General features: G+C 32.5%; 18 protein-coding genes, 1 long non-coding RNA gene and 1 other non-coding gene across 24 annotated transcripts; 10 read left to right on the forward strand and 10 right to left on the reverse strand.

Annotated features, from left to right (window-relative positions):
- The first annotated feature begins 1,897 nt into the window (after positions 1-1,897).
- On the forward strand, positions 1,898-2,893 carry LOC126735219 (uncharacterized). Its single transcript, XM_050439171.1, has one exon. It carries the CDS (start codon positions 1,898-1,900, stop codon positions 2,891-2,893), a length of 996 nt encoding a protein of 331 aa, XP_050295128.1.
- Positions 2,894-16,031: 13,138 nt separating this feature from the next.
- Positions 16,032-16,102, reverse strand: Trnag-gcc (transfer RNA glycine (anticodon GCC)). The gene has a single exon. It is a non-coding gene; the product is annotated as a tRNA-Gly (tRNA).
- Positions 16,103-17,330: 1,228 nt separating this feature from the next.
- Positions 17,331-27,905, forward strand: LOC126735298 (trifunctional enzyme subunit beta, mitochondrial). The gene is made up of 3 exons (XM_050439243.1): positions 17,331-17,893; positions 22,595-23,420; positions 27,332-27,905. The coding sequence occupies exons 1-3, from the start codon at positions 17,591-17,593 to the stop codon at positions 27,616-27,618; spliced, it is 1,416 nt and encodes a 471-aa protein (XP_050295200.1). The 5' UTR covers positions 17,331-17,590; the 3' UTR covers positions 27,619-27,905.
- A 5,625-nt stretch (positions 27,906-33,530) lies between these two features.
- Positions 33,531-42,153, forward strand: LOC126735297 (ectonucleotide pyrophosphatase/phosphodiesterase family member 5-like). The gene is made up of 6 exons (XM_050439242.1): positions 33,531-34,078; positions 34,134-34,274; positions 34,676-34,828; positions 34,890-35,271; positions 37,463-37,714; positions 37,836-42,153. The coding sequence occupies exons 1-6, from the start codon at positions 33,713-33,715 to the stop codon at positions 38,006-38,008; spliced, it is 1,467 nt and encodes a 488-aa protein (XP_050295199.1). The 5' UTR covers positions 33,531-33,712; the 3' UTR covers positions 38,009-42,153.
- Positions 42,154-44,251: 2,098 nt separating this feature from the next.
- Positions 44,252-59,831, reverse strand: LOC126735752 (exonuclease mut-7 homolog). Its single transcript, XM_050439843.1, has 14 exons — positions 59,653-59,831; positions 59,275-59,528; positions 57,716-58,068; positions 57,458-57,660; positions 57,226-57,407; positions 56,994-57,174; positions 56,781-56,934; positions 56,427-56,622; positions 56,227-56,370; positions 56,021-56,172; positions 55,606-55,965; positions 50,702-50,830; positions 50,401-50,614; positions 44,252-44,522 (listed from the first exon to the last, which is right to left on the reverse strand). The coding sequence occupies exons 2-14, from the start codon at positions 59,513-59,515 to the stop codon at positions 44,329-44,331; spliced, it is 2,703 nt and encodes a 900-aa protein (XP_050295800.1). The 5' UTR covers positions 59,516-59,528; positions 59,653-59,831; the 3' UTR covers positions 44,252-44,328.
- A 169-nt stretch (positions 59,832-60,000) lies between these two features.
- LOC126735753 (uncharacterized) lies at positions 60,001-82,619 on the forward strand. The gene is made up of 14 exons (XM_050439844.1): positions 60,001-60,153; positions 61,834-61,938; positions 62,992-63,252; positions 63,306-63,480; positions 63,538-63,757; positions 63,924-64,075; positions 68,984-69,124; positions 69,182-69,353; positions 72,038-72,144; positions 72,200-72,431; positions 77,379-77,637; positions 77,693-77,860; positions 81,929-82,048; positions 82,108-82,619. The coding sequence occupies exons 1-14, from the start codon at positions 60,079-60,081 to the stop codon at positions 82,543-82,545; spliced, it is 2,625 nt and encodes an 874-aa protein (XP_050295801.1). The 5' UTR covers positions 60,001-60,078; the 3' UTR covers positions 82,546-82,619.
- Positions 82,620-86,175: 3,556 nt separating this feature from the next.
- LOC126735756 (28S ribosomal protein S35, mitochondrial) lies at positions 86,176-91,984 on the reverse strand. Its single transcript, XM_050439846.1, has 5 exons — positions 91,817-91,984; positions 91,661-91,748; positions 88,169-88,703; positions 86,360-86,525; positions 86,176-86,302 (listed from the first exon to the last, which is right to left on the reverse strand). Exons 1-5 carry the CDS (start codon positions 91,977-91,979, stop codon positions 86,229-86,231), a joined length of 1,026 nt encoding a protein of 341 aa, XP_050295803.1. The 5' UTR covers positions 91,980-91,984; the 3' UTR covers positions 86,176-86,228.
- A 40-nt stretch (positions 91,985-92,024) lies between these two features.
- Positions 92,025-94,381, forward strand: LOC126735758 (EEF1A lysine methyltransferase 1). The gene is made up of 4 exons (XM_050439850.1): positions 92,025-92,305; positions 92,368-92,518; positions 93,891-94,100; positions 94,154-94,381. The coding sequence occupies exons 1-4, from the start codon at positions 92,153-92,155 to the stop codon at positions 94,285-94,287; spliced, it is 648 nt and encodes a 215-aa protein (XP_050295807.1). The 5' UTR covers positions 92,025-92,152; the 3' UTR covers positions 94,288-94,381.
- LOC126735757 (uncharacterized) lies at positions 94,306-111,276 on the reverse strand. 3 transcript variants are annotated; one of them, XM_050439848.1, is made up of 6 exons: positions 110,935-111,276; positions 110,854-110,882; positions 110,737-110,782; positions 110,484-110,572; positions 110,278-110,421; positions 94,306-105,140 (listed from the first exon to the last, which is right to left on the reverse strand). In XM_050439848.1, exons 1-6 carry the CDS (start codon positions 111,043-111,045, stop codon positions 104,867-104,869), a joined length of 693 nt encoding a protein of 230 aa, XP_050295805.1. In that variant the 5' UTR covers positions 111,046-111,276; the 3' UTR covers positions 94,306-104,866. The 3 variants fall into 3 exon arrangements, 2 of the variants coding, with proteins under 2 accessions (XP_050295805.1, XP_050295804.1); XM_050439847.1 differs by having other exon boundaries at positions 110,278-110,433; XR_007660501.1 differs by lacking the exons at positions 94,306-105,140; positions 110,737-110,782 and having other exon boundaries at positions 110,379-110,433.
- Positions 111,277-111,314: 38 nt separating this feature from the next.
- On the forward strand, positions 111,315-115,264 carry LOC126735760 (probable 28S ribosomal protein S6, mitochondrial). The gene is made up of 3 exons (XM_050439853.1): positions 111,315-111,482; positions 111,539-111,678; positions 114,944-115,264. Exons 1-3 carry the CDS (start codon positions 111,438-111,440, stop codon positions 115,200-115,202), a joined length of 444 nt encoding a protein of 147 aa, XP_050295810.1. The 5' UTR covers positions 111,315-111,437; the 3' UTR covers positions 115,203-115,264.
- A 191-nt stretch (positions 115,265-115,455) lies between these two features.
- LOC126735759 (NEDD8-conjugating enzyme Ubc12) lies at positions 115,456-117,628 on the reverse strand. 2 transcript variants are annotated; one of them, XM_050439851.1, is made up of 4 exons: positions 117,462-117,628; positions 116,303-116,384; positions 116,154-116,248; positions 115,456-116,100 (listed from the first exon to the last, which is right to left on the reverse strand). In XM_050439851.1, exons 1-4 carry the CDS (start codon positions 117,564-117,566, stop codon positions 115,753-115,755), a joined length of 630 nt encoding a protein of 209 aa, XP_050295808.1. In that variant the 5' UTR covers positions 117,567-117,628; the 3' UTR covers positions 115,456-115,752. The 2 variants fall into 2 exon arrangements, with proteins under 2 accessions (XP_050295808.1, XP_050295809.1); XM_050439852.1 differs by lacking the exon at positions 117,462-117,628 and having other exon boundaries at positions 116,303-116,559.
- Positions 116,603-127,928, forward strand: LOC126735755 (glutamyl-tRNA(Gln) amidotransferase subunit B, mitochondrial). Its single transcript, XM_050439845.1, has 8 exons — positions 116,603-116,762; positions 116,815-117,196; positions 117,250-117,445; positions 117,935-118,170; positions 118,223-118,402; positions 127,304-127,437; positions 127,503-127,626; positions 127,681-127,928. The coding sequence occupies exons 1-8, from the start codon at positions 116,680-116,682 to the stop codon at positions 127,909-127,911; spliced, it is 1,566 nt and encodes a 521-aa protein (XP_050295802.1). The 5' UTR covers positions 116,603-116,679; the 3' UTR covers positions 127,912-127,928.
- A 310-nt stretch (positions 127,929-128,238) lies between these two features.
- On the reverse strand, positions 128,239-133,581 carry LOC126734758 (stress-associated endoplasmic reticulum protein 2). The gene is made up of 2 exons (XM_050438472.1): positions 133,348-133,581; positions 128,239-128,777 (listed from the first exon to the last, which is right to left on the reverse strand). Exons 1-2 carry the CDS (start codon positions 133,429-133,431, stop codon positions 128,667-128,669), a joined length of 195 nt encoding a protein of 64 aa, XP_050294429.1. The 5' UTR covers positions 133,432-133,581; the 3' UTR covers positions 128,239-128,666.
- A 236-nt stretch (positions 133,582-133,817) lies between these two features.
- Positions 133,818-139,297, forward strand: LOC126734757 (NADH dehydrogenase [ubiquinone] iron-sulfur protein 3, mitochondrial-like). Its single transcript, XM_050438471.1, has 5 exons — positions 133,818-133,984; positions 134,041-134,106; positions 134,159-134,406; positions 138,776-139,021; positions 139,074-139,297. Exons 1-5 carry the CDS (start codon positions 133,924-133,926, stop codon positions 139,230-139,232), a joined length of 780 nt encoding a protein of 259 aa, XP_050294428.1. The 5' UTR covers positions 133,818-133,923; the 3' UTR covers positions 139,233-139,297.
- Positions 139,298-139,876: 579 nt separating this feature from the next.
- Positions 139,877-183,119, reverse strand: LOC126734756 (SH3 domain-binding protein 1-like). 2 transcript variants are annotated; one of them, XR_007660163.1, is made up of 14 exons: positions 182,536-183,119; positions 179,600-179,738; positions 179,445-179,541; positions 179,217-179,392; positions 178,946-179,162; positions 178,422-178,644; positions 178,215-178,364; positions 178,017-178,158; positions 177,804-177,960; positions 166,856-167,368; positions 156,754-157,000; positions 156,439-156,596; positions 142,199-149,909; positions 139,877-142,166 (listed from the first exon to the last, which is right to left on the reverse strand). XR_007660163.1 is itself a non-coding variant. In XM_050438470.1 (13 exons), exons 1-13 carry the CDS (start codon positions 182,586-182,588, stop codon positions 149,473-149,475), a joined length of 2,709 nt encoding a protein of 902 aa, XP_050294427.1. In that variant the 5' UTR covers positions 182,589-183,119; the 3' UTR covers positions 139,877-149,472. The 2 variants fall into 2 exon arrangements, 1 of the variants encoding a protein (XP_050294427.1); XM_050438470.1 differs by having other exon boundaries at positions 139,877-149,909.
- Positions 183,120-190,323: 7,204 nt separating this feature from the next.
- Positions 190,324-191,768, forward strand: LOC126735351 (uncharacterized). The gene is made up of 4 exons (XM_050439307.1): positions 190,324-190,634; positions 190,702-190,854; positions 190,920-191,092; positions 191,151-191,768. The coding sequence occupies exons 1-4, from the start codon at positions 190,611-190,613 to the stop codon at positions 191,299-191,301; spliced, it is 501 nt and encodes a 166-aa protein (XP_050295264.1). The 5' UTR covers positions 190,324-190,610; the 3' UTR covers positions 191,302-191,768.
- Positions 191,769-193,033: 1,265 nt separating this feature from the next.
- LOC126735442 (uncharacterized) lies at positions 193,034-193,714 on the reverse strand. The gene is made up of 3 exons (XR_007660403.1): positions 193,288-193,714; positions 193,148-193,228; positions 193,034-193,088 (listed from the first exon to the last, which is right to left on the reverse strand). It is a non-coding gene; the product is annotated as an uncharacterized LOC126735442 (long non-coding RNA).
- A 9,750-nt stretch (positions 193,715-203,464) lies between these two features.
- Positions 203,465-212,631, reverse strand: LOC126735388 (uncharacterized). The gene is made up of 6 exons (XM_050439357.1): positions 211,902-212,631; positions 211,652-211,833; positions 211,449-211,599; positions 211,283-211,394; positions 210,796-211,232; positions 203,465-204,080 (listed from the first exon to the last, which is right to left on the reverse strand). The coding sequence occupies exons 1-6, from the start codon at positions 212,216-212,218 to the stop codon at positions 203,642-203,644; spliced, it is 1,638 nt and encodes a 545-aa protein (XP_050295314.1). The 5' UTR covers positions 212,219-212,631; the 3' UTR covers positions 203,465-203,641.
- A 4,300-nt stretch (positions 212,632-216,931) lies between these two features.
- Positions 216,932-262,113, reverse strand: LOC126735283 (dynein axonemal heavy chain 5). Its single transcript, XM_050439229.1, has 52 exons — positions 261,980-262,113; positions 251,646-251,783; positions 251,308-251,595; positions 250,368-250,557; positions 249,866-250,314; positions 249,703-249,810; positions 249,247-249,571; positions 248,823-249,194; positions 248,585-248,766; positions 248,327-248,533; positions 243,120-243,308; positions 242,957-243,068; positions 242,739-242,906; positions 242,440-242,682; positions 240,996-241,159; positions 240,384-240,482; positions 240,110-240,310; positions 239,686-239,927; positions 237,244-237,430; positions 236,795-237,076; positions 234,784-236,151; positions 234,502-234,726; positions 234,212-234,384; positions 233,976-234,154; positions 233,640-233,827; positions 233,093-233,584; positions 232,924-233,042; positions 231,210-231,337; positions 230,488-231,155; positions 230,221-230,434; positions 229,950-230,170; positions 228,540-228,941; positions 228,279-228,487; positions 227,988-228,226; positions 226,871-227,923; positions 226,102-226,247; positions 225,804-226,052; positions 225,585-225,753; positions 225,357-225,531; positions 224,798-225,303; positions 224,586-224,746; positions 219,973-220,281; positions 219,673-219,921; positions 219,455-219,623; positions 219,245-219,397; positions 218,931-219,191; positions 218,599-218,745; positions 218,349-218,542; positions 217,671-218,201; positions 217,470-217,622; positions 217,232-217,414; positions 216,932-217,179 (listed from the first exon to the last, which is right to left on the reverse strand). Exons 1-52 carry the CDS (start codon positions 262,004-262,006, stop codon positions 216,976-216,978), a joined length of 14,010 nt encoding a protein of 4,669 aa, XP_050295186.1. The 5' UTR covers positions 262,007-262,113; the 3' UTR covers positions 216,932-216,975.
- A 12,197-nt stretch (positions 262,114-274,310) lies between these two features.
- Positions 274,311-275,864, forward strand: LOC126735376 (uncharacterized). The gene is made up of 2 exons (XM_050439339.1): positions 274,311-275,441; positions 275,509-275,864. The coding sequence occupies exon 1, from the start codon at positions 274,393-274,395 to the stop codon at positions 275,347-275,349; it is 957 nt and encodes a 318-aa protein (XP_050295296.1). The 5' UTR covers positions 274,311-274,392; the 3' UTR covers positions 275,350-275,441; positions 275,509-275,864.
- Positions 275,865-276,327: the final 463 nt, after the last annotated feature.

Raw genomic sequence — 276,327 nt, forward strand, 5'->3', positions numbered from 1 at the left:
TTGTTATACCACACTTAAAGCAGAATAGGCATTTTTTATCTATGATTAAAAAGGTCATGTTTTATATGACTGGAGGTGACAAAAACTTTGTCTTCGATAGTAAACATTCATTAGTTGCAACAGATTTCAGATTTATCGAAGATCATGATTAGAATTACACACTTATCAATTTGAAAACGTTCATGGTGAGAATGATCTTATGTCATTTGTAATACTCATCATTAAACTCTACAGTGTGTGCATTAGAAAAATGTGATACAACTGGAACGAAAACTGTAGAAAGTAAAAAGATTAAGATTAATTTGCACCCGAATTTATGAAATTTTTAACCAGCAAAAACTGCAATAAAACAACGAATAAAAGCTTTTTTTTTTCTTCTCCAACGCAAAAACACTCCCCAAATTTGTAATTCAGATAACGTAATGATGTTGTTTTTTGTTATTAGGAAAGTGGTCATGATTTTCATCGAAATTTGAATTTTTACCATTAAAAGTGGTCTAAACGTACCAATCAAAGTTTCTTTTCCTTACCCTTTTGTTAGTTGATTTTAAATATTATTAGTAATTTTTTTTCAAGTAGGTACTGAAATGTACAACAAAAAGGAATTTTAGTGCTTTTTTTTTGATAAAATTTGGATGCAGAAAAGCCCTTAGGGAAAAAGTATACAAAACGACATAGTGGGGTAAAATGATATACTTATTATATGTAACTTGCTAACGTCGTAAGAATACGCATGCGCTAAATTAGATCATAAATTATTTAGCCAACAGTCTGGTTCCAACCACTTACTACTTCAGTTTGTCTCTGCTCACTAACGGAGGTGTACGCTCGATATTTCTAAATTTGTGGTGCAAAAATATTTTTCGCGCTTTGTTTAATTTGGTTATAATACTAGATAACATTTCGCTAGGTAAGTTGTTTTATTTTAACTGATTTTTTAAACTATTTTTTTTAACATTTAGTAATAAGAGATTTACAAGAGGAATAAGTCAAATATAGAAAAAAAATTTTTTTTGTTTTCTCTAGTCGTGTAAAATGACATAGTGCGTTGTCGGCTAAAATGACATAGTATGTCATTTTGCCCGACTTATAGAAATAATTTTTTTATTTGTTATTGCAGATTGTCATGCCCCGATTGTACGAAAGAAAGACAAATAGGCAGTCATAGAGTACAGATTCGATGTTAAAAGCCGTAGAAGCGGTCAATAATGGTGAAATGGGCTGGTTAAAGGCTTCTAAAACTTACGGGGTACCACAAGCAACCCTACGAAGACATGCTTTAAAAACAAATAAAACAATAAAGACGGGGGAAAAACGCCTCGGTAGATTTAAGCCTACTTTTCCACCAGAAGTAGAACGGCAGTTAGTTGAACATCTAAAACTTCTAGAGTCAAGATTTTTTGGACTCACAAGGAAGGATGTGTTAAGCTTGGCCTACCAGCTTTCAACACAATTTTAACCGTGAGAAGAAAACAGCAGGAAAAGATTGGCTGCGAGAATTCTGAAGAAGAAATCCGGATATAGCATTACGTAAGCCAGAGACGACATCTGCTGCTAGAGCACAGGCTTTCAACAAACCACAAGTTGCTTGTTTTTTTGAGATTCTAGAAAAGGTGATTAAAAAAGAAAATATCAACCCGCTTAACATATATAACGTCGATGAATCAGCACTCTCTACTGTGCAAAAGCCTCAAAAAATATTTGCAACAACAGGTCGTAAGCAAGTAGGAGCCATAACCAGTGCCGAAAGGGGATCCCATGTAACCGTTGTTTGCTGCATGAGTTCCAATGGTAGTTTTATCCGATCAGCCTTAATATTTCCCAGAAAAAACATGAAGAACGAACTTACTGATAATGCTCCCCAGGGACTCTTGGCATTGCTCATGAGTCTGGTTGGATGACTGGACCAGTATTTTTGCAATGGTTAAAACATTTTCAAAAGTTTATGAAGGCCTCATCAGATGAAAAGGTGCTTTTAATTGTTGATGGCCATTCCAGCCATAAGTACATTCATGGTCTGATTTTCTCCAAAGAACATGGTATTGTTCTGCTCTGCTTGCCTCCTCACTGCACCCACCGACTGCAGCCCCTTGATGTTTCATTCTTCGGTCCCTTAAAAACCTATTTCGATCAAGCTATAACCAAGTGGCTTAAGGCACACCCAGGCAGAGTTGTAACGCAATTTCAAATAGGTGCCTTACTTACTGAAGGATATGGAAAAGCTGCCACTATTCAAAATGCAACCAACGGCTTTTCTAAAACCGGAATATGCCCACTAAATCCTGATGTATTTTCAGAATACATGTTTCAAGCAGCAGAGAGAACAAATATTCCAGAATCTGAAGGTAATATAAATATAAAAAACACTATAGCTGAAGAACCTTCCTCAGCACTATCTCTACAAACTTCAAGCGGGATGAGCAATTTAAAGGACGTAACCAATCTTAAAAAAGTAATCTTCAGTACATCAGATCAACAAAATAAAAGTTTACTTGCCGTTACTGTCTCCGATCTGAGTCCCATTCCAGTAGGACCATTTATCTCAGGCCAGGGAAAGAGGAAGCCGAGAAAGCATCAGGGAACCACCGTGCTAAATTCTACTCCAAATTTGGAGGAAGCAAAATCAAGAACTACACCCACAGTCGGAAACAAAAAAAGAGCTGCAACTAAAAAGGTATTTGTTGAAACTGACTCTGAATCGGAAAACAACCCATTCTTAATAGAAGACGACGAAGATTTTACTTGCATTTACTGTGTGGAAGAATTTAAAAGGTCAAAGGCAAAGGAAATTTGGCTGCAATGTTGTTCTTGCTCGAAATTGGCACACGCTGAGTGTGCTGGAGTCGACAAAAAAACTAAGATGTTTATTTATGAACTGTGTTGCGATAATTAATTTTCTACAGAAATTTTTGGCAATATTTAATAGGGATGTCATTTTACCCACTTAGGAGGGTAAAACGAACTTTTACCTTTTTAAATTAAATACTTTAAAATGAGAATTTCTTTTTGAGTTTTTTTAGTGATTTTTATTTTGGAAAATAGAGTAGAGATGCCTGTATTTTTTTGTTAATTTTGTAGAATTAAAATATTTTTTGTTCATAGACAATTTTGATTTTTGAAAACCCTATGTCATTTTGTACACCCTTCCCCTAGAAAGTCAGTAGCTGAGATTACTGCTGTGATCACCGTTGTGATAAACCATTTACAACTGTATTAAAATCCACTTATTTTCTTCTTTAAAGCACAAAATCTCACAATTGATAATTGAAAAACTTAATGATGGTTTTCTTTTTTCCTATTACGCAAGTGCTCATAAAACCTCGATTTTCACCAAAATGCTTTGAAATTTTAACCAAAAAAAGTGGTACCAATAAGTGTTTTCTGTTATAATTGCTTCTTCTCTAAAACACAAAAATTCCCAAATAATTTAAAGGTGTTCTCAGTAGGAAAAAAAATTTTTTGTCAGGAAAATGGCCATGAATGCTCGATTTTCATCTTTACCTGATTCTTACATAAAAAGTTAATTAACGATCCCTTTTTCTTGCCATTTGTTTTTATTGATGTATGTGATTCATAAATTTGAATTGTTTGAATTCAAAAATTTTAGACTATATAAACAGGTGGTATAGTTTATGGCGCATTTATTGTTTATTGCTAATTGGAAGGGAATCATTCGTTTGTTTAGTAGTGAAGTTCGATTATATTTTACAATTTAGTAGTTAATTCTCTAGTTTGGTAATATTTTGTGAATTTATACGAGATGGAGTTTTTGATATTTAATTAATTCAATACAAGATATATCACAATGCGGTCTTTAAAAAATCAGAGAGTTTATTTTAAAAATATTTTAGCATATTTTTCCTTAACATTTAGACGTTCTTCTAATAAAGGGATTTTTTATTTATTTTTAATTCTTGCATACTTACCAAGAAAGTCAAATTCAAATTCAAAAGTTTAATGAAAAGCCAATTAGCTCTACAATTTAGCCTTAAATTGTGTTTCAATTTAATTTTCTATAATTTTTTTTGATGTTGTATCTAAAGCTAATCAGATCTGTTTAATTAACTTATCAAATTAATTAAGCCCTTTTTAAATTATTATCCATCATATCATCTAATAAAGTGGTTTTTTATTTCTCAAATTATCAACAAACCTAGATATTACACAAAGTTTATCAGATTATTTTAACAATTTTTTACATAGAAATTTAATTTTTTTTCAAATAGAGATTATCAGATGCTATAAAAATTTTATATTATTAACATATACATGTATCTTTAAACTTCTTAATCTTATTTTTTCTTTATATTTGCTACCTAATATATTAAATAAATACACTTGAATATATGCAAAAAAAGTCTAATTATTAGATAATTTAACTATTTTTTAATTTCCTTAAATGGGGCTTATCAGATATCCAAATTAATCTGAATCTAACCAAATAATTTTTCAATTCAATTTGTTTTGTCCATATACACGATGCTTATCAGATCCCAAGAATTTTAAATTAAATGAGAAAAAAATTACGAAAAACGAAATTTTGCGGCATTTTCTATATTTTATATGGAATAAAATTAAACTTAAAAAAAAATAATATTCATTTATTAAATTGTAAAACACAAAATGGATCACAAAACTTTTTTTTTGTATGATTGATTGATAATTGTTTAGTTATGTTTAAAAAAATCACTGTTGAAATAAACATAAGTTGCCGGTTACTAAAGATCACTGCTGTGAGATTTTTAATATTTCTAATATAAAAGTTAAAAAAAAACATTGATAAAAAAAGCAAGCTGCAAGTACCTTAAAATTAATTTACTAAACGATACTAACTAGTAATAAACTAGCAATAAACAATAAATGCGCCATAAACTATACCATCTGTTTATATAGTCTGATTTTTGAATGCAAACAATTTATAAATCACATACATCAATAAAAACAAATGGTAATATACTTTTTATGTAAAAATCATGTAAAGATAAAAATCGAGCATTCATGGCATTTTTTTACTGACAATAAAGAGAACACTATTAAATTGTTTGGGAATTTGTGTGCTTTAGAGAAGAAGCAACTAACAGAAAACCCTTATTGGTACCACTTTTTTTGGTTAAAATTTCAAAGCATTTTGAAAATCAAGGTTTTATGACCACTTGCGTAATAGAAAACCATCATTAAGTTTGTTCAATTATCAATTTGTGAGATTTTTTGCTTTGGAGAAGAAAATAAGTGGATTTTAACACAGTTATAAATGGTTTATCACAACGGAGCAACAGAATTTTTGCTTTAATTTCATTGATATTGTATATCTTAAAGAAGCCTTATGAAAACTGTAGGCCAATAAGTTTCCTCCCTTCATTTTTAAAAATATTTGAGTGACCCTTAGCATGGTTTTCCCTCGGGAAGGAAAAATTGAAACAAATACGAAGACACTTGGTGTTGTTGGCTTTTTTGGATTTATCTAAGAGCTTTGACAGCGTGGACCATAATCTTTTATTAGAAAAAACTTGAACTATATGAAGCATAAGTACCTGCATTGAGGTGGATAGAAACTTCTTTTGCAAGAAGATCGAACAAAGTATTTTTGGAGAAAGACAGCCAAAAGTTATACTCAGACTGTAGAGATACAGCTCGACATTGCGCAAGGAAAGCATTTTGGGATCCTGTCTTTTCACGATCCACATAAATGACCTGACAGACTCTGTAGTAAGTGGTTCACCTAGTCTAGTTAATTTTACTAATTACTCTAATAGTCTCTTTTGGGAATAAACCTTAAGCGGCGTTCTCCTACAAATTCACCGGTCGCTGGTAGCCGCGACTGAGTAGTTACTACCAATTCGCTAAGACAGCACTAATGTAATTTGAATAAGTCTGTTCTCCTAACTTCCACTATTATAGCAATAGTTCCTCCTACACCTCCCGAAGATGAAATTGATGCACTCTTCAATAGTTTCGCGATGACACTGAAAGCTTTTCCACCACTGCTAAGACTAGAAACAAAACATCAAATTTTTCAGACAATTTCAGCAGCAGAACTTCAATTGGTATAACCCGAACCTCCCCCTTCGCAAATATCATCCTACTCGTATAAAAGCATCAGCACTCCAATGCCTTCCCCTAATGTTTGGCAACAAGATGCGTCTTCGACATCGGACACATCCCAATATTTTGGAAACTTTAGACCTTAATTGTGCCAACTTATTTAGTTCACTTAAAGTTTTCTTACAAATTATATACTAAAATAAAATCGATTAGTTATCATTCTCATTTTCTTTACATTTAATTTATGCCTAGTACCTTTAAACTACATTCATGCCTTTTTTAAGTATATACATACCTCAATGTTACTGCCAGTTTTTCTGATGGAGTTATTGGGTCTCTTACCCTATTACAAGGTTTTAGTTTAATATCGTCTTGTATAAGATTTAAGATATAATTAAATTAAAATCGAGAAATTCTTTTTAAATTTCGTTTTATTATCATTTAATTGGTTTTTAATTAAAATAGACTGAAAACCTTCTGTTTGCCTATTTTTAAACATAGGCAATTCTTTCTTTTTACATCCGTCATTTTTTAGTGACAAAAGTAAAAGTAGATTTTCCTCTTCAGCCTGGTAATGTAATAACATTAAAATAATCGTCTTTTTACTAATATTCATTTCACTATTTTGGCATTACATTCGCTAGGAATTAAGAAATACTGAATATTATGTAGAACAGTTTCGGACCTGGCGACCAAGTAGCAGCTACTCAATCGCGGCTACCAGCGACCGGCGAATTTGTAGGAGAACGCCGCTTTAGATGCGCTCACCAGGTCAGCAAGAGAAACATTGGATCGTTGATTGAGAATATGGGAATATATAATATACCTATTATTTAATCAACGATTAGATAGGGCCGGGAGTTGGTTTGGTGGAAAAAAACTTTTGGTTAACTACGATAAAACTAATTACTTTTTTGTTGGGTATTGCGTCACTATTTTAGTAAATATCAATTTAGAAAATATTTTCTTATAGGTTCAATTATTGAGCATATAATTGAATATTTATGATAAAACTGCTTTTATTTATTTTTAGTCAAATTAGTCTCGTGACGAGTATCTAGAGACTGCTCATTTTGACTAACCCCCTGCGAAATTCATAAAAAAAGTGATATCGATCAAAACCTTACTTGGCAGGAGCAACTTTAAAAGAACTTGCATTTTCTCCTATAGGGGGCAATAAAAAATTGTGTTGGCTCCTATTGTCACTCTATTACGTGTTTATTATTATGCACGTTTATTACTTATTCTAGGCAGTTGGAATCAGTTCTTGCACGCTTTTGAAGTAATTTTTTATTTCTTCCAGGTTGTTGATGCCACTGGCGAGTTATTCCACGAATTTGTTATCAATTTTTTTAAATATTTAATTATTTGATACGTGTTTATTCCTGGTGTATATTTTGATTGCCTTTAATTAAATCTCTCATTGTGATTGTCCAAATTACGATTGTTAGTTATAATTTTTTACAAAACCCACCTTATTGATTTAATATAAATTTTAGATTCACTTCAGTCAGTGAAATAAAAATGAAAATTCACTGTATATTCTCAAAATAATCTGCTTTAATCTTATACTAAAAATTTGGTAGAAGCTATTATACCATTAAAAATATTAACAAAATAAAGTAATTTACGTAATTAAACCCTTTTGCCGTTTCTGTCAAAAGAAAACCCGGCTTATTGGTAAAATATATCCGGATTTTGGTTGCCTTGAGTCCGAAATGCACCGTTTTTAATTACCCCACCGGCAGATATCTTTATCAATAAAATCTCGTATTTAATATTATGAAGTCAGCGGCTATCTTTTACGACGATCTGTAAATTAGGGAAAACATACCGGTAGGTACATCATTTCGACAAGTCGTTCGCCGGAGAATCGTTTATATATGATCAACCCGGGAAGTAATGTCGAAGAATTACCGAAAACCGAATATACTGGTTTTAAATTGGGTGGACGGCCAAATTTGCGGTTAAGACGGTCCATATTTTATCATTCGTGAACCAGTGAACGAACGGGTCCATGTAGCACGATTAATTTTTTATTATTAGGAGTAATTGGGTATTTTGTACAGGGGAAAGTACATTTGTATATACAGGGCGATTAAAAAATAATTTAAACCGACACTAAGTGTGCATTTTTTATGTAGGAATCTCATAAAGTATAACTTAAATTGTAATAGATTTGATTAGTAAATACCTATTATTATAAAAAGTTTAGCGAAGATATAAAAACTTAGCAATAAAAAAATACCTTTAAATGCCAGGAATAAGGTGAAAAATTAGTATAAAAGTAATGAGTTGAAAAGCTTAAGGACACAGGCACTAGCCCATAATTTCCGAAAACATTTGAAACGGCTTCAGTTTCCGTAGGAAAAATAATAAACAGCGACTTTAAACGTCAAAAAAAAACGTGTTGCAATCAACTGCCTGGAAAAAGTAACTCCTGGAAGAAAGTAATTATTTGCAACCTAGACTGAGCCAGCAAACATCCAAACTCATTTTTCATTTAAAGACATTTATTTTCTGAGAGAAAACAATATTTCACTAGAGACCCTTAGTTTTTCTTTTTTATTTTCCTTTGCTTTATGCACCTCTAGCTATTGCTCAACACTATTAATTATTCCAAAGAGTTGAAACTCAAAGTTTTCTTTTTTAGTTAATTTCAGACAGCAAAAGCGTAGAGTATCAGTTATTTTTGTTGAAACAGTTAAGCCATATATATTTTTTTTATATTTTTAAAAATCATAAATTTATTTTTTTTTAGTTTAGCCATAATATTAGTGGTTTTATTAGTCTAGGGAGTTGAATGACTTATTTTCATATTTTAATGTTCCAAGCAGTCAAGTCAATTATATTGTTGTTTAGGACTATTATTTTTCCAGAGGCAGTTGCTCCATGGTGATTTTTCCGGCGTTAAAGCTTTAAGTTCATGCTAATTTTGTTGCAGTGGAGATATCACTTGGCCCCATCTTATGTTACCCCAATTCTTATCTGAATCACCATTTTCTTTTAGGGGAGGATGTGAAATAAAAAAGGCTGTTCAATAACATCGATAAAGACTTTTGATCGGTGGCCATTGTCCTGTTGGGAAGGAAAAACAGGGATTCTGCGAAATGGGGAAGGTAAATGTTTGATCAAGGTCAAAACTGATTTCCTCATCTCCTCCTCAGTCCTAGTCACTGATTGTGATACCATTTTGATGGTGATACGATCAAATTTTTATAATTCCCTTCCATCCTTCTATATCCTAAGCTAGTTGTTCGGCTTTGCGTAAAACTTGATTAATCAGTATTTTTGTTTGATCAACACAGCTTAGAAATCTTCCCTAGGTCTTTTTCCTTCAAATCTGCCCTCGATCATCGTACTTGTTTTTCTGGCAATGTGTGCAAACTACTATAAATATCACTGTTGTATTTGTTTAAGCACTCTATCTTTTACTTTGAGTTGTTGCACTAATGATACATTTGTTCAATTTTCAACCCAGGATTTTTTTAACACACTGGTTACTTTGTAGGGACAGACAACTTAAAATTACTTAAACCGGTTAATAACAATAAAAAATTAGATGCCAAGGGATAAATGTGCGATTCCTTATTGTCAATTGTATAGTTTAGATAATGTTTAAAATTTTGTTCGGCCATGATTCATTGCCTTTAATTATAATATTACTAAGAATATTAATTTGAAAAAATGTTATAAGGCTTTTAAAAAGACGTGCTCGTAGATAGATATAGATAAAGCTCGTGATTACCATCTAACCGACTTTAAAACGCCAAGGTCACTCATAAAGTCTCAAATAGATAACGGCCAAAAAAAAGGTTTATCAAACTGCAATACTAAATCTTCTACTTATCTCTGTGTCACATCCTAATTCGTTTCTTATGAGAAACCCCAGGTATATGAAACTATTTACATACTTCGTTGCCCTTAATGTCTTTAATATGTTGAAGATGTTCTATTAATTTTTTTTGTCTCACTCCTATTAATCTTTAGCACATTCTCTTTGCTTTTCTCCTACATACTTCACATCATGTTTTCCATTTTTTCTTCATTTGAAACGATGAGCCATTGATCATTAACACATTTGTCATCAGCATATCTCAGGTTATTCATTTTTTGACCCCTCTAGCCCTTTTTGCATAATGTGTTCGCTGAAGATATTAAACAGAGTTGGAGGGATGCAGGCCTATCCTGACACCGGCGTCTGTTCTGAAATTATCGTTATGTGTGTTTTTTATTCTTACTGTGCACTTATTAATTTCCGCATAGAAGTCTTATCAGCTGAATTAAGTGGTCAAGGTTAATCATCCCTATCTTTTCTAAAATTGACCAAAGATCCTGCCGTTTTACTTTATCGAAGGCCTTTGTGTAATCCCCAAACCACATAAACATAGAGATATTAAATTCACGAGTTTTTTCGATTAGCTCTCTGACATCAAGGATGTGTTCTCTTGTGCCTTTTCCAGGGACAAATCCCGGTTTTTCTTCTGAGATTTGAGGCCATAGAAAAGCTTTCAGTTTTTCGTGTATTGCATGATATTACATGATTACATACCTATTTGCGCATGATATTAATGCTACGATTCTATAGTTGTTGCAATCTAGCGGAGTTTCTTTTTTGAATATAGGGATGGAGGTGGATGTTGTTGTTGAATGGTCGAGCCACTCTCCACTATCTCAAATCTTTTCTGCAGATCTACAGGTGTATACCATTTACTCCATCCTCTCCTGTCTCTTGTACACCCTCAGCTGTGATCTGGTCTGCGCCAGGAGATTCTTTATTTTTCTAATTGCTTTTCTACCTCTGACTTTGGAATATTGGGTTCCCTCTGTGCATTGAACTTGTCGTGATTTATATACCAGGGGTATCTGCATACAGTCTTTGGAAATATTTTCTCCCAACTTCCGCAATCCCTTTTACACCCTTTATAATGTGCTGATTCTCATCCTTTCCTGTTTGCGTAATTGGCTTAAATTCTATGTGTTAAATTGGTTTAAATCCATTATTTTTGTGCTTTTCATTTCTATGTTTAATCTTAACAATTCAGTTTTTTGCTGTCGTTCTAATGTATAATAGATCTGATTATTCTTCTCTCCTCAAGAAATTACTGAGTCTGTAATTTCTTTTGTGAGAGTTTTTGTGTAAGGAGTGTTTTTTCTTAAGGATCTTTTTTTTGTATTCTGGTTCTTTGTACATAACTTTTCACATTTCTTCTGGACTGTCTTGTGTCTCTAAAATGCTAGTTTTCTTTAATAAGGCTTTAAATATTTCTGGATTTGAAATCTCCAATCTTATGTGGGTCTGGTGCGGTTTAATTCTTTTTAGTTTCAACTTGAAGCAAGCCTATAATGTAACTAACCCATGATTACCTACATTTGGAATATTAGCATTTCTTGTATCTTCTACCTTAAAGTTAAAATCACCCATGATTATGAAGTGGTTGTTTATATGAAATATTTTTTATTGCGTCTTCTATAGAGGAGTTGAGGTCTTCCGCTTCATTGTCTGGGTTGGCATGTAAACTTGAAGAATTTATTTAATAATTGCGTATTTTGTGACCATGACAAGTCTTTTTCTTCTGAGGTGTATATAACATGATCTACCGTTCGGAAATATCCTTGTCCTTTTCAATGGGTCTCCTAGAGTCTACATATTTCTATTTTCTCTTTTATAACTTTTCATTCTACTATATGTAGTTTTCTTGGTTGTAATAATCCTTGGACACTTCAATTTGTTATTGCTATTGCTTTCCTTGTCACTAACATCACTAATTTCGAATTACATAAAACTCCTATTTGAATAACCGTTGTTTTTCGAATGCAACAAAGAGGGCACCACGGCTCTAGTCAAATAACTAGTTTTTTCATTTTTATGTATTTAGGTAGTAATAAAATTACTGTTTGCAATAGTTTTTAATTATATCCTTTAATTATTATTAATACTTATTAGAATTTTAAATATTCAAATATATTTTCAATATGTCTAAAGACACTAACTTTACTAGCCTCTAATTACAGAAATCTCCGCCTTGAACAACCCAGCAGTTGTTCCCCAAGCATAGTAAAGAGGGCACCACAGCACTAGTCAAATGTATTTCTTTTTCATTTTTATGTCTTTAAGTAGTAATACAATTCGTATTTAAAATATTGTTTAATTATACCTATTAATTAATATTAATTTTTATTAGAATTTTAAATCGTGAAACATAGTTTTAAGAAATCTAAAAACACTAACATGACTAACCTCGAATTACAGAAAGCTCTGGGTTAAACATCAATTTTTCCCCAAGCATAACAAAGAGGGCACTACCGTACTAGTCAAATACCAATCTTTTTAATTTTTATGTATTTATAAAAATAAAATAACATAAAAAAAAATGTATTATAGATGATATGTATTTATAGATAGTAATACAATTTCTATTTACAAGAGTGTTTAATTATATCCTTTAATTATTATTAATGTTTATTAGTTTATTATTTTTAAGAATTCTAAAGACACTAACTTGACTAACCTCGAATTACAGAAACTTCCGGGATGAATAACAGTTGTTTCCCAAGCATAAAAAAGAGGGCACCACGGTACTAGTCAAATGACTATCTTTTTCATTTTTATGTATTTAAGTAGTAATATAACTGGTTTTGCAATAGTGTTTAATATATCCTGTAATTAATATTAATGTTTATTAGAATTTTAAAATCCTGAAACATATTTTCAAGTATTTTAAAAACACTAACTTGACTAACCTCAAATTACCGAAACCTCCGGGTTGAACATCAGTTGTTCCCCAAGCATAACAAAGAGGGCACTACAGTACTAATCAAATAACTATTTTTTTCATTTTTACGCTCTTAAGTAGTAATACAATTCGTTTTTCAAAAAGTGTTTAATTATATCCTTTAGTTAATATTAATGTTTAATAGAATTTAAAATCGTCAAACATATTTTCAAGAATTCTAAAGACACTAACATGACTAACCTCGAATTACAGAAACCTCTGGGCTGAACAGTTGTTCCCCAAGCATAACAAAGAGGGCACCACGGTACTAGTCAAATGATTATCTTTTTCATTTTTATGTATTTAAGTAGTAACACAATTCCTATTTGCAATAGCGTTTAATTATCTCCTTTAATTAATATTAATGCCTATGAGAATATTAAGTCGTCAAACGCATTTTCAAGAATTTTAAAGACACTAACTTGACTAACCTCGAATTACAGAAACCTCCTGGCTGAACATCAGTTGTTCCCCAAGCATAACAAAGGAGGGCACCACGGTACTAATCAAATAACGATCTTTTTCATTTTTACGTTTTTAAGTAGTAATACAAACTAATAACAAGGTAATCATGGGTTAGTTACATTATAGGCTTGCTTCAAGTTGAAACTAAAAAGAATTAAACCGCACCAGACCCACATAAGATTGGAGATTTCAAATCCAGAAATATTTAAAGCCTTATTAAAGAAAACTAGCATTTTAGAGACACAAGACAGTCCAGAAGAAATGTGAAAAGTTATGTACAAAGAACCAGAATACAAAAAAAAGATCCTTAAGAAAAAACACTCCTTACACAAAAACTCTCACAAAAGAAATTACAGACTCAGTAATTTCTTGAGGAGAGAAGAATAATCAGATCTATTATACATTAGAACGACAGCAAAAAACTGAATTGTTAAGATTAAACATAGAAATGAAAAGCACAAAAATAATGGATTTAAACCAATTTAACACATAGAATTTAAGCCAATTACGCAAACAGGAAAGGATGAGAATCAGCACATTATAAAGGGTGTAAAAGGGATTGCGGAAGTTGGGAGAAAATATTTCCAAAGACTGTATGCAGATACCCCTGGTATATAAATCACGACAAGTTCAATGCACAGAGGGAACCCAATATTCCAAAGTCAGAGGTAGAAAAGCAATTAGAAAAATAAAGAATCTCCTGGCGCAGACCAGATCACAGCTGAGGGTGTACAAGAGACAGGAGAGGATGGAGTAAATGGTATACACCTGTAGATCTGCAGAAAAGATTTGAGATAGTGGAGAGTGGCTCGACCATTCAACAACAACATCGAGCATAGTTTGTATTACTACTTAAAAACGTAAAAATGAAAAAGATCGTTATTTGATTAGTACCGTGGTGCCCTCCTTTGTTATGCTTGGGGAACAACTGATGTTCAGCCAGGAGGTTTCTGTAATTCGAGGTTAGTCAAGTTAGTGTCTTTAAAATTCTTGAAAATGCGTTTGACGACTTAATATTCTCATAGGCATTAATATTAATTAAAGGAGATAATTAAACGCTATTGCAAATAGGAATTCGTATTTGAAATAGTGTTTAATTATATCCTTTAATTAATATTAATGTTTATTAGAATTTTAAATCCTGAAACATGTTTTTAAGAGTTCTAAAGACACTAACTTGACTAACCTCGAATTACAGAAACCTCCAAGATGAACAACAGTAGTTCTCCAAGCATAACAAAGAGGACACCACGGTATTAGTCAAATACCAATCTTTTTCACTTTTACGTTTTTTAAGTAGTAATACATTTCGTATTTAAAAAAGTGTTTAATTATATCCTTTAATTATTATTCTATTTACAATAGTGTTTAATTATATCCTTTAATTATTATTAATGTTTATTAAAATTTTAAATCCTGAAACATATTTATAAGAATTCTAAAGACACTAACTTGACTAACCTTGAATTACAGAAACCTCCGGGCTGAATAACAGTAGTTCTCCAAGCATAACAAAGAGGGCACCACGGTATTAATCAAATAACAATCTTTTTCATTTTTACGTTTTTTAAGTAGTAATACAATTTGTATTTGAAAAAGTGTTTAATTATATCCTTCAATTATTATTAATGTTTATTAGAATTTTAAAACGTCAAACATATTTTCAAGAATTCTAAAGACACTAACTTGACTAACCTTGAATTACAGAAACCTCCGGGCTGAATAACAGTAGTTCTCCAAGCATAACAAAGAGGGCACCACGGTATTAGTGAAATAACAATCTTTTTCATTTTTACGTTTTTTAAGTAGTAATACAATTTGTATTTAAAAAAGTGTTTAATTATATCCTTTAATTATTATTAATGTTTATTAGAATTTTAAAACGTCAAACATATTTTCAAGAGTTCTAAAGACACTAACTTGACTAACCTCGGATTACAGAAACCTTCAAACTGAACAACAGTAGTTCCCCAAGTATAACAAAGAGGGCACTACGGTACTACTCAAATAACGATCTTTTTCATTTTTACGTTTTTAAGTAGTAATACAATTCGTATTTGAAATAGTGTTTAATTATATCCTTTAATTAATATTAATGTTTATTAGAATTTTAAATCCTGAAACATATTTTCAAGAATTCTAAAGACACTAACTTGACTAACCTTGAATTACAGAAACCTCCGGATTGAACAACAGTTTTTTTGCGAAAGCATGACAAAGGGGGCACCACAGCAGTAGTCTATGTTTTTCGTTTTTATATATTTAATTGTTATAAAATAATTTTTTTTAGATTTAAACGGAACATAGAAATTTGAAGACAGTCTAAAGTAAAAAATTAAATGTTCTAAATAATTTGAAAATGTAGAATTTCTGAATTACATATAGAATAGATATTTATTATAAAATATGTATAAATTAGTTTTTATTATTTGTATGAAACAAACTAATTTAAATTTAAAAAAAGATTAAACTAAAATGTAAAGATTAATTTTTTTTAAAGGTTATTAATTAAAAGACGTAATATTAAAATATACCTACTGTTCCTTAAAATCCGACTTCCTGAAAGTCGAAGTAACATAGGAAATTATAAAAATAAATAAAAAATTATTTATTTTTTGACAATTATATTTTATTTCGAGAATTACAAATATTATACTCATAAAATCAATAGTAAAATAACTTGAAAATTTGTCTTACGTTTATTAATAATAATAAAAAACTTCAATAAAAAATTGATTAAAAGAAATATGCATCGGCCGGGAATCGAACCCGGGCCGCCCGCGTGGCAGGCGAGCATTCTACCACTGAACCACCGATGCTGTGACAAGATTTTTTTAATTATCTCTTATTATTTCCCGTACATTTTTATAATATTTAATTTTTCATGCCAATTAAAACAATATAAATTAATTTTAATACTTATATGGTAAATTATTGAATTAGCAAAAGACTATAAAAAAAAAAAAAGTATTAAATGTTATTTATTTACGCATATTTTGTTGCAGATAATTTGGTTTTACAATTATTTTAAAATTATTTGTTTATATTAGGAATTAATTAATAAACTGTAACAATCGTAGCCGCTGCGGCGCATATACCAGTTGTTTTCCGTCATTCGGCAATCATTAACCGATTCCAAACGATCTATCGGTTTTAACCGCGGTTAAGCCCTTGGTTGACCTGGAACAGTCCCTTTATAACATAACCAATCGTGTCCGCTTGGACGTGTTTGGTTGAAGCAACTTCGTAACTTGTCAGCAGTCGCTGTCATCATTTTGTTTGCTTGTAAATAATACGCCAGTAATGTTATATGTTATTAGTTCTTAAACATAAATATCAAAAAAGAAAACTTATTAGCCATAATAAATTTTGTGTCATCTTTAAAAAGAAAATAATTTGTTGTTTGTTTTTATTTTTTCCGGCACTTATTTCAATATTTTTGACATTTGACGTTTAGAAAACAGCTCCGGACGTGGCTAATTACTGTTCCAAATTGATGACGTAGAAAGGGCTAATTGGTGACGTCACGTATCACAACACGGTTATAACTATAACCGCTTGGACGTGTTTGGTTAATACCATTTAGGAACGGTAATTACCGATAGAGCGCTTGGAATCGGTTATTGTGTGTAATCAGATGATTATTTTTGTGCATTCGACTTTTTAGTAGAAAAAAACGATTAGTTTCTGTTTGAGTACCAATATACTTTAAAACTAAGTACAATAATTAAGACCAACAAATTTTCGGCTTCATCGGTAATACGTTTACACAAGTGTCTTCTCTTCTAACTCGTCTATAGTTCCATTACCTGTCAATGTCAACTACTACTGTTCATTGGATGTTGGATTTAAATTCGACATAAGGAATTTTCAATATTTAGGGTGCTTTGTAGCATGTGATCACAGTACAGGCTCGGACTATAGGATTTTTGAGTTAACGGCACTACTCTAGTGTAAAACAAATTATTGATGATGCGATTTCAAAATTATTAAAATATTTTAAATAATTGGTATATGTATTGATTAACTGTATTGATTAAACACCCAACTTTCACAAGTTTAATTTGAAACAACTGTTCACGGAATCGGGAGTGTTATGTGCGATAACTGCTCATCAAAACAAAACTTTTATGAACACCTACTGGCGGGTCAAAGTCCACAGTCCACTTCTACCGAGCAAGGTTCATTAATTCTATATCTTCATTCAATTTAATTAATTTATCTTAACCAGTGTACACCCTTCCGATCTACCTCTTAAAGCCTTTTATTATTGTCTTAAAATTATTAGTGCTTTTTCACATAAAACCATGGCCTACTTACCGCGAAACATCGTCAAGGGCTCCTCGATTATTTCGAAAAGTTTACAATTTAATGGGGTAAGAAGTTTCTCTGTAGGAAACCAACTAAATGAGAAAAAGACCCTCAAGCCTGTAGGACAGAATATTGTCTTAGTGGATGGAGTCCGAACTCCATTCCTTCTGTCTGGAACTGATTATTCTAAGCTGATGCCCCATGAGCTTGCTAAGGTGGCTTTGAGAGGAATCTTACAAAAAACGGGGGTTCCCAAGGAGATGATTGACTATATAATCTATGGAGCTGTCATCCAAGAGGTAAATATGGCTATAGAGTTAATAGTTATACTTGCAAGTTCAATTTTAAAATAAACTGGGGCATTAGCAAAAACCTATTGTAGACATTCTCATACTGTTTAATAAGCTGAAAACATGGTAGGTATGTTTTAATTAGCTGTTCTGGCTTAGCCAAAAAACCCCTTCCAAAAATAGGTTTATCCCAGTAGAATCATTATTAAAATTCACCAATAACTACATCTAATAAGAGTTTGAGATAAATATATACAGGGTGTCTCACGACGAATAGACGCGATCAATATTTCGGAAACTAATTATTCAATATTTTTGAAGATTTGTCAACTGGGCACAGTCGATGGGGGCCACACAACTAAAATATTTTGACAGTTGTGACGTTTCCGGTTATACCGGAAGTAGGTGTCAACTTCGTTATTTTAAACGGAACACCCTGTATATTTTTACATTTTTGGCTTTTAAATGAAATTCTAGGTATATTTTATGTATCATGTCCTATATCTAAGTGTAACCGTTTTTGACATATTTTTAATTTCATGTGAAAACCTATGTTTATAAGCCCTATCATAATTACCGATTACTCCCTTTTAGTAGCCTTTATTTATTGGTTAGTTTTGGTTTTATTTGAGAGGAAGGACCACTTTAAAAGACTATTTTAATATTTGACTAAAAAACGATACAGAGGGGTCAAAAAGTAGCATTTAAAATTAAAATGAAAAAATCATTAAAAGTCAATTTTTTTAAATAGAAACCTTCTATTTTTATAATTTTTTCATAAAGATAATTAAAAATAAGGTTAACTTTATATAAGGTTATCTAGTCCAAAAATTGATACTTTTTGAAGTATTGGCAGTTTAAATTTGGCCTAATATTAAAAGCTGTATAAACACGGCTCAAGGATTGTTGATTAGTTGATCATGACGGTTGTCATAGTAACGCAATAGAAGAAGAAGCGGCAGTAAGACCATGGATTATATGCATTAAATTTATAAGTGACTTGCTATTTAAGTTTTCTTCGTAAAAGTGTTATTTACTGTATAATTTAATTAAAAAGTGTACATTTCTGTTATAATCCATTATCTTACTGTTGCTTGTAGCGGTTACTATGACAACCGTCATGTTCAACTAATCAACAATCCTTGAGCCGTGTGAAACTATACGGCTTTTAATATTTGGCCAAATTTAAACTGTTAATATTTCGGAAACTATCAGTTTTTGGACTAGATAACCTTATATAAAGTTACCCTTATTTTAAATTCTCATAGTAAGAAATAATAAAAATAAGGGGTTTCTGTTTAAAAAAATTGACTTTTAATGATTTTTTCATTTTAATTTTTAATGCTAGTTTTTGACCCCCTTATATCTTTTTTTAAACCAAATATTAAAATAGTCTTTAAGTGGTCCTTCCTTTAAAATAAAACCGAAACTAACCAATAAATAAAGGCTACTAAAAGGGAGTAGTCGGTAATTATGTTAGGGATTATAAACATAGTTTTTCACATGAAATTAAAAATATCTCAAAAACGGTTACACTTAGGTATAGGACATTATACACAAAATATACCTAGAATTTCACGTGGAAGCCAAAAATGTAAAAATATACAGGATGTTCCATTAAAAATAACGAAGTTGACACCTACTTCCGATATAACCGGAAACGTCACAATTGTCAAAATATTTTAGTTGTGTGGCCCCTATTGACTGTGCCATGTTGCCAAATTTTCAAAATGTTTGAAAAATTAGTTTGTGATATCTATCGCGTCTATTCGTCGTGAGAAACCCTGTATATATACAGGGTGTATGACATTTGTAGTAAGGTATTAGGATCTTTATAGTATAGCCTGACATAATTTTTTTTGGATAGCTGTCAGAACTCCTGCTTTTTTACTTATCACCTGCCTCCTGCTCTCTACATTATCAAATTTAAGTAGGATATGTCAGATAGAAAGATGAAAGACAATGTGCTATATTACATAAGACAAAATCTTGTGTAGAAACATAAAAATGAAAAAATTACAAATTCATAGAACTCATAACTCATTATTAAACAATAACAAAACATACACCTTTAATAAGCAAATATACTTCCTTATTTTTCTACAAAGGGGAAGGTTAGCTAAAGGCTATTTAAAATTCTACATAGCAAAACATTTTACAAATAGAAAAACAAATATAAAATTGACACTGTAATCACAATTTTTTCAAGTTTCTTTTGAACATATACAAACTATCATTAAACAGTATTTAATGTATTAAAAAGATGAACCGCAGTGTACCTAAAAGGTCAGATAAATAGAGCCATTGAATGATGCAGAATGGTCAGTATATTATGTCTGGCATTTCAACTTTCTGCTGTATTTCTTAGTAAAAGTTTATTATTTATTTATTTATTAATGACAGGAGACTCCATTACATAATTTAACAATATAATAACGGTAACTTATAAGCAACTTTAAAGTTATCCAAGATAAGTACCATAAGTAGTAATCCAAAAATATAATAATAATCCTTCATAATATAACAAAATCAAATTGCATTACAAACAAAATATTTGAGGTCATTTCAGGTTCTTTTACAGGTGATCAAAATAAATTGTATGTGGTGGTGACTATAGTAAATGTTATGTAGACAAGTAAATAACTGAATATTATTATTATATATTTTAATAATATTTTATTCTAAATTAGTTATAATGATCATAAAAAATCTTCACAGCTAGCTGGTAGGTGAAGGGAAAATATTCATAGATATCCTGATTTAAAAGTCTAATGGTTCTAATAAAACAAATGTAGAATAAAATACATTTTTTCCTGAACAAAAGACTAAAGAGTCTGTTTCCTTTATAGTGTTTGTTTCCTTAATAATGTCAAATCACTCAATCCCTAAAGTGTGATTCTGGACCACATAAGTTTTATGTAAGTTTGTATGTACTTTTCAAGTAATTTGGATATCAATTATAAGTTTAAAACCATAATAGGTTGCAGATCTTAATTTTAAAGAATTAGTACAGTTAGAAGAAGAATTAGTATTGTTAGTAGCATAGCAATGTATCTATGATTAATTTTTTTTTCTATTTCAATTTTATGAATATAACTTCATCGTTAAAAAAAATATTGAAAAACTTTAAATTTATTAGGATATTCTCATTAAATAGTAATTCACTGGACTAATGTATTTAAGTTATACGCACCTCACTATATAATTATTGCATATCTTAATAACTTCACCAGTGTACCTACAAAAGTAGGTACATTTTCATACAATTTCGATCAAAATTACTTAACTCAATACTTAAAAACTCCCTCATAATGCAGAATTTATAGGTTTTTTTTTTTTCAATTAAGCTATTTAATTTAATGATGTTTGATGTTTCCTTATGTCTGATACAAATTTCAGAAAACATTAATCTATCTGAAAACCAATACTTTATCTCATTTTGTTGTACCTTTAAATATCCCTAAAAAATATGTGGCATCCATGAATTCATTTTATTATATTGACAATTTGTATTTAATTTGAATTATGGGAATTTCAGGATCAGGTGGTGTTCATGGATTTTAATTTTTCTTATAGTATCATCTTATTAATATACAATATCATTGCTTTTAGGAGGAAAAGTTTCAAAAAATAAAAAAGTACTAGACCATATTTAAAACAATAACTTGATGATGGACACTCAAAACAGAAAGGTCGGATTTTAATTTTAAAAAAATTGAAAATATCTCCTTAGTTGTATTGCAATATGTTTTTTAAATGTTCAAATTTGACTGTGCTCTTGGTTGACAAAAGTGCCTTTAACCCTCAAAATGTTCTTATGCAAATAAAAAATTCATTGCAATTTGCTTAAGAATACTCATGAAAATTAATTCATGATAAATGCCTTAAACAGTAGTGAAAATTAAGAGAAATTGCAAAAAATGTCCAAACCAAAACTGTCCCAATTACCCAAATCATTGAATCAATCAATAATATACACAAACACATTTGTACCAATTTATTCAATGTAAAACTGAAACAAAATGACTGACACAAACAAATGGTAAAATGACATGATGCAAAAGAAAGAAGGCAAATAGCTTGACAAAAATTCAGTTCAGCAAAATCATCAGCTCATCAACTGTTATATTCATGCCTATTTGTTGTATTCATATATCTAATTTTTTTATGAACAAGGCAAGCAGATTCCTATATAAATAAGGAAGGAAAGCGATAAATATACAGGCGTCGGATGGTTCTCTTTTGCAAGACAAAAACACTATTAAATAAGTTATGTACCCCAGAAACATTCCTCGCCATTTCAAAGTCAACGCCTTTATATCAATTTCAAAAAAGTATGAAGTTTTTTAAACGCCTCTCAAGTTTTGCCTAATTATGCCCACTAATGTTAAAATGTTGATGTTGCAATGTATGTGTTTCAAAACTTCAACTGTTATGCCTTTTGAACTTTGCTTGACAAAATTTGTTCTAAGAAATGTTCTTTCTTTGACTAAAACTTTTTTTTAAATATTGTTCTTAATTCATGAAAAATGTTCAAGTGACTAAAACAATAAGGAAAAAATGCCCAAATTATCCTAGAATCACGTTTTTGCCCTCGAAACTCCTCAATAGTAATGACAGATATTTTAATGTCTTCTGTTTTCTTGACCTCTTAAATAACTACATCAAACTCATTTGAATTAGGTATAACGTTAATATTAAATCTTACAGGTTAAGACGTCCAACATTGCCCGTGAGGCAGCATTATGTGCCGGTTACAGCGACAAAACCCCAGCCCATACCGTTACTATGGCATGCATTTCATCGAACGTAGCAATGACCACCGCAGTCGGTTTAATAAACAGCGGAGTCTACGACATGATCGTCGCGGGCGGAGTAGAATTCATGTCCGACGTACCGATCAGACACAGCAGAAAAATGAGAAGTCTATTAATGCGACTCGGCAAAGCCAAAACTCTACAACAAAGACTGTCATTAATCGCTAGTATTAGGCCCGATTTCTTTGCCCCGGAACTGCCGGCCGTTGCCGAGTTTTCCTCCGGTGAAACTATGGGACATTCGGCCGATAGGTTAGCTGCTGCTTTTGGTGTCACCAGAAAGGAACAGGATGAGTTCGCCTTAAGGTCACATACGTTGGCTCAGCAGGCACAGGATAAGGGTTATTTCACTGACTTAATGCCCATTTTGGTGCCTGGTAGCGATAAAGAAATCACAAAAGACAATGGTATTAGAGTGAGCACCCCGGAGCAGCTAGCCAAGTTGAAACCGGCTTTTATTAAGCCTCATGGTACTATCACTGCTGCTAATGCTTCATATTTAACAGACGGAGCTTCTGCTTGTCTTATTACCACTGAAGCTAAAGCAAAGTCCTTGGGGCTGAAGCCTAAAGCTTATTTGAGAAACTTCTTGTATGTGTCACAGGATCCTATAGACCAACTGTTGCTTGGTCCAGCCTATGGAACCCCACAGGTTTTGGATAAAGCTGGATTAAGTATGCAGGATATTGATGTGTTTGAGTTCCATGAAGCATTTGCTGGTAAGAGGCACCTTTTTTTGATTATTTAGGTGTAGGATAATAAATAGAAATAGGAAAATGATAAAATTACATAAAATTTCATATTCAGGTTGATAACATAATACAGGTTGTCCCAAAAGTATGGACACACCCAAAAATCTTAGCTTAGGAAATATGGGCGCTAGAAAAAATCTTTAAATACAAAAGTTTTGGAGAATCAATCGGTGTATCTGATGGTGACCTTAAACTTGACCTTGAGCTTGACATTCAAAGTTATATGAAGGTCAAAGCGATTTTTTTTTTAAGGGAACCCCTATTTTTGACACCGGATTCTGAAAGAGCGGAAAATTTTACGTCCGGGTATGTATTAAGGTATGAGGTTGAAGTAATCCAGAGAGGTCAAATAATGACTTCTTAAAAATCTCGCGACTTCAGTGGTAAAAGAATAAAGGTCAACCCTATACAAAATACAAATAAACAACAAATAAAGGTCATACCCTAGGTAAGTCTTAACGAGGAACCCAACGGTGACCTTGGATTTGACGTTGAACCTCATTTTCAAGGTCATTTGAAGGTCGACCTCATTTTTCAAATGGAAATCCTTATTATTTGACTTTTTGGGATTACTTCAACCTGATACCTCAATACATACCCGAACATAAAATTTTCCGGTGTCAAAAATAGAGGTTCCCATTTTAAAAAAATCGCTTTGACCTTCAAATAACCTTGAAGGTCAAGTTTAAGGTCACCATCACATGCACCGATTTATTCCTCAAAACTTTTGTATTTCAAGAATTTTTCTAGCGCCCATATTTCCCAAGATTTTTAGATGTGTCCATACTTTTGGGACAGCCCGTATATTTCATTAACGTTCACTAAATGTAAAACGTCTTTTGAATATATTGAAATATTTGTGCACATTTCAAGAAAATTCATTGCTTAAAGTGTTATATTTTGGTGATCAGCAGAGTGTATTGCACAGAAATACTTAGTCAGATACATGCTTAAACCACAGCATAAAGAAACCAGCAGTCTCACTCCGCTCGAAAATGTAAGCGAACTAATAGCATCCTCAGCCATGCCGCAGCCATGTTCTCCGGATGCCGAGCTCACTGTTTATCGAACTGTGTTCATAGGTGTATCGCCTAGTTCAGCGCCGTACTTAGTGACTATTTTGATAGCGTTTTTACAAAGCGTAGCGTTTTTTATAAAAACTTTTGTATTAAAAGAGGGGTATGTCAAAAATTATTAATGAAGCAAAATAATTGACTTTGCCAAAGTTTTTAATAGCTGCAAATTTGGCTGTATGGCTTAAATAACATAATTAAGCATCAGTTAAAGTTGCAGCAATGTAATATTATTTTTTTTGGATTTTTAAGGATATTATTTATATTTCTGCCATATTTAAAAGAGTTGCAAAATTGTATACTTTTACTTTAGTTGGTACTTAATAATATAACAAAAATTCGCAGATGTTAGAATTGTTTTGAATTGTTGCTAACTATTTGTCTTTATTTATTGGCCTAAGAGTTTCTATTTGTTTTGAAATATTACTTTATTTGTATAATTAGTTATCTTTAAACCAATATGTAGTCAGATGTTAATCTAAAAGCGTTACTATACAGGGTGTTAATTAAGTATGTACCATAAATTATTTAACAGGCGATTGTTTGAGTAATTTTAAGACAAAAAGTTCATATGAACATAGGTCCGCAAGTTCTCTGGCGGTGTTATTTATAACATTAAGGAGCTAATTTACCCCTAACATGATTAAATTTATTAGGTTCAGTGTAATCTCGAACGGGACCTGAAGAAATATTTGTGGCAAAAAAATTGGGGCACCTGAATTTTGTGCCATTTTTAATATCTTATTTGATTTACACTCAAATACAAATACAACTTTTTCGTATCTCGCTTATTTTTTGAGAAAAAAAGACCACTTAATTGCATATACCTGGATCACACAAGGAATTTGGGGAAAAGTTTCATTTGGAATTTATTATTAACTAAGCAAGATACGAAAAAAATTCAAGAGACAGAAAAGTTTTATTTGTATAATCTACAGAACATAATAAAAATTGCACAAAAATCAGTGGCATATATTTTAGTTGTTGTTAAATTTTAACACCCTGTATATTGAGAACGAAGAATTTCTGGACATATGTTTATATGAACTTTTTGTTTTAAAATTACTCAAAGAATGGTCTCTTAAAGTTATGGTTCATACCTAATTAACTTCCTGCACGTATTCTTCTATATCGTCGTTGTTAGATGTAGAAATGCGATGTTTATTTTTGTTTAAATATTTTGTTAATGTATGAACTTTATTTATATTAAAAAATCAATATTTGTACTATGTAGGTATTTTTATTTTACAAGATAATAACATCTAAAAAAATGTTGTTAAGTCCGGCTCTAGCCAAGGCAAAAGCCGCGTGGACCGTAGCGAGTGTCAGCGGCATCCTTACTATAAGCAAAAATGCCTCGCCTGCGTTAGTACACATGCACCGAACTCGCTTATTCAAGCCAATGTATTTTTATTGAAGTGCGACTGCTGGTTTCTTTATGCTGTGCTTAAACTACAACCTAGAACTCTAGGTAGAATGTATTTTGAGCCATTAACAAAAAATTATATTTACTTTCTATTGTGCTATGTCCCAGAACAGGCTACATCATTTATGTCAATTAAAGTATGTATATAGAAAAACACTACCTGCTGATATATTGTATATTGTCCATAGAATTAAGTATGTTATTTTTTGCTGTCATTAGGTATGTACTATCATTTTATACGGTTACATTTTAATGAAATGAAATTAATCTTTTACGATGAAATATTTGCTTACGCAAGACAGTTAACAAAAAGAATAAATATGGTAATATCTAAACCATATAAAGATAAAATATTGTTAAGTTTAAAATTCTTAGAAATACCAGAGTTAGAGCATAATTTTTGATTATCAATAGTCTTTAAAAAGTGCCTACCATGCCGAACAAATGTATGGAAACATTTTTAAAATATAAACAAAAAAAACTGCTATACATTCAATTTTTGTTTATCTGCAAAACTAGCCATAGATTCTGAGTTTTTGACGTTTCTTTTTCTAATTTGGTTTTCTCAGTGCGATCGAAGATTCTCTATAGGGTTCAAATCGGGTGGTCCGGAAGGCCAATCCAATACTCGAACTTTTTTCATATGGCAACAAGTTTCTTTCCAATATGTATGTAACTGTTAGCTTCTAACTTAAATTTTTTTCTGTTTTTAGACAAATTGGTTATTGGACACAATTTTGTTTATTTACCATTTTTTCGGATTCAGATAGTGATTCAGGCTCACTATCAGTTGGATAATAATCTCTGTCTGCTATACTGTATGTTGACTGAAAATATCTGAAAAATTCTGCATAGACAACAAAATATTTTATATTACTTAGCAAATGGCTTGTGACCTTTGTATCTAGTTAAACGATAAAGAAATCTCGTTTTTTTAATAAAATGTGTCTTAAGTACCTTGTTTCCCCAAGTCCTTCAATTCATATGCTGTTGAGGCATACATATAAATGATGTTAATTGTACAGAGGTTTGTTTGGAGTTGTATTATTAAGTATTATTATTCGATCGGATACAGGGGTAAAGTTTATTACCGGTTGGTTTATCTTCTTGGACACTAAAATTGCGACTCCATACTCGGAGGTATTCTCCTTAGTTTCACCATCGTGCGTCACTAATTCTTAAGATATATATTCATTCTGTCCATTTCTTGCACAACATTGTTTATTTTTTCGCTCATAAAAGCTCCACACGTTCCATGTACGTATTTTGATGTTCGAGTTTTTTATGATAGTTATCAGTTTTTTATGTTGATCTGGATTTTTGAACTGACTAGCGGACATGGACCACATACATTAATACTTAAATGCTTTTTTTTCCAGGACAAATTTTAGCAAATTTCAAAGCGATGGACAGCGAATGGTTCGCCCAAAGATACATGAACCGCAAATCGAAAGTAGGCGCTCCGCCCCTAAACAAATTCAACTTGTGGGGCGGCAGTTTGTCGATTGGACACCCGTTCGCCGCCACCGGTGTCAGGTTGGCCATGCACACCGCCAACAGGTTAATTAGGGAGGACGGTCAATTGGGGCTGATCGCGGCTTGCGCTGCCGGTGGACAGGGTGTGGCCATGATTGTCGAGAGGCATCCAGATGCGACACCAAATTAGGAGATTTTTGTTTGTTATTATATTTTTTCCTTCGGTAAAGTGTCAAAATTAAAAGACTCGTGTTACTAGAGTCCTAAAGCATGAGTTGTTTGTGACAGAGAATGGTTTTTTTAGGTACTATGTATTTATTTTAAAGTTATTTTAATATTTACGAGAAAACTGTATACTTGTATGTTAAAAATGTTAGATTTTATAGACTTTATTCAATAACTTTATCTAACAATACTGTCCCTTTTTATATTGTATACAATGATAAAACATATTTTTCAATAAATGGTATTATTATACTTGTTGGATTTATTTGTTAAGGGTGGATATTATTGGTATAATGATAATGTTCGAAAGATGATCATTAGGGACGAGCGATGTTCATCGATAGTCAGACAAAACGTAAAAAAATCTTCATTAGAATGAGAATCTATTATCTATCTTACCTATTACAAAGTATTTATGTCGAATTTTTCAATAAAATACCTATTTTTTTTTAATGTCTCGCAGATCGTTACATTACATAATAAATATAAATCAAGATAAAAATGTATGTAGCCGTTTATGGCAAAAACAAATCACGTTATTATTGGTCACTTGCATACCCGGTGAATCTCGACGAACCCCGAGGTCATTCATTGGTAGATCGTCGAAGAATTCCTGGTGCAAGCCGTCAAATAAGCCTAGTTATGAGTCCAAGGTCTGGAACACCTATCGGTCTTCCAATCTTATGTTATTTAAATTTTTTTTCATTTAAAGTCTGAGGTTCTTCCGGAAGTTTCAAGTGAAGTGGAGTGCTTTGGTTTCTAATAAAACGCATGCTTTTGTGAGGTGCCCAGTCTAATAGCTTCCTTTGGTTTTCAAAACATTTTAGTAGTTTGTAGCTATAAAATGCCTTTACAAAGTTTTCTTTTTTTTTTCAAAGAGTTTTGGCACAATGCAACTTTGTTAAAACCGCATGAAAAGCTCTGGAAATACATGGTACTTAAAGAGTCATTTGAAGAGCATACACACCACAATTTTTAATAATGTATTTGAAGATAAAGTGGAAACAGCTAGTCACCATATTATTGCTGACACTTCTAACAAAACTAACAGCAGCCTGGGCCAGTATTAATGATATTCAAAGTATACAAAAAAAATCTATCATCATATATTCATTGACAACGGATATATGGACAGCAACTTTTCAGGAGTTACATTGCATTTTGTATAGAATTCTGAGATAGAAACAGTTCAACGTTGGGGGTAATTGAGCTGAGTGAAAGACATACTGCAAAATTGGGGATGGAAAACTGGGCTCAAAACGCTATTTGGAAAAAAAGCACCTGAACTGCTTATTCGTGTATCAAATCAAGTGAAAGACGTTGTTTCTTTGCTTAAGCAAAGCTCAAAAGCAAACTGTGTAAGTTGCAAGATCCGCAGAACATTAAAAAACTTATTCAACAAGTCCTAACTCGGGGAATTCCACATATTATTACTCGATATCCTTCTGCACCATAAATGTTGTGAGACACAGACTCTAAATGAAATACAAAGGTTTTACTTCCGTTAAAAGCTGATACTAGGCAAATATCTGGAGAAAAGTATACAACTATCAGTGTATAGCAATAGCAATTATTTCAAACATTACAAAAAGTATTTAGGAAGTATTACCGCCGTATCTGATGTAGCAAGAGAACTTTTGCTTAAAGAGTGCTCGAGGCATTTTGGATCTGCTAAAGAATAATGTTTCTAAGGGAAAAAATATTCAGATAAAAAATATCTCACAATAATCTATTTTTACTGTATAAATTTCTACTAGCGTATAACTGCGCTTGCCACCAACGGCTTTTTGGTCTACCTTTTTTTTTTTGTTATTAATATAATAGGCCGCTTTATGCTGCTGCGGCAATTTCCATTATTGCAGCTTCGTCAGTACTACCTCAACTACTTCAAATGAATTTTATTTTTAATTTATCGCAACACCAAACTTCGCTGCGTAACAAAAATTGTTGCGCGACGATGTTACAAAACGAAGAAGTTCTTGTATGTACACGCCTTTACAAAGTCATAAGTGCAGGGGCGTAGCTTCAAAAAGTCAGCAGGCGGCAAATCTCGGATTTTTTACGCAAAAATCAGGCAATTTAAAGACAGAATCGGCTACTTGAAATTTATTCAAAAATTCTTTTATATTACATTAAAAAAAAAGTTGAAAATTGAAATGTAACGTTATCAATTTATTTCAAGTTTTTCTGTATTTGTATGCTCATCCCCTCACCTGGATCATTGTTCCTTCCGGGCGCGATCCTGTCCCTAATTCACACGGGAGTGTCTAATGCTACGTTTATAGTTCCGTATTTAGCAACCAACGAGACGGCCATATTGGGGTCATTCATTACTTAGAGTAAAAGACAAAAAACGAGTTTGGGAGGCAGGAAAGCTATGAACCGCGTAAAAGTCATTCTTTTATATTCGTGACTTTTCGTCAATTCTTCCTATTTACCATGGTTGTATAACTGTAATGTAACCAAAACTTTCCGGAGGTAAACTCGCCTCCCATTCGGATATCCGGGCGGAGGCTGGTCGGGGGGGTCCATCAGGCGGATCAAAAAGCCTAAAAATCAATTTCTGCAACATCAGAGGCCTAAACACCAATATTAATGCAGTACACCAACACTTGTAATCAAATAAGGCATTTGCAGAAACAAAGGTAAAACCTTCAACATCAAATGTTCACCTCATTGATCCTGGATACGATCTACACACCCGATTTCGTCTAAACTTTGGATTGGCAGTATTTGTCAAGAACAATTTGAGTTGCCAGCGGGAGGAAACGCTTGAACCTGCGGACTTCGACGTCATGTGGTTCAAAATAATAGCCAGTGGTGTCACGAAATTTATCTGCTGTATCTACAGACTACCAAGCGACACCCAATATAGACGGCTCTTTTTGAACCTGGTTGATTGCATTAACCATCTGCAAATTGACTACCCAAGCGCAGAAATCATTGTCATGGGTGATTTTAACGTTCACAATATCAACTGGCTGCGCTTCTGCAACAAGAACGACGATGAAGGACGAGAAGCTGAGCTATTTGCCACCATATGCGGGCTTACGCAGCTTGTGGAGGAACCTACCAGAATCCCCGATCGAGACGGCGAGTTCGCGAGTCTCCTTGATCTGGTCTTGGCTTCAGATCCTGACTCGTACACAGAATCAGTACATGCCCCCCTAGGAACCTCGGACCACAAAATGATAACCGTCTCTTGCCAGTTGGAGGTTAAAACGCAGGATCCTCCGATGCCGCGGAAGGTATGGCACTATAAATCAGCAGAGTGGAACCATCTTCGGGAATTTTATCGCTCATTCCCTTGGAAAGAAGTCTGCTTTAGAACCAATAACATTCAGAATGTGCAAACCAAATTACAGAGACGATCTTGGCAGGAATAGAAGCTTATATCCCTTTTCTTCTAAATGCGGATCAAACAACATGGTTCAACCTGAATTGCAAAACTAAAAACGCAGCATATCGCAAATGGCGTCAACATCCTTCCATCGAAAATCGGAGGAACTTTTTAGCCTCCAGAAATAGCTGCAAGCGAATTATTGATGAATGCAAAGAGAGTCACTACAAAAGGATCAAAAACAAATTGCTAAACTGCCCAAATAGTACAAGATCTTTCTGGTCGGTATCGAAAGCCGTTAGTCAAGGATTTGCTAAGTCGGCCTTGCCACCCCTAACAGCAGATGATGGTTCTATCGCGGTAACAGCAAGGGAAAAAGCCAACTTACTGGCTAAACACTTCGCGTCCAATTCTACTCTGCACTCGCAAGGCAAAACACCGCCATATTTGCCAAGGGTAAATTCATCGATGGGAGAAATTTCGTTTCCCCAACGGATTATAAATAAAATTCTTAAAAGCGTAGACACCAACAAAGCTTCTGGACCCGATGGAATTTCAGCCCTAATACTAAAAGGTTGTGCAGACGAATTGACTCCTCCCTTATGTAGACTGTTATAAGCAGGGCCAATTTCCAACAAGCTGGAAAACTGCTCGAGTGCAAGCTGTACCCAAAAAAGTTAAGAAGACGATGCCCTCCAACTACCACCCGATTGCACGAGTTCCAGTAATATCGAAGATTATGGAGAAAGCAGTCAACCAACAACTGTTAAGATATCTGGAATCATCTGGATCAATCAGCGATCATCAATACGGCTTCCGAAAGCTTAGATCCACCGGCGATCTTCTGGCCTACGTCACACACTTGTGGACGGAGGCCATGGAGAAGCACGGCGAGTCCCGCTCAGTCGCTCTTGACATTTCCAAGGCATTTGACAGAGTGTGGCATGAGGGACTACTAACCAAGCTCTCCTCAATCGGCATACAAAACTCATTATTGAATTGGATCAAAAGTTTTCTTGAACAACGAACAATCCAAGTAGCCGTCGATGGATACCTCTCCGACAAATTTAACATTAACGCTGGAGTCCCTCAAGGATGCATTCTATCCCCCACCCTTTTCTTGGTATATATCAACGATTTGCTAGGAACCACTGTCAACCCAATCTACAGCTTTGCGGACGGATAGCACACTTATTTCCACATTTAAGTCCTCAAAACCAACGACAGCCGCAAGTTCTCAGAATCTTAGGCAGCAACAAGTAGCTTCAACCGACAACGATATTAGAGCAATCTTGGAGTGGGGCGATAACAATTTGGTCAATTTTAACGCTAAAAAAACGCAGGCTGCAGTATTTACGATGAAGACTAACCTTGGTGGCCCGGAGCTGATTATGGCAGGGAAAACATTGCCAATGAAATCATCTTTACATCTTCTAGGAGTCGAGGTCACCAACAGTGTGTCCTGGCATGACCACGTTGCCGAGGTCGCCAGGGCGGCTTCCAAAAAACTCGGAGTGCTTTTCAAAACGAAAAAACTGTATACATCAGAACAGCTGCTGACTCTTTATAAGGCTCAAATACGCCCTTCCCTCGAGTATTGCTCGTATGTCTGGAGCTCTGCACCCAAGCATAGTTTAAAGCTGCTAGATTCTATACAGAAGAGAGCTATTCGTCTTATCGACAAACCAGAACTGACAAAGCTGTCTGGATAGTCTGGAGCACAGGAGAAAGATGGCCGATCTCTGTTTATTGTACCGTTATTATCACGGTAAGTGCTCCTCTGAGCTGGCAGGCCTGATTCCACCCAGGGCTGTTCCGGCAAGATGGACGCGTCTAGCAGTTGCGGCTAATCAACATCGAGTCCACCTGCCTACCCCAAGGACGTCGCTGTATCGGGACTCATTCATCTGGAGAACATCTTCTTTGTGGAACGGGCTTCCGCCTCACATATTTCCCGACGCATACAACCTACAGCGATTCAAGATAAACGAAATAATAAAAAGAAAAAAAAAACTCTAATAATCTCGAGGTTATATCTCAAAATATGATTCTGCGTTCTTAATCTCGCGCAAGTCAATTCCGGTTAGTTTTTTACGTGACATCGAGCTAGAAGAAGTTATAAGTGACAGTTTATTTGAATTATTATAGCAATTTATTTGTATAAAATCATTATTAAAAAAAACTACAGAAGCAAGAAAAATTCACAAGGCAATAGACTAAATTTAAATAGAATCACTATCAAGAGACATTCAAGCATTCGAACGGTTATACCTGGTAAGGTGAGAAGTGTCAAATCTCTTCAAGTCAAAGTTCTAGTCTGTCAACCGAAACAAACCGCTAGAAAAGGGCTAAAATGGGGTCAACATTCAAAAAATTTTCCTCCTAATCAGCTGATACTCAGGCTCTTGAAAATTAGGAAGAAAACAAACCTAATAGCATCTAACAATGTAATGAATCCATGGGCTAATGGGGAATATTTTTTATGACCCCAAGGAGAGTCAACAACAATAAGTAGGGACAACCACAACCTAATCAAATAAACCGCGTGAAAGGGGCTATAACGGGGTCAAGGTTACACCTAAAAAAAAATTCTGCCAAAATCAGCTGATATCGATTGACGTCCGTTTACCCTTGAAAAATGAAGAAATAAATAAGAAATCTTAGACGTATTTTTCAGTCAAGAGAAGCCCTAATAACAACTAACACCCTACATGTCACGATGCTCTCTCTAAAATATATTATAGCGGTGTACTCTTGGCTGTTCCCTTGCCTAATTTCACCTGTCCTCTCCATTTCCAAACACCCGATTTTAATTGTGGTGTCCTATGATGCTTTCAGGTATAACTTCTTTGAAACTGAACAACTACCCTATATGGAACTAATAAGGCATAAAGGGACGTACGCCGATTACCTTACCAATGTCTTTCCGACAAAAACATTCCCGAATCATCACTCAATAGCCACAGGTTTATATGCTGAAACCCATGGGGTGATTGGGAATAGCTTTTATGACCCCCAACTAAAGCAAATTGTCAGGATGGGCTATGATATGTACCATTACAATGAGAAGATTGTGCCCATATGGGTAGGTTTCACAGGTTTTTCTCATTTAGAATGTTAAAATTGTGTTTTTTTTTAAGAGGTTGAATGAAGATAGAGGAGATGAAAGGTATTCGGCTAGTGTTATGTGGCCTGGAGCAATTTTTCCATATCAAGGCAAAAATATCACATGGGCTTTACCATTTGAAATGGGATATGACTGGCATAAAAGAGTTGATCATGTAAGTAAGAAGACTTAAATAAGTAAACCATAATTATACATGAGAATTACTTAATAACAGAGATATTTTGCTTTTATGTGTAGGAAGTTTTTTACGATTTTAAAGAGCATGTAAATATTAGGGGAAATGATTTCACAACATTTCAATTCATCATCATTTCATTCATTTTCAACATTTTTTTAAATTTATTTGCAGAATTGACATAATTATTAAATGTATAGGAACTGACATAACTTAAAATCTATTTTTTTTTTAGTTTTTGCTTCTAGGTTCAATGCTTTTTTATCTTATGCCTTTTGGCATTATTGATAGTGATTTAATTTTAAAATCTAATTTTTTACTGCTTTTTCTACTAACTTTCAAAAAAAACCTATGCTTAAATGTCTTCCTTTCATTATTAGGCAATTGAATGGATTACAGACCCAAAGAAACCTGCCAACCTGGTCATGTTATACTTTGAAGAACCAGACACCCATGGGCATGCCTTTGGGCCTAACTCAGAAATTGTCAAAGATTTAATTCATAAATTGGACAATATTACTGGCTATTTACATGTAAACATTCATTTCTAAATAAAGCCCAAGTTCCTCATTTATACCTAAACTTTATTTGTAGGAACAACTAAAGGTGCATAAGCTCACTGACCATGTAAATGTGATACATGTGAGTGATCACGGTATGACCACAGTAACTCCTCCACATTTTATAAATATAACTAAGTTTTTGACTAATGGGACATATGACTGGGCAGGAGCGAGCCCTGCTATTCAAATTATACCTCATGAAGGACATCACAATAAAATTTATGAATCATTAAAGGCAGCATCGAAAATTAATAAACATTTTCAAGTGTTTAACAAGTCAGATTTCCCTGAAAGATGGCACTATAAAGGGAATAGGAGGGCTCCCCCTATATTGGTCATGGCTGATGTGGGATATGCTTTAGATGATTTGATCATTGCTGCTCCACAATATGCTAAGAAGTATAATTTCACTTGTAAGTAGAATAAAATGTCAATAGTTAAGGTTTATATTGTCCTGTTTTTATTTTGCTCTTAGTCTAACAGTATTAAACTAAAAAACTTTTTCCTTATTTATTTATTTATTCAACATCTTACAAACATGTAAAGGTACTTACATGTAAGGGATAATGATAATGATAGACTAACTAAAATCTACAAAATAATATATAAATTATACAAGGCATAATCAATGTTAGAGAATTGTTCTAAACCATTTTGCAGTGCTAAAGTATTACATGTTTTTAACATTAAAGTAAAGTAAGAACAGCCGCACAAGTTAACACAAAAATCTCCCTGCATTGTTAACCTTAGATCAATATAAGGAACTCTTGTCTGTATTTATCAATTCTATCAAATAACACTCATTATACAGGGTGTAAAATTAGTGGACGAAACGCGAACCCTGTATTCTTTGGTCAAAAATAACCTCACTTTTTCCTATAAACATATATCGGCAAACGCGCCCCAAGGGAGCTACGCCCTTTTTAAAGGGGGCACCTAAAGATGGTTTTTTCCACTTATTTTCGAAACGGGTAAATATAAAAATTTTAAATTTTGGTATTCTCCCAATTTTGATATGCTGAATTTAGTTGTCATTTCATAATTTTCATTATATAGTCAGGTGCGTATCATTTAGGGGGTGAGCCTAAAAAAATACCTAAAAAAAAATTGTGTGCAAAGTTTTTGTTTTTTTTTCTTTAAATTTTAAAAATTTAAGGGTTTTTACGTAAAAAAGTACCTCTTGGTCAATAACGCTAGGAATTACCATTTTCGAGAAAAACCCATTTTGTTTGAAGACATCCATTGAGAAACACTCTGCAGGTGGTGGTGCAATTCGATATATTTACCTCGCAGTGACAAAGAGGTTTTGGCAAATTCTGTGAAAATTAGATCTAACTGTTGTTTATGATCCAGTGCTTGTGAAATTTGATCTGTAAAGGCACACAGACTTATAACCGACAAAACCATGTTGCTCCTTACATATAGATGGGGTCATAAGCGTTTTTATTTTGTTTCAAAGCAAATTTTCGCAGATTTGAGCCAATGAATTAAGAACACTTATGGCCCTATAATTTTTTACAGCACTTTTTGACTTATTTATAAAAATATTATTTTGCACAGACACTGAAAATATGTGAGCCAAAGGTTTAACAAGAAAATCTACACAACACTTTATAGATGTAGCAAGAAATGTTGTCCCTACCAACACTTTTCTTTGGTTTTAATTGCTTAATTGCTATTCTTACCTACTTGTTCCCCAGTGACCATAGCAAACTTAATATTGCCCCCCCAAGGTAGAACATTTTTTTTGGGACAATTTGCCATGCTTTTTGGTACTCTTTCTCTACCCATTGTGTTTTGTTTAAGTTTTACTCATTTTGCATCTATATGATTTGCACATTTTTCATTCAAGATGTTTTTTACCACTTTTGTTAACTTGCAAGGCATCAAAGTCAAATTATTTATTTAGTGAGGAAGTATGACACCATAGAAAAAAGCCAAAAATATTTACCAAAGAAAGTTTATCACCCACCATTAGTTACACTTTGGTTAACTTTTAAGGCTTCACAGTAAAAATTTTAAATTCTAGAGGGAATTGAAACCATATATGATACTTATACCATGCAAATAGGTGTAATATATGCACAAATTGCCCTACCTAGCCAAATAGTGAACCCATAATTACATTTCATCACTACGCGCCTTAAGAAAAGGCATCTTGTCACTTTTTACAAAATCCTACATGGGAAATCTGGAGCTTCTGAGCTAGTTCAAAAAAATCAATATTATGCTCCACTGAGAACAAAAGCTACTGAGAGTTTTCACTAACCAAACCACTGTACTAACTATGGTCTTAATAATTTCCTCACTAGAACAATCAGATTAGCAAACCAACATCATACCATTGACCTTTTTGAATCTTATAGCATCCTGGGTCAAGTTTTAGCAAACATTAGTTAGATCTGATTAATTATTATTACCTAATCATTTTCTGTGAATCTGTATGTGATATACGTTAAAATTATGTATTAATCTATTATGGTTGTCTAATCTAAATTACTTAAAGGGATAAGGAGAGTTTTGTTATGGAATGCCCTATATATGTCCACCAACCAAGACTCTGAGAGCAGCAACTTTAAATAAAATAATTTGGTTATTTTTCAGTAACAAACTCTTCAGAATTCGGGGTCCACGGCTACGATTACACCGTAAAAGAAATGCACCCTTACTTCATGGCGGTGGGGCCAAAAATCAGAAAATCTACAAAAGTGGACCCGTTCGATACCGTCGACTTATTTAATATATTTTGTGCAATTTTGGACCTTAATCCCACCCCGAATAACGGCTCCACAAACCCAACCGAGCAGATCGTATATGCAACCGCTGACGTCGTCCTCACCAATTTTCTGATATTGAGTAAGTGAGATAATAAATTGAACAACATTTTTATTTACTGCGACTTATAAATCTTACGAAATATATTAATAGGAAAAAAAAGAAGAATTCCGCTCCCTAAAGTGATTTTTTATTTTTGCAGTAAGCGGGGTTCTGGTAGTTTTAGTCTTGATAAGTTTATCGATGACTTCGACTCTGGTCGCCATAAGACGGCAACAAAGAGCCGCGACCAATGCGGCACTAAATAAACGTTTACGGCAAAGTTTTCCGAACTACATTGAGGCACAGCATTTGCTGGAGCCCGAGGAGGCCTAAGTGAACACAAATTTTATAGGGAAAATATGCGTGTATGTGGGTGGGATAATGGGGTATAAAAGCAACTAAACTGATCGATATTTTGAAAGCTTTTGATGAAAAAAATGGTATAATTCTTATCAACGCTCTTCTAACCAACGTTTCGGCACTACTTTGTGCCGTCTTCAGGTAAGTAACCCAACAATCAATTGAATCTTTAAGTAAACATTTTGTGCAGGATGCGCTTTTTGTTAGAGCCCGATAGAAGAATCTACAGAGTATTCAAAAAAATGTAAATACGAAAGTTTCTTGACTTCAACATGGTTCTTAATTTTTATTAATACAGGGTATACGAAAAATACTTTACCGTCAATGCCAAAATTTTAATTGGAATTTAAGTCGGGTCTCAAATATGGCTTATTGAAAATACAGAAAAATGTCCAATGGTCTGACGCACCCGGTATACATTTAACCCTTTGAAGCCTAATGGGTCATATGTATCCCAATGCTAAAAGGGTTGTAGTATATAATCTAAAGATAATCAAAGTTTCTGATAAGCAAAATCAATATTTATTCTACATATAGAAAGGTATTTCAAAAGAAGTAATATAAAAGTCTCTAGGTGTGGTATAATGCAAAAGATTGTTGGCATAAAGATATGGAACAAATAGTTCTTGTGCTTTTTTGAATCTTGCATTCAGCACATCTGTTACGTCTTTGTCTAGTTTCAGTTTGATTCGGTAATAGTGATCACCTACATTTATTAGGGTGGGAGAAGACATTGACGAACGACCATATGACGTTGTACGAATCACTTTATCCTCCGGTCTTCCAACAGCAATGACTTTCTGAAACATTAACCAAAAATGACAAAGGAAGCTTGTGGAGGTGGTGTGTCTCTTTATAAATGATTCAGGAATTTACTGCGATTGTAAGAAGGATTTTGCAAAATACCTTCTTCCATCGCTTTTTTTTCTATTAATATCATATAAGCCAGTCAACTGATCTGACAAACATACTCCGCCCATATTGAGGTTATAAAAGTTTATACATTCGGGGCAATTGATCTTTACTTCAGTGACATCTCTGCTTGTACGATCACCTTTGATGATTGTGTTTTGATTACAGTTAGTCATAACAAGTACCTTTTTTGTATAGATTTTATTTAATAAATGTCAAAAACAATTTTTATTAAATACAATATAATTTATATTTTACAAGTAGCAATTGACTAAAGAGCTCCTGTTTCACATCCTATATTTATAAGAGTATAAATGTTGCATAAGCTCATGACAATTATTTCTTCTTGAACCAAACATATTAAGCATAAAGAATATAATTTATCCATTCAAAAATAAGCTAGCATGCCTTGAATCTGCCAAAAATATAATTTGCTAATTAATAATTTGAAACAATCCCATTACAAGTTGTATTGCTTAGTTTTTTTGATGATCAGAAGTGAGAAATTAATGAATGCCTATTGTAAGGCATCATAACTACGATTCCATTACTGTTTCGTGGAAATCCGTTTGTTCTTGCTTTTTCTTAGTTTTCTGATACAATATGAAAATTCTTGCGATGGTTGATTGAGCAATAAAACTGAAAAGACTTTTTGGCTATAATTTATAAAAAACCATAGAAGAACTTTGATTCAAGTCAAGAAGTATTAGGCAAGGTCTGTTTTCAGACCACGCTTCGAACCAAACCCAACCTTTCTTGCTATCAATTCGACGATCTTAATCACCACTCATATTTTTAGACTCCACTTTTAAATCACTCAAGAAATCGGTGTCAAGATCTTCCTTTGACATAGTTGGCTTTGGTCTGATGGGGCGCATTTTTTTGCTTGTTCTTTTGTAGTAGTTCTAGACATGTGCCTCTAAATCAATATCACTGCTATAGAGGCACATGTATCTAGTTGATAGTCAGATCCAATGTCTGCAAAAAGGTCTTCAAGGTCAGCTAAACAGTATGCAAGATCTTCCATCTCGGTTATAGTCAGTGGTTTTCTGTAACAATCTGAGAACGAATGGGTCCACCGATAAGACGTTTTGGACAAATATGCCCCAGTTGCCATTTATCCTTCCCAAAATACATCAAATATTAACAAAACTTGACAACTAACGTACCTTGACATCTTTAATATATTTATTAACATCACAAACAATTTGCGCCTTATTGATACAAAATTCGAATAGAGCGATCGTATAAAGCACTTATTTCTCTATCAAGGATTTTCAAAATAGAAAATATACAAGCCGTCCCATTTCAAATTTTAGAATTGAGGTCTGTGCTTTCCATTAAACCTCGTATTAATAAAACTGCAATAATTAAAAAATATGTTCAACACCCAGAATCTCTTGCAGGTAAGTTTTTGTCGAACACTCTGTAGATTTGGAGAAAAGTTATAGGCCTCTAATAAAATGCTCAACCAAATTTAACAATTTTTTGGATTAAAATGAATTATTTGCTTTTATATCCCATTTAAGTATTCAAAGCCAGTGCTTAAGCGCCCAATATTATTGAATGCTCAAAACTATAATTTATTTTTGTTATATATTGTTATAAAATTTGTTGAAACTAATTCGTCCATTCCTAAGCCCTTATTTTTGAGGTTTCCATCAAATTTAAGCTGGATCCTTTAAAATTGTTAAATTATACTACAGGGTTATTCTATTATAAAGGCTGTATAATATGTTCCGCTTAATTTCTGAAGTTATATTGGAAATATATAAACAATTATATGGTAAGCGATTTGCAGGCCGACATATTTTTTAACGGATATGCAAAGTTGGGACAATAAATCGAGTCAAATTCAATCCGGTTCAATCAAAATATATAGTACTGTAGTCAAAAAAGAGTTTTTCTAGTCATTTTAGGAATATATATGTGTAAAATAGTAATTTTGCACGGAAATTCGGTTTAACTTGCAAAAGAAATTTTTTTTTAATACTATTAGGTTGAAGTTTGTTGCACATTTAGATGTTATAAGGTGTAAATTTGTTTTAAATATTAGGTTTGAGATAATTTTAGATTTACATATTTTAATACAAGGGAACTCGATTGATTGTAAGAAAACTACCACTAGATAAATTTTGGAGACACTTAAAATATTCCTATTGTTTTCAAATTTTAAAAAAAAACTTTTTTTTATATTTTCTCTATTTTTTGTCAGAAATTTTAAGTTTGTCTAATATGTATGACGACCGAATTAAAGGACATATATTACTTATATGTACATTGTAAATCCCATTTAATTTTTTTTCCACTTTTGGTACACTAAAATGCGCAGTTTAAACGAAATTTAGAGAAAAAAAAGTTAAGAAAGTTACAGGGACGATGCTGACGTCTAATTCCGGCATAACTGGAGATGCCAAAACTGTCAATATATGTTTCCCAGTAAGCTTGCCATGATGCCAAATTTTCCTAGTCATAGTTTCCCTATATACTAGATCAATAGAGTTCTCAGAAAATTTTATAGTTGATGACGTAAATTGTTACTAATATGTATATAAAATTGTTTTTAGCAACTTTTTGAAACAATAGTTTAGAAAGCAATAGTTGCTTGGTGTTATTGCGTACAAAAATTTGTATTTATTATAAAAACTTTCTTTTCTGTTCGTTTCTATGGTTTCAAGTGTAAATTATAAATTTGGCTTAGACAAACACACAAAAAGGGACCCTTCTGACACTTTTATTCTAAATTAAGGTTACTCATGTTTAAGCATTTCGGCTATTGTAATAGCCATCATCAGATACATAACAATAGAAAACACATCACAAAGGTAATATGTTATATAGTTCTGTATCTAATTATGGCTATATAACAATAGCCGAAATGCATAATACATTAGTTTAAAGATGTTTTGCTTTTTATTGTGGGGAGAACGACAACCTTGCGTAACCTTTATAGTTCCACTCCTCTGCTAAGTATGGACTTCTACACAACAATTTATTTATTGCTGTGTCTCTCTAATTTAAGTTTAATATTACTCAATATAAGTACAGAAAACCCTAGAAAAGTGATGTGAGTTGGCCAAAAATAAACGCAATGATTAAAATTAGATACAAAATGGATATAATAGGTTTATTATACATATTACATACTATATGATAAAATTTATTCTCAAAAATAAATGTGACTCAATAAAGCTATATTAATTAGATTTTAGGACTTGTTTCAGTAACCTTACGTAACATTTTTAAAATTATTAAATAGGGAAAGTATCTTCCTTACTTGTTCTTTTTTGTTGGCAAAGTTGGCTAATAACGTAAAAATGATACGGCATAACAATTATTTATAGTATATGTGTTGGAAATTATTTAAAAATCATCTATGCATGTGGGCTTTATAAAGAAGCATTATGTATATTGCTCGACGGATCATCAATCCAACTCTAAGATCTACGATTAAAAAATATGCAGATCTTAGCCTTAATATGGGTTATCATTTTAAAATATATGGAACATTTTAACTTAGCTAGGTCTTATTTATTTGTGTCAAAATAAACATAAAGGGAATCCCTTAAAGACCCTACAGAACATTATAAACGAGGATTAGTAGAAGAATCTAAAAAGAAGAGTTATGTACCTACGTGAACTAATTACTACTATATTTTATTTTAAACCTAGGAAGTTTTTATTTTATTAAGGTTCAATCGTTAGCATAAAGTCGTAACGAAATGTACTAGTTTTTAATTTTTCTTTATATAAGTAAAACTTTATTTAAAAGGCCTTCTGTTAGTTTGAGTTTATAATTCAAGACTTTATAGAAGATTTTATAGGAAAATACTTATCTAAGGTTAAAGCATCTAAATGCACATACCGGGATAACTTTTTTTATTTTAGTTTTAAACGTGTAAATCACAATAGATTAAAAAGTTTTTGTCTTGTGATTAGTGTTGTAAAAATCCGGATTAATTCAATATCCGGACAGTATTGATTCGGATGAATTGAAAATTCGGTTTTTTCATCCAGATTAATTCATCCGCTCGATGTCTCGCCCGTTCGGCAAATTATGTCATGTTTCAGGCTCGATGCTCGGCCGTCCGATAAACGTTTTTTATAGCTGTTTTTCGAATATAAGATATGCATTATGCAACCCATTAGACATTTCGTTTTTACGGATTTCTACATGATGTTAAAACTAAAATAGCTAATTATGTATGTAATAAATCAAGTGTATTTTAAACGATGCAAAATATCAATACGAAAATGCTTTGTTGCCGATTGCCGGGTTATTTGTCCGGGCGATTTAATTAGGATTCTCTTAGCCGGTGGAACGTTGAACTTCGTGAGCCTCGTGCAAGCTCAAACAATTATTTTCATCGTCGGGCTAACGGACGACGGGCGGCGTGTATCCGGACGATTTAGATATCCGGATTGATTCGGAATAATTTGATATTTGGATTGAACAGACGATTAATCCGGACTTTTCGCATCACTACTTGTGATATTGTGGTTAGACAGACAACTCTAGAGGTAAGTAAAGACATGTAATGAATTTATAGTTGAAATAATAATACTAATTGCTAAATATCAAAACTGCAATGGAAGGTGTTCTAAGGCCTGACAGAGTCTGAAAAAAGCCATGAATAATTAGTTAAAATTCCAGGCAAAATATTATTTAAATATTTGCTGCAATAAAATGTAAAGTTATTTGAAATGCCTGGAAGGTATAGGAAACTATTTTCAAGTCATGTGACGTCAAATTTCTAGAATTAAATGAAAAACTACTTAGAATGCCTAAACACATTAAAAAAATGATTTCCAAAGCCTAAAAGACAAAAAATTGCTGCTACAGCTTGAAAAAAATTATATTCTGTTTCAAGGAGAATTCTTCAATTTTTATAATTGTAATGTTTTTTTTTCAAGTCATTTGTTTTGTCCAAGAAAAATAAGATTCTTAAAAAAAAGGTAAAGAGATTCTGATCTTTTGTGATCTATTTACTTTTATGCCAGTGAAAATGACAGACGTATTTTGGCAAAATTTTTTGAAAAATGGTAATTTTGACTTTGAACATTGACCAAAAATTTAAAAATCACAAAAAATATGGAAGACACAAATTGGTCTGATTTAATTGAAATTAGCGGTTTATTTAACCGGATATTGAAGTTTAATACCACGAGACACTTAATGTTTTTTGCTTTTGATCCTATTTACTCGAAATAAAGGATCAAGGTATTTTTGTAATATGCTAAGTAAATATATCCCTAAATACAAATTAATCATATTATTGATATTGGCAGAAAGAAACTCGCAAAACTCTCAAAAAAGTTTAATAATAAAATACCAACTCAACAATTAAAAAGTTTACTTATAAAAGAATCCTTAATGTATTTTAATGCACGATCCCTTGGAGCTTTCCCTGTAGTACCCGTTCGAAATGGGAGCCGTCATAGTAAACTTTACCACATTCCTCGCAAATATAAAAGAAATCGTAGGAGTTGATCACTGCCGGAGGCACCTGTCTGATCCCTATTTGAGCGCCCAAACGTGTTTGGCATAATCCTATGTCAATTCGTTCATCGGTATCTAAAAGAAAACATTATTTACGTCAGTACTAATAAATTATCTATGCCATAAGTAACAACATATTTGGGAAAGAACCTCAGTACGGTTTTAAATGTCAACTAGTGTGGGGAGAATCGAATGCATTTCGAATCGAATACATTTTGTTGCAATTATAACATCTCTTAAATTGAAATTAAAACTATAATAATATATCGTGGTCGTACAAGCAAATCCCTTTAAGTCCACTTTTTGACGAACTTGAGTTTTTCGTACCACTAAGTCCGCGCGATGATTTCTCATCAAGTCAACAATCATTTAAGTCCATTTTCCCCATACTTTAAAAGATATAGGCCACATGTATTTGCCTAAGTCCAAAATATTTTAATTTTGAACAAAAAAAATCAGTTATGTGCACTTAAGCGATTTTTATTAGGAGCATGAGACAAGTTTAAACAGGAAAAAACCTGTAAGTCCATTTAAGTAAATATTTACGCGTACTTGTGTTATTTTATTTGCCGGCAGTTTACATTATTTTGTTATTTGTGGCGGTTGGTCAGTATGTCTTCCAGAGGGAAAAAACTTGTGTTTATGGCGTGTAATAATACACTAAACCAGAGAAGTAGTAGTGATGAAAACTCTATTAGTTATAATAGAATAATAGGCTCTAACGTGTACAGGTTTTATGAAAGGATTGGGGAACAGCGCGATGCTACACCGAAAGGTAAGTAGATAGAACTTCTTAAATTTTGGATATTTAGAGTTAAAATGCATTTTACAGTTACAGCAAATTATTATCTGTTTCATTTTTATTAGATTTTTATTCGCTAGTTTTAAACTGTGTAGGGACTTCAGTTTTTTTTCTGTTTGTGGTATTCGTAGGTAAATGGACTTAAGTTTTTCTTCCTGTTTGTGGTACTAGTAGCTTAACGGACTTAAGTTTTTTTCTAAATTTTAGATAAAAATATAGAAATTGAAAGAGGGTCTGAGGTGGGAAATTTAAATGTATCAGAACCGTCTGTTAATCACGTGTCTCAGCATTCCTTCAATGAAGACGATTTAGCCTTAATTAAAGATAGTGATGACTCGATCCTAGATCCAGACTTTAATGAGATGTTTAGTTGTCACAGAAAAATTAGAAAATGCCTTAATTGCCTTACTTCTATTTTTTTGTAGAGCTTGGAAATGACACACAGCTTAAAAGATGGAAAGAAAGTCAACCTAAAAAGTGGAAAAGAGCTGTGGCGAAAAAAAGAAGAAGCGAGGGACTTGATTACGTGACTAACAAAAACAGCGGCCAGCCAAGAAACCTCAAGCCATTAACTGTGAAAAGTGTTGTTTTAAATGTCAGACAAAATTTTTAGAAGAGGAAAGGCAAACTTTGTGTTTAACGTATTGGAGAATGAATAATTTTACACGGCAAAAAGATTTTATTCTTGCAAATGTCACAAGCTCTTCTCCAGAGAGAAGAAGACAGAGAAATGGAAATAAGGCTCCTAGAAGTAATTCTAAACAGTACTATTTTACAAAAGATAAAAACAAACTAAGAGTTTGTCAGGCATTTTTTTTGAAAACTCTTAATATAAGTGCTGATGTTGTAAAAAATGCATTTTGTTATAAAGGCTCTTCTGGCGTCTATGTCGGTGAAGACAGACGTGGCAAATCGGTACCCAAGAACAAAACCAGGCCAGAACTTCTTGCCGATGTAGAAAGGCACATTCAAAGTTTTCCGACCGTACCCTCACTTTATTACCGAAAGTCAACTAAAAAGGAATACTTGGACAGCAAATTATCAATAGCTAAGATGTACAACCTTTATGAGGAATATGTAAAACAGAAAAAAAAGAAGCTGTATCGTTCATAACGTATAAAAGGTATTTTGGTTCCAAATTTAATGTATCCTTTTTTCACCCTAAAAAAGACCTTTGTCAAACTTGTGAAAAACATAAGACAGGTGATGAGAGTCAGACCGATATTGAAAAATTTGAAAGACATGAAAGTCGTAAAAGGGATTGCTACTCTGCCAAAGAAAAGGACAAAATATGCGGTCTTAACGACCCGACATTTATTTCAGCAACTTTTGATTTGCAGTTAGTCCTTTAAATACCCTGCTCCGACGTAGGCCCCATGTACTACTCAAGAAAACTATGTGTTTTCAACCTTACTATTTATAACTCGGCCCGTCTAAATGATGCCAACTGTTATTGCTGGACTGAGATTAACGGAAAACGAGGAAGTTCAGAAATAGGCACTTGTTTGTTTGAATACTTAACACACCTGCCTCTGCATGTAAATCGGGTGTCACTCTGGTCCGATACATGTAGAGGACAGAACCGCAACCAACATGTTGCAGCTTTACTGCTTTATTTAGTGCAGGTTACGCACCTTCAAGTTATTCAACATAATTTTATGGAAAGTGGGCATTCCTACATGGAGGTGGACTCCATGCATAGCTCAATTGAACATGCAAAGAAATATGTACCGGTTTACACAATTCAAGATTGGCTTAATATTTTTAGACTCGCCAGATCAAACAGAAATAAAAACAAAAAAAGTCAACCATACAATGTCCAAGAATTAAAATTTAATGACTTCTATGATCTAAAGGCTTTGCCTGTAAAAATACTTCGAAATAAGAGTAAAGACACAGAAGAAAACACAGTCAATTGGTTACTAATCAAATCATTACGTTACTCAAAAGACAAGCCAGGCATAATTGAATTTAAATACATGCATTCTGACCCTTATAAGTATATTAATGTTTTTGGAAGGGGGAAAACCCCAACTTTTTCGAAGGTCTTAAAACTATTATACAGCAAGCAACTGCCAATCACTGAAAAGAAGAAAGAGGATCTTCTAAAATTGTGCCATAACAATATAATTCCGGCCGAATTCCATGGATGGTACAATTCTTTGCCAACATCCACAAATGTTGAACAAACACCAGAACACTTGGTCGAATCAGACAGTAGTGATGATGACGATGATTTACCATTAATCACTTATGTCCAACAAAATAAATAAATTTATCAGAAAAAAAATGTAAGTCCAACCTGTATGTAAAAAACGTAAAATAAAAAAAAACTTAGATGATATAGGTGTTTTACTGATAAATTATCATTAAAAAAAAGCTAACAAATCATGTCTACAGCTTTAAAATATCACATATTCAAAAACAACTTTTACAGGCAAATTAAAATATTTTTTTCCATTTTTCTCACAATTCACTTTTATGGACTTATACGGTTTTACTTGTACGTCCACGATATGTTCTGTCCCAACAACTCTTACTTACTTAATTCACTTATTTCGTTAAGTTCATTAGACATTTTTTATCTATTGCTACTGATCACGTGTCCTGTTAAATTAAAAATACATTGGCAAAACCAACCGGTTTACAGGACATATTACAAAAGAGTAAGGTTATTCCTAAAATTGATAGGTTAGAGAATCAATCCTGTGAAATTAATTGATGAAAAAGAAACCAAAAAACAAGACCAATTGGCGCAATTCTGGAGAAGATCTATTTGAACCTGAATGAATGTTGGAGAGGTTGATTCATGTGATTTCTCGATTGCCCGATACTACTACATCATTGAACATGAGCTGTATAGTGAGGTCTCCTAATTATCATATTCACATTCAAGATATTGAGAAGTTGCAAAGTAGGTTTTTTAAATATTACTCTTGTAAGTTGCATTTGGATATTTCTCAGTTGACCTCTGACCAGAGATGTATTTTATTGGAAATCCCTTCATTGGGATCGCGAAGAAGGCGGCGAGATTTTTTTTTTCTGTGTAAATTCATTAATGGCTCGATTGATTGGCTCCGCTTTGCGTCTTTTAAAATTAATATAATTAAAAAATTATTTTAACTAAAAAATTTCATCGTCTATTTAAGTCATCATCTATTTAAGTGTTGTTTTCATAGAACCAGTTACTTAGGACATTGAAAGGCTAGAATTAGTGAACAACTTTGTTTGAGTTCAACATGTGCACAGGGGCAATAGGAGGCGTTTTGTTTAAAAACATATTCATCGATTCTCTGTTGTTAAGTTTACAAGCATTTTCAAAAAAGGAAATTTTCAGCTATATATCAACACATATAATAATGTTAATTTAACTTATTGATGTTAGATTTTGAATTAAAAATCAAAAGTAGAAATAAATATATTTTATTTTAAGCGCAAAAATAACAACTTCAAAGCAAAAAAAAAATTAACATTCTTATTCCTAAAACCGCGTCTAAGAAATTTGAAATGGCAACTCCGCAGGCAAAAGCTGATGTCATCTTGACAAACTGGCTTAGTGTTTACATTTGACATTTGTGAAGTTCTGTGCCTTTCTTCAGTTTTTGGTTGAAAAGGGAAAAAAGTCTAATTTGAGTGTTTTTGTGAACTGAGTATCTTATCATATTTTATGAAAAAAAAACATGCTTCATGTTTTATTAAAGAGAATAGTATTATTTTGTGCCTGTCAAAATAAGCGACAAATTTTTATGATAGTATAAAGTTTTTTTTGCCATTTCTACATAAGCATTTGGCATCATTCTATCAGATGTTGCAAACAAACAAATTGCTCATAGTTCCACGGCAATGCTAATTTTAGCCTTTCAATGTTCTAAGACCAGTTATGTGCTGGATGCAAAGAGGTTGTGTAACAAACCTAATGTAACAATTATAATGTTTCTCTATCCTTTTAACACTTTTAAGAATAAATATAAATAATTGTGATTTGTGTACTTAAAAAATGTCCTAATTATCAATTTTGGTATTCTACTTAAAATTCAGACTTTATATGTATTTTACCATCTTAATGTAAACATGATTTAATTTTAGATTATAATACACATTATAAAAATGATATTACCGTTGGAAGCTTCTTGTGAATTGTCGACCAAAGATTGTAACTTAGAAGTGGTGTTTTGTAGGTAAATTGGTCAATTTCTGAAGAAAACTATTTGTTTCTAGCTAATGTTTCGAATTAAATTTAATTCATCTTCGGAGCTCGAAGTCGTAGCTCTCTTGTCTGTTTGTACCAGTTTGTTCGAATCATAAATATATTTTAATTGTATTGCCTCTTGCACATAACTGGTTTTAATTTGTGATATCTACGTGTTTATCCCTGTAATGTGTGCTATTTTAATTTAACACAAGAGAACTACGACTGCGAGCCCTGAAGAATGAATTAAATATAATTCGAAACATTGGCTAGAAAATAGTTTCCTTTAGAAATTGACCAATTTACCCAAAAAACACTAATTTCAAATAAAATAATACTCCTTATTGTCCTTATCAGGACAGATCAGAATCTGGTAGTTGTTGACATTAATTCCACAATTATCAGTAATGTTTGTATGCACTTTTTTTGAGGTTTGTAACTATGCTTTCAAGATTATTACATCACTTGTAATTTTACTGTGATTAATCTTTAATTTCCTTTCAAAGTTGTCACTTTTTTAATTTAGGTCCTTTTTTCCAAAAGAGTCTGTGGGGATATCATGTATAGTAAATACGGTAACATACAACTGCGGGATTTGTATAAAACATTTCAACAGAACGTTTACTCTTAAACAAGAATCACGTGCTTATAATAAATGTACTTTGCATCTTATCTATTTTTAAATAACTATCATCAAAGCATTTATATAAAAATTAATAAAAACATTAGACTGCAAAAAGACCTTAAAGAAAAAACTTTTTAGCTTTGGAAATTGATCTTAAGGAATCTTATGTTTTTAAAATGATTTTAATTTTAGTCTAGATTGAATAATTTTAAACCTTACTAAAACTATTAAATCTTGTAAACCCCTTAAATAATATCTGACAAAAATATCGTTAATAAGCCAAAAGTTATATTCTGATTATATATGTTTAACTAAAAAAAGGATCATTTTCACTCACACAGATCCCATTTCCTACTGCTCCCATAATCCGGCCTCCCCGATGATTTCCCAAGTCCATAACCCACGTCGTCAAAATCCTCATCGCTGGTAAACCCGGTGGCCTCATCTCCTTCATCGTCCAAATCGGGGCCGTACTTTGATGCTGCCGACTTCTCGTACAGCGCCTGAACCGTTTCTTTGGGCACTTTGGCGAAACTGTTGCCATTACAAGCCTGAATATTAACGGAGAAACTTAAATTCAAATATATTTCCTACTAAACTAATGGTTGATATTTCTCTATAGAGTTTTGTCAACCTACCATGCATCTGCTAAAAACGTGCTGTTTTGTTACGATAACTTTGTAATAGTCGAGCACTTCTTGCAATTGTTCGTCCACTTGATCTGATTTTACTCTGTAGCAGTGGCCCGATGGTACGTATCCGTTTAACTGTAAAGCAAGTTGAGTTGTTGATAAGCTTAAATGATTCTGATGGCTAAATGATTCTAAATACTACAAGTTCGTTGCATCGCGTTCACACTATAATTGGGTTTCAGAGTATCCCATATTTTACTGCGCGATCACTGTTTATTACAAGAATTGTCATTATTTCCTTTACGTTCAGATATACCGCGTGCTTATGTTTCAATATATTCGTATGGTATTTAATATTTTATTCATTATTAAGTAACATCCAGGCCAGAATACTTGTCATCCATGGTTCATCTGAGACCACTTTCTAGAGGTTACATAAATAGATTCGTGATTTTGCATTTGGCTTAGACCATCGGGTTAGAGTAATTTGCGGCTAAACATGATACGTTTAATTATTACCTAACTTTAAAAGGAAATTTTTGTTCAAAAGGTGTCAAAAGTCTATATTTAACAAGAAAATAACATTTGAGAGATGCCATGTAGTTTTACATAAGTATAAATAATATTACGCAAGAAACTGTCTATAAGTAATTTCTAATAATAATAATAAAGTGTTTCCAATTAGCTCATGTAAGTGCCATGTCCCATTTGATCACCAGAAAGAACTTTCTTTTTTAGTTAATCGAGAACATTCTGTTCCTAACTGTGCTCATCATAATAGAGAAATTTTTGAACCATTTAAATACGTTATAAATTTAGCTGATTTAGCATTTAAAATTAAATCTGAAACTTCTTATTTTAAGACAGCCATAATCACCCCAATATTCAAATCTGGCCATCCACACCTTGTGAGTAATTACAGACCCATCAGCGAAATAATTTTTCGAAAAACCACTTAAATATAGGTTAAAATAAAAAGATTAAATACAGAAAATCAATTTGGTTTTCTTGAGAAACTGAGTACAACTGATGTAATATTGGAGTTTACCAAAAACGTAACGAACTGTCTAGATAAAGGAACCTATAAACTGTTTAGCTGGATCTCGCTAATGCGTTTGATACGGTGCCTCATGTAACACTTTTAAATGTCTTAAATAATTATAGGGTGCGAGGGATAGCCTTGAACATATTTTCTAGTTACTTGAGCAATAGGATGCAGACGGTTAAGATTGGTAAAACACAGGATATCGTACTTATTATTTTTTGCTTATATAAATTCTTTAACTAAACTAAGAACAAATACCAGCACGTTATATCATACGCCGATGATATTTTTATTTTTTTTAATTTTTATATACAGGGTGGCCAAATAAGAATGCGAGGTACTGTATCTGGGAAACTATTCATCGTAGAAGCTTGCGATAAAAAAATTTATTACTAAAATGGCCAAGAGAATGACCTGGAAAATATTTTCAAGTTTCTAAAATGGCCGCTAGGGGGCGCAACTGCAATCTTGAATCTAGAAAACTGATGTTTCTGTAAATTTTGCTGAATTAACCTAACAAAAAAATAGCTGATTATTAAAGTAGAGACTAATCCGAACCTTTTTTATTTGAATAGTTTTGCTGTATCTCTAAAAATAAAGTGGTGGGGGGTGTTCAAAAGTTGGCTTAAAACACACCCTGTATACTAAAAACGCCTTAGCCGATTTTATCAAACTTGGGCTAGTTGAAAAGAGCTATTATTAAGCTACGAATATTATTATATTTCATGTTTTTTTAGTTTTACATCTCGCCGCTAGAGGGCTTTTTTCGGCTTTCTGACACAAATGACTAATTTTCTCAAAAACTTAAATGCAATGGTATAAATTTTTTTATACAAAAAAATAGCTTAATGACGCCTAAATATGCTTGCGAAAACCGCATCTTAATATCTTCATCCTGACCTAAAATTTAGGCCAAAGAAAATTTTATATGGAAATCCCTTAATATTTATAAAAACTACAAAATAATTTATTTCGAATTTCTTTTATAATGTAAGTTGTGGCCCTATAAAGGACCGATTTTAAAAAGAAAGGGTTTTAATGCCCCCGTAAATGCTCGAAATGCTGACCATCACACTCTATGCATTGCTGAAGCCTCTCATGGGTAGATAGAACTGCAGCTTCAATTTCGGCTCTCGATATGGTATGTATTGCATTACGAATGCGGTTTTTCATATCTTCTCTAGTCGTAGGCTGAGTCTGAAATATAATGTCCTTTAACCGCCCCCATAAATACAAATCAAGACAGGTTAAGTCTGGGGATCGCGGAGGCCATGGAAACAGGCTTCCTCTTCCAATCCACCGCTGTTGATAAATGTTATTAATATGCTCTCGCACATTCCTAGCAAAATGTGCTGGACAACCATGCAACTGCAAAAACAAATTTTGCCGGACTTCCAGAGGCACATCTCGAAAGTCGAAAAAAACATTGCCATTTAGAGATTGCTCAAAAAAATATGGTCCAATAATGTTGCCTCCAAGTATACCACACCACACATTGAAACTCCAGTGCCCTTGGTGCTGAACTTCACGCAACCAATGCGGATTTTCTGCAGACCAATAATGCATGTTATGCAGGTTGACTCTACCGTCACTATTAAATGTGGCTTCATCGGTCCAAAGAATTTGAAATAAAAAATCTCTGTCCTCGCGTATCATGCCTAATATCCAATGGCAATAGTCCAACCTACGGTCAAAGTCTGCTTCTTCCAATGCCCGATGTAAATTAACATGATATGGGTGCATTCTATAAATATATTAAAAAAAAAGCTGAACTTAAATAAATCCATATATGGCGATGGCTATTAGAATTTACCTATTGTCCTTCAAAATATTTTGAATCGTTGTTCTTGATATGCCTAATTCAAGGGATAATGCTCTTGTGCTAACATGAGGATTTCCTACAATATATCCCAGTACGCTGTTAATATTGTCCACATTTCTTCTAATTCTTGGCCGTTGAAACCTAGGCCGAAAACTACCATTGGCTCGTAAGTTCGCCACTAATCGGGGAAAAAATCTAATATCGCAAGGACTTCGATTTGGATATCGAACAGCATAAACTCTTTTTGCTACTGCAGCTCTTTTTGCTTTTAGTGATATTAGGTAATATTTTCAAAAATGGTAAATTTTGTTTTCAAAAGTAGTGAATTTTAAAAAGTTCCAAAATAATTAGTATAAAAAAATTAAAATTTAAGGGTATAAAATATTCTTTGGCATATATTTTAGGTTAGGAACAAGATATCGAGTTGCGGTTTTCGCAAGATTATTTAGACATCATTTAGCTATTTTTCTATGAAAAAAAAATCATATCAACGCATTTAAGTTTTTTGAGAAAATTAGTCATTTGTGTCAGAAAGTCGAAAAAAGCCCTCTAGCGGCGAGATGTAAAACTAAAAAAAACATGAAATATAATAATATTCGTAGCTTAATAATAGCTCTTTTCAACTAGCCCAAGTTTGATAAAATCGGCTAAGGCGTTTTTAGTATACAGGGTGTGTTTTAAGCCAACTTTTGAACACCCCCCACCACTTTATTTTTAGAGATACAGCAAAACTATTCAAATAATAAAGGTTCGGATTAGTCTCTACTTTAATAATCAGCTATTTTTTTGTTAGGTTAATTCAGCAAAATTTACAGAAACATCAGTTTTCTAGATTCAAGATTGCAGTTGCGCCCCCTAGCGGCCATTTCAGAAACTTGAAAATATTTTCCAGGTCATTCTCTTAGCCATTTTAGTAATAAATTTTTTTATCGCAAGCTTCTGCAAGATGAATAGTTTCCCAGATACAGTACCTCGCATTCTTATTTGGCCACCCTGTACAGTCATATACTTATATAGTTATATACTTCATACTTTACGGATGAAGTAGCCGATAAATTCAATAAAAATAAAATGGATCGTTTCTGAAAAAAATGTTCGAACCCATCAATTTTTTCTTTTTTAAATTTAAATTTTTCTACATGGAAGTTAAATATACAGGGTGACTCAAAAAAAAGATATGACGTCATCAATATGTTTTTTAAATGGAAACCACCATTTTTTACTGCAGAATCAAAAAGAGCGCATTTTTTTACAAAGGATATGGTACAAATGAATAGTGATTACATAAGCAAATATTTCAGGAAAAATGATGATACTCTTTTGGCATGGAATTTTTTGCTATGGGATTAAGAATTGCCGTTTTCCATACATATGGATATTTTTGTTAAAGGATACATTCGTTCGCAAAAACATAGCTTATTATCCTTAATTGAAATCTCGTCGAATCCTATGGCATTAGATTTTACTAAGGAAACAAATTACAGTCATCAAGAAGTTTAAAAGTTAATTCTTGATTATTTTATTATATTATTTCTATATAAGTATATAGCTTCCCTACTTGCACTATCTGGGAAAGCGTTTTAAAAAAAAAATTGGTATGTTTTTTTTTAGTTAGAATAGTAAGTGCTTTTTAATTAGAAATGTCTCTGGCAAATCGTTTTAAAAGTGGCAATCTCTAATTAAATGTAGTTTTTCTGCAATCCTCCAAAAGTCTTTACCTTTTTTATTTGAAAGCTCATTAAAAAAAATATATTTTCCCGTAATATAGCGTATTTTGTGTAGTTTCTTAATTCCGTGTAGTATTGTATTGAAATTCTGCTGGAAATTTACTTTAAATAAAATAATATATTCTCATTAAAAAATTGCACTTTATCATTAACATCCTACATATGGTAGATGAGTTAAATGAGTTACTCATCACTGATAAAATTTTCCATGTTTATTGTATTATAATCTCTAAAAGTAATAATTTTTTGTGAAGCTTTTATATTATCATATTGTGTAAATATTAAAATTGAAAAAATATAAAATATTGAAACTTACCATTGTAAAACTAGCACCCCTGGTCACGATATATCTCTTCTCATCTATAGCATACTTCACACATTCCTTATGGTCCTGGTTATTTTCTAAAATGGCAGTGTCCACCCCACATCTCCTCAGATTTTTTCCCAAACCCTGTAGCATTGTGTCACATACAATTTTCAATTCGTGTGCTTCTATTTGCTTCGCGTGGGGACTGGGGGGTTGTGCGGTAATATTCTCTTCGCGTTTTGTTTTATTCAAATTCCTGCCCTTCTTCGCCTTTTTCTTTGGCGATTTCTCGTGCTGTATTAGATTGAAACAGATGTCGTCGAAGGGACAGTTTGCGTCCTCGAAGCATTTTTTTAGCACGTCATATACCTTAAATAATTGCAAGAAATAACTAATGAAGGCCATAAAAGATAAGTTAAATTACTTCTATGAGGCAGTATGCATCCAGTCCGGCATACTCAATTTGTGACTGCCTTAAAGGCCGTTTTTCCCAGTTTGAAAACTGTTCAGATTTATCTAAGGGATGTCCCAAACAGTGGTGTACTAAAGTACTTAGGCTGGCCCCTCCAGTTTTAACTTAAATTTGCGTTTAAAGTAAATTATAACACACATATACATCTCATATGTTACCTTCATAAGGCAGCACAATTTTCGGATATTTCTCCACATGTTTCCACAACATACACAAATCTAAAAACCCTATTTGTTTCGCGTTCAAGTTCAAATTAGGCAGCGCTTGCCTAATCATGTGAAGATCACTTGATAGGCCAAAACCTAAAATTCAAATAAGCTAAAACTTAATTTTCTTAATTAAGTCACAGTGTAATTACCTAATTTTAAAATATCACAATTGTTGAACAAAAATTTCCCCAGTTCAAGCCAAAGATGAGGCATTTTGTGTCCCAAATTAACGATATCGATCACAAAGACTGATTTTCTGGAAGCGATTTGTAATAGGGCTAATTCGCTGTGGCCACCGCCGAAACTCGGTTTCCACTCGCAGTCTATTCCAACCACGTCCACACCCTGAAACCCCAGAAGAATTATTATACTATTATAATTGCAGGATATCTTCCTAAAATAGTAAAGGTTTGTGAAATACAGCAAAATTAAATCTTTAATAGTAAGGAAGATATCCTGCAATGGCAATCAATATGGGACATAGTTATAAATTAAAAAGAAACCTCTAAAGAATCCAGGAAGTTCTCAAAACTGAGAGGTTCATCCACCAAAATTATCGTATCAGGCGATCGTGAGTACTGATGATATTGAATTTTGTTTTCTGCAGGTTCATCCCAGTCTTCTGCAGGCAATTGAAAGGTTTCTGTATGGGGTAACCTAATAAAAGACCATAAAAAATGGAAATTTGCAAACAATAGGTGTAATTGTTGTCAAACCTGTTTTCCTCAAGCATTCTGACATTATAAGGCCAGTCTTTTCTATCAATGTTGTAAAAATGAGCCCATCTAAGTGCCTCGGCAAATTCTCCATACTGAGCCACTCCAACAATAAGCTCTATCTTAAGTTTGTCCTCTTCTCCTACAGCCTCTTGGACCATCTCTTTCCAACTTTCATCCCCTAAAGTCAAAACTTTAAATCTCAAAGCAAAAAACCACATTTAAATCTTACCAAAACTATTCTCAACAAATCTTTTTCTTAACAAAAACTGTAAAGCGCCTTCATTCCTACGCCGATTCAAATTCGGCGTCAAATCACTGGACAGTTTAAACATCTTAACCAGCCTGACAATAATTTTTTTCCAGGACTTGCTGTGCATCTTGTCAAATTTGGCATCTGGTATTTCCTTTTCACTAAAATGTCCTTATTAGTTAGGTCCCTTCAATAAAACTGCTCGACAAACTTAATATAGTGCCCCATTGTTTCCCTTACTGATGTATTACTTAATACCCCATCTAAAAATTCAACAAGTTCGGCCTGGTGCCTTTTGCTACCATGTAAAAAATCATCTGCACATTGAGGCTTATCTTGGATGATTAATGGAACCAAGAAGTCTTGAATGGAAAACATATTATGCAGGCCTAAAATGGCAGTATATTGGCAGGCCTGCAATATATAAAAAAAGTACACTAAAATCAATAAACAGAGATGTTATACTTACCTCTTTATATAGTTTCCTATCTATAAAACACTTAATAATCTCTACAAAAATATCACTTTCTTGAGCCAGTTCGAAAATCTCAAAAACAAGTTTTGTCACTGATGGTAAACTTTGTTTGGTGACCACTTTGAATGCATCGATTTTTAACTCAGTGGTCAAGAGGTGCCCAATTTTATTTCTATAGTTTGTAGACCATCTCCGGAACTCCTCTATTAAGCACATGGGTAGTGACTTGTTTTTTGCACAATAAAAATCTTGACAGTTGTACAGAAGCTTTAGGAACTGTTCATAGGGATTTGGACTATTATTGAAAAATAAATCCAGCTTCGATATCACTTGTGGACTTTTTTTCACTAAAACATTATATGAAACTATATGTATAATGTTGATTCAATCATATTTAAGATTTAATTTTCAATATATGAAACTTAAAGGGTATTAGTCTGTTGTATTCTTCAGGGGTTCCAAAGTGATCCAATCTTGGCTCTCTTGTGTCCTCAGTTGCCATAAATAGCATAGTTTTTAAACTTAGGAACACTGAAGGTATAACTTTTGTGGATGATTTTAAGTGCTACTATTTATTTAATTCAATTGAAGACTATGAAACCCTTAAGAATGACTCTTGAAATACAGAGACCTGGTGTGAAGCAAATTCCTTTAATTTAAATCTAAGCAAATGTACCAGCAATTCACGCAATTTTCAATATAACTACATTTATAGCAACACTTTAACAAAAAGAGCTGAAGAAAAAAGATTTTAGCTCAAAAAGGTGCAGGTGATGGTGCATTTTTTAGTATGTATGAATTATTTGATCACCACAGTTTGACATTTAAATTTCTAGTCCTATAGCTGGAACCTTTGATGTGACAACCAAATCACAAAACAGTTTTACCACTTACCAAAACCCTTTATTTTATTCTTGACATGTATCTTCAGGAGAAGATTAAAACTAAACTAAAACTACTTTCAAGTGGCCTTTTATACTGAAGATGTAACATCTAATTTTCAATTGTTATTAACTGATTGGGCTTCATTTTATCTTTTAGTTTCCTAATTGATTTCTTCACTTGGCTGAACTTTGACAGGCCTAACTAAGTCTCTAAAAACAGTATGAAAGCCTTTTGTCAAGATAGGGTCATTTGGTATTGCAATAAATTTGCTTATTTTCATACTGTAAGAGTGTTTTGTGATTAGAATTTCTATAATTGGAAAAGTGCATTAATGAGATATAGACAGACCTAATTTAACATTATTTAAGTGGATATCTGTAATTAGATTTTTGCTGAGTGATAAAATAAATAAAACATTTGTGATTGTGTCCTGTACTTTGCCAAAAAGGGGTCAAAATTTAGCATTTTGTTCTCAATTGCCATTTTGCAAAAGAGTTATATACTCTAATAATGAAATATAAAAAGGCATGGTAAGAATAAAGAGTACACTGAATGGAACCATAGAATACTAAAAACAACTAAGATTAACTTTTAAATAAAATATAAATCTTTTGCTGCTCATTAAACTATGAAATTAAATTATACTATGAGTTAAATTAACTACTTACACATTTGAAACAATTTATTTAAATCCTCAAAAAAGCTCATTTCTTCCTCGCTCAACTTAAGATTAATCCTAATATCTCGGCAACAATTATTGTCATGCTTGGATATGGTTTGAAAATTTCTCTTCCTATCACTATTATGGTTCGAATAACTCTTGTGATTTGAAGGGAAATCTTTTTGATCATTGTGGGGCATGTACAGCTTCCCTCGACCCCTGACACCCCTGTGTTTATGATATGACATTTTAGGGTACTACCTGCAAGAGTGGAGTTATATTGGTGGAAAGGGGTACGTGGTGCCGCCCCATTTCGCCTAAATATAGGCCAGCGAATAATTTATGAAAATTTGGCAAGTTTAGTTTAGTGAAAGTTTGTACTAACCTAAATTTTGAACAGTCAAAATGTACAACAGCCCAGCTGGTTTCTAAACTTAAAATGGTTTACAGGTGTAGGTCCTTAAGAGTAAAGTACAAATATTTTTCTTATCAAATCTAATGGGAGGTATTATGAAAAAGGTTTAAAAATGGAAAAACAAACAAATTTTTTGATTTTCTTCCCTTTTTTTCTAACAGAAATGACAGAAATCAGCTGACACTAGCTGCCAACTGAAAATATTCAAAGTCATTTGACCAATCATAGACCAAGATTGATTTTATTAAAAAAACTTCGAGTTGGGCGCTGATTATGACACTCCCAATAAGTTTGTTAGGTTAAGTTAGCTGTTTGAAACTTTTTTTTTAAAGTAGTTGAAAATTTGCTGCTATGTAATTACTGATTATATCGAAAATATTATCATTCAGAGACACCATGGCTGCAAATTTAGATCCAGATGATATACAGATCCTGAATCAATTAATGAGTGAGGAACAAATTGAAACTGAAGTAAGAAATTCACAGTTGACCAATGAATAATTCTTTAAAGTTTTAATATTGGTTTCTAGTCTAGAATGATTATATTTTGTTTCTAAAAAACAATGCAAATTTTTTTTTAAAGTAATATGTGCTGCATTTAAGTAAAAGAGGACATCCCATAAAGTATATTTGGAAATACTGGTGTGGGGTTTTGTAACACTGCATTTTTAAATGTTTTAATTACTGTAACAATGAAGTTACACCTTGTTACAGTAAATAAATTATTAGTTATACCTATGGATTAAGTTTTTCCAACCGAAAGTTTTTTTTCTATTAAGTTACACATGTATCTGACCAGAAGCTTTTTAATGCCAATCAAAAAAAATGGCAATAGTACTGATACTTACAATTATTGAGGTTTATGTATTCAGTCTGTAATTCCTAAGCTGTTTCACAGGCTGTTTGTCGTACAATTTTCATGACACTGTAAGCAATTGCTTAGTGATCATCAGCATGCATTTTTTTTATAGTAGGTCTATAATGACTAATTTCTTCACTTACCAATATGACATAATCACTGTATAGGTTGATAGTCTGTATGCAGACTTCTCAAAGATCTTTCATAGGTTTGGTCATGATCATCTTATTAGGAAGCTTAAGGCTATGAGCCTTGGTGAGACCTTAATCGAATTTTGTCATGGTTCTTTGACTGGTGACACACATGTAGGAGAAATAATTATATTTCCAATGTTGTTCAAGAATCTTCAGATTTGAGTGATGTAATTGTTCATTCAAAGCATGTTGCTTTTGCTGATGATTTTAAAGTATATCAACCCATTGAGTCATATCTGGATGCTGAGCTACTTCAATTGAATTTAAATAATATTGCTGGGTGATGCAATAGCAAAGGTCTGGAACTAATTATAAAGAAGTGCTTCGTCCTTCTAATACAATTATTAATTATGTATACATAATCAACAATGAACTTAGGTCCGTCACTAGAAATAGTCTACATCTATCACTTTACCATTTTAAATTATTTTATTGCTCTTTGGTTTATTCCTTGTCCATCTGTAACTTAGTCGTCTTATTATGATTGTCATATTGAAGGCATTGAGGATGTACAGAGAAAATTCGTACAATCCCGTTCTTATAGAGCTGAAGTTAGTATTTTTTGTTTATTATATTATAATATAGTAGTATTTCATAATTATTACATCAATTATAATGCTATCAGTATTTAGTTTGATATCTCTAACCTTGAAATCAGATGACATCATTGTGATGCTTTAACATTTTAGAAGATCTTGAATGGTTTACATCATTGTCCTACTATCTTAAAAGCCTGCTAACTACAGGTTTTTTCTTGTCTCACTAGCATTTTATGTTTCCATTTTCTAATGGCTTACAGTCATTCAGATCAAAAATGGTCAATCTTAGACTTTAACCTACATTCTTTGTAAAGTGTTAAATTATTTGTCATATGTAGGTTTTAGCTTTGTTAAGGATTATTTCTACTGATTTAGCCTTCTGAGGTTTTATTTTCATATACACATTCTTTTAAATTCTAGTATTATTTTGTATTATTATATTAAATAGAATTTTGTATTATCTAATATTCTTTTTATTTTAACTCATTTAAGAACTTTATCTTCAATATGCATGAGTTTTGTCATAAAATCTTTATCTTATAAGAATATATTTTTGCAGAGATCTAAAAGTCATTTGAATAAGAGTGAATTTGATTTCGAGTTTGATTGCCAAAAACTTGAACTTGAAGATGAACAGGATGAAGAGGAAGACAATATATTTGAGGTATTGCAATATTTAATAATTTTTTTTTAATGTGACATGTATGGGATTTGTTAAAAGGAGGCAAATGAAGTGCTAGAATGAAATAATTACTTATGTTGGTATGTAGCCTACTATAGTTAATACAGTAAATTAATAACACTCTAACAGGATTTACAATAAAATAACCTAAATTGATGTCAAAATGAAGTCCTCAAGCAAGATAAATTATTAGAAACTATTAAACTAAACATAAGTAGAACCCTAAATAACCTTAGGTAACATCCCTGAACTACAAAATAGGAGGAAAAACTATAAAAATAATTAACATATTTATATTTTCATAATGATATGTTTGTAGGATTCTTTTCTTGATAAAAATATACTAAGACTGTTATAGAGACAGTGAATCATAATCAGTAAATATTTAACATTCGCACATATAAACAATCCCTTGGTTTTAGGATAGTATAGTGAGTTTCTAAGAAAATTATACTCAATTTATTCACATTTTTGCCAAAAAAGTGTAAATCCCTATTTAAATCTGATTAAAAAATCCTATTTTTATAAAAAAAGTGGGTGAATTACCTTCATTGAAATTTTTCAAAACAATATTCTTAACTTTCGCATTGGAAAGAGTCACAAGTTAAAAAAAGAATGATAGCGTTTATAGGGTAATCCTGATTCCGGATCATGCAAGATTTGTCATCTCAAAAATTAAGTCTAATGAACAAATTACCAACAGTATTGGATGTAAAGACAATAAATATATTATCCCACAAGTACTTTTTGTGAATATCTTTGTGCGTATCTCAAAGTATGTAACTTTGAACTATTTGCAGTGGCCAAAAGTTTAGTTTGTAAGCCCTAACTCATGCTATTATACATTACAACAAGAGATTTCTAGATCATCAAATAATTTATTGCCCAATATTTCACATACAATTTAAATTCTGTGAATCAAATTTGAATATAGAGCTAAGTCTTAATTATAAAACAAACTCATTTAAATGCAGTTCCTGCTAAGAACAATATTTTCTGTTATATTTTAACTATATTTTCCATCTCTAACTGTAGGATGATTATCAAATGGTTGATTACATTACAAACACCGACCTAATGACTATCAGACTGGATAATCCCCAAAATTTCCTTACTGAAGCAGAATCTCAACTATTAGCCTCTTGCACAGACCCTTTATTAAAAGAGGTGGCAATTTTAAATAGAAAAAAGAACATTCAACTGATTCACTATCGTAAGCAGATGAAATTGTTACTTGAGGAATGCCAGGCGAGCATATTGCAGTACCAGCGCATATTAATATCGAAGCAACCAAGAGTAAGAATTGTGATTATTTAAACGGGAGTAGAAATGTAAGTTTAAGCTTTTAGGTAGGCTGTTCGAGACTATGGAGGATCGGTATGCCATTTTTTAAAACCTCCGACGATTTTCCGTGCCCCAGAAACCCTGATCTTGTAAGAAAAGAACAGAGGAGGGAACTGTTGTTTTACGATTTGATATCTTATCATAGGTGGATTCCTAGGGATATGGTGAAACTTAAGAAATGTTAGGGCTTTAAGCAGAACCTATGACATGTTTTTATTCTTATACATTTATTTGCAGGGGTGTCTTTTCACTATAAATTACGCAGAGAGACCGACTTGCTTAAGCGTATAAACGAATTGAAAAACTCTGATAATAAAGAACAAATGGAAGAGATTGTAAACTTGGAAGTACAACTGGAAAAACTGAAGAATAATAAAAGTGAATTGTGTCCTGCTTTAGGGTGTGAGGATGCTTTAGTGTGGAAAGACGCTGAGTGTTTGTTTACAAGAGCTAGCAGGTACATTTATTTCAAGTTTTATTATATTCTAAATTAAATAAATACTAAATATAATTTAAATCTAAAAAATATTGAAAGATTATGCGATGTTAATCATAAATTGATTTTTTTTGTCAGAAAACAGGAAACTCGAAAAACAAATTTCAATGTAACGATATTTTTTTAGGCATACAGGAGAAGAGTGCAGAAATATCTGGACCAATTACATACATCCGGATATTAATACGGGCGCGTGGTCATCTGAGGAGGACAAGAAGTTGAGACAATTGACCAAAGAGTTTAAATGTCAAAACTGGGACGAGATCGCCAAACGTTTAGGTACGTAGTTTAAATAGTTAAAAATATTAAATGTATGTTTTTAAAAGGGAAAAAATTCATGATACTTGACTTGAATATTGACTGGATAATTTATATTGTTCTCTAATAAGGTATGGTCTGAAACAGAAGCACCTGAAGCGGGTTATATTTTCTCATAAGAAAGTTCATATATCGTGCTGTTTAATTTTTTTGTATTTTTCACTGAAATGTTTTTGTCACAAAAAACAATTATTAAAAATCCAGATACGTTTTTAGTTATTTTTTTTGCAAAGGTAAGTAAAGGGATTATCAGTCTTTCATTTGTACAATTTTATGGTTCCCAGAAAATATGAAAGTTTAATTTCGCTTTTTAACTTTTTGTTCTTTAAAAAATGGCAATTTAGTTAAGACTATATAATAATATATTAGATTTTTTTACATTTCTTATTATATTTTTATATTTTTTTACTTTACTCTCTTACAAATCTTTTTTTTTGTTAAAATTATTGGTACATAACTAATGTGACACCTTGTATATAGAAAAACAATTAATTAACTTTGCTCAAAGTCAAAGATACCTTTCTTGTCATAACAAGATAAGATAGTGGTAAAGTAAATATAAATAGTAATAACAAAGAAAAAATGCTGCAAAAAACCTATGACGAATAATAAACAGCTAAATAAAAGCTAAAATAATAATATAAATAATCATTTATTTAGCACCTGGCTAGTTTAATCTAAGCTAAAACTAATTTAAACAAAATTCTATTAATAATAATATTAAAACTAGTCATAGAACATTGAAAGGCTTTAAATGTTCTATGTGAAAGGCTTTCAATGTTCTAAGAGACTAGCTCAAATAAATTTTTTTAAGTATGTATTGACACTCTTACAAAAAGCTCTTCCACATTTAACCCAATCCGTTAGAGAATTGTATGAGCAAATTCCATTATAAAACAATAATTTTTGCAATGCAGTTGTTCTGACCGTGGAAATAATAAAATGTTGGTCTGATCGTAAATTGTCTTCATGCAGATTTTCCCGAGTTCCAAGATATAATTTCAAATAGGTCGTTTGTAACCTATGCACAATTTTATAAATTAGAATGGTATTCGCTCGTTTAATGCATCTTTGGATGTTAAGCCACTGTAAGACATTCAGCATGTTCTGAATGGTAGTATAGCTATCACAATTTAACGAAATAGGGACGAAATATACGACTTTATTTTGTTGTATTTGTAAACTGTTAATATCTTCTTTTGTGCATAAAATTAATATTGAACAACAATAAGAAGAATTAGGAAAGATAATAATATTATAAACTAACTGAAATAAACCTTTTAACACACAACAGAAAAATCCAAGTGTCTTCCAAATTTTGTGACACATGAAGTTAACATTATTACTGAAAGTTAATTGGGGATCTAACATAACGCCTAAGTACTTAATGCTAGAAACAAAATCAATATCACCTCCATAGATACTAATTTTATGTCCCAATCCACAAAAGTTTTAACATAAAACTTTAGAACCGATCAAAATATATTTTGTCTCCAAGCTATTGAATTTCAATTTATTCTATCAAAGTCATTCCTTCAGTAATTCAAGTTCTTTATTTATGATGGTGGAAATTTGCCCAAAAACTGTACCAGAAACAGATGTTAAAGTATCACCTGCAAATAAGTTCATAAATGAGTTGGTTAAACAGTTTTGTATATCATTAACGTAAATGGCAAACTTATAAAGGCCCCAATACACTCCGTCGTGGCATACCCCACATACTTTCCCTAAGAGATGACACATTTAACTTTAGTATAATGAAATCTATGTTTTAAAGAATACTGTATTCAAACTAGGACATTCCTTTTATACCATAGAAACTAAGTTTTTGTACAAGTATCTCCTGTCAATTGTCTCAAATACGCGTTTTAGGTCTACAAATACACTTAAAGTATATAAATAAATAATCATTTATAGAATTTCCTAATGTGGAAGTCATAAGATGAGGTATTACTCATGTCTCTTTCAATTCAAATTCCTAATAACTAATTCAATAGTTAATTATAGGCAACTATATACAGGGTGTCAAATTATGTACATATCTTGGTACTTAATTTTTTTTCAATTTAAGTATTAGTACCCTGAAGGATAATTTCTAGAATTAAGCTATGCCATAATTGGAAAGACTTTAAAATTCTAATTTAGTTTGGTCAAAGGTCTATCTTAATAGTGTTAAAATAAAAGGATGTTATTTGCACACATTTAAATAAAAAGAGGGTGGAATATCTATATATTTATACTGGAGTGAGACAACAGTTTATCTAAATCAATTCGAATTGCAGAATTCTCTTGTTTTACTTCTAACATAGAACTTTTTGGAATATAGAAAAAGATTTTTTAACTAGGCCTTTCTGTCCAAATATATTAGTTGTAATACAACTGTGATGACGAGTGTAAGATTTTTATTATCAGAATCATGAATAAACTTTACTTTATGCAAAGCAAAATAATAGACGAAGGGTCCTGTTTACTTCACAATCTTTATTTCAAAAATCCCGACGCGTTTCGGTTGTTAAACCATTGTCAAGGGAAAACAATGTAAGTAAAATATAAAAGGGTGTTATTAAACTAATAAATTAATTAAAAGCATAGTAAAACTTACATGATATTATCACAAAATGTCCATAATTTTTTTTTATTTGTCGAATCAGTGGGCTGCCAAGGCAGTTGTGCATGTAGGTCTCCTGATGGACCCGTCATGCCCCACCGGGGGTTACCAGAGCCCAACGGCCTTAGAGAAACCGATAAGGCTCCCTGGTCTGAAGGACTTAAAGTCGCTCGGTACACTGAAAGTGTTACCCAAGAGACTTTAAGTCCTTCAGACCAGAGAGCCATGTCCAATGCAAAGAGCAGATGTCCATAAAAAGGTTAAAAAACGGCACACACATAACATTACAATATATTAATCTAAAAAAAAAAACTTATCACATCGTATTTACAAACAATAACGGATTTTGGTTTTTTAAAAATTCCGTATGGGTATTTTTTAAAAACCAAATTATGCACAGATATTTAATACTAGTAAGAATAGAGACATCTAGGATTAAACGCGGTTAACAGAACATTTTAAAAAACAGTAAATTCACAGTAATCTGGTAAACTACTTAAATAAATTTACAATCTTGGCCGCCTCTCGGTAGTGGGCGTTAATAGGTTCGTTCAGACAATTAACTTGTGTATTTATTTCTAGTTTTGCTATTTCTAGATTTTGTAATATATTTAACTTTTTGCTTTCATTTAGGTTATGCAAAACTTTGAAATTGTCGTCTATATTAAATGAATGACCTATTTCTCTTAGGTGCTTAGGACCCTTCGTCTATTATTTGGTTTGCATAATGATACTTCACCCTGGAGAAATTTATGGTAAACTTTACTTTAATATTGATATCATTTAAATAATTTTTCTGCAACTGAAAAAGTAGTCTAAACTTAGCAGCACCAATGACTAACACGCATCTTGTACGAGGAGACAAAACCATGGTTAAAGAGGCTTATAAGAATTAAAATCTATAGTTACAATGAATGTAAAATTTGAAATACACCTGAATCATGGGACAATTATAAATAAGCTTTGGAGAAATAAGTTCAAATGTATACTAAACGGGGAAGAAAAGCATTTTTATGAACAGAAAATTAACTATGTTAAAAGCAATTCTAAAAATATGTAGAAAACCCTTATATCCATAATAAATGCAAAAACAGATGTATGTAGTAATTCCAAATTGAAAACAAAACTGTTTCTAAACAAATAAAAATTGTGCAGTCATTAAATAATTTCTACTTGGATAGCATTCTGGATATAGTCAACTCAATAGACTCATTAACAATAACTCAGTTAAAGTTTGATCAATATTGTGACATTAATACTGACATAAATAACACAAGTATCATAAATTCTCCCTCTTATTCTACATTTAAGAAAATTATCAGATTTGTGAAAATTATAGTGTTTCAATAGGTTAATAAGGTAAGTTCTGATGGAATAGACTTCGTTTTTCAAACTACCCATTACTGAATCTTATACACTCAATTCTGAAAGTTGATAAAATACCAAAAGATCTAAAGTGTAAAACCAATTTCAAAAACACAGAGCCGAAGGGAACCAGAACATTATCGCCCTATAAATATCCTTCCAGTTATTGAAAAATTAGTTGAACTGTTCTGAACTGAAAATAAGATAATAAATAAAAAGCAATCTGAATTTAGAAGATATCACGAATGTCAGTCTGTTATACAATTAATTTTGCATATTTGGCTGAGACCTTGGACTTAAAACGAACCTTCGAAACAGTATGTCCAAGAAAACTTTTATTAAAATTAAAAAATTAGCTATTGATGGAATAGTCTTATCTTTTTTTGAATCTGACTTATCTAACAGATATGGTCAAATGTAATAATTTTTTTTTGAAAAATATCAAATTGTTTATGGAATTCCACAGGGAAGTCTCCTTGGGCTATTGTTATTTGTCTTGTATATGAATGACGTAACTTCGACATTTTGCCAAATACATCAATTGGCCGAGTCATCTTTCTTAGCCTTTAGTCCTTTCTACAACTCGTAATGAGGAATTAAAGTTAGTTAATTCATGGATGTGTCTCAATAAATTAAAAGTTCATTTGTTAAAATTAAAATGTATGATAATTGGAAAATTGAAAAATAGATAAAGAAAACTTCACTACAAATTTTAGTATCAAAAAGAATAATGAAAATATTAAATTTGTTAATATTTTCATTAAAAACAAAATAAAATACCTTGTTTTTTTATTAAAATTGGGTTTTTGTCTTGGTTAAGGTACTTACAAACAAACTATATTTACAAAGAAATTATATTTTGCAATATTTATTTATATTTCAAATTGAATGACTAGGTACAAAAAGGACTGGATTTCTGGTATGCCAATACTACTTCAGGGTGGTCGAGAAACCCATCAAAACAGGACGTTTCAGCGAGGAGGAAGACCAAATGTTACGCCAATTGGTTGATAAACATAAACAGCCTTGCAAAGAAGGTTTGAAACGTGTCATTTAACATTACACTTTACTTCATTTATTTAATGGTGTTCCAGGTATATTTATTCCTTGGGCAAAAATCGCCGCGATCTTTTTAACGAGATCTCGAGAACAGCTTTTTTTCAGATACAAATATTATTTATGTAATGATACCGAGGAAAATAAGGAAGGTTTTAATAGGAAGTTTACACAGGCCGAAGACTTGTTACTTATGGTGCTGGTAGATCGGTAAGTTTTCCTATTATTTAGTTATTCTTGTCATATCAAGCTCCAAAGGTCAAATGTATATTAATAATTAATTTATTTAATAACAGAATTTATAGAAAAATTTACACAATATTTTAAAAAATATGGGCATCCAGGTATTCAGTATTCGGTAATTAATAAATTTTATACATATATTTTGATTTCTTATCATAATGTTCTAAGGCAACAAATTATGTTTCTATTCCAAATTTAATTATTTATATCTTCTCAATAATATTACATTTTAACTTAATAAGGTTTAAACAACAACAAATATAAATTTTTTTCGAATTAGGCTGAATAGGCAAATCTTTGTTAAAAAGGTAAATACTAATACGTTTTGTCAATGGATTTATAAAACTTTCTTGTTTTTTTACTGTAATATTTGTTTATTTATTTATTTATTTTTTTGGTTATGCACTCATTTATTTTATTCTTATAAATCCATATATAGAACCTAGGTTAGAACAAGGTATTCTTGCAACTTTCGGTAAAATCAATGACAGCTAGTAGTTTGAGGTCAAGGCACTTATTAGAAGCAACTTGATTATTACATATAGATATCTGCATGCTATTTTTTTTTAATCGTTGGGTCTTTAATATTTCCCAAATTATTAAAAATTATATTTTTCGTAAAATGTTCACTAAATGCTAATTTGAAATTTATTTTATTTGACATTCATGTATCTAAAAAACGGCCTTTTTGAAAAAGTCTGTGGAGATTTACCTTTTTTCATGCTCTGTTTTATTGTGTTTATTTACTTACAAACCCTAGACATAAAAATCCCATTACATGTTAGATAAGATAAACTTAGGTATAGGGGTATAGATCTTTCAGAATTAGTTCTTAAAGTAAATTTTTAAAAAGCTATTGATATTTAGGGTTAAGCGAGAAGGGGTTAGTGAATATTATTTTTATAATTCAAGAAAAAGCAATTTGAAAGTACAGGAAATATGTTCTGCTGGGTTAAGAGATTCATGTAAACCACTCTTCATATCTTAAAAAATCTCTCGATTTTCTCTTTTTATCTTGAAAACAGTTACTCTTATTCACAAATTAATGTCCTAAACCTTCTTTTAATACTAGTCATATGACTCGTCAGGTCGATGATTTTCCTCTATACCAATCCCTATATTCTCCCTTACCAGAAACTCGCTCATATACCCTTGTAAAAAAAATTACAATCGTGGTCCTCTATATTAGACAAACATTAGATATTAAAAAGTTTAAAAGCAAGTTAAAATCACTTTTATTATCTAATGCCGGGTTTCCACCAAGCGGACAGTACAAAAACAAAACACAGACTCAGTCCGTTTATGACACTTCGCGAACTGTTCTGGAACATTTTTGATGTTTTCAGAACTTTTTAGTCTTCGAATAGAGTTTTTACGAATACAAACAGTGTCCCGGCGAGTGTCGGTAACTTCAAAGGGTCCGCGTGTTCTAGAAATGTTTGTCTGCTAGGTGTAGACGTCTTGAGACAGTTTGTTTTTAATTTCGTTGTTGTGATTGAGTGGTTTAGTCTAATTTTAATGCGTAAAGAGAAAACGGCACAATTCTTGTTATAGATGGTACCGAAATTTTAAATAAATACAATTAACTATGGTACGGAACTCCTGTTGCTAGAAACCTCAATGTAATGGCAAAACGATCCACTGCTGGGATAGAGTCTCTGTAGTTGGTGTTGCTCTTGCTAATGATAGGGCCAATTAAACAAAATAAATTAAAAGTTCTTAAAACTTGATCGCAATTCACCTCCTATATTTATATCATCTTCTCTTAGATCTTGCAATAGTTTAGAAGTCACATTTTCTCCTTTTTGCCTTAAAGATGGTCTAACCCAAAATCGACGTTTATTTTTGTTCTTTTTATTCATAATAAAATATGCAGCTCCTAGCAAAAATAAATCCTCGTCATCTTGTCTTATTGCTGCGCGCCACATTTTCACAAATGCCGTGTCCGGTGTCTCGATGTAAACTGAATAAAACTTAAACAGGACATAAAGAGTTTTTATTGATTTCAGTTCGTTGCTGGTGTAAACAGAAAGTTCGTTAGGAACACAACAGTTTTGAAACAATTTCAAAACAATACTGTTCGAATTTTCTGTTCAAACGAACAGTTCGTGTTTTGTTTTTGTCCTGTCCGCTTGGTGAAAACCCGGCATAAGGCATATTATAGCCTTGATGAATTTTTTACCGATACCTTCTGACCTGTGCTCTAATATTTTCATATTTTGTAATACTCTTTGTTTTGTTCTGTTATTGTTTAATTTACTTCATCTGTCTTACTTATTTTATTTTATAGTTTTGAAATAAATTGATTCTTCTGTGAATTTGTAATTTTTTAGTTTTTAGGATGCCTGTTCACAAGATTTAGTTTTACGTAATATAGCATTTTCTTTCTTTCTTTCTTTCTCATATTAAAAATATCACGATTTCGTAATTGATTGAATATTCTACTAATTGTAGTTATTATATGGGCAATTTCAACATCTCTAGTCTCAGTCATTATCTCTAACTATTATCCAGTTTCCATGAAGTGTGAATATCTTAACTTTTTACTTTGGCTTCAATACTATGTTTGTATGATTCTTCAATAATTTTACGTTTGTTTTATCTTTTATGTGGGGTATATACCAAACTTTAGTTCTAGTTTTCTTCTTTAGGTTTGGCAAAAAATTCACCCAAATCGAGAAGTATTTTCCCCAGAGGACCAGTATGGCGTTAAAGTCGCGCCACAGTGGCTATTTAGGAAGCTCCAGCAACAAAAAAGGTCTGTCTGTAGCCATAGATTTATAGAGTATTTACGTATTTTTTTTTTTTTTTAGGGGGTTTCATATTAGAAGACGACCAACAAATTTTAGATTACGTCGCAAAAAACGGAACCGTTTGGGCACCGTTGGCCAAAATTATAAGACGCACCTCGACGCAAACAAGACAGAGATACAACGTTCTTATGAACTATATTAGAGAACAGGGGCCGGATTATGATTTGGCGAATGCGCCCAGAAGGGTTTTTCATGCGGATACTTTTTTTTGTCACAATAATGAATTTCTAAGGTAATTGAAAAATGCATGTATGTATGGATTTTCAACAAAAGGCATTTATACTGTTATCAAAATGTTAATTATTCTCATAGTTTATTATTTTAAGTTACTTTAGTTTATTATTTTCACCTAGGGAGTCTAGTTTTTAAATAGTTCATCTTGTTTGAGGCTTCCATTTGGGCTTATATTATTGTAAATTAGATTTTCTATTTTATAAGTTGTATACTTGCTTGCTTTGACTGCCAGTATTCTCTTGAAATTACTGGTCTCCATCAGCAAAAACAATGTACGAAATTTTAAATATTTCTAAATTGTGCCATAAGTCTTTACCAGAGGTAATTCTGCAGTTAGGCGGCTTTTGTCAAAACTAACGAAAAATGGTCGGGTTTTTTGCAAAGTAGGTAGATCTCGATATATATTTTTCACTAAAAGTGGCGGTAAGCCAAATTTTATCACGAAGAGGGTATTATCACACACTATAGGACGCGATTAATCATTAGAATAACCTTGTATACCATTAGTTTTGTCAACAAATAGGTGACAACTGAGGTGAGGTTAGGTGTGGTGTTGCCAGTTTTGTTGTCGACTTTGTTGCGTTTTGTCACTCTGCGGCTGAAGCCTTGTCTCTAGTCTGGCTTTCTCTAAAGTGGAGAATTCACTCTGAATTTTTTTAGTCATTCATTATCATGACATATAAAAAATGATGAAACTAGTGTATAATCATAACATTATACACTAGTTTCATTACATATCACTTAAAATGTCAATTACATGTAATAAACACAAATTTGTTTGAATTGAAAATTTATTTTTAGGAGTACATCATTTTTAAAATTTCTTTTTTTTTAAGTTCTATCAAAATTCACATATTTCCGGCGAATTATTTCGTATCATTCCGCCACTTTTAATTTTTTTTGGGTAAAATTAGGCAATTTAAAAAAAATTGTAAAAATACGCAAAATTTGATGAGCGGTGCTTGAGCAATTTAAGATCCAACCCAACCCAACCCGATGTTGGTTGGATGTGAGTTGATGAACTCTTGGGTGTTAATGAACCTCGGGAGCTTACGCTCCCCGTTGGGTTGGTTTGGGTTGGGTTGCGTTGAGCTGGGTTGGGTTGGGTTGGGTATATCTATGGTCTGTGCGCAGCGCCTTATGTTCCCCTCGCGGTGATAGAGAAACGGAACAAACCAAAACACTGCACACATACTCCCAGAGTCGACAACCCATTTGACAGATAGCGACTATCATTTAATTTATGCAAAAAAAAACAGCAAAAAATTTAAATAAATCAGTTTACCTCTATTTGTGAGTACACATTGTTTATAAAGAAACTATTTGCAAAATACACCTTCCACCACTTTATTCATTTTTTGCAGATAAAATTAAGCCATTTAAAAAAGAAAACCGGTAAAAAATTTGACAAAAGCCGCTAGCGGAACTGCGGAATCATATTATTTTTAATTCGGACCAAAATCTAAAAATTACCAAAATAATAATACATTATAGGTGTCTTCGGTATGTTTGTTGCACGAAAATAACAGATTTAGTTATAAGAAAAGGTAAAAACAGTTTTTGTGAATTTATTTTACGCATAATACCTAACATTTCACGTGACTAAAAAAATATAGGGTGAATTCGCCACTTTAGAGAAGGCACTCATGAGTCATCTACACTGGGGACAAGGCTGAAGCTGCAGAGTGACAAAACGCAATAGACGACAGAACTGGCAACACCACACCTAACCTCACCTTAGTTGTAACCTTGTAACCTATTTGTTGACAAAACTAATCGAATACAGGGTTATTCTAATGACGTTATTCTATTCATGTCCCATAGTGAGTGATTTAGTGCGTGATAATACCCTATGTGACCACATGATAATATGATTCTTCGTGATAAAATTTGGCTTTCCGCCACTCATAGTGAAAAATATATATCCAAATCCACCCATTTTGCAAAAAACCCGACCGTTTTTCGTTAGTTCTAACAAAAGCCGCTAAACTGCAGAATTACCAAAACGGATGGCGTTTCGTGACATTTGAATCAGTTTTTTGGTTTACCTTGGAATTAATTGAATAACAGTCAACTCGAGTCAGCGTTTTTTTGACGTTGTCAATAAAAGTGTGTTCATACATATAGAGTATTCCTGGAGTAATTGAGGCATATAGGATCAAAACCGGCTAAATCCAATTTTAGTCAAAAATATGTTATATACATGATTACATTCGTCATAAGAATATCTATCCACATGAACAGAAATTCAGTAACAAAATCCATCTAATCCACTATAAAATATAGTTTAAAAACTGGGTTCAGTTTCAAATTCCCTTAAATCCAACTTGGTTTCTTTTCAAATACCGCCAAATCCAAATTAGCCAATCAGATACTCAGCTAAGTGGTCATGTGGTCAAAATAGTATTCCGTTGATATTATTATTTTGAATTGCTGTCAGAAACGTCTCGTTTGCGGTTGACATCAGTATGTTTTTAAAGTTTATTTAATTTAAAAAAGTACAGTATAATAAAAGTAATATGCGATAACACGAAAGAAATCGTCGTAGTAAATCAAAATAAGGCTAGAAAGAGGCAGCGAGCTCCAGAAAATTGGAAAAGGAATGTGGAAAAGACCAGAAGGTAATGAGTTTTGTTTACATTTTTAAAGTTAAGAAAAACTAAGGGTGGTGTGTTCTTCTTTTAGATATTCTGCTGTAACTCTACCAAAATACCCAAAATGTAAACATTGTACTAAAAGTTATAAATGCAGTACCTTGACAATGTTAGATATTAAAAAGTTTCATAATGCTTTTTACGAAAACCAAACTAAGGTGGGTCAAGACAACTTTATCATAAAGTTCTCCCAGATAGAGGTACCACGTCGCCGTCGAAATAACAAGGGAACATCCAGTCGACAATTTGCGTGCAAGTATTTCATCCCAAAGAATCAAAATAATAATTTGGTACCAGTTTGCCGTGAAAGTTTTTTAGGTGTACTTTGCCTTCGCCCAGATAGAGTAAAAGGTGTTTTGCATCGACATTTCACAAGTCGTAATATGGCAAAAGAAAGGCGAGGTGGAAATAGAAAAGAAAGATTATTTCAGCCTAGAAGACATGCAATAATTAGTTTTATAAAAAAATTTAAGGCTATTGAGTCTCACTACTGCCGCAGCAAAACGGCATGCAGAGTTTATTTACCCAGCAGCCTAAATATTCGGCGTTTGTGGAAATTATACAAAAGCGAGGCTTCTCTGGAGCTTCAGGTAAAAGAAAGTTATTTCCGATCAATTTTTAATACCCATTTTAACATAGGGTTTGGATCTCCACGTACTGATGTATGTTCAAAATGTTTGGAGCTTGGAGAAAAGCTAAAAGAGGAAAAAGATGCGAGTGAGAAAAACAAGATAATGATTGAACTTCGAATTCACAAACTGAGAGCAAAAGCTGTTTTTGCAAAATTGAGAGAAAAAAAAGAAGGGTTGCTAATAATAAGTTTTGATTAAAGAATTTAACTTTGACCAAAATTCCAGATCAGAGTGTATACTACAGCAGACAACTGTATATGTATAACTGTATATGTATAACAACAGTCACAGGAGACTCTCATTCTTCACTTACTCCAGAAAATGTTCGGATTTTTGCATGGACTGAGGATAAACATCGCAAAGGAGCAAATGAAATTGCATCTGCTGTTTTTTATACTTTAAACCATAGTAATTTTGATGGTATTGAAAAAGTTCGTCTTGTCGCTGATGGATGCGGACAAAATAAGAACAGCATCATGTTGGCAATGTGTTTTAAATGGTTGAGTACTGCACCTATAAAAGAACTAGAGCTTGTCTTTCCTGTTGTTGGACACTCGTATATTCCTCCGGACCGGGTATTTGGTGATATTGAGAAATCCATTAGAAATATTGAACAGATAGTAGAACCTATAAAATACCTGGATATATTTAGACAACATGGAACAGTTGTTGAACTGGGTAAAGATGTGCCAGTTATGGACTGGAAATCTGCTTCACAGGAAGTTTTAAATCCTCCATCTAAGTGGCATTTTAAATTCAATATGTCCAAAAGGTTCATATTAAAAAGAGGGAGGAATAATACCGTGACCATAAGGGGAGAACAAAGCTATATGTCTGACCTTAATCAGAGCAAATCTGTCTGTAAAAAAGGAAAATCTCTAGATTCCTTAAATCCCTTGCCAATACAAACTGGATTACCACCAAAAATTAATAAACTAACGGATTTGTCATCCCTATTAATTAAACATTATGGAGCCCAGTGGAAAGATTTTGGTAGTCTAGATTATTATAAGTTAGTGTTAGAAAAATATCTAGGAGAGACTTATCCGCAAGAAAATTATGAAATCGATGTGGACGACCAAAACGATCTCTGTGAACCAGTAGAGATAGTTCCGGATTTAGATTTTTTACTTGAAGTGTGTCTTTTTGTGATCTGAAGATACTTTAAAAACATATCTTTAAGTAGTCCTATATTTCTTTTTGTTATATCTGTTAGATTTTTTTTGGTTTAATTTTCTATTATAACTTTGTTTCGTGACAAACTACACTAAGTCCATTTTATTTACGATCAAAATCCACCAAATCCAATAGTTGGTTTCAAAATCCACTAAATCCATTTTTTATTTCCATTTTCTGAATTTCGGGTAAAATTCAGGATATTTTCTTTTACTTAAATAGAGTCTAATAGTATCCAAGAATCTATAAACAAAACTTTAATCCTAAAGTTGATTTAAAAGTTAGTTAAATAGTTTTTGGATTTTTCTGAAAATTTAAGTAAAGTGGATTTAGCGGGTTTTGATCTTATATGCCTCAATTGTGGTCCAGAAAGGAGTGAGTTCCTGAGTTATAAATACTTATTGTTTTTAATTTTTAGTAGTTAAAAAGCTCAATACAATTTCCAATATTTTCATTTAATAATTCAGCGTTTTATCCCTACAGGTCAATCGCAGACACGTTTAAAATGGCCAAGCATATTCCCACATTAGAAGAAGTGCAGCTAGCACTAGCCGAGGCCAGAGAAGATAAAAAGAGAAAAGAAACTCGATTCAAGCCGGTCGTCGCAAAAACCTACTCTAGGACAAAAGGACAACCCCAGATTCGTACTTACCAAAAAGGAATTAATAATTGCCAGAAACTTAGTACTAGTGATCCAATAAAATCTGATCATAAAGTTCAATTAAACGAAGGCCTTTCTGAGGTAGTAGATCTAAGTTTTATTAAAACAACTTGATAGAAAATTGTGTTTTTTTTAGGTAGAGCCACTTAGAAAAGAATCGTCAACAGTAGATATTGACTTGCCAAAAGATGTTCAGAATTGTGACAGAACCCTGATCAGATACTCGACTATAGATACTTTAAATGCGGACCCTAATGTGGTAAAATTTAAAGAAAAAGGAAAGATTTATAGAATAGGTAAAGCGGTAAGTCATCACATTTTAAAAGAGCAGTTTTAACAGTTCATCAGTAGTCAAACTTAAAATTTATTCATAAAAAATAGCTGTCTAAGACAAATTCGATCTGTGATTTTAGGCAATAATCTAGTGTCATAAATGATTTTCAAAAAATTAAATTGATTCTTATATTTTAGGGTATATGCAGGTATATTCTTCTTTTCTTTGTTGTTTTAGTTTAACTTAGTTTCTTTTCTATTTTATGCCAGTGAGCAGTTTTCCCATGTATTTACACTTCCAATGTGATGAATTTGTAAGGGTAATAAATAAATAAATAAATGAAAAATATTTCAATGAAAAACCGACATAAATAGTATATAATAATGTTTTTATACTTGGGTTACCGAACAAATGGAGTGGTCCCGTGATCGTTCTGCGCCGGAGGTGTGGCCTAGAGCCTCGATAGGGTTCATGACGTTTTGGTTGAATTTTCTGCTATTCGAATATTTGAATCTTCGCAAATATATACTTATATTCAGCTATAAATTTAAATCTCCCTAACTTGTTATTCCTTCTTTCATTTTAAAACACATTTAAAAAAAGATACTTAAGTAATTCTCAAAACCAGATTATGATCATAAAATTATATTTTATAATGTCCGGGTTCATCAGAAAAAAGCGCTCCCTGAGCGCTCAATTGTTGCTCAGGTATGACAATTTTTATTGGTCCTTACTATTATAGGCAAAACTTCCAGCGCTCAGGTAGCGCTCGGTTCTGATGAACCTGGCCAATTACACCCTAACTGTTTGACCTGGCACGATTACTTAAAAGGATTAGCTATCCTTTTTCGGTAAACCCCAATATATTAACATAACTTTGCATAACAAAATACTTAAAAGGGATTATTATATCATTACCTGGCTCAACCTCAAAATCAGTTTGGACTAACAGGCGACCGTTTTATATTTTAAAAAAAGCTGCTTACCATTCCCTAACTTTTTCTTCAAATGGCCCCATTTTGACAATAGCTTTTTTAATTTTGAATACAATGGAAAAAAGTTTTTTTTTTTCATTAATATGATTGAACCAATACATTGAATACGATTTAATTATTAATATTAATTTTTTTATAATTTAATGATTCAAATAAGATTATATCGTTCGGATTATTATTGGGCTTAGGGATCAGTAAAATAAAAGTCCTAGCCTATTTAAATTTTCCGACGTTTCGCAAAATATATTTGCATCCTCATCAGGGCACTTAAATATAATAATAATAATTAAGATAACAGACAAAAAAAGTGTTTGTACAGTTAAAACTTAATTATAATAAAAATAAAAATTGTGAATTAGATGAATTTTGATAATTAATTTTGATACAGCTAACGTTAGATACACACCTATGATACAAACGAAAGAAGAAAAAAAAGGGACGGATATTTCAACAATGAGAATATATTTTTTATATTTTTTTTTCTCAATGTTGTAATATCCGTCCCATTTTTTCTTCTTTCGTTTGTATCATAGGTCTAACGTTGGGTGTATCAAAATTAGGAAAATCAGGTTATATTTATTTTTATTAAGTTTTAACTATACACTTTTTTTTTCTATGTTATCTTTATTATTATTGTATTTTAGCGCTCTGAGGATGCAAAACATTTTGCGAGACGTCGGCAGATTTAAATAGGCTTGGACTTTTATTTTATTGATCCCTAAACCCAACAATAATCCAAACGGTATTAATGTTAATAGTGCTCCTCTCACACCAATATTATTTTCGTATTGAATTTTAAAACATAAAAATTATAAATCAATAAACAATAGATCTCTTCAAAAATAAGAGAAAATTGCGTTTTTTTTTTAATTAAAAAAAAAAAACTTTTTTTTCATTGTATTCAGAATTAAAAATGCTATAAAAACATTTTTTTTTAAATGGGGGTGCCATTTGAAAAAAAGTTAGGGGTGGTTTCTCGGGGATGAACTAGTTATTAATATTTTTGGAAAGAGCATTGTCTCCCATAAAAAACGTATTTTGAAATTTTTTGCTAATTTCAAAAATGGCGAAGTTCTATGCTGTTAAAAGCATTTTCGGACACCCGGTATATGCTTCAATTATTTATTCTTTACTGAAACTGCTTCATGACAATCCTACTATAACGTGTTTTTTTTTCGTTTATATATAGTTTATAATACCTAATAATACAGTTCCTTTTTTTTTATCTCGGGTCATAGGGTTTTACGTGTAATATTTTCAACCCCATGTTAGAACCTGTTCTATTTAATCGATAGGATTGAAACTTGGTACAAGTGAAGTTTAAGTTAACAGACTTTAAAAAATCCCATTATTTTGCAAAAAAATTTTCGAGAAACCTATTTAAAATACGTAATGATGAAAAAGTTTGCTTTTTCTGCACCTCGTAACCTTCATTACCTTTACTCTTTAAAGCAGGTAGGCAAATATCTGACAGTGACACAAAATAATTTTTAAATTGCTCCATTGAAATTGTTCAAAAACTCTTGTCGATTTACACTACGGAGGAACGTATTGAGATAGTTTCAAACTACATTAGAGGAATGTCGGCGCAAGAAGTGGTAGATAATTTTGCCGTGTCTTATCCTAACCGTCCCGTCCCGTCTAGATCAACTGTACAATGGTTTCATGAAAAATTTATTACGATTGGATGCATCGCCAGTTCTCACTTAAAACGAAAAAGAACCGAAACTGTAGTAGACGAAGAATTTAAAATGGCCGTAGTATGCTTGGCCGTTAAAGAAAATCCAACAAATAGTCTTACTCAGTTTGCTGAAGTTACCGGAAAAAGTAGGACTAGTTGCTATAAGGCAATCAGAAAAGAAAAATACAAATCTTTTAAAGTTAGAAATGTTCAAGAACTCTTGCCTAATGATTATTTTCTTAGAATGCAGTTTTGTGAACTGTGGATGGAACGAATTAACAACGACCCCACAATTACAAACAAAATACTATTTTCAGACGAAAGTAGTTTCTGTACAAATGGTACAGTCAACAAACAAAATACTCGAATATGGGCGCGAGAAAATCCTAACGTCATCCAGGAAACGCATACCCAAACAAGACAGAAACTTAACGTGTGGGCAGGAATTCTTGGAGATCGAATAATTGGACCATTTTTTATAGAGGGTAGCCTGAATACTGCAAAATATTTAGAATTACTTCAGGTGCAGGTCATTCCCGCATTAGGAAACGCTGTTCAAAATGGCAGGATAATTTTTGAACATGATGGAGCCCCCGCTCATAGTGCCGCGACTATTACCGAGTTTTTGAATGCCACGTTCCCAGGACGCTGGATTGGACGTTTTGGGCCATCTAAATGGCCGGCGCGAAGCCCCAATCTTTCGCCTTTAGATAACTTTTATTGGGGCTATCTATCATCGAAAGTGTTTGATATTGTTAGAGGCAGACCCAACAATATCGAAGAACTTCGTAATAGAATTATTGAGGCTTCGCGTACCATTACTCCCCGGCAGCTCCTAAATGTTAAAAGACATTTCTACAACTGTCTGGGCTTTTGTTTGGCTCAATTTGGAGGTCACTTTGAACAATTTATTTGAAAGGTTTTATTTGTTTATTGTTGATTTGTGAAAATATATTTTTGAGATTTTGAGGAAATTATTTTGTGTCACTGTCAGATATTTGTCTACCTGCTTTGAAGTGTAAAGGTAATGAAGGTTACGAGGTGCAGAAAAAGCAAACTTTTTCATCATTACATATTACGTATATATCATTACGTTTTAAAGTCTATTAACTTAAACTTCACTTGTTCCAAGTTTCAATCCTATCGATTAAATAGAACAGGTTCTGACATGGGGTTGAAAATATTACACGTAAAACCCTATGACCCGAGATAAAAAAAAAATGCACTGTATATAACAGCGGAAGAGTCTTATAGTAGAATTCATCCATATTTTCATGTTTTATTACAGTTTCTTAAGTTCCATCAATACAAATTAAGAGACTAAAATAGTCAACTGTCATTAAAAAACACTACAAAAATAGAAAATAATCCCTAAACATGTTTTTACCTAAAATAATATACATATGCATTTTGTATTTTTAGGTCAATAAAGACCGCAGTTCTAAAATAAATCAGAAGAACCTCAAAGTGCCGCCAACAAAAACCCTCGTAGGCCTCGATAGTATTTCATCCGTTAATAATTCAACTACATTAAAACCCCAGGTATGTTATTTATTTTTACACTTGAATATATTTTTTTGCAAATAATATTTATATTGCAGTTGGTGTACCAAAGAAAAACGAAAAAGAATATAGTATCGGAACCAATCAAAACCGAAAAAGACCAAAGGGGCCATCCGCTGGCATTTCAAACCGTTTTTATTCCAGGTTGCCCGTATCTCTCTATAAACGAAGCCGAAGTAGATCCTTTGGCAGTAGACTCAAATAAACCGATAGAACCGAGAGAAATCCTGTTGCATTCGCCTAAACCCCAATTAAATTCGAGAAGAAAAGCAGAGTCGCCTATTATAGGTGAAAATAAAAAACTTAAAGGGAATCCAAGCGGCATGGTGACGGGTAATTTCAGTATTTTAAAAGGACAATTAATTTTAGAGGATGCCCAAAAGGAGATGAGTGACGATCTGAAAGAATTAAAGTTAATGGAGGAGTTTTTGAAGAAGGAGAAGGAAAGTGTTGAGGAGGACGTTTTTGAGATTTAAGTGTTTACTTTTGTTAATTTATTTCTGGTATTTATTTTTAATATTAAAAATAAATGTGAAGTATAAAAGGAAAATCATTGTCCTAAAATACTTGAAATAAAGGTTCCGCGGAACACCTGTTTGGTTGCATTTATACATTCCACTATAGGAATTCGGCACCCGCCTTTAGTGGTTGATATGTGATTTATTACCAATATAGCCAATCTCAGTCGGGTGCGTTTGTTTTGTTGTATAGGTGTAAATATAAATTCTCACTTATTTACCATTTTAATATGGACTTGGACCAACAACATAATTAAGGAGGTAGCGCAGGTATTGTTTTTTTATTATTTTATTTTTTTAACACTTTTTTTCTAATTTTACTAAATATTTCAAGTGAATCAAATATTTCTTAAAGAGCTTAAGTGATATTTTTATGTTTTGAGAAAAACAAGAAAATGTGTTTGTTCTTAAAGCCCTTAAACTCTTTAAACTTTTTAATTTTTTTTTATTATAGTATGGCACAATTACAGGTGTAAATTAGTAAAACACTGGATTAATTTTTGTTTTATTTAAATGTATGCATGCTTATTTTAATGTATGCATTTTTTTAAAATCTCGATTTAGGTCCTTTTAGAAATAAACATTTGTTTTTTAAACGTGCCTATTATCCTTTTATCTTTATATTATACGTTAACAAAAATAAGTAACTTAGTATTACATGGATATAGAAATCTTGTTCATCTTCAGTACTCACTGATTTAAACATTGTAGATGGGTTATTTTTGACTCTAAAATTGGCACCATGCCCTCAGGATATATTGATACTTTGGGTAATTCCATATTTAAGTGACTTTTTTGTTTTGGTAAAGCCAAACGGAAGTGGCTAACACCAAAAAACTTTTAATGTATTCTATTGCAATTATATAACCTAGAGTTTCAGAGCTATATACAATACAATTTCCACCTTAAACCATTAGTTACAGGCCTGCTTTCTTATTATACTTAGGCCACCATTCCTTAAAGTTAAGAATCTGATTGGTTTGAACTTCCTTTATACTGTAAACTTCCTTTGAGCACTTAAATTCACAATAATTTCCGTGTACTTATGAATTTAAAAAATTCTATCAAATTTTTTCAAGTATCTCCTCATCACGCCAAAATCTCTATCCCAGGGTAGAAAGGAATGCCCTCGAATAGGGAAAAATATTTATTTTTGTCAAAACACTTCGAGTCTGTAAGGGCTAAACCTCTGTTTTAACAAAATAAGTTTAGTGAAATACACGTAATGCAATTTTTATAATTTATTCCTAAATGGCGCTAAGTTCGTAAATTTAGGTCCTTTCTGCACTAGATGAATACTTTATTATATATATGAACACAACAACGCGACGTACTAATGCTACTTAGTTCCTTTCTACACTAAACGCTATGGTTTGACTCCATGATTGTTTTTTCGCGATAAAAAAAGGCCAAAACTGAACTTAGGCCCTAGAATTGATTCAATTATTTACATTTATATTAACGTAAACTCTTAAAAAATTATAAAATTCTCTTATTTAGCCTAATAAATTTATAATATTCTACGTATTTGTGTCTTGAACAGTCGACAAAATCAAATTTTTGGCTTAATCCGTTCCTAGCGTGATTTGTAAATAAATCGTTTTAAAGGTATCAGTGACTTAATTTTCACGTTTTTTTTTGTTGATTTAGGATTTAGAGATCTAGGCCTTGATCATTTTTATTTCTGATTTTTTTGAAAAAAAAATCAAATTAAAAAAAATGTTTTTACATTTAAAAAATAAAATGATCATGTCCTAGATTATTTTCTTCTGTAGTTATCTGTGAAAGTTTCTTCCAATTTTGTAAATAAATAACAAAAATATTTGTTTAAAAAACCCCTTAAAACCCTATTTAACGTAATTGTGAAGTAAGCACATAAAAAAATTATGATTTCCGGGGTTGCAATAATTTAAGGGGTTAAGGACAATTTAGCTAAAATATATTTAATTAAGGGAATTTATTTTATTTGAAAATTTATTAAAATGTTGATGGTTTGTTACAGTTTTCTAAGTATCCCTGTAGCTGCCTCAACAGCCAGGAATGGTCAAAAAGGGAAATGAACACAAAAGTTTCTAGATATATCTTCTATAGTTTCAATTTTTCCGAGTATCAAGGCCAAAAAAACATTAATTAGATGAGCGATTTCATGTTATTATTAACCTAATTTATCTTATATTGAGTTAGGTCGTACAGATGTTGCTAAGTAATTTAAAAAGTATTTTATTTTATTTGAGCCTCTGCTGTCGTCTGTACTATATTTAAATACATAACTATACATCTTGGATAAAATACATGTCTTAATTATTGATGTCAGAACATTCTTCTCCCAAGAATTTGGTGCGACATCTAATGTTCCACGGAGGTTGCATCTTGAAATTGTGGTTTTTTAGATGACAGTTCTCAGTTTTTGTTGTTGATATCATTAAGAGACAGTACTGATAATATAGATCAGAATGTCATACAAAATTATGTAAATATTGTGGGTAATTGGCTGGTGCAGGAATAAGGGGATGTTCCCAAGTGCTTTTGAATGCAAATTCAGTAAACTAGTAGGATCCACACAAGTCTGTGAATTATAATTTGAATAGTGCGCTTCTGATAGAAGTACCTGTTATTATTAGTTTGACAACAGACTTAGTTTTTACGAGTATTACGAAAAAGCGAATAAGATGTTGATATTGGCCAGGGGTACAGGTTTTTACCTTTATTAGTATATTTGCCAGGTCTGAAAAATATTAAGGTGAAATAACGAGTGTCTGTTGGTAGTCACATAAAATCCTAATATTCCTCTTGTGCAAATAGTGCAGTGCAGAAAATTGTATCACCTGAATTGTCCCATGAATAGAATGTGCAAAAATGTTAATCGTTACTATAGCTAGCTTGAATTTTTTGGGATGTCCTTATATACTTTTAAGCTCACTTTCAACAAAATTGATGTAGGTGTAGATTACCGCATAACAAGTTGTAAAGGTGATTACGTTTAAATAAATAAATAAATAAAATAGGGTAATTTTCCGTAAAACTGGATATGTGTGTAGTGGAGATTCATATTGAAATGTTGCTTGTTTTCTTGTTGAAAATTTGATACAAACAATAATTTCATGGGAAAATGTAATGGTAGAGACCAAAAAAATATGGAAAAAAAACACTATGGAAAATCCATTTAAAATTAACAGTAGTTTTATAAAATTATATATCTGTATCTTCATAATTATTTCAGAAGCGAATGTAAAAAAATTGATTATTTTCTGTAGAGGGGAAAAAGGTCTATATTTTTAAGCATTGACATTCTAGTTCGAAGCACTGTAATAAAATCGTATTGTTCATTTGATATCTAATTAATAAGATGAGGAAAAAATACTGAAGCGGAAATAAACTGACAGAAAATGAGAAAAATATATGGATAACTAAAAAGTATTAATCAAAAATCCCCTTAGAGTTAAAACAAGCTAATTTATGACTCAAATAAAATGCTTTCTTGGAATCCAATTTTCAATTAAAAGTTCATTTAGCAAAATAAATTATTTGTGCAACAGTTTATTTCATATATGTAGATTAAACATGGAAATTTTCTTTAAAATACCATGGTACAACTTAATTAACATCATTTATTTTACACAATAATTACAATACTTAATAAATCAACTTGCGGCTGGCAAATTCAAAAGTTTCTTTACGGCTTCTTTATATTTCGAAATAGTGTACTCATCTTCACCTGCAAAATTAACGATTTTAATATATTAATTTACAAGCTAAATCCCGTTATAAATACCATCATTCATATAGCTTACAACAGCAGCAGAATATTCCATACTGTGAGGGATTTCTGAGCTGTCTTTATTAAATATAGCTTCGATACTCTTTTTGGACACATTGGTTCCCCAGTCATAGTACTCCATATCGGCTTCCGTTTTTAATTCTTCCCATGGCTCAATTTTCTAAAAAATGGAATACATTAGTCTTAACATACAAGTTCACACTGTCAGTGAAAAGGTTTATTTATTCAACTCAAGTATTTGCATTGAATTAAAGGCTTGGTAACCACCTATTCAGAGAAGAATTCTTCACAGCAACACACAGACTATAGCTGAAAATCTGTATAACTCATCACAATTTGATATTACCTATACAGATCGGTTAAAATCATTTGACAAATTAGATCCACAGATTCTATTGTATAAGCTTAAGCAATTTGGTTAATCTGATTTATAGTCTTACATTGTTGAGCTTATGGCTATCAGAACTATTACAGTTTGTTTTCATCAGTGACATCGCATTAAGTGAATACAACATATCCACATTAGGGGTACCTAAAGGTTCAGTACTTGGCTCTAACGATGTGTGTGTCATACTTAACTCTCAAATACTTCTTTATGCTGTTGATCTTAAAATCCTCTTTCAAATAAAGTCAATAAATGTCTGCAAGCAAATCCCTCACTACATAACTTCTCTATAAATCACAGTAAGATTAAGAGCCGAGAATTTAATAATGTGTCTTAAATGTCATTAGACAGTAAAGAGTATATTAAATGTCAAAGACACAAGCTGCTCTACTTTAAAACTCATGGTGCTTATACTTCTTAAAAATACCCAGAGGAAGATTTACTTAAACTGTTTAATACGAATAGTCCCATGGTTGGAACCTATGTGACACTTGAGATTAACTGAGAATAAAATAAAGAGTTTCGGTTAGTACTGTCTTCAGATTTTATGTTTAATATGCAATCCCTTTTAATCAGAAGAAAATATTTGTCACAATTCTTTTATTTAAGTAACTGAACAAAGAACTACACAAAATGAAATTTCTAGTACCTCACCAATCATCAGGTCAAAATTATTTTCTGTATGTAGAGTTCGAAAAAGTGAACTCCTATTTATATCAAGTGTACTACACACAATAATGCTAGCAGAGCTAAATGCTACAGAAATTAAAAACCACCTATTTTATAACTTTACTCCTCATGCTCCTATATTAGTTTAACCTTCCTTTACTGTTGACTGTCCCAATACATATTATTTCCTTGTAATATATTCATAAATATTGTTAGTTTTTGTTTTAATAAATACGTAAATTATTGTTAGTTGATTAATGCCTCTTTTAATTTTGGTTAATTGTACCTAATTAATTTTGAAATTTGTTGTCCTGCTTTGTAATTGGGGTTTTTCTGTTAAGCAGTCAAGCCAAATAAATTTAAAAAAATTGGTATTTATGAAATTCCAATCCCAAATGTCAGAAAAATTGAAAGAAGGTACCAAGGAGAAACAACAATCTGTTACACCAGATTTGTTTAAAAAGAGATTTAAATAGTCACAAAATGTTCAATTACAAAATGAAAAGGTATAATAAACATCAAAATCTGCTATCTTTGAAGGAGTATATCTTATTGGAGCAAAATTTTAAAAATTTGAAACCAAATTCTCACACTTACTATCTACCCAATGTTCCACACCCATTGGATTTTCTTTTCTTTTGTGTAAATGAACAAATGAGAATTCGTAATTTGATAATGAGGATCTAGAGTTAGAAATAAAAAACTTCTAAAAGGAATTCTACAAAATAATCAAATAACACAATACTTACATTAGATTCATGATACAAAGCTGTCACCAAATACATTGCATAATCATAATTTTGCTTCTTCAATGGACATCTGTCGGTCACAATAGTTACAGTATCATTTTCTTTATTATATCTCTCTCCCACAAGTCTCAAAAACTTGTCCCTAGCTCTATCACTTAACCCCAAACTGGCCACCTTAAACCGCACAGTCACGATTCTTGCCATATGATCTCTAATTGTCGGACTGCTATGGCAATAATCACTGGTAGTGACTTCAATCGGGAAATGCGTTTCAATGTTTTCCTGTGTATCCAGGCCACTGGGCCAAGGAGTGCAAAATTTCTTTAGAGCTTCGCATTGCCTCTTGATTACCGGAGGTGTTAAGTGGAGAAAATTTGGGATTTTCATTAGTTCCGCGTTGGCATACTTGCCTGGGGCCGGAGCCCCTTTTTTTGTATATCCTTGTCTTACTGGTAGGGGGACAGAGGCGGGATGAAATGATCGCGGACCAGGCCATACACTACCCCAATCTTGGTTTACTGCCATTTGTTTCTCTCTGCAAGTATGATTGGTTTGTGTGTTTTATTCTAATAAACATAGATTACTTAACAAAAATGTAATAAAAGGACTGATTCAGCTTTTATACATGAAGGTTTTAAATTGTTTATATGGTGAAGACATTATAATATACAGGGTGTTGTACAGCCCGGCGGGACATAGGAAATCCCATGTAATTTTTAATAGGGTTAAATATTGGCTCTCCTAATTATTTTAGAGAAAAAATGTATTAAAGTAATTTAAAGAGCACTTAAATCTGCAACCAACAAGATAACTTTTGATTTTGTAGGTTTGCCCGTTTAAAGGTTATTGGCGAAAATGTTTTTTTTCTCGTCCCGAACTTACAGGTAACAAGGTAAGAAAATTAGGTAAGGGTAAACTGCCAAGTAAAGTTGTCATAATAAAATAGTGGTTTTTATAAACGGTCGTAAAACTCATTTCTAACATTCACTAATTGATAAACTGAAATTTTGTTACATTCCATAGGACTTTGGTCGAGTTTTGTCACAGTTTTTTGACTGGTCGCACACAGTTGGTCAGGATAAGTAATTATATTTCTAACGGTATTGAAGTATCTTCAGGCGTGCCTCAAGGTTCGCATATTGGACCGGTCTTTTTTAACTTGTTCATAAGAGATTTGAGTGATGTAATTTTTCATTCAAAACATCTTGCTTTTGCTGATGATTTTAAACTGTATAAAGCCATTGAGTCATATCTTGATGCTGAGCTACTTCAATTGGATTTAAATAGTGTTGCTGAGTGGTGTAATAGCAATAGTCTGGAACTGAATGTAAAGAAGTGTGTATGTATTTCGTTTGGTCGTTCTAATAAAATTATTAATTATCAATACACAATCAACAATAACGAACTCAAGTCAGTTGATACAGTTAAAGATTTAGGTGTTCTTTTTGATACCAAGCTAACTTTTTTGCCGCACATTTTGGATATTATTAACAGGAGTATGCGCCGTCTTGGTTTTATCACAAGAAATAGTGTACATCTTTCACCTTATTGTTTCAAATTACTTTATTACTCTTTGGTACGTTCCTTGCTTGAGTATGCGTCTGTAATTTGGTCCCCTTATTATGATTCTCATATTGAACACCTTGAGGCTGTACAAAGAAGATTTATAAGATCCCTTGCTTATAGAGCTGAAGTTATTATACTGTATATTTATATTATACTGAATATTTTTCGTAATTATTACATCGACTATAATGCTATCAGTGTCCAATTTAATATCCCTAATCTTGAAGTCAGACGGCATTATTCTGATGCTTTAACGTTTTATAAGATCTTAAATGGTTTATATCATTGTCCTACCATCTTGGAAGCAATTCCTTTTAACACCTGTCAAAGAAGGATCAACTCTTCTATGTTTCGTTTACCCTTTCATTCGGCCAACTATGGGTGTTTTTCTCCACTGACTAGGACTTTGCGTTTCTTTAATGAAAATAGTTTGGATCCATTTTCCGGCGGCTTACGATCATTAAAATCAAAAATAAATAATCTTACACTTTAACCTACGTTCCTTGGATAGTGCTAAGTTTTTAGCCCTGTTAATGACTGATGTTTTTTCAGAGGTTTTATCTTGGTATATATATATATTTTTTTTTTGTAATTCTAGTATTGTATTTATATTGCTATATTGTCTAGTATTTTGTATTATCTATTTTGTTTTTGTAAACTGGCTCTGCCGTATATTGAAATAAATGAATAAATGAAATCGCATTTTTTAACTCTTCGAGATTTGGATAATTCTTATCCTTGTAAATTTTATTTTTTAAATGGCCCCACAGAAAAAAATCATTGGGAGAGAGATCAGGAGACCTTCGTGCCCAATTTATTACGTGTCGCAGGTCAATAACATTCCCATTGAAAGTGTTATTTAGATATTATTGAACAGCAAGGGTAGTATGCGCCGGGCAACCATCCATTAGATACCAAACCTCTTGATTTTCCCCGGCAAGATCATTTAAACTTGGCAAAATTTGTTCCTCTTATAGTTCTTAATAATAATTTGCATTTACATTTCGATTGAGAAAGAATGGTTCTAAAATGTGGTGTCCGAAATTCCCCGTCCAAACATTAAATTTGTGAGGATACTGAGTTCGTGTTGTTACATATCTATGCTGATTTTCTTTATCCCAATACTGATAATTTTGATTGTTAGGTTCATTGTTTAAAGTAAAAGTGCATTCTTCTGTGAAGCAAATATTTATTATAAAATCCCTATCCATGTTTGCCCTTTTCATTATATGTAAACAGAACTCCTGTCACCGTAATTCATCCCCATCTCTAAGCTCCTGATGCCATCCATATTTGTACAATAAATATTTCTGTTTTTTAAAAGCCCAATACGCAGTTCGGAATAGATATGATCTATCCAAGATTTCTTGTACTTATTTTCCCTTTATTTTCTTCCACATGTAAAAAATCCCATTAAACCTGCAAGACTCTATCATTTTTTTCTTTTTCTTGCCTTCGATGATTGTTTGTTCATTGTTTGCCTCACATTTGCAATTATTATTTACTACAGTGCCCTTTTGCTCAAATTTTGTAAGAGTTCTATTAACTGTTAATTTTCTTGATGTCAGCCTATTTGGGAAAAAAGCTGCAAGTCTGAAATTTCTCGGTAACTATTGCCTTGGTAAAACCATTTAACCATTAGTACTTTTTCTTCAGTAGTGTAACTCATAGCTAAGTTTTTTAATGCAGTGAAGTTATTATGACAAATTATTTGATGTTCATCACCAGTCATTGCAATTTTGGTTGACACCTGTGAAGATGAGGCAATAAAAAAGACTAAGCAGATTTTGGAGCTTTTTAAATTATTCTAATACATTTTTTCTGTAAAATAATTAAGGAAGCCAATATTTGGCCCTATCAAAAATTACATGGAATTTCCTGTCCCGCCTGGAGGTACAACACCCAGTAGAGCTAATTCTTGCCTACCTGGGGGGAAAAATTGGTGATTTCCTCAAAGTCTTCTTAAACTGTGCCGAGTCTTTACCGGCCCTAATATTTAAAGCTAAGAACTCCTCTAAAGAAATGGAAAAAAAAGCACATTAATACTAAGACAGTTCTAATTGGTTGCAATACGATCCTTACCATGTTTACTTTCTGGGGCGGTCGAATATGTTGCAAGTATATGTTTTTCTACTTTTCTTAGGGCTAATTTTTCCAAATTTCGCATTAAATTGATCATTTTGGACCCCACTATTTTCAACAACAAAAGGAATAAATGCACATAACCCCAAAAGTCAAAACTCATCCGCCGACGTACTTTTAAAAACTATTAAAGTTCCGTAATGACATTTGCAACACCGCTAAACGTCATCGAGGAAAAGAACATACATAACCTCACAATTTTAAGTTCTAACCTCAAAAATATAAATAAAATTGGTATAGAATAAAATTAAACATACATTTTCGTTTTTAAATAAAATGTCTAACGAAGAGGACGACTTGCCACAACTGTCCGCAAGTACGTTTGCAGCCCTGCAAGAATTTTACAAAGAACAAGAAGAAAGGGAAGCATTGCAAAGCAATATACAAGAAATTGTTCAAAATGGAAATGTTGTGTTTGATGAAGACTGGGTAAATAGCCCTATAATATATAATAAAAAAGTTATAAGGTTCATAAAAATAATCCCTTGTAGCAACTGAGCCAGTTCTGGTATGATGAAAGCACAATTGAGGGTCTAGTACAGATGGTCATAAATTCTGTGGGCACAAGGGCAAAAATTGCTCTTGTTTCCTGTCCCACCCTGTATAAACTTATGAAGGATAAAACTGATTCGTCTGCAGAAGGTAAACGAAAAAGTGTTTTTTATTTTAAAGTGAGAAGGCATGTTTCTGTGAGATTTTTTTTTTGTATACATTGAATGTTTTCTAGTAAGGGGATGTATTAAAGGAAATGAAGTTCCATAAAATATCTTGGGACAATAATTGATTCTCACTGAAAATCAAATGTCTAATTAATAAGTTTTACTAGATAAAAGAGATCTTAACCCTTTCAGGCACATAAAAGAAAAAGTTATTAATCAAAAAATTTTTAATAATATATAAAAACTTTATAATCTAACTTATAACTTAACTTTAATTTTTTTTCCTTAATTTATTTACAAGTATCCTGCAGGACATGGTTTTATCTGGTAACCACTGTGAGGCACAACATAAACTCGTTCTGAAAACAAAGCCTTAAATTTATCTGGTATGGTACGTAATAAAACAGTTTTTATCCGAATTGAGACATAAACCAACATTACAAATATTGCAGGCCCATTTAGTTCGATGTGGCATTACTGCAGTGCTACATAGAGCACAACGTCTAGATCCTCCATGGACAGGCATATAAAGAGCATTACTTTTTCTTACCTCAGGCGGTACGTACGGCTTGTACCTATTTTCTTTTATGACGCTTTTTTGCCAGGAGTGCCTTTTTTAGTCGCGCCAATAAGCCCAGAAATTATTCTAAGGCGAAATAACTTCATATAGTTAGTTTTTCCACATTCGGTGAGCTTCGATATAAAATATACGAGTTTACCACAGAAACATCAATGAAGTGCCAAAACAGTCTATGCCACCATTTTCTTGATTTTCTGCCAATACTGTAGCAAGATTTTATGTCATTATTTAGGTAGGATTTATAAAAATTAAAACTGTAAATCAAATCAAAACTAAATAACACTAATTACAAAATATATTATCAAATTCCATGTTCATACTAGATAACTCATACTGGTTTTACTACGAAACCATAACAAGAAACGTTTTTACTAATCTTACTTTTGCAGACATTTGACACATATCGCTCTAAACATAACCGTAATGCTACACACCTACTAATCATATTGTACTTACCGCTTAATTTTATGCCAATTTACAATAATAAAAAAACACCCGCGAAATTGGATACTTCTGCAAAAAACCACCTGACGGGAATATTTGAAGAACGGTAACCTCAAATTGAATCGATAGAATGCCTTGAAGATATTTAATTCAACGAGCCGATAACAGATGTCGCTAATACTGTCGTTGGTCACTTAAAAACCACTATGAGACAAAATAAAGACTTTTAATATGGTGGTTTCATAGTGAAACCACTATGCCTGAAAGGGTTAAATTAAAGACTCATTATAATGGTTTATAAATATTAATATGTAAATAAATTCTTTTTTAGTAACCCTATATGAGTTTGATCAAAGATTTGCTGCCTATGGTAGTGACTTTGTATTATATGACTACAAGGCACCATTAAATATACCAAGAGATAAGGGAAGTTATTATGATATAGTAATAGCAGATCCCCCATTTTTATCTGAAGAATGTTTAACTAAAACTGCTGTGACAGTGAAATTTTTGACTAAAGGAAAAATTATACTCTGCACAGGTATATTTAGGCTGCTTAACCATAAGAAGTTACTTAAACCTAATTGTTTTTAGGTGCAGTAATGGCTGATTTAGCTCAAAGACTATTAGACCTTAAAAAAACAGAATTCCAGCCTAAACATAAAAATAACCTAGCAAATGAATTTTGGTGTTTTACCAACTTTCCTTTGGACAAACCGGTTTCATAGCAATAAATACGCAACAACTTTTATATAACACTATTTTTATTATTTACTTAATGTGTGATATGTTAACATGAAATGCCCCTATTTAGTTATTTCAGATGTTGTGTTTTCTTGGGTGGTCCCGTCTAAATGAATGTCACATACCACAATATTATTTATTTTACATGGTGCAAACTTAACAACACACAGGTTCATATTATAAGCCCTTAAAAGAATTTAAAGCAAGTAATTTAATTGCAAATTTAGCACCAAAATGTTAAGGTTATTTGTTTATACAGGGTGTTTAATACATATACAGCAAAAATGTAAGGAAATATGGAATAAAGTTGGATACTAGGTGTGCAAGGTTTAAAGTAGTTTTTAATTCCTAATTTCATTCAAATTTTGTGTGTGTATTAGTCAATTTATGGTGTGTCTTTTCACCCTATGAAATGACATATCGTCAGCTAAGTGCGTTAACCTGCTAACTCCATTTTTAGGCCAAATACTGATTTTTATACATTTTAAAGCGTAATAATTCCGTTTTACACCTATACGAAAAAAGGCTACATCAACTTTTTACTCTAAACCCGAGTAATCGGCCAAACGGAAAACTGCTTCCTTAATGTTTAATTTATTCGCCGTTGAAAATCTGCTATCTCCGCTGTCATGCGTTAAACTACACATACCTGTTGCCACTCGCACACGTGCCTCCGTTGTTTATACGAATTTTATAGAAAAATAATAGTAGTTGAATGAATGAATAATTCCAAAGCATTAACTGGCCAAAGGTAAGTACCATTTATGTTATAATATAGTTTATTTGTTATTATAATTATTATAACTTATAAAAAATAGCCTATTACGAATATTATGGAGTTAGCAGTTTTTCCAATTTCATTATATTTATTTTTCTTGATTATAACAGGTTTTCTGTAAGTAAATCCTTAAGGGCATTATTAATTATTTGAATTATAATTACATTTTTAAAATTATAATTATAGTTCTCCCGTTTAGATGATATTCCCTAAATATAAATTTAATAGTCAGTTAGTTCATACAGGGTGATTCCAGTTAAAAGGAAATCATCAACTTTGGAATGACTCTGAAGTTTAAAAAAACTATAAATTCTTAAAAAAATTAAATTATTTTTTTTTTGTTAATGTTTTTATTTTTTTTGAATACCAATACTGTGTACCCACTATTGAGTTGCATAAATGTTAGGGAGTTTTGTTTTTATTACAGATGAATCGTTGTTCCGATCGCAGTAGGCTAATAGTACAAATGGCTCAAAATATCTTTACGGAACCCAATGATGATGTTACCTTAGAAGATAATTTAGTTAACGCTGTCGATGTCGACAGTGTTTTATCTGCTGGTGAAGAAAATATGGATATTCCGCTGAATCATGTTTTGAATTTGGAATATGGATAACTCGACTCTTACATCACATCAAATAGACTGTCCTTTTGCTATAGAAAATGACGATGTCACACTACTTTCTTTGATCGAAGAACCAGAATGCTTAAGTTGGAAGTAAATTATACAGAAAAGAAACAAGACACTCTAGAATTAGGTACACCAAATTCCGCATCCTTGACCCAAGATACAGAAAAGAACCGAGATACTCGAGAATCAAGTACAACAGATTCCGTATCCCTAGCCGAAGATAATACGAAAAAGAACCATGATATTATAGAAGCAGGTATAACAGATTCCGAATCTTTGGCCGAAGATCAATTAGATCCTGACTATTCAATATCGGATTCTGATCAGAGTAACTCTTTTATGGTGACAAGCAAGCGTCCAGTGGTTTGGATATTGCAAACATGTTTAAAGAATTTTTCCAAACTGTTTATTCTCCTGGTATTGATAATAATCAGCTGCAAAATGGTCCCGCTAATGGTTTAAATTTAAATATATTATTATTAAATATATTTATTTAAACCATATTATTTTAATATGGTTTAAATAAAAAATTACTAAGAATACTAAGATCTTAACATATGATATATTTGAAGGTATTAGCTCACTCCCTAACAAGATTACTGCAGGCCCAGATGGGATTCCGAATTTTCTCTTGAGAAAATGTGTATGTACTCTTGCTATTCCTTTATCTTTGTTATTTAATGCTTCCTTACAAACATCCACATTTCCAATTGCCTGGAGGGAAAGTTTTATTGTGCCATTGTTTAAAGCTGGCCGTCGGGATGTCATAGATAATTATAGAAGTATTTGCATTCAATCTTCAATACCTAAACTTTTTGATAGCCTTATAGCTAATCAACTTTCTTGGTTATGCAAAGGCTTAATATCAGATTCACAGCATGGGTTTTGCAAGAATAAGTCTACTGCCACTAACTTGATCTGTTACCAATCTGATCTTATGAGTAAATTAGAGGATCATAAACAAATTGATTCTATATACACCGATTTTAGTAAGGCGTTTGATCGTATGATCATCAAATTCTTCTGTCAAAACTGATCTCCGTAGGGTTTCATGTTGATTTTGTGAGTTGGATTAAAAATTCTTAACTGGCCGTATTCAAAGGGTCAGGGTAGGTGGACATCTTTCTGATCCTATCAGCGTAACATCAGGTCTCCCTCAGGGAGGGCATACATCACCCTTATTATTTAATTTATTTATTGATGATATAGTTAACTGTTTCCTGTATAGTCAGTGTTTGATGTTTGCAGACGACTTAAAATTTTGGAGGGTGGTTGGTAGTATTGTGGATCAAGAATTACTACAAGCAGATATGGATCTCCTAAATAATTGGTGTGAACAAAACAATCTTCATTTAAATGTTAAGAAATGTTGTGTTATTAGTTTCACTCGCAGGATCAACCGGTTTCAATCCAATTACTTCATTAATAATGAGCCACTGAATTATGTTGCATCTATTAGGGATTTGGGAGTTATTTTTGATGAGAAACTCACATTTATTGATCATATTAATTCAATTTCTGTAAAAGCATCAAAATTGCTAGGGTTTGTTATGATAAACTGTTCATATTTCTCAGTCTCTTCAACAAGAAGGGTTTATTGCTCCCTAGTAAGAACTATATTGGAGTACTGCCCTGTAGTTTGGTCTCCATACCACCAGATTCATATCGATGCTTTAGAAAGAGTTCAACATAAATTCCTGAGATATTGTGCTCAAAGAACTTTAACTGTTATTGAGAACCATGACTATTCTTATATTGAAAGTCAATTATCTATTCCGACACTGTCGCAACGCCGTAATATTTCTGGTGCTAGTTTTATATATAAGATCGTTAACAGGCTTATTGATTGCCCTGCTCTGTTGGGTCGCATACGATTTAATGTTCCTCATCACGGGTTGCGCCATAATGTAACCTTTAACATTCCATTCCACAGAACATCCTATGGAATTAATAATCCTATGGATAGGTATATGAATTTGTTAAACAATTCGAATATTGATGTGTTTAACATAAGTTCCTTAATGCATCTAAAGAGGTCACTTACTTCATAATTGTGCATAAAATTTTGTATTTACATTCTTGCATATAAATTATAAAGGTTGTTTCTAGTATATGTAGTATAGGTGTTTTTTACTTTGATATTAATTTTTTAAGTAGGTTTAGATTATGACAGTTGTTTATGTAAATATTATTGCTTTGTAAAATTTACAGTGAATGGGGTTTTCTTGTATTATAAATAAATAAATAAATAAAAACCATCCTCTGGTTCCATACTCTGACCATTCTGACTCGGATGAGGCGTTTGATTATCCAGAAAAAAGCAAAAAACGAAAGAAAAGATTCCAGGTTGATAAATCTGAATGGCTTGTTGAAAAAAATAAACTTTTACGGGAGAGAGGTAAACCATATTTGGGAAGAAAAAAGAGTAATAATCGGTGGAAATATGATGAACCCAAGCAGCCACGAAAAATGAAAGAAAAGTGCAGGTGTCCAGTAACTTCAAAAGGCATACTTAGATGTGCATCAATAGAAGAAGTTGACAGAAAAACAATTTTTAATTACTTTTGGCAGTTGGCGTAGGAAGAAAAAAAGATATACGTTGAGAGTTTAGTTAAATCTATTCTTCCAAAGAGACAAGGACAAAGAAATATTCCCGACGAATCTAGAAGAGGACAAACATTGGAATATCATTTAAAAATAAATGATGAATTGGTACAAGTATGCCGATTAATGTTCCTAAATACACTGGGTATTGGAAGATGGTCAGTGTTAAATTGGAAGAATATATCAACACCAAAGGAAGCTCCTTATTCACGTAGAAACAGTGAGAAAAAAGCTAAGCCTTTTCAAGATGCCAAAGAAAAACTGTTTGAGTTTTTAGATTCCATGCCTTCACTTGAGTCACATTACTGCAGATCTCAAACGGAAAAGAAGTACCTCCTTCCAGAATGGCATTCGAAAGAGGCATTATAGGACTTTTATGTAAATGGTGCAAAAATCGAAGTCTAAAGCCACTATCGATAACCATTTTTAATAACGGGTTAAATACACGAAATATCAATGTACCCGCTGAGTATATACAAGTTTGTAGAAATGCTCGTAAAATTCCTACCCCTTACGAAGTAAATTGGAAAGGAAACTAAATGTATACTTTCATAATGCAGGTGGTTTGCGAACTAAAATAGCTGATCTGCGGAATGCTGTCAACAGTTGCATATATGATGTTGTGATTTTGGTGGAGTCTTGGCTTAATGAAGATTTTCTAGACTCGGAGTTAAGGTTCACTGACTTCAATATTTTCCGTCAGGATCGAAGTTACACAAATACAGGGAGGCAAAGGGGTGGTGGCACTTTGATTGCTGTTCGTAAATGTTTTAAAGCCAGGTTATTACAGACCAGTGATTCAACCCTGGAACACATCTTTGTGCTTGTATCATGCAGTGACAAGAATATCATTTTTGGTGCTGTCTACATCCCTCCTGCTTCTCCTTTATCAATTTATGAGGAATTTGCCTCTACATCCATGGATCTTGCGAGTATTCATACTAGTTGTGATATTCTATTTTGTGGTGATTTTAATCTGCCACATGCGGTATGGAGGAACACTGTGAACGGACTGCATGTTGAGACGGCTGAGTCTATAACATCTGCAAATGTGCTATGTAGTTGTTGTAACTATCTTAATCTTAAGCAGGTGAATGGCTTGCCAAATTTGTTTGGTACATTTCTTGATCTGTTTTTTCTCAAGTTTGTCAAATGTTAAAGTCATATATGCTACTGAAAATTTATCACCGGCATCAAACCACCATCCTGCTTATGAAATAAGTATTCCTATTAATTGTGATTTTAGTCTTAAGTATGATGTTTATTATTATGATTTTGTAAACTGTGATTTTGTTGCCATTAATAATTACCTTGCTTGCATGAATTGGGATACTGCTTTTAATCAGAAGGATATTAATAAATGCATTGATATTTTTTACAATGCTCTCTATTTTGCTATTGAGATGTTTGTTCCAATTAAACATTTTAAATCATCTAATTTTCCCACTTGGTTTAGTAGAAAATTACAGAATCTTGTTATTCAAAAAAAGATTGCTCACACAAAATTCAAAAATAGTAAGAATCCCATGGATTATGTTAATTTTTCAAATTTGAGGAATAAATGTAAAACTCTTCGTGATGAATGTTTTAGGTCATATATTGAAAGATTAAATACTGAAATTTCTCATGATCCTTCTTCATTTTGGAAACACATCAATAGATTACGTAGGTCTGATTCATACCCCAATAGCATGCATATGTAAGCCGAGGTTGCTGGTAATGGTCAAGATATTGTAAACTTATTTGCTAGGTATTTTGAAACTACATACAGGCAACCGTCCGCAAGGCTCCTGACTATAAATTTGATTACAGTCTGGATTTAAATCGCATCTCTTTTTCTTTATTGGACATATTTGATGAAATCTTACGCCTTCCGAAAACATTTTTTTGGCCCTGATGGTATCCCATCTGTTTTTCTTAAAAACTGTGTGTGCACTCTGAGTAAGCCTCTGCATCACCTTTTCAATCTTTGCTTTACATCAGGCAAATTTCCTGATTATTGGAAGGTAAGCTTTTTAACGCCAATTCATAAAAATGATAGAACTGATATTTGTAACTATAGAGGTGTGTGTATTCAGTCTGTAGTTCCTAAACTGTTTGACAGGTTGTTTTCTGTGCGATTTTCGTGGCACTGTAGGCGATTGCTTAGTGATCATCAGCATGGTTTTTGTCAGGGTAGATCTACGGTGACTAACCTGTTGACTTACCAGTATGATTTGATTGGTGCTTTTGAGAGGTCTGTACAGGTCGATAGTGTGTACACAGACTTCTCAAAGGCCTTTGATAGGGTTGGTCATGAACATCTGGTTCAGAAGTTTGGGGCTATGGGCCTTGGTAGGACTTTGGTCGAGTTTTGTCACAGTTTTTTGACTGGTCGCACACAGTTGGTCAGGATAAGTAATTATATTTCTAATGGTATTGAAGTATCTTCAGGCGTGCCTCAAGGTTCGCATATTGGACCGGTCTTTTTTAACTTGTCCATAAGTGATTTGAGTGATGTAATTGTTCATTCAAAACATCTTGCTTTTGCTGATGATTTTAAACTGTATAAAGCCATTGAGTCATATCTTGATGCTGAGCTACTTCAATTGGATTTAAATAGTGTTGCTGAGTGGTGTAATAGCAATAGTCTGGAACTGAATGTAAAGAAGTGTGTATGTATTTCGTTTGGTCGTTCTAATAAAATTATTAATTATCAATACACAATCAACAGTAACAAACTCAAGTCAGTTGATACAGTTAAAGATTTAGGTGTTCTCTTTGATACCAAGCTAACTTTTTTGCCGCACATTTTGGATATTATTAACAGGAGTATGCGTAGTCTTGGTTTTATCACTAGAAATAGTGTACATCTTTCACCTTATTGTTTCAAATTACTTTATTACTCTTTGGTACGTTCCTTGCTTGAGTATGCGTCTGTAATTTGGTCCCCTTATTATGATTCTCATATTGAATACCTTGAGGCTGTACAAAGAAGATTCTTAAGATCCCTTGCTTATAGAGCTGAAGTTCATATTTTTCGTAATTATTACATCGACTATAATGCTATCAGTGTCCAATTTAATATCCCTAATCTTGAAGTCAGACGGCATTATTCTGATGCTTTAACGTTTTATAAGATCTTAAATGGTTTATATCACTGTCCTACCATCTTGGAAGCAATTCCTTTTAACACCTGTCAAAGAAGGATCAACTCTTCTATGTTTCGTTTACCCTTTCATTCGGCCAACTATGGGTTTTTTTCTCCATTCAAATCAAAAATAAATAATCTTACACTTTAACCTACGTTCCTTGGATAGTGCTAAGTTTTTAGCCCTGTTGATGACTGTTTTTTCAGAGGTTTTATCTTGGTATATATATATTTTTTTTGTAATTCTAGTATTGTATTTATATTGCTATATTGTTTAGTATTTTGTATTATCTATTTTGTTTTTGTAAACTGGCTCTGCCGTATATTGAAATAAATAAATTACCTTAACTTCACTTTTTTAAAAAAATTTGATAAAATTGACTTCTTCAAATGTATCCGTCCAGGAAGAAATAAAGGTGATGCAAAGGTAACGCAGATTAGGGCATTGCAATATATCCCAGATGGAGGTATATTTTATAAATTAAGTTTTGAAGATACATGGCAAATATTACCCCAAAGAAAATCTTCAAATGTAAGTTCCTGTCCATTTGATAGTCTAAATCAACTTTATACTAAGAGACGTAAAATTTCAAAAAGGAAATTTAATGACCTACAATTCCTAAAAGCAACCCTGCCTGTCGACTACCATGAGTTTTATGACAATATTTCCCATGATTAGTTTGTTTTGTGTTTTAATTTTAGTGATTTAGAATGTTCAAAATAGGAAATTTTTTTAGATCTGATTTTCTGTTCATATTTTCCTTATTACCAAAGAATGTTTTTTTTTTTGTATTTTTGTTAAAAAAAAATAAAAATAAAAAAATAATGATGGTTTTTATTCAAACGTTATGATTTGGAAACAAAAAATAAACAACTATGTTGTAAATTGTAAAATTAGAATGTTTTTTTAACTTCCTGTAAAATGGTAGAAAACGGAGTTAGCAGTTTAACACACTTAGCCGACGATATAAAGTTATCTAACTTATACTCTCACATATTTTATGCAATGTCCATAAATAGTTTCCTGAGTGGTGGAAAATACCGAAAATTTGTATCATTTTTACGAATGGCAGTGTAGAAAACTAAGGACCAGTTTCAATTCTGCCCGACTTTCTGAATCCTTTAAACCTCATGTGCATCACAAGTTGTCTTATGAAATTAAATATGTAATTACAGAAACAGGGTTTTTTCCAAAAAAAGATCTGTGGTTACTAATATGGTGTGCTTTCTACAAATAGCATATCAAGTAATTAATATGCGGAAGTATTTACATCATAAATTGCCTGGAGGACTGTAGGAGGATGTGTATAGTCTTTGAGTGGTGTGAAAAAAAAAACAAATTATCCCTTAAGTGCAAAAAAATTACTATTTTTAACCTTAATTTTGAGAAATAAATGAGATGGAGTATAACCCAAGAGAGGTATTTAGCAGGAATGTCCCCTGGAGTTTGAATTGACAGTGAAATTAAACATGAAAAAGATAAACTCAGCTTCCAAATGGCCTATAAAATTAGACTTTACAAGAACTAATAAGAATTAGGTATACTAAAGCCCTACATATAAAATATAGACAATACAAAGTTTGGCCCCCATAAAATCTTGATGAACAATATGCCTGTAGTGAATATGGTTTTGTGGATAATAGCCCTCTTAGAACTGAAGATTGTCAGAGATTTAGATTCCTTGATATATCTAGGCAAGTGATTAAAATTTTTAAAGAGAGCATCTCTAGCCACTGAGAGACCTTAGTTTAACTAGCGGCAGGAATCTAAGTAATATGAAATTCTGGTGTAATAGGCATATACTTTTCCACACTTTTTGTCCAATATATAAACCACAAACTAGAATATGCATGCTGCAAGCAGACTTATTATTTTTTTATGGATAAAACAGATTTGCTGGAAGTTGTCAAAGAAAATCTATACATGGTTCTTATTATCCTTTTTTGGGCAATAAGCACTTCGCTAATATTACTTGAATTATCCCATAAGAAGCCCATGAAATAAGAAAGAATTGACACAATAAGTTAGAGTAATACAATAATATATAGACAATAAGTTAGAGTAAAAATTTTCCAGTATTTTTAGGTTACAAGCCTTTGGGATTGTCTTTTAATTGGAATTTTTACCTGAGCAAAAAATGATTTGAATTGGCATTTTAAAAACAATTATCCCTGGAATTTGTTGTAAATTCTAATAGACACAAAGTAAATTGATTTAAAAAAAAAAGAACTTGTTATAACATACACACAAAAATTCGAATAAAATTAGCGTGGACATTAAATGCCTTTTTATTTAATAAACGCCCTGTAAAAAATTATTTAGAGTGGTTCAGAATGAAAAACTGACTTGTAGATTCCGGACTGTAAAAAATGAGATATTAATATCTGCATTTAAACCTGATTAATGTTACCCTTAATATTCAAAATAAGCTGCGATAAATAACATGCTCAAAAAATTTAATATAAATTTTGTGATTTATAATGGGAGCATTTTTCTGAACCACTCCATATTGCAGTAAACATATTGGAATATTGAAGTTTCCCACATAGGGTGGGAGTTAACAAAGCAATGCATAAATTTGATAAAAATAAAGGTAATAATTTTTTTCCAAATGCTCAGGCACTTAATATTCATTGGGATAATAATAGATTGACTTATTTGGTTCTCAAAAGTGCGGTAATTTTTTAAACACCAATACTTTTCGCAATTTATTTATACCATTGCATTTTTTTTATATTGGAAATACTTATCAAATTTATGCACTTGTTGCCCACTGAATATTTGTCGAATCTATCCTATATTTTATAAAAAAACAACCTCATTTCGTAACATTATTATGATTTTCACAAACTCGCATAATTTAACAAAGCAACCATAAAAAATTATCTTTGTTTAAAAAATATTCTTTACCTTACAGTCTTATTAAAAAATTCTCTTTAGTAATATTGAAGTTATGTCGTTACCATAATTCCCTAATTGAATGATTATAGTTTTAATGGTTAATTGTTTTTTCACAACAAGAATACAAATTTTTTAATAAAAGAATGATAAAGCTCAATAATTAACATACATCCCATAATGGTTCAGAATGTTTAATGTGACACTTGGTGGTATCTTATATATTTTGGTTAAAGTAAAAATGCAAAACGATGCCCCTTTAGTACAATCAATGCTTTTTTGATTTTTTTTCTGTTTGAAAATATTAAGCAAAATAATTCCAGTTTTAATTGAATAAATTCTTGTGATGATAATATTTTTGTTTTGTTTTGTTCACTGTAAATAAAATCATTAACCTATAACCAGCAAGACTAATTACTTATTATCTTATATTGCTTAAATTACTAAAATGTTGTTTAAAATACCCCTTCAAAAAACTAAAACGATTTCCACAATTAAAATATAGTCCCTGTATTTGAATCCTACAAACTGTCGTCCAAATAAGTCACATCTTCACTTACACTTATCATCCCAGTCTCCTCCAATGCCTGCCTAGTAAGTCGATCAATTTCATTTAATAAAAACTGTGTGTCGGTATCTACAGTGTCAACCTCAGAGTGAATTGAATTCTGAACACTGTCCCACTCAAGACTGTTTGCAGATGATGACACCCTTGAATAGTCTGAATCTGTGTTCATAAGGTTTTCTTGGTTCGGTTGTGAAGTTAAAGGGTCTTCAGGAAAAATGGTTGTTCCCCTAAAATTGTTGAACTTATCTCAAGATTTTTTTATTTATTATTATTGTTATTATTATAAGGGATCAACCTCATTACTAATTAATAATTAATACATAATTATTAAATTCTAACAGAATTAACAACCATATTAAACAACACTGATTTGGCTCTGATAACTGAACTATAACCTATAAATGAATATTTAAAAAAAATTACCGAAAGCTAATATAACAAATATTAAAATACCTATATAATCAAAAATAAAAAATAAACAAAAAGATTCAAATAATTTCCCTAATTTGATGCCTAAACTGAAACAAGGTAATGTCTAAAATGTTCACTTCACCTGAATTTAATAATCTTAAGGTCCTCTTAATTGGAGAATGAGATGCATAATTAGTGCCATGAATAGGCAGGGAAAACAAACGATTATATCTTAGGTTTCTAGTTGGCACCTTAAAGAAAATCATCCTCAGGAGTTCATGGTAATTTATATGATTAAACAACTTGAATATTATATTTAGATCTGAATGTAAACGTCTTTATTTTAAAGTTTTTAGATTTAGCATCTCTAAAGCAGAGTCATATCCAGAATTTTCATATTTATATATTAAGTCGCTGTTCATGTAAAATGGTGACCAAACCATTGGGAATGACTGTATTATTTACCCTAGTCTGATCGCAAGCACTAAGATTATTTGGGCTATTCTGTTCATATACAGTGGAGAAACATTGAGCAAAACCCTATGCAATTTTCTCACACCCCAAGAATCCATTATCCTTGTAATTCATCTAATTAGGCATTCCATTTTGCTCGATTACTGGTCCTGTAACACTTATGAGCCTCTTTCTTTAATTTAACCAATGATCTTAATTCAGTCAAAAACCAAGAAGAAATCTTAGATGTTTTATACCTTTTTAATGGCACAAAGAGTGCTGTAGCCATTCCTAAAATATGATAAAATTAAGAGACTATGAGATTAATATCATTCGACACTGATAAAGCATCCTAGTTAACTGCACCTAGATAATTATTGATACCATTATAATCGGCCATTTTAGTCATAGTAAAAATCAACAAATTTAATGCTTTTCCTATCAGCACTAGCAGGGACTATTGAAAAATAATATACTTTATGATGAATACTCATTAAAAAGATATCAGTAGCCTCATTAACTAAAAAGACCAGTCTATTATTAGGAATTGTTATCTGTTTATAAAAATTCCGGTATGAGTAAGATTGACCTAATGTTAACCCATGTGAATTCAAAGGGCTCTTCAGCTGGCTTCAGGTAGATTAAAATCGCCAAAAATATAAACATAAGTACCTGAATACTCCTGCCTAAGGATGTCGACTAAGTGGCAGTGCCCTTCATACAAACTCACCTCCGAATTTGGTGGAATATATACCCCACCAAGTACAAAACTACTATCACCTAATTTATATAATAAAAATAACTGTTCAACAGAATCATATGCCAACTTAAGCTTTCTAACATAAACAAAGTCTTTGCCATAAAATAAAACTCCACCTCCACAACTCTTGTTGCTTATAATGTTAGACCTGTCACAACGGAACAAACATGTTATTTCGCTGCCCTAGTATTACAAGGGTGTATGTAACAAATTTGGAAATTTTTAGATTTTGGGATAACACAGTTCTATGTGTAATAAGGTATACATAGAACCTTTTAAAACTAAAATTAAGCAAACAGTAATCTCAGAATCATAAAAAAACCAAAGGTGTATGTCCTAAAAATTTCAAAATTTAGTAACATAGTACTATGTTGAACATACACCTACGATATACTCATTTTTAAAAATTTTTTTTGGTGTTTGAGTATAACAAGGTACTATGTTGCAACATACACCCTTGTAAGTCTAAATTTTTGGTGTTATTCGTGTGATTTTGTATTTTTAAAGTTAGGTTTTTCAGTATTATTTATATTTTGCGGAGTAACGTCGTGTATGTTTTTGTATTTTTTTAACATCAAAAATGAATAGCAGTAATGAGGGATCTGATATTTGTGATGATTATGATTCTGACAAAGATGCAGAATATAAACCACCTCAAAAGAAGTCTAAAAAACACATAAGGTAGGTATGTGTAAGACAAGTTTTTTTATAGTTCCAAGAATACGTATTCGAATATTTTTAGCATTACAATACGGGGCAAGAAAATTGATATTCCTGGTCAACCAGAGACTTCGGACTCTAAGCCTGAGTTTAATGAGGGTTTAAACAATAAAAGCATTGACAAGAAAGAGAAAATTTCCAGGTAACTTTTTGCTCTTACTTATTATTTTTAAGGCTGTGGTATCATCATTATTAAATTTGTAAATAACCTTACAGTGCAGTAGATCGGCAGTTATTCCCAACCCAACTTAACCCTGAGGCACATTTTGTGGACTATTCCCAGGACCGCTCCCTAGAACATTCCATAGACCACCCTGACGAAGTTTCCATAGAATCTCCCATAGAAAGCTCCTTAGAAACCCCGAGGGAGTATCTAGTGGATGATCCCCTAGATCGGCCCAATAATCATGTAGTCGAAAGCCCCGTACAACACCTTGTTGAAAATGAAGATATAGAGCCCGATATAGTGGTGCAAAAAACTAAAAAAAAGCTCTCACGTAAAAGAACTAGGAACTTGAAATCTGAACTGGGCACAAAATATTCGAAAAGAAAAATATGATAGGGGACTGGAATACGTGTCAGAAAAAAGCTTCGTCCTGCTAGAAAAATTGTAACAAAAAAAGATTGTTTGAATAGATGTTACTTTAAGTGTGCTACAAAAATAGGTGAAGACGATAGAAAAGAAATTTTTTTAAACTATTATAAGCTAGACGCCAACGAAAAGAGAATGTTTATATTAAATACGACGACCAAGTGTACAGTTGAAAGAAGAGGAAAGGGAAAAAATTCGGAAAATTCAAGAAAAAATAATACTTATGGCTATTATTTTATTTTAAATATTAAAAAAATTAATTCAAATTAATTATTATTAATTAATTAATAATCAAAATCTTATGAGAGAGGAGAAAAAAAAAGACAAAGAAAGTGGCATACCAATTTTAAATTTTGACTTGTTGAGAAAATGTTTTAACTTGCCCAAAGGGTGGCATAAAAAACTTCTTTTATAAGTCCAAACTTAACTTTTACAATTTGACTGCACATTTTTCAGTGGACCAAAAATTTTATTGTGCAGTTTGGTCGGAAGCTATTCGTAGCCGTTCTGGTCATGACATCGCAAGAGCTGTCTACAAAATTCTTAAAAGGATTACAGAGGATTATCCTCTATTAGAAAAATTAATTTTGTGGAGCGATAGCTGCGTCCCACAAAATCGTAATAGCTTGATGAGTTATGCTATTGCTCATCTTTTACAAGTCAGCTTGAGTTTAAAGAAGATTACAATGAAATGTTCCGTACCAGGTCACTTGTGCATCCAGGAAGTCGATTCGGTTCATAGCTCAATTGAGCGCACTTTACGTAAATCTGAATATTCATCTCCTATTTCTTTAATTAGGATACTTCTTAAAGTTAATTCCAGAAAACCATATACCATTCTTCAAATGAGGGAACAAGATTTTTTTGATTTTAATCACTATTCCACTAAATTGAATTATAAATCTGTTCCATTTTTAAAGGTGGTTGGTTTAGAATTTAACAAACTTGTCGGCAGAAATAGCAGATCTGATCAGAAATCTTAGATGCTAAATTTAAGAATATTATTGACCCTAGGCAACATGGCTTCATTCATAGGAGATCAATTGCAACCAACTTAATGGTGTATGAAAATGCCTTGTTGTCTGGCTTGAAAAATGGACAGGTAGTTGACTCCATTTACATAGATTTTTCCAAGGCATTCGACAGGGTTCACCACCAAATTTTATTCTAGAAAGTGTAGCATCATGGGTTTGATGGTAGCTTTCTACACTGGGCCATATCTTTTTTGTGAAATTGGACCCATATTCTCAAACTTAACTTTGTAGAACATATCCAAAAAACCGCTAATAAGGCATATAGGACTTTTAGGCTTGATTAAGAGATACACTAGAGATTTCCTTAATTTATCTAAATGCTCTGAGAACATTATATGTGGGTCTGATTCGGCCCATTCTGGAGTTTTGCTGTACAGTGTGATCACCTTATCACAAATATCACAGTGACTCTATAGAAAGAATCAAAATAAATTTTTGAGGTATGTTGCCCAAAAATTGAGAATTCCACTAGATCAGATGGTATGATGACCTGAGAAACCTTTTAAGACTGGCAAAACTTTCAGAGAGGAGAAGAAAATTTGATAAGGTTTTGTCTATAAACTTGTAAATAATCAAATCAACTGTCCTGAGATTTTGTCAGAACTATCATTTTTTGTACCACCAAGGCAATTAAGACCAACTTGTCAAAGGACAACATCACAGGACCCTTTATGGACAAAATAGCTCAAAAAATCAAATGATGTGAAGTGTGACTGGTATGGAGTCTGATCTCTTTCATACAACTCTTGGACAAATTAAAAGACAAAACTAAAAACTCCAGATCCTTCGAAGAATAATTATTTGACATAGTTTTATCTCTTGAGGAGAGCTCGACTATGTGTAGTAGGTTATACTTTATAAGTACCATGTTGCAATTTTGGGTTGTCAGCATTTCATGATTTGTGATTTCATGTTGTTTAATGACTAGTTATTTTACACTCGATTGTTTAATGTTAATTAAGTTTTAGTAAAGCAAAATCAATTATGTACTTTTTTACTAATAAGGGCAAAGGAACAAATTGAAAAATGCCAACTCTTTTTTACAATTTAGTCAGATTCCCCATCTTAAATATGATAACCCTTTTGACATTATATCCAATCAATCATATCAAATGAATATAATGAAATTATGTCATTGGTGTAGTGAATCAAACAGGAGGGAAAAAACAATTTTGAGATGATTCAGATAGTAACAGAAAAACTAGGTACAGCTAGGAGAAAAACTCAAATTAATCAATATGTGATTCAGTTAATTATAAACACTAGATTATTTAGTGTGTAAGAAATAATTAGATAATTTTAGTGTACCACTCATATTATTTTACAACAAATACCTCTTAGATGTTTGTGAGACAATAAATAAATGAAAACCATTTCCTTAATAGTGAACTTACCAAGAGCTTCCAGAAGGTTCATGTACCATGGACACTGGGAGTGTTTCATGTTCCCACTCCAGGTCCAAAGAGTTCTCGGGAGTGGCTGTGTCAGTTCTTCCTAAGAGAGCCCTGGCATCCAGACACTGAAGCTGTATATCTTTGCTAGCATAGGAACTGAAAAGCTGTGTGAAAGCACTTTTAAATCCCACTTGGTGAAAACTTACCTTTGAGGTGAAACTCGTTGTGATTCAGGAAGTCTTTGGTAAGAAAGTTGAGGGTTTACCAAACCTGCAACAACCCCGGCTGACTTTTTCTAAAAAAAAATTATTGTTACAATACAAGGCAGTAGAGCCTACAGAGGGTAAAGAGCAATAACTTATGGCATTATAAAAAGTGTATACTAAATTACTACTCTTTGATTGCCTGCAGGCTTTAAAATATTTGTGTAAAAGTTTAAAAGAAGTAGTCTCGGGTTACCTTTTGCCTACTTTTATGTCTTTCTAAAAATCTTGACAAGAAACTCCTATGAAGGCAAGAAACCAAAAAAAAAGTTACACAAAAACACACACAGAATTAAATCACTGCATGACTTACCTTTTTTCGTTGTTCTCCTCAGAAGTTCTCTGGAATATAAAAAAGTTAGTAGCAAAAATCATGAGGAATGTAAAGCAGTACCTCATCAATAAGGAAGGAGAAATCACTGCGGGAATTCGTGAGCATGGTAAAATTGCAAGGAGCCCCTTGGTTTCCGCATGACGGCAAACAACTGGAAAGGCAGTTTCCCATCCTTTTGGCAGCCCCTTAAGGACTGCATGAAGTTTAACCCCCATTTGGGGCTTCTTTACCTAAGAAACCCGTGGTTACAGACCAAAGCGCTTCCTATTCGGGTTTTATTATTAAAAACAGGGCACTTTGGATGTTTTAATGCGTAAAAGCGACTGGATAGTTTCTTTTTTAGTTTGGAAATTATCAAAAAAATATAAACAATCCATCCAGAAATCTGGCACATGAATGACAGTAGTAGGATTGACTCACAGCTGACAGCTTTGCTCGTACATGATTGGTGCACTGCCTGTCAAACGTCAAGACAAACCATAAACATTTAGGAAAAATTAACCAAACTTTTTAAAGTGCCATTGGTTATTTTCCAATTTTCATAATTTCTAAGATTCTTCAAAATGATCACGTACGAGCTAATGTTGCTTTTGCGATTGATGCCAAAAGTAAATATGAATAAATTGCATTTAATTTAATAAGTAAACTCTTAAACACCTTTCAGCCAGAGGTGAAGCAAGTTCTCCGAAGAGCAACAGACCATATTTTTGAGAAAGGGGGTTTTATACGAAAGTTAGAGAACCTAGGAACACGAGACATGCCTTATAAAACTAGTGTGCATGGTGTAGTATATAAACAAGCCAGGTAAGCATTTTAGGGGTAGTCAAATTAAGATGGTCTTTAAGGGTTGAATAACTGAAGGCATGAAATGGTATGTTCCAATGATTGTTTTCCTATTTAACTAAGGATAATTAGTCTGAGTGACTGTTGTAATATTTGATTGTAAGTTAATATTTAGTTAATGTAACCAAAAGTAGGCATTAAATTTAATGCATGGGTTTATAGTGAGAAGTATCAGAAAGTTTATGGATTCATTGTACTGAAAAGAAGTGAATATTTCAAATGAGGAGCTTCTGGAGTATGCCTATGTTATTTAGTCTTTGTCTTTTTGTGTGGTCTAATTAAAAGTGTGCTGAATAGGACCTTATGATGTTAGGGCTAAAAGAAAGATATTCCAAAAACTTACTGGAACAATGCAGAGTCATACTAATTGTTCAATACTTGTATAAGTAATTGAATAGCTTAATTAGAGATACTTATAATCAGTCCTGATTGCATTTTAATGTACCATTCTATAATACTAAATATACCCCTACATTTTATTTACCAATACAATTACTTTGGTTCTCAGTTCATGATTTGTCTGTCTGTAAAGAAATTTAGGTCAAAATGAAACTTCTTTATTTTTTTCCCACTTATACACCTTAAAACTTATAAATATATTTTAAGGTATCAGCATATTTTAATTTATCAGTAAAGCAAAATACAAGCTTATCCACCTGATTAGTAAAAGAATTAAATAGAAACGAAGAGGCAGTGGCTAAGCGTACGAGTAGACAAGGTAGACACTGTCTACCCAAAATTATCCAGTTATTTGTCATTAATTTATTACTGTAATTGTTGAATAAAAAATTAACACAGAACATAGTCGCTCTCCTTACTATTAGTATATAGTATCTAAACGGCTATAATATCTAAGGCGCGCCCCGCCTAACGCACCAATTAAAATAAAAATACGGGGCTGACACCCAATTAATGTATACGAGCCCCAGAAAGACACATTGATATTTGTCTTTCGAAATTTAATCGAACCAAATACACATCAAGCAGGTGACAGCGGTTCGGCCGCGTCAGTATTCAGCCTATTACATATGCAAAATTTACTCGCGGGAAAGACATTCGAGCTTTTGTCTATCGACCAGCTATTTTATTATGCTGTTGAGGGTTTGTTTATGGACATGCTTGATCTGGTTGGCCGCAATACATCTTCAGTTTTGTTTTGTTTTAATTTAATAATTAGTATTTTTATTTTTGGGTGTATAGAAAAGGATTTTTTAGTGGATATTTTAGTGGTTCTTTATGACCAACTGTTCGATAATGGCAATTGTATTTTAGTTGTGTTTGTTTGTAAGTAGTATTTATTTTTATCTATCTTTTTATGCTAGTAGTAATAATTTTTTTTCTTTTTTATATCACTACATAATTTTTCTCTTTGAGTTAATATTTCATGCGCTTTCATTCTCTATTACATTAAAGTAAATAATATTGAGTACACATTTTTTTCTAATTAATGATTTTTATTGTTTGTCTACCCGAAAAAAAAGTTCACACTTCGCCACTGTGAAGAGGTGTCCTCATCAAGAATCTGAAAATTCTTGACCTTAACAACTTCTTCCCTGTAACAAAGTACTCAATCAAGCCAACTTGCTACTACCTAACTATTATTGCTTCTGATTTGTTTAATAAAATATTCAAAGTTATATTTAACATACAAGCTAGTAAAGAGAATGTTTTAGGAAGTTAAGCTCAACTGGTTATAAAATTTTTGCAACTAAATGCAACCCGTGTTCTAATAACCTAAAATCACGTTAAGAACTCGGCTAAGTAATATTTTATAGGACGCAAAAATAACTTATTAAATGGTATTTATTAGTCAATTAGGCATTTTCAGAAATAAAATTATTTAAGCCATAGTTATTGTCTTCTGCATAGAAAAATGAAAGGAGAAGCAGCTGATCTTATGGCCCTAGAGAGAACTATAAATCTTATGTAGCATTTCTATATTTATTTACATAATATTTTATATTTATGTATATGATATATTATATGGAATAATAAATATAAAGGTTTCAGTAATAATGCAGTTGGAGTAACTAAGTTCAATAACAAAAGGAGAATAAGGTAAAGTAGAAAGGAGTAAAAATGTTTAACCGCCCCTAGATATACCTACTATAAATAATTTGTACATCATGCCAATTCTTATAGTGTACTTATTATAATTTACTTTCTCTGTTGTTCTGTCTCTCTGCTGTTCATGCTTAATTATTGATAGGTTATTAATGTTTACTTCCAGCTTTGTAAATGAGATGTATTAACAATTTTAATAATATTTTGAAAAAAATTATATCATATCAAACACTTGATTAACAAACATAAGCTCTTATGATTGGGTTATAAATAAAGCGAATGTTTCTAGAGTTTAACAATACATTGCATATTGAGATTTCAAAGCTTTTAAAGAGCTACACTCTTTTAAATCTTTTCTCAGAGTGCTGTTAAAAAATGTAAATAAGTAAAAAAGTCCATAATAAACACATAAAATCATAGTCAAATCGTATAACAACATGAAGAGGTGTTGCTATTATTTTGGACAATGCATAATCATCAATTCTCCTACCTGTATATGCAACTTCATTTGTCAAATAAGGAGGCAAAATATTTTTTAATTTAGAAATAAAACAGGCTATACTTTATGTTGTTTGCTGTACATTAACTAAATTAAGAGTATCCAGCATAGTTCTAATATAGTTCTCGTGTTGCAAAGTAATATAGTTCTCATACAATGGTTTTACAATTTTTGCAGTGTTGCACATTGACTTATGGTTAGGAAACTAAGTAAACTTCCATAGTAGTTGAAATGAAGCGCAATTCTTAATTTGTAGATTGTAAGTCTTGTAAATAATGAGACCTAATTATTTAACCTGAACAAAAAGCCATTTTTTTCATATTTTTTGTTTAATGTATTCATAGAGCAGACAGATTTATTTCAGGATCTAACATTACTCCTAAATATTTAAGATTCAGCATGCTCAATTAGCAACGATTTTTGGTTCATTTCTGTTTATGTTGTTTTGACAAAGATGTCTTCAGCTTTATTTTTGTTTATAGATTTTATTTTTAATGTCAAAATATTGAATTTTATTTTATTTCCTTTTCATTTTTAAATTATTTTCAATTAACCATGTAATTAAGTTTTTCAAACCAAATCAATATATTAAGCAAACAGGCATATATTAAATTGTGTCTTTTGGTCCAATAGCTTACATCTATCTTTAAAAATCCTTTTTAGCTATTTCCTATGTGAATTCAATCTACCCCCGGACCACATACGATACGTTCAAGATGAACTTGGACGAGACATTGATATAATAAGAAGGAGAGTTTATAAAAAGATGGAACCTGAAAAGTTCGACTGTACGTTGCATGAAGAAATAACGCCCCCACCTTATAGAAAAGATGTCCAAGAGCTGGTGGCTGAAGCTAGGAAACATGATAAACCTAAGTTTAAGTATAATACTGGTCTCGATTATTATCCTTTCCAGAAATAGTTATTTAGTATGTATGTATAGTTCTTTGTAGTTTTAAAATAAAAATCTTTTGTTGATTGGCACCCTTTGTTTTTGTCTAAATGGTAAAATATTGATAACCTCAGAATGCTTTTTTACCACTTTATTTAGAAAATTAGTCTAATAAACAAACTCAAAAATAAATAGTAATGAAGTAATAATAACAAAATAAATGGTAATTTAATTTACATTCTGGACAAACTGACACTATTCACTATTTTAAATTAAAAAAATATGATTATTAAAAATTTATTATGATTACCATAAAACAATTACATAACATAATTGTTATTAATATTGATATTTTTAGTATGTCCTTTAGTCTCTCCAGTAAAGCATTTGTTTAAACAAGTCAAAACACACATTTGGCTATATAAGAGAATAATATTCCCAGACCTTCTGAAATATCACAAAAAAAAAAGATATCTTTACTGGATTTTCCTTTACTCTTATTCCAGAAGTATTTTAAGATTACTTAGATACCATGGTCTTATAATATATAGATATAACATTGCAAATGTCAATATTTAAATCACTTAGTACACTTCTCAAAATAGATCCCTCCTACATTTCCACCCCTGATAGCTTTTTGGACATTTTGTTCAAATACCCTTCTGTTGCTGGTCAGTACTTCAGCTGCTTCCTTATTTAATGGGTCCTCTGCATTTGGCTCTAAGAATAAGTATTGCAAACCATAAACAATGCTGTTTATGGTCAATACTGGTTTCCAATCCTCACGTAAAATATTTAAACAAACATTTCCTTGCTGATCAATATTCGGATGATAAACCTGGGTTTCACATTTAACTTTAGGTGGCTCATGGGGATAATTTGGACCTACTTTGAAATTGAACATGAACCTTCCTCCTTTGTAGAATCCCTAAGTACAAAGAAACGTTACTAGTGGCACCAAGAAAATTTAATTTTTATTACCTCATCGGGGCATATTACCAACTTAAAGTTCAGCAAGTCATCAGGATCTGGAAATTCTGTGTTGCATGTTTTGGGCAAGTTTAGCTCATTTATGTCTGAAATTAATGCAATTTAATAACAGCCTTGATACTGTTTTATTGAAAATCAACCTTTGGTGATCCTTAACTGGGCCGCGGAGGCCTTTTTCTGGTTACCAGTCCTTGGTGTCGCCTCACCGTCCTTTTTTTGTTGCTTTAAAGAAAATAACTTTATCATTGTGGGATTTACTGAGGCACTTTACTAATCGCGATTAAAGGTACATAAAACTTTAATAATAAGAAATAAAGGGAGTTTTTCTTTCTGGTGAATTGAATATTTTGGTTTCGTGTTTTGCGATTTCTCTCTCGGGTAAAGTCAAGGGTTTGACAGTGACAGCTGTCTCTGATTGACATTTCCGCGCCATTTCCATATGCAAATGTCAAACCGGACAGCTGACATTAGGCACATCCTAATAAGATTTTAGGTTACAATAACAAAAACATCAGAAATGATTTTAAATAAAAAATGTCAATCTTTTTGGCCCAAAGTAGCCTTTTTAAAAAAACACTATTCACATAGTTCCAAAAATAGGTAAGCCTGTTGATTATTATCGAAATCTTTTAGTTCATAGCAGTCTCTTTAGTACAAAATGGAAAAGTGTGGTAGGCTTAGAAGTTCATGCCCAAATTCAAACAAACAGCAAACTATTCTCGGGGGCTCCGACGACATTTTCGAGCCCCGTTAATAACAACGTATCGCTTTTTGATATGGCTACCCCAGGCACCTTGCCAGTATTAAATAAAAAGTGTGTCGAAGCTGGAGTGCTGACAGCCCTCTCGCTTAATTGTACAGTCAATCCAGTTTCTTATTTTGATAGAAAACATTATTTTTATGCTGATTTACCTTCTGGCTATCAAATTACCCAGCAAAGAGCTCCTTTGGCCTCAAATGGATGCCTTGAGTTTCAAGTGTTTTCTCCAGGGATTCATAAAGTTCCTTACAAAGCCAAAGTCAATATAAAACAGGTACTTAAGAACATAAAGATCAAACAAATTATATACATAGAAGGGCATTTTAGCTACAATTGGAACAAGACAGTGGCAAAAGTTTGCATGACTTTGATAGGAGTTTGGTAGACTTAAACAGGGCAGGTATTCCCTTAATGGAGCTTGTGTTTGAACCAGATTTAGTAGATGGAGAAGAAGCCGCAGCATTAATAAAAGAATTAATGATTATACTGCAGAGAATAAAAACTTGCTCCTGTAAAATGGAAGGTAAGCTTAAACTTACCTCAGAAATAACATGATCAAATGAAAACATTTCTTCAATAGCACTTTCTGTGTCTTCAATCAGCATGGACTCTTCCACTTCATAGTTTGAGTCACACAGTTCCATAATGTTCAGTTTAATTCACAATTATAATTTTGACAATGTAACTGACATCCTTTCAACCCCTTTATTGATCATTTTTAATGGTATGCTCATAATTACCTATAATAGTGAAACATGATTTACAAGAGCTGTGAAGGATAAGCAATTAAGTTTTTAATTAATAATTTGGGAAACCTCCATTCCAAAAACCTCTTTAAACAATAATCCCCACCTTTTATCAATCTTGTTTTAATTTTATTTGTTGCAAGTAAAAAATAATTTATTTCCATTTCTCTATTTTGTGTTTTAGATTTAAAATAAGCATACTTTTAATTTTTTTAATACTTCTTACAACCAAGCTATTTTGATTCAATTTGACAAAAAAATTTCAGAGGGAGCCTTAAGGGTGGATGCTAATGTTTCAATTCATAAAAAAGGAGAACCATTGGGCACCAGAACTGAAATAAAAAATATAGGGTCAGTCAGGGGTGTAGCGGGTGCAATAAAATATGAAATTGAGAGGCAAATAAACATTAAAAATAATAATGGCACAATAAGTAATGAGACTAGGGCTTGGAATCCTGAGAAAAAGATTACTGTACCTATGAGGGATAAGGAAGTTCAGCAAGTACGTTTTGTTGATAATTTAAAGTGTTTACATTTGCAGTTGCCTTCTTTAGGATTACAGGTATATGCCTGAGCCCAATTTACCCCCTTTGCATATAGGAATGGGGCCAGTTAAGGGAGGTACTATTAATGCTGATGAAATAAAATCTCAAGTACCAGAGTTGCCTGAAGAAACGCGGGTCAGGTTAGTTAAGGAGTTTGGGCTTACATCACAACAAAGTATTATTCTGGTTGTAAGTATTAATAACTTTTTAAAATTTTTGATTAGAAATAGGAATCCTACACATTTTTTTTATTGCCAATGTTCTGCAATTATTACTTTTATAGGTTTACTAAGTCTAGCATTGCTCAAAACATGAATATTTTTATGGGTCAAAAATTCACAACTGATTTTAGCATTTCAGGCAAGAAATTTTCAATAGCAACTCCAAGTTATGTAAATTATAACATATTATAACATATGTGTAACACTTAAAAGAATGGAATATAATAAAATAATAAATAATAAAATAAGAGTACTAAAACAATGTTTAAAATAAATCACACCCAAGACAGTATTAGTTAAAAATTACTTTCAAGGTAGTCAATTTGGCTATAAAAGGCCTGTTTTCAATTCTGTTATTTTGTTTTTAAAACTGTGAAATGAAAAGATTTTTGTATTGAGATCTGTAGTTTATTTAAACAATTTATTACTGGGCAATCAGGTCTATTTCTACACTTTCCAAGTTTCCAAAAACTAAGAATCTATTTATTTTTGAATTTAGTGTATATATATAATAATTTAGTGTTGAATATACATACCAAATTGGATATTGTTTGACTTTGAGGAAAATCCATATAGCTCTGGTCGAAAAACAGCGCCAATGCTCGATGTTAGCCCATTCATCGATTATTCGAACATTAAAAGAAAATAAAACGCATCTCTATAAATTGATACCAGCTCAGGGTCTCTGTCTCATGGAAAACAAGTTTCATAGGACAACGGATTTTTGTGAACAAATGATGGCAAAGTTAGATAACAATGAAATCCAATCAGAGTATATTTTGTTTTCTGACGAGTCCACCGTTACACTTCATGGTCATATTAATCTACAAAATTGACGCTGTTGGTCTAAAGAAAATCTTCACTAGATGAGAGAACATACCCTGAAAAGGTTAAGGTTTGGGCAGGAATTGTTGGAGATTATATCATAGGTCCCTTATTCATCGACGGCAATAATTATTTAACACTGCTCCAAAATTATTTCGTGCCAACTTTGACAAACTTATATCCAGCAAACCCACAAGTTCCAGCTAATATCATAAGGTGTTGGCAAGGGCATCTACTGCGCCTATTTCCGCTCCTAGCACGAGTGTCACGCCCGCGCCAATCGACGAAGCCATCCTAAGTGAGCTGCATGAGCGCCAGAAAAGGGCCAACAACATTATACTTTTTAACTCTGATTTGAAAGATGTTGTCCAGACTAAGAAGCTGCTGACTGACTTGTGCGAAACTACCGTCAATGTGCTGGCTGTTAGTAAATTTGGAAAGCCGAATCGTAATGGGCGGCAGGCTGTTAGGGTGATCCTTGGTGGTACAGACGATGTTAGGCTTGTTTTGAAGAACAAATTGAAGACTGTCGGTAAATTCTTCATCGAGACAGACATGACGCCTCGGCAGCGCAATGAGCTTATGGCAGCCAAATCAGAGTTAAAGCGGCGCAAGGACGAAGGAGAAAATAATCTTTATATAAGATACATCAATGGTTCCCCCAGAATTGTAGCAAAAAACTAGATTCGCCTTTATTTTCACATGCTAGTGATGCCCACTTAACTTGTTTTTATCAAAATGTTCGTGGTCTTAACACTAAAACTGAGACTTTTTTTCTTGCCGCCATTGCTCAGGATTTTCACACCATATGCATCACCGAGACATGGTTGAGGCCAGAGATATCTAGTGGTGAAATATTTCCAAAGACTTATGATGTTTACCGGTCGGACCGAAAATTTGAATCCGTAATTGCCACACGAGGTGGCGGAGTTCTCTGTGGAGTTTCTAAAAACATTGTGTCTGAAAAAATTAGTTTGTCTGATTTTTGCAACAGTATTGCGCCCTCTATCGATGTTGTTGGCTGTAAATTTACTATTAGGTTACAGATATTTTACATGATTGTTTTGTACATCCCACCATCTATCACATCTGTAATTTTCGAGCAATTTCTGGATCAGTTTACACTTTTAATATCAAAGCTAAACCATAATGTAATAATAGTGGGCGATTTTAACGTGTCTGATTTCTCTATTAACTCACCTACAGGTAATCATGTTAGTCAGAAGTCTATTGCTGTGAATAATTTTGCACACAACACTTTTAATCTTGTTCAGTGTAATCACATCCTAAACTATAATAACAGACTATTGGATCTTGTTTTATCTAACTTCACCTGTACTGTTTCGCGTAGTGACGTGCCTTTTGTCTTGGAGGATTTGCATCACCCTGCACTGGAAATTGATTTTACCGTCTCAGGTCAACGTGTCCATAATTTTCAGCTTAATAAAAACTTATCTCATTCTTTTAATTTTAGAAAGGCCAACTTCCATCTCCTTTATGACTCGATCCTTGAAGCTGACTGGTCTACTGTGTATTTATCCTCTAACGTTAATGATGCATGTGGAGCCTTATATGATATATTGAATGGCATATTTGCCGCACACATTCCTCTTAAGCAGCAACGTAAAAGAAGATTTCCAAATTATTATTCTCGAGAATTGATTAGGAACATTTATAGGAAAGAAAAGGCTTTCAAGGACTTTAAAATGTACAATTCTCCATTCTTTCAAAATAAATTCCATTCTCTTAGACGCCTTATGAAACTACAAATACGCAATGAATATAAGTTGTATATATCAAACACCGAAAGGAATATTTCTTTGGACCCATCTAGCTTTTGGAATTTTATTGGTTCTAAGAAGGCTGGTACCAGGATTCCTGGTATGATCAGGCTACCCGATGACGTGGTAATTAAAGACCCACAAGACATAGTTGATGCTTTTGCACTGTTCTTTGGTGAGGCATTTATACAATCAAATTTCATTAACCATTCGTCGACGTCTGATAATGTGCCCCACTTTGACATTGCCAACGTTGATGCTTCCCAGATTATTTTGGCCAGTAAAAAACTCAAAAATAAGTTAACATCTGGTGTAGACGGTGTGCCTAGCTTCTTGGTTAAAGATTGCATTGGTGTCCTGGCAGATCCGCTGACCTACATTTTCAACTTAATACTGTCAACAGAACAAATCCCTGAAATTTGGAAGACTGCCAAAATAATACCTATTTTAAAAGCTGGGGACTCTGATTTAATCGTGAACTACAGGCCAATCTCATTACTCTGTAACTTCTCAAAACTTTTCAAAATTATCCTGAATCGGTCGCTATTTAGTCACGCAAAAGAACTCATCTCTGTAGACCAGCATGGATTTTTTAGCGGGCGATCTTGTGTTACTAACTTATCCTGTCTGTCTAGTCACATCTGTGAATCACTTGATGTTAATACTCAAGTCGATGTTATTTATACCGACTTCCAAAAAGCCTTTGATCGGATAGATCACTATATTTTGCTGCATAAATTAACTCAGTATGGTTTTTCAGGGAGATTATTTAATTTATTTCATTCCTACTTGATTGGTAGATCTCAATATGTCGAATATGAGGGCTTTAAATCGAAACTTTTTAACGTAACGTCGGGTGTGCCACAGGGCTCGAACCTGGGTCCGCTCCTGTTTAGTTTTTTTATAAATGACTTGATTGAGTCACTCACTTGTCATAGGCTGGCTTTTGCCGATGATTTGAAGCTATATTTAAATGTATATGGCTTGGAGGATTGTGTTTTTCTTCAGAACTGTCTAAATACATTGGAGGTATGGTGCGCTGTTAACAGGTTAGGCTTGAATGCGGCTAAGTGTAGTGTGGTCAGTTACTCTAGATCAAAAACACCCTTACATTTTAATTACTTTATTAATGATACTATTTTCAGTAGATTAGAGCAAATTACTGATCTTGGTATAACCTTTGACTCTGAATTTACATTCGTTCCACACTTCAATAACATAGTCAAGTCAGCCCTGAGAAGGCTTGGGTTCATAATTAGAAGTTCTCAGAGTTTTACCTTGGAGTCTACATTAAAACTGCTTCTCTGTTGCTTTGTGAGATCAAAACTGGAGTTTGGCTGCGTTATATGGAACCCGCTCTATCAGAATCATGTTGGTCTCCTTGAATCTGTTCAGCGTAGATTTGCTAAGTTTTTGGCCTTCAGGCAGGATGGCATATATCCGGTAAGAGGGTTTGATCATCGGCAACTATTGGAACGCTTCAATCTACATCCATTACAACTCAGAAGAATGATCTTCTCTGTAAAATTCCTGCATGGGTTACTGAATGGATTCATTGATAGTCCTGTACTTCTTTCCGGTGTACGTTTCATGGTGCCTAGGCTTAATGCTAGACATCCCCTAACGTTCTTTCTGCCAAGGCCTCATACTAACATCCTGTTGAAATCGCCACTATATACAATATGCGCTATATTTAATCGGATCTGTCACATGTGCGATATAAATTTCTCTCCGGTTCATGTGATTGTCGATATCTTGGTGGATCATTACTCTTGGGATTAAGACCCATGTGTTTAAGTTATAGTTAGTAGGTATATTGCAGTTAATTTAATTTAATTTAATTTTGTTGAATATGTGATTATCTTGTTAAACTTTTATAATTGGGTTTTTATATCATATTAATAGTTATTTGTTCTAATTCTTTGGATAACTTTTGAGAATGTGACTTTACTTTACTCTTTTCCTTTTCTTTTCATTCTTTTAGGTTTGTTTGTGTGTGTTTTTTTTTTTAACTATATTTTTCATTGTTTTGCAACTGTTTCCTGTTATTGGGCAAGTTGCCTGTTGGAAATAAAGGCTTATTATTATATTATATAAGATGGAACACTACCTCATTACCAAATCAATGTTCAGCTCAACCGAATAGTTCCAAATTGGTGGATAGGGAGTCCAGGACCGATGGAATGGCCAGCACGATCCCCTGATCTGACATCATTAGACCATTTATTACGTCAAAAATATTATCTACAAAATAAAACTAAACCCCCTGACATAGCTGACTTAAAAAGACGAATAACGGTTGCGATTAGTTCGGTTACACCTGAGATGGTAAGTTAGAAGAAATTTCTATTTAACCCTACAGTAAACGCGTCGGGTCTAATAGACCCAGACAAAAATATTTGTTTCTGTAATTCTGAAAAAAAAGCGCGCCAATTAGTGCGCGCTCTAGTACCTTTTAGTGCTGCACCGCTACGCATTTATCAGTAGTTTTGGCCCAGTCAAGTGAGAAACAACAATTTTATACTTAATTTCGGTCTCGCAGACCCAACGCGTTCCTTTTGGTAAGTTTTATTTTTATTAATTATTTTGGTTTATTTTAAGATTTGTTTGCTTATTAGAAAAAAATATGAATGATATTTACGGCTTGTTTGTTTTTACAGAAAAATGGATCCCTATATGAAAAAGAGGTACAAATATTGACCCAACTTTATAAAGAAGTTCCATCTGATCCTGAAAATTATTCAGATTCTGAGGCTTCAGAAGCGGATCCACAGTATGAAATCTTCAGTGATCACCAGTCTGATAGCGAGCAGGAGATAGAGGAAGATGAACTTATTGAAGAACCACTTGATCAACCAAGAGTAGGTGGACGTAGTCATTTACAATTAAGTTCAAAAGACTGAATGAAGTGGAATAAAATATGCTTTCCTAAAAATGTGAGAACGCGGCAAGAAAACATAATTGTAAGATTACCCAGAGTAACTGGCCCAGCTCAAGATGCGCAAACTCCATTCGAAACGTGGCAGCTTTTTTTCGACGATGATATCGTTATGGATTTAGTAAACAGCACAAACATATATATTGAAAGTATCTCTCAGCGATTCAAAAATAAATCTGATGTACGGCCGACAGATGTAATTGAGATGCGCGCACTAATTGGTCTGCTTTATCTAGCTGAAGTTTACCATGGAGGAAGGACATCAATTTTTGAATTTTGGTCGAGGGATGGTACTGGAGTGGAAATTTTTCCAGCAACAATGGCTCTAAGAAGATTTCGGTTTTTACTAAGGTGTTTGCGAATGGATGATATTCATACAAGGGAAGAGCGTAAAAGTGAAGACAACCTAGCTCCAATTCGAAAAGTTTTTGAAGCAGTGGTGCAAAATTGCCAAAAACATTACTCTGTGGGAAAACAAAACAACAATCGACGAAATGCTGTGGGCTTTTAGGGGGCCGATGTCGTTTTAGGTTGTATATACCCAATAAGCCGGCCCGATGTGGACTCAAAGTATTCTCACTGACATACTCAAAGTCTTTTTATACTCTAAATATGGAAATGTATTGTGGCAAATAACCTGCAGGGCAGTATTCAGTAAGTAACAACGCTTCTGATGTGGTTGAAAGGCTGTGCCTAACAATATCGAAATCCCGAAGGAACGTGACAATGGATAATTGGTTCACCTCGGTTGAAGTGGCCAACAGATTACTAAATAATCATCAGTTGACCATAGTGGGCACCCTTAGGAAAAATAAGCCTCAATTTCCAAGAGTTTTTTACCGTACGACCAGAAAAGTCAAGTATGTTTGGCTTTACTAAAGATTTGGCTATTGTGTTTGTGTGAAGTTATCCATAAAATGTCAGCCATAAAGTTACCGCTCCGCGTGACCGGCCTACTATTTGTGTCAGGCCGAATATTTTTAAAAATCTAAGGAAATGAACATCATCTGTAAAAAATTACGTAATAGTACTAATTTTTATCTTTTTGATGCATTAAAAAATAAATGTAGTCTTAAAAAACAAGCGTATATGAGGAAAAATAATATTTTTTAATGTTTAATATTAGTTATTTCATTTTCATAATTTCTGATATTTTATGGTGAATGAGTTCTTATATTTTAATACTATGATATTTTTACTTTCGATACTTTTAAATATATATAAATTTAAATTCTATCTCATAAATAAAAATAAAATTTGAATGGAATCCAAATTTTTTTTCGAGATTTTGTATACTTGGTGCCTTCCTATTTTTATGCAAATCAGAGTGCATGAGTTTTGTTATATAAGGGATTTTTGGGACACTCTTAGGTATACACTAACATAAGTTTAGATAGATGCCACCCCTTCGTAACCTTTAGAAAAAATTAAATTTGGTCAAAATCCCGATTTTTTCAAGAATGTTCGTTATTTAATGCTCTCTTACTTTTATTTACTATCTAAACTTATGTTAGTGTATACTCAAAAGTATCCTTAATATCACTATTAAAACTATTAAAACAAAACTCATGCACTCCGATTTGCATAAAAGAAAGAGGGCACTAAATAACGAACATTCTTTAAAAAAATCGGGATTTTGACCAAACTTAATTTTTTCTAGAAGTTATGAAGGGGTGGCAACTATCTGAACTTATGTTAGTGTATACTCAAAAGTATCCTTAATATCACTATTAAAACAAAACTCATGCACTCTGTTATGAAGGGGTGGTAACTATTTTAATCAATCAGTAATGATTATCATAATATTACAATATAATAACTCATCCACCATATAATATCAGAAATTATTAAAATGGAATAACTAATATTAAACTTTAAAAAATATTATTTTTCCTCATGTACGCTTGTTTTTTAAGATTACATTTATTTTTTAATGCATCAAGAAGATAAAAATTAGTACTATTACGTAATTTTTTACAGATGATGTTCATTTCCTTAGATTTTTTAAATTATCCGGCCTGACGCAAATAGTAGGCCGGTCACACGTAGCGGTAACTTTATGGCTGGCATTTTATGGATAACTTCACACAAACGGCTATTGTATCGTATATCCCCAAAAAAAAACAAGCAGGTGATATTTCTAGCGACGTCATACATCACGACGATTCAAGTGATGCTTTATCTGGAGCTACTTTTTATAATTCTACCAAATGTGGAGTCGATACTGTCGACCAACTTACCGCAAAGTATATGTTGCTAGAAATACGCGTAGATGGTAGTCTTGTATGGGCTGCTCAATGTTGCTGGTGTTAACGCTCTTGTTATATATAGAAACAATAATATTAATAAAAGCAGCATTGATAGAAGAATTTTTTAATAGAAGAAACAACTTGGTATGGAGCTCATGTTGGACTACATGAAGAGTCGAGTAACCTCGCAATACTTGCCACGTGAAATTCGACAACTTGCTGCGAGGATTAGTGGTACTGAGTTGGTGGAAGTTGTGGAAAACGTTCAAAATAAAAGGGGAAGATGCAACTTCTATAAAGATCGTAAAACAAAATATACCTGCCGTTTAAGTAAAAAGTATATATGCCTCTAACATACTGTAACTATTTGTGAAGTTTGCAAAAAAAAATTGCCATATAAATATTATACATGCCATATTATATTATACACATTACATGTGTCAGTGAGGCGGAGCCTAAAATGTGTCATAAGTTTAATTTTTACTTCTTAGGTCAACTAAGTAGAATATTGCGATTATTTTCTGTTAGAATATTACCTTTTGTTTGTTCTATTATTATCTCTAACAAAAAAATAAATTTTTGGATGTACTACAAAAATGTAGTTTTTGTAAGTACATCCAAAGATTTATTGAAGATCTCAAACGTTGACATTCATTTAATGTTTTTTTTGTTGTTTGATTAAGACATAAACAGTATTACTTATTGGTTTTTGAGAGTGTTCTAACGAATATATGTAACCAAATAATTTTCTTTGTTTTTAATGCTAATTTTTGCAATATATCGGAAAACACTTAATATCTCCGAAACAGTTGAAAATTGATATAGGGCATTGTATATGAAAAATGCCTAGAATATTCTGAAGAATCCAAAAATTGAGTAATGTACAGATTGTCGCATTTAAAATGAAAAAGTTGATATTGACCACTCTTACATGACACCCTGAAAAATTTTCTGTTGTTGTAAAAATACCAAAAAACGTTCAGACGTTTTTTCGAAATTGTCCCTATTTATTTTATATGGGGTTTATCCCAACAGGCTGTACACACACTGTATCTTATAAAATACACTATTTTCAGAATGATTTCCATCTTCAAAAATTATTTGAGGAAACCATTACTGGAAGAACTTTTAACCCATCAAAGTTTGCCAACTTTCTTATTTATGAACTGTACCAGTGTTTAAATGACAAAAGTATGGGAGTCCAAGATATGTAAGTATAAATAAACAATAAATGCCATTACAAACATATAGGTTCTCTTTTTAATTCTGTTCTAGAACATTCGATCTACATTATATAGCTGATGTTATGGATATGATAGAAAATGCCACAATAAACAGAACCACCGCTGTTTTAGTTTTAGAAGAATTGTTGCAAGGAAATCTAAAGCAGCCACTGAAAGTATGTGCATAAGTTTTTTTAGATTTATATTTAATAACGAATACGTTTTATCAGATTGTAGAGGATAATAATTGGAGACAGATCTCTGATGAATCAGATTTAAGAGAAATATGCCAGCAAGTAATGCAGGAGAATGAAAAGGCTGTTAAAGATTATTTATCAGGAAAGGAAAAAGTATTTAAGTTTTTAATGAAGGCCGTTGCAAATAAAGCTGGAGGCAAAGCTGACATGAAAAAATGTGTTCAGATATTTAAGACGTTATTGTTAGAACGTTTAAAGAAATAAAAGTTTGTTATAAAGTAGTTTGTTTTGCCACGAAACTTTTTTATTATCTGCGTTCCAATATAAACATTTCATGGGCTTTTGTGTTCGTTTTGCGATAAACGATTAGAAAGCAATAAACATACCAGTTTTGCATATTAAAAATGGTTGGTTTTATGAAAGCAGCACTATTAAAATAAACAATTATTATACGCTTTTACCTAATCTGGTAATTTGTGTAAGCAAATAATGAACTTTATATAAGATACTGGAACTAATTGCTTAAAGTTTCTCCAATTAACTAAATACCCATAATTTGTAGATAATTGCCTGAAATTAAACACGTACAAGTTAAAATAATAATATATTATCAAAGATCAAAAAACTTACAGTTCATATTGCAAAGTAAATTGATTGGAATGATAAAATCTGGGATATATATTTTTTTAATAGAAATAAAACATAATCTTTTGTGCATACTAAATGCATGTAAAAATATTTAACTTTCTACTAAACCCTTGAAAAATTATTGTTTACATAACATACCCAAATCTTGCATGAAGTACACAAATGCATTTAATTAAAGAAAAAATATTGGTTCTGAAAAATTATTTAAATAAGTATACGTACATACACACAGTAAATTGTATTAAAAGGATTTTTTGACCACAGAATTACACTATATATTACATTTTTTTAAAAATTGACAATAGAAAAACAATTTTACAAAAATTATAAGTTTATAACGAAAACATGATGATTATTGGAAGTTGAGCTGACTATGCCATACGGATAGACTGAATAATTTGGAAAACTGCTGATCCACATACAACAAAGATGAAAAGAGCTAGGAGCCAGGGGCCTACTGGCGAGCTTTCCTTCTCTTGTTTCTGAAAAAAAAAATGTTATTTTAGTTTAAAAATAGTTTTCAAAAAATTATTATAGACAGTTGTAAGAGACCATTTTAAAGACTTGTTATACTACTGCGCTCAATTGGATTTTGGATGCACCAAATCCAATTTAATCAAAACATTTGGAGTATAATAACAGTAGAAATTACATAACGTACTTTATTGAATTATAAATTCTACTAAAAGTAAATAAATCTATTTTGTTAACTACACACTTATTTTAAAAATTTCCATTCTAGTAGACAAATTAAACTAAAATTCTGAATGTAATTTTTTCTTAAAATTCATCATAGAAACAGTATTTTTTATTTGTGAGGGTTGGTAGTTAAATTCACTCATGCACTTAAAAAATCATAACAAAATTGTATCATTTATACTTATTGTTCCACATGTGAATTTGGTCCCACAGTACGACTTATAAATATGAACCATTGTGAGGTAGCATAATCTTTCTCTTATTGAAAATCATTATAATGTAGATTGCATAACTTCTGTTTCTCATGCCTCTGTATGAAACGGTATGCATTTACAGTAGTGGAAAAATGTAGAGCAACATTTAATAAGTTGCTAAAATAAAATATTAGATGATGACTTTTAGCATAAAATTTCTGTAGATAAAAACATATGGTACTTAAAATTGGTTTGCCAATAAAAACTGTTAATTCTTATTTCGTTTTACCAAGGGACACAAAAAAGAATACTTCAGAGTGGAAAAAAGTAAAGCAATATTTTTGAAATATTTCTCAAATCATGCAAAATATTTTACTTAGTGTTAGTTTAAACTGATAGGTTGACGGTATTTGGCTGCTTAATATACCTCGCGGTAAACATTTATCTGTCGATATTAAAAATAGAATTGTTGATTTATAAAAAAGTGTTAAAAATGAGCCTTTTCTGGGATCCAGTAAAATAAAGCACCGCATATCCGAAGAGCTTGGAGTAAACGTGACTTCGAGGACGGTGAGATACACTATTAGAGGCCAAGTTATTTTCCATAAGACCTGCCAAAAAACCGCTGCTGTCAAAAAAAATAGACGTTCCCGTTTAAGTTTTGCCAAAACGCATCTACATTATACAGAGCATGATTGGAAAAAAGTAATCTGGAGCGATGAATCCAAGTTTTGTTTGTTCAAAAGTGATGGAATTGTGTATGTTAGACGCCCTGTTAATAAAAGACTCAACCCCAAGTATACCTGTCCAACAGTGAAACATGGTGGTGGAGCAGTAATGGTTTGGGGATGCTTTTCGGGCTATGGTATGGGCCCCCTGTATAAAATAGGTATAATGGACCGGTTTCAATATAACATATTAGAGAGCTAAATGATTCCATATGCTGATGATACTATGCCTTTAAGACATTTATTTTAACAGGACAACAATCCCAAGCTTTCTTCTCAGTTCGTAAAAGCTTGGTTCAGAAAGGAAAACATTAATGTAATGGAATGGCCTTCAAAATCCCCTGATCTCAATCCAATTGAGAATCTGTGGGACATTTTAGATTCCAAAATCAGAGGAAAATCTTATAAAAATCAGCAAGAATTGTTTGAAGCATTGAAGGAAGCATGGGTGAATATGGATCCAGGGATTATTTCTAAGCTAATAAGATCTATGCCAAAACGTTGTGAAGATGTAATTAAGAATAACGGGTACTTTACAAAATATTAACTTATGTTTTTTTTTATTTATTAGAAATGAAATAAAAACGAATATTAAAAAATGTTGCTTTACTTTTTTCCACCTAAAAAATAATTTTTTAATACAAAAATACTAAGGACAAAGAAACATGTTTTTTTTTCTTAATATTAAATTGCTTGTGTAATAATAAATTACTGGAATTAATTTTACTTCTGGTTTACATTCACTGCTTGAAAAAATAAAGTATTTTCAAATGTTGCTCTACTTTTTTCCACTACTGTATATTGATTGAATCACCCAAGTGGGGTTGTATTATGCTTTTTGTATTTTTTTTTGTATTATTCAATTTGTTTTGACATTTGGTATATTGATTTGTAGATTAATATTTTGTATATTTAGAGTATTAATTTTATGAGAACTAGAGACTATCATTGCTTTTGAATGACTAGCTTAAGCTTTAGTTCATTAATATTTAGAAAAATACATAAATTTTTTGAAGAAACCTCTGCATCCTCTCAACTACTCTAATAATATTAGTTCCCTTTTTATTGTTTGGTATTATGTCACTATTTAAATAAAAATCTCATTAGAAAATACTCTCTTATATGCTTAAAAATTGAAAAGGAGACCATGATATTAGGGTTATGTTATTACTTACATTAGAATGTGATCCTAATAGAATTCAAAAATAAAAAATAGATAAATAAAACGTATTTCCAATATTCCAATTAATTTTAATCTTTATGTCCTGTTCTACCTCTCTTTTTAGCTAAAAGTTTTTAGATAATTTATTCTAAAGTTATTGCTAAATGCATGTCATGTAATTTTTAATGTTTTATGTGAGATTTATGTTCATTAATTCTTTTTGTTGATCTACAGGTTTCACCTATGTTAAATTTACCACATGTACAAGGAATTTTATATATTAAACGTTTATTTGATTAATTCTCAATAATTGAGCATATGCAATAGTATTTTCTAAATTGATTTACTGAAATAGTGACAGAATACCTAACAGAAAAGGTACATAATATTATAGATTTTATTTAACAATATTGGCATCACTATATTCAATTAGTGTGTCACCAGCAAACAGATCAATAAATTTGAGGCCCTCAATACAATTGATCATTCATGAAAATTCTTAATAAGAAAACAACTTCTATATGATTAGACAAAAACCGCTATTCTCAAAATGCACTTTCAGACTACAGCAAGCAAATTTTGATTTGAGAAACTTTTTACAATCAATTTGATGAAATTTTTCTCAATTCAAGAGGTTTCAGACACATATCAGATATGACAAAGGGAATGAACAATGCTCTACTAGCTTTTTTGTGCTGTTTTTTAAAAGTTTTATTAAGGGACTGCTATTTTTCAGATTGTTTAGCTATATTTTTTTTTTTTTAAATATCTTGAATTGTATATAGTGAGGGTTTAATTAAACTATTAGTTGGCATGAGCTACTTTGTATAATATATAGACAATGTTTTTGTGGATAGTATGCCAAGCTTTAAGGGTGGATAGGTGGGACCTCCAATAATGGTATATCAACCAATTTCATTCACCTTTTAGTTAATTAGGAAGAGCAGAACATATTGCTTTTTTAAATCTGCAATACATATGTATTATTGACATAAAAATCTTAGTAGCTGGAAAATTAATTAAAAAATATTAGAATTACTAAAAAAAAGACTGACATCTAAATTTGCATTGTATTTGTTCAAAAATTAAGGGCATTTTAAAACTTCCAGTGCTCTTAGAACTTCTGTGGTTTATATTTTTTCTTAAAAAAATACTTTAAAAAAATTCTTGGTATTAACTAAGATGCTGACAAAATTTAAAGGTCTAAAGGTCTACTTTAACAACTTTTCTAAAAATCATACCTGTATATAATTATGGTAAAATAGAGTCTAGTTTGCACATTAGGATGTAAGGTAATATTATTATAATATGCTTTTACAATAATGAGAAAATTCTTTATAGTACTATAAATCCTCAAAAATTCTTTTTCCAATGCTTTTATAGTTGAGTTGCGATTTTAAGCCTTTTCCTATAATTTCAGGTACAACTAAATGTCAATTTTTTTTTTTTTTGAAAAAAAATTCCACATTAAAATTTACTCTTTCTGCCATCAGAACATTGATTCTGGTAAAATTACACATTTTAAACATTTTCCCATAATTTTAGGAAGTGATTTTTCAGAAAGTTGCTTAACTAGAATTTTAACCTTCCTGGGACTACTTGGGTGAGTGCCAAAGGAAAAAATGTTGGTACATAGGTGAGATACCATGAATACCTATCGAATTCGGGCAATTAAAACCATAAAAAAATATGGCAAATAAAGAATTATTCAACAAAATGATTTAATTTTTTTAGACAAATGATATATATTCAATTACAAAGTATTTCCGAGTAGTAAAGTAAAAACTTTATTGTCTTAAAAGTTTTTATAATATAGAATACCAATATTTATATTAAGAATACCAGAAAAACTTGCAGGAGAGCCAAATGCTGTAGATTTTTTCAGAAAACTGTAAATAATTGCTATAAAAGCCAAAAATAACTTTCAATATGATGATGTCTAATAGTAGATTACTAACAGGGGATGAAAACAAAAAGTGTGCTTAACATCACATGTAATTTTCTAAAAAGGCAAGGAAATCATAAAATATAAGCATTCTATTTCCTCCTGGTAAAAAAAGTGGCCTTTTTGCTATGGGACCAAAGTAGCACTACTGAAACATATGGACATGAAATTCAAGTTTTGAAAATTTAAAAAAGGCAACAAAACATGCGTTTCTTAGCAATGGTCATTAAAAAACAGCCACATACCAAATAAATTACCATAAAGAAACAATAAAACCAAAAGAAAAGGAACAATATGGAACGCCAAAGTGGTGTGTGTACTTACCGACGATTTGGGTACGTTTCCCCTCATTGTCACCATTTTGCTGGCTTTTTCGTTGGCGATACGCATTCTCTGCTTTGGGGCCATAGTGTATGGATTTTAGTTTGTTTTTTCGAAAATTAATGAAATTTAAAAGTTTTTCCGCAGCGACACGTACTATCACTTTCTGGACCAACCCGAGAGTGTTTTCGTGTGTTTTGAAATGGTAAGTTGTGAATTGTTGACACGTAAGTGACGTTCTGCGACGTGTTTGACAGTCGTCACTTTGGGAGTGGCTAAAGGTTTGATTTGACTGAAACCTTCGACTATTGACTATACGGGATACAAGATGAAGTGAAAAGACATCGTGTGGACCATAAAGATTTTTTAAAATTCTTTTTGAATTAAAATATTAGAACACTGTGTCCCCTACATAACAAAAACTGTTTTTTTTACAGTCTTTTGGTGTTTTTAATTAGAGCCACAGCAATAGCCAAGTAGAAGAAGAAACAAGAAGATGCTAACCTAACTTTTCAATCAGCTGTCAAAAACCAAAACATTGAATTAGGTAACACATTCAAATCAAATTTTTATACAATTATGGCCTCAATTTTAAGGCAACTAACGAAAACCCTTCGCAGTCCTACGAACAGGACTACAGGTAACCTGGCAATTCACTATTCAACCACTTTTTACCTTAATATATTAACATTTTAGTTGCCTTAAACTGGGCCCGTCTACAAAGCACAGAAGCAAGCAGTGCTCCTACTGAAGAAATTAGACGTAAGCCAAAAAATCAGTAGAATCTAATAAAATTAGCTTTAAATTCTTTTAGCTACCGTAAGGAAACATGACCACTTGCAACGGTCACAATTAAAGGAGTTTGGCAAATATGTGGCAGAATGTTTGCCTAAATATGTTGAAAAGGTACAAATTACTGGAGGTGATGAGCTGGAGATTCTAATTGCCCCTGAGGGTGTACTTCCAGTGTTGCAATTTTTGAAGGATCATCACAATTGCCAGTTTTCCAATTTGTCCGATATTGCTGGAATGGATGTTCCTTTACGCCCTTACAGGTTTGAGGTATGTACAATATTTATTTTATAGTCTTATTATTAGATTAATTAATAACTAATCTAATAATAATAGAAGAAATTGTTTAAATTCAGATACATAGTTCATATACGTTCATATAGACGTCGTCGCGCTCGCGGCTACCGACATTATAATGGCGAGCAAGTGTCTCAAAAGCAAAATGACCTCTGGCCCAGATCTAATTCCTAGTTTTTTAGCTAAGGACTGCTCTGTTGCACTTACAGACCCTCTGCTCCACATTTTTAATCTGATCCTTAACACAGGTACTTTTGCCAATATCTGGAAGCAAGCTAAAGTTTGCCCTATCTTTAAAAAGGGCGATGCTGGAACAATAGAGAATTACCGCCCTATATCCATTCTATGCAATTTCTCAAAGTTATTCGAGTTGGCTCTCTATAAATTAATTTTTCCCAAGGTTAAGTCCATGCTGGCCAATGATCAACATGGCTTTGTTTCTGGCCGCTCATGTACTACAAACCTAGCATTCATCTCTCAGTTTGTGTGCGAAGCACTTAATGATAGAAGCCAAATCGATGTTATCTACACAGACTTCCAAAAGGCTTTTGACCAGATTGACCACTTCATCCTATTAAATAAGCTTGAACGCCAGTTTGGATTCTCCGATCGCTTGATAAAGCTCCTTAACTCTTATTTAGTTGACCGCTCTCAGTTTGTAGTGGTCGAAGGCTTTAGATCTGCTTGTTTTTCACCCACCTCTGGAGTTCCTCAGGGCTCTAACTTGGGCCCCCTTCTCTTTAACGTTTTCGCTAATGACTTGATCTCCACCCTCAATTGCTCTCGGTTAGCATATGCTGATGACCTAAAGCTTTTCCATAGGATTGACTCTATAGCAGATTGTGGTCTACTGCAAGAGAACATCAATACTGTACACCATTGGTGCACTTTGAACCGGCTTAACCTTAATGTTTCCAAGTGTAATGTGGCCAGCTACTTTCGTATCAAAAGTCCAATTGCCTTTAATTACTCAGTTAATGGAGAGTCTCTGGCAAGGTCTACCTGTTTCAAGGATCTTGGAGTCACCTTTGAACAAAAATTTTCTTTTATCCCCCACATCGAAGATACTGTTTCTAGAGCTACTCGCATGCTAGGCTTTATTATTAGAAATTGCAAACTTTTTTTGAACACTGCCACTGCCAAAACGCTCTACTATGCATTTGTTAGATCCAGCTGGACTACTGCTCCCTCATTTGGTCTCCCATTTACAACCAGCACATTCACCTATTAGAATCAGTCCAACGGCGATTCCTTAAATGTTTGGCATTTAAGGATGATGGAGTCTATCCTCCAAGGGGTTTTGACCATAACCTGCTGCTCTCTAGATATACTGAACGGTCACTTGCGAAGAGGAGAGAAATGCATTCGGTGAAATTCTTGTTTAATTTACTTAACCATAAAATTGACTGCCCATCCCTTTTGCAAAGGATTTGCTTTCATATACCACGCCCAGGATCCAGACAGTGTCCAGCTTTTAACTTGGACACAGCCAGGTCCAACATTCTGTACCAGAGTCCTATTCACTTTAGGTGTCAAAACTTTAACACTATTGCTGATTCTTGTGACATTCACCATGACGATTTGGCACTTATCTTGAATCACCTGCGTATGGTCGGTGGGGGAGGCTAGGTTATTTAGTTTTTAGTTATTTAGTTTTTAGCTTGAATACATTTATTTACTCTTTTTTTTGTTCTTTTGATTTAAATTAATTCTTGATTCTTATCCTAATTTAGTGTTGATTTTTTATTATTTATTTTCTCAAGTTCACTACTTCTTTTTTTTTATTATATAGCAATTCTTTTATAGTTCTTTTATAGTTTAGTTGCATGAATCTAATACAATTCATGCATTCGTACATTTATATATTTAATTGATTTTCCTGTAACTGGGTATATGTAACCTGTTGGAAATAAAGCTTATTATTATTATATACTAATATGAAATATTCTTATATTGACTAGAGTACATTGTGCGGATTGCTTAAAATCAGTCTTTATTTGCTTCATTGTGGTATTAAATAAGTCAAAATGACTTTTTCAGAAGTACATACATACACACATCATTCTATTTAAAGAAGTATCAGGTATTAAAACATTTTTTTAGTTCTTATTCAATAATTAATTATAGGAATCACCAATAAAGTAACATTTCTTATATTTATAAGTTATTGATTACATAATAAATAAATAGTATAGATTTAGGCGACATATAACATTTAATCTTACCACATTCAACTCTATGAGCGTAGATAGAATTAATGTGGACTTGTCTAATTGAAATTCAGGATAAACTGTAAGCAAACACCAAGATATGTTAATTCAACCTTTCTACTTATTCTATCAATTATAGGTAAAATGTATAACATGTTTTTTACACTAAAGGTTCAATTATGGCATTTAATAATATTTGAAATGAAATGTTGTTTATTTAGTACTTGACTGGTTAAATCTAAATATACATGATCTTTGTTTGACTGTGTTATTTGTATAAAAAAAACAGGTTTGCAATGCACAGTAATGCAACCACAATGCCACATATAAACACAACACAATTCCAACATATTGCCGACTTTTGAAGTGTTTGAGACAGAGTGCTTCTGAACATCAGGGTTTGAAATATTTTAATCATAATAATAAAATATTTTAATAATCTGCCGGAAGGTATCATAGATATGCTACTAATGCAAATTTAAGAATATCATTAAAATCACTTTAGTCTATGGTACTAATGAGCTTAATTAAAGCTTTAATTTTAATTATTTATATTTTCTTCTTATGATGATTGTATTTTTAAATTTTTAAGTGTGTATATTCAAAGTTTATTTATCCGGTAATTCAGTCTAATTAGTGTTTTTGTAATTTACTTGTAATGTTGACATCCTTGCTTCTTTTTGTCTTAAGTCATAATTAATTTATATTAGTGTGAATAAATAGATTTTAATAATTCTAAAAAAACACTTATCTACTAATGAAGTAAATACCTTAATGTTTGACAATGATTTTATGTTTGTAGGCAAATCTTTGAAAAGATATAATCTCTCATAGAATATGCAATTTTTGAAGTTTTGTTCTATTTACTTGGACTACTTTATAATTTGCCTTAATGATCTTATAATGGATATTGATCCCCTTTTTTAAATATGTATGACTTAAAATATGCTGGTAATAAGTTCTGCTAAATTTTATAAATCAATATTCTGTCTAACTCAAAGCCACTTAAGTGTTTCAGTTAGACAGAATATTAGCATACATAATAGAAGCATAAAACAGGAATAGAAGCATAAAAGTATTCACATAACTTTATTTTGTTATACCTTAAGTCTATTTATATCACATTGCTTACAAGATATTAAGAGAGACATACAATAATTAAAATGTAGAAAAATAATTGTGTTGTAAATAACCTTTCTAATCCAACAAGACATATGAATTCATATTCTTTTAAAAAACGCTTTTTTAGAAATATACCAAACCTATAATTATAATTTCCAAAATCTAATTGTGGGTCTAATAGACTCTTAAGCACCTTATTTTTTGTACATATTCGATAGTTTCACCACCCAAACCTATTGTTAAACCCTTATCACTAATTTTTCTACAATTATTCTTAGTACCTAAATAAATTTTGTGAGAATTTAATTTTGGTTTATTTACACAGAGCCAGTACATTCACAGTTCACTAATACCATGATTTCTGCAATATTAGTGTCAGACTCAAGTCAGAAATAAGTGTATCATCAGCAAAAAACTAATCCAACGATGTTTTTAAAATTTTATGGATGTGGACCAACTACACTTCTTTGTGGAACTTGTTTGCTGTTTTTGTTGATAATTTATTTCCCACATTTGAAAACACTAGACTTCACACCATAACTCTTTGGCTTAATTATAAAATACCTGTATCCATAATTTCAAAACAACAAAAATACACTGAGTACGACTTAGAACGAATAGCAGATTCAAATGAATGTCTACACCTAGAGCCAGATTGGCCCTTATTTGGTTCACACAGCATATTTTTCTAAAATTTTCTCTAATGGTGGTAATAGATTGATTGGTCTGAACTCGCGGAAAATACTCAGTGACTTTTGGTATTGGCACTACCGTTTTAGTTTTATATTATATTCAAAGACTTTGTGTTAAACTGGGATACTAAACTTGAATTACTTTATAGTTCAAGAGGGTCAAACATTAAAAAGGCTCTCGGAATATTTAAATTTTTTTTGGTAAATCACAAAAAGGGTGCAAAGTTACTCTCCTGCAGTATCCTAGATGTTGCTAGGAATTATTTAGATAATATAACCTTAAGCTGAATCATCAGACTATTTACTGCCTTGTTTTAGATAATCTACAACATCCTATCAGTTCGTTACAACTCAAGAATTAGAGTTAAGACATACACTGATGAGCTGACCCCAGTTGACTCTTGCAACAACATTTACAAGGCGGCAAATTGGTACGAGAGGGAAATCTGGGATATGTATGGAGTCTTCTTTGCTAACCATCCTGATTTGAGAAGAATTCTTACTGATTATGGTTTTGAGGGACATCCATTTAGGAAAGATTTCCCATTGAGTGGTTATGTTGAAGTAGGTGTATCTAGTTATAGAAAAGAATGGTATAAAAAATTGTCTTTCATAGGTGAGATATGATGATGAAAAGAAGAGAGTTGTTGTTGAGCCTTTGGAAATGGCACAAGAGTTCAGGAAATTTGATTTGTCTGCCCCTTGGGAGCAGTTCCCTCAGTTTAGAAAGAAAAACTTGCCTGCTCCTGAGGAAATTAAAGCGGAAGAGAAATAAGTTAATTTTTGGTAAAAAGTGTAAGTTAACTTTGTTGATTGATGTAATAAAGTTGTAAGTAAGAACTTGTTGAGTTTTTGTCTTAAAATATCCTCTGCCTAGCTTGTAAAATATTGTAGAGAATTTTGTATGAATATTGGAGATTAGAGAGCATGTAGAAGTGAAAATAGTTAGACAACTTGACCTAAATAGGTCAAAACAAGGTTGGCATGATTTGAATCACGAAATCAATGTATATCAAAAATTTGAATTGAAATCTGAAATGAAATTTAATTTAATTATTGGGATTCAATTTATTTTTCGAGAAAAACGCGTATTTATAAGGCTTGTGTGTAATTTTTTGTGGTATTAGACAGTTTAAACTTAATTTATATTGGTTGGCTTAGAATGGATATGAAGTGTAGACTGTTTCATTTTGGTGTTTATTATTTAAAACATATTTTTTTAAATTTATTTATACATATTTCGACGTATCCTCTCTTGCTTCTTTTAAAGAATGACTATAATTCCTAATGAAACTAATTCCTTCCTGGATTGGAGTGTCATAACAAAATTTTAAAAGAAATTTCCAGTAAATCAAATTGATCTACCGTAGTTAAGGTAAACTATAAAAGAAAATATTTATTTGAATTAAAACAACAAACTTCTTACTTAAATAATCATTTTAATAATAGAGCGTATAAATATTATTGCAGTTTTACTGGCAGAGGAAACATTTTAATTAATTTCGACACAGAAAAGCAAATAGACCTTATAACATAAAAAATATTTTAGACAGACAAAAACACACTAGGCAAAGGAGACACTTTTAAGGGGTTCAATTACATAAAAATCTGACCAAACAACAACAGTCAGACGTAACTACAAAACGTTTAACATCCAGTTACCCACACTGGAAAAATCACCTTGATACTTAACATTGTAAAAATAAAATAGTAAATTCTTTGTCAAATGCCTAAAACTTGAGAAATGCTTTTAACAAAATTTCCTAAATTTACATTAACAAGGCATTTAACATTTTAATGCTTATCGCCGCTTTAGTTTTGGCGGTATCAATAATTCAAACGTAACTTTTCATTTATTTTCTTAAGAGTAAGTGTTGTGCTTATCTGAATATTCTGGATGTAAATGAGTCAGGATTAAGTATATTAAATTAAATTATTATTAGCCAATATTGAAAAAGAAATAAGTTTTATATGGTACTATATAAAACCACGTTCACGCAAACGTTTATGGAGAATATGGCCGCGAATATAGACAATAAATATTTTTAGAGGTTTCAAGCAATTACCTAAACAATATCACGAATATAATGAAAATATGCAGATATATCTAAGATTTACCAACATTGGTGCTTTTTTCATTTCAGAAAAGCTATTTTTAATATCAAAATCACCCAGATTGGAATAATTTTGATTGTAACAACTTTCATTCAGCCAGAAGATAATAAAATTTGACATTAAGATTCTTATATAAAAAAAAACATATGGCCTACAAACAAACTTTAATAAGTCAAACTTGTACTACTTAAAGAACTTGATAACTTTTTTACTTGGTTATCAAGAAGGAGATGTAATATTGCAAATAAGTGCACCAGATAATACCTTAGCCCTTTCGAGAGGTGCATCGTCATTAAAATTATTATTAATTTTTTTGCTGTGTAAATTTTGTAAATATTTAGGTATTTTGGAAAACTATACACATGTAGTAATAGGATAAATGGCAACTGGGGCATATTTATCCCAAACGTCTTTTTCAGTAGGAAAACTGTATCCCATTCGAAAAGAATCCAGAACTGAGACAAAAAACGCTCTATCATTTCAAAGCCAAGTACGTCAAAGGAAGTTTGACACCGATTCCTCAAGCGATTTAGAAGTGAAGCCTGGAATAATGAGTGATTAGATAAAGATGCACAGATCCTCGAACTGGAACAAAGGTTGTGTTTGGGTGGAAAAAACTGAAGCCTTTATACCACACATTGCGTGAAATCAGCTCTTGTGTATTACAGCTTGATTTGAATCCAAGTTCTTCTGTAGTGGATGTTCTCTATAAATTATTTCCAAAAAATCTTTTCAGTTATATTGCTCAGTCAACCAATGAAAACCATTTCATGTTGTATAGGAAAAAGCAAGAATAAACGGATTCCCGCCAAATACTAATATTATGGCTTACAATAAGCTTCCTTCAATTTCCAACCACTGGTCATCAAAAAAGAGCGCAAATAAAACTTGCAGTAGCCAGGGATCGTTTCAAATTATTAATTAGCAAATTATATTTTATTAATCCAAAAAAAACAGTCAACGCTAGCAAGATATGCCAAGTCGAAGTGTGAAGGGTACATTTCTAATATGTTCCTCTGAAACCGATAAAGAGAGGAATAAAAATTTGGGCAAAGTGTGACGCTCAAACAGGCTATGTGTATGACTTCAATATTTATTGCGGAAAGAAGGAACTTTGCAATGAAGGAACGTTGGAAGAGCAGTAAATAAATAAGTAAGCACAGTAAAGGAAAAGGAGATATCTTTTGTTATTGACAGGTTTTTTCACATCAGTTCATTTAATGATTATCCTATCAGTTCCTGCTGTAGGACATGTATTACTACTCGGAAAAATATGCTAGAATTTGCAAAGACATTTTATTTAGTTAACATCTTAAACAAGGTCAATCGCGATCGTTAGGATTTTGTTAATTTTTGGATCGATAGTGACGAATAAAACACGCTGTGTTTCTAGTGATTTTGCAATGAGTGAGTGACTCAAGGTAAGATATGTTAAAACTCGTTTATTTTTTCGTTCTTGTTTTGATTGTTTTTAACAAATAACATAACATACAGACCTTTTTATATATTTGTGGTTATGTTTCACACTTCTTGATCAATCCAGGAGCGTTCAATTAAACGAGTCCTTTTAAAAGGACGGTAGGATTATATACTACTATGTGGTTTTTTACAGGTATTGGAAAAAACCACTAACCATGGCAGAAATCTTAGAGGAATTGGAGAATGACTCTACGTCGGACATTCCTACAGGCATTACAATTTTTCCACCCGAAAATGCCAACGAAAACTGCGATACCGATGAAGATTCTGGGGCTGAAGACGATGTAGTACCAAATAATTTACCCGGAATGCAACTAAGGGTCCCGGCGGAAATTGAATTTGACGTAGAAGGTGAAGACGACTGGGACAGTGATGACGATCTACCACTGTCCACTTTTGTTGAAAGGCGACCTAAACACATAAAGACGTTTGACTATACTCTCAATAAAGATTTAGAGTCTACATTTATGCAATGGCAATCAGTTCAAACCGCACAAAGCAATCGTTCCCCTGGAAATATTTTCAAGCTGTCCTTTGATGAGAACTTGACAGGAGAAATTGTCAATTTTACCAATATTTATGCACAGCAAAAAAACCGCCCCGGTAACGTTACTGCAGACGAGATGTACTGCTTCATAGGGGTGTTACTTGTCAGTGGATATACAACTGTTCCAAGGCGACATATGTATTGGCAAAATTGCAACGATGCCCAGAATAAACTTATATTAGCCGCTATTTCCAGAGATAGATTTCAATTCATAATGAGTAATCTTCATTGCAGTGATAATATTTCCCTTGTTAAAAAAGACAAGTACTCTAAACTGCGTCCTCTTTTCAAGAGCCTAAATAAATTTTTTGATTATGCCCCAGTTAAAGAGAATCACAGCTTTGATGAGGCCATGATACCGTATTTTGGGAGACATAGCGGTAAGCAATTTATTCGAGGCAAGGTTATAAGCTGGGGGTATACATTTTGGGTAGGTACCCTACGCCTTGGATACATTGTTTATTTTGATCCCTACCAAGGTGCGTTGACAAGAATTCCGGACAAATATAAACACCTGGGTTTGGGAGCGTCAGTTGTTCTCCAATATGCAGATGTTTTACAGAAAATGCCTTACCAGCCCTTTCACATATTTTTTGACAATTTTTTCACATCTTTGTCACTTCTAAAGGAGCTAAAATTGAGGAACATCAAGGCAACTGGTACTATACGTGAAAACCGAATCCCACAATCTCCATTTAGCAATGCGGCAGTTCTGAAGAAAAAGACACGAGGTACATTTGAATGGGGTGTTGCCGATAATGAAATCGCATTATGCAAATGGAATGACAACAGCGTTGTTACTTTAGCCACCAATGCGTGTTCAGTTTTGCCAGTAAATAAGGTCAAACGATTTTCACAGGCTCAAAAAAAGCATGTTTATATAGATCAGCCTCAATTGACCAAGGCATACAACGAAAATATTAGAGGTGTAGACCGTAGTGACCAAAACATAAGCCAATATAGAGTTTCAGTACGAGGTAAAAAGTGGTATTTTCCGTTATTTTCCCACTGTGTAGACATGGCCTCACAAAACTCGTGGCAACTCTATAGGAATAATGGTGATACTCTTGACCAACTTCAGTTTAGAAGGGACCTAGGGACACAGCTGCTCGAAACGTACAGGAAAACAACTAAGAGAGGACCTTCGAAATTGCCAAAAACTGCATTCCAATTCTCACGTTACGACAGACTAGATCATTTAGTTACATATCACGAGAGTCAGCGGAAATGTGCTGTCTGCCATAAAAAAGCAAATTTTGTGTGCCAAAAATGTGAAGTTGGTCTTCACCCAAAAAACTGTTTTGTGGACTATCATACAAATTAGTTTTTAAGTATTTTGCTAAGCATTTTGTAAGATATATAAACATATTTTTAAGTCTTTACTTATTTTTCTAATAGTAGCCCTGTATCCTACCGTCCTTTTAAAAGGACCGCCGTTTTTTCCAAAACTGGAAATTGAAAAAAAAATCATGATTTTTTCTCGACTTATGGGAGAAGGTCCCATTGACCGTTTTTAAGAAAAAAATATACAAATTCGAAAAAATATAGTTTCAGGGTCAAATGGGTTAAAGTAAATCTCAGCTGCACCGAATGTATAAACTTTTATAACCTCAATATAGGCGGAGTAGATTTGTTAGATCAGTTGACTGGCTGATGTGATATAAACAGAAAATCTTTGGTGGAAAAAGGTATTTTATAAAATCCTTCTTACAGTCGCAGTAAATTCCTAAATCATTTATAAAGAGGTACACCACCTCCCCAAGCTTCCATCTTTTACATTTTTGGTAAATATTTCAGAAAGCCTTATTGCTTATGTGTAAAGTGGTTCGTAGAACCTCATATTATTGTTCGTCAATGTCTTTTCGCATGATGTTGAATCTGCGTGCTCACTTTCCGACGCAAATTGATACCAGAAAAAGATGTCGTCAGATGTGCTGAATGTAAAATTGAAAAACACACAAAAATTATTTGCAATGCTTGTTCCATACCTTCCATATGCCAATAATGTTTTTCATTATATCACACCTAGGGACTTTTAGGTTACTACTTACATTCTTATGAAACTCATTTCTATAGAATATTGATTTTGCTTATCAGAATCTTTGATTGAAAGGAGTGAGACAGTACTCCACAAAAGTTTGAAAAAAAAAAAACAAAAATTAACACAAAACACTTACATACATTTCTTATAAACATTTATCTATTTCTAAAGTCGGCAGGCATTACTCTTTCGTATTTTATAGCATAAATATTTGTTTATTTTTATTTACGGCATATGGGTTTTCTTGCTTGATATACAGAACATAAACGTTTGGAAGCATTTATCAACGAAATATTTATATTTTGCCTACATGAACAAATTCTTTATTTATAAGTAGTTTAATTTATTTATCAGTTAGGGTGTAACAAAGTTGTTTTCTGATAATCTTTTTAAATAGATTTTAAGATTAAAATAACTACGAGGGTGGTCCCAGAAGTACCCGGCCTGACCTAGACATGTCGGTAGTAGTTTGAAAATATCAGTGTATTAGAAAGTATACAATCTATAAAGCATATGTTTCAAGTTTGAAGACGCCACGTTGTTTAGAATTTGCTTGGCAGCTATCAATAGTGAACGTTTTCAGTGAATTTGTGAAAATGGAGAAAATTGGTCATCGTTATGTGATACAATACTTTTATTTGAAAGGCCTCAGCGCAACCAATATAAAAGCTGAACTGGATTCTATCTGGGTGAGTCTGCTCCTTCGTTAACAACAGTAAAATATTGGGTAGCGGAGTTTAAACGAGGCCGTACGAGACAAGACGAGCATCGCAGTGGTCGACCAAATGAGCTGACGACTCCAGAAATTTTAAAGAAAATTCACAAATTGTACTGGATGATCGTCGACTGAAAGTGCGCGAGCTAGCGGACATAGTAGGCATTTCAAAAAGTGCGGTAAATGTTGACATGAGAAAGCTGTGTGCAAGATGGGTGCCGCGTTTGCTCACACTCGAGCAAAAACAGTGTCGTGAAGATGTTTCAATTGAGTGTTTAAGGAAGTTTAATAGCAACAAAGCAGAATTTTTGCGTCGTTTCATAACCATGGATAAAACATGGGTCCATTACTTCACACCTGAGACAAAAGAACAATCAAAACAATGGACTCAAAAGGGAGAACCGGCTCCAAAGAAGGCGAAAACTATTTCATCTGCAGGCAAGGTCATGGCGTCGGTTTTTTGGGATGCGCGAGAGATAATTTTCATTGACTATCTTGAAAAAGGTAAAACTATCAACGGCGAGTATTATGCGAACTTATTGCAACGTTTGAGCGAAGAAATCAAGCAAAAACGGCCGCATTTGGTTATGAAGAAAGTGTTGTTTCATCAAGACAATGCACCAGCTCACAAATCCGTTATTGCAATGGCCAAAATTAACGAATTAAAGTTTGAATTGCTACCTCATGCACCCTATTCGCCAGATTTGGCCCCCTTAAATTATTTTGTTTCCAAACTTAAAAAACTGGCTCAGTGGTCAAAGATTTTCCAACGATGAAGAAGTGATGCAGTTAATGGCTATTTCGAGGCGCAAAACAGTTCTTATTATAAAAAGGGTATAGAATTATAAAATATCGCTGGGAAAAGTGTATAGAGCTGAAAGGAGATTATGTTGAAAAATAAATACATTTTTTTCCAAAATTTTCGTGTTTTCTTTCTTGGGTCGGGTACTTCTGGGACCACCCTCTAAAACAAAAATTTCCACAGCTAACCCGAGAAAATCAGCCAAATAAATTCATACTGAAGCTATTTATGATCACCAGTTAACTATTGGCATTTCAACTGAAATCGCGAGATGCACATTGCTAGGGCTTGGATTATTAGGACGTCGTCTATAAAGCAGCCTTTAATTACTACAACAATTAACAAAAACGCATCAAATTTGTTAGAGAGCAATTTTCTTGGAGCACTGAAAAATCGATTACGGTCTTATTTAGTGACGAGAGTAATTTTTGCTTTTAGGTAGTGACGGAATTAAATTTGTAAGGTACCCAGAAAAAGGTTTGATCCAAAGTACCAGTTGCCAACAGTAAAACATGGAGAAGGCGGAATTATAATATGGTGTTATTTTTTCAAGTCCAGGCCAAGTCCAAGTTTGTATAGATCAGAAAATGGATCGACATGTTTATTTGGATATCTTAAGTTATATGTTGCCGTATCCCGACGAAAATATGCCTCTAATATGACAGTTCGAGCAAGACAACGGCCCGAAACACACTACACGGTTGGTAAAAAATTGGTTTCAAGACAATGTTATGGAATGGGCGCCACACTCGCCTAACCTTAACCCAATAGAAAACCTCTGGGATCAAATACACTATCGGACAAAAGTAGAGCAACACTTAAACACAGAAATATTTGCAAATACCGATTTTAAAATTATAAATGCATGATAATGTATACAAGTCCACTAAGTTTTGAAACTAGAACGTAAGCTATGATTATCAATGTCAACAAAAATTTTCGCAATCAAAACAAATGATTTTATTTTGACGTTTAAGTTTATAACCTTTATAGTAAAGTAAAGTAAAGCAACATTCAAATAATTTGTTCAAAAGAAGGGTTTTAGCAAAAGTAAAGGGATAAAATAATTGTGTAAGGTGATTTTTATGTTTTTTTGAACATTTCTGTGTAAGATTAATCACGCCGAGAGGAATTCAAATTTCAAAAGACTTGAAGCAAAGAGTTGTGAATGGATTCATGGAAGGTAACAAACAAGCCGATATTTCAAGACAGTTTGAGTTACCCCGGTACACTGTGTCCAAAATAATATCATCGTATAATGAGAGGGGACATTTAAAGAAGTTGCCAAAATCGGGAAGGCCAAGGAAAACATCAGTAATGACTGACAGACGCATCAAAAGGATTTCCCAAAATGATCCTTGGAAATCCGCACCTCGAATTATTGCCGAAATTCCAGAAATTACGGTTGGTATACGAACAGTACAAAAAAGGTTAGTAGACGCAAAGTTATTTAGTAGACGTCCAGCTAAAAAGCCGTTAGTTTCAATAAGAAATAGAGCAGCAAGGTTGGCATTTGCACGCCGGCATTTAAACTGGACCGTCAATGACTGGAAAAAAGTTCTATTCAGTGATGAAACGCGCTACAAAATATTCAATTCTGATGGAATGAGGCGTGTGAGGCGATCAATCAATACAAGGTTTAATCCTAAATACGTAACACCTACAATTAAGCATGGTAAAGGTAGTGTATTTTTATGGGGTTGTTTTTCATGGAATGGGGTAGGCTCTATGCACTTTATTAATGATACGATGGACCGATTTGTTTATAGGGATATGCTTCCTTATGCAGAATGGAAAATGCCATTGCGTTTTATTTTTCAACAGGAGAACGATCCAAAACATTCTTCACAAGTTGTTCAACAGTGGTGTCGGGAAAATAATGTTCGTGTTTTACAGTGGCCAGCACAATCCCCAGATCTTAACCCCATTGAGAATCTCTGGGAAGAAGAGGAACGTCGTATTCGTACCCAAATGTTTCCAAATAAACAATCCTTAATAAATAAAATTAGTGAAGTTTGGACAAGTCTTCCCGAAAATGTCATTCAGAAGTTGATTGCTTCAATGCCGCGCCGTTGTCAGCAAGTAATTAATAATAATGGATATTCTATCAATTACTTATGTATGACTATGAATTGTTTTTGTTGTTAAATGTGTTAAATATTTTTTGTTGAACTAAAGTAAAATAAAATATTGTTAAATACAATTTGTTGCTCTACTTTTGTCGCCCCCATTCTTATCAATTTTTATAATCATTAATATTTACTGTTCTTAAAACGATTAAAAGTACACCAAAATGTAATGAAATATTACTTTCAATGTAAGGATAGTGTGATATTAAGCTTAGCGATATTAAGCTTAGAAATCTCAACCCAATAATTTTTTTTATTCAAACATGAATAAAATTGAACTTTGTTGCTCTACTTTTGTCCGATAGTGTAGATAGAAATATAAAAATATAAAATAAATTGGAATGGAAAAACTTTTGTGGAAAAATGTGCCAAATCAATAAACTCTATATAAAAGAGATGTATAGCTGTATTAAAAGTAAAAGGTTTTGCTACTAAATACTAAAATTTAATTTGTTTTTGTTTATAATAATCTAAAGTTTTTTATTGTTATATAAGATGTTAAGTAATTTTCCAACTTGACAAATAAGTTTTTTTCTCATGCTATCATTGCATTGAAGATTATTTTAGATTTTATTAATTTTCTTCGACATTTTTGAAAACCGTTTCGACGAAATTTTTGTGGAGTATTGTATATGACCCATTTCCATTAGGCTCAAAAGGGTTAAGAAAAAAATTGCAAAAAATGTGTACCTAATACATAATGTGCAGGATTTTATTCAATCCTGCACAGACATAATTCTATTCTACAGCGCTGTAAAAACAGTTAACTCGAAACTATAATTCGTGATTTATGTTGTTTCTGAAACGACCGATTAATTGCTGCAAGAATTTTCTATTACCTTTTTGGATGCATAAGTGCTCTAGCTGTTTCATCGAAATTTATCAAATAAATTACACGTTTCCTAATAAAACTAAAACTGGTTTAGAAATATTAGACCTAATTTTACCAGCATATTCCCTCTACACTCACCATGTAATAAAAAAAAATCACCCGACTCATTTACATAGCGGCATAATAATATACAAACCTGATTGTCAACCGACATAACCTAAATCAAATTACAACCTAAACACAACTCAAACGGTAATTTGTTCAGTCAAAAAACAACATATAAATACCAAAAAAAAAGAGGTTTCTTTTTCTCACTAGACGAGGGGGGGGGATCACAAATTAACGGCGACCTCTCTTAAAAGTCTGTACTCTCGGGCTCCGGTCTCTTGACTTGTACGGGAGGCGGCGGGGGCGGCTCCGTCGGTTTGTTCAAACTTCGCGGCGAGGGCGGCGTATGAACCAAAAAATCGCCGCCCCTCTGCCCCAATTCGATGATGTTACCGTCGGAACGGGTCCTCGCGTGCGTATGACTAGTTTTCTTCTTATTGTCGTTTATTTCGTTCAATTTTTCCGATGATTTCGAGACCGCTTGATCGGTCGGCTCGTACAACAATTGATCGTGCGATTTGGTCGAGTTGAGGTCGTCGTTCGATTTGCCGAGGGCGAGCGATTTGGGCGGCACGCACGGTTTTATTTTCGCTTCTTCGGTCGAAGAGGGTCTTGATTTATCCTTGTTCGAATTGATGTCGTTAAATTTGTTTTCCAGGCTCGTTCGCGGTGCCGGAGCATGGCCTGGAAGAAATTGGAATTAGATGTAGTGAATCTTCTTATTTGTCAGGTTTTAAACTTATAATTTTCCAGCCACAACGTAAATAAATTTTAAAATAAAAAAAAGCTAATGCACCTAAGCAGGGTATACAGTGTGTCCCAGAATGAGCGAATTTATACGTAAAAACGACCAAAAATTTTGTAGTTGAAATTTGACCATTTGGCATCCAGCCCTACTTGATTAAAAAATAAAATTTAGCATATTTTTATTATTTTTTAAAAATCAAGCATGCCTTCATACGAGCATTTATTACATTTTATGAATAGGTAAAGTAAAAAGTTGTTTAGAATGCCAAATTATGCCCGAATACTGAATTTCATAACCATATGCCTACTTTGATTTTTACGATTTGTGTACCAATTATTTTTTATATTCATATTTAATTATTAGAGAAAAACTAGTTTATTTATCTAATAGTTAAATCACTGATCTAAGAGTTACAAACCATCCTCAAAAATATGTTTGTAATAAAATGTATAGAGTACGTCTAATTTAACAAGAAAATGTATTTTATTTACTACATTACATTATCGAAACATTTCAATATCTTTCCTAAATATTTTAAAAGAATTCTTAATTTCTTCAATGGAAATTGAATTACAAGCATCTCTAATTGTTTGTTTTAGTAATGAGCTTGGAAACGACAATTCGATTATTTTTTAGTAAAAAATAGCAGGCTCCAACTTACATTTAGCAATTTATTTCAGTTCTCTAGCATTTATAGTTACTTCACAATTAATTTTCAAAGTTCGAATAAATACGTCATGTTTAATTTTTTCCTTGTACTAGGGATGATACGTCACAGGCGCCCAAGTGGACGCGACAACCGACGCTAGCATGTCGACCGCGCACGCTGCTTTGTTAATATTATTATGCATGTTTTTGCTGTTGTTTGTGTTTTTCAAAATGTCTGCTCCACATACCTGCTATAAATATTGTATTGTATTTTAATAAGTTCATATGTTCTATGTCGAAAAACGCCTTAGACAAGGAAAATGGCTGGACCGGTATTAGCCTATATTTACAATGTTAACGAAGTGAGCCGAATTTTTCTCGCATTATGGTGACACGCTTACTTGTTTTTGTGTGTATTTTAAGAGATTCTTGGTTTTTTTAAGTAAAATTTTTGGTTAAATCTATACTTTTTGGATATTACATCAAAGTGGGATGTTATATCCAAAAATATAGATTTAGTATAGTAAAAGTATAGATTTAGACAGTGTTTTGATTTAAATTTCGTAGGAAAAATAATTGCCAGATGACATTTTTGCAGATTTGGTGGCAAGCAGCTCGTTTCAGGTGCGTGATTACAGGTCCACTCATTTTTCTTATCTAAGAAAAATGCTTAGTTTTTGAAAAACAGGGTGTCAAAGTAAAGGTTAATTTTTAATTATTTTTGAATAGAATTTATAGTTTTAAAATATTTACGTTTATATAATGGCTAAGTTGTCTGACCACGAACAAATCCCTGCTCCATTGTAATTAGTCAACAAGCAAAATACGTCAATAATAAAAGTTAAAAGTCAAAATGTCAACAAACAAAACCACCCTGTCAAAATAACGCCTGGGCACAAAACTTGAGAAATTAAGTGTCCGTTCATTTTCTTCCTAACGTGTTCAAATCCCAATTCCCATCCTTACAAACCACATAAAAATAAACCTCATACAAAACACAATCCAAAATCTCGACAAAGGATCTATTCAAAAGACCGGCAAGAGCAGTACAAGCTAGTCCGGAAGTACAGTTTAAGAGCAATCATCAGCACGTGACTTTGCCTGAAATGGATTGAACGCGCTTTATCGGGAAGGTGAGCATTTGGCAACAGCGCATCGTTTAAGCAAAACAGAACACTGTTCGTCTCGCAGCAGACGGGTCAATGTTACCAGAGATTCATCGGGAGGAACCGATTCGTGCATTTTTTACTTTGCATGCGGTTGGACTTTTTGTGTTTACTAACAAATAAGTCGCACGCGTATTTTGGTATTTCAAGACGTTTGTCTCATTAAAGAAAATAACATTTTTGTATAAGTTCAATCAAAATATCCTCATGTTCCTCTGGTACCTAATACAGTTTATTCACTATTCAAATTCAGGGATTTAATTTATTCATAAAAAATGCTTTTATATAGGAGGGTATTAGTATCACAAATTTAGGAGAGAAGGAATATAAAAATGTTTATAATTTTGTCTCACTTTCAAATATATGTACCTTAAACAGTTTTTAGTAATTAAGATATAAATAATAAATTAGAGACATGTGAGTGACTTCCGTCAAAAAAGGGTAGAAGCAACCCTATAGATCAAAAAAATAAATTATTATCATATATATCATATATAAATTATATATATAAAACACTATTATATATATACAGGGTGTTCATTTGAAAAATTGTAATTTACAGCTCAAGTTCTAGATGAGTTTCGAATTTCCATGCCTCTACTATGCCTAGAATCTATGATTCTACAGGCAGTAGACATTTAAAATAAAAAATCTTTAATTTTTCTATCATTTTTTCTTTCCAAAATGAATAATTTATTTTCATTTATATATAAATAGTAAAAGCAATGTGACATTCTTATTCCATATTTGCAGCAATAATTCTAGGTCTAAACTGATCCTTTTTTGGCTTCCTACTTTTTCGTTTAGAATAATAAACTATTGACTTTCCTTCTTTTCTTTTTCCCATTTTTTAAAAATAAACATAAAAATCTTAATAGTATAAAGAACAACGTGCAGAAAATTGGAACACCTTTGCAATAAAATACTTCTAAGTGAAATCCCAATCAACATTTCAATTTTACATAATATTGAATTGCTGTTGACCAGTAGCCGATACCGTCGCTCGCACAGTATGCACAGATCGGGCCGAACAAGCGTCGCGCGTTTCTTGATTTGATACAATCATGCTAGCCCGGGCGTGCGTTGTTGCCATATGATACTAAACTTATCGGCGGTTCAAGAAATAAGAAAAATGCCCAAATTTTGTATTTCCATTCTCAAAGGATTATTATTAATTTTTTTGAAATGGTTTATTAATATAGTGTTTCTAAAATCGATGTATCTAGAGACGTATGGAAAGGTTTTTTTATTTATCTTTTTGGTTTTTAAATAAAAAATCAAAATTTCAGAAATTTAAAAAAGTGGCACCTATCAACTCTTGACAAAAATATGTACATTTCATTAGTGAAAACCGCATTAAAAAATATTGTAAAATAAAAAAGTTATCCAGGAAACAGAAATTTATGGGTGAATAATCCTCTTAACACAACAACCTGGGCACTAGGCTGTGGCTGGCTGGCTAGCGAGCGCTCTATAATACACCGTCGGTGTCTATGACGTAGCGCGTAATTGGGACGGAATCTCGGCAGGTATAAAAAACCACAGACTAGCAGCCTTATAACTTTGCAAATACTTACCCTAACAACTTGAAATAAACGTCATTGTTCTTATAAACTTATGTTGTATTAATTTTTGGGAAAATATATATATATATATATTTTAATTTTCCAAGCCCATTCCCTGTCATTTGGTAATGGATCGGAATAAACAATTTTCTTGAGCCGGCTCCATAAATAGGAATCAGAAATGGTTAAATCAGGTGACCTTGGCGGCCAGTCAATTGGGCCGCGTCTTCCAATCCATTGATTCGGAAAAGTTCTATTCAACCATTCTGCTACACGAATAGTGGAGTGCGCTGGACAGCCATCGTGTTGAAAATAAAGATTTAATCTTTGATCAACTGGTAAAGGTTCTAAGTATTCAAAAAATCTTTCCAAAATTTGAAGATACGATTACGATTAAGAGATCCTTCAATAAAGTATGGTCCAATAATACCTAAATGGTAAGATATGGCGCACCATACGTTGACTTTTTGAAAATATTGCCTCTTGCCATGGATCACAAAGTTTAGCGTTTCATTGAACTAAAACCGACAATTTTGGGGTGAAATTACACCATTTGTCGTGAAAGTAGATTCGTCCGAGAATATAATTTTTTTATGAAAATCCCTGTCTTCTAAAATTTTATCGCCTAACCAAGCAGAAAATAGTAAACGGTGCGCTTCATCCCCCTCTTCTAAAGTATGCAAGTACCTTGGTTTGAAGGCTTTAATATTGTTGCCATGATAAATTGTTCGTAATTCAGATTTGCTTATGGTCAGCACCGTCGACCTAGCTCTCAATGACATCCGAGGGTTCTCAGCAATTGACTGATTGATTGACTGATTACTAAACCAAGGATTGTAGCAGCATCGTTGTCATCGTATCTCTTTTTCTGCTCTTTTTTCATCTCAACACTACCCGTGGCCCCAAAAATAAAGATATTGTTACTTGGACTTGCGAATATTTTTCACGAAAAAGATTCAAAACGTACTTTCACGACATACTATTTCCACTGTAAAGTCTGATAATATTATTAATAACTTTTATAAACTTTACAATAAGATAATGACATATGTAGGTTTTTTGTACATAACTTTGACAGTGACAATGTTTTATAGTAGCTGCCACATTTAATTGAGAATGTTTACATTTTAAAAAGTTCGACAAAAACTCGTAAATGCAGCAAAAAAGAAGCCAATACAATAAGCAGGAAGAAAAGGGAAGTGGCTGTGTTGCTCGAAGGACAATACAAATTAATCAAACCAGATGTATTCAGAGCAATTTTATTTTAAAAGCCTAGCAGAGCGCTTTCGGCGTATCATCAGTGCTAATTGTCAGTTATGATGGCTCATACGCCGAAAGCGCTCTGCTAGGCTTTTAAAATAAAATTGCTCTGAACACATCTGGTTTGATTAATTTGTAATATAATAAGCGGCATGCATTCCATGAGCAAAAAATTCCTACCGATCGTAAAAAAAATTAGTCCAAGGGCAATATTTTTTAAAATAGTTTTGACTATTTTAACTATTAAAATTTATTTGTTTTTTGTTTAAACTTTTAAAAATGTGAGAATAAATAATTAATAAATAATTTAAACGTAAAAATCAAAATAGGCCTATTGTTATGAAATTCGGTATTCGGGCATAATTTTGCATTCTAAACAACTTTTTCTTATAAACTTTTTTTATATCTTCCCTAGAAATACTACTTTACCTAATCGTAAAATTTAAAAAATGCTCGTATCAAGGCATGCTTAATTAAAAAAAAAAATAAAAATATGCTAAATTTTATTTTTTAATCAAGCCTGGGTGCCAAACGGTCAAATTTTAACGCCAAAATTGCTTGTCATTTTTACGTATAAATTCGCTTATCCTGGATGTCTTGTCTCGTGCAGTTCAGAAAAGTAATTTAAAAAAAAGGGGACTCAGTTTTGACGTAGATACACAAATTTGTGTAGTTAGTATGTCTATTGATTTTACTGATAGTTAAAAAAATACCAGACAGCAAGTGTGAAACATTTTTTACTTTGTTAAGAATGGCTGGCCAATTACTATTAAAACATTATTTTTTGAACTAAGACATTATTTTAAATTTTGTAACGACATAATAGAAGCAAACGGATAATAAAGTTCCATATAGTAAAAGGAGAGAAATCATTGATAAAATTCATTAGTCTCTAGTATGGAGATAGTAAAATGTAAGAATAGGGCATCACAATCATTTTATTGGCCAGGAATGTCTGCTTAGATAGAGGATACTGTTTCAAACTGTAGAATTTGTCTGAGTTTTTGGAACAATAAACAAAGAGAAACTATAATCAGTCACAATATTCCTGACATGCCTTGGAGTAAGATTGGTTGTGATATTCTGTATATGGGTAGAGATATGTATCTACTAGTTGTGGACTATTATTCGAAGTGTATTAAGTAATAATGCCCCTTCAGTAACAGTTATAGAATCGTAAAAAAAAACTTTTTCGAGACTTGGTATTCAATTTTCAAAGGACTGGAATTTCAATCACATTATTACTAGTCCTCGTAATCCTCAGTCAAACGTTCAAGTTGAACGTACCAAACAGACTAATAAAAAACTATTATTAATATCGATTAAAGACAAAAAACATATAAATTTAATTCTTCTTGATTACAGAAATACCCCATTAAGACATTTTAACACACATACCGAACGATAATAATTTTTTTTAAATATAATGGCACAAAAATTAAAAGAGAACTCGGGTACATTTATTGAGAGCGACAAATAATCCTTCAAAGAACCTCATGTAGCTCGCGAACCGCAGGTTTTGTACTTTTTACTTGTACTTTTTCACATAGAATCTAAAAATTTGAAAATATCCGTATAGTGTGTTTTATTCAAATTGACGAAGTAGATATTCACTTCCGCTATTACAGGAATTGTGTTTTACGTTGCCAAATTGTTAATATTTTCATAGCTTTTCTATAATCTATTGATGCAGTACCCGAATATTGTATAATTTATCTATTGACCAATCGCATTAAATGAGAAAAATAGTTAAGCTTGAAAATGAATAAACTAAAAACCAAAAAGCCATAAGAAATGTTGCGAAAGTGCCACAAACAACGACTTACCCAAAAACTTCTCTTTTTCGGCCATCATAACGTCGTGACCTAATTGAATTTTCTCAGTTCTATTTTGGAAGTGGACAATACTGGGTTGCTGCTTGTTGGCAACACTGTACACACTACACTGGGTCTTATGCAAGGTCGGATCTATGTCCATTGAGGACCTATAAGAAGTATAAGGCGAAAGGGTGTTAGTCGGGTTAAGCGTGGAGAAACGGGGAAAATTCGGTTTATTAATAATGTGTGTGTTACAAACGGTACCAGGCGAGAATGTTTTTTTTTTTTGTTTATTTGATACTAATTTGACTTAATCAGGGTTACCTTTTGTTAGGAATTAAAGTGGCGGGACGCGCGGGTATTTCCGGTTTCGGCCTGGAATCCGGAGGTTCGGGACGGCGCAACTGTACGTCCCCGAAATCCAGAGAGTTCTGGGATCGCGTGACGTCATTACAGGTACTGGCGCTGCGCAACGAGGACGTCCTTGAAACTTTTGACGTGCGATCGCTGGTGCTGTCGCTCAGTAAGGATTGTCTGGGCGCGGCGACCGGTTTTTGACTAGAATTGACCCCTGAAATAAATAATAATAACAATAATATCTTAACCAAATACACAAAAGATTAATAATTGTCATATGCTTTCAAAAATTAGAAAAACATATTTATTATAAATTTTAACAAGAAAAAATATATACATACAGTATCGGACAAAAATAGAGCGACGATACAGTTTTTTTCTTTTATTAACAAAGCAAAAACGCAAAAAGAATTAAAACTCAATAAAACAAATACACTCATTAATAAACATATATTTATTACATAACATACCAAAATTCTTCCGTATAAACAAGATCATAAAAAGAAAAAGAAAAGTTAAATATTTCTATACGAGAAAAATTAAGCGACGCTTACAATAAAAATAAAAGAAAACCTTATCAGATTGCGCCCTTAATATTTAGTCCACAAGCCTTTATTTGCGATTACCTGGCGGCACCTTTGAGGCATGGAAGAAATTCAATTATCAATTATATCTTGATCAATATTTTTCCATATATTTTTAATTTCTTCAAAAATGTACTCTTTGTTTTTATAGGTTTTACTTCTAAGTTGCCTATCCACAATTTCCCACAGGTTTTCGATCGGGCGATTGGGCTGGCCATTTAAGAATGGCTATTTTATTTTCATTAAACCATTCTTTTATACATTTTGCTGTATGTTTTGGATCACTGTCGTATTGGAAAACAAGGCATATTCCATTCCGCATAAGGCAGCATGACATTTTCAAGGATATATTTATACTTAAACCTATCCATAATGCCCTCAATTTGGTAAATTGGTCCCATTTCATAGCCAGAGAAACAACCTTACACTAACACGTTGCCACCTCCATGTTTTACAGTACCTTGGACATACTTTGGGTCAAGTCTTTTACCTGCAATTTGACTCATCACTAAAAAGTACTCTTTTCCATTGCTCTGGTGTCCAGTGAGCATGTTGTTCTGCAAACAGAAGACATGCTTTAATATTCTTCTTACTAAGAAGAGGTTTTTTGGCAGGTTTGCATGCTTTTAAGCCTGCTTCAACTAGTCTGCGCTGTATCGTTCGAGAGGAAACATTAGAGCCCCCAGCTTCAGCCAGAATTTGCTTTGCTGACAGAAAAGGATTTGCCTGGGAGATCCTTTTAATTTTTCTATCCAGTTTCTTTGAAGTTTTTCTCGGTCTACCCGTCTGTTTTCGGTTAACTACTTTTTCTCTAATTCGATAGTTCTGAATGGTCCTCAACACAACAGATTTTGAAACCCTTAGTTCTTGTTTTATTACGTATTGTGGTGTTCCCATCTTATACGATGCAATAATTCTTTCTTTAAGATCAATAGAAAAACTTTTACCACGAGGCATTTTTAAACAAAATATAGATTTGATCCCGACCAAAACCGATGTTTATCTACTAATGGTATGAACAATATCGATCAAGTCGCTTTATTTTTGTCCATGAATAAATGCATAAAAACATACAACAATTTACTAATCTCTTGCTATTCATCACAAGAGGCAAAGAATGTTTAAATACGATTAACAAAGGTATGTACTGATACTACAAAATTGTTCCTAATTATACGAGGTACAGTCACAAAGTTTTTTAGGAATATTATAGCGTCGCTTAATTTTTGTCCGATACTGTATATATAAAAACAAAATTAATATATGTGTTAAACTCTGTAAGTGTTATATTCTTACAAATAGAGACAGATTTGAAGTTTTTCTTTAGGAAACTTCTTTTTATTTGTTTTTGTCTTTTTCTTTCTTTTTTTCTCTTAAAATATTTAGTATTAGTTTTTTTTTTAAGTTTATTTTTGTTAGGTAGTTGGCGTGAAGTAATTTAAGCGGGTGGCTGTGATTAGGTATTGGGATACGTATCCAAACAGCAATTTAGATTTATGTTTATAGTTAAGTATCTAAATTTTAATCAATCTAAAAGAATCATATAGATTATTTAGATAAATTACGTGCATATACAGTGGTGGCCAACTAATTAGAAACGATTTTAAAAAAATACTTTATTCAATGTTTCAGTTCTTTAAAATAAATTAAAAGCAACTTGTTGTAAAATTTTGATTGTTTCCTCACAACAGCAATATATAATTTATTTATAGACATTCCACTAAGAAATTTGTAAGAAATGCAGAATATAAACAAAATTTATAGATAACACAGTTGGCCATCTACTTAGAAACTACGAAAATAAACGCGCGTATAGTTCATTTCAAACCTTTGTACTGGTAACAATTTGTGTTTTTTGTATCTACAAGCCTTGTCTTTGTGTCTTCCACAGTTTAAAATGGGTAGAAAAAAAATTGTTATCCGTCAATGCGTAAAATAATTTTTACGCTAAGGGAAAGAGGTTGATTGACTTATAGTAAAATAGCTGACCACCTAAAATGTTCAAAAAAAATGGTTTTCTATGCACTCAAACACATAAAAGAACATAAAACGTACGAAAATAATCCACGCAAGAGAAGATCTAAAAAAACCAGCCAACGAACTGATGAAACTATTGTTCGAATGGCTAAAATGAATCCATTTTCAACCTCCAACCAGATTAAAGAAGAACTTTCTCCAGCTATCGCGATATCATCACGAACTATAAGACGACGACTTAATGAGGCCAACCTATTTGGACGAGTATCCCGCAAGAAACCACTGCTAAAGAAGAAAAATCGCCAGGCTAGATTAAAATTCGCTAAGGACCAAATTAATTGGACCATAAAAGAGTGGAAAAAAGTATTATGGTCTGATGAGACAAAAATAAATCGCATTGGTAGTGATGGTAGAATATTTGTGAGAAGACCAAGGGGTGCGGAAAATAATCCGAACTATACAACCAGCACAGTCAAACATGGAGGTGGAAATATAAAATTATGGGGATGTTTTTCGTGGCGTGGTGTTGGTCCATTAGTGAAAATTGACGGTATTCTTGACCAAGAAAAATATAAAGATATTATGGAGAACCACATGTTGCCGTTTGCTGATGAAATTTTGTCGGTGTCTTGGGTTTTGCAACGAGACAATGATCCCAAGCACACGGCTAAGTCTGTAAAAAAATGGTTTGACTATAACCATGTTGATGTACTTGATTGGCCCTCATGTAGTCCGGATCTTAATCCCATTGAATCTTTGGAGAGACCTGAAAAAACTTTTAGAACATAAAAATATTAAAAACCTTAAAGATAGTTGGCCACAACTGTACATAGATAGGCACCTATTAAAAATATGACTAAGGTAATTTTAAGTTAAGAATGTAAATAAAAAAACATATAATTTTTAATCATGTAACATATTTAATTTGATTATCTGATTTCGCACCGCAAAACCGCTAGTGTGAACGTGTAACAAAAAAAAATCATTGTCCAATTAAAAAATGTCATATTTGGTAAAGCATATTTTACCTTAAGAATTATCAGGCCTTTATAATTAAGCAATTTTGATCACAAAAATATATCTTCATTATGTTAGACAGTTCCGAAGGAAATTCGTACAAAATAACCATCGACCACGACCTGCACTGTAAAAAATGCCTTTGTATTTTTTACTACAATGTTGCGTCAGCCTTTTTATTACAAACTGTTCCAAATTTTGCCTTATTTGTAGCAAGAAATCCTATAGGCATATAAAGCAAATATGACAGTATTCTAAACGTACAAAGTGGTTGAAAAAATTACTGCTTTTTAATATAGGCTACTCTCATTCCTTGTTAAAAGTAATTTAACTATTTACAGAAAAACCTTCAAAAATAGTATAATAATTTATAATATATTATTATTCATAAAAATGAAATCTTAAGTTTTAAAAATGTAGGAGGAGAAATATAATTAGAATAGGATCCCTTATAAATGACTTGTATTGATTATTAAATCTCCTATTTTTATGATTATGTATCGGTCTTTCCACAAAATTCCTTGGGAATTTCAATTACATCAATTAAATAACAGCGGAAGCGGACTATAAATAGGACGACATGCTACTATGCTGTGTTCTAGATTTTGGTTGCTGGATATCGGAAAAAATATGTAGAAAAACAACACAAAGTGGCAACATCGGATACGTGCATTGTAAACATAGAGGTATTCTACGTTGCCAAGTTGCTTTTTTTCATTAATTTTTTTGTCAGGAATCTTTTTTTTATTCTGAAAAATTTGTTGATTACTCTTAAAGTATATCTTATTACTCAGCAAATAAATGAAACTTTTAAAGAGTAAATTTTTTACCTGTTATAAAATATAATACATTAAAAGAATATGTAGTGGATTAAGAAAATTATATATTGAATGAAAAATTGGAAAGTCGATTTGACATTAAGTAAATTTTCTATGAGTTCTAGATTCTTTTCTGATGAAAACATACGCTATTTTAACAACTTGTTGTCCAAGGAACATTGGCTGTCAGTTATCGAGACTCTGGATTTTGAAAGTAAATTTTCTTACTTCTTTGACACGTTCTCCAGTTTATTTAATATGAGCTTTCTTTATGTAAACAAATCAAAGCCATATCACAGAAAGTCTCATCAGTGGATAACACCATTGATAATTAATGAGGGCAAGCAATTGAGGCTACTTCATACTCAACTAAAGACTGTTCATGAGTTATTGACATCCTATAGAAGGAGATTGAAGGTATATAAAGAAAATATCGTAAATGCTAAAAAAGCCTATAATTCAACAAAGTTGCTTACTTCTAACAATATAACTCGAGCCTCATGGGAAATTATTAACTCAATCACGAACTTTTCAAATCGCGGAACAAAGTGTGTTGCTAATTTGGTTACTGATAATGGAAAGAAGGTTGCTGGCAACCTCAATATTGCTAATAGACTTAATAATTTTTTTGTAGAATCAGTGCGAAAGATCACAGATAATTTTCAGGCACCCATGGGAATGAATGTGCCTTTCAACAGTATATCCCAATCTCTTTTTCTATTCCCTCTCACTGAAAGATTATAAAACCTTCCTCCAGGAAAAAGTCGTCCGGTGTAGACGAGGTACCTTGTTACTTATTGCTAGCATGTGCTGAGCATATTATCTCTCCACTTACCTATCTTCTGAATTTATCACTTCAGTTTGGCTATTTTCCTAAAGAGCTAAAATCAGCTGTTATCATACCTCTTCATAAAAAGGGGGATATAACTTTCATAACTAGATATTACTCTTCTCTCTGTATTCTCTTTGAAAAATCTTTTAAAAGAAGACTTATTGCATTTTCAGAGTCTTTTGCTATACTGTCATGTCATCAGTTTGGATTCAGGTCTGGACTCTCTACATCAGATGCTATAATATCTCTTTAGACCAATATATTGAATAATTTTTAATTGAAATTAAAATCTGTTGGTATCTTTTTTGATCTTACTAAAGCATTTGATACCATTAATTATGCTTTACTATTAAATAAGATCTTTTATTATGGTATAAGAGGTCCGGCTTTTATAAATGGCTTGAATTATATTTGACAAATCGAACCCAAGCTGTTAGATTGAGAATTAGTGGTCAGGTGACCATATCTGATTGGGCAACTGTCGTCACTGGGGTTCCACAGGGTAGTGTTCTTGGGCCCATTTTATTTTTACTTTTTATTAACTACTTGCCTCTCATGGTGAATGACAAATACATAATTTTAATTTAAATTTATTCAAACTTAATACATTTGTTTTTTATACAATTTACTTTAAACTGCACAATGGATTATAAATCTGTGTGTGCAGTAGTTAATACTTACATTTTTAAGAAATACTTAAGTAAATGAACAATAAACAATAATAATAATAATAATAATGAGGTTATATAATGTTAATTTATGGAAGGAGACTAAGCTAATTTAGTGGAAAAAGAAATCTAGTGAGAAGGAATTAACAAGTTAATCTAGTCAAAATTATTAATAGCTACCTTACTATCAATAAGCCATTTTTTAAATCTATGTTTAATTTGACGATAGTTTCCTATTCTTAGTGAAAGAGGCAGGAAATTGTACAGTTTGGGACCAAGAAACTAGATATGTCTCTGTATGGCTGAACAATTTACTAAAGGTATATTAACATTTTGCCGAGATGAATTTCTAGTATTTAATTGATGAGATATTTCCTGTTTATAACAATCTGTTTTTAACATAAATCTAAGTGCTGCCACTATGTAGAGTTGTTCTAATGTCAATAATTTGCATTCATGAAATAGCAATTCAGATGGGTATCCTCTGTTTTTAAAATACATTATTTTAATTATATACTTTTGTGCTACATTTAAAGCTGACATAAAAGTTTTTCGAGCATTTCCCCAGACAATAATACCATAGTTTAGAATTGATTCAATTAAAGATAAATATATAGTTTTAAGAATTTTAATTGGTAGGATGTTACGTAGCTCACAAAACTTATAAATCAACTTCCTTATTTTAGCAGTTACAAATTCTATGTGTGATTTCCAAGTTAAATTTTCATCCATGAATACACCTAGATACTTAATATTACATTTTCTTTTAACGGTAGATTGACATTTGCAGTGCAATGATTGTATATCGCAAAGATAATCATGTACCTTGAGCTCTTGAACTTTAGGAAGGGTTGCCTGAGTCAATGCAAACATCATAAAATGGGTCTTATCAATATTAAGTGATAACAAACTAAAATCCAACCATCTCTTTATGTATGTTATTGCTAATTCTGCTTTTCTAATAACTAATTGCCATGTATTGCCATTTACTATAATGACACTGTCATCCGCAAAACAGAAAAAATCCCATTCATATAGGTGTTAAACAAGACTGGCCCCAGCACTGTACCCTGTGGCACACCAACTCCCACTTTTACAGGATCACTTTTCTCCTCTGTTAGTTTTACTTTCTGAGTTCTGTTCCTCAAGTATGAACTGAATAGATTATTTGCTATTCCTCTTATCCCCATATCATATAATCTGTTTAATAAAATGTGATGTGCCACAGTGTCAAAGGCTTTGGCCAAGTCCAGGAATATTGCCACTACTTTCTCTTTGCTATCTAAAGATATATTGTTCTGTCACTTTGCACAATGCATTTTCTGTATTAACATTATCTTTAAAAGCAAACTGACTTTCGGATAATAATTTATGTTTATTCAAGAATATCATTAATTTATGTTTAAGGCATTTTTCTATTATTTTACTAACAGTACTTATTATTGCAATTGGTCTATAATTTTTCATTAACCTTCTATCACTCTGCTTATAAAAAGGAATAATTTCAGCTTTTTTAAGAACCGTTGGATATACTCCCGAACTAAAAATGATGTTAATAATGTGTTTCAGAGGTTTAAGTAAAAAAATATGATTATCTTTTATTACTTCTGATGTAATGCCATCTTCTCCACAAGAGACATCATTCTTAAGATTTTTTATTTGCTCTACAATTTCATGCTCTTCAATTGGAGATAGAAAAAACGATTCACTGTTATTTACTTTTTGTTGAAACCCTGGTTCACAGGATGGAGGATTAATTTTTTCTGCTAACTTTTTACCAACATTGCTGAAGTATATATTAAATTCATTTGCCATCAAATTCTTTTCAGTAATTTTAATGCCATCATCGTTACAAATTGCTTTTATATCAGATTTAATAATGAAATCATTTGTGGCTTCTTTTATTATTTTCCAGATTTTTTTTGAGTCTTTTACATTTTTGATTATTTTTGTTTTGTAATAATTATACTTAGATTTTTTAATTAATTTGCATACACTATTTCTGTACTGTCAGTAGGTATCTAATGCTTCAGCGTTATTTGGATTTAATGTACATATTTTTTTTAGTTTGTCTCTTCTACGAATAGATGTTAAGAGTCCACCTGTGATCCATGGTTTCAATCTTAATTGTTTGTTATTTATCTCATGACCAGCCGAACACATCTCCACATACTTCTGCAACAGATTCATTCATTTTTCCGTACAAGAGTTAGAATTGTTATTTTCAAGAACAGAGTCCCAAGTTTCAAGAGATAGTTTTTGTTTCAAAGTAGTAAAGTTGACCCTCCGAAACACTGGGCTATTCCGATGAGTTTGCGATTTACTAATTGCATCATGTTTGATATTCAATAAAATGGGTAGTGATCAGTGAAATCTTGTTTTAATATAACAGAATTTAGATTATTATATATAGCACTATTACATTTTACGAAGCAATGATCAATACAGGTAGCACTTTGATGTTGTATGCGGGTTGGTTTATTGATTGTGCTCAAAAATCTATAAGAGTTTAACATTGTTATGTAATTATTTACATAACACTTTTTGCCGACGATGCATCAGCAGTTGTCTCGGGTACTGACTATCAGTCTATCCACTCAAAAGCCACCAAGTGTATAGCTGATATTGCTGGGTGGTGCCAGAAAAATGGTCTTTGTTTGAATAGTTTGAAAACCAATTTCATTGTTTTCACTCCGATTCGAGCTATTCGGGACTCCTAAGAGAGCAGTCATCAAGTAACCTCATCCAACAACATTCCACCAAGTTCTTGGGAATTGTAATTGATAGACACCTATCGTGGGATCCTCAGGTGGAATCTGTGTGCAATAGATTATCCCGCAGCAATTATGCCATCTTGCAACTTCGAGACTATGTGGATGCATATACACTTAAAAGCTGTCATTATGCCTCAGTGCATTCCACGCTATCCTATGCCTTATTAGCTTGGGGTAATTCCTCCAGTATTGGGAGAGTACTAATAAATCAAAAGCGCATTGTACGTACGATGTTTAGACTTACCTTTAGAGAAACTTGCCGTGGTACATAACAAACTATAATTAACAACTATATCTTGGAGTGCGCATGTCAAGTACATAAAAATGTTTCAAACTAATACGAGATTTGGAGATCTTAATTTTTATGAAACTCGAAATGCAGATAAATTATACATCCCTTTTACCCGGTTGTCGTAGGAACAGGATGGTCCGGAAATAATATCTCTCAAAATTTTTAATCATCTCCCATGTAGAATAAAGAGAGCTAAGACTTTTCCAACTTTTAAGAGGGCTCTTAGGACCATGTTAGCTGACTGTCCTTTTTACTCCTCGTTGACAGAGTTCTTTAACTGTAGATTTATTGACTAAATTAAGTTACATTTTGTTTCTTTTCATATCTTTGTAAATTTATACTATTTTTATTAGCATTGTAGTTTTTTATTGACAATTCCTATACATTGTTATGATGTCGATGGAAATAAATGATTTGATTTGACATCATTGTCTGAGAGACGGTGAACTGAAACAACCTCGCCTATAGTTTGCAGCTAGGCTTATTCTAGGCATTCAATGTTCTAAGGATTTTGCCTTAGAAATGGAGGAGGAAGGACAAGCGATTGAATTAAGAATAGAAAGAAGACGATTATATATAGACTATTTCCAAAATTTGTATAGAGTAATAAAACCCATTTTATTCCCTGCAGTAGAATCACTGTAAATTTCCTAATTTTGGGGCGTACATAAGTGTGGATAAACTATATGACCTTATAAACGTAATGATCGTTTTTAAACCTGAGAAAAGTAGCAAACAAGTTAAAAGAATTCGTTGATTTTCAAATCTGCTACAAAAACGTCCCATCCCCACAAGAAAGATTAAAAAGAGGTATATCCCTTTTTTTCAATGAACTAAAAAGAGACGAAACTAATAGCAAGACCATATAACTTCTTTCTATATTTCTATTCCGAAGGCTGCCCACAGCAACCCGAACTGAACCAATTGAGATCGAGAGTAGGGTTTAGACCTTTTTTCTATAATAGAAAGAAATTTTCTTTCAATCGAGTTAGAGAGTTCGCTCGCAGATTTACTAAATTTCAATGACTGATCCAGTTTAAAATTCTATTTAAGACTGAGTATTTTAATTTATATTTGGTTATAAGTGTAGGGAAAAACTGCACTCACCTTCGCCAGAGACCCCAACGTGATGCGTCGCGGTAGTTTTAAAACTCTTCTCGTCCTCCGTAGTTAAAGCCACGGGTCGTATCACAGGTTGCGCCTTCGCCATATTAGTTTGGGCCTGCGTCACCACCTTGGTGGCGCTCGCGTCGCTCACCACACAATTGTTAACGACGATACTGGGTTGGGCGGCCGGTAGTTGAGCGATTAACTTCAGGTCGTCTTTGGAAAAACTCTTTTTCCGCGATAAACTGAGGTCGTTTTCCTCGGTGTTTACCCCCACGGTGGTTTTGACCTTGGGCTGTTCTTTAGGTTTCGGGGGACGCGTTAAGGTGGTACTGCCCGAGGGATAACTGCTGGTCATCCGTTCGTGGTGTTGTTCCTCCGGTTGATGGTTGGTTTGAGCGTTTGGCGGTACCGGAGCCGCAGGTTTTTTTTTTCGCGTGTTCGGTTTCGGACTGTCCAGTAGACTTTCGGTACTGGTGGTGAGGTGGGAGGACTCTATAAGCGGCGATCGGCCTAGGAATAAATAGTTTTGTTTTGTAAGAGCGGCTAACACTTGCATCAGTTACAATTTTTGTTGTTTTCAAACGCTAAGTGACATTTTACGAAGTTTTCAGAAGGTGAAAAAATTATCTCATTTCTATTAATCAATCTCTCAATAAATTTAAAATAGTTATTGAACAGTCGGTTCAGAGTAATAACGTACATAGTTCATTTTCAACTATTACTTGTAGTGATGTAAATGAAGGAACCCTTCATGCTATGGCGAATATTCGCGCACGTCTGCGCCCGATAAATCGTTCGTGCGCGCAAGATAGATCGTTCTCTCGGAAAACAGGCAAATTACACAATGGACATTCGACACACTCCCGAAGCTTCCCCCGAAGCGACTCCGCGAGCGCCCGAACAGGGTGTGAAATACTCGATTATGTTGAGACGAGAGAGAGACAACCAATCGGAAATCACTTACCAGAATACGTACCGAAAAAACCTTTCGAGACACTGAATTATCGGGGTTGCCAGCGCTATTATTTTACAGGTAATATATTATTTTTTTAGGTGATCGAATAGTGTATACCATTCGATAAATCCTTAAAAAAAATAATTAAAAAACAAAACTAATTTCAATAGCTGTCTTATTATTCTTTTTAGTATATGTTTCCTATTTAAATTGCAGTTTTCAATTGGCGCTAAGACCGATGCTTCTAAGTCTTGGCTCTTGACAACCCTGAAAACCCGCTTTCTGTAATATCCATCGAAGTGATTCCCCGAAACTAAAACTTCAGCTTTGCTTTTTTGCTTGGCTTGCGAATCTTGGGTTAGGTATGGTTGGGTTGAGTTGTATTGGGCTGGGTTGGGTTGGTTGGGGCTGAGCTGGGTTGGTAGTGATTTTTTTTTTATATAAAAAGGCACTGGGTGAAAAAAGGACCTGTTGGGTGAATAATCATTTTTCATAAGAAAAACTGATTGCGCAAAAAAGAAAGAACAGGGGTAAAAATTTTATATTTTTTATTTTCTTTTTTCAAATGATGTATTTATTCCATTATTTGTATTTATTCCAGCCCTGACAAAACTCAATAATATGAATGAAAACTTGGCTCAATCTAAATAAGGCTGTAATATATGATATTCTCTAAGAACCTGTTTCTTTTCCTACTTATAAATATTATTAACTAATAACTCATTTCACTTTTTTACGACACCGATTCAGAAATAATGTAAGTCACAAATTACTTGATAGCAATAAGTGTGTGTATAAGTAAATTAAAAACTGTATAGTCTATTACAGTCCTTTTGGTTATTCAGTTTATTATATTTAAGCTGACACACTGTAGTTTATAATCCAAATATCCTCGGAGGCATATGACTTTATCAAAATCATCCAGTTTCTCCAGCATATTATCCTAAATTGCACTTTTTCAAGGTTATTAGTCAAAAGTAGTAAATATAAACACTATTACCACACCTATGCAAGTCAAATGGAACTTTGTTTGCCACAATTTTTAATGAAAAACATGCTTCCACAAGATCAATAACTTGCACTTTCCCAAGTGATGGTACGTTTTTTTGGCGTCAAATTCCTCTTCACTTCGCAATAAGTATAATGCAGGTATTTAATGTTCTAAGAAGAAGAATCACAGGATAGGAGGCCAAGTAGTAAATTACACAAAGTTAGTTATAGTATTTCTTAATCAGTATCAGGAAGTATCATCCCAGGTCCTTTGTAGTTATATTTTAAAGCTTCAAATATACTGAAGAACTCACAACTCACAAATTAATAACTTTTGGCAAACTATCGATAAATATAAACTAATTATTGTAAGCACGACTCGAATGTAAACAAAATAATATACCTACACCTAACCCTATTTTGTGTTAGATGACAACACTACAGCTATTTCGAATAAAAATCGGCTGACGTGTAAAAGACCCATCCGATCATACTCGAACTTTTAAAATATTTCGCGGGTATTGTGTCGAATGTCCCTTATGTCGAATGACGATTGTGTCGAATGCACCCGTCTCGTTCTCTCGTGCGCGAACGTTCGCCAGAGAATTTTCAGCACGATTCCGTATTCGGCGCGCTTTATTTACAAAAACTACTGTCGGCGCCGACAGCGGCGGTTCCCCGAATATTACGGCCGGTCTCTTTTGTAGCAATGCCGACTGTAGTTTTTGCATGTTATTTATGCATTTTTTGTTCATTTTGTGTTGCGTTTAACAAAACGAGAGTTCAGAGACTGATGAGTCCGATGACGAAGAGAACGGGGCCTACAGTGTTCACGATTTCGATTCCAATAGTAGCATTGGGCCAGAAAGTTTCGATGGGCTTGACTACTCTTGATCTTGATCCACAATTAGAGTACCTGAGTTAGGTGAAAACTGTATTTTTGATTTATTGCAGATTGCAGTTTATTTTCTTATATAAAGCTTTTTTCGAGTTGCTTTTTGCTTCTTACATCATAAAACGTTTCTCATGTTATTTTCATGTTACTTTACCTACTTTGTATTTGTATTCACATAGCATAGCACACAAACTATGCTCAGTTTTTAAGAATATAATATCAAACCTGATCGGTAACATAAATTCTTGTATATTCTTTAAAAACCCCTTTAGATATAATATTTGGTTATTTATGATGTTAAGGTTTTTATAAAGTTAGAACAATAATTCAGTGTCGGTATTTTACAAAGCATTAGGAGAATATTGAGCATTTTTCTAGGCATTTTGAGAATTTTGAGCATTTTGAGAAAAAATCATGAAAAACAAGTTTTTCAATACTTTACCACATCCCAAACATAAATTCTCAGGTTTTTTTCGTTTATGCTCGTTCGTGCTCAGGGAACATTCTTTTAAATTACGTGCTCGAGAATTTTACATCACTAATTACTTGTAGGGTTTCCCAGGAAAGGGTTTTGAAGCGACTTTTTTTAATTACTTATTTAACCGATAGGCAGCAATATGTTGAAGTCAGGGGTGCAAAGTCTAATATTTATACTAGTACCTCTGGGGTTTCCCAAGGATCCAATTTGGGACCCCTTTGGTTTTTAATTGCTATAAATGCCATATTGTATGCTAGGGGTCTTATGTTTTGCTGACTTTAAAATGTATATGGAAATTAGTACACTAGAGGATTGTCATGTTTTGCAAAGAAATCTACAAAGTGTTGTAGACTGGTGTAACTTAAATGATTTTAGTTTTAATGAAAACAAGTGTTGTTCTATGTCTCTAACTCTTAATAAAAATGTGTTTAAATATGAGTATAGCATTAATGGTACACCAGTTCAAGACCATAAGCATGAGAAAGACTTGGGTATTATTGTGGACTGTAATTTGACTTTTACATTTTTTTGACTTTAATTGTTGAGTTTGTAAATAAAGCACATGGGCAGAACAATGGGATTTATCGTCAGGTCTACCAAGGGTTTTAGTGTTGAGTGTTGTCTAAAATTGTTTGACAATCTGGTGTTGCCAGTATTGGAGTATGGTAGCATTATATGGTCACCACAATATGAGGTGTGGACTAAAACTATGGAACATGTACAACGTAAATTTCTGAAATACATGTTTTTTAAAAAGTATGGATATTATCCAACCATTTATTGTTAATGCAGGAATTTAATAGGATCTCCCTTAAAAATAGACACCAAAAAATGTGCCTTGTGTATATGTATAAAATCTTAACAAATAAAATTAACTCTCCAGAAATACTTTCAATGCTTCCATTTTTTGTCAATGCTGGGAACACTTGACAAAGAAATTTAGATTTTCCAAGGATATTTTTAAAAGCTCACCAATATATAAAATGTGCAATTCTTTTAATATTCATGCTAGTGACTTGGACATAGATTTGATAAGCTTAGAAGTTTTACTACAATTATAAATGATAGGTTGTATGCTTCTCATATGAGGGATTTAAATAGTTTATAACGTTAGTTCCTGTGTTAGTAAGTATTTAGATAATTTTCTAAGAGCTATGCAGGATTTTGTATTGTTTACTTAGTGCTTCTGATTATTTTGAATTTATTAGTTACAGGTAATTTCGGTATCTGTAATTGGCTATTTGGCTGTTAATGTAGATAGTTTTCTAAAACTCCTCATCCAAAAAAACCTTTTAGCTGTGCCGATGACACCGCCATCAACCGACTCATGGGCAACGCAACATTAAGTTGAGAGGGGCTTTCAGCAGGTAACATACTGGTTTCAGAGGCATAAACTAGCTCTAAACACTTCAAAAAACAAAATATATGCCATTCTCTTTCTATAATTCAAGATTAGCAACTATGGGGCATTTTAATATTGATAATAATATGGCTATTTCAGAGACTGAGTCATTGGGTCTTGTCATCAACAGACATTGAAAATGGGATCTTAATGGAGCAGAAATAACTGTAAAATTAAGAACTTAGATTATATTAGATTATCCTATGTATTAATATACTATGCATGCATATATGTACATATTAATATTCGTACTTACTTCGCTAAAGAAAAATATTAAAAATATTAATATTATAAGTTTTGAACAGGCAGACAAATAATTCATAATCTTATAAATGATGATATTTAGACTAAAATACTGCTTAATATAGTAATACAAAGCAAATTACCTGTAATGATACAATGTAAAAATTGAAAAAGGATAAAAACTGTATTGCCCGATTATATACTATAAACAACCAAACAAGACTTTTACCCAAAAATTAAGACTTTTGTATCCTTACATTCAAAATTTTCGCAGAGCATACACTAATATTCATTAGTAAATCTTATATTATAAGCATATTCTAGAAAACTGTTGGTGTGTAGTGTTTTTTCAAAAGTTCTCTTGCTTCTGAGTTTTTTGTTTGTTTGCAACTATAGTTCTGTATTTAAGTAATTTGTACTGGAAAATAAATATTATTTAATGTTTCGTACAAAATATCTACATTCAGAAAAAAAGATACACAATATAAGTCGAGCCGAGGATTGCCAGGCAACCAGTACTATTTCTGCACCGTTCAAGTCTCGAAAAACTAGGATTTAATTAATCTCTGAATCTAGTGTTATAGTTATATTGATCTAAATGAGATGGGAAGAGATAAAAAGAAGATATAAGGCAGTGCTAAAATTTTCAGAAATAGGCCTATCTGAGACACAAAATGCTATTTTTTTAAAAACTTGTCTGTAAGAAATGAATGCAAAAAAAATCGAGCCTTAAAAATCCTATTAAGTTTGATTAAAATATTTATACTAAGTTTTCCTAGTATAAGTATTTCTTATATGGGTGTAGGTTTTAATCCTAAATTAACCCTTGTGGATCCGGTAGGAGCTACATCGAAGATAAGGTATACATCTAAAGTAAGGGGTATTGGGTTCTACTGTCCACAATTGTCTTGGTTTTGCGAATATTGATGTTTTAAAACTTTTATTTTTGTTACATACGTTCAATACTTGAGTATGCATCCGTAGTTTGGAGTCCATTTTATGCGAATCGCGAATGCAAGTGATTTAAATAAATAAATAAATAAATCTAATCTCTTTTTTACGACCACCAAGGCAAAGAAAACCAAAAAATCAGCAAATCGATAGTAATCTACAGTAGGTAGTCTTAGTAACTAACATAAATTTGGAACAGGTTTTGTTATAAGAAAAAGCTTGTTAGCTTCTGCATCGGAGTTTAAACCAGTAAATGAAAGAATCTGCTACGTAAGACAAACTCTACATCTCGTTAATATTAGTCCATGCATCAATGGAAGAAAAGCATGATTTAACTAAAGAAGCGTTCTATGACCAGTTGGAGACGTTTCTTGTAGTTCTGCCTAGACAAGACGCAACACTCATTTTGTGGGAGATTTTAATGCTAAAGTGAGAAAGCAAGTAGTCTTTAAACTTAAGATCGGTAACCACAGCACATGACCAATGTAATAATAAAGGGCTAAAACTGGTGAGACTTGGCAACACCAAATAATTTTCTTATTAAATTAACGTGGTAATTTGATCATAAAAACATGAGAACCTGGCTTAGAATTAAAAGAGTAACTAAAAATCAGATTGATCACGTTTTAGTTAATGCAGGATGTGGCAGTAGTATTAAGGACGTAAGAAGTACCACTCTGGAGCCAAATTTAGAGACATAATCTCTAAGCAAAAGAACAACCGCCTAGAACACAACCGGAGATGGAACACCGACACTTTCAAAGAAAAAACATAAATTACAGAATACCAAGCAACTCTGGAAACTATCTGTCGCATATCCAAATAATGTTGACGCAATGTGGGAAACAATTAAAAATTCAATTACTGACGTATCCAAAACAACGTAGGAAAAAGAAGGTATAATAAAAAGATGAACAGAAGTACGGAGATTTTAGAAAAGAGGCAAAAACTAACAAAATAGCACACTAAAACAACATTCTCGAAGGACTAGAGAACGGCTTTAGACCTAGAGTTCGAACTGTCATAAAGAATAACGAAGGTAACCTTATTGTAAATGAAGCCGAAGTTGTGGAAACGGAGCAGATACTTTGACGGTTTACTGAATGTGAGGGCAGACGAAGGCAGATATACAGTGAAAGAAGTGTCACGTGCATAAAATTAAAAAACAACAAAGCCCCAGAAAAAGATGCAATATTGACGGAATATCTAAAAAATGGAGGAACAACTCTAGTGCTTGGTTTCTAGGAGCTCATCTGCCAAATTTAAAAAGAAGAGGGAATAACAATTATCTAAAAAGAAAGTGTTATAATACCCATACACAAAAAGGGCGATAAAATGGTCTGCGCGCAAACTATAGAGAAATATCCTTTATTAACACTGGAACTGGTTTTAGAGAAAACAGATCGCCAGTGGATCAGATATTCACTACTAGGCAACTGATGGAGAAGTGTTAAGAATACAAGAACAGAATATTGCATTAACTATTTACAGATTTTAGGAAAGCATGTGATAGCATCATAAGAGTGGAATTGGGGAATTACATGGCCGAATTCATCATACCAAAAAAGTTAGTTAATCTTACAAAAGCTTGTGTAGAGGGATCTAGAAGTGTATTAACACAAAAATTTGTCGATCTCATTTACAATCCACAGTGGTTTCAAACAGGGACATGCGTTATCCATAATTCTCTTTAATATCGCTTTGGAGAGCATTGTGCCAAAGGCAAGAGCAGAATCCTTACTCTTTATTAATCAGGATCCTCATATAGTGCTGGTTTTCGCTGATGATATAGATATAGTAGGAAATACAACTGTCAGTGTCAACGAGGAGTTCATAAAACTTGAAAAGACTGCAAAAGAAGTTGAAATTCGAATTAGGGATGCGCCGAATCATCGATTCGGCTTCGGTATTCGTCCGCTTCTGCCGATTTTTAACTATTCGGTTTCCGAAGCAAAAAATTGCGACCATACGGCGCGAGCCGCGTAAAAACTTGTCGAGACTCGTCGTTCGGAAGTGAAGTGTCAGCATTTTCGAGCGTGTTTATTTAATTCGGTTTATTTCTGTGTTGTTTTATGTGCGAGAGGATTAGCTCAGTTTATTTAAAAATGGAAAAAAGGAGTAGTGATGTTTGGAGTTATTATGTGATATCTGAAAATAATAATAAGTATGCAAAGTATAGTAAGTGTAATTGTGAGATATCTAGAGGCGGAATTGGTAAGAGCGCTACAACAACATCAATGATTAACCACCTAAAAAGAAAACATAAAGACGATTATAAGGAGTTCCAAGGAAAATCACTCTACAGTCACGTACTAAATGGGAAATTGACGATCACCATGCAAAACCTATTCATTATGCAATAGGTGAAATGATTGCTTTAGATAATTTACCTTATTCTATTGTAACTAATTTGGGTTTTCAAAGATTGATGTTCAAAGTTGCGCCCCGATATACCTTACCCGGCAGAAAATATTTTACTGAAAATATTGTTCCTAACATTTATGACCGCTTAGTGACAGTGATAAAAAACAGTTTATTAAATGTAGACTCTTTATCGTTAACATCTGATCTATGGACTTGCTCTCACACAAATGAGAGTTTTATTAGTTTCACGGGCCATTGGTTTGATTCTGACTTTAAGTATAATCATGTGGTGTTGAACTGTAAACATTTTCCTGGAAGTCATACTGGTGAGTCAATAAAAAATGTATTCTTTGATATGTTAAATATGTGGAATATAAACATTTCCAAAGTTCATTTGATGGTACGAGATAATGGTGCTAATATTAATGCTGATAAGGGCTGTAACGATGCTGGAATCCTTAGTGTGTCATGTTTTATTCATACCCTTCAATTAGTGATTACCCAAACTATAGACTCTCAAAGATCTGTTTTGGATTTAATAGCAACTTGCAAAAAAATGGTGGGACATTTTAACCACTCATCTGCCGCATGTACAAAATTAAAAGAAATTCAAACAGAGTTAAATATACCACGTAATAATTTAATTCAAGATGTCCCAACTAGGTGGAATTCCACCTTTTTAATGATCAAAAGAATATATGAGCAAAAGAAAGCTTTAACTGTCTATGCAGCCGATCATGATGTGGATAATTTAACATCAAACCAGTGGGTGTTATTAGAATCATTAATAAATCTTCTACAACCATTCGAAGAGATTACAAAAAAAATGAGTTCGAATGAAGCGTTGATATCGGAAGTTTTGCCAACTGTTGTTACGTTGAAAAAATACTTGATGAAAGACCAGGCTGAACTTTTTGGGGTTGGAACAATGAAGCAAATCGTTTTTGATCAAATTTCAAAAAGATTCGATGTTTTATTTAAAAATAAATTCTTTGTAATTTCAACTATATTAGACCCTAGGTTTAAGTTAGCATTTTTTCAAAGTGATAATCTTGAAAATTATAAACAGTATATAATAGATAAGTATGAGCATTATTTTTCAGTACAAGGCCAATCAACTAACTCTGACGATGATGATATCCCATTATCAAGAATTCAACAAACAGTATATTTAGAAAATAATTTATCTGATAAAACTAGTGAAGAAGTAGGATCATCCCAAAGTAAATTATGGCAATGTTTTGACAAAATTGCAGCTAGCTCTGCAACCAAAACACCCAATAAAAATAGCATTAAAGATGAATTTGAAATGTACCTGTCTTTACCTTTAATTAATAGAACAGAGAATCCAACTACTTGGTGGAAAGACCGAAAAACGGTTTTTCCTAAATTACTTCAAATAGTTTTAAAATTTCTTACAGCCCCTGCTTCTAGTGTATATAGTGAAAGGTCCTTTTCGGAAGCAGGTAATATTTTTATGATGAAACTAGAAGCAGACTACTTCCAAAAAATGCGGAAAAGTTGCTGTTCATCCACCATAATTTACCTCTTGTAAATTTCCAGTACTGAAAAATAATGCTCTTTTTCATGTTTTCAGTTCGTTTTTGTTTTTTTAAAATTTTTTTTTTGGACTATGTTTTTTAGCTTTTATTAGAGTTATTTTTTTGTTTGTTATAAATATATCGAAATAACATTTCTCATATTTGGGTTTTTAATGTGATGTTTTTGTTAATAAATGTTTAAAAGTCATGTTTATAATGACATAATTTTTTTTTTATTTTTCCCTCTTGCTTAACATATTTAATGTTCGCTCAATAGCTTTAATAACAAATCATTGCAAAATTTAAACAGATTCGGTATTCGGCCGAATCGAAAAAATTACGCTTCGGCGCATCCCTAATTCAACTTACAACTACAACAACAACAGAACTACGAGATAGATTGGGACAGAAATACAATTTTAAGAAAGTTCATCAGTTTAAATATTTTAGGCTACGATCATCAAAAGGAATTAATAACAGAATACAAGGTGCCAGTCGATACTGTTTGGCGCTGCAAAGAAACGAAATCAAAAACTGTATCCCGCCGTACGAGAATAGGAATTTTACCAATAAGTCATAAGACCTAAATAATAACATATCAACGTGAAACATGACACTGACAAAACAAAATGAAAACTATCTAAAAATTGCAGAAAAAAGGATATATAGACCAGTTATAGAATTGGAAAAAATATATAACCAGTCAGATATATTGAAAAGAATAAAGTCAAATACAGGTAACTTTGTAACTTAAGGACCTTTTTGATAAAGAAACTCAAGAGCATTCATATGAAAATAAAATAAATAAAAATATTCATTATTTTCTTGAAAATTCACAATTAAGAATTAAGAAATTTGTGTAAAATTTTTATCTATTTTCAAAGAAATTTCATTAAAATAATATCTTTTAACCCTACCTTTTGCAACTTTGTAGTAAACATTTAAACATTTCCACAATATTGGCCAAAATAAACTAATATAAATCCTCATCAAACCCATCCCTAAAGATCCCATAAACAAACTATTCTTTTTGCTCTTCACTGCATATTTTTAATAAATTCTGTAGGAATACGAATAATTCCATTCAAATAAAAATAATTCAGCAAAAGAGAAACTTTTAACTTACCATTATTAACAGTTGGTTTATGCAACTCCTCGTCTGTAATCAACGAAGTAATAGTAACGTACTTGCTCACATCGTCCGGAAAAAAAGTATCAACTTCATTAATAAACAATTCAACTAACATATTTATTGTCACACAATTGCCCATATTAACATTGACCTAAAACCGTTAAAATTTCAAATTTATGGAAAATTATTTTTAAATGTTATACTTGCTTCTTCGTTACGGTTCCAAAGAAGATTCGGCGCCATCACGATGGCGATATTAGAGGAAGACATTTTGTTTTCCGTATGGTAAGCCAAACGGGATAGAAACTGGATAAGGTAAGCTAAATTATCTCTATTTTCTTGTGGTAACCTTAAAAATAACCCAAGTTCAATTATTAATACCATTTAATGCAACAAAAGTCTTACTTATTTAATAAATGCTTAACAACTTCGACCCTTTGGTTTTCCGGATATTGCATAGACTGCATCCAGTCCTTATGCAAGCTGTAAGTCAGTAAAGGTTCAGGAAGTTCCCTTAAATACGACTTTAAAGTGCTGGCTAGCACATGCACATCCCTAAAATACCATAGAACCTTAGAAAAATGGGGATTTTGATTAAGTTCATAGACCAACCTATATTCGGGAATAAGGGAAGAAAAACAGCCACTATCTATGGCCGCTTTAAGTCTTTTAACTTTTGATAAGCCCCCGGCTATCCTAAACAGCCCTTCCTCACTAAGGCCAAACTCCGAGAGGGTTGTAATGCAAATTTCCAAAGGGTAGGCAAGCTTTTTTCCCGTTACTCTTAAATGTTCCGCCAAAGGTACACCGTAAACTTTTTTTATGCTACTATCACCTGGAAGTCATTTTATTGAAAAATTATTATTTAATCTGTAAAGTAAACACAACTGCAAGAAGTTAATTGCCCTGTTATGTAAAATTTTACCTTATCAGAAAGCACTAATACACAAATAATGTAAACAGTATTACTTTAGAAGAAAAATAGTTAATGGACAATGAGTCATAGGACTCAGATAACTTAATGACTTAATAAATAAAGTCAAAACATTGGCAGAAAGTTAAAGTATTTTTTTGTCCTATACCCACAAGCTTTACCAAACTCTAAATGTCTAGTATGGAACATGTGAAAGACTTACCAATAGTTTTTTCTAGCCTAGGGATAATAGTCTCTAAGCTCTTCAAGGCACTTTCATGGTATCCCCTCTGTAATTTTAACAATTGTAAAATATAAGATGAAAATTCATTTTCCCTGGCTAAAAGGTTGAACATTTCTATCGCTAAGGCGTCCCTGCTTTGCTCCACTTTTGTATCTGCTTCCTCCATATCTTCTTTCAGTGTCTCTTTTTTAGTTGACTACAATAATAATAAATTTTGCTAAAAAATTTACATTGGATTGTGTTTGCTTACATGGTATCTATTACTGGCTGAATCCTTGTCCAAACAATATTTTTTCAAACTGTGCTTTTGCTTGGAAATGCTAGGGAGTTCATTTTCAATTACTTTTTGAATGGGTGAATATACCATTTCTTCCACTTTGGCTTCATGGTCTGCATAGTCCCTTGCTAAATCCTGCTCTGTGAGGCCTAAATAAATCATACTCTTTAGACCCATTTATTGTTAATACAAATGTAGTACCTGATAGTCTAAGGACATTTTGAAGCAAAATACAATCCCTTTCGTCTCTTGCTTCTTCCACAAAAGTAGTTCCTATTTGATATTCTAAGCATTTTTTCTGTAAATCATGTTATTTTTTATGAAAAGGATTTTGGTTTCAGCCGTTATGGACTTACCAAACGTTTCTCTTTATCACTTAACGGCCCGTTAGGACAGATTTTTTTGTTTACAGCAACAAATGCTGACCTAAGAGTTTCTACACGCTGGTCTGCTATCTGCAGTTCTTCATGGTTTAATACTTCACTTTTTTCAGCCCTAAAAGGTATAAAGTTATATTATGGTTATTTATTATTATACTTGCCAAAATATTAAAAAATTACTTAATAGAAAGTTTCAAATTCAAGGAACTTTTGCACAAAGTACATACACCCACAACTTTGTTTTATAATAAATAATTTCAATACTTAGATTAGATAAGATTCCTCCATGTACATAAGCAATCTTGGGTTGGGTTATTATGCTCATAGGAACTGTTTTATTGGACATTTATACATAAAGAACAATTGATCAAAATTGGAAACTTTTTCTGTGAAAAATTTAAATATTTAATTAAGGCCCTATTCAATTATTCAAACGATAACTGTGATTTTGATCATTTGAATGATTTATTGTTAAATGTTCATTGGGATAGTATTTTAGCTTGAAATGTAGATATAGTAATGTTGACATGTTTTATTCTATTATTAATAATCTATTTGAATATGTTATACCTAGGAAAAAAGTATTGAAGAAATTTAAATTCCCAAATTAGTTTAGCACAGATCTCAATTCTAATATAATGGAGAAAAAATTCTAACTGACCACATATTTAAATGATTCCTTTTTAATGAACTTAGATCTTTGTGTAAAACTTGAGCTAACATCTCTTATAAAAAATATGTAAATAAGATTCAAAATAAAATCTTAGAGAATCCTAAAATGAGGTCCACTATGAGGTGTTGCCGTATTGGCACCTTGCACCTTTATTTTTCATTATTTTTATTAATGATTCTGTCCCACGTTTTTTGAACTGTGAAATTCTGCTAAATGCAGATGATTTAGAAACATTTAAAGAAGTTCACACAGAAGCTGAATTAGTGCAGGACCTAGGGAGATTTAAAGGCTGAAGAGTATGAGTGATCTTGGAATGTATCAATATTTGACTTCAAACTATTATTTGTAGATCATGTCTACATCTGTAGATCATGTATTAATCCCAACATTTTTAATGTCACAATAAGGCATTAAAAATGTTGGGATTAATAAAAAGAAACACAAAGTTTCATAAAAAGAAACACACACTCTATTGGTGCATAAGAGTATCTTTCCTTAGTAAGATCACATTTATTATTTATACTGGATTTCTTAAAGCACCGGTTCTATGCCTTAGTATTCCACCCTCAACTGACATAGTTGATAATTTGTTTAGATTTAGCTTTAAAGGTTTGCACCACACAGTTATGTTTTATCATCTACTCCTATTCATAAATGTCCTAAACCTCCCTCTAACACTGGTCATATGACTCGCCAGGTTAACGATTTTCCCTTACCAATCCCTACATCCTCCCTCACCAAGAACTCACCTATATACCTTAGCAAAAAAATTTACAACCATGTTCCTCTATGTATCAGACAAATTTTAGAAGTTAAGAAATTCAAAAAGGAATTAAAATCACTTTTATTATCCAGGGCATATTATAGCCTTGACGATTTTTTTAATGATACCTTTTAACCTGTGCTCTGACATCATTTTAGTGTTTTAGTTTTGTTTCCTGTTAAATAATTTAATTTACTTCTTCTAAATTCTGTTTTATTGACAGCTTTACTTATTTTTTAATGAAATTTATCAAAAAGATGCTTTTTTTTTCTCAATCTGTTTTGTTATGATTAATTTTGGTAATGTGTGTAAATTTTATGGTAAAGTGTTTTAGATGTTATGTTTGTTTGAAATTTGAAATTTAAAGTGAATTTGAATATAGCACATTTTCTTTCTTTCTTTCATGCATATCTTGTGGATTGGTTTTAAAAATCGCGGTGTAAGTCCGATTTGTTTATATTATGATTTTTTATTACTAATGTTGTTTCTTAAATATTTAACAAATAAAAACATTTTGATTGATTTGATTTAGAATTTAGGTGTTTTGTGTGGTGCCAATATTATGCAGTGCTTATGATATAAGGATTAGAACCTCACTATTCCCATGGATGTGCTTGTATAAAATTACATCTTAAATATTCTGAATCTCCAAAAGTGTTATATCTTGTGTTGCACATTTTCAATACTAATGTTAACTAAATAGGAACTAAAAAATTCTAGTTTACTTTTTACCATGTCATCATAAGTTTTTGAATATTTATGTGCTTTTTATTGTTTACCTAGTATGCCTACTTAGTCTATGCCAATTTGACCTCTAATAATTTTAGTGTTAATATGTTTGTTTTTTATTTATCTTTTTTTGTCGTAATTACAGTATAAGGAAATTTTCTAATGGGCACTGTGCCTATAAATAAATAAATAATTAGCCTAATGAGACAACTTTAGTGCAACTCAAGTTTATAATTATATTATGTTATTAAACCACAAAAAAACCTTCCGATGATGTCCCTATTCTTAATTAAGCTAAGAATAAATGCATTATTTGAATCTCTTTAACATTTCAATAATATAGGCGTAATGATATTGACCTTAATAGGTTTGCTTGATTTGTTTGATTCAAGGTTTTTTTGTTATATCTTAAAGGATTCAAGGCAGTCTAATATACCTATGAATAATACTATTTTTGTTGAACTTTAAATGTAAATGTATTTATAAAAATAGATTTCTGGAGCTCACAACCACATTGAGCTATGGTTATCCCAGACTTATTTAGATTAAAATAAAACGAATTCAATCAGTTTGGTGAATGTTGATTAATGTATATAAATCCCTTGACATTTTAACTTAGAAATTATGAATTATATTTTGTTAATGGTACTAAATAACTGTAAAGATAATCCTAACAATTGCTTTGCTTATCTCTCAGCCTCAAACAATGAAAGTAAATATTTTTAAAGCTATAATATGTCTACTTACTTTAAAAAAGTCTGATCAGCTAGTTGCTTCACCCGAAAAAATTGTTTCTTCATTTCTCTAGCATGTTATCCTCGGTACCACTTGGCAAAAATAACAATTGATATTTATTTACTCGAAATATGAGATCATTAACTAATTCATAGATAACAATACAGGGGAACAGCAATTTACAATAATATTCTTGTTGTCACCATCCCAATGTATTCCATACAGGCACAGGGTTTACTTATTGTTATTTATACAATTACCGTGCAAACTGCGACCGCGAACGGACGTAAATAGAACAAATTTGAATATCTCGTACCCAAATCGAGTATTAATCATCGGATAATAAAAAAAATCATACAAGGGAGTCCGAATCACTTTCTATTAATGCAATAATCAGACGGGAGTGTTCGGTTATTTACGCCGGACTAATGTAAGCGTTTTAAAAACCTAAATGTTTGTCAGTCAAAAGTACTTATCCTTATCTATTTTAACGTTGATAATAACAAATAAATTAGTAGTAAGAACTGGCATTTTTATAAATTAAATTGAAAATAAACCCCCGATAAAAATTCTAAAAATATTTTGATGAGTGATGACAACAGACAATCCCTTAAATTGACAGTTCTATTTTTGTATCTACACTGTTGCCGGATCAAGAAGATTTTTGTACCTTAGTATTTTAGTTTCAGAAGCGCTGAAACAGGGGCGTAGCTGAAGGAAATATCGAAATTAAAAAGGGAATATGTAAAATTACGGTTGCTCCTCATCATTTGGACAATGTTTAGACTATAATTTATTTAGTCGCCGCTCCAGCCGCATGACATAAATTTAATATTTTATTACAGGCGGCATATTAAGTTTTATAAACAGTCTTAGCTTTATAAACAGAGTTATTAGATTTTAATTTCTTAAAACCGCTTATTCAATTTCCTTACTAAAGCCGACAAATAGTACAAAGATCCTCCTATAATCAAAAATGCAACGTTTCATTATGTAAGCATTTTATCATCATATAGCATCCATATTTTTTTATTACATTCACACTTTTAACTTCAGGCCAACAGGTCACTAAACAGTTCATAACACAAGATTCGATTAGAATCAGAATTTTACTTTGTAAAATTTTTATTTGTATATTCTATACAATTTTTAACAGAATTGTACGGTTAGTACAGTGCTTTATTTCAATCTTCTAATTACACCTATTTACCAAAAAATTGTTGTTTTATTAAAAAAAAAAAAAAAAATCACAACCCAGAATACCGTGTGTGCAAAAGCCCATACACAAAACATGGTCCTTCAAGCCGGATACATTAAAAAATTGCAAATTTTGGTGGTTTGGTCCTGAATTCTTACAACATGAAGGACAAACATGGCCCTATTTACATTCTAATATTTCATCGAATCTTCCAGAGGTGAAACAAAATACTCAAACCGTCTTAACCACATTTGAAAGTAACATCACTTTTATTAATAATTTTTCATCTTATACAAGGCTTCCAAGGGTCATGTCTTTTTGTTTAAGATTTATTTATAATTCAAAAACCAAATCAAAGGGTTTACGTTACTATAGTCTTCTATCTAAGCAAGAACTAATAAATGCTACTATTACCTTATGTAAATTAATTCAAAATCATTATTTTGCTGATGAACTCAAATGTCTTAAAGCATCTTTACCTTTAAAAGGCAAAAGTAAAATTTTGCGCTTAAATCCTTTTATCGATTCTAATGGCTTGTTGAGAGTTGGAGGTCGATTGAAGTTTTCAAATTTAGATTTTAATGGTAAACATCCTATCTTAATTCCTAGTGACTGTCATTTCACAACTTTAATTATACGATATGAACATCTGAGGCATTTACATGCTGGTGCTCAAACAACTTTGTCAGCTATAAAATCAAATGTTTGGCTTATTAATGGTCGTCATGTCGTGCAAAAAATTCTTCGTCAATGCATTGTTTGCTTTCGTGCAAATCCAATAACTTTATGCAATCAAATGGGCGAATTACCTAAGGATCGGGTTATTCCTCAAAGACCTTTTTTTCTACTGGCATTGATTTTGCTGGTCCTTTCCTTGTAAAAGATGGTAAAACCAAAAACAGAATTACGGTCAAATATTACCTTTGTATTTTTGTATGTTTTGCAACAAAGGCCACACACTTCGAACTGTCAGCTGATTTATCATCAGAGTCATTCCTCAATTGCTTAAAAACATTTATTTCTCGAAGAGGCATTTGTTTTAATATTTATACAGACAATGGTACTAACTTTGTTGGTGCTGAGCGTGAATTAAAAGACACTATTAAAAAAATTAATACAAGGATCAAATTTTAAAGAATTTCTAGAAATCAATCAAATAACTTGGCATTTTTCACCACCATATGGTCCTAATTTTGTGGAGGGCTATGGGAGGCATATGTCAAGTCAGCTAAATTTCATTTAAAGAGAATTGTAGGAAACGCACACTACTTAACTTATGAATCGCTTTTAACTGTCTTTATTCAAATTGAAGCCATATTAAATTCAAGACCATTGGTACCTCTTTCTAGTGATCCCAATGATCTAGCGGCTTTAACACCTGGGCATTTCTTAATGGGGCAAAAATTAACAGCATTACCGCAAACGGATATAATAAAAATACCAGATAATAGACTGGCGATCTATCAGCGTATTCAACAACAAGTACAACATTTTTGGCGTCGATGGTCTCTTAGTTACCTAAATACTTTGCAGGAAAGGTCCAAATGGGGCACTCAATTTCCTAGTATTAAAGTAGGGACACTAGTATTAATAAAGGACGATAACACAGCTCCATTATTTTGGAAGCTAGGTCGTGTAGTAGAGTTTTTTCCCGGTAAAGATAATATAGTGCGTGTAGTGAACATTCGTACAAACAACGGTATTTTGAAACGTGCTATTACTAAGATTTGTGCTTTACCCCTAGACCATAAGTAGTGGTATAATAAGTTCTTATACTTAATTTTAAGATTAATATTTTAGCATTAACTCTTTTTATTTTTTAGTTTATAAGATTTTCACCGCATTCAAAATATTGAATTGCAATTTGTTAATTATAATATTCGTAATGTACATTATTTCAATTCACTTTTTACACATTTTTTTTAACATTATTATTTGTTAGTTGGTTTTTTGTACTAAGGTTGTTTTATCATTATTTTATTTGATTTTTTTTTTTTTTTTTGAAAGTTAACCCTTTCAAAGGGGGTGGTATGTTTAGACTATAATTTATTTAGTCGCCGCTCCAGCCGCATGACATAAATTTAATATTTTATTACAGGCGGCATATTAAGTTTTATAAACAGTCTTAGCTTTATAAACAGAGTTATTAGATTTTAATTTCTTAAAACCGCTTATTCAATTTCCTTACTAAAGCCGACAAATAGTACAAAGATCCTCCTATAATCAAAAATGCAACGTTTCATTATGTAAGCATTTTACACAGCCACATTCTCCACTCCATACGGTTAGTGCAGTGCTTTATTTCATTCTTCTAATTACACTTATTTACCAAAAAATTGGTGTTTTATTAAAAAAAAAAAAATCACAACCCAGAATACCGTGTGTGGAAAAGCCCATACACAAAACAGGCAATGTCTAGAGATTTTCAACCTTCTGATCAGTTCTGCAAACTATCCTGTACTGTTGTCCTTCAAATACTAAGGAAGATTCTAAATCTGTTGAGGTTGCTTATTTAAACCCGGTTTATTTAATGAGTGGACTGTATTTTACTAATATTCTATCTGTCATGGCTCATGAATATACCTTGAATCTGTTGCTCTATCAATCACCTTAATAAATATTGATTACAATTGCAGACGAAACATAACCGCCGGTCTTGAAAGCACCCGCTTTCAAAAACTAATTCAATTAACTACAGTGGAGGAGGTTGGTATATTATTTTAAACAACTTAAAATCGAACGCAACTGGTATTGATGAGATATCACCATTTATTTATGCTTAAATATTGTAGTCCCTTTATAGGCAAGTATATCACTCATATTATCAACTGTTGCCTTGAAGTTGGTTACTTTCCAGATCTATAGAAAATACCGATTGGAAAGCCTTTGGGAAAAGTAAATAATCCTAAAACTGTTAATGACTTAAAAATAATCAGCAAACTTCCAACCCTGTCGAACATTTTCGAGGTTCTCTATTCACAAATGTATAACTTATGGCGGTTTTAGAAAAAATGTTGGTATGTCTGTTGCACTTGTAAATGTAACTGATATCGTTCGTAACCTGAACAAACAAATGTATACCATATTAATTCTTCTTGATTTTACTAAGGCTTTCGACACGACAAATCATTCCCTAGTCATTGCTAAGTTAAGTTATTTATTAAGTACGGTTTTAATATCACAGCCCTTAATATAATGAAATCATATATGTGTAATAGAACTCAAAAAGTATTTATTAATAACAAATATTGTGATCGTTACTGTTTCTCGTTTATGCGTCTGATATTGTAAGATCACTGAAATATTGTATAAAATAAGTTCAAGCTTTTGCTGATAACATTTAGTTGAACTGTTGTTTTGATGCTGGTATGTTTGTAGAAACTCAAGCTCTTATAAATGACTCTTAATTTATTATCTAAGGGCCATAATTTAATTTTAAATCCTTCAAAGTCTTTTCTTATGTTTTTGGTAGTAAAAACCAAGTAGAAGTTTTAAAATATCATTCGAACATTTTTGTAGATGGATATAAGGTTGATCTTAAAACTTTATTTCGAAAGGCATATTTTTCATTAAAAACGTTACCTATATAATGGTAAATCATTTTTAAACTGCAAGCTTAGAAAGAAATTATATGAATCTCTTGTATTTAATAATTTTATATTATTAAATTTAAACATTTTTGCTGAGGAAATTCTTATTACTGTAATTTTTTATATAATTTTGTAATTTGTTTCTTTTACTTGGATGGGGTACATTGGATATTATATGATTTCTTTTATGGTTGCGCCATAATATACTTAATTTAATTTTCTAAGTATGGTCTTTACTTGGTTCAGTAGAGTAGCTTTTAGCTAGACTGCGCCTAGTGGGGACTAAATAAGTTGGTTAAAAATTGTAAAAATATTATTATTTGATTAATAAAAGTCATTTATTATTATTATTAATACTCTATGAACAATGTCTCATTTTTAAAGTATTTTAATAGATACCGCAGGGCCTACAGAAATTTGATTAACATGGCAAAGTGGACCGGACCTACTTTGAAAGCGAAATAAATAATTCTTCCAATAGAGCAAGAGAATCTTGGAAAATGATAAATAACCTGATGGGCAAAAATAATGTCTTGGTTTCTCCAAGCACCGTAGATGCAATGTCCTCAACTCATTCTACTGTAATTTCGCTAGCAAGCTTTCAGCAAATTTCTCACAGGAAATAGACCCCAGGAGCTATCTAAACAATGTGATAGTAGTTGAATCTTTCTTTTTTGCTCCAACGAATAAAAATGCGACCTTAAAATATTAAGGAAAAAGTCCATTCTGAAGTGGAACCAATGTCACATAGAAAAGTTAGTGAGGAAGTTTTTATTTGTGTAGAAAAGACTTCCCCTACTAACTTTTCTATATGAGCTTAAAAGCTTATTCAATAATATAATTAACAAAAGTTTATCCGGTTGGTGGTGATGGTCCTTTACTGAAGACATTTTTGCCCTTAACTCCCGTTGCCTTGCAGGTTTTGGCTTAGGCAATTAACTTTTCATTTGTGTCTGCAGTTTTCCCGACTTGTTTGAAGAGAGCAGTGATTATTCCTCTTTACAAGAGCTGGGGTCAACACAACTATCCTGCTAATTTTAGACCTATAGCATTACTGCCTACTTTGGCCACGATTGTGGAACGGCTTGTTAAGGTGAGGGTGGTTGTTTCATTCTTAAATAGGCTTGGTCTATTAAGTTTTCAATAGTTTGGCTAACAAAAATCTATGATCACGGAAGATGCTATCTTCACTTTAATCTGTTGTAGAAGATGGTACATGGTACTGGCTCAATTGATTTTCGGAAACTCTGACATATTTCGTTGCGGAAGGGCTTTGGGTTGGTAGCGTGTGTTTGAATTATTGGTCTTCCACCGTTCAGGTCTGATGATCTCGTATGGTGACCTCTTTAAGCGAAACATATGTAACTGTTTTTAATTGTTAAATTTATTATATGACTTTTGTGTTTTTTTTCGCCTCTTTAAAATCGTCCCTATTTATTATTGTCCTAAATAACTCCTTACACTCTTCTTCCTTTGAATAAACCTTTTTTCCTACTGGAAACTCCTCTATCTCCCAAAACATTTCTAATTGTCCTTGAACATCGAGCACCTTACCACCATTGCAAGATAGGTTTCTGGTTGTCTAACCTAATTTTTCCCTCACACAAGTCAAAAAAGATGCCTGCTCCTAGTAAAACATCAACCCGTGAAGAAGTGTAGAAATGACTATCGGCCAACTTAATTTTTTCTGGAATTTACAGACCTATGATAGTAGACCTAAGTTGCTTCTCTTATTCCAGAAATTGGCATGATAATTTTCTGGACCTTAAACCCTAATTGATTTGCTAGATTTTCGGTAACAAAATTAACTTGGGATCCATTATCTAGTAGGGCTCGACACTGAATAAATTAATTTTTTTAATATTTTTGATTTCTATGACTACAGTCGCCAAAACAATTCGCATGTGAGTTCTATGATTGATAAATATCGTCACGACCTGGTTTTCATTCACTTATTTTTGACTACCTACATCGTACTTGAAAAAAGGCTAACCATGTTAGTAAAGTCGTACTTTACTAACATGGTTAGCCCTAGCCTTGTCTATGTGGAAAATGGTATTTTGTCGACCTCTACCCTGTAATAATTGATGTGCCTCTTTAGTTAAGGCCGTAATATTAAATAGCTCTTTTAAGTGAGCCTGAATGATTATTGGTTTATTATAGAAATGTTTGGTTAATAAATCTATGGCTACTAATTAATTATTGCTAGTACTCGTAACCTCCAAGCATTCTAATACTCTTGTTGCGTCTCCTAACTATCTAAAAGATAATAAAATCGGCGAATATTGTCTAAATTACTATTTCTATGTACTAATGTTTGAAAAAATGGTTAAAACTTAGTATAATTTCCTGCGAATTTAAACCTAAGTTGGGTAACTTTACTGCTAAATACGGTTGTTGTACCTATTAAGTACTGCTATCACTATTTGATTTCACCATCGGTCCATTTTCTAAATAATATTTTTCTATATGACCCCAAGCAACCGCAACACATCAATAATAAAGTTTTTCAAACTCATCACTATCTTCTAAATCTAATCTAGATTCGTCTAATACGTCTAATTCTAAAACGGTTTCCTCATAAGTGTCTAAAAGATGTTCTATTTTACCTAGTCTAACTAGCAACTACCCAAGATTGGTATTAATATCTACCGCGGATAAAAATTTGAAAATTTTCGGTTGTTATCTAAATTGCCATGTGTTGCTATCTATAAATTTTCGTCTTAACTGCTCGCCGTCTTGAAAAATAGTATATTTAAAATCATGGCCTCAAGAGACACCACTGGCGTAATCACATTATGTGATAGGTGCTTTTCGTGAGAGATTTTAGTTTTTTAATATGAAAATCCTAAAAGCGCAACTTATTGATAGATTAACAAGTGACAGTTTGTTTAAATAAAATCAGTATTTCAAAAATTGGCGCCAATTTTTTAAGATATATTGATTTCATAGAAAACGTGATAATAGTCGCAGTAAATCAGTAATTGCAGTACTCCTACAATGTAAATATATTATAACATATAACACACGCCATAATTAATAATGATACGATATAGTTTATTTCAAAGAGTAAAATATCGTTTTCCAGTTTCTATATATTCAAAATCCTCGCATTATTTTTGCATAAAAGAACGGGTTAATAAAAGTGGCTGATCGACAAGACAAATATTATTTTTCCTCTTAAGCTTAACATAATTATTTTTGGGGCTTATCTATTTATTTATATTAACCAATCTTTATTGGTTTGTTGCAATAAATGTCTGCAAAGCTTTGCTTAATTTGATACGGTGGAAAGAACAATGAAGTCGCAATTTATTGAACAGGTAAATCGTAATTGCTTAATTTTGTTGGTTCTATACAACCCATATTTAAAATTTTAAAATTTCTTAGGTGCAACTATTAATGGAAACTCAACACATAAAGTACACCGAATCGTTCTTCGGGAAGCCCAACAACTACATGTGGCTTTGCACCAAGAAGCCCCACATGGTATACTGGATGTCCACAAAAGACGAAATTAAAATAAGAAATTGTTTAAACAAAGTGAGCCAATTAGTTTAACATTTAAATGGACATTTTATTGATGAAGTATGATTTTTGATTTATAGATTACCCAGGAGCAAGAAATAAAAATTTTAAAACAAGTATTGAACTATCTTGATCGGAATCCGGAATCGAGTCCGCATAAAGTGCCGGAGATAACTCAGCATTTTCTAAATGAGGCTATTACTACAAATTTTTTGAAAAAGTCGACAGAAGAAGAGAGTCAACCTTTTTCCCGGTAAATCAAAAACCGTATAATGATTTTTCATTGACTAATTTAAAAAAATCTCTTCTAGGTTGGCCAGTTTTAGAAACAGCCTTAGAAAACTCGGAAGTTTTGCAACACGAAGACATTTGGGAGTCCCCGAGGACCATACCAACCAAAGACGTTCCGTAACATTCGCAGATATGCCTACGGTCTATCGAATTTCTGTAGGAAAAAATTAATTGCATCACATTAGTTAATGTATTTATAATATGCCAAACAAAAAGGCTTTATTTGCTTAATGACGTTAAAGGCGATAAACAAACCGGTGATTGAACTATAAATTTTTATTTTGTCTGCTAAATAAATGCAGAACAGGATTAGTTTCTAATTAATATAAAGATAACGGGAGAGCAAAGCAAATGATGCCATATGTTGGGAGTATTAAATAAAAGGTTTAGCGAGCGTGCTTGCGGCTTTTTTAATAGGAATTCGATATGGTGTTCAATATAATAGAATTATTGCCTTTGTAATATAATTATTAAAATTAAAAAAAAATCCTTATTAATTGTAACCTCTATCTTTTAAACTGGAATAAGTGACTCTGCAACAAGGTTAAGGTTTTACCTTTAATTTTGGATTCCGATAAGGAAGTCCGATAGGTTTAACTATCATCTGCTTGAGAAACTATGGTCTCTATTTGTATAAAGAACTGTTTGTATAAGGTTGGTTGTTTGTCAAATAAATATATCTCAACTTCAGGAACCCCGAACCTCTCAGACTAGTAAACTTTGCACCTTACTAATTTTTGTACTTTTTATTGATGACTTACCTGAGGGTATATCTCTTCAGCTGCAAGTTTGTAATTATTTAATTTCTTGGTATTTCTTTTGCCATTTTGGAACCTAAAATTGACAATGAAATTTCCAATGCTAAAATAAAATTTAATATTAAAATGAAAGCTGCCTGTTAAAAATGCCTGAACTTAAACCATTAGTTCCAGTGGCTGAAACATCAAAAACGGGCCCGGAAAATAATTAAAAAACTGATCCCAAAAGCCCATGTATAAAGTAATGAATTTTCATCATATCATAAGTATACAAAAACATAAAAAATTGCTATAAAAACTATATTTATATTCAATCTGTTCCGCATTATTTGTATCAATGCTATAACACTATTTAAAATGCCTGAATGTGAAGTCGCAGGTATGAATTTCAATGATGCTTTTTTTTTAAACATTAATTATTACGAGAACTAAAATCAACACTCTATCCATTTGAAAATTAGTTAGATTTTATCCAGGTCCTATTTATTTAATTCCTTGAATAAACATCATTAGTATACTATATTAATAGAATATTCCAAAATTAGATGTGGAAAAGTCTGAGAATCTCACAAAAAATATATTATGGTCAGCAGTGTCAGATTTAGTAATAATGACGCCCTAATTTTTGAAACTTTTGTGTTTCCGAGTGTGTTACTAATAGGGAAAAATCGTTGACTAGATTAATTAATAATTTAAAGGGGTATTAACAGCATTTCACGTAATTATTGTATTCATTTATTGAAGAAAGACAGGAAAATAATTACATAATCTAAATTAAATTCGGCTCAAAAAATGTGACATATTGAAGTATCTAATATTACTTTATTAAAAACATAAATTAATGTAGATACAAAAGCATAATTTAAAAGATTGAGTTTTTTTTTGAAATTTCAAGAAACAAAAAAATAACTGCTGCATCAAGATTAAGTTTTATAATGCATTACTTTAAATGCAAACACATCTGAATTGTCGTGGTGCACACTGGTGAACCAACTTTGTTACTGTAATTAATATACTTAAAATTTATAATTAATATACCTTAAAATTACATTAGTTACAGTATACTGTTACAGTACATTACAGTACATTACAGTACATTAGTTACAGTATACTGTAACTAATGTAATTTTTTGTGGCCGCTGTGTAGCACCCTCTCTGAAAATGTGGGGATTGTCCTCACTCCAGTATCGACAATTCTGTCTATTGACATGGCCGTTTAGGAAAAAGGTACATTCATCACTGAAGCAAATGTTGCTTACCACAATTGCACGAGTGTTTATTAAGTTGGACATAATTTCGCAAAACTCTATTCTCCTATCAAAATCGTCCTCATGAAGTTCCTGTAAAATTTGCATCTTGTACGGATGATATTTATGTATCGACGTAATGCTCGTCGTACAGTTTCATGTGACATTCCAGTTAGACGTGCTACTGTACGGAGAGAATTGGTGGGTTCTGCAACGAATGTTCCCAAAATCTCTACTTGAGCATCTTCGTTTAAAACACGCCGACTTGCCCTTTTTTTGTTTCCAACTGAACCCGTTTCATTAAATTTAGCTACTACGTCCAAAATGTATCTGTGACTTACATTACAATTAGGATTTCTATTATTAAAAACTTCTGCCGTTCTTCTTGCGCATCTTCCTTGCTCGCCATAAATAAAAATCATTTCAATTCTTTGCCTAAGCGTGTATACCATAGTAACTAACAATAACACACAAATTATCGAAATAAATTTTAACTGATTTAAATACCTAGTGACATTGACTGGTAGGAAAGTTCACTAAATACTATTTTAAATTTCGGATCATATCATCGAACTGTATTGAGACGAAAACGAAAAGAAAAAAAATTAAATGTTTATCTTTCATGACAAAAAGAATTTGTCGGATTGATAAACACTTTCAGTGAGAAATGCACCGGTTCGCTTTATGGTCAAACACGTTCCAATAGAAATCATAGCTTCAACGTATTTAAAACACTTACAGGAATAATGTTTAATAATAAGTAATTTAACAATGTTTAAATAACCCTAACTTGGCAACGCACCACTCAAATTTAAAAAATAAGGTGCCAAAATGTAGAGAATAAAAAGTTCTTTCAAATGAGGTATCACTCAACCCCTATTGCCATTTAAGATTTTTGAGAGGGAGGTTCTGGGGGGTAGGGGGTTGAAAGAGGCGAAGTGATTTTTGCATAAAAATTGTTCCCCCTCGATAATAAAATCGACGTGTCCTAGCGATTTTATAAAAACCTAACCCGTTTCGAGATAATAGGGGTGGGAAGTTTTCAAATTGACACCCTGTATAAGCCGATTTTCAATGATGAATTGGTAAGAACCGCGGTTATTCTTTTGGTTGAAAACTTTCACAGATAAGTGTGACGTATTGTTTCCCCACCACTTAAGAATTCTGATTTAAAGAACCAGTCGCTAAAATGAATTTGTTATTATAGGAATTAAAGTTTATGTTTTTTCTATTCTGTTTGATTAAAAAATGAAGTCGAATTTTTTGACTCTCCAGAGCCTTAGCCACTCTTTTCTCTCGAATAAAAATGCTTTTATTGCATCCAAAATAAATTATGTATAGAGGAAAGTCTCCTAATATGGGGTACTTTTTTTAAAAACACTGTTATAAAAAAACGAAGTTAATTTTAATTACTACTTTCCATATTTTACGATTCATTTTACACTATTTAAGAATTTGATAAAAGGAAAGATGTTAAAAATTAAATGCAGAAGAAAACATGCAACATTAAAAAAAAGTTGCACCACCCCATATTAATATGGGGTACACCAAGTTCGTAATATGGGGTACCCAATTTAATATGTAGAAACTACAAATAACCAAAATTTGTTTTTTTTTGTATAAAAGTATTATTTATTAAAAAAATAATACGTATTATTTATTAAAGTAAATACCTAAAAGTTACATGCAACCAAAAAGACAAAACAAATCTATTTTATAACGCAAAAGTCACAAATATAGTGGCTTCTTTCACAACCAGCAGACTCAACGTGAGCCCACATGAAGCAGCCTTGGCACTTCACCCATTCCTCGCCTCTGACATCTTCAGAAAATGGACTTTCGCAAAACATACAAATAGCATCTTCCTCAAAGTTTTCTACCTCGTCATCTGAATCTTGATATTCCGGTTCAAGAGCCGAGTCTGAAGAAGAAGAACAGCAGGATACTGATTTCCCATTTTTTCGTTTCTGTTTAGCCACTGACAATTTATTTTTTTTCTGTTGGAAAGGGTTAATTTTTTTCTGTTGGTTTGGTTTTAAATAACCAATTTTTCTTTTAGTGCCCGAAGTTGAAGGTAATTTTCTTTTTTCCATGCTGCTTTCCAATTCTTCTTTGTAGGGCGTGCTAGTTATAACCGCAGCATTACCACTTCTTGTACTCTTTTTTTAATAATATCTTTAGAAGTAGTTGGAACAGGCATTAAGTTTGCAGGAGTAACCTGTTTCAAAGCAGTAATCTGTCTCTCTGGGGTAATCCGTCTCTCAGGGCTTTTTTCTTTTGGCTCGTTGTTATCTAATTCATCCTCTATTGTTTCTATTTCTATATTTTCTTCCTGAACGGTTTCTGCTTCTACTAGTTCTTCACCAGACATACCCTGCACTTCTGCCACAAAGTCATGTTCTTTAAATAAGTTTCTGTCAGGAGGGAACATTCCAGTTTTTCTAAACCCATTGATGGCCGTGTCCATGGTGGCCGCTTTTATGTAGGCTTTCCCAAAAAGTTCTATCTGATAGCCTGCTAGTACACGTCCGAGATTCAACCTTAGCCAGTTTGTAATTTCCTGTGTGTAGTACGTTTTAAACGGAGACACAAAAGCAACGTCCAATGGTTGCATCCGATGAGTTGAATGTGGTGGAAGGCATATTATGTGAACATAATTTTCTCGCGCCACAGTTATGACCTCCAAATTTTTTGTATGGGAATAATGGCCGTCAAGTATTAAAACCACTGGATCATCAGAGCTAGGCTTTGTCAGATTAATAAAATGGCGAAGCCATTCCACAAATATTTCTTGTTGGATTCAGCTAGATATATGGCACGCATATTTTGATCCTGGAGGAGTGCCATTCATAAGTTCCATTTTCATGTTTTTTTGTGGGAAAATTATAAAGGGCGGTATGTATACTCCTGTTGCACTAAAACACATAACTGTGGTTAACAAAGACCCACGCTCAGCGGAGGTAATAGCACCGATTTGTTTTTTTTCCTTTTTTTCTCACGACTTTAACGTGCTTGTGTTGCACTATGGTGAGGCCAGTTTCATCGCAGTTAAAAATCCTGGCTGGATTATGATTAATTTTTTCAAGAAGTGGCTCATACAAATCACAAATGCTGCAACAATTTCTCTAGTGAAGGATTTAATTCATGCATATGATATTCCTTAAGGAGTTCGTAATGATAATTATTTATGCCTTGACAGAAAGCTGGCAAACCATTTCTTCCCAGCAGATTCTTTGGCTACGCTAAATGGATTTTTTATATTATTAGCTTTGCATAAGCTATATGCCAATCTGCACACATCTTTTTGTGTAATACCAAAAAATTTCTTTCCAGTTCTAAGCAGTGCTTTGCGAGATTCCATTTCTTGTGAAAAGACAATTTTGCGTCCCAGAGAAGAATTCACAATATCTTCAGGATTGCCTTCCATTTTACGTACCTTTCCAAGATTGTTTGAGGCACATCGTGGGTTCTCGCACTCTTTTTGTAACCCATCTGACCTTGCCTGACAGCTAAAATCATTTGCTGCTTGTCCCAAACTTTCCTTTTTTTAGGCATCTAAAATAAAATATTTGGTATTAATCAAAAAGTAAATAATTATCTCCTAATATGGGGTACCCCAAATTAGGAATTGATAGGTACCCCATATTAGGAGCAAATTAGATTTTTGGAAGGGGCGACTTTTTACAAAAATTAAGATGTTTTTTTAAAAATCATATTCATTTTCATAAACTACGCAAAATGTAATAAAGAATAGTATTATTAAAAGTTTTAAAACTTACCTTTAAGTCGCTTAAAATATCCAAATCTACAAACGGCAAAAAAACTTTATTTTTCAAACAAACTTATTTTAACCTTAAACGTCAAAACAAACTACGTCTTTGCTTCAAAAAGGGAATAAGCGCTTCTGGCATCTTCGTGGTTGGTACGTATTGCAGATAATACATGTCGCAACTAGTTTTAGCTCAAAATTGAACTACCCCATATTAGGGACTATCCCCATATTAGGCGACTTTCCTCTAATGGTCATGTAAATTTGCATGGGTGAAGCCATAAACACCTATTGCCGGAATTAATTTTAAATTTTCTCTCCTTTAATTTAACGTTTTTGTAGCGTATTTCTACTTGTTCTCCTTGATAATTTAAAACTAATTGGTATTTATTTTTTGGTCTGATTTAGGCTTCTGAGGTTTTATCTTCTTGTTTTATTCTGTATTATTATATTATCTAGTATTTTGTAATAACTAATATTAAAATAAATAAAAAAATATTAATAAAAAATATACAACCAATGTTTCAAACATTGAAGTACTCTACTAGGAATGGAACTTACTTTCCAAATATTTGGTATTGATATTGGGTGGAATGCATAAAAAGTAGTATATGCTAATGCTTCAAGTATGTACTACATTTCTAAAGTTTATACTACACTAACGAAGTATTTACTACTCTCTGTAGCATATACTACTACGTACGCGATACATAGAAGACGGTGCTATGCTTAGGAAGTATCTACTAGTTATAGTAGTATTTACTACAGTTTAAATGAAGTTGGTGTTTGACAAACTTCGGCCCCAGCAATCAAAGTGTTTTAGTAAAAAATGGCAATTTTTATGGATGTGCATCGTCAAAAAGTATACAAACAAAGAAGAGAATACAATAATGACGATTTATATCGAAAATTATTTAGGTAATTACCATAAATTTAATAGATTTTTCTATCCCAATCACGCTTTGGTATTTTAGATTTAACAGAGAAAATGTAGAGTGGCTTGGACATTATTTTCTCCAAGATGATAATGAACCGGTGGAAACAAGGGGTGGAGCCCTGTCACCGATTTGGAAAATGGAGGTTTTTTTGAGAAGTTTAGGTGTTTCTAGTAAATTAACTTTGTAATTTGAAAAATGTAAATAACTTTTCTTACAGGAGATCCTGGATTTCAGCAAGGAGTTGGTGTTGATCTAGACGTCAATCAAAGCACTGTTTCCAGAACCTTAGCCACGGTATCTAAAGCAATTTATTCAAAAAGAAACAATTGGATAAAGTTCCCCAACACTAACGAATTGCTTAGAGTTGCTATTAATGAGGGAACACGTGGTGAGCGAATGCCCAGGGTTATAGGTGTTATTGACTGTACCCATGTAAAAATAACAAAACCACGGTGATGAATACGTGAACAGAAAAGGGGTAATACCTTGTAATACCCGAGAAATGTTTACAAGTGTGGATGCATCTTGGCCAGGCTCCGTACACGATAGTCGAATTTGGCGAAACTCCATAGTGCATGGAATTATGTATAATAATGTGCACGAAGCAGCTTTATTAGGTGATGAAGGATATGGTGTTGCCCCGTGGTTATTGACACCATATAAAAATCCAACTACATCAATGCAAGAAAATGATAATTTAATCCATGCAAAGGAACGATGTGTCATAGAGCGCTGCTTTGGTCAGTTAAAACGGCGTTTTCCAATGCTCCAGTATACTTTTCGCCTAAAAACTGAAAACATTCCGGAACATATTGTGCATTTGTACTTCACAATATAGCTAAATATCTACAAGATCCATATCATGATTTTGATCGAATTGAGATGGAAGTTCAGCATCCCAATGAACTAATGCCAGAGGGTAATCAAGCACAAATTCGAAATCAAGGTACACAGCGCAGAAAAGTTGCTGAGTTTTTATTTCGTAATGATAATTACTAACATACCTAATAATTTAAGTTATTATTATTATTATGATAATTATATACTAAATAGGTAACTTATGAAATGTTCAATAATAAACTAAGCATAAAAAAGTAACAACTAAATAAACTAATTATTTCAATTTTAAGTTTGTGACAAAATATCAAACTATAAAAGAAATAAATGGATACTACACCTCATATTATATTTAAATTATGGGTTCATACGTAGATTTTATATTCCTGTTAATAATCCAACACGTCCCGCCTAATTAAATGGTCAACTAACTGCCCACCAGCTTTGGCAAAATTTACCAATGCAATCGCGGCCCGTTCCTGAGCTTCGGCTGAAGACTGTTGAGCTCGAGAAGCAGAAATTTGGGCTTCGGCTGCTTCAATTTGTTTTCGTAGACAGGTCTTTTGTAGTTGAATAAGTGTCTCCTCCTTATCAGCTGCTTTAGAACCTTTAGGTGTCATGACTTTAACTTGTTTAGAGCCAGATTTAGAACTGAGGAAGTCATCTTCACTGTTTTGGAAGGAAACAACAATCTCATTGCTTACACCGGCCTGACATGCACCTGGTACTTTGTGTAGAACTGGGTTTTCTCCTACATTCCATAAGTCGTAGAATTTATTTTTTTTGCTATTCCGTCAGTACAATTCTTTTATTTCCAGTTTTTTTCAAGTCAACTATTTTCTTAACTTTTGTTTTCATGTTATTAAACTTTTTCAAAATTTGTTTTGTGTCTAGGTTTTTTCCCATTATTTTATTAAAACCAGTTGTTAATTTTTTTAGTGTTTAAAATTTGATAACTTTCAAGTAGAGTAACAAATAATACTTGTTCGTTTTTATCTTGTCCTAGCTCTTTTGTTGCATCGGAATCTGAAGAATCACTCATAGTTAAACCCGTATTATAATCACTGAACTTTTAAAAAGTTTGAATCCGAACCTAATTATACGAACACACTTAATACTGATAGACGCACTGATAGAAAAACGAGTTTTGACAGGTGTCTTGTCAATTTTGAGAACTTTAACACGCGCTTACTGCGACACTAGTAGATACTTTTCTCTTAAGTAGTAGGTACTTCTGTTGGGCCGTACAGTGTAGTATTTACTTCATAGCGAAATAGATACTTTTATGTAAAAGCAAATGCTACAAAGTAAATACTTTCCCTATTTGAAGATATGCATTTAGGATCATTTTGTTTGCCTTCAGGGAATCCACTATGGAATTCTGCTATAGAAATAGAAATAAACTTCTGAAAAAATAAAAAAAATTCCCGAGACACCTGCCTGTAAAACATGAAAAATTATTTCCAGAAGCTACTTTACTTGCCAAAAAAAACAATTCTTTGCAATTTTTGAAAAAAGAATTAACAAATAAACTGCATGGAATCCTAGAAAAAATACTATTGCTTTGAAGCTAAACCAAGATTTATCTCAAGAGAACAATTATTTTTCTATTAAAAAATGATCTGTACTACATCTAGAAACGGAAGAACTATTTTAACTGCCTGGGAAGGCCAGGAACAAACTTCCCTTAACTAAGCTACTTCACTTGCCTAAAAGAACAATTCCATTATTTCCAGCTTTTTGAAGAAAAAAATTCATAAATTGCCTGAACCCAAGATGAACCTGGATGCATCCCAACCAAATATATTTCCAGTAGAGTAATAACTTCTATTACTTGGGAAAAGTTATTGTACGTTTTAGCACCACTTATTCAGAACATAAATTTACCAAAAAACAGGGAAGCCGTAAATCAATTTCATGAATTAAATTAAAATAATCACTTGATTTAACTCAACGAATATCTTTTTATTTAAATCGTGCCTACCTTGACACTTTTCATTATATTTCAATTTGGATTAAATATTCTCTTCTCTGTTCTCTCCATAGTCTTGTGAGTATGTTACAATTAGTGTTTTAAAAAAACCGTTTTTTTTTAAATCGGAAAAAAACCGCGAAAATAACCGTTTTAATTGAAAAAATTGCTTTTTTCGTTTTTTTTTTATAGCTAGCTATAAATAAAATTTTTGACCCCCAAAGTTGTCATTTTGACCACTAGATGCCTATATTAATTATACAAAACGTATAGTATAGTATAAAATTGATTGTTGCAAAAAACTCTAACTGCTGTTTACTCAAACTCAAAAATAACCAAAGATAATTGCAAAAATAATCTGACAATTTGTTATTATTGTGTTAAAAGTATTGTGACGGTTATTGTAGGTAAGTTTTTCATATTTTTAAACTGTACTGCTAAAGAATATTACTGAAACTGTAAAATAAACCCAAAAGTACACTAAATTTTATGTAAGGTTATGTTTACGTTTCTACACAGTTTAAGAGGAGAGAACCATATATCATTTTTTTGTTTCCTAATAAATCTAATATTAAAATTATTATTTTAAATATTGGATGTGTAGATTAAATTATAGAATCTTAATATTTTTTTTTAATCGAATGGTAACAGAATATGGCATTATTTTAATTTTTTTTTAAATTTTAGCCACAAGATGCCTAGGCAAAAGTTAGACGTTTGGAAATATTATAAGACTATTAAAAGTGGTGAAAACAAAAATAAAGTAATTTGCAAGTTTTGCTCACAGACCTATTCGTTTCCAAATGGTACACGAATGAGCAACCACTTATTAATGCGCATTCTTTGCGTCATATTTACTTCATTTTAGGTAAGCTCAATTGTGGGTCTCGTAGTAATGTTGATGTTTATGAAGATGCTGATAAGGAAAATGCTGGAGGCGGCGACAACAATAATTTAGGTCATGATGATACAAACATTGACATGGAAGATATTGATATGAGCCTTACATCGCTATCGACAAGTTCATTTAGTACTTTAGGACATAACGGTTAAGGACATTATTGTTATGACCGGCAGGAAGATCATTGATTTTGATATTAAGACTCACGTATGGAACAATCGAGCATAATATCATTCACAGATCGAATCTCAAAGAAGGAGCAAATATCAGCAGATGCCGCCTTTGCAAGAGCTATTTATGCTGGGGCCTTACCGCTTTCCATTTTTTCTGAAAACCCTTTGTGGAATGTCGCATTTAATATTTTGCGGCCATCCTATAAACCACCGGACTTACATAGTTAACGGAAACCATTACTAGAAGCAGAACATGCTCGTATTATGAAATTAGCCGAAGAGAAGGTTCAGAACTCTCATATCAGATGGTTGGACTAATATTCGTGGAGATGGAGTAGGTAGTAAATTTTCTTTTAGCCACCCCCGACGTTGTATTTTACAAATCCATTGAGCCCGGAGAAAATAGAGAAACTGGACAATATATTGGGCAACAATTCGTTAATGTTACTAATGATGTTGGAAGCGCAAATGTTTTGTTAATAGTCACAGATAATGCTAGCAATATGAGAGTTGCATGGAATATGGTCAGATCTGAGTTTCCTCACATGTTTACGATCGGATATGTTGCTCACCGGCTCAGATTATTAGCAAAAGAAATTATGAGGATTCCTCGGCTATCCGATTTAAGAAATAAGGCTAAAACGGTTGTAAAAAAGTCTCCCATGCAGTATTTCGCAAAAAAACAAAAGGAAAAGTATGGAAATAAAGCCGTTGCTTCAAAAATGCCAAATCCAACAGATTTGCAGGAGACGAGATTCTTTTCAGCCCCTTAAAACTTAACAAAGCTGCCTTACAAGAAACTGTAATTTCGGAAGACGTCAAAATAGAAGATTCAGTACGAAGAGAAATCCTTGGCTATACGTTCTGGCAAGATATTACTATAGCAGGAGAACTTCTGAAGCCTATTGCCAGGGGTATAAAAGTTTTAGAGGGAGATTCTCCTAATTTATCACTTGTTCCAAGAGTGTTAATGGACATAAAAGTTCAAACAATCAATAGCCTAAAAAGGCATTCCTTATTAATAAATAGCAGTACTTCAAATACTATAATGATACAAGTAGCAAAAAGAATTGACTTTTGCTGTAAGAATCTACACAAGGCCGCTTATTTTGTAGGGTCTTTCAGACGAGGATTGCCTGGACTGCCTTGAAGTTATTAAACATATTTCAAATCATATTGATCTACCAGCTGATAAGGTGATTGCCAACGCGGCTATGTATAAATCAAAATCAGGTTTTAACGAGTGGAAAAATTAGTAGCCGTTAGAAGCAACCTGTACCTACTCGATGAGAACATCGAAAAAAAAAATGTTCCAGCGAAGATTGCCTGTATTACTTACAAATGGAGGCCGCTTCTTTGGTCATCAATTATGATGATGATGACCATTTACTCGGTCAATATACCTCAAACGAGGCCCCTAATCTTGAATATTCATTTGATTCAGAACTAGAATCTAGTTTTGAATGTTCTGATTTTGATGAATCTTCATAATTTAATTAATTTACTTATTTCTTATTTTTGGTTGTAGTTCCTGTTGTGATTCTCTCTAGAGTGCATTTTAAATTTTTGTTTTTTGTATTTTCTCATTTAGTTGCTTTTGTTTTGTAAAGAGTTTAATAAAAAAAAATTAATTTTTCCTTTTTCTGTTTTTTTCAACACTTCTGGAATAAAACAGGAAAAAACCTTTTTTTCCGGGCTGTTAAAACACTAGTTACAATCAAAGCCAAATAAAACATGAATAAAAATAATACAATATGTTTAATCACATTTAGGACTTGACAATGGTAAAAAATATTTAAAAAAAAAAGATTGAAAACTCAAAATAATTAAAAAAAAAACGTAATAAACTTAACTACTTAACTACTCAATTCTCACCTTAAAATAAATAAGAAAAAAGGTGGCGCCTCTATATAGCGTTAAATTTTAGTAATGTGAACTTTAACGTGATAAACCCGGTTCTGGAACATGTAATTCTTTAACAAATCCCCGGGAACATTGACGGCCCGTACTCCGTTTAAAGCATCCGGCAAATTCGGATCCCACGTCTCGCAGCCCAACGTCATGGACAAATTGGGAAATTGAGCGTCCGCGGAAGGGCTGAAAGTAATATTGTATTTGTATTGGGGTTCGTCCTTTAAATTTCCCACGTGTTGCACTATGAACTTTGCTGCTGATTTTCCGCAGTTTCTGTAGGTGAAACAGAACATTTCGCCCATTACGTAAAGGAAGTTGTGCAGCGGCGTTCGGTCGTTTTTCATGTCTTTCTGGATGAATTTGTTGTTTTCGATGATTTGATCACGGTGGGATTCCCGGAAGTGGTTGTAAAGGCCTGGAGCTAAACCTTTCCATCCACATCTGTATTAGAAAAAAATATATTTTACAATTGAACCATGACAAAATGGTTAATAATTTTCTTAGATTATCGAGAACTTAGAGGAGCTCTCACTATTATGGTGTTAAGTTTTTTAATTGCATTGCTTTTCAAGACATGTAAGATTGCTAGAGGGTGAAAAGCTTCTGTTTAAAATTAAAAGCTTAGTCAATTGAGGAGTATCTCGAAAATAACTTCTTTGACATGTGATATATACTTTTTCTTTTAAATTTGTATCATTTTAATGACCTGCTTGAATATGTTACATTTACTTTAACGGTGTATGTTTTAGAATGTTTATCATAGGTTTTAGTAGACAATGTGTTCAAATTTTCTTAGTGAAAAAATAGCAATTAATTTATTTTGCTTCTCTTTTTTTTAAACTGTTATGTTTTTTATCTTATAAACAGAATAACTTAGTATACTCCACTCGAACTGTATACACATTGTGTGGGTGTAATACTAATAATATGTTTGATTTGACTTTAAAGTTTAGTATTTTAGCACCAATAAATATATTTATTCTTTTCTTTCCTTATAGCCCAGACCATTCATGGAATATACTATCAATGTTCTACCAAGCTATGAATGTTTCAAACCTAAAGACCTGTACCAGTAATGTTAAAAAATTACTAATTTAAAGCAACCAGAGAATCAGTTTTAATGAGAAAATGGACTGTGTTTAAATATAAATTATTTTTGTTCCTTTGTTATATTAGATAGTTTATTAGTAGTAATATACAAACAAGTACTTTTACAAGTCAAATAAAATAAAGTTTCTACATAGTTTGTACATATAAAAATATAAAGTTAAAAATTCAAATTGGCTATCATTAGAGATAAAATTCAATTAAAATACACTTTCAACACACATTAATAGAACTAACATAAATTAAAATTTGATTCAAAGTACTCCCCAAATGAAAAAAAGCTTTTTCTAAAAGAAAACATTTAATTTCCTTTTTATATTGGTTCAAATTTAAAACCTTTACTCTGGCTGGTACATAGCTATAAAACCTTACACATAGGTATCTGGAACCGTTTCTGGATCTTTCAAGTTGGCAGAAATCAGGTACAAGATTGGTGTTGTTCCTTGTAAGATAATTATGGATGTTTTCATGAGAATTATATAGGTTCAAATTTTGTTTGATGTGCAACAGACACAGGGTAGAGTCATTCTACATTCATAGACAGCCTTGTAGCCAAGACCAGATATGATGCGTATGAATTTTCTTTGTTGTTCAAGAGCTTTTTCCATATGGCAGGAATGACCCCACGATAGAATGGCATAAGTTAAATAGGAATGGAATTTGCAGTGGTAAGCTGTTAAAAGGGTTTCTCTAGAAGTTACCTGAGCAAGATTTCTAACAAGAAAAAGTTGCTGTGATAATTTTTTTGACCGTTTAATCAGATGTTCTTCCTAAGTTAAGCCCTTATCCAAGAATACTCCATGAAACTTTAGATGCTATTAACATTGAGGTAACAAAGGCTGGGGAACATTAGTATGGTTGCGAAGAGAAACATTTACACTTTGTGATTTTGAATTATTTAAAGACAGATGGTTTTGCGAGAAACGATTCAAAAAGATTTTGTTCTGATGCATGGTAGATAACATACATAAAAGATAGTATGATCAGCAAATAGTACAGTGTTGAATTCCTGACTTAGACAGAAAGAAAGATCATTCATATAAATGAGAAACAGTATGGGACCGAACACTGACCCTTGTGGTACACCAAACTCTAAATGTTGTTTTTCAGAATCACACTTATTAAATTGAACATACTGTTGCCTATATAAAAGATATGACTCAAGTAGCTGAATTGCACAGTCCTGGAAATTATAATAATGTAACTTTTTTAAAAGAATGGTGTGTGTGACACTGTCAAACACTTTAGCAAGGTCTAAAAATGAGGCTAGAGTATCAAGATATTTTTCAAAACCGTCAAGAATATTACTGGTAAAATGGTCAATTGCTAAGGTTGTTACGAGTACTATTGACTATATGTGCTCTAACTATTGTTCTGATATATGTACCGTTAAATGCTGCACTGTCCGACCATGAAGCAATTTTTTTTAACGTTTTACAACCTAAACAGTAAGCAAAATCTCTACCACATTTTGGCCGAGTTTTTTTTTTTTTACAAAGATCCAGAAGCAAGGAAAATAGCAAATAATCTAACCAAAGGGATAAAAAACGAAGTTTACGATTTCAGGAGTGAAAGGTGGAATAATTTCTTAGAGGAACTAAATAACGATGATGAAAACCACAAAAACTATGGAGAGTCTCTAGGATACTGAGAGGAAGAGATAAAACTGAATTCCCGCCCATACAAATACCAGATGGATCACTAGTTTATACAGACATAGAAAAAGCAGAAGCATTCAATAACTCACTAGAAAATCAATTCAATTTAAATAATTTTCAAGAGGACCACACTGTATCAGCACAAGTTAACCAAACATACAGCGAAATAGAAAATATACAATACCAAACAATTAATGTCTTAAAAAAAATTGATTTCAAGAAATAAAAGACATAATATCAAATCAACAAAATAGAAAAGCACCAGGAGTAGATGGCATAAACAATAAGATGCTTAAAATGCTACCCGACAACATAATATATGAATTAATGATAATTTTTAATCAATGCCTCACTCTATGCTATTTTCCAAACGCATGGAAAAGGGCAATAGTAAAACTACTACCAAAACCTGGGAAGAATTTATCAAAACCGGAAAATTATCGCCCTATTAGTTTACTCCCTTCAATGGGTAAAATTTTTCAGAAAGCGGTGCTAAGCAGACTAAAGGATGAAATAGAAACATTAAAAATAATCCCCGTAGAACAGTGTGGTTTTGTGAAGGGCCTATCAACAGAAATTCAGCTCGCAAGGATCCAGCAAAGTTTAGTGGATTCGTTCAATGCCAAATATTCAACCGCCATGATCACACTCGATATCGAGAAAGCTTTCGATAGGGTGTGGCATGGCGGTCTGATTCACAAAATGGCGGCATTTGGGGTGTCGCCTGGTATTACAAAAATTGTACAGAATTTTCTTAAAAACAGGGAATTCACTGGTCAAATTAATAAAAGTACATTGGAATATAAAAAAATCAGAGCGGGGGACCCCCAGGGCTCCCCGCTATCACCCACCCTGTATAATATATACCAGGCAGACATACCAAAAAACGACCACTATTCCAAGCTGGCATTATTTGCGGACGATACTTGTGTCCTTGCGAGTTGCAAGTACCTGGACCAAATAACAGCGTTATTCAGAGCCACTTTGACAAAATATCCACATGGGCTGAGAGATGGAAGATTAAGATAAATGAGGATAAAACGGAGGCAATCCTTATCACGAAAAAACTTAATCGTGAGATTCCAAACTTGATGGTGCTTGGCAGGGCAGTCCTCTGGAAGAGCGAAGTGAGGTATCTGGGAGTACATTTTGACAATAAGAACACTTTTGTACACCACATTAAAAAACAAATAAATCAATGTAACGGTTTAGTTCAGAGTCTCTACCCCTTCCTGGGCAGGAAAAGCAAGATGTCACTCGACAATAAACTCCTCCTGTATAAGCAAGTGATCAGACCTAAGCTCTTGTATGGATCTTGTGTGTTCGCTAAGATACCAAAAACAACAATGGGTTACCTGGAAACCTTTCAAAACAAGACACTTAGGCTGATCACAAATGCTCCGCGATACGTCAGAAACTCAGATATAAGAAATGATTTAAAAATGAGTACAATAGAGGAGTTTATTGTCGCTAGACACACGAAGTTCAAAGAACGAATCAGGGCATTGGACCATCCCGAAACCCGTAATTTCCTATTAAAATGGCGGGAAAACAAGCCCTGGAAGGGAGTATTCTGACCACACTGTCATTGAGAGACCGCTCAGGGGCATGAAAACGAAACCGGGCGAAAAACAAGCAAACGTCGATAAACGCTCCGTTTGCAAATCAAAACATTCTCAAGGTCATCCTAATCCGTCCGCTTTATACGGCCACATCAAGATCGTGCTGGGGGGCGGAGACTGCTGTTGGACTCGTGACCAATGGTAGCCCACCTCCTACCTTATGAATATAAGCACACCAAAATCCCGAGTAGTCAATCGGAGTCAATCCTGTCGACCCGGGCCAACATCAACTCCGATGCACATCGATGCGACCCAGAATAAAAAGATAGGCGCCTAAATAGCAAGTAAAGCATCAACAGACCGGCAAGAGCCCCGATGCTAGTTCCGGAGAAATTAGTGCAGAAGAAGAAGAAGGCCGAGATTTTTAAGCACTACAAATTACAAACAATTTAACAATTTATGCGCCTCTTCTAACTGGGACACAATTCTTGAATCAGATGACCCTATATCTGCTTTACACAATAGGATCGTTGACTTGTTTAATGCAGCTTTTCCTATCAAAAAGATAAAACGCAAAAGAGTGGTTTACTAAGGGTCTAACTATTTTTTCAAAAAATCTCCGTTCGCTCCATACCATCAGGAAATATACGTCATCTCTTTATTTCAATGAGTATTTTGCTAAATATCGCTCCATATTTCGTCGCCTAATAAGACTCTCCAAGGAACAATATTATTCCAACAGGCTGATCAAGTGCCAAAATTCGCAGAAGGAATGTTGGAATATTATAAACGACATACGCAATAAAAACTCTCATTGCCCTGCTTCCGTTCCCAATGTTTCCCCAAACGCGCTTAACAACTTTTTTTGCAGTATAGCAGATAATCTCCAACAACGCTCGACTCAATCAGTGGATCCAATGACTGACACACTGTCAGCTGTCAACGTTTCAGACTCCTTTCTGTTTTTTCCAACTGATCTGACAGAATTAAAAGGCGTCTTAAAATCGATAAAAAACAAAAACAGTTCAGGTGAGGATGGCATATCTGCAAACATTCTTCTCAATATTCCTGATTCAGCCTTAACAGTCCTGGTAAAAGCAATTAACCAGTCATGGGAAACAGGAACATTTCCCTCTTGTCTAAAAACAGCCAAAGTCATTCCAATCCACAAAGAAGGAGACATGGAGAATCCTTCTAATTTCCGGCCAATATCACTTCTATCCACCATGTCAAAAATCATAGAAAAAGTGGTGAAAACTCGTATGCTGTCTTTTATTAATGCAAATAACAACCTTAGTAAGTGTCAGTTTGGTTTTCGCGTGAATACCAATACAAATGATGCTGTATACCATCTTCTTCAGGACTTGTACTCTCATATCAATGGCGTGGGAGTTTCGGCGGCTGTTTTTTGTGATCTGTCAAAAGCTTTTGACTGTGTTAGTCATGACATTCTGCTGCTGAAGCTCCACCGCTATGGTTTTAGAGGCTTTCCTCTATCATGGTTTTCTTCATTCCTGCGAGGTCGACGGCAACGGGTTTTGGTTGGGTCAAAATACTCAGAATATAGCTTTATTAGATGGGGGGAGTGCCTCAGGGCTCAGTCTTAGGCCCAGTTCTATTTTTGCTTTACATAAATGATCTGGCTGGTCTCTCTATTCGCGGTGTCTTCACTATATTTGCAGATGATTCCACAATATTGTGGCAGGCCCTGGACTCAGATTCTCTCCATAGGATCATCCTGGAGGATCTTAAGATGGTAAAAAGGTGGTGTGACTCTAACTTACTTACATTAAATCCAACAAAAACTAATTTGCTATGTTTTAAATGGAATCTTAAAGATGTTTCGATAGATGGTGATCCAATTCAGATTAACCCTGACAGCAAATTTCTTGGAATTTTCATAGACAAAGATCTCAAATTTGTCACACATATAAATCTTCTGGCCAAAAAGCTAACATCTGGTTGTTATGCTATCAGGATCAGTGTACAGGAACTTGGTCCAAAAATTGGCAAGTCCGTTTATTGTTCCCTCTTTGAATCCCACCTTCGCTACGGTATCGCTTTCTGGGGCAGTGCAAGCAGTTACATTAATTATTCAAATGCTGTTTGTTCGTTTCATTCGATATATATGTGGTGCTAACCCCCATGTCTGTATATTCTTGAGACTGCTTGCGTAATCTATAAGTACAGAGAAAGGTTTATGGTCAGGAGTGCTCGGTACCCAAGCAGGAATCAGATGATTTTGCACCTTCCTCGACCTACTTCAGCTTTAACAAAAAAATCAGTTTTTTACGACAGTATTTCTATCTTTAATCATCTGCCTATCATTATTAAAAACTTAACTTCGCCTAGGATTTTCAAAAAACATTTAAAGAGATTGCTTGCTGCTTAGACCTATTACTCTGTTGAAGAATATTTTAATGATATACTTTAAGTGACTGATTATATATATAAGATCAATGGTTATGTTTTTGTATGTATGTTCATATTTTATATTTGTGTCTTAAATATTTATTTTTTAATTTTAAATTTTATACTTGTAGTTTGTAAGTTTTCATTTTTCTAGCTTTGTTAAAAACATTTTAATGTTATAACAATAAACCAATATTTGACTTTGACTATTTTTACGGAATCCAAACTGGTTCATCAAAAAAAGGTTTCAAAGAATTCATTGATCTTTTTTAAAATGCACTCATAAAATTTTGATGAGATAGGTAATAGGGATATTGGTTGGTAATTATTGCAATCCTCAGAAGATTCCTTGTTCTTGAAGAGAGCCATGCATATGTACTGCATATCTCCTAAATAATCATTTTTATTCATACTTACTTCAAAATACAGGGATTTTCAGATAATTCACAGCTGTTCTGGTGCTTCTTAATCTTATCAGAAGTAGTAACGAAGCCGCATCCGATTTCCCGATTTTTACATGGATATTTCACCTTTTGGGTCAACTTTTCCAATGTAAAGTTTCTGCCATTGGCAAAAGTATTTCTGCACGAAGGGCATATTGGCACCATAGCCTTACAGTCACTGCAAACGCTATGTCCTGTACTACAAATATAAATTGGGGGTATCATAAACTCATTACAAACTGGACATTCTAGTTCTGCAAGCATTTCACTGTCAGGATTAGCATTTTTTTCTTTCGGAGCAGCAGGGATGACACTATTCTGGATTCCACTTGCAGTGTCATCCTCCTTCAAGCCCATTATTTGAATGAGCTCTTTTTTGTGTTTCTTGACTATACTGACTTTAGCTTGTATCTGAAATTTTAAATATCAGTTGATTAAATTAAATTAATATGGCACATTACTTTTTTAGGATTTTGTAACATATCGGCAATTTTATCAGTGTCAATTTCCAAAACCTTTTCTGGCCAACTCAAGTTCTCTGCCAAGTTTGCAACTAACTCTAAGCGACTTTTCCTATAAAAAGCAATTCTCTAGTCTATAATTAGTAATATAAGAATAATAATCTACCTTATTATTAAGGAATTAGTGTTATCCTCATCACTTAGCTCTAACTGATACCTGAAACACTGAGCCTCCAAGTCATTCCCACTCACCATAACACAACACACATACTTAGTGTTGATGTCATGTTTTATGACAACAGTGCAAATTTGATTCCCTGTAAAAATATTATCATAAATCTGAAAATATTCTGTTTTACAATGACTGACCTACTGTGGTAAAAAATATCAAATTTTTTCCTTCTTTGGGCCACTCAAATTTGGGAGGATCCAAGAAAAACTCTTGATGGGTTTTTAAATGGTCATTCAACAAGTTTGAATTTCCATTCCAAGAACAAAACTCATTTGGAAACAATTGCTTGTAGAAAAGTGGACAATTTGTACATTGAAATCTAACATAATAAACATAAAATATTGTCACAGCCAGTTTCCTTCAATAGATGAAAGATTTTTAACTCACCTACAAGATTTTTCATGATCAGGCACCTCAACCATCTTAAGAATTTGGTCACAGCCATAATTTTTATTCGTACATGGAAATGTGAGGTTCTTAATCAAATCCTCAAAGGCATGCTGGCGGAGTACAGAACCCTCCAGGTTTGTTGTGACCACAGAGTTACACCTACCACAAATATTGCCAATGTTTGAATTGAATATAATTGGAGGCACATTCAGGTAACGGTTGCATACTGTGCAACATATATCCTCTTCCAAAGAGGTTTTGTCAATGATGGTGAACTCTTCCAAGGCTTTTTCTATGTTTTTTATGGGAGTCATTATTGTTGTTTGAAGATTTTGAGTTAATGGAAAATTTGGATTTAATATTATATGTAACGTTTTACATAAAATGCTTACTGATGGTATTTCTTTTATGATATAATTCAATCGTAATATGTCAACAAATTTTAAACTAATAAAGAAAAATAAAAATACCAGACATCTAACCGACACTGTAACCGCCAAGTCAAACGACTTACGATGACATTGCCTACTGACTAGACTAGAATTTGTAGGTTAGGTACATGTATTTCCTAGCAAGTTAAAAAAAATACATTTTTTGTAACTTGTAACCATACTATAGTTTTTTCAAAGTTATTTTCGAAATCAAAGAGTTGTTGTCAACTGAATTTTAAGTCTGCAATCTGTATTTTTAAGATAAGGGAAAGTAAATAATAAACAGCTGATACGTCCCTGTCAAAATTGACAGAGTTTCGTCTCTACACAGCAGGCAATGATGTCATCTTAAAAAGCAGAAATCAGAAACATTACGTGTTGCCAGATTTTGCTAAAAATCGTTAACTACATAATTATTAAAAAAATATGACGTATTTCTCATCTTGGACACGCGTTGACAATATTTATATATTCGCATAAAAAATCAAACATTTTTAAATATTTTACGAAAAAATGTAAAAAAGTTAATACTAAACTTCGAAGTTCGAAAACTACTAACTAACTACAGAAAAAACTACTAAGTGACGTCATAAGTCAATGGTAAATTCTGGTTTTCATACAGAATTACTCCTTAAAATACATTTCCTTATGTTCATACCTTCATATTACTATTGATATACCAATATTGAACTAATTATTGTATTTTAACGAGCATTCACTGTTTATATTAAATATATAAAAAGATTCTGCATTTGACATGCTAACTTTGAGTCTAATGGCTGTTCAATCTGTCCTAACCCAAAAAATAGCTTTTAAATCTGGCAACGGTGTAGTCTTGAATTTTTCTAAATAAGTTTTGTCAAAAAATTCAACAGCCAATTAAAAACATTAAAATACTAAAAGACAATTTGTTGATTAAATTGTTTAATCTTCCTTCTTAATTTAATTTGTCACTAATAATAATTTGACTATCCAGGGTTAAAAAATCACGAAACCTGAGGGATTTTCACTAGACCTGGCAACATCGTAGCATTGAAGCTGTTGACAGGGCGCTTTTCAAAATTCACCAGTGGATACATCGGGTTGTACCTGTAGTAACCGAGGCGTTTCAGAATTAACCCGGTACAAAAAACCCCACGTTTTAAAATTAACCGGTGAAATCCGCTGGTTGCGACCGACAAGAGGTATCCGATTAACCAGAGTTTTAAGGTAGAATGTCGGTTAAATATATTCTTCCTAAGATACCTAACCTAATTTTGTACTTTTTGCGGTTTAGTTTTTGTAAATTTGTTGTTGTTCATTTTTCATTTTGATTTTTGGTGAATATTTTAATTTAGTAACTTTATTTTGATGGCTGAGTGAGAATAGTAGAAGAATAACGTAAAATTGTAATATAATTTTTTAAATTTTGCTTGTTTATAGATACCGACTATAACAGCCTGATTGCAGCAAAAACTAAGACCCTTACAATGGAACCGGGTAATTTTTGTTTCTTAAGCATTAAACATTATTTTCCATAGTTGGTTTGTTTGAAAATTTTAAAATATAAACAAACAGAAATCGATATTATCAATGCTTCCAATTCTAAGAAAATCAACCGAATCGTTTCCGAATTTAACTAACTCACCGAATTTAACTAACCGTAACTAACTCAGATTGACCGAAAAATGTTTGATTAACTGGTTAATTCAACCGGTGAATTAATTAAGGTTAATTCTGAAAAGTGCCGATACACATGCGCAATGACATTGAATTTGACAGCTGGCATATGCGTATTTAAATTACCGGTCATATACAGGGTGTGCCAACAAGGTGTACGGCTAAGATAGCGCCTTAACTATACGAGGTAGAGCAAAAAGTTCTACAGCAAAGTTGTAGGGTTGACAAAAACCTACGAACTAAAAGTATTTTTATGTATACTGGGTGTCTCACAAAAAAGTTACTATAAATTATGATTTTTTTTTAAATGGTACGCCCTGTATATTATGGTACTAAAATGTGAGGCAAAAAGAGTACTTTACTTTGGTATAACGTTTTTAAAATTTCCATGCGGCGTTGCAACGTAATTAATTTTTTTATGTTATTTTTTTCCCTTTTAGAGGGTTCGTTTAAAAAAATCATAATTAACTTAAAATTTATTTTGCGCCTATGAAGCTTGTACCACAGTTAGTCTAGGGTACCTCCTCTAGGCTGACTATGATAATTTGTAATTTTTAAATACAGGGTGTTTTTAAAGAACTTTCAAACTTGCTATTTTTAATTATATATATTTTTTTTTAAAAAATCATATTTTATAGTAACTTTTTTGTGACACACCCGGTATACATAAAAATATTTTTAGTTCGTAGGTTTTAGTCAACCCTACGACTTTGCTGTAGAACTTTTTGCTCTACCTCGTATAGTTAAGGCGCTATCTTAGCCGTACACCTTGTTGGCACATCCTGTATATTATAGGTTATATAGGTTTGTATACACTCTATATTATATTTGTCTTTGAAAAATTGAAATTTGAAGTATATGTATTTTTTATATTATATATTATTGACAAGGTATGTTAACCTATTAATGGAGATATGATTATTTCATATTATCCATATCTTTATTATCCGTATTATCCATAAATTATCAGGTAGTTTTCCTGGACAGACAATTTATAACATCCAAATGAGAAATGCAATTTAATTTCTTTATTAATTTAAATAAGGTTTAGGTGTAATAAAGAACTTAATATATATAAAATCTGTAATTTACTTATTTAGCATTTGGTTCAAAACTTATCATTTATATGATATTCTTATAAATTTAGTCTTAACTCACTTTTTATAGGAAAAAACACTGAATTGTTTAAATGCTTATGTTAAGTTTTACATAGTTAAACTATTCGTGAATTACTTTTCTGAAATGTATATCACAGCAAACAGCTTCTTGAGAAGCTGTTTACTGTGATGTATATCTAGAGAGCTTGTCCGGTTCCCAATGAATCGGTTTTTCACAGTTTATGTTTGACAGATTTACATTTAGATATTTTGATTTCTGACATTTATATCAAGTTATTAGTATTGGATAGTAAAGGGCTGGAACCAGATGGTCTTTCCTCCAGTTTTTTGAGGCAGTTTAACTCCAATTATGAGTTTTTCCTTTTTACTGGAAGACCAGTTACATAACCGCAATTCATAAAAATGGTGATAATTCCCAAGTGATTAAGATGTTTGAAAGTTTTGTCTGGGATGTTATGACTCTCTCTCTTCAGTCACAACTTATCAATGAACAGTTTGTCTTTGTTGCTGGCTGTTCTATGAGATAAAAACTTCTAATGTTAGCTGACTTTGTGACCAGTTCCTGGGAGGAAGGTTTTCAGAGTTGTAGTTGATTGGTAGAACTCTAAGTTGTTTATATCCAAGGCTACCAATGTATAGAGATTCCTGTGCTATCTGTTGTGCCACAAGAGTCACAACCTGTGTTTTTCACTATTTATATTAACATCATCTCTCTATTTTCATGAGTGTTTTGCTGATGACCTGAAAGTAAAATGGCCTGATAAATGTGCTAAGTTACAAGGTGACTTCAATAGGCGCATTGCTTAATGTAATATTAATTCTATGGATTTAAATGTTAAAAAATGTCATTCAATACAAGTCAGTACATTATTGATCCTTCTCACTACATAAATAACAAAATACTTGAATCTGTTTCACATGTAAGAGTCCTGGGTATCACACTTTGTAGCTATTTCAGTCTTATATCTATATCTTATAGCCATATATCTGAAATCACTTTAAATTAAAGTGCCTTCTGAGAAGAAAGAGATGTGAAAACATTTATAGAGATATTTAGAGCACTGACTGCATTTGGCTGCTTTATTGTTCCCTTGTGCATCCTGACTTAGAATATTGTTCATGTGTGTAGTCCTCCCTTCTTACAATTTACATATCCAGAGTATCCAGCAAGTTCAATACAAATTTCATAGGCATATGGCATATAGGATAAATCTTCCTGGGATCAATTTCTATCAACCTTACCAACTATCAAGTCGAGGAGGTTTTACATCTAACAACTCTTAAATTCAAAAGAAATCTGAGAGACATGTCAGTTTTTATGATATTCATTATTACTGTAATTAATTCCTGCAATTATGGGCTATTTCATTGCCATTCATTACCATCAAGACCCGTCAAGCTATTTCCTTTCATAGCCGTGGACATAGAACCAACTACAACTTGTTCCTGAGAAGGACAGCTAGACTGGTGAAACAGCACTCCTCGAATATTGACTATCTATCTATTCTACTTGTGTTTGTTATGCATTATCAATAAGAAATATATTAGCCATAATAAATCCTGTGATGTAAAGACCTCTCTGTGATTAATATGATGTTAAAGTTTTGTCTGTGTAATGTCATCATGTTAAAATGGTTACTATAAATCTCTAAAATCAGTTTCTCTTCTTTTTTAATAAAAGCTTACTACCTACTTAGTTGTTAAGTTGTAAACATATAGAGTTTACTTTATCTTAGGGAAGGCAATTGTTAATTTAACTCATTTATTTTTTGTAATATTGTGCTGCTAAATAAATTTATGGGAAATGATACGACTATACTATACGTCATATCTCTTTAATTTACACAACTTTTTCACTCATTTCTACTTAATATCACATAATAAAGCCACCCCTCTTAACGTCCAGTGTCTAGGGTTATGATCGGTTTCAAAATCGATACTCCCCACGTATTTTTGGTCTGTTCTTTGCGGTTTTCTATAAATTGGACACTCGTACAGTTTCGGGTCTTTGCCTGCAGTAGTATTAATCGCGTAGATATAAATTACCGGCATTTGCTCATATAAGACCTATAAAATTATACATTATTATATAAAAAAACATAGAAACCACGTTCAGTACCTTGGGTTTGCTTTCGATAAGTTTCCCAGTCCTTCTGTCCAGGCCGGCGCCTTCTAAAAATAGTCCATGTACATATACCCCTTCCGGAGGTCCTTCTTTTATGTCCTCTTTGTTGTATTTAGTGACTAAATTTTGCAATACCACTGAATCTAATGCCCAACCTTTGTGCGCCCTTGTGACATCCTGAATTAACCCTTTTTATTTACAAAAAAATAAACAATTTAACTCAGTTGCTTACTTGTCTCATAGCAGTTAAGAATCCTTGTGGATTGAAGAAGCCAGTCATCCAGAAAGCGTTTGGCTTTCCGTTGTTACACCAGCTCCTAAATTGGGCATCTCGCTCCAACAGTTCTGTATACCAGAAACCCAGTGTAGCTGATTCCCAAGAAATCTAAAAATTCATCATATTCATTTGGAACCTACAAGTTTTCTACACAACCTTTTGCCATTTCTCTGGAATTCTTGCGTCATACATGGCATCCAGTGAGGTTCTTAGATTTTGACTCATAACTATCGTGCCGTCTATCGCGAGTTTCAAGTCTGATAGAGTGGATTTCACCTCTTTAATCACCCTTTGTATCCTATCAATCTCTTGTCTTAGAAAGATGTTCATGGGCAACAGCGCACCCATCCTTACAAGAGCCTCTTTTACCTCAAAAGAGTTATACAAATTTGGTAGTTTCGCTAGCATGTCTTCTGCGAGGCAGTAAACGACACTTTCTCTCGTTTCACCACCACCGCCACCCCCTTCTTTCGGTTGGACACTTAAAATGGTGTCCAAAATACCTTTTGCAGTATTTATTTGATAAGTGATGTCAGCGTTTCCATGAAGACCAAACACCTCCGGGGTATCTGTGGCTGGCAAACTGTTAATGTAGTCTATGTAACCGTGAAGATTTCTCGTTTGCGGCACCTTGTAGCTTTTATAAAATTCGAAACCTGGACGCAAGAGGACGTCACAAAACCATACCTTAAAAAGTTTTTATTAGGGAAAATTTAATAGGAGAGGCCATTTGTAAAGTGATCTAAAGAAGTACATGTAATACGTCAGTACATAAACGCTCGGACTATTCCGCTCAGATCAAAGAAAATATAGATAGTTAACTTGATGTAGTACCTGTGTAAATGTTGTTAGCAACCTCTTGTCAAAGTCATCGGTTACACGTCCTCCATACTGAACCTCGCCCAACATATAACAAACAGTGGGCCAGGATACGCCCTTTTTAGGATCCATATCGTCCAAATGGTTCTGAATAAACTGGACGCTCGCTGCAAAGTCCGCCTGGTTAAACTCATATGGCACGTTCCAGCCTACAACAAGAAATTTGTTCAAAGCCCATGAGTAAATTATTAAAATTTCCTTCTACCTAATGGTCCGAATTTCCTTCTTTCCTGTACAACTGTATGCAAAAATGCCACCGCGTACAACAATGGGGGCCACTGAGACTGCGTAGAATAGTCCAAGAAGTCTTGAGTGATATTTTGGTAGGTCCTTTTTAAACTCGCTCTTATTCCTGGAAAATTTAAGGGGTAATATTATAGCACTTTCTGCAATATTTGTGATTATTTCAGGAATATTTAAGAAATTTTCGGTGTTACCACAGGGGTTAGAGTTACTTTAAAGGGTTAAGTTAAAGACTGAAAATAGCCGGGTCATTCATTTCATATTCATCGATAATGTGAATTCTATTTATTATACCTTGCGGAGGCTCGTTGGTAAACTTAATGGCCATCTGAAGTAACCCAATTGGAAATTGCTCGTGCACCTCAGTCGTAAGCCAAATCCTAAAAGAATCTTCAATCTCTTCTGCATCCACCAAGAACGCCATCACCTCCGTGGCAAACGGAAGGGACAAGTGGATGTTCTGTAGCAAAACCCATCCACCATTAAGAATCGATTTCTCGATCATGTCTCTGGCCACGATTTCTTGCCCCTGGCCCATGGAGACTGATTTTAAAGCTGCAATAGATTTTTTTAATACTAATTATTTCTTCTTAATTAAGATATCTTACGGATATCTTTGGATTTTGCTAAAGCGGCAATTTGCGGAGACGGATCCGATCCAATGGATAAAATACAGATTAAAGGAGTGCGAGGCTCTGATTCGGCCCAAGTGGCTTCCAGATCCAATATGCAAGGCTCACCATATTCATTCCCAAGGGAATCTTAAACAAAATTTGGTTTACATATTTCAGTGAGATTAATTGATGCAAAAGTGTTACCCATAATATATTTTCTAGCTTGCGATAGGGTCCTATCGGGGCTCCAAGACCTTATGAGCAAAAGTTTCCTAAACACATCCAAACTCTTTTGGTAGCCGCAAGGTATGTCTTCTTCTTCTGGCTTTTCTTTCTCGTACCAAACTCTCCATTCTCTCTCGTTTGATTCGATCTTTAACAATGTTAGTATAAAATATTAAAAAAACATTTTAACAACTCACCTTTGTCAGCAGCTCAGCAAACACCGAAAGCTTATTAATTTCCACTAAATTCAACCAAGTGATGTCCAAAATCCATCTAAATGGCTTGGGCTGTACAGCGTTCAGATCCAAAGAAGCACCACCTTTTATAAATGCCATGAATTCTTCATGGGTAATCACCTCTTTTTGTAAATCAATTTTCATGGCCATCATCAAAGTAAATAAGGACTTGTGTCGCTCATAGAGGCTTCTTTGAGTGAATATCCACACCTAAAAAGCCTTTGAAAGATTATTTCCACTTTGAAAAGATCCGCAACTGACCTCATGAGTTAAATATTTCAAAATAATATCAATTCTCTCTGTGGTGTTGTTGCTTTTCTCCGACTTGGTGATTGAACTGTCAAAGATAATGAGGAACTGTTTTAGTGAGTTCTGGTACATGACATTCACGTTGCTCATCTCAACTATGAGGAAATACAAGATGGACCCTCTGGCTGCTACTGCTCTGAACTCCTCTCTGGCTACATTGATCTTTTTTTCAGTTTGGACGGACACTAGGAGTTTTTGAGTTACTTCTTCTGCCGTAGATTTAGTTACTTGAAGTACATTAATAAGTTCTTCATCGTCCACCTAGGAAGATAGATTATTAGGCTTATGATAATGTTATGACGAATTAGAAACAAGGAAGATGCTCTGCGAGTCTCTGATTTTTTCACATCTAAATTTATGTGATACTGTTTATGGCCCTTTTCTTGATCCTAGGAACAAGAAGCGTGTGTAAAAACTTTGGGATACAACGACCATATGGGGTATCACACAAATTAAAGGACTTGCACTGGCTGAATATGTCTTAAAGAAGAGAGTTAAATTACACTGTGTTTTGCTATAGAATCTTAAAAAATAAATGTCCTCCCTACATAAGAGACATAGTGCAGGTGATTTAGTGCAGGGCTGTTACTCGCGGACTCAATATAAGACATTGAAATCCTCTGGACATCGAAATCTGAATATCGCAATATGTGTGAATAAATACATACCGAACTTCTCGCTATCTTTAAATGCTTTTCGAAATAATACTAGGAGAAGAGTAAAAACTGCTTTATCTTAATATTGAAGTGTTAAGCCCATACAACTTTTTATTTTTGTATACCTATTGCTTATAGTGAAGCAAGAGTTAGGTTTAGTTTTTACTGTTTTAATTTTATTTGTTACAAATTTGTGTTACATCTATTATACCTTAAGGTTGTGACTTGTGTTTTTTTTGGGTTAGTATTTTTTTTACCAGGCTGCAACAGCTCTTTTTGTTTAGAAGCTGAAATTTGCCATTTAATCCATGTGCCTATTTTCGCCGACAGTTGTCTTTTGTTGTTGTTGATATTTTCTTTTGGATTAATAAACGTTTTTATTATTATTATTATAATTATTAGATCTTAGATCCATGCTTTTGCTTATGAATTCTCCAAGGTAAGGATTTGGAGATCAGGTGTACCAGACTCTGGATGAGCCTTAGAATTAGCATTACCGTAAAACTATGGCTATTAAAAAATCTAAAAGGCAATTCAATTTTGAATAAAAAAGGTACTCTTGTTTATTTAATGTAACTCTATCAGTTTTTAATTTATTTGCATTTTAAACATTCAGCGTAAAGAATCCTAAGCCACCGTTATTACATTGACTTTTTTTCAAGTAGGTTTGTGTCAGCACTTATCAGTTTTTCATGTAAAGAAATTATATGACAATTTTACTGTCACTAAGTAAGGGTGTATTATTTGTAGTAAAAATTCTAAAATAAGAAAATGCCACGTCATAATGAATATTCCAACAGTGAAATGCATGATATGATTTGCGTTTTTGCTCAGTCAAATTATGGTGGACTTGGTGTAGCCAGAAGGTATTTAGAATTACACTCAAATCGAAAACAACCCAATCACACATGTATTTATACCCGCCTAGGCGATTCCTCAGGGAACCCATTTTTTGGGTAAAAGCTCTATTTGAATACCTCAAAAAGTTTTCAAGTAACCCTTAAAAATTAGGGAAAAGTTATCGTAAGACCAAAACTCCTTTAGTTCACCTAATTTTTAAGTTAAAAGTCATGGTTTTTACAAATAATTATTTAAAGATTCAAAGCCTTTAATCCTCTGCGATCCTTATGAGCAAAAGCAAATAACATTGCTACTTTATAAAAAATCTGCTCTAATATAATGATGACATAAATAATGCTCGCAATCATGAAATTGAGAAAGTTAAATTTAATAATACTTTATTCTCAATTAAAAAATAAATTAATTTAATAAACTTTATTGCACACCAGGGGAAAATATGCTCAAAAACATCAACGTTTTATTGATAGTCATCCGAAACTGACCAGTATCACCTCGCTTTCGTTTCTAAACTATTAATAATAAAAATTACAAGAAGTTTAAAAACGAAAAAATCTCCTGGATTTTGGATGGCATACGTATGATAGTCAAGAAAACTGTACACCCCATCCCAAGTCTTTTAATAAAAAAATATTTAAAAAGAGGCTATTTTCCAATTTGTTTAAAAACAGGTATTATTTCACCCATGCTTAAATCTGGAAGTAGATTCCGTAGGTTCCGCAACCATGTTGTCCTATTCTTATGAAACCTCTTTTACCCAATTCTCGTATTATGGTTTGCAGTAGAGAGTATTGATCATTATTACACGACCCATGTATTCTTGTAGGCGTTCTAAGGAGGAATTCTAGATCTTTTTCATTCTTTTTAGCATTTTTATGTATGTAATGTGAGCTTTCCATGGTATTCTAAGCATTCTGTTGTGGTGTTTTCGTCCTAAAACCTTAAATGGTGCTCCAAAAAATATCAACGTCGATGATGAAGAAGAGGTTTTAGCTCGTATTTCGGAAAATCCAGATCTCAGTATTCGTCGGTTAAGTACGGCAACAGGAATAAGCCAATCGTCTACCTGGAGAATTTTAAAGAAAGAAAATCTCCGTCCATATCACTATACTCCTGTCCAAAATTTGCTACCTCAAGATTTACCAGTTCGTCTACAGTTTGCTCAATTTATGCTAGATAAACAACCGAAAACCAGGAATTTCTTAATGACCTTCTTTTCACCGATGAGGCGACTTGACGAGGTATTTTTAATTGGAAAAACAATCATTTGTGGGACTCCACATCCTCTAAAGGAAAGACATTTTCAGCATGAATTCAAGGTAAATTTTTGGTGTAGTGTGATATCTGGTTTTTTTATTGGTCCTTTTGATCTTCCTCCTAACCTGAACGGGCCCCTCTATTTAAACTTCCTTGAACAACAGTTAAACCCACTACTAGAAGATGTACCATTAGCCATAAGACGGAACATGTGGTTTATGCAAGACGGGGCGCCGCCACATTTTTCTCTGCCGATACCTGAATAAACATTTTCATCACCGGTGGATTGGGCGTGGCAGTGAATTTGTTCCAGACTTAAACCCTCTAGACTTCTCAATATGGTCACACATGAGGGACATGGTTTACAAAGATACAATTAATTCCATCGAAGAATTATGACAGAAAATTCAAGAAGCTGCTATATCAAAAATAATCGACAAATTGAAGACAAAACTGAAGTGGAAACGACAATATTGAAGTGGAAGGCGGGCATCTTGAACATTTACTTTGATGTTTTTTTTTAAATATTGTTACTGATTGTTATTTGTTGTCTTTACTGTTGTTACCCAGCATAGAGGTAATTTAAAAGAATAAATTCCTATTAAGCCAATGTAATAACGGTGGCTTAAGATTTTTTACGCTGAATGTTTAAAATGCAAATAACTTAAAAACTGATAGAGTTACATGAAATAAACAAGCGTACTTTTTTTATTCAAAATTGAACTGCCTTTTGGATTTTCTAGTCGTTTTAACCATAACTGATTGGGCAAAAAAGATATGTTGTAATTTACCTAAGTAACAGGGTGTAACTAACGCCCTGTATAAATAATGCTAAATTCACCACAAAATTCGTAATTTTCATGTCAAACCACATAAAGTCGCCAATTTTCAAGACGATACTGCTTAAAATCACAAAATTATTAAGAAATTTCAAATTAAAATTCCAACTTTAAATACCCTGTATCTCATAAACCTGCAACATTTGTATAAGATATGTTAATCTTAATCGCCATATTTTGGTGTGTATAGTATTTCCAGTTCACAGATTGCCTATTCTTAATGAATCACCCTGTATATCTAATGAAAAGCATTTTATATTTTTTCAATTAAATATTTTATAATTATTATAGATTTCTCAATAATTCATGTTTTAAGATACAAATTTTTAACATTTTAATCTTTCTGCCTACAAAAAAACATAAAATCAGTCCTGTTAATAAAACCATGGACAAAACTTTTTTTTTTTTTAAATTTTTAAAAAAAATATTTGAATTTAAGAATATAACGTATTTCACACACACTAACTCCACATTCAAATTTTTATTTAGGTTTATTTCTATGATTCCCTATTCTACGTTTATGATGACGGTTCTCCTTTAATATGATGTTATGACAGTATGAGTATTTACTTGTGAAAAGATCGGCTTGTTGTTATTTTTGCCTTTAAAATAGACTAAATCCGTTCCCATTTTTTATTTTATTCCATATTTAACACAAATAAGATAAATTAACTTATTATTATATGTGTTAATATATATTACACTCCTTTAAAACACTCCCTTGCCCCTAAGTACAAGTTGAACTCAAAGTTGTTGTTTTCTAAGGGATGAACTTATGAAGGAAAACATTTTGCCAAAATTCAACGAAGTATTGAATTACTCTTTTTGAAGATTTTGTGTCCAGACTTAAAAATATAATGCTTCTGGAATACTTTTATTCCTTTTCATTAGCTGTGCTATCAAAGATACACTCAGGAGCACTTCCTGTTAACAGTCAGGTCATTTAAAGGCTTACCAAAGACCCTTCGGTAGAATTCAACCGGCTCAACAAATTCGTTTCAAGCTCCTTCATCCGCTTCTGATTTTGCATGACGGATTCAAATAAGGCAACTCGTTCGGCTTCCAAGTCTGATTTCTCCATTAGAATCACCCGTCCCAGCAGTTGATCTTCTAAGCCTAAAAAGAAACTTATTTCATTACAATTGAAACCCTTTTACTAGCACTAACCTAGCATGGTAACAGTGAAGTCAATAATGGAGGTTTTCGCGCTGATCTCTGGAGAATAAGGTGGATTGGGTAGCTTTGTGGTGATATAAAGCATAAATCCTTTTAGAACATCACACTCCTTATCACCTACGACAACTTTCTCGATGCTTCCAGACTTTATAAAGTTTTTCTCCAATACGTTATCGAGAACTGGATCCAACTCTATATCAATGTCTTCAATAAGCAAGGGTTTCCCTAAGGATAAACAGTCCTCCAAATGCGTCCTGAAATATTTATGATTTAAGCTGGTAATCTGTAAATTGTTGGCGCCCTCCTTGTTTTTAATCCACATTTTCCCTTGGGTCTGAGGGTCGATCAGAAGTGGATAGGATCTGGATTTAGTTACTATAAGGGCGTTTTGAACGGATAGTTCATCGTTTGGAAGGCCTTGAAGGGTCCATTCGGACACTGTGGCGCTCTCAATTAACATATTGGTGATGTTCAGATTTGCTGTATATGGAATCGACCTAAAAATGAAATAATAACAAATGGAAGTTTAATGAAGGAAAGTTGTTTGAACCTTGAGGATAAAATTTCCATCCAAGTCTTTACTAATCCTGCTCTGAACTCTTGGTTGTACGGGCCGCAGTATGAAAGAAATCCGGTTGCTAGCAGCACATCACCTACTAATCTTCCCAATTGTTCTTTGAACTCTTTGCTTTGCTGAGTCCATCTCACTTTTTCACCTCCCAACCCTAGATAAAGCGGTAAGTTAAGTACGTTTTAATTGGCATAGTCAGTAAGTTACCTTTGATTAAAGTTGTTGCTGTATTCATTTTTCTTAAGCACAAGTTTGCCGCGTCTGTCAGTCTTTGTTTCTCCATCACTGCACTGTCGTATTGTTCTTTTACTTGTCTCAGTGATTGCTCTCTCTCTTCTAGTTGCTGTTCTGCTCCCGCCAAATCGTCCATGGCCACCTGTGAGTTTATTGTTAACATAGTTCAAACAATGAATTAATAGCATTTACCTTTAATCTCGCTTCTTGTAGAGTCAAATTGGCTTTCAAGGGTAAAACCTCCCTGTTAACGCTGTGGAAGAATGCCATCGCTTTGGTCCAGGACAACAATCCTGCTACATCACCGCAAACCCTTTTAGCAGTGTCCATGTTATAATCTTCCATTTCAAAATAGGGCTGTAGCAGTTCGACCATTTCATTGTTGATGATGTCTTTGGGGTAGTTTTGCAGTTGGAGCAGAAAAGTTGTTGAGGCCATCATCTGAAAGTTGTCAAAATAAACTGGAGTCAGGGATAAAATCAATTCATACTTTAAGAGATTCTTGCCAGGATGGTTTTGGACATGGGGCTGCAGTATCTGGAACTAGTGGATGAATCTTTCTCTGGAATAAGATTAAGACGCAGTCCATGATTCTCATGATTAGGTGAGGTGGTCGACCCAGTTTTCTTACAGTAGCTAAAAATACATTTGATTCAGTTAAAACTTCCATGAAAAAGAAGAATAACATGTGTCAGCAGTTTGAATATTTACTGAATTTACAATATGCTTTTCATTGTTTTAAATTTGGTAAAATAAACTCTTGACAAACTTGTAGAGGCAACTCAGTTGAATGACTTGATAAAATTATTTGATAAGAAATGTTCATTGGTTACTTAAAACCCCTTGAAGAATATTTTATTATTTCATAAAAGTATTCTCAAAAATAGTAAAAATTAGCAAAAAAACCTCCCAACCAAAACTACTCTAATTACTCAACTTCTTAAGTCAGAACCACGTTTTTATTCTCAAATCAAATTCTTAGAAACTCCTTTATATTAATATAAAAAGAAATGGAAATATTTTGAATAGTTCCAATGTTATGACCAAAAATGTCATTTTTTGTGTCAAAATCAAATGTCAAATTTTGTGGCTCTTGAATCTTGATTGACTAAATTGCCTCTAACTAAGAAACTCCATTTTAACCAAGACAATAATTCTTGTAAGAAATTATTGACTAAGAAATCCTCTACTAATCTTTGACTTTAACCCTCTACATTTCAGCAGAAACATTCAAACATTGGAAGAACTTGGTGCATTACCAATATGAGCAGGCTTGATAGTGTTAAGAGCAGCTTCAGCTTCCTCCAAAGCGGGTTTTGCGGCTTCAAGCTTCTGTTCCGCCCTCGCTTTCTCCTCTGCAATAGACGACACCAGAGCCTCAGCTTTCTCCTTCACCTTCTGCACTTGATTTTTCACTATTTCTGCCTGCATTGCTCTCTCAGTTACCTCGGTGAGCACTCGCTCGGCCCTGTGCGATGCCTCGGCCAGTTCTTTCTCCATTACAGCCAACTCTTTTTTAAGAATCAGCACTGAGGAGGAGGCCTCGGCCAGTTTTTCCAGTCCAGTGTCCATCCTTAAAGCTCCGTCGCTTAGTTCCTTCTGTTTGCTGTTGTAGATGCTTTTATATCCAGCAATGAAGTTCAGGTAGGACTTGGGTGTTACGTGGGTGGCCCTTCTGAACCTTTGGAAATATTCGCTTGAGGTAGCAGCCACAACGTCTTGGATAGACCCTAAAGCGTTTACCAGTTCTTCTTTTACTTTATCGGTGCAAGCGATTTTAAACTCTGTGAGGAAATGTTTCGCCACCAAGACCAAAGCGTCTTTGGGCCATGGTTGGAACCAGTCGATCGTGCAACCGGAGATAAGTGCTGGAAATCGTAGTGCTCTGTTTCTGAATTTTTCGCCCACAGGTGAAAAACAGAAAACCACGTGTAGGTTCTGGCACGTGCGGTTCATGAAGAACTCCATAACAATTTCTTGGTTTAAAGTACGCTTGGGGTTCTCTCGTTTCATGATTGGAGTTAGTTCTTGGATGATTTCTGCTTGTTCATCTTTGGTGAATAGGTTAGAAATTACTCCAGATGATAATATGTTATTAAGGTACTCCAAAAAGCCTTCCTCCTTGATGTCCAGGTCGGTGAAGATGAAGGTGGTGCCTTTGCCTTGGCATCCGCAGGAGCGGTAAAGAACTTTGAGGTCTTCTAGGAAGTTGGCGATGTTGTATGATCTTGTAAGGGTTATTTGGAAAGTCTTGTAACCCGCGATGAATGAAGATAGTTTTGTTAAGGATTGTTTTCCACTGCCACCAACACCTACGTGAATTAAGATAATCTAGTTAAGACAGTTGCTACTAAGAGTGAACAAAAAGTAAAGTACCTACTAACATGACGTTTCCTCTAGGATGCCTAATAACTCTGGAGATTTTTACCAGATGTAGCATGGCATCGGGAAAAAAGACCAAATCCATTCCAGAACCGCGGACCATTTCATTAAATTGTGCCAAGAACATTTCCAAACGTTCCCGCAGTTCATTTTCGTTGCTCACAGGTTCGTAGACTTTTGGAAGTTCCATGTCAGCGTCTTCGCCTTCTTCTCCTGTTGGTTCTGGGGCATCTCTAAATGAGTTGAATGAAATGTGTGAGTTTTTGACTGTATGGAGTTACTTACCGCATGAAATCCACAAAAACTGGATTGGGCTCGGTTTTTTGCCTTAGCTCGACTCCTAGTTGGGCTTCTACTAACTCTAGCAGCTCTTCATTGAACCACTCTTTGTCTTTCTCTATGGTAAACCGATCTGAAAAGACTCTGGCGCATTCGTGTTTCCACAGTACCATCATGCAACCCTCTGATTCTATTACAGTTGATAGAGTGCCAATCTAGTAAGGAATATTAGTTATACTTTTATAGAATGTCTAGTTAAGATCTTACCATTCCTTGCCAGATTCTGGATAAGTCCCTTAAAGAAAACACATAGTGGAATTTTGCAGGAGTAGGCAGCAGCTTCGTCCTGGTATTCTTCCATAAAATCCTCGTTAAAGGAATGAGTTTTTTGACGAGATTTCGCACCTCCAAAGTGAAACCTCTTTTGACGTTATAGTGACCTTGTGCGATGACCCCGAAGATCTTATCAATCGAAGAGTCTACCGGTAGAGGGCAATTAAATATGCTGAACTGTCGTTTGAGTCTTGATGGTATGTCGTTTCTACCGCCGCCTGGTTGAGACATGGCTCCCACAAACTGGACGTCTACGATGGTGGCGAATTCTCCGGGTTTTTCCAGACTGTAGAATCCGCCCATGTCCATGGTTTGTCGGACAATTTCATTCGTTATCTGAAGTAATTTAGTTTTAATTGGAAAAATCAATTAAATTGTTATGGGTTTTAAAATATTTGGATTTTTGTGAAGCCTTTGACAGTATCAAGATTTTTTTAATTGAGTGAAAAACTGCTCAATAAGTCCAGGATGGTGGTATTTACAAGGAAACTTGAAAGGACCTTTTTGGTAAAGAAACTCATCAGCTTTCATATGAAACTAGTATCAATAAAATTGTTACATACGTTTTTAAAATATTTAGATTTTTGTGAAACCTTTGACAGTATTAAGATTTTTTTCAATTCGTTGAAAAACTGCTCAATAACTCCAAAACGGTTGTATTTAAAAGGAAACTTTTAAGGTACTAGGTATAGAAACTCATCAGCTTTCATATGAAACTAGAATCAATAAAGTTGTTTCATGAGTTATTAAAATATTTAGATTTTTGTGATGCTTTTGATACTATTTTTAAGCTTTTTCAACCTATTAAAAAACTACTTAATATCTCCAAAACGGCTGTATCTACAAGGAAACTTGAAAAGAGCTCTTTGGTAAAGAGACTCATCAGCTTTTATATGAAGGTAAAACCATTTAAATTAGTGCATCAGTTCTTAAAATATTTAGATTTTTGTAAAGCCTTTGACAATATTAATATTTTTTCAATCATGTGAAAAACTGCTCAATAACTCCAAAATGGTTGTATTTACAAGGAAGCTTAAAAGGACCTTTTTCGTAGGGAGACTTGTCAGCTTTCATATGATACTAAAATCATAAAATTCATCATAAAATCATAAAATTGGTAAATGCGACTTCAAAATATTTCAACGTCATCATCAAATTTTCAGTGTTCATTATATCCATTATTTTGATGTCAAGTTTTGGTTTTTTCCTTTAATTCTCATTATAAGATCACCAATAATGATTACTTTAACCTTCCAGGAATATTCCTTTTCACAACGTTCGCATAATTTAAACATTGCTAGAACTTTAGTGGTATGTTCCCTGATCAATCTATAAACCCCTTACCTGATCTCCCCAGCAATTGATCTCAGGCAAATTGATATCGTCTATAAAAATAATTAGTTTCTTTCCATTTGGTGCCCCAAAGGTGTTCCCCATCCTCTTCTCGACGTAACTCTCAATAGTTTTCTGGAATTGATAAGGTGTGGTAGCACTGGAGAAGTTGAATGCCCTATGCAGATACACCTCTGGATTTGCTTTTTTCATGTAAGATTTCATCATCACCTGTAAATATGCCATTAAATTAAACATCATAAAGGTGATTATGTACTTGCAGTTTTAGCAGTTCCTTGTTCTCCTATCAACATTACAGCCTTTTCCTGCTTGGCTATGGTATCTATCAGATAATTAATCCTGACATTATCCATGATCGGGATGAGAATAGAAGCAAACTCAGGAGTAGCCAGTTCTGGATAAACATAGTTGGTGACTAAGGTGTTCCACATAACCCACTCCCCATCAGAATTTACTACGTAATCAAATATGGTGGCCTACAAGAGATGTTTTAATACCAACTAATGCCTCCTCAAGCTTTAATACTTACATCAGGATTTTTATTGTTATTCTTGGGCAAATCCAACTCCGTCAAGTTTTCTTTAATAAAAGTATTATACTTAAGTCTATCATCAGATTCCAGATAAGCACCCAGTCCCCAAGTGAGAGCGAACACAAACAACTTGGCCAAATGTTCTGACGTAAAAATTTTACGCTCCTCAACCTTCTCCGTTTCTTCTAAGAGCTCCTCGTCGTCAATATCCGACTTGGACGCTGACGTATCTTCAGTGATTTCCGCCTGATTGGGAATTAATCCCTCAAGCAAGTTTATAACTTGCAAAATAATGTTGCATTCCAAGACCAACATCACCAAGGTGAGATTCTGCGCGCCCCATCCCTGAAGAACTCCAAAATACTCATCAAAGAGATGAGTGAAAGTCTCTTGCTCTTTGGGTGTTCTCTTCATCAGCCAGGCTTTCACTATGGGTTTCCACGTGAGGCCGGATGAACTCATATAAACCATTCCGTTACGTGACACCGTAGCAGGAGAAGCGTTATCGATATTTTCCGGTTCAAAAATGATTTTACACGTGGGGGCCATGGATAAACGATCACCGTTGGCTAAAGTGAGGGTTTTGTTATCGTCCAAGACGGAGTTTAAGTTTTCTATCCAAATGCTGTCCACTGGACCGTCTAGGACCAACCAGATATGTTCTCCTAATAGGGGATAATGTTGTCAAGTAAGTCATGTTAAATAACGAATTGACTAACCGTTTTTTATTTTCAAGGTTTTCCTCCAGAGGGCGGAGAAGATACCGTCGGTCCAGTCGTTCGTGGCTACATCCAGTCTTCCGAACATTTGGGCGGCTGTTATGGCTTTTGGATTCATACGCATTTCTCTGGAAAAATTTTAGAGTGCTGCCTTTAGATGATTTTTCAAAAAATGTCGAAAATTAACGGATCTATGCCAAAAGTGCATAGAATCAATAATGGAAAGCATACATTTCTTCAAAATTTAATAAACCAGGATTTTTTGGGATAAATCAACCTCGCCATGATGAATTTTTGATCCACATCAAAAATGCATAGAATCAATAATATAAAGCGTACATTTCTCTATAATTTAATGTACTATGATTTTTTGGTAAAATTGATAGAAAGTGATATTTTTGGGTTAAATCAATTTAAATCAGCTTGTCATGATGGATTTTTAAGAATATATCGGAAATTAATGGATCTATGCTAAAAGTGCATAGAATCAATAATGTAGAGCATGAATTTCATGTTGTATGATTTTTTTTGGGAAAATTAATAAAAATCTAAATAATTCGGATAAATCGATTTGGATCAGCTCGCCATGGAGGATTTTTGGAAATAAGTCGAAAATTAATGGATCTACACAAAAAGTGCATAGAATAAAAAATATGTATCATTGATTTATCTATAATTTAATGTACTATGATTTTTCGGGTAAAATTAATAGAAATCAATATTTTTGGGATAAATCAACTTGGATAAAATATGTCAAAAACTAATAGCTTCACACTAAAAGTGCATAAAATCAATAATGTAAAGCAAACATTTTTCTATAATTTAATGTACTATGATTTTTGGGGTAAAATTAATAAAAATCAATATTTTTGGGGTAAATCAATTTAAATCAGATTGTCATGATGGTTTTTTAAGGATATGATGAATGGATCTACATTAAAAGTGCATAGAATCAATAATGTCGAGCATGAATTTCATGTTGTATGATTTTTTTGGGGATATTAATAGAAATCCAAAATATTACATTTACAACTCGGATAAATCAATTTGGATCAGCTCGCCATGATGGATTTTTAAAAATATGTGAAAAACTAATGGATCCAAACCAAAATTGCATAAAATCAATAATGTAAAACATACATTTTTCTATAATTTAATGTACTATGATTTTTGCGATAAAATTAATAAAAATCGATATTTTTGGGTTAAATCAATTTAAATCAGCTTGTCATGATGGATTTTTGAGAATATGTGAAAAACAGTCAAAATGTATTGAATCAATATTACAGAGCATGAATTTCTCTATAATTTCATATATTATGATTTTTTTTGAGAAACTTACCAGTAGCAGAGAATTTTGCAAGGAACATCAACCAACATAAATCTTGTTGCTCATGTTGCTGATGACAATGATGCAAAATGACAATGAAGAATTCAACCCAGAGGAAAGTCCAAAGTCTATTTACATGATTCTAACTGCTTTTAGGATAGATTGAATGACCAATGACAAAGCATAGATAGAACTACACACTAGTACAGAAACTGCTGATGAGAAGGAAGAAAAGCTGCAAAAACCCGAAATACAATCTTTAAAGATTATCTGGATGGTAGCACACCAGAATCTAGTTTTGGATCATAAGTTCGTAGATAGATTTAATTGTAAATTGAATCTTACTCCAGTTGCCAAACTATAGAAGCTAATTAACGAGCTTACCTGTGAATAGTCCCCATTTGAGTTAAAGCCTTCATTAATATTTGAATACAACTGGTTTTTCCAGCACCAGATGGTCCCAAAGTCATTATCCCATGTCTAACTCGCTGAGTCTCATATAGCTATAAAAAACAATGTAAAAATGACTCAAAAAAAAGACACTCTTACTAACCTGAATAAGCTTCAAAGACCACGAAGGATGATTCAGAAGTCCTGCTTCTTGCACTTGTGCATCAATGGCCTCTTCGAGTTCCGGATAAGCGGTCTTTTCCAACACTTGATTAGGAAATAAATCAGCTACTAACGAAATGAACAGCGGCTCGTCTTCGTCTATGAGTTTGGATAAGTTCATGTCCCTCAACACCCTCATAACTATGGTGCTTTCCGAATCTTTGTTATTAACGCGTTTCGATGCCCCGAGTGTTCTGAGCACCGACAGGATATTTCTGAGCCCGAAGTCGTAGTGGACCTGTTTGGTGAGCTGCTCCTCGCACAGTTTGTAGAGTGTATAGAATTTTCTGGCCAATGTGATGTTCTCCAGAAAACCGCAACTGGCCAATTTGACTCTGATGATGATTTGTCGGTCTGGTACCATCATGGCCACCGTACGAAACTGGATTTTTAAATTTTCTGGGAGTTCTTTTCTTCCCGCATAACCAGGATTCTATAAATTTATGTGATATAAAGCTTATAAGATCAAGAGGTCAGAGCTGTTGTACCATGGTTATAAATATTCCAAATTCCGGGCACATTTCGACAATATCGCCATCGGTGAACTGGAATGATTTCTTTTTTTCTTTTTTGCTTGCGAGGACCACAGCTACTTGCTGAGCAGCTACGGATAAGACTGGCAATTCTATTCTGTTGAACTCGTCGAAGCAACCCCACGAACCTGATTGAGCCAAACCTTAAAAGAATAATTTAAGCTTAAGCATGGACCTTTTCAGATCCAGTTATCCTAATTCATGTTTTAAATTACGTTTTTTAGATAGCGTCGCAGGTACTCTACTACGGAATATGATTTTAGGGAGTTTCTATAATTATCTAGTTCGTACCTTTGTATATTCTTCCAAGACCTCTATAATCCATTTGATCAGAGCAGTTGAAAACCACCACATATTTAGCCAAAGTTTTACCCATATCTTTGACAGTTTCCGTTTTACCAGTTCCTGCTGGTCCACAGGGTGCCCCACCCATACTCATTGCTAGTGCTTGAGCCAGAGTAATGTAGCACCTTAAATTAACAAATTGATCGATGTATCACAATGAATCAATCACAAAGATGCTCTACCTGTCTGTAAGGGGCGTAATGACCAACCGGTCAGTACATCCTAAATATTCATTTTGATACGAAAAAGTGACATCAGTGATTACAATGAGAGTTTTATCTTGTTCTTCTTTGAAGTAAAATCGACACTGCTTGAGCCATTCGAAGTCATTGACGTGCCGAACGTTTAAACGACACTAAAATAGTGAAAATTTAAGCTAATAAGTAAACGTGGGTCCAAGCAGACATTAGTAGAACTCTGCTGGTATATCCCTGAAACGATGAGAGGTGAGCATATTTTTGTCCCCACTTACCAAGATATCAAAAATATCCCTCTGATGGACGTGAATCGTAATAAGAGTTTCAAACTTCGTACGTTCAATTTTGGTGAGGTCCCTAGTGGTTTGATCGATCAACGTATTCAATAACTCCAAGAACTTATTGTTCGTATCGGGCATCACTTTTTTATCGTGCCTGGCCTGCAGTAGAGCAAGCTCTGCATCTCTTGTCCATATCATTTGAAGACCAAGTAGACCAATCTGTTTATAACAACGGTTATTTGAATCATATAATTGATTCATCATAAGAATTCTTACCTGAGAAGGCATCTTATCAAGAAAAACTAGCAACTGAAAGTTAATATCATTAATCATCGCAAAAGCTGTCCGAATAATCGAATGCAACGACGCCTGGGAGGTCTGCAATAACTGTGTCAGCCAGGTTTCCACACTTCCTTCTGCCCTCACCGCCTTTTCCAACTGAATCAACTCGCCCTCCGAAGATATAATGGCAGTTATCTTATTATACTCTATGTCATGAAACTTCACGTATTTAGTGTTATCAAAGATAGAGAGCAAATGGTTCTGGATTGTGTGGGAATCAGAGGCCTGCCCAAGAATTTCCAACAAAGCTGGATCGGACACAAAGAAGAACCTAGGAAACATCATACGCTTGCGCTCCAGATAACCACTAAGCGACTTCTGACAAATCTCTAGCTGCTCTTGAAGATGCGGTAGGAGCTGCTTAAGCATATCATCACCAACGCAGCAACTGACCACCCCAGGAGTCTCATGGGCTCTCTGCATAATTTTCTGCCATGATTTATCAATTTTCGAGAAGCGTTTTGCTTCTTTTGGCAACTGCTTAGCAATGTCACCTCCAACAAACACGGCCTCCAAATAAACCCACATATTTTGCACCAACAACCACCTCTCAAGAATTTCATTTGTATTAGATAAGTCGTGTACCCATTGCTGAATTTGCTTCTTAAATGGTGCGTTGTATCTGTTGGACAATAGGGAGCCCAACACCATAAGACTGTCCTCCAACTGTCCGATAGTTTCGGCAGTCGTGTCACCCCTCAGCAGTAACTCACCTCTGTTGTTAAAAGTCATAAAAGTCAACTCATGGATGCTCCATTCGTTAGTAACTTGACGCAGCTTCGCCTCAATATCTCGTTCTTTCATGGCAGAGATGCAAATGTCCTCTATGTCTTCTTTATGCTGCAACAGGGGAGCTTCGAGGATATTTTTGAGGCAAAAGCCTTCGCTTTCCAGCTCGAAAATATGGTTGAGGGAGTCCATGATCCTTTGCCAATGGCGCGGTTTCATGGCCTTGTTAGCCATCAGTTCCAATAGGGGGCACATGTCGTTAAAATCGTCGATGGTTTTCTTTAAGGCGAAGAACGCCGGCCATTCTTTGAGACCTTTTGGGAGTTTTCGGCAACGATTCTGGAACTCCATCAGCTCATTGTTAATTTCCTCGATGTTCACTTCACCCCAGGGTATGTCATAGTAGCTGTTTACTCTATCAATGACGTCGTTGTATAGTTTGTATAATTTCTGAAGTAGGTTTAGTTCTTTTCGTATCTGTGCCAAGTCTGGATAGTCTGTAGTGGCCAAACCAAAGAGCTCCTCGCCACTTTGATATGTTTGAAGCTTTCTCCACATACCATCGAAACGGTTCTAAAATAAATATTGACAAATAATTATATATAACAATAATAAGACGTTTATTAGTCACCAAGAAATTACAGCAATTAAGCACAAAGAATACTAATAGGTAGGTGTTGTAACTTTTACAACATTTCAAATATTACAAAATTCCACTAAATATTGAGTATTTCATCATTTACCAATAACAAAAAAAGTAAACTAAATAAAAAAGCTAATAATGCAAGGTGACCAACAGGTCATAATATGCAGATTTACAGAGATATCCCTTACACATTCTGTTGAGGCCAAAAAAAATTTAAAAAAAAGACAATAATTTAAAGACAATAAGAAAGAACATACCTAACGAGAGCATGGGAAGAGGATTAGGATATGAAAGAAAATATGACGGGAAGGGACGATGAGGAAATATAGCGATTTATGGCAACGTTTAAAGCCTTTCAGGAACAAAATCATGAACAATATTATCCACAAAAACGTTAAAAAAATTCACTCATACACATAATTAACCAAGGAGAAGCAGCTTAATGTTAACTTTAAAAGTTTTTTTCTGTCAATGTAAAATCATTTATTTTAAACCTATTTATATAGTGTGCAATCAAGTATGAAAATGACGTTTTAAATAATTCACTAATATAATTGAAGCTGTTCTTACTTGGAAGAGGATTAGCCTGTCCGAAGCTTCCCTGGGGGTTAAACCAGCTTGCATAGGACCAGCAGTACGATACTCATTGCAATAGTCAATTTTGTCTTGCCTAAACTTCTCCAAGTTGTTCTTGAGGTCGTTCTGAAACTGAGGTTGCATGTCCAAGAGGTTCACTTGGACTTTCAGGGCGTTATCTAGCAACTGCCTCCAAGTGTATCGCAGGTTATCCACCTGCTCAATGATTTCCCTCTCTACAGATACCTCATGCCGGTTAAGGACATTAAATGCGTCCTGAAAATATCCGTATATTGTATGGGATGAATGACAATTGATATTATGGCGCTGGTCCTCCACCATCTCATGAGAAACTGTGACACCTCCTTTATTTAATTTAACAGGAGATGTCACAGTTTCTCCAAAATAATGGAAGTTGTAGTAAGAACCTGGAAAATAATTACCTCTATGGGATCGATCCTAAGTTCCATATCCACCTCCTGTTCTCGTATTTTCTTAAGGGTGTCCATGATCATTCGGACGTCATCGAGGTCTCGTATGGTTCGCTCCAGTTTTCGTTCCATCTCGTTTATTACTGCGTATACGTAGTCCATTTCTCTTCGATATTTCTTCTTCATTGCTTGGCCAATTCTAGAGGTTTGCATGGATTAGTATTATCAAATGATCGTGAATAATTAATCAAAGTGAGAACCACGACTGGTTATATTGCTTCACAAAAAAGGTTTTGATAATATTATCAGCATCTTCAGGAGAAGATGTTACAATTGTTATACAATTGCTCTCAGAAGAAACTTAAAACTCAACTGGAATTGAGTGATGTTTCTTGGGTGAAACTGAATGAATTAACCCAGCTGCTCTAACATTTCCAAACCAAGAAGATCTTTTGAAGACTCCAGTTATTTCATGTAAGTTGAGTGAGTTATTTCACTTAACTGAAACTTACTTGAGCAACCTTACTATACTGAAGATCAATGAAAACACTCAACTTTAAGTCATTATCTGAATCACTTCTGAAGATGTTAACGTAGTTAATGAAATACGTGCCAAATTAGTAACGAGTTAAAAATAATATTTTCATCTCTGCAGCAATCTGTTCTATGCCTCCAGGATGAATATAAATTGTACATTATAATATTTTCAATACCTGTGTGTACAGGGTGTCATTTTGGGTACTTTTGCGGGATATCTTCGTTATTTTTAGAGATAAAGAGTTGCGGTTTTGGCGACACGGTGCTACTTTTTTTCGTAAAACTAAAGATGCTGTTAACGAAATTTTCATAGCCCTTTTATTTTCTAAGATACAGGGCATTTTTGAGATTTTTGCATTTTGGGACCCCCGTCGTATCTGCAGATGAATAGTAGTGTCCAGTCAACTGGAACTGAGTTGAGTAACTTAAGAGACTCAACTGATCTAGTATCTTTAGAAGATTAACGAAGATACTCTTTCATTCAGTTGAGCAATTGAAATAAAGCTTGGTTTAAATTTAGTGTTAATCTTTTCCTGAAGACGTTAATATAATTGATGAGACACGTGATAAAGAGATCAACTAGTTTTCCTTTGATATACATACAGGGTGTCCCAAAAAAGAGTGTCAAGCGAGCGCCCAGAGATAGAGCAACCCTAAGGGAATCCGAATCACCCCCACGTATATGATCTGATTTTTTTTAGTTAAGGAGTTTTTAGTTAGGAGTACATTTTTTGTGATTATTTAGTATTATTCAACTTTTATGCTTATTTCTGCTATATTCATAGTAAATAGGTAAGGCGAATGCCTGATTTTTATTTTACTATTTAGATAAAAGTTGACTCTGACAAGAACACAAATAATTTGATCCAGAAATTAAAATATTGCTTACAAAAATTGTAATTTTAATCTATTTAAATTTTTTAACTGAAAATCTCCATGAGCTGTTATAAGATGTTGATTTGGAGACAAGGAGAGACACGTTTTTTCAGAACGATGGGGTTCCTTGCCATTATCCGATAAATGTTTAAGAATATCTGAATAAGCGATTTAGACACAAGTGGATCGGTCGAGGTGGACCAATTCAGTGGCCCCCCAAATCACCGGACTTAAACCCAATTGTTTTTTTTTGTTTGGGGTTACTACAAGGAGGTCGTGTACGCTCAAGAGTCAAGAAACTTAGAAGAAATAAGAATAAAAATTAATGAAGCAAAACAAACCGTAAAAAATAACAGATTAGCATTTATAAAAAATAGACAGTTAAAAGATAATTTTTTTCGCCGATGCCGTATTTGTATTGTAACAAGGTCGTCATTTTGAAAACTTTATGTAATAATTAAAGATAAATTGATTAAAACACTTTTTGCTTTATTTCTTTTATTAGTAAATCTTTTTTTGTTTTCCTTTTAACTGTTATTTAGATAAGATGCGATAAGGGTAGCCCAATAAATTTTTTATAGTGAAAAGCTGATAGACCGATAAGGTTCCTTAAATAATTATGTTTTGAAAAAAAATGCTGTAATTTTTAAAACGCCTTTAACTTTGTTGAACTTTTTTTACTTTTGTTTATTATGTCACAATTTATTTATTTTTGTAAGCAATATTTTAATTTCTGGATCAAATTATCTTTGTTCTTGTCAGAGTCAACTTAAGTATCTAAATAATAAAATAAAAATCAAGCATTCGCCTTACCTATTTACTATAAATATAGCAGAAATAAGCATAAAAGTCGAATAATACTAAAAAATCACAAAAAATGTAATAACTCCTAAACTAAAAAAAATCGAATCATATACATGGGGGTGATTCGGATTCCCCTAGGGTTGCTCTATCTCTGGGCGCTCGCTTGACACTCTTTTTTGGGACACCCTGTATATACATATATTAGTAATATATATTATAATATATTACTTTAAATACCTGTGAGTACATGACTTAATCTCAGTCATGATTCCATACTTAAGCTTCTCCGTAGAAATTGCCAGGCAGTTGGCAATGGTGAAGACGTCAGGTTCGGTACTGAGTCGCTCGTTGAGCTCTTCGTGTTTGCGCAGGGAGGCCTCGAACTCGCTTAGTTGACAGTTGAGGAGCTCCCTCTGAGATTTCTCGTTTCTCCACAAGATGCTGTAGGGACGCCATCTCGAGAGAAACTGTGACATCTCCTGAGGACAGAAAAAACGCCAGGAGATGTCACAATTTTAGTTAAGAGGCGTCATAAGTGTTGTGAATGGTGTGCGGAATGATAATAGTAGTCATCTATTCTGGCGAAAATTGGTATGTTTTTTATGGGGGGAATTTGTTACTTGGATGACATGAGATAGATCTGTGTTAAATTTATACTTACAGCACGCATATCTTGTGTGCAAGATGTCAACAGCGACAGGGTTTTGATCACTTCCTTGTTTTCCATCACGTGGTTGTAAAAGTTGCGTTGTTGCAGTGGAAACATGGGTTTTTCTTCGGTCATGAGTCTGTAAAGTTTTCTTCGGCGCATGCGGAAGTCGTCCTCCTTGGTCTTCACTATGGGCTTGGTTGTGATCTTCTTCTAAATAGAGATTTTTCAGTTAGTGACCTAAAGTATAAAAATATTTAAGTGCATTCAAGAATTCCAGACTTACTTGTTGTTGTATGAGTCTAGACTTATTGACCACATCCATAAGATTGGCAGAAGGTCCAGCAATCTTCTTCCATACGGATCGTTTACTGGCACTCGCACCCTGTTGTATTCATGCAAATGTAAAGTGTGTTGTGATAAGTGTGGACACATGGTTTAATATAGTGTGGAGCATTCAGTGTCAGTGGTGCAGACAGAGTATAAAATATGTTTGGAGCAGTATACAGAGGTAAGAGTAGGTGCGGGATTAAAGGGTAGTAAGAGAGAAGAAGAAAACACAAATTAGATAACAAAATGGCGGACAGAAGCAACTTGGGCAGTTGTAAGAGTTTACTTACTGTCAAACTGTTACAACTATCGTCTGTGGTTTCTGCTGGTTCTATCTAAATATATGGTAGTCGTTTTAGAATGTGGGCATTCTGGGACTGTCCTAACAGCACTATAAAGGAACATTCACTGTTCCAGAAATATTCTGGGACCAAGAAAAATAGTTGATATGGTTAATTACAAATCTAAAGAACCCTGGAATATTCTTTTAGAACATTAATGGAATCTTTGTGATACGTTCCCTGAATAATCTGTGCTATTAGGGTATTTTAGTTATTAATGGACTTACGTCTTGGCTTGCGGCCCACTGTCCCACCCCTTTAGAAACTGAGGTGATGTTTTTACCAGCCAAATTAAGAACCTCCTGAACTTCATCCAAATTCGGTTGAACACCCACTTTGGGAATAAGCAGTAGGGCGTTCAGAATAAACACCGGAGTTCTCTCATCTTTATCTAATATAGGGAGAAAGTAGATGAAAGATTCAGTGGTATTCAGTTCCATCAGTACAGGGTCGTCAAAAAAAATCAGGGTTTTGTATGGGGATCTGAATGGTGTGCTGACCTTGAAGTTCCGTCTAGGCATTGTTTGAGTCTGTACGATCTCGGATATAGGCTGAAGATCATGAGGTCGTATGACCTTGATGTAAGAACTAAGAAATTCAACTAAAATTATAGTGAAGATGGAAGACAAGTATTTTAAGCTTGAAATAACATTAAATTTAGTTTAATTCTTCTACAATAATTAGAATTTTACTCAAATTGTTTCCTTCTTTACTAGTTCTTGTATCTTTAGAATGCTTTATTAACGAATTAAGATCATACGAGAGTTTTGCATTAGTTTCTTAGATTACATGGAAAGCTGTGTGTCATTTGTAAACAAATTTAAAAAAGCAAATATGATACTGTAAGGTAACAAAAATAGCACGAAAAACAGATCTTTGAAGAACACTTGACAAAATGGCTTCACCATTCCATTAGAGCCTACTCAATTTTAAGAATTAACAGAATATTAAAGCCTTATAGAAAGACGCTAAAAGGCAAGATTAAAGCAATTTTCACAATTACTTGAATTATTTGAAACTAGATCTTCTTGGGCTGCATTCTTATTGACTACTGATACTACTTCTCTAAAGAAATGTAATCAATTGGAAGTCCTTTCATTAGCTAGGTCTGCCGTCTGACTTTAAATTATCTGCTCTGGAGAATAAAAAATCTCTACAAGCAAGTCAAGTTCAGATTAAATGAGACTTGCATTAGCTTCTTGAATGTTCTCTTGTCTAAATAACACGGAAATCTGTGTGTCATTTGCAGAAACACATGTGAAGCGATTAGGTGTTTAAGGTGAGAAAAGTATCACCAAAATAGATGGAAATCTTGGGCTGTATTCTCATTAACTGTTGATACTTCTTTTAAGGGATATGGGGATATTTCTATCATTTGATGTACAGGGTCATTGAAAAAAGTTTCAAGATTATGCATGAGGACCTGAATGGCCCTTAAAATTCTGTCTAGACCTTGTTTGAGTCTGTACGACCCTGGATTCACCTTGAAGCGCAAAAAGTCACATGAACTAGATGCATATCTAAACTTAAAACATTCCGTTCTTTCTTTCGGCGGTGTAAAAATCGGAGTTTTCCATTGCAAAATAAAAGTTGACTTTGAATATTCACTCCAAGGTCAGCTCCTTGTCTAAAACCTTGGCACTGCGATACTTGATGACTTGCTATACGTACATTCAACACAAAATCTCTTCCGTAAAGCATCCAGAGACTGCCTGGTCACTTTGACTAGAACGTCAATTACTTTTCTGGTATAGTACCGTCTCATTTCACCTACTGCTCCCCTAACAACTTCGTTCATTGCTTTGCTCATGCCTCCGCTGAACAATAGATGAGGTTTCTCAAAACATTCCCAGACCAGCGACCAGTCAGATGGTTGTTGAGACCCCGTTCCTCCGTCCGGTGGTTTTTCCTCTTCTATAGAAGAATTTCGTGCCAATAGAAACTTTAAAAAGTTTTTTGTGAAACTTTACCTGCGAATAGAAAAGCACCATCTTGGTCCACTGAATCCGTGCTATCAATGCGAGCTTTCTTCACTAAAATTAGAATTTCTTCAACAGCTTCTTCTACCATCATGCATTTCTTATGCAGTTCGGCGGCTGAAGAGCGACAAATTTCATCGGTTTGATCACAAAAGGCATCTGCAAAAGAGAATATGTTAATTTGCAATTTCTTTAGATTTATACCATACCGATTTCCCAAGGAGGGTCTCCATCATCTGGTAAGGCATGCAGCTGTATGGTTTGCATACTAGTCAGCACCTCCAATACTCTATTTACATAAATATCATGGATTCTTTCGGTCTGAAAGTGAATGAATAATTTTCACAAATAAGAGCATTTCAAAGCACTTACAAGTATTTTAAAGTTATTTATGGCGGAGTTTGCTGAATCTATGTAAGACTGCCACTCTTCAGAGACCCAGTCCAGTTGATTAAGACCCGGCTCGATTTTGTTGGAGAGTTTTATCAAGTGTGGTAGGAATAAGGGGCGGACCTCTTGTTTGACACTGCGGACTGATTTTAGGAAGTCGTTGATTAAAAACTGCAAAGAATGTTATTGATTATTATGACGATCAGACCAGAATGTAAATTACCAATTTGTATATAACTTGGCAAAGACATAGTTTCTTTATAGGTCTCTTGAAGTAATATGTATGACTTTTACGTGGTTTATGCTTGATATGGTAAACCGTATTAAATTTAGAGGAAAATTATGATTTCCAGGTGGAGAGATTATCTGTCAGGACTAACTTTTTGTATTTTTTAGGGGTTTGAATTATTTTTAAGTTTTTCAGCTTTTATGGCCTTTTTTTAAAGTTTTCAATCATGTAATTTATACATTTCAGAAATATGATGTAATTTTTTGTCCGTTAATGTTATTTTATCGTCATGAGTCATGTTGAATCTGTTTTTACATCTTTCACATCTCTTGGACTAATTTTTAATTCTATTTCAGGATTATGAAGCCATAAGTTGCTTGCAGGCATATAATTATTATGTTTTCAGGCATTGCAATAAATTTTTCATATCTTTTATAATTTTTCCGTCTTTTTGTATGTGTTCTAGAAACTTGATAGATTGAAGCAATTTCACGCTTTATTGTGCCTAATTTTCTCGCTTTTAAATGCCGCAAATGAAACAAGGAATTGGCATACATTTCTATACTTTTGAACACCAGGGAGAAATATAAATTGACTTTCACATCCAGGAATAAAAATTGAAATTACTCTAAATCCCTCTTGACTGAAATAATTAATGACTTAAAATTCTGTGACAAAACTGTAAATGACTTCAAATGCTTGGAATTAAATTCAAATGACTTTAAGTGGCTGGAATTAAATAAAAAATGACTTTAATTGCTATGATGAAACTGAAATTAAGGTCAAATGCCTAGATAAAATGGAAAATTACTTCAATTACCATGAAAAAAATTAAAATTGCTTAAATATACAGAAAAAAATACTGAAAATGACTGTGAATTCTTGACATTAATTGAAAACTGGTTTCGAATACTAAGATTAAACTTAAAATTATTTTAAACAATTAAAAGGTTTAAAATTAAAAAAAAATTCTTTAAATACCAAGAAGAAATTTTAAATTACTTTAAGTGTTATGAAGAAACTGAAAATGATAACGAGACGTGAACGGTGACCTTTGTAATTTATTCGAATGGCTCTGTATAAATAAATTAAGCTTAAATACAAACAAGTCTAAATTTTGCGTCTTTGCAAAGAAATCAAAAACTTGTCAAGCTAACATGAATAATGTGCGGATTATTGTGAATGGGGAAAATTTTTTTTTATTAAGTAACTTGGAGTGATTTTAGATGCTAACCTAAAATTCCATGGCCATGCAGACGATTTCTGACACGAATCTGTAAAAACTTGTCTATGCAAACGAAATTACAGCTTTACAACGCCCTTGCACTTTTCCCTCACCCCATTTACAATTTTGTTCTGCATTGCTATTTGGTTTGCCTCAGTATAAAGTGGACAAACTGGAAATAATACAAAACAGAGCCATGATTAGAATTGAAATGTGATCGTTATGCTCCTGTTGAGTCTATGTTAAATGTCCTAAATATGTAATCTCTAAAACAAAGAATTATGCTTAATATGTACTTGTTTATTTTTAAAATAAAGAAACGTCTACTACTGGAATATATTTGTCAAAAATTAAGAGTATTCGCAGATGTACATGAATACAATACAAGAAATCGTACAGATTTTATTCTGATAGATAGATGTCGAACCAGTGAAATGCTCAATACTGTTTTATTCAAGGGCTTAATTGAGTTTAATAAGCTACCTAATGATGCCAAAAGTTGTGATAATTTGAACCAGTTCAAGCGGCACCTGAGAGGATTTGTTTTGAATAAATGTTAAAATATTGTGATATTTATTTTGTTCTCGTCTTCGTCAGTGTTGTTGTAATATTTTGTAGCCATTGTATATGTAACATTTTAACTTTCATTTTAGCTCACAATTTTATCTTTACCATTTTTAATCTAGGTTAGTTTTTATCACTTTTTAATGTTTAGTTTTTCATGCTTCTCAGGGTTTTTGTATTTTTTTCTCCTTGCAGTCTTATGTATTTTGTAGTACCACTTTTTTGTATGTAGCTATTATGCTAAATAAACGATATTTAATATTATAATAAGAAACTGAGAATTACTTCAAATTTCTTGCTTAAAATAAAGAATGGTTTAAATTACCACAAATAAACTTAAAAAATACTTTAATTACCGTAAACGAGCTGAAAGCAACGTCAAATGCCTCAAATAAAATAAAGAATTGACCTTAAAGGGTTGGAATAAAATTATTCTTTTTAGAAATTTTCAGTATTTTTTTGTTAAATATTTTGAATGTTTTTGAAAATTTTATAATCATTTTTCAGAATCTTATAGACGTAATTGTAATTTTTTGTGATTTCCAGAAATTAGAAGTGATTTTTAATTTTATTTTATAGGCGTTTAACATAATATTTTGTTTGCCAGGGATTTGATATAATTTTTTAGAACGTTAGGTTTATCGTATAAAGGGGTAGCACAAGAAATATAAATGATGCCTGCCGACAGGTGTTTTTGCTATTTGGCTTCTTTAGGGCAACCAGGAAACCAAAGAAAAAAACAATATAATATAAAGATAACATAAACGGAGCCCTATCTTACAAATTATCTCGTTACCATTTAACTCTCCGTGCAAGATTTCTTTCTTGTCTTTTAGGCTTTTGGGGTGTTTGTGCATAAGTTCCAGACACTAACTTTATTTTCTGGATCTTCCAGGAATACGAAGCAATTTCTGACTTTATTTCAGACATTTGACGACATCTATTATGTCTCCAAGAATTTGCCTTAATTTTTCCTGTTTGAGTACTCTCGGCATATAAAGCAATTTATTGCTCCTATTCCAGGCATTTACAAATTTTCTTATTTTTGAGGAGTTAAGATTAACTTTTCATAGTTTTTGTTAAAAATTTTAAAAAAATAATTTTTTGTGCGTTTTCCATGGATTTCTAAAAATTTCTTAAGTTTTTAAAATTAAGAGTCTTCCAGGCATTTAAAATAATTTTTAATTGCATTTTAAGCTCTTGACCTAATTTATATGTTTTTCAGATATTTAATCTTGGTCCTCTGGTGTGTGTTCCAGGACTTTAAATAAATTTTTTGTTTCTCCAGTTTCTTTTCGACATTTTTATTAAAAAAAAATTGTTATAGACTCTTGAAGTAATTTTCCATGTGTGTCAGGAATTGGAAATAATTTTTCATTTTATTCTAGGAGTTTAATATAACTTCCTATTTTCCAGAGACTTCAATGTAATTTTTTAGGTCTTCCGTGCATTGGAAATATCATTTTATTTCAGGCTCTTGACATAATTTTTAATGTTTTCCAAATATTTCACATAAGTTTATAGATTTTTAGGGCCTTTTTCATATCCTCTAAGATGTTTACATAAGTTTCTGGATCCCTTTCGCTTTATTCCGAGTATTTACTTAATTTCTTATTTTCTCCAGAAGTTTTAAATATTTTAAGTTCTTTTTAAACATTTTCAGTTTAATAAAAATAATTTTTTATATCTTTTCCATGGATTTCGAATAAGTTTTCGAGCTATTATAGTCTTATAGAGTCCTATGGTATTCCAGAAATTTGACGTTATTTTTTATATTCTAGGAAAAATATTAAAGAAAATAAAAAAAAAACAATAATGTGGTTTTGAGTCCAAAAATGGGCCCTAAAAATGTGATTTCTCGGCTAATAAGAGAGTTACGACCTTGCGGAGGGTCTCATTGGATTCGAAAGGGTGAAATTAAGTCAAAACCGTTGGAAGTTTCCCGATGGTGCCCATAGAAGCCGAGATATTTACCTCCAAAATTTGGGTTTTTTCATTTTTTGGGGTATACCCCCCGTTTCGATTTTTTTCAGAAAATTTTTTTTTTTCGAATTCGAACTAACTATACCAGCGGATTGTTCTCATCAAGTAGATCACGAAAATACCGGGTTATAAGAGAAACCGAGCAGAACTAAGAAATCGAGTATTTTTTCGACCTCGTTTTTGAGGCCAAAAATGGGTATAAAAAATGCCATATCTCGGCTATTATAAAAGCTACGACCTTGCGGATGATCTCGTTAGATTCAAAATGACGAAATTAAGACAAAACCGTTGGTTTTCCCGATAGTGCCCATAAAAGCCGAGATATCGACCTTCAAAGTTTGGGTTTTTTCATTTTTCGGGTATACCTCCCCGTATCGAATTTTTTCACCATAAAATGATTTTTTTCGAAATCGAACTAACTATACCTGCGGTTTGTTCGCACAACCTACATCACAAAAATACCGAGTTATAACGGGATTCCAGCAAAATTAAGGTAAGGAGAGCACTTTGAAAATTTGAAAAAAGTCATTTTTCGACCTCATTTTTGAGCCCAAAAATGGGCCATAAAAATGCAATATCTCGGCTAATATGAGAGCTACGACCTTGCGAATGGTCTCGTTGGATTTGGAAGGGTGAAACTAAGTCAAAACCGTTGGAATTTTTCCGATAGTGCCCATAGAAGCCGAGATATCTTGCTCCAAAGTTTGGAATTTTTCGGGTATACCCCCCCCGGATCAATTTTTTTTACCAAAAATTTATTTTTTTCGAAATCTAACTAACTGTACCAGCGGCTTGCTCCCATCACCTAAAACTCGAAAGCACCGGGTTATAAGGGGATTTGAGCAAGACTAAGGGAAGGAGAGCACTTTGAAAATTCTGAAAAGTCATTTTTCGACCTCGTTTTTCAGCCCAAAAATGAGCCATAAAAATGCAATATCTCGGCTAATATAAGAGCTACGAACTTGCGAATGATCTCGTTAGATTCAGAAGAACAAAACTAAGTCAAAATCGTTAGTTTGTTTTGTAAATTGCAGTTGAACCATTTCACTCATCCAGGAATACAGAAATCACGTAAAGAAATTAGGCTAAGGCATTATTAAACGATCTATAATTCTTTGACAAAGGTTGTTCAAGAAGTTAAATGACAGTCAAGATCTTTTTTTCATCAAAAATATGCATACAACTAACCTGAAGTGAATCCTGAACTAACGTAAAATGATCCCGTTTAGCATACAGGGTCAACGCGACCATAGGAACTGGCAGATCCATCTTGAGCATCAGATCAGTTTCCCTTATAAGTAAAGGTATCGTCGTATGTAAATTAACTTTAAGCCTTTGCTGCTCTGGACAAACGGCTAACAAATGCTTCGTGAGGCACCCATCTGCATCTGATACCTTCAAAGAGATTTAATTAGTATCAGTTAACAGTAAGAATGACTTAATTACATGTTGGTTCATCCATAGGGCCACCATATCAGTTTCGTATGTCTTAAACATATTTTCCGCCGCCCTGTGTCTTCTGGATAGCTCCACCGTAGCAGGAAGGTTTTTCATTATGTGATGGGTGGTCACGCTGGATAACAATTCGTCCAAGTGGGATGACAGGCATCTGGCCCATTTAATTCGACCTAAAATCGCTTATAAAATGTGTGCACTCTTTATGATAGTATTTATTCATATTTACCAGCAATTGGTGGGAACATTCTGGGCACCGGTGGGTCATCTTTTTGCTTCTTATACATCTTAATGATCCTGTCCACCTCTTTCTCGCAATATTTCAAAATCCGATCATACTTTTCCTCCATTTTCGCCAAAGGAATCTTCTCACTAACCTTCTCAAACCTGGTCAGGAACCTGATCCCCTGAGGAGTTTCCCAAACACTATCGAAGTTCCTCTCAATAGTTTCAGCAATTTTATCTTTCAGCTCGTCAGTGTTTGCCAAGAAAACCGTGAAGTCACTTTCAAATTCCGCATTTCTTTGATCCAGATAGTCATATTGTTTGTTCATCACCGTAGATTTGATTGCTGTGAAACTTTGAATTGCTTCTTCAAGAGCTGAAAGTCATCTATGGGTAAACAAAAATAAATCATAAAATGTCATTTTTACCATCCCCTAGGAGCAACCCTTCCATGCGTCTCTGGAATAAACCAGAATAGTCGTCGATCAAGTCAAACATGGAAATTATTTTCGCCAAACGTTTACAAAAGGCATCAAACTTGCCGAAGATGTAGTTTTCTGAAAAGTTAAACGGTCTTGTGGCAGGTAAAATGGCTTGGGTCTTCACCACCTGATAAGTCTTTCTGTAGACTTTATTTAGGATTATACATTGAGTTAGTCTGTCTTTCATTAAAGCTCTCTCCTGAGACCAAATGCTCTCTTGACCACGACAAGTGATGTAACCCTTACATGTTTCAATCATCTGATTGGTTATCTAAAGAAGAATTAGTTCATATGATCAATGAGAACTGATCTTATTCAGCATTGTTGTCTTTTGTTTACAATGCTAAAGAAGCAGATAATGAAGAGAATGAAAACAATACTTGATTTTTGGATGGAACCTACCTTTACCATTAAAGCAGAACATCTTTCTGATGTATTGTAGAACTGCGAAACGTTATAAATAAGCCTGACAGTTTGTAAAAGTCCCATAATACAGTCTCTCATTTTAACCTGGAAAAAAGAAACTTGCTTAGTCTTATTTCAAATCAGCCTTGTCACTACTTACCGGATCATCTAAATACAATGAATGACATTTGGTTTCCAAAGCTTGAATAAACTTGGCATTATCCTTCGCCTCGTTATAGCAAAACGTGATTTTTTTATCAGTTTCCTTCCATTCTTTCAATATTTTCGATCGTGATATTTTGAGGCACAGAATGGTCATTTGCACCTCCCTAGAGTTCACTTGATTGACGATCTGAGAAAACTGAGCGCCTCGCTTCTTCCAGTATTCCAGCTCGTCCTGCGGTCCAGACGAGTCGTTTTCCCTTCGAATTTGCTCGCTCTCCTTTAAGATTTCATCCAGACGTTTACACCACTGTTTCACTCGTTCTTCTAAGGATTGCACCTTCTCCGGAATCTTTGCCAGCTCTTTAATTTCATCTTGGTGCATTTTTCTCATTAGTATTTGACCGTCATCAAAGAGGTTGCCTTCGTTGGCCACTTCTTCGCACACTGAAATTTATGGCGTGTATCACCTTGAGTGGGTTATAAATTATTTGGAATACCTTTTAGGACGCTACAAAATGATCTAAGACTGGGTAATAGTTGGTTCTTTACCATTGGGCAGCTCGCTGCATCATCTTCACAGTCCAAACTTGGATAAGCGAGTGCCTCCATGAACACATGCTCTATTACTCGCTCTATTGTTGTTACCATTCCTATTCTTTTAGCATCGACGACTCCACAGTATAGGTCCTAAAAAGGAAATAGAGTAGAAACAATGTCAGAAAATTGTCTGGATATTGAAGATGGAATCAGAGTAGCAACGGTTTCGAAGAAAGTTGATATCTAATCACTCGAATGTTGGTAATTTGCAAATGATAGCAACATACCATACAAATAATTAGTGTTTTTGGTGTTCTGGTTGGCTAATTATGAATTTTATTGCTGAACTATTATATTATAAGTCACTGAAAGAAGCATTTCCCTTCAGTGTTACCGTAATGAAATAATTGATCCTTTGGATTATTTCTGTCCCACCTGAGAAGCTGTAGTTGGCATAAGCCTTTTTCAGATCAGATGTATCAAGCTTTTGAATAGGGAATATTAATAAAAATTCTAGATTTCCTTCTAGTCTGATCTCCAGACAAGAATACCTTGTTGAACCAGAATGATGCTCACACTACTTCAAGAGAAGATGGGAAAGGCAATGGAGCATAGGTTTAAGACCCAGAAGGAAGGGAAAGAAAGCTTCCTACAGATCTCAGGATTGGACCAAGGAGTAACTCTTTTATGAGAAAATTGAACTTGTTCTGAAAATTGATTTTCCTGTAGAAGAAAATATTTCTTCAACAAACTCATATGAGATTGAAACCAAAAGCCTGCAAAGTTGAGATGAGATAGAAGATCTTGTTAAGGCATCTTAAATAAGACGCTTTTTCTCATGGATTATGGAGATAGATCTACACTATACATTAAATCTATATCTATTTAACCATTGAGTACCTTCTGGAAACCTTCTTCAGGTAACTGTTTGCTACTGTTAGTCCGAAATATATAAATGCAAATTCCAGTCAAAGGGATTTCCCATCCGTCTGTAAGAAACAACTTCTTCTTATAAACGGGCGGGTTCGGTTGCAAGTTAGCTCTGCTAGTGCTCGGCTGTAGCTGTCTACTAGTGCTAGGTTTACTAGGTTCCACGGCTGCCATAGCTTCGGTGTCCAACATGTCTTGATAAAACCATACCAGTTTAGTTTTCATGTGCGGGAGGAATAGTTGATTGATTTCGTCAAGCTGAAATAGTTAAAACGGGGAATGTGGTCGGGGAAAGTTTTGTCACTCACCATGTCACCCTCGAAGACGTGGTCCATGATCTCGTGCCGTGGTAGTCCGGTGGCATCTATGAGGATTTGGAAGGTGAACTCCAGCCTGGGGTCCATCTCCCCCCGTCTCGCCTTTCGCTCGCATTCTTCTCGCCTGCGCTGTAAATGGGAAAGAAATGTTATGAGAGTAAAATGTAAAAGGAAAACGCTGGCATACTGGCATAGGAGTTTCTCGCACGGCCTGACGATGTCTTTAAAGCGAAACATGTTTTCCTTCTAATTATTAATAAGAAGTGTATGTACAAAGTGTCTGAGAATGTTCTATACGAAATAATTATATGAGATGTAGTGGCGTAATGATGGTGTACATGGTTCAATGAATATGATAAGAATATTCTGTAATAATTTTGTGATACGTTCTTAATAACTGAAATTATTTATATTTCTTTATCTCAGCTTTGTCATCTATTACATGATAAACCAATTTCTTAACAATGTTCAACAACAATTTTAAGATAGCTTCGAGGAATCACTAGTTTTTTACCCTTACTGCTTGAAAGAGACATTCAATATTATCTCAGCAGTGGTTTTTAAGTGTGGTTGATAACCTGCAAGCAATAAAAAATTTCTTTTTCCCTATCACTTATAAATTATAACCATACTTATCGTTTATAAAATATTTATCTAAATAAATCTTAAATTACTATATATATGGAAACAGCATGAGATGTTTTCGCTTGAAACGCATAAAATATTTATTTAAGCAGTGATTTTTAAGGTCTCGTTCATCCAGTAGAAAATTCGTTTGCTTCTTTATGGTTTATTTTTTTTATCTCACCAATGATTTTTAAGATTCGTTAGCTTGGAACCCTTATAAAATATTTCTTTTTTAAACAGATAAAGTATTTATCTCAGTAGTGATTTTTGAGGTGCGATGATCGGGGGCTACGAAATTCGTTGTTTTCCATTTTTACCTTGTTCACTGCAAATAAAAATTATCACAGCAGTGATTTTCGAGTGTCATTATCCAATTGAAAAATTTTTGATCCAAAAATTTTATAATAAATATTTATCACGATAAAACAAATTTTTATCCGTATTTAACAGCAATTTTAAGGCACGTTCGAGGAACCACTAGTTTCTTACCTTATTTTTTGAGAGAGAAAGAGATAAAATTATATCTCAGCAGTGATTTTTGAGTGTGGTTGCAACCAATAAAATATTGAGTTATTTCATACACTTATAAGAATATTTATTTTACCAGCGATTTTAAAGAAGTATGTGCTTGGCACAAATGTGATTTTTTTTTAACTTAAGAACACAAAATATTTATCTCATTAGTGATTTTTAAGATTAGTTGGTCAGGAACCAGTAAAAAAATATTATTTCCGTTATTGCTCATGAAATGATAAAATATTTATTTTGGGAGTCTTATGGCCTAAAAAATATAAAATATTTATCTCAGCAGTGATTTTTTGGTACAAATATCTAAGGTTAAAAAATTTATAGTCTTCTCTTATTGCACTTAAACAATAAAATATCTATTTTTACCCTAAAAAGATATCAAAGCAGTGGTTTTTAAGTGTTTTTTATCACCTATGACACGATAAAATAAATTTTTAAAAGTATTTAGCAACAATAATTTAAAAGTAGCTGTAAGAAATCAACAGTTTCTTACCCTTATTGCTGATTTTCAAGAACCACATACATACTACAATTCACTAGTAAAATTATTTGTCCTATAATTTTTTTCTTTAATTGCCTTATAAAAAGCTGCTTGAAATATACATATTTATCTTAACAGTGGTTTTAAATTGACATAAACAGTAAAAAAAACACAAACTCTCGGTAATAATTTTTGAGGTTTCTTGATCTGAAACCAGTAAAACACATTTTTTCTCATATTGCCTATAAAAGAGTCGTTGTCCTAAAATTTTTCTCGCTTATGGCTTATAAAATAATAAAAGATTTATCGTGTATTTATTTTCCTTGTGCTCGAACACGACAATATTTTTTCTCATACTGCTTCAAACTGAAACGAAATTTTTATCTCACCAGTAATTGTTAAGGCTCATTTTCCTGGAATTATTTTTTTTTAATGTCTAATAAAATATTTATCTTAGCAGTGATTTTATAACAAGTATAATGTAACCAGTAAACAATATTCTTGTTGCTTTATAGTTTATTTTTTTTAATCTCAGTAATTTTTAAGTACGGTTGATAACAATAATTTTAATTTTTTCGTATAAAATTTATTCATGTTAACAGCGATTTTAAATGACCATATATCCGGAATCAGCAAGAAATGTTGTCGTTTAAAATTTTTATCTTAGTAGTTCTTGTTAAGGTTTGCTAATCTGGAAAAACAATTTTCTCATAGAGTTTATAAAAATCATAAAATATTTATCTCAGCAGTAATTTTTAGGATTTTTTGTCCTGTATTTTTTTTTAAATGGTAAGAGATTTATCTTATCCTGTACTTAAAAACGGCATTTTTTGTCCATATAACTTAAGAAATATGCAAAATTTTATCTCACCGGTGATTTTTAGAAGCGCGTATGATCAAGCAGTAAAATTATTTATCTCAGCAGTGATTTTCGAAGGTCGATGTCCTAGAAATTTTTTCCTTTTACGGCTTATAAAATAATAAAAGATTTCTCTCATCAGTGATTTTAAATAGCTACGTACACGAACACGGCGATATTTCTTTTCATGTCGCTTGACATTTATGAAATCTCAGCAGTGATTTTTGAGAGTCGTTCGTTATTCTGGAATAAGTAAAAAAAAATATGTTTACCTAATGGTTGATGATATATTTATCCTATCAAGGATTTTATATTAATATTACTGTAGTATAAAAATACTCTTGTTACGTTTTGGTTTAATTTTTTTTAATCTCAACAATGATTTTTCGTGATCGTGAAAGTTCGTTAATCTGGAATAAATATATTTCGTTATTTTTTCGAAAATTAGAAAATATTTGCCTTAACAGGGATTTTATGAGAAACCGGCGCAATATCTTATTGTCCAAGTGCACTTGCCACCAATAAAAAAATCTATTGTCTCGTTATTATTTAGCAGTTATTTTAAAGAGCTGCATACCCGTAATCAGTAACAAAACACTCCCATATGAGCCTATGATTTAGCATCAGATCTACTACTGATTTGGATCCAGCTAAAAAAAAACGTAAATTTCCTTATTTGTTTAAAAAAAAACAAAATCTAAGTAATGAATTTTAATGTCCGTCGGTCAAAAATCAATAAAAAAATAATTTATACGATAAAATATTTATCGCCGTTGTGAATTAATGTTTTAAACCAGTAATCTGTCTCTGTTTATTGATTATTATGAAGGATTGTGAAATATATCACCCAGCTCCCTAAAGCACCAAAAAAAATTCAGAGTTTTCTTTAACCGACAAAATATAAAAATAAGTGAAAATTAACTTTAGCCAACCACAAGATGTCCCATAATCAGAGACATCTTGTATTAATATATGGGCAATCCTTTTTTATTTATTTTTTCAGTTTTTTTAAGTTTATTAAAAAAATATTATATAGAGATATACCATGAGCAGATCATCAGAGCTATCCGTTTCATTTTCCGATTCATCCTCAGACGTCGAAGTAGCAGCCTTAATTCCATGAACAAACATTGCTGCACAATTGATAATTTTCTTCTCATTTCTTTAATTTTTTTTTTTTTGGTTACAAAAGTATAAACACAATCATTATTGCCAATACGAATAAACACTGTAACATCGTAGCACTAGAATTCCACTGGCACATCTACATCCAACATATTATCGAGTTTCTCTTGCTGAAGTAGGGATGTTTCAGGAGAAATCCTATTTTATATGCGGGGGAAAAGGTGATGGCAATTATAGCCGTACCAGCTTTCCTCCTGACACTATCCTTGCAACTCCCTTTTCATGATAATAACATTTTAAAAGGCCTAAAAGGCTATAAATCTGAAGTGGGTTCGTGATTTCTGTCGATATGTACTTCTGAGATGGATTTTTGATGATTTATTGGCAACGTTTGATATATTATATGATATATCGAATATTATAAGTGTAGGTGTGCACGCGATATTGATAAATTGGTGCAGCAGAAATAAGTGTGTTTTTTTAGGTTTCAAGGGTGGTATCAAAATGAGCCTTTTAAAATTTGTTTTATTCAACAGAAAAAGTAAAAAAATCGCATGATGTAATAAGGAACAATTTATAGAAGATTGAGAATAAATTGAATCCAGTTATAGACAAAAATATGATCATACATCGATAATCTAAAATCAGGTATTTTAATAATTACATAATTTCCCTTCAAAACTGCATATTTTCCACCTACCTTAATTAAGATTTTTTAACTTTATTTCCCTCTTTCAATTAAATGTGTTTTAAAGGTAATTTTTTCTTTAAATTTTGTTCAAGATGAAGATGTTCCTATGACATATACATACATATGTTTAAGTGATTTTTGCGTTAATCCAGGGATGGAGGAGTTTAAAGTGAATTTACATGAGTAGTGTTAGTAAGGGATTATATAATATGCTGATTTTGAAGCTGTACGGCCTGAAGGTGTAGAGAAGGTATAAAATGATAAAAAAGCCATACGTTTTAATATTTTCAAAAAATAAGCTTAGAGAATAAGAAAATAGTATGTTTTAAAAAACGGTAAATAAATAGGCTGAAGAATCTAAAATGGAAACGCAAAAAGTACATTTGCCTGGAAGAAGAATATTTATTGGAGAATCTAAAATCGGAAAACAGAATCAAAAATTACTTTTACCTAAAATTGCCTGAATTATTTCAGTGATTTGGACAGAAATTAGAGATCTAAAAAACGAAAGAAAACATTTGAATTGCTTATAGAATAATATAGAGAATATAAATTAAATAATCTGGAAAATCTGTTTTTCTGAAAAAAAGCAATGTTTAAAATGCAATAATTGAACTACCTGAAAGAAAACAAAACAAAGAAAAAATTAAGTGAGAAAACGCTAAACAAGAGAACAAGAAAACTATTTTTTAAATACTATTATTCAATTTTTACCAATTATTGGAATAAAATAAAAAATAGAATTGATTACAAGAATAATTCAACTGGCAGGAAGCAAAAAAATATTATTTGTAAAATAATAATTATTTAACTTTCAGGAGAATCTTATATAGAAAAGCAACATATATGAGAAAGAAAAAGAAAATATTTTTCGGAATTTTTTTTTTAATATTTTTTTAAAATATTTATTGGGAAAAAAACTTTAGATATCTGGAAGGCAAAGGAAAACATAAAGCAGGCTTAATTATGCAAAAATACTGATTCTTTGGTTAAAGAGAAATCATCTCACCTGTTTGAAAAAGCCCAAGTTAAAAAACTCCAAAATTGGAAAACAAAAATGATAATTATAAAAAAAAACACTTCGAGTGCCTGAAAGAAGAAAATTTATTTCAGATTTTAGTGGAAAAAAAGCTTTAGCAATATTTTTGAAAAACACTAATGAAACTCTCTGAAGAATCCCAACTGCAAAATCGAAAATTACTCCAATTAACTGAAAAATTATTTCAATTGCCTGGAATAAAATCTTCCTCTTATTGGGAAAAAAATTCAGTTATCTGGAAGGAGAAGAAAAAAATAGAATATATTATAATGGTCTGGACAACAAAAAGAAACTTTTAAAATAAGATAATTGAACTGAAAGTAAAAAAAAGTTTTTGGTAAACAAAATTTAAATATAAACTAAATTAAATTTAAATTAAAATACTAAAAACATCAACATAAAATTACTTGCATTTTTAGTAAAAAAATAAATTTCAACTGCCAGGAAGATCAAATATCTATTTCTTTTTATAAGGAAGTATAAAATGATAAATAAACATGCTGGAGAGGCCTAAAAATTTACTTAAAGTGCCTTGAAACTTATTAATCAACATTCATATCAAACAGTACTTGAAACATAAATTCAATTATTTAAAAAATTAAAATTTCCTAATTTTTTGAAAAAGTCTCCAGCTGTGAATAAAGAAGAAAATTCTTTTAAAAGAACTGATTGCAGAGGCCTAAAATAAAATAAGGGGGTTCGTAAAAAATAACATTTTCATTGTATTTAAAAAAGAACAATTTGGAACAATTATTTTACGTGCTTGAAAAATCAAAATTACAGAAAAATTATTTGCCTAAAGGAAAATTTTAAAAATCTTGGAGAACTAATATTTAAACTTGCTGGTGACATGAACGGATTAAAAATAAATTTGGAAATACTAATAAAACTGCATGAAGAATTCTAAAATATACTGATTTTTTCCTGGAGAAAATCATATTAACTGCCTGGAAAAGCTCAATTTTGCTGGTTTGAAAAAACATATTTGGAAAATTGGAAAATATTATTATAACTGCCTAAAAAAACGAAAATTATTTGAATTGCCTGTAAAAAGAAAATATTTTCCTTAATTGTAAAAAAAAACTTCAGTTATTTGGAAGAAGAAGGAAAAATTGGAATTGATAATAATGGCCTGGAACAAAAAAAAATTTTGTTTAAACAATAATAATTTAACCGTCTGGAATAAAAAAAGATTTTTGGAAGACAAAAAAAAATTAACTGCATAGAAAATCTCGAAAGGAAGATCGAAATTGTGTGTGTGGTAAAAAAGTGCCTAGAAAATCAAATATTAATTCACAAACCTCGAAAAAGACGATACTTTCAGTTTCTCGAAAACAAGCATAATATGAGTGAATGAAAAAAAAAGTAAGAAGTGACTAAATAAAATAATGAAAAAAAAATAATATATTGTTTTAAATTTCGTCAAAATCAATATGAAATTACTCGAATTTTTAAGAAAAAATAATTTCACTATCTGAAAGAAGAAATGTGTTTATCAGTTTTTTTTTTAACAAAAAGGTACTCGACTCTAAAAAACTTGAAGAATAAACGCAAATGTAAAGGAAAGTTAAAAATTTATTATTTTAACTAACTGAAAAAAAAGCTTTTTCTATCTAAAAGAAGTAAAAAATAAGCCTAAAAAAATTTAAAAGAATTCAATTGTCTGGAAAAATATTAGAGCTACATAATTTTTTTTAAAAGGTTTCAATGACCTGGAGTATATAAGAAACTCCAAGCTAAAAAATGAATCCATTCCTTATTTGATTAGTAAATATATTAATATATTAGTGAAGTTTAGATAGTAGAAAGTAATTTATTTATATTCTAAATTTTTAATTTTGGTCAGAAATATTTAATGTAAAATTTTAAAATAATTCATTCAGCTACTAAAGAAGTTGTATTGTATGTTAGTCCAAGACGTGGATTCTACGTTAATTTAAATCATATCTTTTAGAACAAATTTTAAAATATTTAAAGTTTTCTAATTCGTTTTAGTGGAGGATCATAAGAATTATTAAAATAGCTGATTTTGGAATTTTGGGAAAATTTGGATAAACTGCCTTTGGTTTACAAGGTCTACGGAACTGTACAATAGTACGACACACTAAAAAAACTGTATATTTTAATATTTAAAACAAGTTTTTAGGAATTAAAATTTATTTTTAGATAAAAGTACCTGGAAGAAGAAAACATATTAAAATTTTCGATAAAAACGCTAGACGAATGTGATGTTCTCAACAACAACGTGTGATGCTCTCAACATTCATGCTCTCTATGAATGTTGCATAAGTTCTGAAAAACCATATTTTAACTGCCCGGAATAAAATATATTTTTTTATAGAAAAAGAAAATTACATAACAAAGTCGAACAGAAATGTAATGAAAATTTTGTGTATGTTAGATATTTACTTTTTCTACATTGGCCTCAAATTTTTAATGCTACTCTAATATACAATTTTCTCGCCGTTTATCATTGCATTAATAATTTTTAGATCAACATTCAGCAATTTTGGTTTTTTACCAAACAAACAGAACGTAGATTTACACGCATTAAATTATTAAAACATAGCCAATCAAATATCAGTTTCAGATCCTTACTGATAGCTTCTTGCATGACAGTTAGGTTGTTACCACTTATATAGATCATCGTGTCGTCTGCAAATAGCTCAATTTTAGTATGTTCTACCACACCAACGAGATCTTACTAATAATACTCAAATAAGATGTTAACCAATTACTAGATATAGTATTCATTACAACTATCTGGAGGAAGCAAATAATTTCTTTTTTTTAATACAAGAAAACTTTTTTGAATTCTTAACTAACTTTTTTTTTATTTGAAAAAAAATTACATTGTTTTCCAGTTTTTGTAAAAAAATAAATAAATAGTGAAAAATTACATACTAAGAAATTTTAACATTTAATGAAAGAATTTTTTTAACCACCTGGAAAAGTATTTTTTTAGTTTCTAGAAAAACGCTTCAACTATCTAGAGGGCGTAAAAATTAAAATTAGTATTTCAACTACTTAAAAGAATATTATTAAAACAAAGGAAAACTTTAATAAAACTCCAAATGGATATTAAAATATTACTTTCATTATTTTAAGTGCATAAAAAATCAATGAAAAAAAGTAAACAAAAATTTCTGAGAAAAATAACAGTCAAACAAACTGACGAACCAGCATCAAATTATCTAAAAAATTGAACTGCTGATTGATGAAAGAAAAAAAATGTTTTGAAAAAATAGTAATCAGATTTTTCTTTTTCAAAGAAAAAGGAAGATACTAACATTTATTATAATTTTTATTATATTATATTTATTATGAACTTCCTGGAAAAAAATACCCTTTAGTAATTAAAAAGAAAAACCTACAAAATGTAAGAAATTACTTTATTAAGGAAAATAGAAATTAAATTTAGAAAGAAAAAATAATTTTTTACTTTTTCCTATTTTAAAAAATAGTGCTTAATTTTTTTGAAATATCCGATAATAGCATTGTTGTGAAAAAATAAAACATAACTTTTTTTTTTGATTTTCTCGGAAAAAATTTAATCGTTTTCCATTTTTTGTAAAAAAAAATAGGTGGAAAAATAGATGTAAAGAATGATTTACTAGAAAATTTGAACCATCTGGATTTTTTTTTATTTTCTGGAAAAATGCTTCAATTACCCAAAGGGCTTAAAATTTTTTTTTTATTTACACTACTTGAAATTTACACTACTTGGATAAAAATATATTTGTCCAGTTTTTAAGTAAAAACACTTAAGAGATAAACTGCGAATGTTAAGGAAAGTTAAAAAATACGCCCAACTGTCTCGAAAAGTTAAAAATCTTTAATTTTCTAAATAAAAATATTTTCAACTTTAAAAAAAATCCACTGCCTAGAAAACTAAAGAAATACAAATACTAAGAAAAAAATTTCATCAATATCCTGGAAGAAAAAATATGTTTCAGTTTTTGTAAAAATAACGTCCACTGACTTTAAAACTACTCAAAAAACATATTAATAAACTTATTTAAAACCTAAAAAAAAAGCATAAAAAGAAGTAACTAATATATTTCACCATTTTTTTGTAATACCAACTAAAAATCTTCCTCTCCCTCATTAATACTTACCATCGCAGACTCCTCACTAAACGACCTACTAGGCATGGCAAGCCTACGCAACCCTTGCAGTAAAACCAACCTATTCGCCCCACGAAGCTTTTTCCCATCTTTATTTTTCTCTTCCTCCATATCTTATACTTTTTCATCGTCTTTTAATTTAATTTTATTTTTTAATTTAAATTAAAAAGAACCATCACCAACGACCATCTGTATGGCCTAACATCGGTTTACTAATGACAAAACTAAAGGCAAATCGGGTATTTTAGGGTTTGTATAGTGCGGTAATATATTATGAATCAGGCGTGACTCGCTATTGAAATATATAAAGTTTGATCGAAACTGCTTATGGGTAAATTTTTATTAAAAAAAACTGATGGTATCTTGTCACGAAAGGCTTTTGGCTCCTATAAAAATAGATATAAATATAGTTTATTGATAGTATAATAAATAAACTCTGAAAAAGCTAGTTTAAGACAATCAAAAATGATAAATTAGATAGTAAATTCTTCAAAAGTGGTTTAAATACTCCAGATTCTATTCTTGCATAAGTGCTTATTTTCATAAAAAAAGCGAAATGTCGAGCTCTTTCTCCGACGCATAATGATTGAAATGAAAATACTGCTTAAAAAACTAAGCAAAAATTGAGAAAACAAGCTTCCCTTAAAACAGTATAAGAATCTTAATAGGATGAAAAAAGATAGCTTAAAGAAATAAAAAAATGATAAATTAGACAATAAACCAACAGAAAATTGGTCCTTAAAAGTCATTTATCACCTGGTTTTTAAAAGCAGTTCAAGCTATTTCCCCTGTATATGAATATATGTTATCATTAAATCAAACAAATTTTATTGTATGTATGGACTTACCTTGTTAAGCTCATCCTCGTCGGCCATTTTCAATTTTTTTGCTTATCTATGGCCTATAGGCATGGATAATGCCTGTAGGTATCTGCGTAGCCCCCAAGGAGGGGCTACATGGCAGAAGTACCTCTATAACCTATAAATACAAAAAAGTGTAAGATTAAGAGGGTACTTAAAATGAAGAAGAAAACAATCTACTCAAAATTAAAGCATCATTTAAATCGACAGGAGGATCATTTGTTATTTTTTTTTTGTTACGTGACTTAAGAAGTTCAAATTTAGAGGAATTTATTATTTAAGATCTTAGTTATCAAGCTTGAAAGTTTCGTATTTGTAAGTTTCATCAGTCAAAAGTTAGTTGATCAAACTTAGCCAAAGCACCCGAATTCTGAAAAGCATAATTTAACTGGACGCTGTGATTATTTATCGATTTTTTTAATTGAAAATTAATTGAACTAATATGCTTTTTCTAAGTGAAATAGTGTTTCATCACGTTCGTTTGTCAAAAATTTCGTGCTTGAGTCAAGAGTTATTTCATCAAATGTAGCCAAGGCTTTTGTATCTTGAAAAGCATAATTTAAATGGATACGATTATCGATTTGATACGAAATTATCATTCAGGATTTTAGGCAATAAACCTGAAAACTTCGTAATTGTAGGTCTCATTAGTCAAAAGTTATTTAATCAAAACTTAAGTTAAAGCACATGAATCTTAAAAGGCATAATTTAAATCAATATAAATGATCATTATAAGTTTATTTTTTTAATACAAATTCAAAGGAAGTTTATTCCCATCTTAACATAGCATAATTTTTTTTTTACAATTTTTTTCTTACATAAGAATATTTATAAATATTAATATAAGGGTGATGTGGACTGAACGGCAATTATACGAAATCGATAACAAAAAAGAATTGAAAAGTGTTCAGCTCGGTATTTTTAATTTGAATCAATTAAAAAATAGGTATATTAAACCTCTTAAAATAAAAGATATAGATTGAGAGCTTATACAATCGATGTTGCTACTAGTTACAATTACGTCAATAAGGGTAATTGACCGGTTGTTTGTTCTAGTTGGATTAATAATAGTAATTTAATAAGTTACCAAAAACTAAAGACTTAAGTTAAGAATTTTTGCTTTAAGCCTGAAACTTTTGTATTTTACTCTCATCAAAAATAGCTAAGGCACCTCTTATCTTTTAACCCAAATCTTACAACTGCATAATTTAACTGAGCACGATAATATTTTGCTTATTTTTTTATTGAAAATAATTTGTGTTAAGAAGTTTATATTTAGTGGAATTTGATAATTAGGATGTTACTATTTACACCTGAATGTTTCGTGTTTGTAGTTCTTGAGTTAATAATAATTTAATCAAACTTAGCTAATGCACCTGCATCTTAAAAAACACAGTTTAACTGGATACGATAATCATTTGCTTATTTTTTTAAATTAAAGCTGACTTAACCTAAGAAATTCTTATTTACAGGAAAGTTTTTTAAATGTAGATCTATTGACATCTTTTAGTTTCTTCTAATTTGTTTTTCTATTTAAATGAAGACGCTAATAATTTGTTTATTTTTGAGAATTACTTGATGTAACAATGTCATATTTCCTAGAATTTATTAGAGTTTTGGATGTTACTAATTACACCTGAAAGTTTTGTATTTGTAGGTGTCAGCAGTAAAAAGAGATTTAGTCATAAATTCTCGAGGTATTTTAGTTTTAATGCATAATTAAAATGGACATGATTGTAATTTTTTATTAAAAAATATTCATATTAAGTATAGCTTAGGGTATTATCTATTGTCCCTAAATGTTTCATATTTATAGATCAGTCAACAGTTATTTGATCAAAATTAGTCAAGGCACATGAATCTTAAAAGGTAAAATTTAAATGTATGCAATTTGTTTTTTGTAAAAACTGATTTAAGATAAAATTTTATTAAAATTAATTTTTTAGAATGTTAGCTATTTATCTTGAAAGTTTCCTAGTTCTACGTCTCATCAGTTAAAAGATATTTGATCATTTGTTACCAAGATCCATTAAATTAACAAGCATAATTTCAATCGGTACGACGATTATTTGGTGATTTTTTAAATTGAAGCTGACTTGAGTTACGATGTTCCAATTTAGTTGAATTTATAGCTTAAGATTTTTACTTCTAAACCTAAAAGCTTTGCATTTTAGTCTTTGCGTTACCACTTACATCTGAAAGTGTCGTATTTGTAGGTCTTATCTGTTAAAAGTTATTTGACCAAAAATAGCCAAGGCACCTGAATCTTAAAAAGCATAATTGGACACCCTTATCATTTATTTATATTGTTTTTATTGAACATGTTTTGACTGACTTATGCTTATATTTAGTAGAATTTATTGCTTAGGATTTTAGACCAGAAACTTCAAAGTTTTGCGTAATTGCAGGTCTCATCAGCCAAAAGCTATTCAATCAAAACTAGCCGAGGCACATAAATCTTAAAAGGCATTATTTAAATGAATACAATAATTATCATTTCTTGATTTTTTACTGAACTGATTTAAGTTAAAATTTTTAAATTTAGTCAAAATTATTGTTTAGATTGTTAGGTACTAAACTTGAAAATTTCATATTACAACGTCTCATCTATTTGATCATATACTCATATAGCCGAAGAAGATTCAGTTTTTTTATTAAAAATGATTAGAATTAATAGTTTTATCTTTAATAAAATCGATCAAAAGTTATTTAATCAAAGCGAGTTAAGGCATATGAATCTTAAAAAGCATAATTTAAATGGATACAATGATTATTTCTTTATTTCGTTAGATGAAACTGATGTCAGTTAAAAATTTTAAATAAAGGCGAACTTCTTATTTAGAATGTTAGCTACTAAACCTGAAAATTTGGTGCGTCTCTCCATCTTACCAGCTGAAAGTTATTTAATTACATATATCCAAAAGTCATTAATCTTAACAAGCATAAATTCAATGGATACGAGGATTATTTGTTTATTTTTTAATTGAAGCTCACTTGAGTTTTCACGAAGTTTCAATTGAGCGGATATTATTGAATAGGATTTTTGCTTTTAAACCTTAAAATTTCCTATTTTAGATTTCATATATCTGAAGCTCTTTGACTAAAAATAAAGGTAAAAATTAAGTAAAGGAATCTGAATCTTACAAAGCACAATTAAACAGGACACGGTAATCTTATAAAAAATAATTTGAGCTATGAAGTTCATATTTGGGGGAATTTAGTGTTTGACAGTTTTGTGTTTGTAGAATTCATCAGTAAAAAGTTATTTAATCAAACTTAGGAAATGCACTTGAATCTTAAAAAGCATAACTTAAATAGATACGATAATAATTATTTTTTTAAATCTAAACTGACTGAAAAGTTATTGAAACTTATATTTTATTATTTTAGCTTTTAAAGCTGAAAGTTTCGTTTTTGTAGGTCTCATCAGTCAAAAGTTCCTTCATCATAAATAGTCGTGGTATATTAATTTTAATGCATAATTTAAATAGATATGATTTTCATTTTTTTTTTAATATATGCATTTTTGAAAGGTATTATGATGGGTGTTATCTATTGTCCCTAAATGTTGCATATTTATAGGTCTCATCAGTCAGTCAATAGACACTTCGTACAGCTCATCATAAAGCATAATTTAAATGGATTTAACTGTTATTTATTATTATTTTTATTTACTCTAAAAGTTTCAGCATTTTAGGTCTCACCAGTCATAAAATTTAAATTAAGCGAAACCACTTAAGGGGTCCGTCAAATGGACGTGATTGTTATTTTTTATGTCCAATTTTTTTAATTCAACATTGTTTTTGCTAGAAAGCGGAAATTTTTGGATCTTGTACCATTTTTTATAGCTACTTTGAGTACAAAGTCTATTTTCAGTCTCTTAAAAATTAGTCAGAAAGAGATGGAAATAGAAAAGTATGTCGCCGATAGAAACTTTAGCGGTTTTATAATTATCCTTTAATTTTTTTTAAGTTCATTAAGTTATTTACGAATTATCTGAAAAAGTAATATTTTATGTATTTTTTCTAGAAATTTTCATATTAACTGATGGTCATATCCAAATAAATTAGGCAAATAAAATTTCCAGATAAATAGAAAAAGAATTAAAAATGTTTAAAAGGGAAGAATTTAAAAAAAAATCATTTTTTTTGCCTGATGATTCTTTGCACGGTTAATCAATAAATCAAAAAAGTGCAATTTTAAGAAGAAACAAAATTGAAGTTTTATCATATCCATTTAAGTTATGCTTTATGATCAAATAATTTTCGACTGATGAGACCTACCAGCATAAAACTTTCAGTGGTAGTAGGAAGCACCCCGAGCTATATAATCCCTTTAAAATGAATCCGTTACATTAGAATTTGTTCACTATACTTGTATAGCACAAAAAAATTTTAAACACCCTGTAAAACTCAATTATTTTCACAAAACCTTATCGGTCGCACTTATCAAAAATAGTAAAAAAAACAAGTAATTACCGATCGCAATGAACCACCATAGATAAAACAAAAATAATCCGCGACCCTAGATCCTAATCATATTTATATCGGAACCCTATTGCCCCCACCCCCGACCCGATTAATAATTATTCTATGATCATAATAATGTGGTCACGACATCCAGACTTTTGCTAAATTGCCAATTTATAATTGGAATGCCATGGCAAAGGCATACAGTACGAAATAATATCTCTATCTATACTTGCGTTATTTTCCGTGCAACCCCCGAGATTTGCCCTATATTTAAAATAAATCCTACGGTTTAATGGGGATCGACATGCTACCCACGGATATTTATCTAATTGGTAATTTGTTTTTTTTTTCGTTGATTTCCTCAAAGAATTATGAACTTGAAAAGATCCTTGTAAATAAATGTTTATTACAAACAAAAAATAATCATATCCATTTAAGTTATGCTGTAAGTTTAAAGTGACTTGATTCAAAATTGATAAATTACGTTTCACTGGTAAGATCAAGTAACAAAATCAAGTAACAATCATGTCTATTTAAATTATGCTTAACTACTACTTGTGATGAAAAATCTTTCCGCTAATCAGACATGAAAAAATAGTAAGAAATATTATTATTAATAATTATAATGGAAGTAAATGTCAACCCTCAATTATAATCATTGCATTGACATGCCATCTCTCAATCGTAGCAAAAACGGCCGCTTGCTTGTCCCAATTTCTAAACGGTTTACGTTAACGGGATAAAAAAAACATAAAAAAAAAATAAAGAAAATCAGCAGAAATTGCTGTGCCAGTCAGCAACTGTTACTGCACGAGTTGCTCTAAATATTCCCCAGTTTATTGCATAATATTTTAAAGACATGCGACTCTGATGTCAAATATTAAAATCGTAGAAATATATGGGGATGATACGGTGTGATACGCGCGGGCAGGGTTGTATTTAATTACGAGTACGTCGTTGCATTTACAGGATTTTTTCTTCCTAAGATGAGTTTTTAATTACGGATATTATACATAAAAACATAAAAGATAACATAAAAGATACCTGGAATATTTCACGGATATTTGGAGTAATTTTGCAGGGAAGCCTAGGAATATCCTAGAAAAGGTCTGTGTTATCCATTCTCTGGAATGTTACCTAAGATCCTAGATAATGCCTCAATAGCTTTTAATAACTTTACAGTGTGTCCTATAATAAAAGGTTTCTGTCCTATAATATCTTAAAAAGTATCGTTAATTTTAACTATGTAGATAGGACGTGGAAGTCGAAGACCTTGGACCGCACGAAGTCCAGATTTTAAACTTTAAAATTTTAAAGTGTTCCTGGTAGCGCTCTCTATGATATAATTAAAAAAAAAATAATTTTAAGATTTGCGCCATAAAAAAATTATATGACCAAAATTCAAAAAAATTACATTAAGTTTATCACCTTATCTTGGTTATTCGGATTAGGGAAATTTAACCTAACCTCATTTTTTTTAAGGATCTGCTGTTGAATTATTTACTATTATTTATGGAACACCTGTATAATGTTTTTATTAATATTGTAAATATTGTAAACGTTAAGAAAAATAATTGCCTGGAAAACATGACAAAAAATACTTGAAATAAAGTAAAATATTTTCAATTGCCTGGAAGAAATAAAAAAATTCGTTAAACCCTTAAAAGTCATAAGAAATGACTCCAAAATCCTGGACAAAAATTACATCATATGCTTCAAAGAAATAAAAGGTGTCGTGAAACGCCTAAAATTCATAAAAATTACTGCAAAATGGTGATCTATATTAACATCATATGAATGCCTATAAAAAATAAATAAATAAAAATTTAAAATACCTGACAGCCATAAGAAATGACTCTAAAATACTGAAATAAAATAACATCATATGTCTGAAAGACTACAACAAATCCTGGAAATGAAGTAAAACACTATTTCAAATGCCTGAAAGAAATGTAAAAAAAAACTGTATTAAATACGGGGTATAAAGTTATAAAAATGGATTTAAAAATGTTGTAATAAAATAAAAAATATTCCAAATAATGATTGGAAGACACCAAAATTGTTTCCACAGCATAAAATGATATTTAAAATACCTCAAAGATATAAATAAAATTACGTTAAATGTCTGGAATAAAACGAAATAAAACAAACGACGAAACATACCTGAAATCAATAAAAAAATTCCCCAAAGCCTGGAATGAATTAAAAACTGACTTAAAATACCTTAAAGGCGAAATAAATCACGTCATTAGATTAACGTATAAAATGAGTTAAAATGATATCAAAGTCCTAATCCTGGGATAAGACCTAAAAGGAGGTCAACACCTGCAATAAGATAAAACTTACTTAAAATGCCTGAAATACATGAAAAAGTGTTTTCAATATCTGAACGACGAAATAAATGACGTCAAATGTCAAATGTTCAAAATATCAAAATTTATTCCAAAAGCTTGGAATAATGTAGAAAGAGGGTTAAAATAATTTAAAATGCTTGAAAGCAATAAGACCTAAAAAGAGGTCAAATACCTGGAATAAGATAAAATTTACTTAAAAATATAAAAGTATTTTTTAATGCCTGGAAGGAACTCAGAATAATGACGTCAAACGCTTGAAAGTCATATGTAAAATGTCTCAAATGCCTCAAAAATTCTGTGATAAGAGCTAAAAAGAGGTCAAATGCCTGGAATAAAATAAAAAGTGATTTAAAATGCCTGAAAAATTAAAAAAAAAGTATTTTCCATGCGTGGAAAATACTTGGATTTCCATGGTCAAATGGTCAAATGGTCAAAAACTCAAAAAAAAATACTCCCGAAGGTTGAATTAATAAGGAAAATGGCTTAGAAACGCTTGAAAGACTTGAAAAAGTATATTTAATGCCTGGAAGATGAAATAAATGATGCGTGACACACATAAAAAAAATGCTCAAGATGCCAAGTGCTTGAAAGTCATATAAAATACCTCGGAATCCTGGAAAAAAGTCTAAAAGGAGATCAAATGCTTGGAATAAAATAAGGATTGACTTAAAATACCTGAAGGATAGAAAACAGTTTTATTCCATGCCTGGAAAACCAAGTAAATGACGTCAGAGTCGTTAAAGTGCAAAACATGATTCCAGAAGCTTGGAATAGTATGCAATCTATTTAAAATGCCTGAAAGACATAAAAAACGCCTGGAAGATGCAATAAATGACGTCAAATATGTGGCAGATAATAAAAATGATTTCAAAAGCTGGAATAAGGTTTCAAAGGAGATAAAAGGCCTGAAATAAATAAAAACTTACTTAAAAGGCCTAAAAGACATGAACAAATATTTTTAATGCTCGAAAGACAAAGTAAATGACGTCGAATACCTAAATGACATATAAAATGTGTCTAAAATTCTGGATTAAGAATTAAATAGAGGTCAAATGGTTGCAATAAAATGAAAATTTACTTAAAAAGACTGAAAGATATGACAAATTATTTCCAATTTCATTAACACTACTTCAAATGCCTGGAAGATCTTAAAATCTAATCTAGAAGTCTACAAGACATGAAAAATTTTAATGTTTGCATCATATAAAAAATTACTTTGAATGCCTGAAATACAAAATATATTTCTGTTATAAATCTCTCTGAAATCCTGATGTAAAGTTACTGTTTTTGAAGTATCTGAAAGGAAGTTAAAATTAGGTTTATTTAAATCCTTTAAGAACATATCGGGTATGTTCTTTATTTTCTGAAAAGTCCTATTAATAAACAAATCTAGATTATCCCTTTATGACCTTTAAATTGGATATTACATTAATAAATGTCTGAAATAAAATAATGAATAACTTGAATATACTCTTTTTATTAGATGCAATAAAAATACAATGTCATTCTACTCAATAAATACTTTAAATACTATATACTATATTTAAATACTATATTAGCAACATGTTTTATTATGGATGAGTTCCTATATTGCAACACGTGGCTAAATGTGCCAAGCACAAGGCCAAAAAACGAAAAAAAAAGAATAACTTGAAATATTTCAAATAATAACAATTATGTGAATTGCCTAGAATGAAATTTCAAATACCTGGAAAGCAACGAAATAAGATCAAATGCCTGAAATAACATGGAAAAATTACTTCCAATGCCTAAAATAATAATGCCACTTTTGCCAATTGTGACAATTGCCAACAGTCGCATTTCGCATTCAGTTTGACACTGATGTTAGAGATGTACACACCTACTCGATATAGGTATTTGTACTTCTGATGATAAAAAAATTGGCAAGAAAGCAAAAAAAGGAATCTGGACACATTTTTTCGTCTTCCCTCGTTTTTCTGGATTTAATTTCTTTTAAAAATTTCAACCATTCCTTCGCAGTTATCAAAATTGATTTAAACCACCAAGAAAAAAGGAAAAACCGGGCGAAGCAACAAAATATCAAAGTATAGTATTTCCTGTGTGCAGTATTTTTCGGCAATCACCTGTTGATATTTATACCTTTATTAATACCGTAAAAAATCTGACAAAAAACTGTCACCTTATAGCCTGACAAGTGTCAAATCACCCAAAAAAAAAAGAAAAAAACCCTCATTTCACATCATCTGTTCACCCCAAATTCGCGTTTTAATATCTCATTAAAATCACAAAAATGTCCCTGCTAAATAACGTCTTAAGATCCATAACAGAAGTGGCAGGAATCCGTATCGCCTATCAACCTGCGGCAAACTTTTCGAGAAACGCCACCGGCTTATTGTCCACGATTCCTCAGCAACTGCTTGAAAAATCCTCCGATAATAGATACATGATTAAAGAGAAACCACACGCGAATCGGTTCAGCACCAACCTCAGAAAGAGGATTTTAAAGGAAAACAGCTATTTCTTGTCCAAAATAGGGAGAGAAAAGGCTCGATGTTTCGCCCAGATCGAGAATATCCAGAAACAGTGCAGGAAAATGAGGCAGAATGGCGTGCTTGTCGCTCAGACCACTTATAATAATGAACAGCCGGATCTGTGGAAAACGGTTAAAGCCATGTATGTCTATTCCGGGTACCGATGAACTTTCTTACCATATTGACAATTAAGTTTTTATATTGATCAATTATACATTAAAGTCGCCTCAGTATGTTATCTATGTGTTATTTATTATTTGTGAAAGTTTCCTATTTTTAGGTTTCATCAATCAAAAGCAGTCAACGAGCATATTATATAACATATTTTAAATTGACACAATTAATTGTCTTGATTGAATATTTGCCAAGTTTGGAGATTAATGTAGACTTTCACTAATAATTTTTAAATTAAATTTTAATTTTACGTCTTTCAGGTATTTAAAATAATGTCATAATAATTATGTTTCAACTTTGGTCTAATTCAAATTTTATTCCAGGCATTTGAAGACATTTTACTTGTTTCTAATATACGTATCATAGTTTTTGAAAACATACCGGATATATTTTATGAGCAGACTTTTAGATCTTTTTCTGACTCCTATGGAAAACTGAAATGTTTTTAAATCTTTTGGTTCTTTCGGTCTCGGAGATGCCTATCGTCCATCCTTGAATTTGCTACTTATAAGAAAATGCATACCTACAACTTTGCCAAAGTTCAACTTCCTCACTCTTTATCAATTAGTTTCTGAATACGTTTGTATGAGTTTTAATATGTTCTATGAGGGAAAGTATCAATTTTTAGATAAGTCGGTTCCAAGAACAATAATTAAATCCAATGCCTCCGCTAAATTTCGTAACCGGTTTTCTTCTGACTTAAAATATAAAATTAAAAAGAAAAATAAACTTCATCGTCAAATAAAGTAAAGGAAAGCTTTGACTGTGAATATCGGGTCCTTAGAGCTAAAATTAAAAGTCAAATAAAATTTGAATACAAGTTATATAAGATCTTAACAAAAAAAACATCTAATAATTATTACTTCATTTATTACGTTTGCGAAATATTTCTAAATAAAATACTCCTGGGATATCGTCAGGTATTTTGTGAAAACATCTTATAAGTAAGTTATCGCTTAAAGACTTTACAGTCTTGTTCATTTATGTTATGCTTTAAGATTAAGTCACGTGGCATATTTGTGAGATCGAAATTTTTAACTGATGAGACCTAAATATATGAAATTTTCAAAATAACACGAAATTAAATTTCAAATGCCTGGAAGACAAGAAATAATATCAAGCAGGGGCCGATCCACGGGGAATGTCTCTCTCTCCCAGTTCCCCCCCAAAAAGTTCTTGCATTAGGTGCAAAAAATTTTTGAAAGCTGAACCTTTTTCATACTTATATTATTTTCTCATAACAGTACTACTTCAAGTAACAGTTGTGCTTCGGTATATTTTGAATTCAATTGAGGTTCTTCTAAATATCAATTATGATATTGAGGTAACTTCAGAAGAATTGATGGAAAGATTTTCTAAAATGGGCAGACATCGCTTTAATTTTAATGTATAATATTGCTGTTAATATGCATAAAATAAAACATTATTTTTTACTGATACATTATTACCAATAAATGCATTTTATTTCTTGAGTTTCTCCCCTAAAATTTTATCCTGGATCCGCCAATGATGTGAAGCGCCTGGAATAAAATGGAAGCTGGTTAAAATGCCTGAGTTACTTCAACAATTATTTTCAATGTCTGGAAGATTATCCCAAAATCAATGAAATGAGAGAAATCAGACTTAAAAAAAAAGTTAAAATAAAATAAGAAATAACTAGAAACTGAAAATTAGCTTATATAAAGTCATTGCCGTCTTATACCAAGACATAAAAAATTATTATTGATTAAAAAGACATAAAGAAGAACCTGGAATAAAATAAATCTGTTGATTGTTGATGTTGTTTTAAACTTTATAACAATGAGAATTAAAATTAACAATTAAATTCAGGATATAAAAAAGGATAATTGAAATAAATTTCATTCCAGGCGATTGACGTAACTTTTTATATACCTATACTATATACAGGGATTTTTTCATCTCTACAATCGAATCGAATATCGAATGCGGAGAGATGACGCTGGTAGCGTGAGCACGCTTATTCAGTAGCTGCTACTTAAATTTGGCTTTATTTAATTATTTTCTACCTCAAAAATTTTAGATTCAAATATAAAATGAAGTAAGGTGGCAGCTGATACAGCGTATGAGAAAAACATCCTGTGCCGTGAAAATTTGAATTTTACTGTGAGGTTATAATAAGTGCGCGAAAAATGGTTTTGTCAAGAAGCGATTTGAAAATTACAAAATTATGTGAGACTCTTGTTCTGTCCCATTTTAATTATTCAGACTTTATCTAAGGAACTTGCCTTAGACGGAGTGACAGCTATAGAATACAAAAAATTCAAAATATGTGTTGTCGATTAATTTTTAATTTAAGAAAATTTGATAATATTTCACATAAAATAAATGAAATTGAGTGGTTAAACATGTCAAATAGACGGCTTCTCCATCTTGGCATTTTTTTCACGAAATAATATCTCCTCTACATTCAAAACAAAAATCAAAACTAATTCCGCTGTTCACTCTGTAAATACTACAAATGAGAAAAAACTTGTTATCCCCAATCATAAAACTGCATTCTTTAAAAAGAGCTTGTTGTATACCGGTATAAAATTCTACAGAATGTTTCAGAACTATGGGATCAAACTTCTGGGGGTTGTTCAGTGCAACAGAAGAATCCATTTGAGTATAGGAACCCATGTCCGGAAATGCGTAACTACGCCACTACGGCCCTAAGACTCGTTAAAATTTATAAAAAAACATTAATTTACCTAAATAGGATCTGCTGCATTTATTTTTACCTTTTGTATATGATACCATAACAACAATTGTTTAAAATCAACGCTTATCAATGTCAATTCTCAATGTCATTTTTAAAAATTTTATAACTTACAATTTTTAAACATTTGTTGCTAATGGAAAACTTTACCAATTAAGAATTGGCGGATATGCATTTGGCATACGGAGCAACAAACTGCAATGCACGAGCAGCTTCGCGGTTGTGTCATGAACGTTATCCCGAACGACAGCATTCTGGATACAAAAAGTTTATTACGGTTCATAGGCGGCTCGCTGAGACAGACATGTTTAAGACCAAGATGCATGATACTGGTGTTGCTCGAACCGTAAGAACGGTCGAATTTAAAGAAGAGGTGCTTCAGCGAGTTGCCGATGAACCATCAAATAGCACACGTGACGTCGCTAAGAATATGAATACGAGTAACGCTTCTGTCTGGCGGGTACTACACGAGCAACAACTCCATCCTTACCACTTCCAGAAAGTTCAAGGTATAACTGCAGCCGATTATCATCCTAGAGTTCAATTTTGTCGATGGCTTCTGGATCACATCATTGCACAACCAAATTTTTTACGATATGTTTTGTGGACCGATGAAGCCTCTTTTACAAGAGACGGTATTTTTAATAGTAGGAATAGCCATGTTTGGGACGAAGAAAATCCTTATGCAATTTTTCCAAGAAAACATCAGAACGTATGGGCAGGCATTGTTGATGATTATTTAATTGGGCCATACCTTCTACCGGAACGGTTAACAGGACCTATTTATCTGCGTTTCTTGGAGGGAGTTCTCCCAGAACTCCTTGAAAATGTTCCACTAAACGTTAGACAGCAAATGTGGTTTCAGCATAATAGAGCGCCGGCTCACTTTGCTGTACAAGTACGCAAGTATTTGGCTCAGCGGTTTGGGCACCGTTGGATTGCCAGAGGTGGAGCAGTTTTTTGGCCTCCTAGGTCACCCGATTTAACGTCGCTCGATTTTTTCTTGTGGGGACATGTAAAGTCTTTAGTCTACGAAACTCCAGTAGAATCAGAGCTAGACTTAATTGGACGAATATCACCAGCATTTGAAATCATTCAAAACGAGGATCATCAATTTTTAGTGTAGTCCGCCGAAATCATGTGCGGCGTTTAAATCGGTGTATTGAGGTTGGAGGAAGACATTTTAAACAATTGTTGTGATGGTATCATATACAAAAGGTAAAAATAAATGCATCAGATCGTATTTAGGTAATTAATATTTTTTCTAAATTTAAACGCGTCTTAGGGCCGTAGTGGCGTAGTGACACATTTCCAGACATGGGTTCCTATACTCAAATGGATTCTACTGTTGCACTGTAGAAAGTGCATTGCACTGTGTGAAATGATTAGACCTAAGTAGGAAAATTGTTGTTTTTTTTAGATATAGCTTTTTTTTTGGAAATTAATAATTTTTGTTTTAAAGTTATTTTATGCGATAAGCGCATATTTATTTATTTTTGTTAAACTTAAAAATAATTCTGTAGGAGGGTTGAGTTTGAGTAGCCTTAGGCTAGACTTCGCCCACTATTAGGATTAAATTGTGCATTTCAAATATTTTCTGTAAATAATTGACAAATAAAGGACGTTTATTATTATTATTATTATTAGTATTATTATTAATATTATATATTATAAGTAGATTTTAATTTTATTCCAGGCATCGGAAACAATTGTTAATTTTTTCAGATATTTTAACTCATTTTTATTCTATTTCTGATATTTTAAATTAATTACTAATTTAGGTCACAAAAATCTGAAATAAAATACCCTACAACTTTATTTCAAATGGCGAGATGAGAACTCTTTGACAAGTAAGTAATTTTGTTATACAGGGTGTCTACGAAAAGTTAAAAAATCTCGAAATTGGAGATACTACAGACTAAAATATGTGAGTTGACCCAAACATACCTTAGTCCAAAAGTTGATAGTTTGCGAGATACAGGGTGTCAAAGTTACAATTTTATTTTTTATTTTTCCTTGTTGCTTAAGAAGCATTTCGGCCCTGAAGACGGTCTAACAGACCAAAAGCGCTTAGCAGATTTTACTTAAAAATTACTTAAGTAAG

The sequence above is a fragment of the Anthonomus grandis genome, chromosome 4 (genome assembly GCF_022605725.1).
Source record: "Anthonomus grandis grandis chromosome 4, icAntGran1.3, whole genome shotgun sequence".
Lineage (NCBI taxonomy): Eukaryota > Metazoa > Arthropoda > Insecta > Coleoptera > Curculionidae > Anthonomus > Anthonomus grandis.

Bases quoted from the DNA above. Each gene is read 5' to 3' on its own strand.
- LOC126735219 (XM_050439171.1), top strand. From the start codon at position 1,898: ATGACTGGACCAGTATTTTTGCAATGGTTAAAACATTTTCAAAAGTTT.
- LOC126735298 (XM_050439243.1), top strand. From the start codon at position 17,591: ATGGCCTACTTACCGCGAAACATCGTCAAGGGCTCCTCGATTATTTCG. The intron at 17,894-22,594 runs GTAAATATGGCT...TAAATCTTACAG, and splicing joins ATGGAGCTGTCATCCAAGAG to GTTAAGACGTCCAACATTGC. The intron at 23,421-27,331 runs GTAAGAGGCACC...TTTTTTTTCCAG, and splicing joins GTTCCATGAAGCATTTGCTG to GACAAATTTTAGCAAATTTC.
- LOC126735297 (XM_050439242.1), top strand. From the start codon at position 33,713: ATGCTCTCTCTAAAATATATTATAGCGGTGTACTCTTGGCTGTTCCCT. The intron at 35,272-37,462 runs GTAAGTAGAATA...GTTATTTTTCAG, and splicing joins TAAGAAGTATAATTTCACTT to TAACAAACTCTTCAGAATTC. The intron at 37,715-37,835 runs GTAAGTGAGATA...TTATTTTTGCAG, and splicing joins CACCAATTTTCTGATATTGA to TAAGCGGGGTTCTGGTAGTT.
- LOC126735752 (XM_050439843.1), bottom strand. From the start codon at position 59,515: ATGTCATATCATAAACACAGGGGTGTCAGGGGTCGAGGGAAGCTGTAC. The intron at 56,623-56,780 runs GTTTCTTTTTAA...CTGGGGTTTCAG, and splicing joins ACTTCCTGGATTCTTTAGAG to GGTGTGGACGTGGTTGGAAT. The intron at 50,615-50,701 runs GTAGGTTGACAA...GTTAATATTCAG, and splicing joins ACGTTTTTAGCAGATGCATG to GCTTGTAATGGCAACAGTTT.
- LOC126735753 (XM_050439844.1), top strand. From the start codon at position 60,079: ATGGCTGCAAATTTAGATCCAGATGATATACAGATCCTGAATCAATTA. The intron at 64,076-68,983 runs GTACGTAGTTTA...TTGAATGACTAG, and splicing joins CGAGATCGCCAAACGTTTAG to GTACAAAAAGGACTGGATTT. The intron at 69,125-69,181 runs GTTTGAAACGTG...ATGGTGTTCCAG, and splicing joins TAAACAGCCTTGCAAAGAAG to GTATATTTATTCCTTGGGCA.
- LOC126735756 (XM_050439846.1), bottom strand. From the start codon at position 91,979: ATGAGTTTTGACTTTTGGGGTTATGTGCATTTATTCCTTTTGTTGTTG. The intron at 86,526-88,168 runs GTAAGTATTGTG...TCCATTTTTTAG, and splicing joins CTTTGTATCATGAATCTAAT to AAAATTGAGCCATGGGAAGA. The intron at 86,303-86,359 runs GTATTTATAACG...TTAATTTTGCAG, and splicing joins TGTAAGCTATATGAATGATG to GTGAAGATGAGTACACTATT.
- LOC126735758 (XM_050439850.1), top strand. From the start codon at position 92,153: ATGTCTAACGAAGAGGACGACTTGCCACAACTGTCCGCAAGTACGTTT. The intron at 92,306-92,367 runs GTAAATAGCCCT...AATCCCTTGTAG, and splicing joins TTGTGTTTGATGAAGACTGG to CAACTGAGCCAGTTCTGGTA. The intron at 94,101-94,153 runs GTATATTTAGGC...AATTGTTTTTAG, and splicing joins AAAAATTATACTCTGCACAG to GTGCAGTAATGGCTGATTTA.
- LOC126735757 (XM_050439847.1), bottom strand. From the start codon at position 111,045: ATGGGAAACTGCCTTTCCAGTTGTTTGCCGTCATGCGGAAACCAAGGG. The intron at 110,434-110,483 runs GTAAGTTTTCAC...ACAGCTTTTCAG, and splicing joins CAACGAGTTTCACCTCAAAG to TTCCTATGCTAGCAAAGATA. The intron at 105,141-110,277 runs GTAAGTTCACTA...CAACAATTTTAG, and splicing joins GAACCTTCTGGAAGCTCTTG to GGGAACAACCATTTTTCCTG.
- LOC126735760 (XM_050439853.1), top strand. From the start codon at position 111,438: ATGATCACGTACGAGCTAATGTTGCTTTTGCGATTGATGCCAAAA. The intron at 111,483-111,538 runs GTAAATATGAAT...AACACCTTTCAG, and splicing joins TTTTGCGATTGATGCCAAAA to CCAGAGGTGAAGCAAGTTCT. The intron at 111,679-114,943 runs GTAAGCATTTTA...AATCCTTTTTAG, and splicing joins GTAGTATATAAACAAGCCAG to CTATTTCCTATGTGAATTCA.
- LOC126735755 (XM_050439845.1), top strand. From the start codon at position 116,680: ATGATTTTAAATAAAAAATGTCAATCTTTTTGGCCCAAAGTAGCCTTT. The intron at 117,197-117,249 runs GTACTTAAGAAC...AGGGCATTTTAG, and splicing joins CCAAAGTCAATATAAAACAG to CTACAATTGGAACAAGACAG. The intron at 118,171-118,222 runs GTACGTTTTGTT...TGCCTTCTTTAG, and splicing joins GGGATAAGGAAGTTCAGCAA to GATTACAGGTATATGCCTGA.
- LOC126735759 (XM_050439851.1), bottom strand. From the start codon at position 117,566: ATGGAACTGTGTGACTCAAACTATGAAGTGGAAGAGTCCATGCTGATT. The intron at 116,385-117,461 runs GTAAGTTTAAGC...TTTTCTTTAAAG, and splicing joins TTGATCATGTTATTTCTGAG to CAACAAAAAAAGGACGGTGA. The intron at 116,249-116,302 runs GTTGATTTTCAA...CATTAATTTCAG, and splicing joins CCAGTTAAGGATCACCAAAG to ACATAAATGAGCTAAACTTG.
- LOC126734758 (XM_050438472.1), bottom strand. From the start codon at position 133,431: ATGGCCCCAAAGCAGAGAATGCGTATCGCCAACGAAAAAGCCAGCAAA. The intron at 128,778-133,347 runs GTAAGTACACAC...TTTTTTTTTCAG, and splicing joins GAAACGTACCCAAATCGTCG to AAACAAGAGAAGGAAAGCTC.
- LOC126734757 (XM_050438471.1), top strand. From the start codon at position 133,924: ATGGCCTCAATTTTAAGGCAACTAACGAAAACCCTTCGCAGTCCTACG. The intron at 133,985-134,040 runs GTAACCTGGCAA...TTAACATTTTAG, and splicing joins TCCTACGAACAGGACTACAG to TTGCCTTAAACTGGGCCCGT. The intron at 134,407-138,775 runs GTATGTACAATA...GCCTTGTTTTAG, and splicing joins TACGCCCTTACAGGTTTGAG to ATAATCTACAACATCCTATC.
- LOC126734756 (XM_050438470.1), bottom strand. From the start codon at position 182,588: ATGAAGAAACAATTTTTTCGGGTGAAGCAACTAGCTGATCAGACTTTT. The intron at 179,393-179,444 runs GTACTACATTTG...TGATTTATTTAG, and splicing joins AAATGTCCTTAGACTATCAG to GCCTCACAGAGCAGGATTTA. The intron at 178,645-178,945 runs GTAAGTCTTTCA...AATGACTTCCAG, and splicing joins TAGGCTAGAAAAAACTATTG to GTGATAGTAGCATAAAAAAA.
- LOC126735351 (XM_050439307.1), top strand. From the start codon at position 190,611: ATGAAGTCGCAATTTATTGAACAG. The intron at 190,855-190,919 runs GTGAGCCAATTA...TTTGATTTATAG, and splicing joins TAAGAAATTGTTTAAACAAA to ATTACCCAGGAGCAAGAAAT. The intron at 191,093-191,150 runs GTAAATCAAAAA...AATCTCTTCTAG, and splicing joins GAGAGTCAACCTTTTTCCCG to GTTGGCCAGTTTTAGAAACA.
- LOC126735388 (XM_050439357.1), bottom strand. From the start codon at position 212,218: ATGACTCCCATAAAAAACATAGAAAAAGCCTTGGAAGAGTTCACCATC. The intron at 211,600-211,651 runs GTCAGTCATTGT...ATATTTTTACAG, and splicing joins GATATTTTTTACCACAGTAG to GGAATCAAATTTGCACTGTT. The intron at 211,395-211,448 runs GTAGATTATTAT...TGCTTTTTATAG, and splicing joins ACTAATTCCTTAATAATAAG to GAAAAGTCGCTTAGAGTTAG.
- LOC126735283 (XM_050439229.1), bottom strand. From the start codon at position 262,006: ATGGCCGACGAGGATGAGCTTAACAAG. The intron at 230,435-230,487 runs GTAAGTATTAAA...CATCTCTTGTAG, and splicing joins ATAACAATAAAAATCCTGAT to GCCACCATATTTGATTACGT. The intron at 219,398-219,454 runs GTAACACTTTTG...ATTTTGTTTAAG, and splicing joins AGCTAGAAAATATATTATGG to ATTCCCTTGGGAATGAATAT.
- LOC126735376 (XM_050439339.1), top strand. From the start codon at position 274,393: ATGCATTTGGCATACGGAGCAACAAACTGCAATGCACGAGCAGCTTCG.